The 288,358-nt window shown below is 47.2% G+C and overlaps 1 protein-coding gene across 4 annotated transcripts; it reads right to left on the reverse strand.

Annotated features, from left to right (window-relative positions):
• Nucleotides 1–33,026: 33,026 nt before the first annotated feature.
• On the reverse strand, nt 33,027–234,337 carry plekhg2 (pleckstrin homology domain containing, family G (with RhoGef domain) member 2). 4 transcript variants are annotated; one of them, XM_063063590.1, is made up of 20 exons: nt 234,085–234,337; nt 231,810–231,876; nt 183,176–183,250; nt 137,398–137,858; nt 121,733–121,833; nt 109,799–109,865; nt 98,328–98,374; nt 96,043–96,193; nt 95,340–95,471; nt 86,421–86,603; nt 78,712–78,804; nt 77,468–77,554; nt 74,082–74,115; nt 73,718–73,819; nt 71,665–71,766; nt 70,451–70,489; nt 49,000–49,013; nt 47,014–47,265; nt 40,769–42,215; nt 33,027–37,271 (listed from the first exon to the last, which is right to left on the reverse strand). In XM_063063590.1, the coding sequence occupies exons 2-20, from the start codon at nt 231,814–231,816 to the stop codon at nt 35,719–35,721; spliced, it is 4,947 nt and encodes a 1,648-aa protein (XP_062919660.1). In that variant the 5' UTR covers nt 231,817–231,876; nt 234,085–234,337; the 3' UTR covers nt 33,027–35,718. The 4 variants fall into 4 exon arrangements, with proteins under 4 accessions (XP_062919660.1, XP_062919661.1, XP_062919663.1 ...); XM_063063591.1 differs by lacking the exon at nt 231,810–231,876; XM_063063593.1 differs by lacking the exons at nt 183,176–183,250; nt 231,810–231,876.
• Between the last annotated feature and the right edge of the window lie 54,021 nt (nt 234,338–288,358).

The raw sequence follows: 288,358 nt of genomic DNA on the forward strand, positions 1-288,358 counted from the left end.
TCTTTTTGTAGGATTTTCCATTCAAAGACAGTGGTGTTTCCATACCAGGCTGTGATGCAGCCAGTCAAAACACTCTCCACTACACATCTGGAGAAGTTTCCAAAGGTTTTTGTTGTCAAGCCAAATTTTTGCTGACTCTTGAGGAAGTACAGGTGTTGCAGTGCTTTCTTCACAATTGCACTTACAACATGGGTCTAGGACAATACAATAGGGGATCTTAGACAAGGCACCTGAATGTGCAGGGGATGGAGCGAAAAGGACATTGTATTTGGGAAAGGATTAGTGCAGGAATAATGGGCTGAATGGCCTGTTTTGTGCTGCAATATTCCAGGTTCTAAGTTTCCTTTGCAGCACACACAAAATGCAGGAGGAACTCAGCAGGTCAGGCAGCATCTGTGGAAATGAATAAACAGTCGACGTTTCGGGCTGAGACCCTCCAACAGGACTGAGAAGGAAGAGGGGAGATGCCAGGATAAAAAGGTGGGGTGGGGGAGGAAGAGGCTAGCTGGAAAGTGATGGGTGAACCCTGATGCGTGGAAAAGACCAGGCTGAAGAAAAGGGAATCTGAGAGGAGAGAGGAGGGGACTGTAGGCAAAAGGGAGGAGGAGGGACCCAGAGGAAAGTTATAGGCAGTGAGAAAAGATAAAAGTAGGGAACAGAAGAAGTAGGGAGGGGGATGGAATTTTTTTTATCAGAAGAAGTTGATGTTCATGTCATCAGGTTGGAGGCTATGCAGGTGGAATGTAAGGTGTTACTCCTTCACCCTGAGGGTGGCCTCATTGTGGCACAAGAGGAGGCCACGGACCAACATGTTGGAACAGGAATGGGAATTAAAATGTTTGGTCACTGGGAAGTTCTGCTTTCAACAGATGGAGACCCCAAGGTGGTGCAAAGGTCACAAAAGGAAGAGAGTGCAGATGAATGAGTGTCTGAGGAGATGGTGCAAGGGAAAGGGTTTCAAGTTCTTGGATCATAGGAACCTTTTCTGGGGAAGGGGTGACTTGCACAAGTGGGACGGGTTGCACCTGAACTGGAGGGGAAACCAATATCCTGGGAGATAGGTTTGCTAATGCTATTGGGGAAGGTTTAAACTAGATTTGCAGGGGGCTGAGAACTGAAGTGAAGAGGCAGAGGATGGTGTGGTTGACTCACAAGTAGAGACAGTTTGAAGGGAGTTTGTGAGGAAGGACAGGCAGATGATAGAGCAAAGGTACACTCAGCCAGATGGTTTGAGATGTGTCTATTTTAATGCAAGGAGTATCATAAACAAGGCCGGATGAATTTAGAGTGTGGATCAATACGTGGAACTATGATGTTGTGGCCATTACAGAGACTTGCATGGAGTTGGAGGAGGTAGCAGTAGTACTTAATGAATACTTCGCTTCAGTGTTCACCAGAATAGGAACTTGGCAATTATGGGGATGACTTGCAGTGGATTGAAACATTTGAGCATATAGACATCAAGAAAGAGTATGTGCTGGAGCTTTTGAAAACCATTAAGTTAGATAAATAGCCAGAACCGGAAGAGATGTACCCCAGGCTACTGTGGGAAGCGAGGGGGGAAGATTGCTGAGCCTCTGGCAATGAACTTTACATCATAAAAGGGGATGGGCGAAGTACTAGAGGATTGGAGGATTACAAATGTTGTTCCCTTGCTCAAGAAAAGGAGTAGAGATAACCCAGGAAATTATAGACCAGTGAGTCTTACTTCAGTCGTTGGCAAGTTGTTGGAGAAGATCCTGAGAGGCAGTACTTACGAGCATTTGGAGAGACGTAATCTGATTTGGGATAGTCAGCACGGCTTTGTCAAGGGCTGGTCATGCCTTTGAATTCTTACAAGAAGTAACAAAACACATTGATGAAGGTAGAGCAGTGGATGTAATGTATATGGATTTCAATAAGGCATTTGATAAGGTCCTCCTTGCAAGGGCTCATTCAGAAAGCAAGGAGGCATGGGATCCAAGGGACCTTGCTTTGTGAATCCAGAACTGGCTAGTTCACAGAAGGCAAAGAGTGGTTGTAGATGGTTCGTATTCTGCATGGAGGTTGGTGACCAGTGGTGTTCCACAGGGATCTGTTCTGGGTGATTTCCTCTTTGTGATTTTTATAAATGACCTGGAAGAGGAAGTAGACGTATGGGTTAGTAAGTTTGCTGATGACACAAGAGTTGAGGGTGTTATGGATAGTCTGAAGGGGTGTCAGAGATTACAAGGGGGAAATTGATAGGGTGCAGAACTGGGCTGGAAAGTGGCAGATGGAGTTCAACCCAAATAAGTATGAAGTGATTCATTTTGGCAGGTCAAATTTGAAAACAGAATATAATATTAATGGTAAGATTCTTGGCAGAGTGGAGGATCAGAGAGATCTTGGGGTCCATATCCATAGGACGCTCAAAGCTGCTGCACAGGTTGACAGTGTTGTTAAGTAAGCTTATGATATGTTGGCCTTCATCAGCCATGGGATTGAGTTCAAGAGCTGTAATGTTACAGCTATATAAGACCTTAGTTAGACCCCACTTGGGGTACTGTGTTCATTTTTGGTCACCTCACTACAGGAAGGATGTGGATGCTATAGAGAGTGCAGAGGAGATTTACACGGATGTTGCCTGGATTGGGGAGCATGCCTTATGAAAATAGTTTGAGTGTACTTGGCCTTTTCTCCTTGGAGCGACGGAGGATGAGAGGTGATCTGATAGAGGTGTATAAGATGAGAAGCATTGGTCATATGGATAACCATAGGCTTTTTCCCAGGGTTGAAATGGCTAACAGGAGGGGGCATAGCTTTAAGGTGCTTGGAAGTAAGTATAAGGGGGATGTCAGAGGTAAGTTTTTCATACAGAGCGGTGGGCATGTGGAATGCACTGCTAGTGACAGTGGTGGAAGTGGATACAACAGGGCCTTTTAAGAGACTTTTAGATAGGTACATGGAGCTTAGAAAAATAAAGGGCTTTGCAGTAGGGAAATTCTAGGCAGTTTCTAGAGCATGTTACATGGTTGGCACAATGTCGTGCGCCGAAGGGCCTGTAATGTGCTGTAGGTTTCTATGCTCAGTGTGGTGGTTACTTTGCTTTCTGAGCACTCAGAGTTCCGGGACTCCGGTTCAAATCATACCCAGGAACTGAAGTTCAATTGCAGTTCAGACTAGAACGGCCGAGATGGTCTGTTTCCGTGCTGTAATTGTTATATGGTTATATGGTTCAACAAAGAAAATAAGAAGCTCGGTTCTTTTTCCAAATGAAGCTAACCTCTCTAATGGTGAACATGGACTTGATGGATTTTAATAAAAGCCCATTGGGTTCAGTAATATCCTTCAGAGGAGAAAATATGTCACCCTTCACTGATGCCCGCAAGAGGACCACAGCCTTGTCATCGTTTGGAGGCTTGTGTGCCTTAATGACCCAGAGAGCTATGTTGGCTGGAGTCAGGGCTTTATGCTTTGGCTCCTGGTAGGGTCACCCATGTCAAACAGGTCAAAGGGTAGAGGCCAGACTAAGAGTGGTCACTGGTCCTTCAGGTTCGGGGGTTCAGCTCAGGGCTAGCAATCCTGACTGGTCAAACAAAATGGTTACAGAAACAGCAATGAAGACTCCTTCTACATCTGAGTGTGACGGTATTCCTGAGTCTCCACCCAGAAATTGCGTGACTGACAGTAGTGAAAACCGAGAGGAAGCTACTGACATGATGAAGGAAGCCCTGAACACCACCAGAGATGGAGGACCTTCATTGCTGCCCTAAACACCGGTGGCGTAACAGGCAGGAAGTTCCCTGGCGTGGCCTGTTTGTACCTCATCGAGGGGTCAACGGTGGAAAGTGTGAGCAGCTTCAAGTTCCTGGGCATCAGCATCCCAGAGGATCTATCCTGGGACCATCCCACTGATGTGTTGTTTCTTTGTGTATTGGGTGTTTGATGTTTTGTTTGAATGGGTTCCATTTCCTCCCAAAGATACAGAAGCCTGACTGTCCCGGTAGACCCATAGTTTCTGCCTGCTCCTGTCCCACTGAACTAGTATCTGCCTACCTGGACTCCATTTTGTCACCCATAGTTCAGTCCCTCCCCACCTACATCCGGGATACATCCCATGCCCTCCACCTCTTCAATAACTTCCAGTTCCCCGGTCCCAACCGCTTCATTTTCACTATGGATGTCCAATCCTTATACACCTCCATTCCCCATCAAGAAAGCCTCAAAGCCCTCCGCTACTTCCTGGATAATAGACCTCACCAGTTCCCCACCACTACCACCCTCCTCCGTTGGTTCTCACACTTAATAACTTCTCTTTTGGCTCTTCCCACTTTCTTCAGACTAAGGGTGTAGCTATGGGAACTCACATGGGACCCAGCTATGCCTGCCTCTTCGTTGGTTATGTGGAACAGTCTGTGCTCCAAACCTATTCCGGTACTGCTCCCCAACTTTTCCTTCGGTACATTGACGACTACATTGGTGCTGCTTCCTGCACCCATGCTGAGCTCGTCAATTTCATCGACTTTACTTCAAACTTCCACCCAGCCCTCAAATTCACTTGGTCCATCTCGGACACTTCTCTCCCCTTTCTCGATCTCTCGGTCTCCATCTCTGGAGATAAACTGTCCACTGACATCTTCTACAAGCCCACTGACTCTCATAACTACCTCGACTATACCTCTTCCCAACCCACCACATGCAAAAATGCCATTCCCTTTTCCCAGCTCCTCCGTCTCCGCCGCATCTGCTCGCAGGATAAGACTTTCCGTTCCAGGACATCTCAAATGTCCTCTTTCTTTAAGGATCGTGGTTTCCCTTCTACCATCATCAATGATGCCCTCACCCGCATCTCCTCCATTTCCCGCACTTCGGCCCTCACCCCATCCTCCCGCAAACACAACAGGGACAGAGTTCCCGTTGTCCTCACCTACCACCCCACCAGCCTCCGGATCCAGCACATTATCCTCCGCAGCTTCCACCACCTTCAACAGGACCCCCACCACTAAGCACATCTTTCACTCTCCACCCCTCTCCGCTTTCCGCAGGGATCGGTCCCTCCGCGACTCCCTTATCCGCACATCCATCCCCACTGATCTCCCACCCAGCACTTATCCCTGTAAGCGCAAGTGCTACACTTGTCCCTACACCTCATCTCTTGCAACCATTCAGGGCCCCAAACAGTCCTTCCAGGTGAGGCAACACTTCACTTGTGAGTCTATTGGGGTCATCTATTGCATCCGGTGCTCCCGGTGCGGCCTCCTTTACATCGGTGAAACCTGACGCAGATTGGGGGACCGTTTCGTCGAGCACCTCCGCTCCGTCCGCCACAACAGACAGGATCTCCCGGTAGCCACCCACTTCAACTCTGCTTCCTAGTCCCATTCAGATATGTCCATACATGGCCTCCTCTACTGCCATGATGAGGCTAAACTCAGGTTGGAGGAGCAACACCGCATATACTGTCTAGGTAGTCTCCAGCCCCTTGGTATGAACATAGAATTCTCCAACTTCCAGTAATTCCCTTCCCCTCCCTTCCTCTATCCCTATTTCACCCTCCCCCTCCCCCAGCTGCCTATCACCTCCCTCATGGTTCCGCCTCCTTCTACTACCCATTGTTTTCAGGGCTATGACCTCAATGCTTCCCCTCCCCCACCCCTTTGTCTTTCAAATTACTGGTCTTTCAAGTGAAGCTACAAGCATTCTTCAAATCCTTCCCCATCTTTCATTCTTCAGTCCTGACGAAGGGTTCCGGCCCGAAACGTCGACTCATCGTTTCTGACTGATGCTGCCCGACCTGCTGAGTTCGTCCAGCGCACTGAAAGTGTTGCTTTGATCTTTTACAGCATCTGCAGATTATTTGGTGTTTTGACTGGGTTCCATGGTGTTGCTTTGCATCGTGACTGTCTGTGTGAAGATGAATCATGGGGTTGTATACCGTATACATACTTCGATCATGAATGTACTTAGAAGTTTGATGCAATCAGGAAAAATGCGCGTTGGTTGTGCTTCATTAGGAGTTTGGTATGTCACTAAAGACGCCCACAGATTTCTGCAGATGTACCCTGGAGAGCATTCTGATGGGTTGCATCACCGTCTGGTATGGGAACTCCAATGCCCTGATCACAATAGGCTACAAAGGGCACCACGATACCGTAGTGGTTAGCGCAACGCTGTTACAGCTCTGGGCGTGGGAGTCTGGAGATCAATTCCAACATCATCCCGAGCACATACATGCTGGGCAAGGCAAATGGTCAGTCGGCTTCTGGGCTGCCACAATCTCCAGTGGTCAGTGGTCACCGCGGCAGTGTGTACCCTATCGCCAAACTTGGGGTGTGGCGGGCTAGTGGATGGGGGTCTGGAGGGGAATAGGGAAGCGGAGGAAAGATGGGATGGAAGGAAGAAGAGTGAAAAGGAAAGGGAGGAAGGGAGGTGAAGAAGAGAGGGAAAGGGGAGACGGGGGGGAGGGGAGAGGGTATTGAGTACAGGAGATGGGGTCAGCAAGTATGTGCATGTGGGATCTGACTGAGATCAGTTTCTCATCGTATACACCGGGTGCAATAAAATTCCCTGCTGGTGTGAAGCTCACTAAATAAACAGCAGATGTGGTGATGATAATTACAACAATAAAGACAGCGGCGAACACAAAACAACAGAATGGTGAGGAGACTGCAGTACAGTGTCAGACAGAGCAAACAGAAATGCTTACATACGGCCATTAGATACAGGAGCAGAATGAGACCATTTGGCCCATCGAATCTGCTCCACCATTTCATCCTGGCTGATCCATTTCCCTCTCATCCCCAGTCTCCTGCCTCCTCCCTGTACTAATCAAGAAACTATCAACCTCTGCCTTGAATATGCAGTACCCAATGATTTGGCCTCCACAGCTGCCTGTACTGACAAATTCCACAGATTTACCACGCTCTGGCTAAAGAAATTCCTCCTCATCTCTGTTCTAAAGCAATGCCACTCTATTCTGAGGCTGCCTCTTCTAGTCTCAAACACCCCCCACCATAGCAAACATCCTCTCTACATCCACTTTATCAAGGCCTTTCAACATTCGATAGGTTTCAGTGAGGTCACCCCTCATTCTTCTGAATTCCAGTGAGTACAGGCCCAGGGCCATCAAATGCTCCTCCTATGACAAGCCTTTCAATCCTGGAATCATTTTCATGGACCTCCTTTAAAGCCTCTCCAATGCCAGCACGTCCTTTCTCAGATAAGGGGCCCAAAACTTCTCATAATAAAACTCCAAGGTGAGGCCTCACCGGTGCTTTATAAAGCCTCAACATTACATCCTTGCGTTTATATTCTAGTCCTCTCAAGGTGAATGCTCACCATGGACCCAACCTGCAAATTGACCTTTCGGGAATTCTGCGTGAAGACTCCCAAGTCCCTTTGTACCTCAGGATTTTGAATTTTCCCACCATTTCGAAATAAGTCTACGCTTTTATTTCTTCTACCAAAGTGCACAACCATACAGCTCCTGACATTGTACTCAATCTGCCATTTCTTTGCCCCTTCTCCTAACCTGTCTAAGTGACCGTGTGAGAACAAAACACCAGCACCGGGAAGGGGATGTGAATGGGGGCATGAAACAGGCGACTGGTTCAGCAGGCTGCTATGTCAGGGTCAAAGTAAATTTATCACCAAAGTACATACGTGTTACCATATACAACCCTAACATTCATTTTCTTACAGGAAAATAAAGAAGTACAATAGAATTTATGAAAAACTATACATTTTTAAACCTCCGAGAGAACCACAACCTTGTGGTGGGGTTTACCCGGAGAGCTATGTTGGCTGGAGTCAGGGCTTGTGTTTTGTCTCTTGGTAGGGTCACCCATGCCAAACAGGTCAAAGGGTAGAGGCCAGACTGAGAGTGGTCCACCAGCCCTCCAGGTTCGGGGGTTCAGCTCAGGGCTAACAACCCTGACTGGTCAATCAAAATTATTACAGAAACAGCAATGCAGAATCCTCCTACATCTGTGTGCGAGGGCATGGCCAGGGAGAGACAGAGATAGGGGACCTTTATGGCTGCCCAAAGTGTCATCAGCTTAACCTCAGTAAATACAAATAGCAAAGATAGACAAATAACCAATGTGCAAAAGAGAACAAACTGTATCAATAATAAAAAATATATATTTTGGGGGGTGGCATGGTAATGTGGTGGTCAGCATAATGCTATCTCAGTGTCATCAACCCTGGTTCAGTTCTCACCAGTGTCTGTAAGGAGCTTCTCCCCAAAGACATTTCAACCATTTTCGGGTTAGTAGGATAATTGCCCATGTGGGGTAATTGGGCATTGCAGGCTGTTATCAAGTTGTATCTCCAGATAAAAATAAATATGATATAATAAATAACAACAGTAGATGGGATGTTATGTTGAAGTTGTATAAGACGTTGGAGAGGTCTAATTTGGAATATTGAGTGCAGTTCTGGTCACCTGTCTACAAGAAAAATAAAAATAAGGTTGAAAGAGTACAGAGAAAATTTACAAGGATGTTGCCAGGACTGGAGGGCCTGAGTTATGAGGGAAGATTGGATAGGTTAGGATTTTATTCCTTGAAACATAGAAGATTGAGGGGAGATTTGATCAAGGTATACAAAATTATGAGGGGTATAGATAGGGTAAATGTAAGCAGGTTTTTTCTGCTGAGGTTGGGCGGGACGACAACTAGAGCTCATGGGCTAAGGGTGAAAGGTGAAAAGTTCAAGAGGAACACGCGGGGAAACCTCAAAAGGGTGGTGAGAGTGTGGAACGAGCTGCCAGCACCAGTGGTGCACATGAGCTGGATTTCAATGTTTGAGAGAAGTTCAGATGGGTACACGGACAGTCCGGATATGGAGGACTATGGTCCCAGTGCAGGTCGATAGGAGTAGGCAGTTTAAATGATTTTTCATGGGCCAAAGGGCCTGTTTTTTTTGTCGTACTTTACTGTGACTCTATGACATTCCAAAGATTTTTGGTTTTGTAGGATAATTGTCAAATGGGTTTGATAGGGCAGTGCAGGCTCGTTAAGCCAGAGAAGCCTGTTACCAATCTGTATCTCCGAACTAAAATAAATATTTATATAATAAATTCTATCAGTGATAAATAAACATGTTGATTCCTGATGCCGCTGGAGAAGAAGCCTTTGTAAAGATGAGATTAGCTGTACTTCCCACGAGTATATTGAAACACACAGTGAAATTCATTGTTTGCATCAACAACAAACGCAGTCCAGGGACATGCTGGGGGCTGCCCACAAGTATCACCACACTTCCGGTGCTAACATAGCAGGCCCACAACTCACTAACCCTCACCCATACATCTCTGAACTGCGGGAGGAAACTGGAGCACTTGGAGGAAGCTCACATCTTCACAGGGAGAACATCCCTACCGGCAGCAGCGGAAATCGAACCGCAAACTCTGGGGCTGTAAAGAGTCCTGCTAACCGCCACACTACTGTGCTTGCGTCAGCTTGCCTGGGCTTTCAAGCTCCTGTATCCTCTCCCGGAAGGTAGAGGAGTGGAAATGGAATTGGTCGGGGCGGCAGGCATCTTCAGTGATGTTGTCCATTACGGTATTATTGTGAGTTAAGACATGATTTAGGCCAGTACAGCACAGGAACAGGCCCTTCAGCCCACAGTGTTGTGCTGAACCTGATGAAAAGCAAATCAAAAGCACCCAAACACTAATCCCACCTACCTACACCATGTCCATATCCCTCCATCTTCCTCACATCCGGGTGCCCATCCAAACGTCTCTACCACCAGTCCAGGTATCCACAGCTCTCTGAGTAAAAAACATATCACTCACACTTCCTCTCACCTTCAATCCTCTCACCTTCAATGCATGCCCTAGGAAACAGATAGGGCCCTGCCTCCTCTATCGCTGCCCCTCAAAATCTTGAAAACCTCTATCAGATCTCCCCTCAGCCTCCGACACTCCAGAGAAAACAACCCAAGTTTATCCAGCCTCTCATGACAGTACATGCCCTCTAAACCAGGCAGCATCCCGGTAAACCTCTTCTGCACCCTCTCCAAAGCCTCAACGTCCTTCCTATAGTGGGGTGACCAGAACAGTATGCAATACTCCAGATGTGGCCTAACCAGAGTTCTGTAAAGTTGCAACATAACCTCTTGACTTTTGAACTCAATGCCTCGACTAATAAAAGCAAGTATTTCATAAGCCTTCTTAACCACCCCATCAATCTGTGTAGGCACTTCCAAGGAGCTATGAACTTGGACCCCCAGATCTCTCTGCTCAGCATGCTAAGCACCTTGCCCTTAACTGTATACTGCCTCCTTGCATTTGCTCTACTGAGGTGCAGCAAACATCTCATATTTATCTGGGTTAAGCTTGTGGGGCTTTATGCTGTTACTATGGAGGATGTCGATGGGAAACCCCAACCAGAACCAGCATGGTTTCTTGACAGGAAAACCCTGCCTAACAAACCTACTGCAATTCTTTGAGGAAACTACAAGCAGGGTAGACAAAGGGGATGCAGTGGAGTGGTGTACTTGGATTTTCAGAAGGCCTTTGACAAGGTGCCGCACATGAGGCTGCTTAACAAGACTACAGCCCATGGAATTACAGGGGAGTTACTGCATGGGTGGAGCATTGGCTGATCGGCAGAAAACAGAGAGTGGGAATAAAGGGATCCTATTCTGGCCAGCTCTCGGTTACCAGTGGAGTTCCACAGGGATCGGTGTTGGGACCGCTGCTTTTTACGATGTATGCCAATGATTTGAACTGTGGGATTAATGGATTTGTGATGAAATTTGCCGATGATACAAAGATAGGTGGAGGGACGGGTAGTGTTGAGGAAACAGAGAGCCTGCAGAGAGACTTAGATAGTTTAGGGGAATGGGCAAAGAAGTGACAAATGAAATACAATGTTGGAAAGTGTATGGTCATGCACTTTGGTGGAAGAAATAAATGAGCAGACTATTATTTAGATGGGGAGAGAATTCAAAATGCAGAGATGTAAAGGGACTTGGGAGTCCTTGAGCAAGATACCCTAAAGGTTAACCTTCAGGCTGAGTTGGTTGTGAAGAAGGCAAATTCAATGTTGGGTCCATTTCTAGAGGTACAGAATATAAGAGCAGGGATCACACATAAAAGTTGCTGGTGAATGCAGCAGGCCAGGCAGCATCTATAGGAAGAGGTACAGTCAATGTTTCAGGCCGCGACTCTTCGTCAGGTATGTTGCTTGAAATTCCAGCATCTTCAGATTTCCTCGTGTTTTCGTTTTTAAATAAGAGGAGGGATGTGATTTTGAGGCTCTATAAGGCACTCGTGAGACCACACTTGGAGTATTGTGTGCAGTTTTGGGCTCCTTACTTTAGAAAGGATATACTGACATTGGAGAGGGTTCAGAGAAGATTCACGAGAATGATTCCAGGAATGAAAGGGTTACTGTATAAGGAACGTCGGGCAGCTCTTGGGCTGTATTCCCTGGAGTTCAGGAGAATGAAGGGGGATCTCACAGAAACATTCTGAATATTAAAAGACCTGAACAGGTTAGATATGTCAAAGTTATTTCCCATGGTAGGAGAGTATAGGACAAGAGGGCATGACTTCAGGATTGAAGGACATCCATTTAGAACAGAGATGCGGAGATATTACCTTAGTCAGAGGGTGGTAAATCTGTGGAATTTGTTACTACAGGCGGCTGTAGAGGCCAGGTCATTGGGTGTATTTAAGGCAGAGATAGATAGGTTCTTGATTAGCCAGGGCATCAAAGAGTATGGGGTGAAAGCAGGGGAGTGGGGATGACTGGAAGAATTGGATTAGCCTGTGATTGAATGGCAGAGCCGAATGGCCTACTTCTGCTCCTATATCTTACGGTCTAATGGTAAAGAACCAGAATCAGGATCGGAATCATAATCTGAATTAGGTTTATTATCACTGATACACAGTGTGAACTTGTTCACTTTGTGGCAGCAATACAATGCGAGAAATAAAAAGTTACAACAAGATATATGTAAAAAAATAAATAAGTGGTTCAAAACAAGAAGAAAAAATTCAGGTAGCGTTTATGGGTTCATTGTCCGTACAGAAATCTGGTGAAGAAGCTGTTCCTGAAACATTGCGTGCCAGTCTTCAGGCTCCTGGACCTCCTCCTTGGAGGTAGAAGTGAGAAGGGGTGGAGTCCATTCTGTATTTAATATTTCAGTAATATTTGAGTAATCTTGTAAATATATTGTTTGCTTAAGCATTCTTTGATGTTTACATAATTCACTAATCATGCAAAAATAGAAATAAAAAAGTAGTGAGGTAGTGTTCATGGGTTCATTGTCCGTTCAGAAATCGGATGGCAGAGGGGAAGAAGCTGTTCCTGAATCACTGAGTGTGTGTCTTCGGGCTCCTGTACCTCCTCCCTGATGGTAACAGTGTGAAGAGGATAGTCCAGGGCAAAGAGGGACCTTAATGACGGATATTGCCTTTTTGAGACATCGCTCCTTGAAGATGTCCTGGATACTTCAGAGGCTGGTGCCCGTGATGGAGCTGACTGAGTTTACAACTCTCTGCAGCTTTCTTCAATCCTGTGCAGTCGCCCTTGCACCCACCCCCCCACCCCCCGCCGTACCAGATGGTGATGCAGCCAGTTAGAACGCTCTCAGAGAGTGTTTTCGGTGACGTACCAAATCTCCTCAAACTCCTAATGAAATACAGCCACCATCTTGCCTTCTTTGTAGTGACATTGATGTGTTGGGACCAGGTTGGATCCTCAGAGATATTGATGCCCAGGAACTTGAAACTGCTCACTCTCTCCACTTCTGATCCCTCCATGGGCACGGGTGTGTGCTCTCTTGTTCTACCCTTTCTGAAGTCCACAATCATTGCATTGAAAGGGGATGGATTTGGGGTGGAGATCGCAAAACCCTTTTGGACATTTGATAATGTAAGACGCCGCAGGCCTGTTTCCCTTGTTTGGTGGGGAGACGGGTGACGTGGGAGCTGATAGCCTCGGTTGTGGCAAGGACTAGACCTCAAGTCGCAGGCTTGCCTGCTGCTGCAGACCAGGTGACAAATGGCCAGAAGTGCCGTCAGCACTTTGTTGGAGGCTGGCCTCTAAAATATGTATTTTTTTTGCGTAAACATGTTTTTTTTTGCTTGCGATTTTGAATGTGCTGTGTATGTTTGCAGCTTGGCCCAGAGAAATGCTGTTTCATTCCACTGTATTAATGTTTGGTTGAATGAAAATTAAACTCCATTTGATTTGATTTGTTATTGGTGTACAGTCCAGAAGCTCAGGGAGAATTGTCCCGAGTTTCTCATTACCCACAAGCACAGTACCGCCTCCGTCCCTGGAAAAGGTCAGCTAGATGCTCGGGGAAATGTCACCACAACTGTTCAAACACTTCCAGGCCAGATAAGATGCTCAATCACTTTGTGCCACAGAGAACACAGCAGTTAAATCTAACAACCTACTTCATCTTGCCTGTGGGTAGATAGCAGAGCAGTTTAATGTGATACCATGCCCAGATAATACTCGACATTAAATCCTGAAGCGGGGGGGGGGGGGGGTTCAAATCCTCAATTTTGCCTCATGGTTACTTGCTTAAGTATATTTTTCAAATAGATCAGAATTATTTTGCAGTAATCAGATTTTTTTCCTCGCTGAACATCTGCGTCGCTAACTCTCAGGGACATCAATGACTCCATCTTTCTCTCTGTGATTTCCTGCGCCATCGGTTGTCTACCAGAAGCGGTATCTGCCCTGCAGTAATCGGCAATGTCTGTTCAATCATATAGTTGTTATCCAAACTATTGTCGGCTGTTCAGCAGTCATCACTCACAGATCTCTTTGTGTCGGCCGTGCTAACATGGGAAGTTTGACGTGAGGCTGCCTTTCTGAGGCATCGCGCTCTGAAGAAGTCCTCAGTGGTGGGGAGGAATGTACCCGTGAGGGAGCTGGCTGAGACTACATCCGCTGCAGCTTTTTCCGAGCCCGTACGTCGGAGCCTCCGTACTAGACAGTGATGCAGGCAGTCAGAATGCTCTGTCGAAGCAGATTAGACTGGTGTTGATCGCTCGTCCCCAGTTGTACCTGAAGAGGTGGAGGTGAGTTGCCATCTTGAACCTCGTGCTCCGTGTGGCGAAGGTGTCTGACAGAGCTATGGGAAGGGAGCCAGAGAACTACAGTGACAATGAAGGAATGAAGGAGACATTTACAACTGGGGTATGGTGTGATTTGGTGGGGAAGCTGTGGGGTTGGATCTCCCACACAGCTGCTTCTCTTGTTCTTGACTTGGTGATTTGGCACATGAGATTTGGTGGGGGATCTGCGGTGGAGGTTTTCACTTGTACAATACCTGCTCTTCGAAGGACTCACGAAGACAGCTCACAACATGCTGGAGGAACTCAGCAGGTCGGGCAGCATCCGTGGAAACGATCAGCCAACGTTTCGGGCCAGAACCCTTTGTCAGGACTCAGCTAGCTTGTCATGGCCTTGCATCTCGTTGGCAGCCTGCACTGTATTTTCTCTGTAACTGTAACACTTTATTCTGAATTCTGTTCTTGCTTTCCCATGTCATTAGCTTGATACACTAAAGTGACAAAGTGTTCTGTGTGGATGACAGGCAAAACAAAGTTTTTATCTGTAAATGTGACAATAAAAAACCAAGTTAATATCTGGTTCTTGAACCAATCTGTAAAAATCCTAACCAATATCTCAGTGTGCAACACTATGGACCTAATCAATATCGTAATTACTGCCTCAGTGTAAGCAACACTGTGACCCTGATCAATATCGTAATCACAGGCAACACTATGAACCTAATCTCTACCTCAGTGTACAACACTACGACACTAATCACTATCCAGATCACTACCTCAGTGTACAACACTACGACACTAATCACTATCCAGATCACTACCTCAGTGTACAACACTACGACACTAATCACTATCCAGATCACTACCTCAGTGTACAACACTACGACACTAATCACTATCCAGATCACTACCTCAGTGTGCAACACTACGACACTAATCACTATCCAGATCACTACCTCAGTGTGCAACACTACGACACTAATCACTATCCAGATCACTACCTCAGTGTGCAACACTACGACACTAATCACTATCCAGATCACTACCTCAGTGTACAACACTACGACACTAATCACTATCCAGATCACTACCTCAGTGTGCAACACTACGACACTAATCACTATCCAGAACACTACCTCAGTGTACAACACTACGACACTAATCACTATCCAGATCACTATCTCAGTGTGCAACACTACGACACTAATCACTATCCAGATCACTACCTCAGTGTGCAACACTACGACACTAATCACTATCCAGATCACTACCTCAGTGTACAACACTACGACACTAATCACTATCCAGAACACTATCTCAGTGTGCAACACTACGACACTAATCACTATCCAGATCACTACCTCAGTGTACAACACTACGACACTAATCACTATCCAGATCACTATCTCAGTGTGCAACACTACGACACTAATCACTATCCAGATCACTACCTCAGTGTACAACACTACGACACTAATCACTATCCAGATCACTACCTCAGTGTACAACACTACGACACTAATCACTATCCAGATCACTACCTCAGTGTACAACACTACGACACTAATCACTATCCAGATCACTATCTCAGTGTGCAACACTACGACACTAATCACTATCCAGATCACTACCTCAGTGTGCAACACTACGACACTAATCACTATCCAGATCACTACCTCAGTGTGCAACACTGTGATCCTAATCACTCATCAGCATTAAGTGATGTTTCAGGTGATGTGGGCAATCATGGTCTTTCCATGACCGTGATTGTTCTTGACAAATTTTTCCACAGATGTGGTTTGTCACTTCCTCCTTCTGGGCAATATCCTTACAAAACAGGTGTCCCCAGCCATTATCAATATGCTTCAGCGATTGTCTGCCTGGCGTTAGTGATCACATAACCGGGACTTGTGATATGCACCAGCTGTTCATACGACCACCTGCTTCCACGGCTTCGTGTGACCCTGATCAGACGGGGGTGGTGGGGGGGCTAAGCAGGTGCTACACCTTGCCCAAGGGTGACCTGCTGGCTAGCGGAGGGAAGGAGCACCTCATATCTCCTTCGGTAGAGACGTATCTCCACTCCACCACCTATCCCAGAAGGTAGAAGAGAGGAAGGAGAATGGCTGGTGTAGTGGGCATCTCTGACAACACTGTCAGCCGCTTTGAAGCAATGCACTGTGAAAATGGAGTAGATGGAAGTGAGTAGAGATCCTGTGGTGGACTGGACAGTCTTTGGAGATTGAAAAATGGCGTTCCTCTGTGCAGGCGACATGGGTGACAGGGGCCACGCCGTTCTGCTTCTGCACAAGTAAATAAAGTGCATCTGAGGAAGTAGTGTGAGTGTTTAGAGTGCTGTTAATCGGTGAAGGCAAGCCCATCAATTGGGAAAACAGAGAGGGAAGTTCGAAAAGGAGACGGGTCACTTTTGTCAATGCATTATTCCTTCAGTTTGTATCTCAGCCTGGACTTGGTGCTGCCACCTCTGGGGTGAAGTTGCCCACTGTGGCACAGGGGACAATAGAACATCTCACTGACTAGAAAACAAAATATCATGGAGAAAGTGGCCATGTCTAGACAGCTAACCAAACACAGACAGCAGAATCTTAAAAGGAACCAGTTAATGATGGTGTTGGAGCACGGTCTCACTCTGATCAATCAAGATGATCATTGCCCGACAGCGGAAGACACATCAACAGGCTAATGCACAGTAACCACATTTTCCCAGCACAATCTGATCAGAGGAAAATTAGCCAGGCAAGGTAGCGTCTTGGGATGTTAACCATTTATCAGCCAGCCGTAGTCAGCACAGTATGAGTAGGTCACTGGCTGCCAGCACGGTCCATCTCAACGTGTATTCCTGCAAGAGAGGTGGACAGACGGAGAGAGAGATACATAAATATAGATAGGTCAAGATAGTGAGTCCTCAGATAGATAACTAGGAGAGATATTGAGAGGTAGGTAGAGGAAAAGATAGTTAAATAGATACATGCATTACTGTGCAAAAGTCGTAGATATATGTCATAGCAATGGTGCCCATGACTTTTTCACAGTACAGTACTGTATTTGTCAATGTGAAGCGGAGAGCAAGATTGTAAATGTGGTGGGAGCAAAGGATGTTGGCCATGGAGAGGGTGAAGTGCCACGGGAGGGGTGTGGGGACAGGTGGCAGAAGAGGTGTGTCAGGAACGGGTGCAAGCACAAGGCAGGATCATTTGATTCCAAACAATTGGTTTATTGATCATTACAGAATGTCTCTCTTGTGCTTCCAGCTCCCTCTCCTCTTCCTTCCCCTTTTCCCAACCATGATTCCCCTCTCCCTGTCCCCTTCCCACTGTCAGTCTCCAGCAGAGACCCAGATCAGAATCAGGTTTATCATCACTCACATCTGTCATGAAATTTGTTTTTGTTTGCAGCAGCAGTACAGTGTAATGTATAAAATTGCTACAGTACTCTGCTAAAGTCTGAGGCACCCTAGCCTGAGACTTTTACACAGTACTGTTCATAGAGATGGTGAGTAGATAGATAAATAGATTAAGGGGGAGAGATCGATAAATAGAAATAGATAATTAGAAGAGATAGATGACACATTGATCAATAGAGCGAGAGAGTGATATAAGGAGATCAAAAGCTTCAAAGGTTCATTTATTATCAAAGTATAGAACTCTGAAATGATTCTTCTCCAGGTAACCACGAAACCAAGAAAGAAAAAAATGACAGCATGATCACCAACTACCGTACCCCCCGAACTTCCTCCTCCCCGTGCAAAAAACACAAAATGGGAACAGGTACATCACCCCCCAAACACGAAAATGAGAAAGATCATGTGAAGAAAACAGAATATTAAAAAAACTATATGACTGGGAAAAAAGGCTGTAGTCAAGTCCATACACAAAATGCAGAAAACGCGGCTAACTTTCTCCAGGCACAGCGGCAGCCTCTGCCCTCCCCAGCAGTGAGCGATCACCCAGTGATCAAGAAGCAGTCTCCCCTCTCCGGTAGCAGAGCGATCCCCCAACGATCTAAAGGCAGGCAGCTTTTTGATACGGTGATAGAAGATAGAGAGATAGAGATAGAGAAAGAGATAGAGGGAGGAGGAGGAGGAGGAAGAGAGGGCGAGAGAGAGAGTGAGAGACAAACAGAGACAGAATGCTCCAGATTAGACCAATTTGTCATGATTCCAGGATCATCGAGTTCCATATACCAAACAAGTTGCTGCATCAGCCAGTTTCCAAGTGACAGGACTTATGTTCGCAGGGGTTTCTTTGACTGAGAGGTCGAGTACAGATGTGAGCCCCTGACATTTGTAGGATGTAGAAAATGAAGTTTATTGTCAGAGTTGAAGGGAATGTGACGTGGGTAAGTACAACCACCCCTTCTGTCGTTCCCAGCACGTGACAGAGTGTATAGCACTGGAGGGGGTTTGCTGGTGTGATGGTTAAAGGGCAAAACCAGCAATTCAGATCTCAGTTAGTGAGTCAGAATCATAGAGCAATGCAGCAGAGTGACAGGCTGTTTGGCCTGACTCGTCCATGCTGCCCACCAGGAGAGTCTTAATTCCCCAGAGCTGGATGTGGAGAGGGTATTTCCGATACATATACATTCTCTTCCTTAATGCACATTTCCAAACCAAACCAGGAGGTTCATCGCCTGCTGAGGGCTCCAGTTCTATATAAGAACACCAGGCACTGGCGGAGGGCTATTTCAAGAGCTAAGAAACAATTCTGAATGAGGTTGGAGGCGGCATCGGATGCACGTCAACTCTGGCGGGGTTTGCAGGCCATTACTTCCTACAAAGCAAAACCCAGCATCACGAACGTCAGCAATGCTTCATTACCAGATGAGCTCAACACCTTTTATGTCTGCTTTGAGAGGGAGAATAAAACCACAGCTATGAGGGTCCCTGCAGCATCCGATGACCCTGTGACCTCAGTCTCAAGCCAGCAGGGACTGATGGAGTAGCTGGCAAGGCTCTGAAAATCTGTCCCAACCAACTGGTGGGAGTATTCAAAGACATTTTCAATCTCTCACTGCTACGGCCAGAAGTTCCCACTTGCTTCAAAAGGGCAACAATTATACCAGTGCTGAAGGAGAGCTGTGTGATCTGCGTCGATGACTATCATCCAGTAGCATTCACATCTACAGTGATGAGGTGTTGTGAGAGGCTGGTCATGGCTAGAGTTACCACCTGTCTCAGAAAGGACGTGGAGTCCACTGCAATCTGTCTATCGCCAGAATCGGTCTACAGCAGATGTGATCTCAGTGGCTGTCCGCGCAGCCTTGGATCACCTGGACAATGCAAATACCAATGTCTGGATGCAGTTTATTGACTACAGCTCAGCACTTAACACCATCAATCCTACAGCCCCGATCGAAAAGCTACAGAACCTGGGCCTCTATACCTCCCTCTGCAACTCGATCCTCTACTTCCTAACCAAGAGACCATAACCTGTGCGGTTTGGAAATAGCATCTCCTCCTCGCTGACAATTAACACAGGGCTGTGTGCTTAGCCCACTGCTCTACTCTCTCTACACCCATGACCGTGTTGCTCAGCATAGCTCAAATGCCACCGATACATTTGCTGACAATACAATCATTGTTGCCAGAGTTTTAGATGGTGACGAAAGGGCATACAGGAGCAAGATATATACCAGTGGTGTCACAGTGACAACCTTGCACTCAACATCAGCAAGACCAAAGAGCTGATTGTGGACTTCAGAAAGGGTAAGACAAGGGAACATACACCAGTCCTCATAGTGTGATCAGGAATGGAAAGAGTGAGCAATTTCTAGCTCCTAGGTGTCAATATTTCTGAGGATCTAACCTGGACCCAGCATATCCATGCAGCTATAAAGAAGGCTTTGCAGAGGCTGTATTTCACTCGGGGTTTAAAGAGACTTGGTTTGTCAACTAAAACACTTGAAGACTACTATAAATATACTGTGGAGAGCATTCTGACTGGCTGCATCACCGTCTGGTATGGGGTGGGGGGGGGGTGTTGGTACTGCACAAGTTCGAAATAAGTCGCAGAAACTTGTAACATCAGTCGGCTCCATCATGGGTAGCAGCCTCCGCGACATCTTCAAAAAGCAGTGCCTTAGGAAGGCAGCATCCATCATTAAGGACCCCCACCACCCAGGACATGCCCTCTTCTCATTGTTACCATCAGGAATGAGGTACAGGAGCCTGAAGACTCAATGATTCAGGAACAGCTTCTTCCCCTCTGCCATCCGATTCCTAAATGGACATTGAACCCATGAACACTACCTCACTACTTTTTTATTTCTGTTATTTTTGCACTAATTATTTTAATTTAACTATTTAGCAGACATATATATATATTTAATGTAACTCAGTTTTTTCCTCTATTTATTTATCATGTATTGCATTGTACTGCTGCTGTAAAGTTAACAAATTTCACGACATATGCCGGTGATATTAAATCTGATTCTGATTCTGTAGTGGGGGGAGACTAGGACCAGAGGGCATAGTCTCAGAACTTTATTGACTTATTTGTGTTAATATTTTCTTTTATGTGCAGTGTGTGATATGGGTATTGTGGGTGCATCGTGGCCCAGAGGAACATTGTTTCATTTGGTTGTATATATGTACAGTCAGATGACAATAAACTTGGAACTCAACTTCTAAAGGATGCCCTTTAGAACAGAGATGAGAGGAGTTTCTTTAACCAGAAGGTTATGCACTTTGGTAGAAGGACCAAAAGCGTAGATTATTTTCTAAACGGGGAGAAATTCCAAAAATCAGAGGTGCAAAGAGATTTGGAAGTCCTTGTAGAGGATTCGTAAAGGTTAATTTGAAGGTTGAGTTGGTGGTGAGGTAGGTGAATACGATGTTAGCATTCATTTTGACAAGACTAGAATACAAAAACAAGGATGTGATATTGAGGCTTTATAAGGCACTGGTGAGGCCTCACTTGGAGTACTGTGAGCAGTTTTGGGCCTCTTATTTCAGAAAGGATGTGCTGACATTGGGGAGGGTTCAGAGGAGGAGGTTCACGAGAATGATTCTGTGAATGAAAGGGTTAATATAATCAGCAGCAATTGAAGGTTCTGGGCCTGTACTCGCTGGAATTTAGAAGAATGAGGAAGGGACCTCAGTGAAACCTACCGAATGTTGAAAGGTCCAGGTAGAATGGATATGAAGAGGATGTTTCCTATAGTGGGGGCGACTAGGACCAGAGGACACAGCCTCAAAATAGTAGGACATCAATTTAGAATGAAGATGAGGGGGAACTCCTTTAGCCAGAGATGGGTGAATCAGTGGAATTCATTGTCACATACAGCAGTGGAAGCCAAATAATTGGGTAAATTTGAAGCGGAGGTTGGTAGGTTCTTGATTAGTAAAGGTGTCATAGGTTATGGGGTAAAGGCAGGAAAATGGGTTTGAGAGATATAATAAATCAGCTCTGATGGAATGGTGGAGCAGACTCGATGGGACGAATGGCCTAATTCTGCTCCTGTAACTTATGATCCTATGGCCCCAAACTGGTCATGGTGTTACCCGTGCCTTCTCCCGCAATCCTTTTCTCCTGTAGGATATCCCAACACTCACTGTGATGTCTTTCACCCAGCACCAGACAGACATTCAGGACTGGGCCCAGGGACTTTCTGTTTGAACTTAATTATGACTGGCAAGGGTTTCTTGCATTCTTGAATGACTTACAGGGGACTTTCACTGTGCTCTGTAAACAGAGTCCTACTGTGTGTTTGTGGAGAATGATTGGTCTCGCTGTGTCGCTCGGTTGTTCCTCTGATGCCAAGTAGTGTTCCAATGCCTAACCCCTTGTTCCATCTCTTCATGGGGAGCTTGCTGTTCCTCCGCTCCTGTCCCGAGTCATTGCCAGTGCTTACCATGACCGAGGCTGCCGTCTGCCACACCTGGATTGAGTTGGTGCCAGTGACCACCATGACAGTTCCCCCGCACTTGGGCCCAGTGCTGTGTGCCCACACCCCAGAACACCTACTTCAATGGGCGGGCTAAACCAGGTGAGGGTAGCTGGCGGTCTCATACCCCGGTGAGCTGGGGATATGCCTGACCCAGCATGCGGTCACCTCCAGTGGACTGGGCAGATGAGATCGACAGTGAGATCCAACAGCCAGGGAGGTGGTACCGGAACGCTCCACGGGGAGCGAAGGAACGGAAGATGTCCTGGTCATCCATTGCAAACAGGGAAGACCCCGGTTTGTGACGCTTGTTCATACCACTGGACCCAGACTTCCGAGGTCGAGAGAGTGGAACTGATCCAGTGCAGAGGCTTTTCCACTTTAAAAACTCTCCTGCCCAGGTTTCCTGTCATCGTCAGACCTGATGGACAACCACTACCATTTAAGGTTTGAAGTTCAAAGTAAATTTTATTATCAGAGTACATATATGTCACCGCATACAATCGTGGGATTCATTTTCCTGTGGGCATACTCAGCAAATCTATAGAGTAGTAACTATAACAGGATCAATGAAAGATCAACCAGAGTGCAGAAGACAACAAACTCTGCAAATATAAATAAATAGCAATAAATAATGAGAACATGAGATAGTGAGATAAAGAGTCCTTAAAGAGAGATCATTGGTTGTGGGAACATCTCAATGGATGGGCAAGTGCGAGCAGTTATCCCCCTTGTTCAAGAGCCTGATGGTTGAGGGGTAGTAACTGTTCCTGAACCTGGTGGTGTGGGACCTAAGCCTCCTGTACCTTGTAGCTGATGGCAGCAGCAAGAAGAGAGCATGTCGTGAGTGGGGCTCTCTGATGATAAATGTTGCTTTCCTATGATAGCATCTCATATAGATGCGATCAGTGGTTGGGAGGGCTTTACCCGTGATGTACTGGGTCAAATCCACTACTTTTGTGAGATTTTCTGTTCAAAGCTATCAGAGTTCCCGTGCCAGGCCATGATGCAGCCAGTCAGTACACTCTCTACTACAGATCCATAGAAGGTTATCAAAATTTTAGAGATGGTTTCGGGATGTGGATTGCAGTCTTGTGGTAACAGACTAAAGTAGAGACATGGAATGTGGCAGAAACTTCACTAATTGTTTTACACCGTGCACCAATTGTTGTAATAGAAAACTATCTAATTTGTGGATGATCAATCTATCCTATAGGACTTAGTCCAGAGCCAAAATGTGTAGGTTTACTCATAATCTCAGTAAATGAGAATGTAAAATCTCAGGCAGATCATAGTTATATCCTTGTGCATGAAAGTCCGTGACCTTCTCTTGTGCCAAGATGAGGCCACCCTCAGGCTGGAGGAGCAACACCTTGTATTCCATTTGGGCAGCCTCCAACCTGATGGCATGAATATCGATTTCTCCTCTGGCTATAAAATATATTCCCTCCCCCTCCCCTCTTCCTCTATTCCCCACTCTGGCCTCTTACCTCTTCTCACCTGCCTATCGCCTCCCCCTGGTGCCCCCTCCTCCTATGATCCACTCTCCTTTCCTATCAGATTCCTTCCTCTCCCACCCGCCTGCCTTCACCCATCTCCTTCCAGCTATGCTCCTTCCCCTCACCTGACCTTTTTTATTCTGGCATCTTCCCCCTTCCTTCTCAGTCCTGAAGAGGGGTCTGGGCATGAATCGTCGACTGTTTATTTCCATACACGCTGCCTGGCCTGCTGAGTTCCTCCAGCATTCTGTGTGTGCTGCTCTGGGATTCCAGCATCTGCAGAGTCTCTCAACCTCAGGGAAATCAGCTTTGGCTGGTCTCCTGGTGCATGCCATTTTTTAATAAACTGCACATTAATTTAAACACCTGCTCCGCGTGGCCTTTCAGCTCGCTTCTGCAAAAAGAAGGGAGGTAGTCTGCGTGATGGCGTAAATGAGGAACAAACTGCAATTGACCAACTGATCCTTCTGACAAAAGGTCTCTGACCTGACATGTTACTCTTCTCTGTCTCTGTCTCTCTCTCTCCTCACCACCCCCACCAGGTGCTACCTGACCCGCTATCACTGTGGGGTGGGCGCACACAAAATGCTGGGGGGAGCTCAGCAGGTCGGGCAGCGTCTGTGGAGATGAGTAAGCACAAGAGACTGTTCAGATGCTGGAAATGGATCCACACACACTCAAAGTGCTGGTGGAACTCAGCAGACCACCAGGCCAGCAGAGAACCAGGAGTCAGGGTTTTGGGCTGGGTCCTGACGAAGGATCTCTGCCCAAGACATTGACTGTTCATTCCCGTCCGCTGTGTTCCTCCTGCGTTTGTGTGTGGATCCTATCATGCTGAATTAATTCTGAATGATTGAGCCTGAGGGGCAGAGAAGAACAATGAATATCCTGTTAGTGAGCTCACTGTATTAGTCATGTACTTGATGCACTGATGAGATGTTAATTGAAATTCACAGCTGCATGCTCATTATGCAAATACCCCATGAGATGAAACAACTGTAATTGCACTTTCAAGTTCACCTACAAAGTCTGGGTTGTGGGCCCAGCTGATTCTGTATTAAAGGTCAAGGAGTTACTAGCAGAGCCAACAAGGTGCTTAAGCAGAGTAGATTCTCTCCGAAGTCATGGACAGGAGTCAGTGCGTCTACTCAGCATTCAGACACCTCCGATCATAGGCACAATGGTGTAGTGGTTAGCACTGCACGTTACAGTACCAGTGACCTGGGTTCAATTCCCACCACCGCCTGTAAAGAGTCAATGGCACCAGCCTCCCAAGCATGAAGGACATCTTCAAAAGGTCAACACAAAATAATCTGCAGATGCTGGGGTCAAAGCAACACTCACAACACGCTGGAGGAACTCAGCAGGTCGGGCAGCATCCGTGGAAGCGATCAGTCAACATTTCGGGCCGGAATCCTTCGTCAGGACTGTAGAGGGAGGGGGCAGAGGCCCTGTAAAGAAGGTGGAGGGAGGGTGGGAAGGAGAAGGCTGGTAGGTTCCAGGTGAAAAACCAGTAAGGGGAAAGATAAAGGGGTGGGGGAGGGGAAGCAGGGAGGTGACAGGCAGGAAAGGTGAAGAAGGAATAGGGGAAAACACAATGGGTAGTAGAAGGAGGCGGAACCATGAGGGAGGTGATAGGCAGCTGAGGGAGGGGGCAGAGTGACATAGGTATAGGGGAAGGGAGGGGGTGGGGGAGGGAATTACCGGAAGTTGGAGAATTCTATGTTCATACCAAGGGGCTGGAGACTACCTAGACGGTATATGAGGTGTTGCTCCTCCAACCTGAGTTTAGCCTCATCATGGCAGTAGAGGAGGCCATGCATGGACATATCTGAATGGGAATGGGAAGCAGAGTTGAAGTGGGTGGCTGCCGGGAGATCCTGTCTGTTATGGCGGACAGAGCGGAGGTGCTCGACGAAGCGGTCCCCCAATCTGTGTCAGGTTTCACCGATGTAGAGGAGGCCGCACCGGGAGCACCGGATGCAATAGATGACCCCAACAGACTCACAAGTGAAGTGTTGCCTCACCTGGAAGGACTGTTTGAGGCCCTGAATGGTGGCAAGAGAGGAGGTGTAGGGAATGCCTCAAAAGTGAGGCATTCGTCATTAAGGACTGCCACCACTGAGGACATGACCCATTGCTACCACCAGGTAGGAGATACAGGAGTGTGAAGGCACACAGTCAGTGATTCGAGAACAGCTCATTCCCCCTGCCATCCAATTTCTGAATGGACAATCTGGGGTGGCACAATAGCACAGCACTTTACAGTACCAGCAACCCAGGTTCAATCTCTGCTGCTGTCTCTAAGGAGTTCCCAACGTGACCGCATGGGTTTCCTCCGGGTGCCCAAAGACGTACCAGTTGGTAGGTTACTTGGTCATTGTAAATTGTCCTGTGATTAGGTTAGGGTTAAATCAAGGGAATTGCTGGGCAGCACAGCCGGAGGGGCCTGTTCCATGTTGTATCACAAAAAACAAACAAACAAACAAATAAATAAGTTAGAAAGATGTTGAAGTCAACAAAAATCTCACCCTGAAATGTGTTACCAAAGCATCAACACGTCACCAGATACTGTCTGGAGATTCATTCTCTTGCAGTGTTTCCAGGAAAATAAAGAAATACATAGAATTTATGAAAAACTAGAATACACAAAGACTGACAAACATCTGATATGCAAAAGACAAATGGTGCAAATAAAAATGAAATATTTAGAACAGGGGTTGTGACCAGTCCTTGAGATTGTGGAATCAGTTCAGTGTTGAGGTGAGTGAAGTTACCACACTGGTTCAGGAGCCTGATGGTTGTGGGGTAATAACTGTTCCTGAACCTGGTGGTGTGGGACCTGAGGCTCATTGTGGTGAGTGAAGTTATCCACACTGGTTCAGGAGCCTGATGGTTGAGGGGTAATAACTGTTCCTGAACCTGACTCTATTTGACAGCAAGGGCTCCATAGCCTCGTATCCTTGCTGAGACCGGGGAGGGAGGGTTGCACTGCCATCTCTTCGCTGAGAGGTTCATTTAAGGCTACTTTGTGCCCTCACATGGCTGTGGGAGAAACCTCTGTTGTTGAAATCATAGAGCACTACAGCACAGGAACAGGTCCTCTGGCCCATCTAACTGAACTATTATTCTGCCTAGTCCTACTGACCCGCACCAGGACCATACCCCTCCCCTCCACATACCCCTCCAAACTTCTCTTCGATGCTGAAATTGAGCTCGCATCCACCACTTTCACTGGCAACTCATTCCACGCACTCACGACCCTCCAAACGAAGAAATTTCTCCTCATGTTCCCCCTAAACTTTTCACCTTTCATCCTTAACCCATGACCTCCAGCTGTAATCCTAATCAACCTCAGTGGAAAAAGCCTGCTTGTATTTACTCTCTCTATACCCCTCATAATTTTGTATGCCTCTATCAAATCTCCCCTCAATCTTCTACCTCCCAAGGAATAAACTCCTAACTCTCACCTCCTGTCCAGGGAACATCTTTGGAAATTTTCTGTGTATTCTTTCAATCTTATTGATATCTTGTGAGGGAGATCGGGGGAAGATAGATATCTCTCAAAGTCACGCAGGCAGATTATCCAGGCTTGTTGTTGTTTGCGGGAGCTTGCTGCACGTGTCGGATGGTGTGCACCCTGGAGGAGAACCAGCACGTTTCCGGCTGGTGGAGGAAGGTGTGATGCTTAGGCAGAGAAAGGGAGAGAGGGGGAGAGAGGGAGGGATGGGAAAGAGGGAAAGGGAGGAGGAGAGAAGGGGAGGGGAGAGAGGGACAGGGAGTGGGAAGAGGGGGAGAGAAAGGGAGGAGGAAGGAGGGGAGTTGGGGAGACGGTGAGAGAGTGGGAGAGGGAGGAGAGGGAGATGGGCGAGGGAGAGGGAGTTGGAGTTGGAAGAGGGGGAGAAACGGGAAGGCAGAAGGGATAAGGAGGGAGTGAGAGGGAGAGGGGAGAGGGGAGAGCAGGAGGAGAGAGGGAGAGGGGGAGGGCATTGGAGGGAGGGAGAGGGGAGACAGGGAGAAGGGGAGAGGAAGGGGAGGGGGAGTAGGTGAGCGGGGAAGAGGGAGTGGGAGAGAAGGGGAAGGGAGAGGGAGGGGAGAGAGGGAGAGGGGAGATGGGAGAGGAAAGCGGAGGGAGAGGGGAGAGGAAAGGGGAAGGGAGAGGGGAGAGGAAAGGGGAAGGGAGAGGGAGGGGAGAAGGGAAGGGAGAGGGAGGGGAGTGAGAAGGGGAGAGAGGGAGAGGGGAGATGGGAGAGGAAAGGGGCAGGGAGAGGGGAGATGGGAGAGGAAAGGGGAAGGGAGAGGGAGGGGAGGGAGAGGGGAGAGGGGAAGGGAGAGGGAGGGGAGTGAGAAGGGGAGAGAGGGAGAGGGGAGATGGGACAGGAAAGGGGAGGGAGGGGGAGAGGAAAGGGGAGGGAGGGAAGAGGGGAAGGGAGAGGGAGGGGAGTGGGAGAGGGGAGAGGAAAGGGTAGGGGGAGAGGTGAGAGAGGGAGGATGAGAAAAGGAGGGAAAAGGGAACCACACTTTATCATGCTGTTTACCTTGTAAATACATGCTGGTATTGATGTATTTCTGGATTTTATTACATATCTGTACTTTAACCTCTGATTTTAATTTTTATATATGTTTGCTCTTTATAATTGAATAGTGCTTGTGTTCGTTGCATGTCACACCCTGACCAAGACACCTCAGCAAATTCCTTATACAAGTACGTGTGTATGGCAGATAAAGTTAATCCTTGACTATGCTGGAAGTCACGATCCAGCCTGGGACTGGGGAGGAGTGGATGAGTGGAGGAGCCCGTCTATCTAAAACGGGGGGGGGGGGGGCGAGGTTGGGTTGATCAATGGGCCGATTTGGAAAGGCTGGGTATGGGTTGGAACATGGTGGCGAGGTCCAGGCCAAGGCTGTATCGCTGTGCCTGGCCCTGGGTCCTAGTGCCGGAAGGAGACAACCCAGTGTTTGGACAAATGGACTGAAAAGGCAGGGTATTGTGACCGGAGGTGAGGGTCGGGCCAATTCTGCTCGCTGCATCACGACGTTTACCTCACTCTCTGGCACTGAGGCTGAGGCTGTGGGCCTGCTCAAGCTGCTCTGGGCTTTGTGTCCGCGAGTTCCCCGATGATTTGCCCTGCTGTGTGCTGAACTGAGTCTGAGGCTGTGGCCTGCACCAGGCTTCATGTCTATAGACTCACTTTCGTTCTGAATGCAAATGAGAAGATTTGCAGATGCCGGAAATCCGAGCAACACACACAAAATGCTGGAGGGTCCCTGCCAAAGGGTTTCACCCCGAAATCTTGACTGAACTCTTTTCTGTAGATGCTGCCTGGCCTGCTGAGTTCCTCCAGCATTTTGTGTGGGTTGCTCGTTCTGAATGTTGTTTGCACGATTTGTGTTTTCCCCCCCTCTCTCTCTGCACATTGTAGGTCTTTTATTTAATTGCGTTCTTTCGGGTTTCTTGTTTTCTGGCTGCCTGTAAGGAGACGAATCTCAAGGCTATAATCTTTACAAACTTTGACAATAAATGCACTTCGAACTTTGGGTCTCTGCCACTGCCAGGCAGCAGCTTTGCCCACTGGACCACTTTGCCACCCATCATAGGTCCGTGCCAGCTGCCATTGCGATTCTGTGATTGCATTCACCCACGCACTCATCAGCGGAGACAGAATCACTTACAAAACAGCAGGCAGTGGGAGACTGGGAGGCTGGAATGAAGGCAGAGTCAGACACCAGGTTTCGGAGGAAGAGAATTTAAAGCAGCATGAATCACATCTCAAGGTGCTGGAGGAAATCAGCAGGTCAGGCAGCATCCACGGAAGGGAATAAACAGTTGACGTTTCAGGCTGTGACCCTTCATTAGCCCTCATCTCCTTCATAGATGCTGCCTGACCTGCTGAGTTAAAACTTAGATTAGATCAGCACTGTACAAGCTCTTCAGTCCACGACATGGTGCCAACCTTTTAACCTACTCTTAAGATCAATCTAAAGCTTCTCTCCTACATCGCCCTCCATTTTCCTATCATCCATGTGCCTAAGAGTCTCTTAAATGTTTCTGTGTATCTGCCTCTACCACCACCCCTGGCAGTGTGTTCCACACACCCACCACTCCGTAAAAAGCCTATCTCTGACATCCCCCCGCCCACCAAACTTTCCTCCGGTTACCTTAAAACCATACTGCCTTAGGTTCGCGAGAATGATTCTGGGAATGAAAGGGTTATCACGTGAGCAGCTCTGGGCTTGGATTCGCTGGAATTTGATGAATTAGGGGAGATCTCATTGAAGATTGAAAGGCCTTGATAGTGGATGTGGAGAGGATGTTTCCTTTGGTGGGGGAGTCGAGGATCAAAGGACACAGCCTCAAGATAGAGGGAATATCAGTTAGAACGGAGATGAGGAAGAATTTCTTTAGCCAGAGAGTGGCAAATCTGTGGAATTCATTGCCACAGGCGGCTTTGGAGGCCAGTTCATTGGGTGTGTTTAAGGAAGAGGTTGATAGATTCTTCATTAGTCAGGGAGTGAAAAGTTAAGGGGAAAAGGCAGGAAAATGGGGCTGAGAGGGAAATGAACCAGTCATGATGAAATGCGGAACAGGTTCGATGGGCTGAATGGCCTGACTCTGCTCCTATGTCTTATCTTATTGAATTGGCTATTTTCATCCTGCAAAAAGCCCCCTGGCATAGATCCACTTGATCTACGCTTCATCATCTTGTACGCCTCTATCAAGTCGCTTCTCATCCTCCTTTGATCCAAAGGGAAAAGCCCGAGCTCACTCAACCTTTCCTCATAATTCGTACCCTTTAATCCAGTTAGCATCCTCTCCTCTGCACCCTCTCTAAAGCCTCCACATCCTTCCTACAATGAGGAGACCAGAACTGAACACAGAAGACAGTCCAGTATTTTGTGTATGTTGCTACAGATTTCCAGCATCTGCAGAATCTCCTGTTTTATGAATCGAGCTTTTAAAACCGTAAGACCATAAGATATAGGAGCAGAATTAGACCATTCGGCCCATCGAGTCTCCTCCTCCATTCCATCATGGCTGATCCATTTCCTTCCCAACTGCATTCTCCCAGTAATATTCTGATGCCCTAATCAAGAACCTAGCCGGCTGCTGGTGTAGTGGCATCAGCGTCAGACTTCAGAGCGAAGGCACCCGAGTTCGAATCCAGCCGGCTCCCTTGCACGCTTTCCATCCATGCTGGGTTGAGCATCGAGCTCGCAACTTGGCTTCATAAAAATAAAGAAGCCTGCTAAAAAAAACTCCGTCATGACAGCGTCCCAATGACTGCACCGGGAGTCAAGGGCTTTCTTCTTCTTCTAATCAAGAACCTATCAAACTCTGCTTTAAATATACCCAATGACTTGGCTTCCATGGCCACCTGTGGTGAGGAATTCCACACATTCACCACCCTCTGCTAAAGAAATTCCGCCTCATCTCCATTCTAAATGGACGTCCCTCAATTCTGAGGCTGTGTCCTTTGGTCCTAGACTCCCCATCAAAAGAAACATACTCTCCATATCCACTCTATCTCGGCCTTTCGATATTCGATCGGTTTCAATGAGATCCCCCACGCACCACCCTCATTCTTCTAAACTCTAGCAAGTACAGGCCTGATGGTTGTGGGGTAATAACTGTTCCTGAACCTGGTGGTGTGGGACCTGAGGCTCATTGTGGTGAGTGAAGTTATCCGCACTGGTTCAGGAGCCTGATGGTTGTGGGGTAATAACTGTCCCTGAACCTGGTGGTGTGGGACCTGAGGCTCATTGTGGTGAGTGAAGTTATCCACACTGGTTCAGGAGCCTGATGGTTGTGGGGTAATAACTGTCCCTGAACCTGGTGGTGTGGGACCTGAGGCTCATTGTGGTGAGTGAAGTTATCCACACTGGTTCAGGAGCCTGATGGTTGTGGGGTAATAACTGTTCCTGAACCTGGTGGTGTGGGACCTGAGGCTCCTGTACATTGGCATGCAAAGGATTGGACACCCCTGGTCAAAATTTCTGTTACTGTGAATAGTTGAGTGAGTAGAAGATGAACTGATCTCCAAAAGTCATAAAGTTAAAGATGAAACATTCTTTTCAACATTTTAAGCAAGATAAGTGTATTATTTTGGTTTTGTACAATTTTAGAATGGAAAAAAAGGAAAGGAGCACCATGCAAAAGTTTGAGCACCCCAAGAGATTTGAGCTCTCAGATAACTTCTACCAAGGTCTCAGACCTTAATTAGCTTGTTAGGGCTATGGCTTGTTCACAGTCATCGTTAGGAAAGGCCAGGTGATGCAAATTTCAAAGCATTATAAATACCCTGACTCCTCAAACCTTGTCCCAACAATCAACAGCCATGAGCTCCTCTAAGCAGCTGCCTAGCACTCTGAAAATTAAAATAAATGATGCCCACAAAGCAGGAGAAGGCTGTAACAAGATAGCAAAGCATTTTCAGGTAGCCGTTTCCTCAGTTTGTAATGTAATTAAGAAACGGCAGTTAGCAGGAACGGTGGAGGTCAAGTTGAAGTCTGAAAGACCAAGAAAACTTTCCCAGAGAACTGCTCGTAGGATTGCTAGAAAGGCAAATCAAAACCCCCATTTGACTGCAAAAGACCTTCAGGAAGATTTAGCAGACTCTGGAGTGGTGGTGCACTGTTCTACTGTGCAGCGACACCTGCACAAATATGACCTTCATGGAAGAGTCATCAGAAGAAAACCTTTCCTGCGTCCTCACCACAAAATTCAGCATCAGAAGTTTGCAAAGGAACATCTAATCAAGCCTGATGCATTTTGGAAACAAGTCCTGTGGACTGAAGTTAAAACAGAACATTTTGGCCGCAATGAGTTAAGGTATCTTTGGAGAAAAAAGGGTGCAGAATTTCATGAAAAGAACACCTCTCCAACTGTTAAGCACGGGGGTGGATCGATCATGCTTTGGGCTTGTGTTGCAGCCAGTGGCACGGGGAACATTTCACTGGTAGAGGGAAGAACGAATTCAATTAAATACCAGCAGATTCTAGAAGCAAACATCACACCGTCTGTAAAAAAGCTGAAGATGAAAAGAGGATGGCTTCTACAACAGGATAATGATCCTAAACACACCTCAAAATCCACAATGGACTACCTCAAGAGGCACAAGCTGAGGGTTTTGCCATGGCCCTCACAGTCCCCTGACCTAAACATCATCGAAAATCTGTGGATAGACTTCAAAAGAGCAGTGCATGCAAGACGGCCCAAGAATCTCACGGAACTAGAAGCCTTTTGCAAGGGAAAATGGGCGATAGTCCCCCAAACAAGAATTGAAAGACTCTTAGCTGGTTATAGAAGGCGTTTACAAGCTGTGATACTTGCCAAAAGGGGTCTTACTAAGTACTGACCGTGAAGGGTGCCCAAACTTTTGCTTCAGGCCCTTTTCCTTTTTTTGTTATTTTGAAACTGTAAAAGATGGAAATAAAAAAGTAATCTTGCTTAAAATATTAAAGAAATGTGTCACCTTTAACATTATGCCTTTTGGAAATCAGGTCATCTTTTACTCACTTAGCTATTCACAGTAACAGAAATTTTAACCGGGGTGCCCAAACTTTTGCATGCGACTGTACCTCCTGCCTGATCGTAGGTTCAATTCCCATCGCTGCCTGCAAGGAGTTTGTACCTTCTCCCTGTGACCGCGAAAGTTTCCTCCAGCTTCTTCACACTCAAAATACATTCTGGTTAAGCGATTACTTGGTCACATGGGTGTAACTGGGCGGTGCAGGATCATTGGGTCGAAGGGATCTGTTATCATGCTGTATCCCTAAATAAAATCATTACTTATCTATTATCTCTGGAGCAGAAGGCCCCGAATCCTCGGCTTTGCTTGTTTCGGTGGCTGGGGCTAGGTTGAGGGCGCTCAGCAGAGGATGGCGCTCAGGAGGCTGTATCGGAGGGGCTGGTCGGAGGTTCGAAGTTTTCGGACGGACGGACTCGGTGTCAGCTGCTTCCAAGGCATCGGCAAGTTGACGGTGCCTGGAGGTTTATGGCAGGGAGCTTCTCTCTTTTGCCGCCTGCTATCGGGGACTCGGGAGTCGATCGGGACTTGAGACTTTTTTTTACCGTGCCCATGTTCTGCTCTTCATCAAATTAATGGTATTGCTTTGCACTGCTGTAACTATATGTTATAATTATGTGTTTCTGTCAGTGTCAGTCTTTGGTTTGTCCTGTTTTTCTGTGGTATCACTCCGGAGAAACATTGTATAATTTCTTAATGCATATATGCATTTCTAAATGACAATAAAAGAGGACTGAGTGTTCTCATAATCTAATCTAATCCCCAGCAACCCCATCCTCCTGCCCTCTCCCCTATACCAGATGGATTCATGGGGGGGTCTCTCCAGAACAACATGGAAGAGCAGAGTTCTCCCCAGGGAAAGGGCTGCAGCCGCTCAAATCAAGTAAAAACAACAAAGTGGGCATAAATCAGTCAGCCTATGTGGAGAGAATGAAAGCTTCTCTCCTGAGGTGTCGCCTGGCTTTCTACCACGTCCACAGCCCACTCTTCACTCTATTTCCAGCATTTTGCAAAATAATTCGAAAGGTGTGTAGCTCGGGTGGTTGAGGGTTGGGCTGAGTTGTTTTCTGATCTTGGGGATTAACTCGCAAACGTCTCGTCACCATTCGAGGAGACGTCATTAGTGCGCTACTGATTGTGGTGGGCGCTCTGAATGCTTGGCGTTTATAAACTAATCAATCAGCTGATTGGCTGTCATTTTGGAAACTGAGTTGTGATGTAGGGAGGAAATCTCATTGCTGACAAACTACGTGTGTTGTCTGGAATTTTGTCCCATCGGCTCATAAATAGGACCAAGGACTACATGTCTGTTTGCAGAAGATGTGGTTGTGCACGAACAATTCTGTCAAAACGTTTCTAGAAACTGTGCAGCCCCTCTCAATTAGCATCATCAAAGCAGACCATCTAGGCATCTTGCTGTTTGTGGGAGCTTTCTGTGCAAAACTTAGGACAGAGCAGGGGTTCCCAACCTGGGGTTCGTGGCATTAAAACGGTTGTGAACCCTTGGGGCAGAGACTGTTCTATGAAAAGATCTCATCAGTTGCAAAGCAGTTTGAGTGCAAAAGATTGAAAATTCCTCACAGAAATAGAGTTACGGATTTTTAGCTCAGTGCAGGGAAGTTTGCCAGTATGATTAGAATAGGGTTTTCTTTATTTTCAAAAAAGTTTCATAAAAATTGGAAAGGAGAGATTATCACAATCCACGTCAGGGCGGCGATGTAGTTAGATGTTATCCAACTGAGATATTTACAAAAGTCTGATCCCGTCTCTCTGAATGTTCAAGACAAATAATAACTGATACCATAGGCATTTCACAAAAATATAGAAACCAGGACTCTCGTAGCTATGGTAAAAAATAACTCTCCCCAGTGCAGTGTGAAGCTTCTCGTTGGCCTTTGCGGTGTGCTGTGCAAGTGATGAAGAGAAACACTTCCCCCTGGTCCGGTGCACCCCCACACACTTCATTCTGCAGGTCCTGGGGGGAGCGAGGGGCAGGTGCTGGTCAGAAGCCCGCCGGCACCCAGTAACGGGGTCACACCGCCAGCGGAAAGGACTTCCATTAACCCCTCCTACGCTGCATCATCCCTCTCCCCACTGCCGGGAGCTCGACAGATGACCATGCTTTGGGCAGGCACTCCCCCACGGGTGCTGGAGTCCACTCGGGACAATGGGGTGGGAGGGGTGTCAAACAGTTAGATACTATTCACTGGAGGGGGTGAGGAAGGGAATGGGAGAGGAGAGAGTTGAGGGGTAGAGGAGTGGAAGGGATGTAGAGGGGGAAGAGGAGCAGAAAGAGTAAGAGGTGGGGTGGGGAGAGAGGGGAGGGGAGAGGTCAGAGAGAAAGGTGAGAAGAGCAAGGAGGAGAGGGTGGAGGAAGGTGGGAAGGAGGAATGAAGGGGAAGGGGAGAGTGAAGAGTGACTCCAGTTTGCCTGGCCAGTGCAGTGACCCTCAGGTCTCGGCCTCCTGCCCCAAGCCCTGGACAGCGGGGTTACCGGGTTGAGATCGGGTTCAGGGCCGCCGACTCCCACCTACTTCCCCCTCCGCCTGGACACCTCGAGGTGGCGCACGGCGCGGCCGTTCAGCCCGTTGCCTGCGTGGCTGCTGCTTTCTGATCCCGTTCTACAGCCTCATCCCGAAGAGTGGGGTGGTGGAGAGGGGGCAGCTTCTAATCACACCTGGACCCGAGGGCTGCTCCAGCTGGTAGGGGCCTTAGGAAGGGGGTGCCCGGTGCGCTGAGGCTGGAAGGGCGAGATGGGGGCGTGGCTGGCTCCAGGCTCACGTCGAGGGGGGGTTGCTGGCGCTGGTCCCGGTGATCCTGCGTGGGCTACGGGCTGCGGCAGCGGGGAAGAACGTTTGGGTCAGGCTGACCTGCGCCCGGCTAATGGTGGCTGGTCTGCCGCCGCCGCCGATCTGCAGGCTGAGCGTGGTGGAGTAGCTGGTGCGCCCGCCAGCGGAAAGGCGCCGCGCCTTCTCTGCCTCCCCAGGCTCCGGAGTCCCGCTGCCAGACCGGCTGATGGGCTCCAGCTCCTCGGGCGGGGAGCTGGACGGAGAGGTGGGGGGAGAGGGAGCGAAGCACGGGCCGGGTGGGGGCAGGGGGGCCACCACCTCTGAATCCGCCGCTTCGGTGGCCCGTCTGCTGCTGCACGGTGACATGACACTTGGGCACGGAGAGGCGGAGGGCTGGAGCCCAGCGGGCGTACCTGGGGATCGCGGCCCAGGGCTGTGATCGCTGGGACCCGAGACGATCTGGGTCCCATCCGGGTCGGGGTTCGGGTGGAATGGACTGGCCTGCGGACACCGCACTGGACTCTCGCTGGGCGAGGGATTGCTGCCCAAACCCGGTTCTGAGGGAGGGCGCAACCGGGGACCCAAGCCGGAGCCCGTGAGAGAGAACCGCGCCGCCCCGCTCTCAGGTCGGGCTCTGCCCCTTCGGGAGTGGGGTCTAAAGCCCACGGGCGCTGGCTCGCTCTCGCCCGGCAGGGCAGAGCACAACTGGAGGGAGATGGGCCGCTGGCAGCCAGAGGGTTGGGGGGGTTCCGCCCGGTTCTGGCTCCGGAACGGGGAGGGAGACCGAAGCCGGATAGAGGTGCAGGGCGGAGGCGGCGGCGGGGGTTCCTCCACGCCGGGACTCGGGTGTACTCTGGGCTCACCCTCCGGGTCGCGGCTCTCCCAAGGCTGGGACGGAGAGGGTGTCCGGGCGTGTGTGCCTGCAGATGGGCAAGGCTGAGTGGTGTGGGTGAACCTTGGCTGCCACATCCACTGTTCCAGCTGTTTGACAGCGGAGGGGGAGGGAGAACGGCCCCGGAGGCTCACCCAGCTGGGCAGGGGGCAGCACAATTCAGAGGCGGCGCAGGGCAGCGGGAGCCCGGACCTGGGCGCTGGTTCCTCTGCGGGACCAGGCCCCCCAAGCCTCCCCTCACCTGTAGGGCCCGCTGCACAGGGAGAGGCAAGTCTGGGGGCTGGAGGCGACATGGGCAAGGGTGACCTGGATCGGGCTGAAGCAAGAGTGGCTGCAGGGGCTTCGTTCTGGGAGTCCGGGTGCGGGCGGGTGGTGGGAAACTCTGGCAGGCGTTCCGTGCAAATGCCCGGACTGTGCGCACACTCGACCAGCTGCAGGGAGCCCGAGGGCATGGGGCTCAGTGGGGAGGCGCATCCTGACGCTGGATCGCCTGGCGAGTCTGGGGCATGCTTTGGCGGGCTGGACACCGCAGGATGCACCCTGAGGGCAGCGGGTTGGACGCTGTTCTCCTGGGCGAACAGGACAGGGATGGGTTCCCGAATGATCAGGTGTCCGAACGCAGCGGGTGGCTCCAAACTCCGAACCGAATCTGCGAGACAGAGAGAGGGAGAGAAAGAGAGTACCTGTGTTAAGTTCAAGTACACAGTCAGAACATATTAACATGAAGCACCATTAAAATTATCTTCCAGCGACGCCGCATTACAAGAGGAGGGCAAACACAGGACAATCTTAAACACGGGGAAGTCTGCAGATGCTGGAAATCCAGAGCAACACACACACAAAATGCTGGAAGAACTCAGCAGGTCAGGCAGCATCTGTGGAAACGAATAGAGAGTGGGCGTTTGGGGCCGAGATCCTTCTTTGGGACTGAAAAGGAAGGGGAAAGACGCCTGAATAAAAAGGTAGGGTGGGGGGGGGGTTGGTTTAGCTGGAACGTGATGGGTGACGCCAAGTGGGTGGGAAAGGTCAAGGGCTGATAGGAGACAAGAATGGACAATAGGAGAGAGGAAAGGAAAGGAGCAGGTGAGAAGAGAAGAGGCCAGAATGGGAACAAGAGGAGAGGGAGGGGAGGGGATTTTTTTTAACTGGAAGGAGAAATCGATATTCATGCCATCAGATTGGAGGCCGCCCAGACAAAATACAAGGTGTTGCTCCTCCACCCTGAGGGTGGCCTCATCGTGGTGCAAGAGGTGGCCACAAGCCAGCATGTCAGAATGACTGTGTTAATATTACTTCACGTTGTTGTTCCTTTCTGCAGCTTGTGGCACATCGGGTGGCAACCTTGCCGTTTCTTTAGCGTTTGCCGTTTGTTTTTACTAGGCCGAGTTGCTAGCTCGACGCCAAATCCAGCACGGATGGAAAGTGCGCAAGGAGTCGGCCAGATAGGAACGTGAGACTGCTCGCCCTGTAGTCTGGTGCTGCGTCACTACACCTCCAGCCGGCTGATTATTTTAACGTGCCTTGTGCTGTGTGTGATTCATGTTCTGTGTTTGCACCTTGGTCACAGAGGACTGTGTTTCGTTTAGCTGTATACGTGTATCTGGTTGATTGACAATAAACTTGAACTTGAGCATTAACTTAGCACAGACTAGGCAAAGTGTGCAAACTAATCAACAAATTAAAATAACCACACTGCTGCATGACACACAGTCCAAGTACCACCAGGGCGTAAATCAGTTTGTGTCCTGGTACAATCACAACAACTTGGAGCTGAATGCTGTCAAACCTGAGGCAGTGGCATGACTTTCGAGGTGAGCCAGCAATGGGGAACCCTGTCAAATGCCTTATGTGACTCCATGTACACCACACCCACATACAGGAGCAGGACAGATCAGGTGGTGTCGCAACACCAACCTTGCACTCAATGTCAGTAAGACCAAAGAATCGACTGTGGACTTCAGGAAGGGGGAAATCGAGGGAACACACACGGGGCCAGCTGTGGAAAGGGTGAGCAGTTTCAAGTTCCTGCATGTTAATTTTTCTGAAGATCTATTCTTGGTCCAACATATTCATTGCAAAGAAAGAATGTTGTCACCAAAGTCACTGGCAAATTTCTACAGACGTACCGTGGAGAGCATTCTAACTGGCTGGGGGGAGGGAATTGCACAGGACTGGAAAATTCTGCAGAGTTGTGAACTCAGTCAGTTCCATCATGGGCACTAGTCAGGACATCGTCAAAAGGCAATGCCTCATAAGAGGCACCCTATCATTAAGGGCCTCCATCACCCAGGTCATGCCCTCTTCTCAATGCTACCATCAGGGAGGAGGTACAGGAGCCTGAACGCACACACAGGTACAAAGCTTTTCCCTCTGCCATCCGATTTCTGAATGGACATTAAATGCATGAACTCTACCTCGGTACTTTTTTTGCTTTTTCTTTGCTCTCTTTTTGAACTATTTAATTTAATTTATATATGGTATACATTTCTTATTGTAATTTATAGCTTTTATTATGTATTACGTTTTGACACGGCTGGTGGCGTAGTGGCATCAGTGCTGGACTTCGGGATGAAAGGTCCAGAGTTCGAATCCAGCCGGCTCCCCTGCACACTTTCCATCCGTGCCGGGTTACGAGCTGGTGATCTCTTTGGAAAGTCACCTGGCAGAAGACAATGGCAAAACTACTGCTGTAACTTGCCTCGTACGCGGTTCCCCACTACGTCAGAGAGGCGTGGAGGGAAATCGTCCGCTAACCGGAGAAACTCCGGATGCAACGTACCTTTCCTTTCCTTTTATGTATTGCAAGGTACTGCTGTCACATAACAACAAATTTCACGACATAGGCCAGTGATATGAAACTTGATTCTGATTGTGATGTGTTCTAGCTTCATTGCTTTCCTCAAAAAACTGTCAGATTTGTGAGGCATCACCTGCCCCTCCCGAATCCATGCTATCTCAAATGCTTCTCCAGATCTTGTAATTCTTGTCCCTGAGAATCCACTCTATTAATCTACCCACCACTGACTCACTGGTCTACAATTTCTGAGATTTATCCTGATTACCTTCCTTGAACAATGGAACTTTGCTTACCATCGTCCGTTTCTCTGGTACTGCCCTTGTAGAGGCACGGCAGTCCGTCTACTTTCTTAGAAGTTTGAAATGATTCAGCATGTCATCTAACATTTTGACAAACTTCTATGGATGTGTGGTGGAGAGTGTATAGACTGGCTGTATCAGAGCCTGGTGTGGAAACACCAATGCCCTTGAACGGAAAATCCCGGAAAAAGTAGTGGATATGGCCCATCGTGAGTCAAGCCATCCCAACTATTGAGCACATCCACATGGAGTGCTGTTGCAGGAGAGCACCACCCAGGACATGCTCTCTTCTCACTGCTGCCATCAGGAAGGTGGAACAGGAGCCTCAGGACCCACAGCACCAGGTTCAGGAACAGTTACTACCCCCTCAACCTTCAGGCTCTTGAACCAGAGGAGATTACTTTCCTCAATTTCACTCTCCCCATCATTGAAATGTTCCCACAGCCAATGGGCTCACTTTCAAGAACTCTTGTTACTGTTATTTATTGCTTATTTATCTATTATTATTATTTTGGGTTTTTTTTGTGAGTGCCTGCAAAGGGGTGCAAAGCAGTAGTAGTCTTATCCTCAAACAACAGGAATTCTGCAGATGCTGGAAATTCAAGCAACACACATCAAAGTTGCTGGTGGACGCAGCAGGTCAGGCAGCATCTGTAGGAAGAGGTGCAGTCAACGTTTCAGGCTGAGACCCTCCTGACGAAGGGTCTCGGCCTGAAACGTCGACTGCACCTCTTCCTACAGTAGTCTTATCCTGACTGCTTCCCTCCATTCCTTTCCAGTTCTGTTGAAGAGCCCTCAGCCTGAAATGTCGACGGTTTATTCTTCTCCGTAGATGCTGCCTGACCTGCTGAGTTCCTCCAGCGATGTCTGTGTGTGTGTTATGCTGGAGGAATTCAGCAGGTCGGGTAGCATCTATGAAGAGGAGTAAACAGTCCATGTTCTGAGCCTCGACCCTTCACCAGCATCTACAGAATCTCTTGTTTGTAGGAGTTTCCCCAGAGTGGTGTTGTACAGGGAGGAGGGGGTGATGACCAGAGGATCGTTACCCACCGTAGTTGTGCTCCTGCTGGCACTCCTGGGCTCGGGACAGGTCTGGAGCCAGCCTTCTCCTGCGCAGCTTGAGCCCAGGCCTTGCCTCGGGATCTAGCTCCCAGACACGCCGCTGCAACAGGGCTTTCTTCCGGCTGATCCGCTGGCTGTACATTTTTGCCAGTAGCTGGACTTTGGTCATGATCTTTTCGGAGTTCTGGAGGAGGCATCGGTCAGCGCCTTCACCAAAGCAGCAGAGGCCGGGATCCCCGGGCCCCTCCGTGCCCCGAGGGTGCTGCTCTTCCCCGGGGCTGCTTGGCGGGTCACTGTGGGTGTCCGCCCTGGATTCCAGGTCCGAGTCCTCGAGGATGAGCAGCGGTTCACCGGGACTAGCCTCCGTCGGCCGGGGGGAGGCCCGGGCAGCCCCGCTCCCCTGCGGGCAGTGGCCCCAGAAGTGAGCGGCCCTTTCCATCTCCCGCCACACCGTGATGATCTCTGCGCACGACCTGAACTCCAGTTCCGACTCACCGCCAGCAGGGCTGCTGTGGCCGTTGACGGGCACTGGGCCCGGGGAGGGACCCCGGCCTTCCTCCTGCTGTGAGGCCGAGGGCGAGCAAGTCTCGCCACCTCCTTGCGGCAGTCCCATCCCCTGGTTGGGTCCGGAGTCACCGGGCTGAAGGGGGCTGTCCCTGGCGCCCGCTTTGTCGTCGTGGAGTTCCTCGATCCGCTCGTGTGCCGTCTTGTAGTTGAAGCGTAAAATAGAATCCCTCACCACCCCAGTGGGGATAAAGGAGATGCTCTCCCGGCGCTGGACGAGGTGCTGGTCACTGGATGTTTCCGCTGCCTCGTAGTAGTTCTTGATCTTCTCAATTAGCAGCCGGTCGTCCTCCATGCGAGAGGACTCCCTCCCGCTCACCTTGTTCTCTGGTACATCAGCAGGACTGGAGCTTGGAGCAGTCTCTGGTGGTAGCACCTTCTGCACAGCACCGTCCTCCGAGATCACCACAACCTGATGGCTGCCCCCCTGTCTGCCGGCGGTGCAGCCCGCTCCCTCGTCACTGCCAGTATCGTTACCTTTGGTGCTTGGGTACAAATTCTGGGTGTCACCACCAGCACCCCCGTTTCCATCCCCATCACTAGCGCAAGTACCTTCACCCTCCAGAACCTGGCTACTGCGGTCTTCCTGATCCGTCCCTCCCAAATCCACTAGGTTCTGCAGCGAGGGAATCCTCTTCCCTTTGTGGAGGTCACTGTCTTCAGAAGACTCAGTGGTGCAAGGCCCAGTTTCTTCAGCCTGTTCAGCACAGGAAGCATCCACCAGTGGACAGCCTTTGACGTCCGTATCTTCAAAGACATCCAGGGGTTCGTCAGGCACAGCCCGAGGTCGACACAGGGGCGGGGTCTCCTCCACAATCGCGTGCAGGTCCTCTGGAACCTTCTTCTGCAGATACTCCATCCCAGCAAATATCTGTGTTGGGAAGGGGAATAATGGAAAGATGAGTTTATTTCACCATTTTCAGATCGACCAAATCTCCATAAATAATGGACAGCACGGTTACTGTAATGGTTAGTGTAATACCCTGCAGTGCCGGCAGTCAAAGATTCCCACCATTTTAACTCCTATCCCCATCCCCGTTCTAACAAGTCTGTCCTCGGCCTCCTCTCACCTCATGATGAGGCCACTCTCAGGGTGGAGGAGCAGCACCTCATGTTCCACCTCGGCAGCTTCCAACCTGCCTCTCACAGTCCAATCCTCCATCACTGTTGTGAGAGACGGGAATGGGTGAGGGTGGCCTCACAGGGCTCTGGTGAAGCTGTACAAGCCAGTCCCCTCTGCAGTGGAAACAATGCACAATGCACTGCAGGAACAATGATGAACTCCCGCCGTACCATTCACCTTGGACGATGGAGCCGGGAGGTCATCGATGACCTACGCTCCACTGGGAAGAGGAAGCCCCCAACCTGATGGTATGAACATCGATTTCTCCTTCTGCTAATTCTTCCCCCTTCTTGCTTCTCCCTTTCCCCACCCTGACCTCTGACCTCTAAGTTCCAGAGCACCAGACACAAGGTGCTGGAGGAATTCAGCAGGTCCACGTTGCCTTCTGGCTGGCATGTTCCTCCAGCACCTTGTGTGTGTTGCTCTGGATTTCCAGCCTCTGCAGGTTCTCGTGTTTATGGAAACTCCTAACGCAGTCTGTAAGGAGTTTGTACGTTCTCCCTGTGACCACATGGGTTTCCTCCGGGTGCTCTGGTTTCCTCCCACACTCCAAAGATGTACAGGTTAGAGTCGGTGAGTTGTGGGCAGTTACGTTGTCAACACTTGCCGGTGGCCCCAGCCCAGTCCTCAGACTGTGTTGGTCATTGATGTAAAACGATGCATTTTACTGTATGTTTCGGTGTACAGGTGACAAAGGAAATGGACATAATCTAATCTAATCAATGGCAACTATGTAAAAACAGTGAGGAGGAAAGGCCTGCATTTGCATATAACCTTTCACATTCCTTTCAGGAGGCCACAGTGCTCTCTACAATCAACAAATTGTTCATAGAAAGTTGTCTGCCTTCAAGGCCTGACACTAGAGCATCAGTCTGGAGCCTTACTCTGAGTGCTAGACTTCCTACTCAAGAGTTGAGAGAGAAACCCACAAAGCTTGCTTGCTATATTTATTGACTGATTGAGATACAGTGCAAAATCGACCCTTCTAGCCATTCCAGCTGCACCACCAGCAATCTCCCTATTTGATTCTAGCCTAATTACAGGACTATTTACAATGACCAATTAACCTACCAACAGGTATGTCTTTGGACTGTGGGAAGAAACCAGAGCACCTGGAGGAAAACCACACAGTCAGTGGACGGGACATACAAAACTCCTTACAGGCACTGATTGGCTCCAACCTGCTGAGTTTCACCAGTGTTTTGCGTGTGTTGCTCTGGACTTCAAGCATAAGACCATATGATATGGGAGCATAATTAGGCCAGTTAGCCCATCGAGACTGCTCCATCATTTCATTATATAACCATATAACAATTACAGTATGGAAACAGGCCATCTCGGCCCTTCTAGTCTGTGTCCCACCGACCTGCACTCAGACCATAACCCTCATTTCCTTTCCTGTCCATATAGCTATCCAATTTAACTTTAAATGACAACATCGAACCTGCCTCAACCACTTCTGCTGGAAGCTTCTTCCACACTGCTACCACTCTCTGAGTAAAGAGGTTCCCCCTCATGTTACCCCTAAACTTTTGCCCTTTAACTCTCAACTCATGTCCTCTTGTTTGAATCTCCCCCACTCTCAATGGAAAAAGCCTATCCATATCAACTCTATCTATCCCCCTCATAATTTTAAATACCTCTATCAAGTCCCCCCTCAACCTTCTACGCTCCAAAGAATAAAGACCCAACTTGTTCAACCTTTCTCTATAACTTAGGTGATTAAACCCAGATAACATTCTAGTAAATCTTCTCTGTACTCTCCCAATTTTGTTGACATTTTTCCTATAATTCAGTGACCAGAACTGTACACAATACTCCAGATTTGGCCTTACCAATGCCTAGTACAATTTCAACATTACATCCCAACTCCTATACTCAATGCTCTGATTATAAAGGCCAGCATACCAAAAGCTTTCTTCACCACCCTATCCACAGAAGATTCCACCTTCAGGGAGCTATGCACCATTATTCCTAGATCCCTCTGTTCTACTGCATTCTTCAATGCCCTACCATTTACCATGTATGTCCTATTTTGATTAGTCCTACCAAAATGTAGCACCTCACACTTATCAGCATTAAACTCCATCTGCCATCTTTCAGCCCACTCTTCTAAGTGGCCTAAATCTCTCTGCAAGCTTTGAAAACCTACTTCATTATCCACAACGCCACCTATCTTAGTATCATCTGCATACTTACTAATCCAATTTACCACCCCATCATCCAGATCATTAATATATATGACAAACAACACTGGACCCAGTACAGATCCCTGAGGCACACCACCAGTCACCGGCCTCCAACCTGACAAACAGTTATCCACCACTACTCTCTGGCATCTCCCATCCAGCCACTGCTGAATTCATTTTACTACTTCAATATTAATACCTAACGATTGAACCTTCCTAACTAATCTTCCATGTGGAACCTTGTCAAAGGCCTTACTGAAGTCGATATAGACAACATCCACCGCTTTACCCTCGTCAACTTTCCTAGTAACCTCTTCAAAAAATTCAATAAGATTTGTCAAGCATGACCTTCCACACACAAATCCATGTTGACTGTTCCTAATCAGACCCTGTCTATCCAGATAATTATATATACAATCTCTAAGAATACTTTCCAGCAATTGACCCACCACTGACGTCAAACTCACAAGCCGATAATTGCTAGGTTTACTCTTAGGACCCTTTTTAAACGATGGAACAACATGAGCAATACGCCAATCCTCCGGCACCATCCCTGTTTCTAATGACATTTGAAATATTTCTGTCAGAGCCCCTGCTATTTCCACACTAACTTCCCTCAAGGTCCCAGGGAATATCCTGTCTGGACCTGGAGACTTATCCACTTTTATATTCCTTAAAAGCACCAGTACTCCCTCTTCTTTAATCATCATAGTTTCCATAACTTGTTTCCCTTACCTTACACTATTCAACATCCTTCTCCTTAGTGAATACCAAAGAAGAAAAAAAATTGTTCAGAATCTCCCCCATCTCTTTTGGCTCCACACATAGCTATCCACTCTGATTCTCTAAGGGACTAATTTTATCCCTTACGGCTGATCATGGCTGATCCATTTCCCTCTCAACTCCATTCTCATTCCTTTTCCCCATAATCTTTCACACCCTGACTAATCAAGAGCCTATCAGCCTCTGCCTTAAACACACCCAGTGGCCTGACGTCTACAGCCGACTGTGGCAACAGCTTCCAGGGATTCACCTCCCTCCAGCTTAAGAAATTCCTCAGCTCTGTTTTAAATGGATGTTCCTTTATTCTAAGGTTGTGCCCTCTGGTCCCAGACTTCCCCACCAAAGGAAACAGCTTCTTCACATCCACTCTTTCGGGCCTTTCAATATTTGATAACTTACAATGAGATCCCCGCACCCCCCCATCATTCTTCTGATTTCCAGTGAGTACAGGCACTGAGATTTCAATTGCTCCTCAGATGATCACCCTTTCATTCCCAGAACCGTTCTCGTGAACCTCCTTTCAACCCTCTCCAACGCCAGCACATCCTTTCTTAAACAAGGGGCCCAAAACTGCTCTCAGTACAAGTGAGGTCTCACCAGCGCCTTATACTGTACAGCCTCAGGATCACATCCTTGCTTTAATCTACGGAATCTCTTGTGTTTATCATGATCGGATCTCAGAAGCACCAACTGAGGACGGACACTCAAAACACACGCTAGACAAAGGCAGCAGGAGGCACTGAGCAACGGTGCAAGTTCTGGTTTAAGTTGGCGTTGGAGAATATCCGCGACTTCTGGCTGATAGCCGAAGAAACAAGAGTACTTTGCTAATCGCTCTTTTCCGGGCAAACAATCATCACAAGTAACAGTCTATAACTTCCCTTTGATCTTGCAGGCAATTTGATGTGGCAGAGCCGAGGCAACGGGCCTATTGCTGAGAGCAAGGAAGACCCAAGGTTCGGTCAATTTAAGCGCCGGGCCGAATCAGAAAGGTTGGGTACAGGCTGAATGGTAGTGGCGGGCCCCAGAGCATATTGAAGCCACTGAACTTGATGCTTGGATGATGATTTAAGAACCGGGTCGAATTGAGAAGGTCAATTTGTTGGGGCATGAGGCGAGGGACAAGCTGATTCGGCTTGCTGCTCCACTCTGCACTAAACTAAGGGTCACAGGAAGGACTCTCTGCGGAATTCATTTCTGAACTTTATTTGCTTGCATGACACACAAAGTGCTGGAGGAACTCAGCAGGCCAGGCAGCGTCTATGGAAAAGAGTCGAGTCGACATTTTGGGCCGAGACCCTTCATCGGGATTGGTCTGATTACACTGCCTGGCCTGCCGCGTTCCTCCAGTATCTTGTATGTGATGCTTGGATTTCCAGCATCTGCAGACTTTCTCTGGTTTATGTGCATGATCTGTTGGTGGGTTTTTTTTTGTCTCTCTGCATATTGAGTGTATGACGGTTTTTTAAAAATGTGTTCTTCTGGGTTTTGTGGCTGCCTGTAAGGAGATGAATCTCAGGGTTGTATAATATATACATACTTTGATAATAAATGTCTTTGAACTTTGAAATTACCTGTTCCATCTCCAGATCAATGCTTCCAATACCACAGAATTCCGGCTCCTCATACTGGTTGGGATCTTGCAGCTCTTTCTCCTCGCTCGGGCCTGCGGGCTCTGCCATGTCCCCGGGGCTAGGGGTCTCCAGACAGCCCATCTCCACAGGCTCAGCTTCCAGCTCCAGTACACTCGATGCGAGCGTGCTGACGCTGCCCAGTAGGCTGAGGGTCTCCATGTTGGACAGCAGGTCGTCCTCACTGCCTGTGTACTGGGATGAAGGTGGTAGCAGTTACCCTCAGTGCGCTGTGTTGTGTTCGTTACTGAGAGAGTGTGCAGGGTACATCAGGATGCTAGCATGCAGGATATTCGAATGAAGTTCATTGACACTGCTTGCACTGCATGTGAACCCCTCCCATGTGGGAGTCGCTGGTAGTTAACACTATTAACTACCACTGCATCTCCCCTTCTTCAAAAAAAAGAAAAACTTGGTTTGTGTTAATAACCCATAAAGCTGCATTGAAGTTATCATCACTGAAACTGAGCGATTTGGTTCACTTGACCCATAGCACGTAACTTATGCTCCTTACATAACACAAAAAAGAATTGCCAACATTATAACCGTCTCTCCCTTTGTTTTTAAATAGTGTATCTCTTTGTTTTCCTCTTTCCTCACCAATTTCTCTTTTTTTTAAAGAAAGCCTCATTTTGTGAAATGTTTTCAACATTAGAACTCTTTTTATATAAAAAAAATGCTAAATTTAATGGAGGTCAGGGTAAACTACCTGAACACTCCAGCAAAGTGAGAGGATTATTCTGTCTCTTTAGTCACTTGCCCTAAGCTGTCAGGCCATGGAGTATATCTCTGTGGGGAGAGTTGTAAAAGAATAACACTATTAATCATCACTACAGGTTGGAGGCCACATCAAACACAAAGTTATCAGGCTGTGGAATAATCCCCAGTCGGTCAACATCAGCCCTGTCCCCTGCCCTTCAGTACATCCATCACTACTTATATCTGCTCCTATGGTACACGTCCTCCACGAAGACCACAACCTTGTCATTGGGTTTGGAAGCTCACCTACCTCAGTGACCGGGAGATCTATGTTGGCTGGAGTCAGGGCCTTGTGCTTTGGCTCTTGGTGGGGTCACCCATGCCAAACAGGTCAAAGGGTGGAGGCCAGACTAAGAGTGGTCACCGGTCCTCCAGGTTTTTGGGGGGGGGGGTGGTGGTGTGGTTCAGCTCAGGACTGACAACCCAGATGGGTCAAAATAAATTGTTACAGAAACAGCAATGAAGAATCCTTCTACATCTGAGTGCGATGGTATGGACAGACAGAGATGGAAGACCTTCACTGCTGCCCTAAATGCCAGTGGTGTAACAGGCAGTAAGGTAGTGTTACTGTACTTGTACGCTTCATTCTACAGGCGCACAGTAGAGAGCACCCTGACATGCACGGTGTGGAAACAGCACTGCGGCAGACAGCAGGGAGTCAAAACTGCCAGTGCACCACTGGTACCAGCCTACTCCCCAAATCGAGGACACTTATACAGAAAGGTGCCAGAAAAGGGCCAGTAGCATCATGACGGATCCCACCCACCCTGCTCATGGACTGTTTCGTAGCATCCACGCCAGAACCGCCAGACTCAAAAACAGTTACTTCCCCCAAGCCGTAAGGCCGTGGGGGTAGAGGGTCGTTGGCATGTAATGTTGGCACCGGAAGTGTGGCAATACTTGCAGGCTGCCCCCAGCACAATCCTTGCTGATTCGATTTAACCCAAATACTGTAGCACATTTCGCTGTATGTGACAAATAAAGGTCATCTACCCCTGCACCTTCTTCGCTGCAGGGAAAACATTCCCAGGATACCCGGCCTCTCCCTATAACTCAAGTCCTCCAGCCCTGGTCACATCCTTGCCAATCTTCTCAGATGAGAATGAACGCTGGTATCTGCTCAGGGAGGGTTTTCTCTAGTGATTTCCCATCATTATGGCGAGTCCTTACCTTCAGTGGTGATCCTGGGAGAGTTGGAGAGAGGCAGCAAGGGAGAAAACAAAAGAGAGAAGGTATTGTTAGCATCTATTGTGTTGAAATATTCAAACTCATTTAGAACATAGAACAGTACAGCACAGTTCATACCCTTCAGCCCACAGTGTGTGATGACATTTTAACCCACCTAGATCTACTCTAAGATCAATCTAACCCTTCCCTCCCATATAGCCCTCCGGGTTCGGGGGTTCAACTCAGGACTGACAACCCTGACTGGTAAAACAAAATTGTTCCGGAAACAGCAATGAAGAATCCTTCTACATCTGAGTGTGATGGTATTCCTGAGTCTCCACCCGGGATTTGCATGACTGACAGTAGTGAAAACTGAGAGGAAGCTACTGACACGATGAAGGAAGCCCTGAACACTGCCAGAGATGGAGGACATTCACTGCTGCCCTAAACACCAATGTAAGTAAGTCACAAACACGACAAATTCTGCAGATGCTGGAAATCCAAAGCCACACACACAAAATGCCGGAGAACCTCAGCAGGTCAGGCAGCATCTATCGAAATTAATAAACAGCCCACATTTTGAGCCAAGACCCTTCTTCAGGACTGGAAAGGAAGTCCTCACCCTCACCCACCCATCCAGCTTCCCCCTCGCATGGTCTCACCTATCACCTGCCAGCTTGTTGTCTTTCTCCTAGCCCCACCTTCTTCCCCGCTGCCTTTCCAGTCCTGATGAAGAGCCTCATTCCAAAATGTCGACTGCTGCTTCCCCACCTGCCCTGCTGAGTTCTCCGGCATTTTGTGTCTGCACGACTCACGTTCACACTTCCAATCCCAAACCTGGCTCCTCTTAGAAAAATTGAAGTTAAGCACATCTCAGCTCGATCCCTTCCCTCAGACAATATTAAAAAGTGAATTTATTTCGGCAGCTCATTTGCGAAGTTTTACATCAAAGCATTTGACAGCAAAAGCCATCGGCTCTTTAAAGAGACGACAAAACAATCAGAGGTTGGCCAGAGGGCCACATCAATAAATAATGATGCATCAGGAAATGAGGAGAGAGAGCCGCCAGTCACAGCTGGCTTTTATCTTCCTCACTGAATTTCTGCTTCCCTAATTCAGTAAATTATAACAAAAAACATTTACAACTCCTCTCTTGTGGGTCATACAAAGTGCAAATAAACAAGTAACAATCTGAGCTGAAGTGCGGCAGAAGGGTGTTCTTCTCCTGAATTCCTTCATTAATTTGCCTGTGTCAGGGCAAGTCAAGTCAAGCTTACTGTCATTAAACTCTATAAATGTACACTGTCAGATGAAGCAATGTTTGTCTGGACCAGGGTGTCCAGCACAGACGTACATATAACGCACAATAACGTAGGAAAGTAAGAATTAAATCGGCAAATGAATTGTGCATAATTAAACAAAGTAAAGTGCATAAATTAAATATTGCAGGGTACAGTATTGCGAATTAACCAGTGACACTTCAAATGTGATGCGGCAGGGAGCTCAGAAACCTAGTGGCCTGGGGAAAAATCTGTTTCCTACCCTGACCGTTCTTGTTTCTATGCATCGGAGTCTCCTGCCTGATGGTAGAAAGTCAGAGGATGCTGGGTGGGTGGGTGGGTGGGACCACTGATAATACGAAAGGCCCTGCGTAAGCAGCACTCCTGATAAATGTCCCCGATGGATGGTAGGGAGATCCCTATGATCCTCTCAGCCCTTCTCACAGACCTTTGTAGGGACTTCCAACTAATGCTTGGATGCTCCCAAGACCAGATGGAGATGCAACTTGTCAGGACGCTGTCAACGGTGCTCTTGTAAAATGCAGTTAGGATGGTGGAGGGAGGAGAGCCTCACTTTCCTCAATTTCCTTGGGAAGTGGAGGCACTGCTGTGCCTTCTTGTTCAAGGAGGTGATACTAAGGGAGCTGGTGAGGTTGTCCGTGATGTGAACTCCTAGGAACTTGATGTACTTAACTCTCTCTACAGAGGAGCCATGTATTCGCAGAGAGGGATGGTACATCTGCCCCCTCCTGAAGTCCACACTAATTTCCTTGTCTTCTCTGTGTTCAGACTTAGTCAGTAGCTGCTGTCCTTTGGGTCACAGTGAGAGTGAGGGTGAGAGAGAGTATTGAGGCAACTGAAAATGACGCCTGTACGTCGAATTAGGAGCTGAGCCAGACTGAAAAGTCAGGGTGTTGGGGGTCCGAGGTGATGGACGAGCTGGTTCAGCTCACTACTCCGCGACACTTACTCAGCCCTGCGCTGAACTATGGGTCTTGGACCCTCTTTGTGGACGTCAGTTCAGAACACTACTTGCTTGCGGTTATTGTTTGCATTATGTGTTTTTTATTTTCTCTCTGCACATTGCGGCTGTCTTTTTTAATGTGTTCTTTTGGGTTTCTTTGTCTTGCGTTTGCCTGTAAGGAGATGAATCTCAAGTTTGTACAATGTATACTGTGCGTACTTTGATAATAAATGTACTTTGAGCTTTGTGGTCTGGGTCTGGGTCTGTGGGTATGGGTGGGGTGTGGGTCTGGGTCTGTGGGTGTAGGTGGGGTCTGGGTCTGTGGGTGTAGGTGGGGTCTGGGTTTGTGGGTGCGGGTGGGGTCTGGGTCTGTGGGTGTGGGTGGGGTCTGGGTCTGTGGGTGTGGGTGTGGGTCTGTGGGTGTGGGTGGGGTCTGGGTCTGTGGGTGCGGGTGGGGTCTGGGTCTGGGTCTGGTCTCGGCCTGAAACGTCGACTGCGCCTCTTCCTATAGATGCTGCTTGGCCTGCTGCGTTCACCAGCAACTTTGATGTGTGTTGCTTGAATTTCCAGCATCTGCAGAATTCCTGTTGTTTGCGTTTAAATTCACTACTGCAAAGCCTCTTCCGGTGATGCCTACACCGAAGAAGTTTAGATCCTCTCTTCGACGGGAGTTCAGTGAAACCATCTCTCACTGCTCCCCATCTCTTTCAAATCCCTTACTCACTCTTCCTTCAGTTAGTCCTGACGAAGGGTCTCGGCCTGAAACGTCGACTGCGCTTCTTCCTATAGATGCTGCCTGGCCTGCTGCGTTCACCAGCAACTTTGAAGTATGTTGCTTGAATTTCCAGCATCTGCAGAATTCCTGTTGTTTGCGTTTAAATTCACTACTGCGAAGCCTCTTCCGGTGATGCCTACACCGAAGAAGTTTAGATCCTCTCTTCGACGGGAGTTCAGTGAAACCATCTCTCACTGCTCCCCATCTCTTTCAAATCCCTTACTCACTCTTCCTTCAGTTAGTCCTGACGAAGGGTCTCGGCCTGAAACGTCGACTGCGCTTCTTCCTATAGATGCTGCCTGGCCTGCTGCGTTTACCAGCAACTTTGATGTGTGTTGCTTGAATTTCCAGCATCTGCAGAATTCCTGTTGTTTACTGTCCTTTTCTCCTTGGCCGGTGAGTGGGCTCTGATCCCAGGGGCTGGTCCCAAGAACACTAAATGAGGAGCTAAAAGATGGTACCAGAGGTTTTTGCAGACCCAGGTGACATCTTCCCCATTCATCAGAGATACATCTTATTCTTCTTTTCTCATGTCTCTCTTTTCAAGGTGGCTTGGGTCCTGTCGGGGTTCGTGATCCACAGCGGCAGCTCAAACTATGGTTCTTCACGGGGAGGTGAGTTCTTGCTCTCAGATGCGCTGTGGGACCTGGCGCTTCAATATTGCCAGGCGCAGCCCGGAAGATGTGCGCCTTGAGGTGTGGCCCCAGGGTATCCTGATTCCACATGATATTGCTATTCTTTGGGGTTTATTTTCTTGTTTCATGGATGTCTGCATAGAGTAAGAGTTGCAGGTTGTATACTATATACATTCTCTGATATTAAATTGAATCATTAATCCTGTCCCGAAGGGCAGGTATGCCAGTACATGGGTGTGCGCGCAAGACAGGTGCTTCATCCTTTTCAACTCCACTGAGTACATTTCTGATTACAGGTAACCTGAAGAACGTGCTTGCAGCGGCAGATGGATGTAAATGTGATGTCTGAGATAGTGTCGAGTTCACAGAAGCCAGTTTTAAACAGTGCGCCTCTTCAGAAACTATCCAACCAATCTCCCTGCCCTACCCTGTCTACAGTTCAGCTAACACGTCCCACAGCACGCACAGGGGCACAGTAGGGACAAACTATCTCCATCCCTGAGATTCTGTCTGAAAGGAAGAACAAGAGGTGAGTGTTACGTGGAAATAAGGTCACGGGTTTGGTAAGTGAGATAGAAAACACTGATTACAAATAAGCACATTAGCCATTTATTTACAAGCAGTAAACCATTCAACCAGGCAGGTTACAGAACAGGTTCGGCAATCGCACTTGTGAGTTTGCAAGTTCCAGCTAGCTAGTGCTTCGTTATGGTGGTATTTAACTCCCTTCTTTTCATTCTAGTCTTGTCAACACTTGACCAAAAGCACAGCAACATTTACTCTCCCTGCTTACTCTTGTCCTTGTCTGAGAAAGAGGACTACCATTTTGAGTAATGATGTAAGGGAATGGTAATCGTTTAGTACTTAGTTATTGCTTCCAGCTGCGGTATTGGCGTTAACTTTCAGTTTGAGAGTTTTAGTTAATGGCCCTGTTGGCCTAGCGTTATTGTTTTTCTTTTCCTTTTCCTTTAAGTTCTACAACAGTCTTCATCTGTGAACTGTTGACCCACTTTAGTATTGTTTTCTCTCTCTCTCTCTCTCTCCCTCCCTCCCTCTCTCTCTCCTCCCACCCACCCACCCACCCACTTGGGCCATATCCATTCATTTTTGGCACTGAGGGTAGATCCAGCCCCGGAATTTTATTTTTATTTAGAGATTGAGAACAGTCACAGGCCCTTCTGGCTCAGGGAGCCCGCACCACCCAGTTACACCCATGTGACCAATTAACCTGTATGTCTTTGGAATGTGGGAGAAGACAGGGAGAACATACAAACTCCTTACAGACAGTGCTGGAATTGAACCCAGGTTCGATAGGTTTCAATGAGGTCACCTCTCATTCTTCTGAATTCCCGTGAGTACTAGCCTAGAGCCATCAAACGCTCCTCATATGAAAAGCCTTTCAAACCCAAAATCATTTTTGTGAACTTCCTTTGAACCCTCTCCAATGTCAGCACATCTTTTCTTTAATTAGGGGCCCAAAACTGCTCACAAAACTCCAAGTGAGGGCTCCATGTCTCTTTGTGACCAAGTGAGACATGCCCTCTTCACATTGCTACCATCAGGGAGGAGGTACAGGAACCAGTAGACACTCAACATTTCAGGAACAGTTTCTTCCCCTCTACTATCAGATTTCTGAACAGAGAGGCTTAGATAGAGAAGGCAGGGGTAGAAATGTCTAACACCAGAGGGCATGCATTGAAGGTGAGGGGGGGAGGTTCAAGGGGGATGTGAGGGGTAAGTTTTTTACTCAGAGAGTGCTGGATGCCTGGAATGTGCAGCCTGGTATGCTGATAGAGGCAAATACATTAGAAGCTTTTAAGAGACGTTTGTACAGGCACATGGATGTGAGGAAGATGGAGCAATATGAATACTGTGTAGGTAGGAGGGATTCATGTTTGGGAGTTTTTGATTTGCTTTTTTAGCTGGTTCAGCACAGCTTTGTGGGCCGAATGGCCTGTTCCTGTGCTGTACTGTTTTGTGTTCTACATTCGTTGCACTAATTATTTAATTTATATGAGTAGTATTGGCATTGCTTATGCCTGGCACTGTACTGCTGCCACAAAACCACACACTGCACAACATACAGCACGTCAGTGATAAACAATTCTGATTCTGATTCACAGCTGTCCATGACACTGTGAACAGCAGACACTCTGGCCCGTTCCACATTACCCAGAAAGTCAGGTATAAAACTCCCCTGAGTGCTCAAAAAGTTTAGCTTCATAAGTACAAAGAATTTGCAATTCTATAGCTTCCTTCTCATCCTGAGCCTTTACAACCAAGCAAAGTACTTTGTGAAAACTCGAGAGGTTGGGCATCTGGAGAACACGCAGAGGCACTGCAGGGACTCAGTGGGTTACACACTATCTGCAGAGACACGAGTCTACATGAAGGGTCTCGACCCCAAAACCTTTGATCATTGGTTTCCCTCCATGGCCCACTGGGTTCCTCCAGAGGAACGCACACAAAACGCCAGAGGAACTCAGAAGGTCAGGCAGCATCTATGAAAATGAATAAACAGTTGATGTTTTGGGCCAAGTCTATAGATGCTGCCTGACCTGCTGAGGTCCTACAGTGTTTTGTGTGTGTTATTCTGGTTATCCAGCATCTGCAAAATCTCCTGTGTTTACCTTCCACCTCACCCCCCCCACCCACCCCCAACAGTTTTTATTCTGGCTTCTTCCCCCTTCCTTTCCAGACCTGGTGAAGGGTCTCACAACAAAATGTTGACCGTTTACTCTTTTCCATAGATGCTGCCTGACCTGCTGAGTTCCTCCAGCATTTTGTGTGTGTTCCTCTGGACTTCCAGCATCTGCAGAACCTCTTGTGTTTAACTATGTTAGTTGAGATTGCTTCAGGAAGAAGGTAGGACCAGCGAACATCACCACCAAAGACGACAGCCTCAGAGGGTTCATGGAGCAACTCCTTTCATTTCTTGTACATTTCAGATGTGGTCCTGCTACTGTTAGACCCTGTCAACTATAATGTGGCCGACTGGGGGACCTGGTGCGTTGCTGTCTCTGAGAACGTTCCGTGAGGCTGCAACCACAGTGTACAGCATGGGGGCCTGGAAGCCAAGGAGACAGGGTGTGGGCCCATGATTGATTCCATCCCACCTCTCGCTCGCTGCAGCCAGAGGAGGGTCTCTCTCTCTCTCTCTCCTCCCTCCCTCTCCTCCAGAGGAATGGTCCATGTATTGGAGTGATCTCCCTCTCCCTCGATGCTGTCGGAGGATGGGGCTGGAGCAAGGTTTAATCGACGCGGATTGTAGATTTGGACTTTAACTTGGGTTTATGACATGTACTAGTTCAAGCTGCTCTTTTTTTGTTACTACTGTCGGGCAGTTTTTGAATCAGGGCCACCTGCAAATAATGAACACTGAGCTGAACTGAACTAAAATATGCCTTTTGATTTTATGTTTTATATATCGTGTTTTTCGCTTGTGTTTTTTTTTGATGCTGTGCGCGATTTTTTTTTGCGTGTGGAGGGAGGGATGTTTGATATTTTTCTTTGAACAGGTTGGTTCCATGGTGTTTCTTTGTTTCGAGATTGTCTGTGGGAAGACAAATCTCAGGGTTGTATATTGCCTACATACTTTGATAAATAAAGGTACTTTAAATGGAGCTCAAACCACAAAACCACATCCCCTCCCCAGCGCCCCACTACCACTCTAAGGTAAACTGGGACGCATTGTGCTGCTGCTAAAAGTCCTACAAACCACAACGATGACAAGTCCCTGTTACCCTGGCAACAAGTAAGTGGCTCATCTGCACATTTAAGTTGACTGAGGGAACAGAAACCAATTTAAAGAGAAGAACTTTGCACTCATTATCTGCTGACAAGCTCTGGGATTGGTTGGGGGGGTGATTTTGCTTTATAACGTAGCTCAGAGGTAATTGGAAATGAGTTTACTTTAAGTCTCTTCAACAAATATGTGAAAGACAGAATAATTTTGGCTGCCTTCTGCATTGAAAGTCAATTGGATTTTTAAAAAAATATTGTAGATGGCATCAGGATTCCATTAGAGCCGCTACAGAAAATTACAGGCATTCATGCAGATCCTTGGAGCTCGGATTCCTGACGGCTGATCAATGAGGCAGACAGACTTGCATCTCCATCTCCTCAGTACTTATAACAGCCTCAGGACACTGTCCCAATGAGGTGCTTTGGGAGCACAGCTCTCTGCTGTAGGCAGCTAGCTGTGACAAAAAGGATGTTAATAAGGGGGTGGGTGAATCACAACCAGGATTATCATTTATTTAGCAATACAGCACGGGACAGGCCCTTCCGACCCACAGAGCCACGCTGCCCTGGCCTGATCACAGGAAAAATTACACTGGCTAATTGACCATAAGATATAGGAGCAGAGTGAGGCCATTTGGCCATTTCATCATGGCTGATCCATTTTCCCTCTCAGCCCCAATCTCCTGCTTTCTCCCTGTATCCTGTGTGGATGAGATCTACAGTGAGATCCAATGGCCAGGAAGGTGGTGCAGTAACGCCCCGTGGAGAGCGAAGGGCACGACGAGGCACAGACGACGTCACGGTCATCCACTGCAGTCAGGGAAGACCCCAGTTTGTGATGCTTGTTCACAACACTGGACCTGGACTTCCGAGGTCGAGAGAGTGAAACTGTCCCAGTGTAACGGCTTTTCTACTTTAAAAACTCTCCCGCACAGGTGTCCTGTCATCATCGGACACAGCGGAGAACCACCACCAGCACGTACTGAGCAAAAAGAGAGCAGGAAAAGTGAGGTCGAGTTCATGGGCGCAATGGCCGTTCGTTCAGAAATCTGATGGCAGTGGAGAAAAAGCTGTTCCTAAAATATAGAGTGTGTGCCTTCAGGCTCCTGTACCTCCTCCCTGATGGTAGCAAAGAGAAGAGGGCATGTCCTGGGTGATGGGGGTCCTTAACGAGGCATCACCTTTTATAGATATCCTCGATGCTAACACAGGACTCAGATTCAGCCCTATTATCAGTGACAAATGCCACGAAGTTTGTTTTACAGCAGCAGTACAATGCAAGCCATAAAAATAGGTTAGAGTACAAAATATAAGAGATAAATAGGTATCAGAAAATAATGAAATAGTGCTCACGGGTTCATACCACTGTGCAAGGTATAAAAATGGCCAAAAGTTACACAGTACTGTATTTGCCAATGTGGAGCAGAGAGCAGGTTTGTAAATCCGGCAGGAGTCAAGGATGTTGGGACAGGCAAGGGTGGAGTGTTGGGGGATGTGAGACAGGTGGCAGAGAAGGAGTGCCAGGGATGGGCGGTGTTACGGGTGCAGACACACCCGGCCCTGAGACACCAGGGAAAGTCATCTGATTGCGAACAATTAGTTTATTGATCATTACAGAATGTCTCTCTGGTGCTTCCCGCTCCCTCCCCTCTCCCTGCCCCTTTTTCCCTGCCTCCTTCCCACTCTCAGTCCACAATAGTTTATCACCACTCACATACATCATGAAACATGATTTTTTTGTGGCAGCAGTACAGTGTAATGCATAAAATCACGACAGTACTGTGCATGAGTCTTAGGCATCCTCACTACAGTATACTTGTGCACAAGTTGGTGATAGTAAATGTGACTCTGATATGCCTGTGTCCGTATAAAGTCCTTGGAACAGACATTGGGGGGGGGGGGGATGGATAGTTACCTATATTGACTTGGTATGTCACCAAAGACTCTCACAAAGGTCTACAGATGTACTGTGGAGAGCATTCTAACTGGTTGCATCACCATCTGGTGTGGAGGGGCCAGTGCACAGGATCGGAAAAAGCTGCAGAAAGCTGCAAACTGAGCCAGCTCCATCATGGGCACTGGCCTCCCAGCATCGAGGACATTGTCAAGAGTTAATGGGTCAAAAAGGCGGCTTCCATCATTAAAGACCCCCACAATCCAGAACATGCCCTCTTCTCATTGCCACCATCAGGAAGGAGGTACAGGAGCCTGAAGGCACATACACAACACTTTAGGAGCAGCTACTTCTCCACCATCAGATTCCTGAATGGACAATGAATCCATGGACACCACCTCACTTTTTTTTGCATTACTTATTTAAATTAATTTACACATATATGTCTTATTGCAAGTTCTAGCTTTTTATGTATTACATTGTGCTGCTGCCACAAAACAATAATTTTCACGATGTAGTATATGTCAATGATAATCAACCCGATTCTGACAAGTCCTTGTTCATGTAAAGCCCTTTGCCCAGTGCAGACAGTTGCCTGTACCATTTCCAAGGACCTCAGTGCCTGTCGGGTCAGCGTTATCAATGTTAATTGATTCCGACATGCATTCACAAGGGAATGGCTTTGAACATTTAACACCTCAAAAGCACATCTCCACTTCAACCCTCTCTCCAACAGCAGTGTCCCAGGATCAAAGGCCTTGCAAAACACAGGGATAAAATAAACAGCTCACGATTAAATTTCAATCTGCGCCCCCGGCCACAGGAGGGGCAAAAAAATATATATATATCCAAGCAGAGCGAGAAGCTTTTTATCTCCTGCTTCCGTGTAATCTAAATGTTCCTGCTGCTTGTTTAGGGGAGGTGGTGGTGGTGGTGGTGGGGGGGGGGGGGGGGCGTGGTTGGCTCCAAAAACGCAGGGGAGTGAATTAGGTCTTCGTCAGCTATCAAAGGAAATGGATCTGTTAATCTCGCCGACGAGAGACAGTCTGACCATCAGACTGGATATTCGGGGCATTTCCAACCATCAGCTTCCTGGGGGCCATCACTGATCAGGCGCTGGGTGTCTGGCAGAGACAGGCTCAGAACCGGAACCCCAAAATATACATTGACGTAATCTGCTTCTTCAGGAGTTTGAGGAGATTTGGTATGTCACCAAAGATTATCTTACTGAATTTTTTGATGAAGTTACTAGGAAAGTTGACGAGGGTAAAGCGGTGGATGTTGTCTATATGGACTTCAGTAAGGCCTTTGACAAGGTTCCACACGGAAGGTTAGTTAGGAAGGTTCGATCGTTAGGCATTAATATCAAAGTAGTAAAATGAATTCAGCAGTGACTAGATGGGAGACGCCAGAGAGTAGTTGTGGATAACTGTGTGTCAGATTGGAGGATGGTGTGTAGCGGTGTGCCTCAGGGATCTGTACTGGGTCCAATGTTGTTTGTCATATATATTAATGATCTGGATGATGGGGTGGTAAATTGGATGAGTAAGTATGCAGATGATATTAGGAAAGGTGGAGTTGTGGATAATGAAGTAGGTTTTCAAAGCTTGCAGAGAGATTTAGGCCAGTTAGAAGAGTGGGCTGAAAGATGGCAGATGGAGTTTAATGCTGATAAGTGTGAGGTGCTACATTTTGGTAGGACTAATCAAAACAGGACATACATGGTAAATGGTAGGGCATTGAAGAATGCAGTAGAACAGAGGGATCTAGGAATAATGGTGCATAGCTCCCTGAAGGTGGAATCTCATGTGGATAGGGTGGTGAAGAAAGCTTTTGGTATGCTGGCCTTTATTAATCAGAGCATTGAGTATAGGAATTGGGATGTAATGTTGAAATTGTATAAGGCATTGGTAAGGCCAAATTTGGAGTATTGTGTACAGTTCTGGTCACCGAATTATAGGAAAGATGTCAATAAAATTGAGAGAGTACAGAGGAGATTTACTAGAATGTTGCCTGGGTTTCATCTCCTAAGTTACAGAGAAAGGTTGAACAAGTTGGGTCTTTATTCTTTGGAGTGTAGAAGGTTGAGGGGGGACTTGATAGAGGTATTTAAAATTATGAGGGGGATAGATAGAGTTGATGTGGATAGGTTTTTTCCATTGAGAGTGGGGGAGATTCAAATAAGAGGACATGAGTTGAGAGTTAAAGGGGAAAAGTTTAGGGGTAACATGAGGGGGAACTTCTTTACTCAGAGAGTGGTAGCTGTGTGGAACGAGCTTCCAGCAGAAGTGGTTGAGGCAGGTTCGATGTTGTCATTTAAAGTTAAATTGGATAGCTATATGGACAGGAAAGGAATGGAGGGTTATGGGCTGAGTGCAGGTCGATGGGACTAGGTGAGAGTAAGAGTTCGGCACGGACTAGAAGGGCCGAGATGGCCTGTTTCCGTGTTGTAATTGTTATATGGCTATGGTTATATTACTAGCACATTGCTACCGAGGTTCTGTGGAGAGCATTCTGATTGGTTGCATCACCATCTGGTATGGAGGGTCCAATGCTGAGGAGTGGAAAAAGCTGTAGGAAGTTGCAAACTCAGTCAGCTCCATCATGGGCACTATAATATAATGTTAAGAAGTTAGCATCTCGCAGGCCTCTTGTGACCTTGGCTATTTTGTAAGGGTCATAGCGGCTAAGACTTTGAAAAAAGCATAGAAGTACAAGTGTTTCTCACAAGGTAAGATGAGTGGGTGATACTATACTTGGTATGCGACGCTGTAACTTCAGTCCTTGTTTATGGAACAATTTGTACCATTGTTTGATTAACTGCTGTAAGAAACATAGCGCTTGCTAGATAAGCTAACGAATGCTTGTTTCAAGGGTGGGAAGCTCTGAGGGGTAAGCCTATGTCTGGCTGTTCCCAGACACAAGGGTAGTTGAGCTGTTACACGAACAATTTATGGCTGATAAGTTAAACAATACTCATCTGTACAGAAACCAAGGGGGTGAACCCACCTGTTCTATGTACATGACTGCATATGTATAAAAAGTACTGAATTTGCTTCAGAAACCAGAGACTCCCGGAGCAGCCCAAGAGGGGGATTAAGGAGGGGTCTCTCTGGTAACTTGCTAATAAAGAGTAAAAGTTACATTCACCGTAGTACGTGGTATCTTTGCATCGGGTAGATCGAAAGAAGTTTACGACAGGCACTAGCCTCCCCAGCATCCAGGTCATCTTCAAAGGCCAGTGCCTCAAAAAGGTGGCATCCATCATTAAGGACCCTCATCACCCAGGACATGCCCTCTTCTCATTACTACCATCAGGAAGGAGGTACAGGAACCTGAAGGCACACACTCAATGATTCAGGAACAGCTTCTTCCCCTCTGCCATCAGATTTCTGAATGGACTTTGAACCCATGAACACTACCTCACTATTTATTTCCCTCTACTTTTTACACTTTTTCTCTGCCGAAGGGAGGTGGAAGGCACTCCTTCCCTCTGCTAGCCTGCAAGTCATCCTTGGGCAAAGTGTATCATCTGCTTAGCCCAACCCACATGATCAGGGTCATGTGAAGCCATGGTTGGAGGTGGTGGATGGTTGTATGTACGGCTGGTGTATATCACAAGTCCTGGTTATGCGACCACTGACGCCAAGCAGACAATCTCTGAAGAGTTTTGATAATGGCTGAGGTCACCCATCTTGTAAAGACATTGCCCAGAAGAAGGCAATGGCAAACCAATTCTGTAGAAAAAACACTTGCCAAGAACAATCATGGTCATGGAAAGACCATCACAAACAAGAGAAAATCTGCAGATGCTGGGAAACCCATGATAGCCCGGGTCATATAATGATGATGACATACAGTGCCTATAAAAATACTCACCCTGCCCCCAGAAGTTTTCATGTTTTATTGTTTTACAACATTGAATCACAGTGGATTTAATTTAGCTTTTTTGACACTGATCAACAGAAAAACACTCTCATGTCAAAGTGAAAAAAGATCTCTACAAAATAATCTAACTTTATTACAAATATAAAACACAAAATAATTGATTGCATAATTACTCACCCCCTTCAAATCAAAACTTAGCACCTTTGGGAGCAATTACAGCCTTGAGTCTGTGTGGCTAGGTCTCGATCAGCTTTGCACATTTAACACTGCAATTTTCTCACCATTCTTTTTTACAAAACTGCTCAAGCTCTGTGTGATTGCATGGGTTTGCGAGAGAACAGCCCTTTTCAAGTCCACCCACAAAGTCTCAATTGGATTGTGGTCTGGACTCTGAGTTGGCCACCCCAGGTTATTAACATTGTTGTTCTTAAGCTATTCCTATGTAGCTTTGGCTTTATGCTTGGGGTCATTGACTTGCTGGAAAACAAATCTTCTCGCACATCACAGTTCTCTTGCAAATTGAGTCAGGTTTTCCTCAAGCATGTCCCTATATCTTGCTGTGTTCATTTTACCCTCTACCGTAACAAACATTCCAGGGCCTGCAACAGTGAAGCATCCCCACAGCATGATGCAGCCACCACCATGCTTCACCATAGGGATGGAGTGCTTTTGATGATGTGTGGTGTTTGATTCACAACAAACATAGCGTTTAGTCTGATGGCCAAAAAGCTCAATTTTGGTTTCATCGGACGACAGAACCTTCTTCCAGCTGACTTCAGAGTCTCCCACATGCCTTCTGATAAACTCTAGATGAGATTTCATGCGATTTTTTTTTCTCTCCATAGTTTTGGTTTCATCAGACCATAGAACCTTTTTCCATTTGGCTTCAGAGTCTCCTACGTGCCTTCTGGCAAACTCTAGCTGAGATTCTTGTGAGTTTTTTTTCAACATTAGCTTTCTCTTTGCCACTCTCCCATAAAGCTGTGACTGGTGAAGCACCCGGGCAACAGTTGTTGTTTGTGCAGTCTCTCCCATCTCAGCCACTGAAGCTTGTAACTCCTCCAAAGTTGACATAGGTCTCTTGGTTGTCTCCATCACCAGTCCACTTCTTGCACTGTCACTCAGTTTTTGAGGACGGCCTGCTCTAGGCATACTTACAGCTGTGCCATATTCTTTCCATTTCCTGATGATTGATTTAACTGTACTCCAGGGGATATTCAGTGACTTGGAAATTTTCTTGTATCCATCTCCTGACTTGTGCTTTTCAATAACCTTTTTCGCAGAGTTGCTTGGAAAGTTCTTTTGTCTTCATGGTGTAGCTTTTGCCAGGAGACTGACTCACCAGCAGTTGGACTTCTTCTTCTTCTCTGTCTTGTTTTACGGCAGTTGGCACCCAGCTTAATGGTGCATTACCGCCACCTTCTGCTCCGGAGTGTGCAATACACTTACATTCGAAATCCCTTCACCAAATCACACACACACACCCACACATACCCTAACCTACACTTTATCCTCCCATCTCTGGCCATCCTAGTACCCTATTCCTGTTTATCCATCATATCCTATAAAAAAAACCCTGTACCCCTTAAGAAAGCTAAAAATACCCTGACCTGTGCCCAGCAACCATGCCCAGTGACCTTTTTAATGTGAATTCCTGTACCCCCAATTCCCTTAGATTGATTATCATCATCTCTCTCTGTATCCCATACTTCCTGCAACTCAGAACTACATGTTCTACTGACTCCTCTTCCTGACATTCCTCACACAATCCTGTCTGGTGTTTCCCGATTATTTTCAATGTTTTGTTTAATGCACAGTGCCCCAGCCTTAACCTAGTCCACACAGTTTCCTCTCTTCTGTATCCACAACCTACCCTAGTATCTGCAACACTTTTTTGTATTTGATATAAATGCCTCCCTTTCCCTTCCCTGTCCCATCTTTCTTGCCACATTTGGTTGATTTTTTCCCAGATTACGCACTTAACCTCTGCTTTACTGATACTAATGTGCATTTCTATATTTTCTTTCTTTAACGCCCTCTTTGCCAACTCATCCACCCTCTCATTCCCCTTCACCTCTACATGTGCTGGAACCCATAGAAATTTTACCCGACCTCCCTGATTTACGATTCTTGTGACTAACTGAAGGACTTCATAAAGTACATCTTGCCGACTGTTTGTGTGAAAAGACCTTAAACTTGCTAGAACTGAGGATGAATCTGAGCATATCAACACTTTGACTTGTCTAGCTTTCTCCACCCATTGCAACGCAACCAACACTGCCAGCATCTCCACTGTATACACCCCTAACTTATTAGATGTTCTTCTGCTGATTCCAATTTCTTTTGCTGGTGTAGCCACCCCAAACCCTGTCACTCCTGTTTCAGGTTCCTTAGCACCATCCATATAAATCTGAGTATAATCACTATACTTTTCCTTCACATGACAGTTAAATGCACTTACCAAATCAGTTTTATAGTTTCCTTTCCTTTTTACCTCTAACAAATGCCAGTCTATGTCAGGCCACACAAGCTTCCATGGAGCTACAACCGGATAAACTACTGAAGGACTTATCCTTAGATCAAACACTCCACATTCTTTAGCAATATCAATCCCAACCCGACTAAAGTTATCTCTGAAACCTCCCATTTTCCCAGCACTCCTGCAACACTCCTTTAGTAGGGTGAGAATCATTGTGCCCCTGCAAGTTAGCCCAGTAGTTTGCCATCAATTGCATCCTTCTTAGTTCCAAAGGCATTATTCCCACTTCTACCTGTAGGGCTGACACTGGTGATGTTTTAAAAGCCCCACTGCACACTCTCAAAGCCCGAGCCTGAATCACATCCAGTTTCCTTATAAGAGACCTTGCTGTTGATCCATAAACTATATTTCCATAGTCCAGCACAGACCTTACTAAAGCCACATACATTCTCTTCAACGCTGAACAACTTGCTCCCCATTCCCTACCAGTCAAACATCTCATCTCATTTATTACTTTTTTACATTTCTCCTCAACTTTCCTGATATGGTCTGCCTGTGATAATCATGAATCAAATATAACTCTCAGAAATTTAAATGATCCAACCCTTTCTAATTCAATCCCATATATCCTTAACTTCTTCCCCACCTCAATTCTTTTCCTGGTGAAAAATACAGTTTGAGTTTTTTCTACTGAAAATCTACATCCCCAATCATAACCCCACTCCACCACTTGCTCCTTGTAGTTTCCTGATTATATGGTCCATGTTCCTGCCTCTTTTCCACAAGGCCATCCGCAAACAGTGACCTACCTATATCCACTGGTACCTTTGTGAAGACATCATTGATAATAATGATGAAAAGTAACGGGCTAATCACACTACCTTGAGGTGTGCCATTTCCCACTATGTACTGTTTTAATAATTCTGATCCAATCCGAACTTGAATTTTTCTACCAAACAAAAAATCTTTAATCCAATTAAAAACTCTCCTACTAACCCCCATCTTGTGCAGTTTAATTAACAATCCTTCCTTCCACATCGTATCATAGGCTTTTTCTATGTCAAAAAACACTGCAACTACTGATTCTATATTTGCCTGGGCCTTTCTTATTTCAGTCACTAACCTTATCACTGAGTCCATGGAATTCCTTTCCTTCCTAAAACTACTCTGGTAACTTGCCAACATTCCTCTCTTCTCAAGCTCATACAACAACCTTTCTGTTATCATCCTTTCCATTGTCTTGCATATATTTGATATTAATGCTATTGGTCTGTAGCTAGTGGGTTTTGACGGATCCTTGCCAGGTTTCCTTATTAGAATTACTACTGCTTCTTTCCATGCATTTGGTAATCTTCCCTCCTCCCACACTCTGTTATAAAAATGCAGCAATTTCAGGAGCGCTCCTTCTCCTAGATTTTTTAGCATAACGGAGCATATCAGATCTTTCCCTGGGGATGTTGGTCTCGATCTCTTTATTGTTCTCACCATTTCTGCCAACGTAAATGGATCATCAATTATATCATCTGTTCCTTCCCTCCTGCTTAACACACCTGGGTGTTGGCTCATTGTTCTTTCCCTTCTCCTTCTCCCTTCTTCAGACAAATTTTCTGAACTGTGTATCTGTACAAATGACTTGACCACGATCTCAGCCATATCCCTACTGGAGACTGCTGTTTCCTCCTCCGATATCACTTCTGGATATTTCCAGTCCCTTCTATCTCCCCCCATCCTCTTAATCATTCCCCATACCTCTCACACAGGTGTTGCTTTCCTATTTTATTTCAAAAACTCCTCCAACTTGCCCTTTTAGTTTGACGTATAGTTCTTCTCACCACTGCCTGTGCTTTCTTATATTGAATCAAATACTGCATATTATAGGTTCTTTTAACTAGCCTGAATGCTCTATTTCTGTTTTTTACAGCCTGACAACATTCCTCTGTCCACCATGGTACCAGTTTTCTATTCATCCTATTTTTACTCCTGGGTATAGATCCTTCTGCTGCCATGATAATTGCTGAAGTCACCTGACAGTTTAATTCATCTACATTTCCAGAAATATCAATCTTTGTCAACCCTTCTTCACTCAACTTCTGGAACTTACCCCAATCTGCTTTTCCAAACACCCACTTTGGGATTCCACCACCTGGTTTTACTTCAACTCTTTCACCCACTGAACATAAAACTGGGGAGTGATCACTGCCTACTATTGAAACAATCCAAACTCCCCAGTTACTAACTCCAGCCAAGTTATGACACTAACGTAATATCTAATACTGACTCAGTTCCTGTTGTATCCTTGTGCCGCTACCATCATTCATACACACCAAATACCTTTCTTCTATCAAATCTTCAATTACCTTTCCATTTGAAGCTGTAATCGGATCCCCCCCCCCCATATTGTGCTGTGAGCATTGAAATCTGCACACCACACTACTTTATGTCTCTTTTGTCCTTGTATCCTTAATAGACTGTCTGAATCCAACCTTTTACATGGATTGTAGTAGTTAATTATAACCACTCCCTCTCCTCTCCCACACTTCCACCACTATGTATTCCTGATCATCTCCTTTTTCCAGTACCCTATATGGTATACCTTGCTTGATTAACATAGTACAACCCCCTCCTCCCCCTAGATTTCTATCTTTCCTTATCATTGTATACCCATATACCACAAAGTTTAAATTTAGTTTCAACCAAGTTTCCTGAATACACACTATATCCGGTTTTACAACAATTTCTTTAATAAAGTGCTTGAATTCCTGGCTATTGGCCAGTAAGCTCCTTGCATTCCATTGTAAAAGAATCACCATAATTAGTATCAACCAACATATGACACTTCCTGGCTTGACTGATTACTGAGGTTCTCCCTCACTTCCTCCCATGTCAGTCCTACTAACTCTAAATGGTTCACTGCTGCTTTGACCACCAGCTGAATTTTGTCACTTTTTGACTTTACCTCAGCAGTACTATTAATCACTCCTGCAATGAATGTTACTAGAGCCTTTTTTCTACATAAATCCTGTCATTTGTTCTTTGTTGCATCTCTCATATCCCTATTGCTCCCTGTTCATTAGGAGCATTATTCTGTTCTCTTGACATTTTTACAGCTTCTGCATAAGTGGTCTTTCTTTTCTCTCTTATTTCTTGAACTTTAGTCTCCCGTCTCATAACCTCACACCCACTATATGCAACATTATGAGCTCCTCCACAATTGCAGCATTTTGGTTGAACTCCTGTTCCGTACTTTCCATATTCATGATCACCCCCACATCTAGCACATCTCCTCTGCCTTTTACAGTTTTTAGCTTGTGTCCAAACCCTTGACAATTATAGCACCTCAGTGGCTTTGGCACATACACCCTTACTGGGTAACTCATGAAACCCAGGAACACCTTCCTTGTCACTCTTTCTTCTTCAAGTTCAATCAATACTGATTCACTTTCCTTTGTCATTCCCCCCTTTGTTGTTTTCAGTCTTTGAACATTCATTACTTTTCCTCCTTTGACATTCCTCTTTAACTCCTCCATATTTATACTCATTGGTACCCCCGAGATCACTCCTTTACAACCACTATTTTGTGCTCCCACCCTCCCTGTGTATTCCACCTTGCATTTTCCTATCTCTTTTAGCTTGAGTGCTTTCTCAAGTTGTTCCTCGTTCGCACATCTCACCAATAGGTTGCCATCATCTTTTGCAAATACTATTTCCCCTATCTTATTAGCCAGAGTTGTGTTAGCACAAACGGGTTAATTTTCTTCATGCTTCCTTGAGCCTTCTCATTAAACCTAATTATGACAACACCTTCTCACTGAACTTGTTCTTCTTCCTCACTTTCAGAGCTCTCTCCACTGTATTTTCTTATTCTTTTGTTCCCTTTGTCTCGGTTTTCATTCATCCGTCCCCTCACTATGTCCTCATTCCCTTTATTTCTCCCTTCACAATAATCCATTTCTCCTCAGCTGCCTACCTCTGATCCCAAATCCCTATCCCACTCCTTCCCCACCCTCTTTCCCTCAACCCCTCTTTCACCTTGTTCGCCATTACCGGACCCGCGCGACCCCCTCCCAGCAATTCCCGCTCCTTCCCCACTCTCTTTCCCTCAACAAGTTCCGCAACCACATTCACACCACGTTCAGCTCCCGCCAACAGTTGGACTTTCCAGATACAGGTGAATTTGGCGGGAGGAGAAGATGGCGACGCGCCTGCGTGTGTGCAGCCCTCCGGTGAAAAATGATATCGTATCTGTTAAATAGGGGCCGTGGACAATTCTGATTTGATGGAGAATGGACATGAAAGCACAGAGGAACATCTGGAGAGATTTCTGAAACGCCCGTTCGCTGCTGTCGTTACTGTGTGGTCGGGAATCTTTCAGAGGGTAGGTCTCAAAATCCCCGGCCTTGCCTGCTTTTGGCGACCAAGAAGGAGGTCGAATTGTTCAGAAAAAAATGGCACTCGGTACTCAGTGTTGGAGAGCTGATCAGAGCTCGAAGTTTTCGGATGACTCAGAGTCGGATTGTGGTCGGCATGGCAGGGAGAGTTTTTCTTCCTTCTCACGTCTGCGTGAGATGTGGGACATTTGAGAGACTTTGAACTTTACTGTGCTCATGGACTTCTTCATCAAGTTATGGTATTGTTGCACTGTTGTAACTGTATGTTATAATTATGTGGTTTTGTCAAGTTTTTTCAGTCTTGGTCTGTCTTGTGTTTTGTGATATCACACCGGAGGAAATAATGTATCATTTCTTAATGCATGCATTACTAAATGACAATAAAAGAGGACTACATGTCTTCATAATCATATTTTTATTACAATCAATTGAAACACCCTGACTGCACACCGTGATCTCCATTTAACTAATTATGTGACTTCTGAAACCAATTGGCTGCACCAGTGATGATTTGGTTGTCATATTAAAGAGGGTGAATACTTATGCAATCAATTATTTTGTGTTTTACATCTATAATTAATTTAGATCACTTTGTAGAGAACTATTTTCAATTTGACACAAAGGAGTCTTTTTTTCTGTTGATCGGTGTCAAAACAAAAGCCAAATTAAATCCAATGTGATTCAATGTTGTAAAACAATAAAACATGAAAACTTCCAAGGGGGAGAGGTGAATACTTTTTATAGCCACTGTATATACTGCCCATATGACAAATTTCACAATATATGCCAGTGATATTAAACCTCACTCGGATTCTGAAGAGCACAATTTACTGACTCATGGACAGTGTGTGAATGGGCACAGGCCACACAGGGACAGGGCAGGGAACTGGAGGTGGTTAGACTCTCGACTCCATAGAGCCACTGGTGGGCGGGAAGGGGAGGCAAATATGCGATTGACAGCATGCCAGTGATCAGTCTGGTCAGATCTTTCTGACAGGGAAAGTTAGCCCATTACATCGGGGGAGTGTGTGTATGTGTGTGTGTGTTTATATACACACACACATCAATTCATCAAGTTAGTTATCAACTTGATATAATGTTACAACGCAGTATATGTGTGCACGTTACGTGCAAGTGCGCATGTGGGTGTGTGTGGGTATGTGTGAGTGTGTGCATGTGCATCTGGCTGTGTGTGCATGTGGGTGCATGGGTGTGTGAGAGTGAGTCTGAGTGTGCGCGGGTACGTGAGTATATGTTTTTGTGTGTGGGTGTTGCTGTGTGAACACACAGACCCAAGATACAGTCAGTGTGTGTTTGCGCACAAAATCGTCAATATGACACAACGGGGTTCCCCAAACAAAGATCACAAATTTTGAGGAGACACAGATGAAAAAGAGGATCACCTACCAGTCTGCTCAATCACTGCCTGAATCTGTTTGCTCGGCTCTGGAATGAGAAAGAAACTTTAGTTTGGTTGTTATTGAGATATAAAGTCAGACAACACAGGAACAGACCCTTTGGCCCAACTCATCCATGGGATCCACCAAACCAGACCCATTGCCTGCATTTGGTCTAAGCAGCTCCAGAACCCTCTTATCTGTCCAAATGTATCTAAATATTATTGTACCAGCCTTTACCACTTCCTCTGGCAGCTTGCTCTACACCCTCACCATCCTCTGTGTGAAGAAAGTTGTCCCACCGGTCTCTTTTAAGTCTTTCCCCTTGAACATCTGACTTCTAGATTTTAGATTGGTTTCACTGGGATCCAATATTGTGTGTACTCACCCTGTCTATGCAGTTATGACTTTATGCAACCTCTATGAGGTCACCCCTCCGACAGCGATCCCAGCAGAAAGCGGAGAGTGGGGTGGGGGGAGGTAAAGTTGTGTTTGGTGGTAGGATTCCCTTGGAGATGGCGGAAGTTGCCGAGTGTGATGTGTGGGGTGCGAGGTTGGGACAAGAGAAACTCTATCCCTGTTAAAGCAGTGGGAAGATGAGGTGAGTGCAGCTGTCCAGGAAATGGATGCAATGCGGATCAGGGCAGCATCAATGGTGGAAGGAGAGGAACCGTGTTCTCTGAAGGAGGAGGACCTCTCTGATTGTCCTGGGAAGGAAAGCCTCCTCCTGGAATCGGATGTGGTGGAGATGATGGAACTGAGAAAAGGGATTAGGATCTTTACAGGAGACAAGGTGGGAAGAGGTCTAGCCAAGGTGGCCATGGGAATCGGTGGGTTTATCAAAGATATCGGTAGGTGGACAGTCTGTCTCCAGAGACGGAGACAGAGAGATCGAGAAAGGGGAGAGAGGTGTCAGAAATGGACCAAGGGAGGAAGTTGGAGGCAAGGTTAGTGAAACTGATGAGTTCAGCATGAGTGTATGAAGTTGCACCCAGAAGAAACCAACCTGTTCACGGGAGAATGTACAAACTCTTTCCAGACAATGTTGGAATTGACCTCTGAGCTCCGACACACCTAGCTGTAATAGCATCGCGCTAACCGCTACACTACCCAGGTGCTATCGTCGGGATGATATCTGACATCGATGGGAATAATGAAGACCTTCAAATAAACTCCAAGCAGACCCCAGCTGAGTTAGAAACAGCTTATGAGACTCGGACTCACCAGACTGCCTTCTTCCCCGCCAGAATGGCAATGAATTCTCTGCATTTAACAGGGGAAATATCTTCTTCGATCTTTCTGGGGTGTAGCTGAACACTGGAGGTTCTGCAATAAAGGACAGTGGAATTGAAATAATCCTTTGCCTTTCCAGGTGCTTCCAGTGGATAGACTTTCATTTCTGGTTTGGATTATTGCTGGAATGTTCTTCGCAATGACAACCTAACCACATCGCTCCACAGGTGCACCGTGCAGACCCATCTTACTGGTTGCATCATTTGAGGGGCCACTGCACGGGACCGGAAACGATGCAAAAGGTTGTAAACTCAACCAGCTCCATCATGGGCGCTAACCTCCCCGGTACTGAGGTCATCTTGAAAAGGCGATGGTTCAGAACAGGCAGCACCATCACCCAGCACGTGCCCTCTTCTCATTGCCACCATCAGGGAGGAGGTACAGGAGCCTGAAGACAGCTCCTTTACCCTGCCTCTCAAAGTCCAACCCTATGATCCTGTCCTGAGAGGTGGAAACAGGCAAGGCCGGCCATCAGGGCTCTGGTGAAGCCGTAGAGGCTAATCTCCTGTACAGTGGGAACAATAGATGGCAGAAGTTTGATGAAGAACCCTAACCATACCATCGACCTGAACATGATGGAGATGGGAGGTCATTGATGGCCTGTGCTCTGGTAGATAAGGGCCCAACAAGGTAAGTTCTTCCCCTCCACCATCCAATTTCTGAATGGACAATGAACCCATGAATACCAGCTCACTTTTTGTACTATTAATTCAATTATATCTCATTAAATTATATATATTTCTTATAGTAATTTATAGTTTTTTTTTACTATGTATTGCAATGTACTGCTGTCGCAAAATGACAAATTTCTTGGCTTTTTCCTTGAACTTTATTCCTTGGAACGTACAAGGCTGAGGGGAGGTTTGAGAAAGGTATGTAACATTATGAGGTGTATCGAAAGGGTAAATGCAAGCAGGCTTTTTTCACTGAGTTTGGGTGGGACTACAACCAAAGGTCATGGGTTAGGGGTGAAAGATGAAAAGTTTAAGGGGAACATGAGGTGAAACTTCTTCACTCAGAGTGCCACGAGAGTGTGGAACGAGCTGCCAGCACAAGTTGTGAATGCGAGCTTGATTTCAATGTTTAAGAGAAGTTTGGATAGGTACATGGATGGGAGGGCTATGGTCCCAATGCAGGTCAATGGGACTAGGTAGATTAAATGGTTTGGCATGGACTAGATGGGCTGAAGGGCTTGTTTCTGTGCTGTACTTTTCTACGACTCCATATGCCAGTGATATTAAACCTGATTCTGATCCTACATATCAAGAGGCATCTCACTCAGTTAGATAGCGTTAATCGCTCAGTTCCGCTATAAACAATCCATGGAGGGTGCATGATGAGAGTTACCTGTGGCTTCTCTTCCCTGTAAAACAAGTCCCAGAGCGATGGTATGCAAGCAGGGCCTTTGGCCTACTTGATCTGATCGCAGGGATGAAAGGGTTAACATTCAGTATGCGGAGTGTTTGATGGTTCTGGGACTGCACTTGCGCATTGTCGAAGACTCAAGACAATGAACTCAATGAAACCTTCTGAACATTGAAAAGCCTGGATAGAGTGGGTGTGAACAGGATGTTTCCTGAAGTGAGAGAGTCCAGGAAAAGAGGGCACATCCTCAGAGTTGAGGGAAGTCCTTTTACAACGGCTATTAGGAGAAATCTCTTTATCTGGAGGATGGTGAATTTGTGGAATTCATTGCCACAGGCAGCTGAGGAGGCCAAGTCATCGGACTTTTACTGGACCCTCACAGGACAGTCTCAACACTCGGTGTGTTGTCCAGATCCTCGCCAGACAGTCTGGAATTTCACTTGACTGTCCAGACCCACACTGGACAGTCTGGAATTTCACTGACTGTCTGGACTCTCAGCAAACAGTCTGGACACTCACCAGACTATCTGAGATCTCACCAAACTGTCTAGGCCCTCACCAGTCTGTCTAGGATCTCACTAGACTGTCTAGAGTCTTACCAGACTATCTGGACACTCACCCGACTGTCTTCGCCCTCGTGAACATCCTCGGGAATCGTCTAGGTGGGGTGAGGAGACAACTTTCTTCAAGGGCTCTGGACTGTAACAATTCACTGGCGAGTCTGAAAGGGAACGGGCAAGCGCTTGTGAAAACTCACCGAGGTTGTGAGGAGCATCTGTGTGAACGGTAGGTGACTCAATACCACGGCAAAAAGGACAAACATCTTGGTCAAGTGTGGTGACAGTAACAATGGGAATTACTTCATGGAGTCGCGAGGGGTGGGCAGCAACAAGATCCAGCGGTCAGAAAGGAACGGTTTAGACCATAAGCCATAAGAATAGAATCAGACTATTTGGCCCGTTGAATCTGCTGTGTTTACTTACAATGAGAGTGGTTTTCCAGCAACACCTGCTTCGCCTGTAAGTACAAAAACACAATCAGTCAACTCCAGGCCAAGGTACCCATAAGACATACACTCAGTGGCCACTTTATTTGGTACCCAAGCCAAACCTGGTGTTACCCATCTACTTTAACGTTCAACATGTTGTCCATTCAGAGATGTTCTTCTGCACACCACATTGTAATGTTTGGTTATTTGAGTTGCTGTCGCCTTCTTGTTAGCTTGAACCAGTCTGGCCATTCTCCTCTGACCTCTCTCATTGACATGGCATTTTCACCCACAGAACTGCCGCTCACTGGATGTTTTTTGTTTTTCACACCGTAAACTCTAGAGACTGTTGTGCATGAAAATCCCAGGAGATCAGCAGTTTCTGAGATACTCAAACCACCCCATCTGACACCAACAATCATTCCACTGTCAAAGTCACTTAATTCACATTTCTTCCCATTCTGATGTTTGGTCTGAACAACGACTGAACCCCTTGACTATGTCTGAGTGCTTTAATGCATTGATTGCTGCCACATGATTGGCAGATTAAATATTTACATTAATGAGAATGTGTACAGGTGTACCTAGTAAAGTTGCCATTAAATGCAAGACTTTAAGACTTAGGAGTAGAATTAGGCATTTTGGCCCATAGAGCGAACTCTCCATTGACTCGTCTTCTCTGGTGAGGCAGTCCTGTAGGATTGAGGCTGATCACCCCCAGTAGGCTCGGAGGCCTCAGATCAAGGCTGATCATCCCCACTGGGCTCAGAGGCCTCAGATCAAGGCTGATCATCCCCACTAGGCTCGGAGGCCTCAGATCAAGGCTGATCACCCCCAGTAGGCTCGGAGGCCTCAGATCAAGGCTGATCACCCCACTAGGCTCGGAGGCCTCAGATCAAGGCTGATCATCCCCACTAGGCTCGGAGGCCTCAGATCAAGGCTGATCACCCCCAGTAGGCTCGGAGGCCTCAGATCAAGGCTGATCACCCCACTAGGCTCGGAGGCCTCAGATCAAGGCTGATCATCCCCACTAGGCTCGGAGGCCTCAGATCAAGGCTGATCATTCCCACTGGGCTCGGAGGCCTCAAATCAAGGCTGATCATCCCCACTGGGCTCGGAGGCCTCAGATCAACGCTGATCACCCCCCCACCTCCCCACTGGGCTCCGAGGCCTCTGATGAGGTGGTTGTCACAAGTGAAGACTCTGCAATAGACGGGGAAGGAGATGGAGGGAGGGGAGGAGGTAGGAGTTCATGAGGGACTGTGTTTTCTTAGCTGCTTCTTACTTCTCCCTCCACCCCACCTCCCGTTGGGCAGCAGATACAAAATCCTGGGTCAAGGACATCTTCTATCCCACTGAAATCAGGTTCTTGAACAAACATCCTGTACGATACATGGACTCCTAACCTCACAATATACCTCATTGTGGCCCCTGTCTCATCCTCCTTCGCTCCAAAAAGAAAGACCCCAGTTTGCTCCACCTATCCCCATAACACATGCCCTCTAATCCAGGCAGCATCCTGGTAAATCTCCTCTGCACTCTCTCTAAAGCTTCCACATCCTTCCTCTAGTGAGATGACCAGGACTGAACACAATACTCCAAGTGTTCTAATTGTAATTACAGTAGTTTTTACATATTGCACTGTCTTGCTGAACTCTGCCATGAACCGTCCCAGTCCCAGCTGTGAAAGTAAGGGGGTTAGGCAAGGGGCTAGCAACCCCATCCTATAAAAACCCAGAGCTACAGAAACACAAGAAACTCCAAAGATCTCATTACTGGGACAGGAAGGATCTTCGCCTAGAAGACCATAAGACAGAGGAGCAGAATTAGGCCATTTGGCCCATCGAATCGGCTCTGCCATTCAATCATCGCTGATCCTTCTCTCCCCTCCTCAGCCCCACTCCCCCGGCCTTCTCCCCGTAACCTTTGATGCCTTGTCCAATCAAGAACCCATCAAGCTCTGCCTTAAATAGGCCCAATAACCTGGCCTCCACAGCTGCCCGTGGTAATAAATTCCACAAATTCACCACCCTCTGGTTAAAGAAATTTCACCATATCCCTGTTTTAAATGGAATCCCCTCTATCCTGAGGCTGTGCCCTCTCATCCTAGACTCTCCCACCAGGAGAAACATCCTTTCAACATCCACTCTGTCTAGGCCTTTCAAAGTTCGAAAGGTTTCAACGAGATCTCCCCCTCATCCTTTTGAATTCCAGCGAATACAGACCCAGAGCTATCAAACATTCCTCATATGATTCCCCTTTCATTCCTGGAATCATCCTTGTGAACCTCTCCCCAATGCCAGCACATCTTTTCTAAGATGAGGGGCCCAAAACTGTTCACATTACTCAAGGTGAGGCCTCACCAGTGCCTTATAAAGCCTCAGCATCACATCCCTGTTCTTGTATTCAAGACCTCTTGAAATGAATGCTAACATTGCATTTGCCTTCCTCACCACTGACTCAACCTGCAAGTTAACCTTTGGACGTATAAAGTCGTGTGATGAAAGTGGAAGCTGCAGGCCCAATCAACCTTCCTTCTATGGGCCCAGGACTGAGGACTCTGGTGGCTGGCCTCTGCCCCGCTCGGGCTGAGGGGCTTAAGTGAAGAAGACCCCCCCCGCTACCACAAGGGACCAATTTCACAACCTATGTCAGTGACGGTGAACCTGACTCTGATTCAGTTGTGTCACGTGCTGCTGATCTGGTCTCTCTAACCAAGGACGGAGGGAGCTTGTCCGGTCGGTACTGAGAATAAACAAATCGGGCTGATACTCAGTAAAACGTAAAATAATGGTATAGGAATTGCTACTGGGGGTAAATGTAACATCGGCTGAAATGCTTTGAATTAAGGGTCACGCCTTCCAAAGTAGGGGCCAGTCATTTAGGAAGTTCTTAGTTGGAGCTGGTGGGGGTGTCCTTGGAGTTCTCTATCACTAGGCCGTGGAGGCTGTTTAATTATGTGTGTACATAATAAAGAACTTCATTTCCCAGTGGGCAATGCGGGCGAGTAACCCGGAACAGGAAGCTTCAATAGCGACCTGGTCGCATGAGCTTGGTGTTGTACAGTAACTCAATAATAAAAATGTTCTAGCATTTACCCACACCACTTTATTCAGAACAAACATAAGAGGCGCTTGGTCTGAAGCGGAATGAATGGGCGTTTGGATATTCAAGAAGCGAAAGGATTCTGGAGATAGTGTAGGAAATTGGCGCTGAGGTCGAAGATCAGCCATGAACTGTTAATCCTAATGTTCGTAACCAAGGGCTGTACGTATGCACACAGCACAAAAGCATGCGCATACATGAACGCATGCACGTGCTGCACGCACACAGGCACACACACACGTACATACACACACACACGACAGCTGAGGCGAGAACCTTCTGTGGGATGGAGGCCGGGTGATTCTCTACGATTAACCGCTTGAGGTAATGTATCCACAGCCTCTTCTCTTCTTGGTTCTTGGCCTGAAAAAAAGAAGGAATCGATCAGCTTCACCTTGGGAAGTGGCCTGTAGCTGACCTCAGTAATGTCCTGCGTGGATGAGAGCCACTGAGACTCGCTCATTGCCTGACACAGCCCTGAGCCTTGGCGACTGATCGTAAGTCCTCACTGAGCACATAACAATCAAAGCCCCACCTCATCAACCACTGACCCTGACCAGTGACCAAAGGCTCCGTCTAGGCAACCACAGGCTTGTCTCAGCAATCACAGGACCGGTGTTAGTGATAACAGGCCTGCCTTGGCAACCGCAGGACCAGCCTTGGTCACAACTGGCCTGCCTTGTTGACCAGAGGCCTGCTTTGGCAATAACAGGGCTGCCTAGGACAGACATCCCACCCTGCAAAAACTCATTTCAGGGAGATAGCACCATCAATTTGCGGGAGACTCCCAGAACTTCCGGGAGAGGTGGGATGTCTGCAATAGAGTAGCTCCTTAGCAGCTAGCCAGCTAGTTTAAATAATGTTAGCTATGCTAATGAACGAATGACACCTGTTAAACTCACCTCACCATGTCTTTTACAGTCTTAACTCACCACGGGCAACAGAAAAGTCACTGTTGCAAACAGTGCAGCGAACAACACTGTCATTATTTTTGATCCCTATTAGGCAGGGGTACACTTTAGGGTAGTCTGGGGTGATGTACATTTTATATTTTCTTTTTTTGGAACACTCTGCCATGGCGCGCTCTCGCTCGTGCTCTCTCTCTCGTGGTCGCTCTCGCTCTCGTGGTCACTCTCACGCTCGCTCGCTCGCTCTCTCTCAAAAAAGTTGATTTCTGGGACATTGTATATAATTTGCAGGCATCAGGGAGCCACTATTAATATGCGGGAGACTCCCGGAACTTCTGGGAGAGGTGGGATGTCTGCTAGGAGACAATAGGCCTGCTTGGAGATAACAGGTCTGCTTTGGAGATAACAGGCCTGCTTTGGTGACAACAGGCCTGCCCTAATAACTACAGGACTGGCCTTGGTAACAACAGGCTGGCCTTAGAGACCACGCTCATGCCCAACCACAGATGAAACCGGAGGAACCACTGACAGGCAGCCGACCTGCCATAGATCCCCTCCAGCACCGTGGGGTGGGGTGGCTGGAGGCCCGAGCCAACAGCAAGGCTGACTGACCTGGAGTGTGTGCTGCTGCCTCGGAACCGTCAGGTCAGTCACTCGGAAGCTGAGGGAATCCTTCATGTTCTCCGACAACGTCAGGTTGCAACACTGCAGGGGAAGAGAGAATCCTTCTGGCTCAGCTTGTTCAAGGCTCCCCACAGATCACACACCGCACGCGAAGGTCAGTCACTGCCAGCCCACCGCTCGAAAGCTGCCAGTGAGAACCTCATTTGCCCATGACACAGCAGGAGCTGGATGTCATTGGGCCCAATAAATCCCTGCCAGCCCTCTAAACAATCCTACTTTTCACCGTGACACTATTCTCCCCACAGTCCCATCAACTTCCCCCTTAGATTGGATCCTTTGCCCACACACCAGGTGAGTTTACAGTGAAAACCTGAGCCTCTTTGGGACATGGGAGGGAACTGGAGGACCCAGAGGAAACCCGTGCGGTCACAGCCAGAAAGTGCAAACTCCTTAAAGAGACCGTGCCGGAGGCCAGGATCAAACCTGGGATCTCAGGAATTGTGAGACAGCAGCTCTACCAATCATAAGACTATAAGGAATGGAGCAGAGTTAGGACATTCGGCCCATCGAGTCTGCTCCACCATTTCATCATGGCTGATCCATTTCCCTCTCAGCCCCATTTCTCCTGCTTTCTCCCTGTAACCTTTCACGCCCTGACTAATCAAGAACCCATCAACCTCTGCATTGAATACACCCAATGACTTGGCCTCCACAGCTGCCTGTGGCAACAAATTCCACAGATTCACCACTCTCTGGCTAAAGAAATTCCTCCTCATCTCCATTCTAAAAGGACATCCCTCTACTCTGAGGTAGGTCTCCTGGTCTTAGACTCCCCCACCATAGGAAACATCCGTTCCAATTCCACTCTATCAAGGTCTTTCAATATTCGATAAGTTTCAATGAGATTCCCCCTCATGCTTCTAAATTCCATGAGTACAGGCCCAAAGCCATCAATCGCTGCTCATATGACAAGCCTTTCAATCCCAGGATCATTTTCATGAACCTCCTTCAAACCCTCTCCAATGTCAGCACATCTTTTCTAAGATGAGGCCCAGACCTGGTCACAATACTCCAGGTGAGGCCTCACCAGTTCTTTGTAAAGCCTCAGCATTTCATCCTTGCCTTTATATTCTAGTCCTCTTGAAATGAATGCTAACATTGCATTTGCCTTCCTTACACTGACTCAACCTGCAAATTAACCTTTAGCGAATCCTGCACGAGGATTCCCAAATCCCTTGGGACTTTTGAATTTTCTCTCCATTTCGAAAATAGTGTACCCTTTTATTTCTTATACCAAAGTGTATGACCGTACACTTCCCGACACTGTATTCCGTCTGCCACTTCTTTGCCCATTCTCCTAATCTGTTTAAGTCCTTCTGCAGCCTCTCTACTTCCTCAAAACTACCTATCTTCAAATTGTCTGCAAATTGGCAACAAAGCTATCAATTCTGTCATTCAAAACAATGACATATAATGTAAAATGACGCAGCCTCAATTCCAGTCCCCGTAGTACATCACCAGTCACCAGCAGCCAACCTGAAAAGGCTCCCTTTGTTCCCACTCTTTGCTTCCAGCCAATCAACCTCTGCTTTATCCACACTAGTATCTTCCATGGGTTCTTAACTTAAACAGCCTCATGTGTGGCACCTTGTCAAAGGCCTTCTGAAAATCCAAGTATACAACATCAACTGATTCTTTGTCTATTCTGCTTCTTACTTCTTCAGAATTGCAACGGGTTTGTCAGGCAAAATTTTCCCTTGAGCAAACCATACTGACGAGAGCTGAATTTTATCATGTGCCTTCAAGTACCCTGTGACCTCATCCTTAATAATCGATTCGAACATCTTCCCAACCACTGAGTTGAGACTAACTGGCCTGTAGTTTCTGCTGCCTCTCTCCCTTCCTGAAGAGTGGAGTGACATTTGCAAGTTTCCAGTCTTCTGCAATCATTCCACATTCTAGCTATTCTTGAAAGATCATTACTAATTCCTCCGCAATCTCTTCAGCCACATCTTTCAGAACACCATCTGATCCAAATGACTTATTTCTTCAAATAATTAACATTTAGAACAGAAGATCATAAGATGCTTTAAGCACCAGCGACCCGGGTTCAATTCCCGCCACTGCCTGTAAGGAGTCTGTACGTTCTCCCCGTCACCACGTGGGTTTTCCCCGGGTGCTCCGGTTTCCTCCCACAGTCCAAAGTTGGTAGGTTAATTGGTCATTGTAAATTGTCCTGTAATTAGGCTCAGATTAAATCAGTGGTTGCGGGGCGGCATGGCTCGAAGAGCTGGAAGGACCTATTCAGCACTGTATCTCAATAAATAAAACACTAAAATAAAGATATAGGAGCAGAATTAGACCATTTGCTCATTGAGTCTGCTCTGCCAATCTTTTGTGGCTGATTTATTATACCTTAGCTGGACGACCGACCTCACAATCCACCTCATTATAGAAACATAGAAACACAGAAAATAGGTGCAGGAGTAGGCCATTCGGCCCTTCGAGCCTGCACCGCCATTTATTATGATCATGGCTGATCATCCAACTCAGAACCCCGCCCCAGCCTTCCCTCCATACCCCCTGACCCCTGTAGCCACAAGGGCCATATCTAACTCCCTCTTAAATATAGCCAATGAACTGGCCTCAACTGTTTCCTGTGGCAGAGAATTCCACAGATTCACCACTCTCTGTGTGAAGAAGTTTTTCCTAATCTCGGTCCTAAAAGGCTTCCCCTCTATCCTCAAACTGTGACCCCTCGTTCTGGACTTCCCCAACATCGGGAACAATCTTCCTGCATCTAGCCTGTCCAATCCCTTTAGGATCTTATACGTTTCAATCAGATCCCCCCTCAATCTTCTAAATTCCAACGAGTACAAGCCCAGTTCATCCAGTCTTTCTTCATATGAAAGTCCTGCCATCCCAGGAATCAATCTGGTGAACCTTCTTTGTACTCCCTCTATGGCAAAGATGTCTTTCCTCAGATTAGGGGACCAAAACTGCACACAATACTCCAGGTGTGGTCTCACCAAGGCCTTGTACAACTGCAGTGGTACCTCCCTGCTCCTGTACTCGAATCCTCTCGCTATAAATGCCAGCATACCATTCGCCTTTTTCACCGCCTGCTGTACCTGCATGCCCACTTTCAATGACTGGTATATAATGATACCCAGGTCTCGTTGCACCTCCCCTTTTCCTAATCGGCCACCATTCAGATAATAATCTGTTTTCCTATTTTTGCCACCAAAGTGGATAACTTCACATTTGTCCACGTTATGATCCTGCACCTTACTGTCTGCCTGCTCTGCACTCTCTCCACAGCTGTTACACTTCATTTTGCAATCTGTTATTGTTTTACTTTGTTTTATCCCAATGCTTTGTGTAATGATTTGATCAGTTCAAATAGTACACAAGACAAGCTTTTCACTGTCCCTCAGTTCAGTGGGGTAGAACCAGGTTTCACTTGCAGACAGCCCAGAACAATCCTGAACAAAAGATATTCTGCAGACACTGGAAATCAAAGCAACACACACAAAATGCTGGAGGAACTCAGCAGGCCAGGCAGCATCTATGGAAAAGAGTAAGAAGTCGATGTTTCAGGCCGAGACCCTTCATCAGGACCAGAAAAAAAGATGAGAAGTCAGAGTAAGAAGGTGGGGGGAGGGGAGGAAGAAGTACAAGGCGGTAGTTGATAGGTGAAACCAGGAGAGGGGGAGGGGGTGAAGGAAAGAACCAGGAAGTCAATTGGTGAAAGATAAAGGGCTGGAGAAGGGGGAATCTGATAGGAGAGGACAGGAGACCATGTGAGAAAGGGAAGGGGAGGAGCACCAGGAGGAGGTGATTGGCAGGTAAGGTGATAGAGGGAAACAGGAAAGGGGAATGGTGAAGGAGGGGGCAATTACTGGAAGTCTGAGAAATCAATGTTCAGCTCAATCCTTGCTGATTTCATTAGATATGACACAAAGCACTTAACAGTACATTTCGATGTTTCCGTGTAACAAATAAAGTTAATCTTTATATCTTTGTCACTTATAACCATATAACTATATAACAATTACAGCACGGAAACAGGCCATCTCGGCCCTTCTAGTCCGTGCCGAACTCTTACTCTCACCTAGTCCCACCGACCTGCACTCAGCCCATAACCCTCCATTCCTTTCCTGTCCATATACCCATCCAATTTTTCATTAAATGACGATATCGAACCTGCCTCTACCACTTCTACTGGAGGTTCGATCAACACTTACTTCAAGCTCCCCTGTCCTCCCCTGATAATTGACTTATTGCTATACTCATGCGAGGAAAATGTGCGCTGTGTGTTTAATATTAAATTCGTTAGATAAACCCTTTTAGAAACGAAATTGAGTGTATTAGCCGCTTATCACCGATATTCTGGTCGTGATTAACACCCCCTCCCCCGAACAGAATCGCCAAAAACGATTTATAGAAAAAATCGGTACGTACATGCATGCGCAAATCACGCATGCGCACTGGTGCCCGCGCAAGGCTTCATGGTCATTGTAGTCTCGTGGTAAACAGTGTACTTGACGGCTACTTTTGTCCGTTGGCAACCCTGCTCACACCACCCCGCCCCCCGCCCCCCCCCCCCCCCCGGTCGGCCGGTCCGCAAGGATATTGTCAATATGAAACCAGTCCACAGTGCAAAAAAGGTTGGGAACCCCTGCTCTTGTTTGAATCTCCCCCGTTCTCAATGGAAAAAGCCTATCCATGTCAACTCTATCAATCCCCCTCATAATTTTAAACACCTCTATCAAGTCCCCCCTCAACCTTCTACGCTCCAAAGAATAAAGACCTAACTCGTTCAACCTTTCTCTGTAACCTAGGAGATGAAACCCAGGTAACATTTTAGTAAACCTCCTCTGTACTCTCTCAATTTTATTGACATCTTTCCTATAATTCGGTGACCAGAACTGTACACAATACTCCAAATTTGGCCTTACCAATGCCTTATACAATTTCAACATTACATCCCAACTCCTATACTCAATGCTCTGATTAATAAAGGCCAGCATACCAAAAGCTTTCTTCACCACCCTATCCACATGAGATTCCACCTTCAGGGAACTATGCACCATTATTCCTAGATCCCTTTGTTCTACTGCATTCTTCAATGCCCTACCATTTACCATGTATGTTCTATTTTGATTAGTCCTACCAAAATGTAGCACCTTACATTTATCAGCATCAAACTCCATCTGCCATCTTTCAGCCCACTCTTCTAAATGGCCTAAATCTCTCTGCAAGCTTTGCAAACCTATTTCATTATCCACAACGCCACCTATCTTAGTATCATCTGCATACTTACTAATCCAATTTACCACCCCATCATCCAGATCATTAATATATATGACAAACAACATTGGACCCAGTACAGATCCCTGAGGCACACCGCTACACACCGTCCTCCAATCTGACACATAGTTATCCACCACTACTCTCTGGCGTCTCCCATTTAGCCACTGCTGAATCCATTTTACTACTTCGATATTAATGCCTAACCATTGAACCTTCCTAACTAACCTACCATATGGAACCTTGTCAAAGGCCTTACTGAAGTCCATATAGACAACATCCACCGCTTTACCCTCGTCAACTTTCTTAGTAACCTCATCAAAAAATTCAATATAATATTTGTCAAACATGACCTTCCACGCACAAATCCATGTTGACTATTCCTAATCAGACCCTGTCTATCCAGATAATTATATATAACATCTCTAAGAATACTTTCCATCAATTTACCCACCACTGACGTCAAAATCACAGGCCGATAATTGCCAGGTTTACTCTTAGAACCCTTTTTAAACAATGGAACAACATGAGCAATACGCCAATCCTCCGGCACCATTCCCGTTTCTAATGACATTTGAAATATTTCTGTCAGTGCCCCTGCTATTTCCACACTAACTTCCCTCAAGTTCCTAGGGAGTATCTTGTCTGGACCCAGAGATTTATCCACTTTTATATTCCTTAAAAGCGCCAGTACTTCCTCTTCTTTAATCGTCATACTTTCTATAACTACTCTTCTTGTTTCCTTTACCTTACACAATTCAATATCCTTCTCCTTAATGAATACTGAAGAAAATAAATTGTTCAAAATCTCCCCCATCTCCTTTGGCTCCGCACATAGCCGTCCACTCTGATTTTCTAAGGGACCAATTTTATCCCTCACTATCCTTTTGCTATTTATATAACCGTAGAAACCCTTTGGATTTATTTTCACCTTACTTGCCAAAACAGCCTTGTATCTTCTTTTAGCTTTTCTAATTTCTTTCTTAAGATTCTTTTTACATTCTTTATATTCCTCGAGCACCTCATTAACTCCAAGTTGCCTATATTTATTGAAGATCCCTCTCTCTTTCCGAACCAAGTTTCCAATATCCCTTGAAAACCGTAGCTCTCTCAAAATTTTAACCTTCCCTTTCAACCTAACAGGAAAATAAAGATCCTGCCCCCTTAAAATTTCACCTTTAAATGACCTCCATTTCTCTATTACATCCTTCCCATAAAACAAATTGTCCCAATCCACTCCTTCTAAATCCTTTCGCATCTCCTCAAAGTTAGCCTTTCTCCAATCAAAAATCTCAACCCTGGGTCCAGTCCTATCCTTCTCCATAATTATATTGAAACTAACGGTATTGTGATCACTGGACCCGAAGTGCTCCTCAACACATACCTCTGTCGTCTGCCCTGTCTCATTCCCTAACAGGAGATCCAACACTGCCCCTTCTCTAGCTGGTACCTCTATGTATTGCTGCAGAAAACTAAGGAGGAGTCCACTAATCTATCCTGCCAGAGCACCACTGTTATATTTTCTCTGACAAGCAATGCAACGCCTCCCCCTCTTGCCCCTCCTATTCTATCACACCTGAAGCAACGAATTCCTGCAATATTTAGTTGCCAATCACACCCCTCCTGCAACCACGTTTCACTAATAGCTACAACATCATATTTCCAGATATCAATCCATGCTCTAAGTTCATCCACCTTTCTTACAATGCTCCTAGCATTAAAATAGATGCATTTAAGAAACTCTCCACCTCCTAATCTCTGTTAATCCTTAATGGAGCAAACAATTTATGTTGATAATAAATTAATTCACATGTCCAAATTCAACTGTTAGCCCACAGAGCCAGCAGGTACAGAAGCCCAAGTCCCACACCACCAGGTTGAAAAAGCGTACTTGTGCATATGACAATACACTGTTGAACTGTTGGGATGGACAGTCGGTTTTTGTGGACTCTGGATCATGGTGTTTGGGGGCTTTACTATTGCTGGTATAGTGGGGTGGGGGGGTTGATGCTTTTTTTGCTGAGACAGGTGGGGGGAAGGTTAATGCTTTTGCTGCTGCTTGTGCTTGGGAGGGGGAGGGGTGGGTTTTGGGGTCTAATACTTTCCTGCCATTCATCCTTTGGGGTTGTTTTCTGTTTTGTGGATGTCTGTGCAGAGTAAGAATTCTCTGATATTAAATTCAACTGTGGAACTCAACCCAACTACATCATTTCATGTTGATGGACTAGGCAGTTTAACTGGTTTGGCACAGATTAGATGGGCCGAAGGGTCTGTTACTACGCTGTAGTTTTCAATGACTCTAAATATGCTGCTGGGGGGTCTCAGTGGGTCAGGCAGCCAAGCGAGTGGGTGACGTGGTCTCTCCACGGTACAGCATCACTCACAAAGATGTGCAGACTGTAGGTGTACTGATCTGCTCTCTTCTTGGTAATGAGAAGCATCTTGTCAAAGAGAAACAGCGTCCGCTCCTTCTTGGCTCTCTGTACCCGGAATGTTCCTTCCAGCACCAGCTCTCCGAACGCAATCAGGTCGGGACCCGTCCAGTTCAGCAGTGAGTTCTGAATCTCCTGTGAAGGATGGCAAAAGGTGTTCCAGTTCAGAAGCTCAGGGGTAGATATCTTCACTCTCACACACATTCGCAGAGTGCCATCAAACCCATCCACTCCCCTCAGTGCTCAGGTCCCTTGACTTGACAGGCCTCAGGGAGCCACAAGGGGGAGCACAAGACCAGGAATTAGTAGCAGCCCCACGCTAGCACACACAGAGGTAGGGAGCGGATACAGAGGGAGAGGGAGGGGAGGGAGATGGCAGAGGGAGGGGAGAGGGGAGAGGGAGGGGAGAGGGGAGAGGGAGGGGAGAGGGGGAGAAGGAGGGGAGGGGGAGGGGGTGATAAGGGAAAGAAAGGGAGATAAGGGGAGAGAGAAAGAGAGAGAGTGGAAGAAAGAAAGAGTGAGTGAGAGGGAGGGAGGGAGAGGGGAGAGGGAGAGAGGGAGGGGACAGGGGGAGGGGACAGGGGAAAGAGGGGAGAGAGGAAGAGAGAGGAAGAGGGAGGGGAGGGAGGGGAGAGAGGGGGAGGGGGTAGAGATAGGGGAGAGGGGAGAGGGGAGAGAGAGAGAAATAGACAGATAGATAGATAGATAAATATATATATATATATATATATGTTTCACTATGTTCTGGTACAGCAATTCAAACAACCAGGGATATCGGACGCTGTAGAGAGGAGTGGACCCAGCATAATACAACACAGACACATCCCTCCCCACTATCAGGAGGCACTGCCTCAAGCCAATAACGTCTCCACCATCCGGGCAGTGCCATCTTCTCATGGCTACCATGGGGCAGGGGGAACAGAAACCACCAGGTTCAGGAACAGTTACTTCCCTTCAACCATCCGGTTCTTGAACCTACCCTAATCCCTACTTCAGTACAGTAACACTATGACCAATTTACACCAAACTGAACTGTTCTTATGTGCTTTTTTGTAATTATTGTGTATGATTTTTGCTTTTTCTTGTGATTGATCTTGTATCTCAAATGCCAAGGGCCTGTGATGCTGCTACAGTACGTTTCTCTTTGCACCTGTCTACAGGTGTACTCGTGCAGATAACAGTGAAATCCATTATCATTTTGACTTTATCCCAAACTCTAAGGAATGTAGACCTGAACTGTGCAGCCTGCTTAGTCTGAACGAGCTTCACACCGCAGGGATTAGCCTGAACAAACTTCACACCCCAGGGATTAGCCTGAACGAGCTTCACAGCCCAGCGATTAGCCTGAACGAGCTTCACACCCCAGGGATTAGCGTGGATGAGTTTCACACCCCAGAGATTAGCGTGGACGAGTTTCACACCCCAGGGATTAGCATGGATGAGTTTCACACCCCAGAGATTAGAGTGGATGAGTTTCACACCCCAGGGATTAGCGTGGATGAGTTTCACACCCCAGGGATTAGCCTGAACGAGCTCCACACCCCAGGGATTAGCGTGGATGAGTTTCACACCCCAGGGATTAGCCTGAACAAACTTCACACCCCAGGGATTAGCCTGAACGAGCTTCACACCGCAGGGATTAGCGTGGATGAGTTTCACACCTCAGGGATTAGCCTGAACAAGCTTCACACCCCAGGGATTAGCCTGAACAAACTTCACACCCCAGGGATTAGCCTGAACAAACTTCACACCCCAGGGATTAGCGTGGATGAGTTTCACACCCCAGGGATTAGCCTGAACGAGCTCCACACCCCAGGGATTAGCGTGGATGAGTTTCACACCCCAGGGATTAGCCTGAACAAGCTCCACACCCCAGGGATTAGCGTGGATGAGTTTCACACCCCAGGGATTAGCCTGAACAAACTTCACACCCCAGGGATTAGCCTGAACGAGCTTCACACCGCAGGGATTAGCGTGGATGAGTTTCACACCCCAGGGATTAGCGTGGATGAGTTTCACACCCCAGGGATTAGCCTGAACAAGCTCCACACCCCAGGGATTAGCGTGGATGAGTTTCACACCCCAGGGATTAGCCTGAACGAGCTCCACACCCCAGGGATTAGCATGAACAAGCTTCACACCCCAGGGATTAGCGTGGATGAGTTTCACACCCCAGAGATTAGCCTGAACAAACTTCACACCCCAGGGATTAGCCTGAACAAACTTCACACCCCAGGGATTAGCCTGAACGAGCTTCACACCGCAGGGATTAGCGTGGATGAGTTTCACACCCCAGGAATCAGCGTGGATGAGTTTCACACCGCAGGGATTAGCCTGAACAAGCTTCACACCGCAGGGATTAGCGTGGATGAGTTTCACACCCCAGGGATTAGCGTGGATGAGTTTCACACCCCAGGGATTAGTCTGAACAAGCTTCACACCGCAGGGATTAGCGTGGATGAGTTTCACACCCCAGGGATTAGCCTGAACGAGCTCCACACCCCAGGGATTAGCGTGGATGGGTTTCACACCCCAGGGATTAGCCTGAACAAGCTCCACACCCCAGGGATTAGCGTGGATGAGTTTCACACCCCAGGGATTAGCCTGAACAAACTTCACACCCCAGGGATTAGCCTGAACGAGCTTCACACCGCAGGGATTAGCGTGGATGAGTTTCACACCCCAGGGATTAGCCAGAACGAGCTTCACACCCCAGGGATTAGCGTGGATGAGTTTCACACCCCAGGGATTAGCGTGGATGAGTTTCACACCCCAGGGATTAGCCAGAACGAGCTTCACACCCCAGGGATTAGCGTGGATGAGTTTCACACCCCAGGAATTAGCCTGAACAAGCTTCACACCCCAGGGATTAGCGTGAATGAGTTTCACACACCAGGGATTAGCGTGGATGAGTTTCACACCCCAGGGATTAGCCAGAAAGAGCTTCACACCCCAGGGATTAGCGTGGATGAGTTTCACACCCCAGGGATTAGCCTGAACAAACTTCACACCCCAGGGATTAGCCTGAACAAGCTTCACACCGCAGGGATTAGCGTGGATGAGTTTCACACCCCAGAGATTAGCCTGAACAAGCTTCACACCCCAGGGATTAGCCTGAACGAGCTTCACACCCCAGGGATTAGCGTGGATGAGTTTCACACCCCAGGGATTAGCCTGAACAAACTTCACAGCCCAGGGATTAGCCTGCACGAGCTTCACACCCCAGGGATTAGCCTGAACAAGATTCACACCCCAGGGATTAGCCTGAACAAACTTCACACCCCAGGGATTAGCCTGCACGAGTTTCACACCCCAGGGATTAGCGTGGATGAATTTCACACCCCAGAGATTAGCCTGAACAAACTTCACACCCCAGGGATTAGCCTGAACGAGCTTCACACCGCAGGGATTAGCTTGGATGAGTTTCACACCCCAGGGATTAGCGTGGATGAGTTTCACACCCCAGGGATTAGCCTGGACAAGCTCCACACCCCAGGGATTAGCGTGGATGAGTTTCACACCCCAGGGATTAGCCTGAACGAGCTCCACACCCCAGGGATTAGCATGAACAAGCTTCACACCCCAGGGATTAGCGTGGATGAGTTTCACACCCCAGAGATTAGCCTGAACAAACTTCACACCCCAGGGATTAGCCTGAACAAACTTCACACCCCAGGGATTAGCCTGAACGAGCTTCACACCGCAGGGATTAGCGTGGATGAGTTTCACACCCCAGGGATTAGCGTGGATGAGTTTCACACCCCAGGGATTAGCCTGAACAAGCTTCACACCGTAGGGATTAGCGTGGATGAGTTTCACACCCCAGGGATTAGCGTGGATGAGTTTCACACCCCAGGGATTAGCCTGAACAAGCTTCACACCGCAGGGATTAGCGTGGATGAGTTTCACACCCCAGGGATTAGCGTGGATGAGTTTCACACCCCAGGGATTAGTCTGAACAAGCTTCACACCGCAGGGATTAGCGTGGATGAGTTTCACACCCCAGGGATTAGCCTGAACGAGCTCCACACCCCAGGGATTAGCGTGGATGGGTTTCACACCCCAGGGATTAGCCTGAACAAGCTCCACACCCCAGGGATTAGCGTGGATGAGTTTCACACCCCAGGGATTAGCCTGAACAAACTTCACACCCCAGGGATTAGCCTGAACGAGCTTCACACCGCAGGGATTAGCGTGGATGAGTTTCACACCCCAGGGATTAGCCAGAACGAGCTTCACACCCCAGGGATTAGCGTGGATGAGTTTCACACCCCAGGGATTAGCGTGGATGAGTTTCACACCCCAGGGATTAGCCAGAACGAGCTTCACACCCCAGGGATTAGCGTGGATGAGTTTCACACCCCAGGAATTAGCCTGAACAAGCTTCACACCCCAGGGATTAGCGTGGATGAGTTTCACACCCCAGGGATTAGCGTGGATGAGTTTCACACCCCAGGGATTAGCCAGAAAGAGCTTCACACCCCAGGGATTAGCGTGGATGAGTTTCACACCCCAGGGATTAGCCTGAACAAACTTCACACCCCAGGGATTAGCCTGAACGAGCTTCACACCGCAGGGATTAGCGTGGATGAGTTTCACACCCCAGAGATTAGCCTGAACAAGCTTCACACCCCAGGGATTAGCCTGAACGAGCTTCACACCCCAGGGATTAGCGTGGATGAGTTTCACACCCCAGGGATTAGCCTGAACAAACTTCACAGCCCAGGGATTAGCCTGCACGAGCTTCACACCCCAGGGATTAGCCTGAACAAGATTCACACCCCAGGGATTAGCCTGAACAAACTTCACACCCAGGGATTAGCCTGCACGAGTTTCACACCCCAGGGATTAGCGTGGATGAATTTCACACCCCAGAGATTAGCCTGAACAAACTTCACACCCCAGGGATTAGCCTGAACAAACTTCACACCCCAGGGATTAGCCTGAACGAGCTTCACACCGCAGGGATTAGCGTGGATGAGTTTCACACCCCAGGGATTAGCGTGGATGAGTTTCACACCCCAGGGATTAGTCTGAACAAGCTTCACACCGCAGGGATTAGCGTGGATGAGTTTCACACCCCAGGGATTAGCCTGAACGAGCTCCACACCCCAGGGATTAGCGTGGATGGGTTTCACACCCCAGGGATTAGCCTGAACAAGCTGCACACCCCAGGGATTAGCGTGGATGAGTTTCACACCCCAGGGATTAGCCTGAACTAACTTCACACCCCAGGGATTAGCCTGAACGAGCTTCACACCGCAGGGATTAGCGTGGATGAGTTTCACACCCCAGGGATTAGCCAGAACGAGCTTCACACCCCAGGGATTAGCGTGGATGAGTTTCACACCCCAGGGATTAGCGTGGATGAGTTTCACACCCCAGGGATTAGCCAGAACGAGCTTCACACCCCAGGGATTAGCGTGGATGAGTTTCACACCCCAGGAATTAGCCTGAACAAGCTTCACACCCCAGGGATTAGCGTGGATGAGTTTCACACCCCAGGGATTAGCGTGGATGAGTTTCACACCCCAGGGATTAGCCAGAAAGAGCTTCACACCCCAGGGATTAGCGTGGATGAGTTTCACACCCCAGGGATTAGCCTGAACAAACTTCACACCCCAGGGATTAGCCTGAACGAGCTTCACACCGCAGGGATTAGCGTGGATGAGTTTCACACCCCAGAGATTAGCCTGAACAAGCTTCACACCCCAGGGATTAGCCTGAACGAGCTTCACACCCCAGGGATTAGCGTGGATGAGTTTCACACCCCAGGGATTAGCCTGAACAAACTTCACAGCCCAGGGATTAGCCTGCACGAGCTTCACACCCCAGGGATTAGCCTGAACAAGATTCACACCCCAGGGATTAGCCTGAACAAACTTCACACCCCAGGGATTAGCCTGCACGAGTTTCACACCCCAGGGATTAGCGTGGATGAATTTCACACCCCAGAGATTAGCCTGAACAAACTTCACACCCCAGGGATTAGCCTGAACGAGCTTCACACTGCAGGGATTAGCGTGGATGAGTTTCACACCCCAGGGATTAGCGTGGATGAGTTTCACACCCCAGGGATTAGCCTGAACAAGCTCCACACCCCAGGGATTAGCGTGGATGAGTTTCACACCCCAGGGATTAGCCTGAACGAGCTCCACACCCCAGGGATTAGCATGAACAAGCTTCACACCCCAGGGATTAGCGTGGATGAGTTTCACACCCCAGAGATTAGCCTGAACAAACTTCACACCCCAGGGATTAGTCTGAACAAACTTCACACCCCAGGGATTAGTCTGAACGAGCTTCACACCCCAGGGATTAGCGTGGATGAGTTTCACACCCCAGGGATTAGCCTGAACAAGCTTCACACCGTAGGGATTAGCGTGGATGAGTTTCACACCCCAGGGATTAGCGTGGATGAGTTTCACACCCCAGGGATTAGCCTGAACAAGCTTCACACCGCAGGGATTAGCGTGGATGAGTTTCACACCCCAGGGATTAGCCTGAACGAGCTCCACACCCCAGGGATTAGCGTGGATGAGTTTCACACCCCAGGGATTAGCCTGAACAAGCTCCACACCCCAGGGATTAGCGTGGATGAGTTTCACACCCCAGGGATTAGCCTGAACAAACTTCACACCCCAGGGATTAGCCTGAACGAGCTTCACACCGCAGGGATTAGCGTGGATGAGTTTCACACCCCAGGGATTAGCCAGAACGAGCTTCACACCCCAGGGATTAGCGTGGATGAGTTTCACACCCCAGGGATTAGCGTGGATGAGTTTCACACCCCAGGGATTAGCCAGAACGAGCTTCACACCCCAGGGATTAGCGTGGATGAGTTTCACACCCCAGGAATTAGCCTGAACAAGCTTCACACCCCAGGGATTAGCGTGGATGAGTTTCACACCCCAGGGATTAGCGTGGATGAGTTTCACACCCCAGGGATTAGCCAGAAAGAGCTTCACACCCCAGGGATTAGCGTGGATGAGTTTCACACCCCAGGGATTAGCCTGAACAAACTTCACACCCCAGGGATTAGCCTGAACGAGCTTCACACCGCAGGGATTAGCGTGGATGAGTTTCACACCCCAGAGATTAGCCTGAACAAGCTTCACACCCCAGGGATTAGCCTGAATGAGCTTCACACCCCAGGGATTAGCCTGAACAAGATTCACACCCCAGGGATTAGCCTGAACAAACTTCACACCCCAGGGATTAGCCTGCACGAGTTTCACACCCCAGGGATTAGCGTGGATGAATTTCACACCCCAGAGATTAGCCTGAACAAGCTTCACACCCCAGGGATTAGTCTGAACGAGCTTCACACCCCAGGGATTAGCGTGGATGAGTTTCACACCCCAGGGATTAGCCTGAACAAGCTTCACACCCCAGGGATTAGTCTGAACGAGCTTCACACCCCAGGGATTAGCGTGGATGAGTTTCACACCCCAGGGATTAGCCTGAACAAACTTCACACTGCAGGGATTAGCCAGAACGAGCTTCACACCCCAGGGATTACCCTGAACAAGTTTCACACCCCAGAGATTAGCCTGCACGAGTTTCACACCCCAGGGATTAGCCTGAATGAGTTTCACAACCCAGGGATTAGCCTGAACGAGCTTCACACCCCAGGGATTAGCCTGAACAAGCTTCACACCCCAGGGATTAGCCTATACGAGCTTCACACCCCAGGGATTAGCCTGGTGTATCTGCTGTAAACCACAGCACCCACTCCCCACTAGTGGGTTCCATTCTGGTCCCTCATTATAGGAAGGATAGAGTACAGCACAGAAACAGGCCTTTCTGCCCATCTAGTCCGTGCCAAAACCATTTGAACAGTCTTCTCCCAACGACATGCATAGTCCATGGCCCTCCATACCCCGAACATCCATGTACCTATCCAAACTTCTCTTAAACATTGAAATCAAGGTCACATGCAGCACTTATGCACAAGGATGTGGAGGCTATAGAGAGGGGGCAGAGGAGGTTTTCCAGGGTCTTGCCTGGATTAGAGAGCATGTTTTATGAGGATAGGCTGTGCAAGCGAGGGCTCTTCTCCTTGGAGAGGAAGAGGTTGAGAGGTGACTTGATAGAGGTGTACAAGACGATAGGAGGCACAGATTGAGTGGCCAGCCAGATTGGAAATGGCTAATATGAGGGGGGATAATTTTATGGTGCTTGGTTGTCAGAGGCAAGTTCTTTACACAGAGAGTGGTGGGTGTGTGGAACGCACACAGGATGATGACAGAGGCAGACACATTCATCGTCATCATTCTGTGCTGCGTCGTACCACGTGGGCGATTGTGCTCTTTCCATGACCGTGACTGTTCTTGGCAAATTTTTCTGCAACAGTGGTTTGCCATTCCCTTCATCTGGGCAGTGTCTTCACAAGACAGGTGACCGCAGACAATTATCAACACTCTTCAGAGATTATCTGTCTGGCGTCAGTGGTCACATAACCAGATCTTGTGACGTGCAGCGGCTGCTCGTACGACTGTCCACCATCTGCTCCCATGCCTTCATGTGACCCTGATGTGGGGGGGGGGGGGGCGGCTAACACCTTGCCTGAGGGCGTCCTCAGGCTAGATGAGGGAAGGAGCACCTTACATCTTGTATCTCCAACCCGCCACCAACGCATTCGGGACATTTAAAGGACTAATGGATAAACACGTCATTGATAGAAAAATGGAGGGCTAGATGGGAGGGAAGGTTTGATTGATCTTACAGCAGGTTAAAGTGCCAGCACAGCATTGTGGGCTGAAGGGCCTGTACTCTGCTGTAATGTTCTTTGTTCTTCTTCAGCCCATTGCCTTGTCCACCTATCCCCTCCCAGCTTCCTGTAGGCTGTACGCTTCATGTCCCCCGTACCTGCAGTCTGACCGCCTGTTCCTGCTTCCTCTTCATGTCGTTGATGTACCAGGCCACTGCCGTCATGGTGATAATGGCCTCCTTCACCACCTCGTACCCGTCAGCGCTCTTGTCGAAGTGCTTGGCCAGCTCCTAGTCACGAAAGGGTGCGGGGGTCAGATTGGAATGCCGCTGGGACCTTCCCCCCCACCCCGGCCCCCGCCCCCTCCCACACAAACACACAGACCCCATGGATATAAACCCACTGGCCACGCACTGTAGTGCAGCAGTTAGCGTAACGCTTTACAAAGCTCATGTTCAATTTCCCGCCGCTGTACGTTCTCCCCGTAACCGCGTGGGTTTCCTCCAGTTGCTCAGGTTTCCTCCCTCAGCCCAAAGACGTATGGATTAGGGTTAGTAAATTGTGGGCACGTTTATGTTGGTGCCGGAAGTGTGGTGATGCTTACGGGCTGCCCCCAGCACGTCCTCGGACTGTGGTGGTCATTGATTCAAAACGACACATTTCACTGTTTTGTAATCATTTAAAAACCTTTAAAATTTATACAGAACAAATAAAGCTAACAAGTTGGAGTAACCAGGCCACTGTAGGGCCACAGTTACAGGGGGAGGTCACTCTGTCCCGACCCTCTCCTTGTTACAGAATCCCAGGGCAGACCACACTGAACCGTCTGCCGGAGCCCTCCGCTCGGTCCCACAGCTCTACCTGCAGCAGGAGATGGTATTTCAGTATCCTCTGGACAGGCTTCAGCAGGTACGTTTCCAGAGGCAGCGAGTGTGACAGGGAGGCCTGTCGCTCACGGAAGAACTTGGCCAGGGTACCGTTCTTCATGCAGTCCCGCAGCAGGGAGACAGAGCTGTGAAGGCAAGAGTGCAATGGTGCACAGTGAAGACCTAGCCAAAATCCACAGCACCCCCCTCCACCCAATCATCCACTCAGTTCTACTCCTCGTGACTCTGATCCAGAGCACAAGGCTTGGCCTAGCAGAGGAACAACAGTCTCGGCCTAGCAAATGGACATAAGCTTCGGTCCATCGGAGGGACATTATTTTCAGCCCAGAAGAGAGACATTAGCCTCGGCCTATGAGGAGAGACGTCAGGTTTGGCCCATCTGAGGGACATCAGCCTCGGCCTATGAGGAGACATCAGCCTCGGCCTATGAGGAGACATCAGCCTCGGCCTATGAGGAGACGTCAGCCTCGGCCTATGAGGAAACGTCAGCTTCGGCCTATGAGGAAACGTCAGCCTCGGCTTATGAGGAAACGTCAGCCTCGGCCTATGAGGAGACATCAACCTCGGCCTGTGAGGAGACATCTGCCTCGGCCTGTGAGGAGACATCAGCCTCGGCCTATGAGGAGACATCAACCTCGGCCTATGAGGAGACATCTGCCTCGGCCTATGAGGAGACATCAGTCTCAGCCTATGAGGAGACATCAGCCTCGGCCTATGAGGAAGCGTCAGCTTCGGCCTATGAGGAAACGTCAGCCTCGGCCTATGAGGAGACATCAACCTCGGCCTATGAGGAGACATCTGCCTCGGCCTGTGAGGAGACATCTGCCTCGGCCTGTGAGGAGACATCAGCCTCGGCCTATGAGGAGACATCAACCTCGGCCTATGAGGAGACATCTGCCTCGGCCTATGAGGAGACATCAGCCTCTGCCCAGTGGAGAGACGTCAGGTTTGGCCCATCTGAGGGACATCAGCCTCAGTTCAGCTGAGAGACAGCAGCTTTGGCTCGAAGTGAAATTGAGGTTGCATGCACCCCCTTGGGCTGGCAGCTCGTTCCACACTTTCACCACCCTCTGACAGAAGAAGTTTCCCCTCATGTTCCTCTTAAACATATCACCTTTCACCCTTAACCCATGACATCTTATTGTAGTCCCACCCAACCTCAGTCTAAAAAGCCTCCTTGCACTTACTCTATCTATACCCTCATAATTTCATATACCTCTATCAAATCTCTTTTCAATTTTCTATGTTCTGGGGAATAAAGTTCTAACCTAGTCAATCTTTCCTTGTAACTCAAGTCCTCCAGTCCCAGCAATATCCCTTTAAATTTTCTCTGTGCTCTTTCAATCTTGCTTACATCTTTCCCATATGTAGATGACTAAAACTGCACACAATACTCCAGACTGGGCCTCACCAATATCTTATACAACTTCAACATGACATCCCATCTCCTGTACTCAATACTTTGATTTATGAAGGACAATGTGCCAAAAGCTCTCTTTATGAACCTATCAACCTGTGACACCACTTCCAATGAATTATGGACCTGTATTCCCAGATCCCTTTGTTCCACCGCACTCTTCAATGCCCTACCGTTCACTGTGTAAGGCATTCCCTAGTTGGTCCTTCCAAAGTGTAACACCTCGCATTTGTCTGCATTAAATTCCATCTGCCATTTTTAAGCCCATTTTTCCAGCTGGTCCAAATCCCTCTGCAAACTCTGATAGTCTTCCTTGCTGTCCACTACACCCACGGTCTTGGTGTCATCTGCAAATTTGCTGATCCAGTTAACCACATTATCATCCAGATCGTTCATATAGATGATAAACAACAACAGACCCAGCACTGCTCCCTGCAGCACTCCACTAGTCACAGGTCTGCAGTCAGAGAGGGAACCATTTACTCCCTCAAAGCCAGCACCTAATCCATTTTACTACCACATCTTGAATGCCGAGCGACTGAAGTTACCAGGAAAGGTGATAAAGGCAAGGCAGTGGATGTTGTCTACACGGACTTTAGCAAGCCTTCTTGACCGATCTCCGATGCAACACCTTGTCAAATACCTTACTAAAGTCTATGTAGACAACAACCACTGCCTTGTCTTCATCAACTTTTCTGGTAACTTCCTTAAAAAACTCCATAAGATTGGTTAGACACAATCTACCATGCACAAAGCCATGTTGACTATCCCCAATCAGTCCCTGTCTATCCAAATACTCATATATCCAGTCTTTTACAATGCCTTCTGCCCTGGGCACTTACTTGGGATAGTTCATACAGTACACAGTGTAGATATCAAATTCTTCACTCTGTGGGGAGAAAAAACACAAACTTCTGTTAGGGTTTACATGGACAGGGAGATCAATAGACTGGGGTCACAAAACAAATTAACTCAACACAGATTGTGGGGCTAGGGAGAATGGGGAGAGAGAAGGGGGAAACAGGGGAACGGAGAAGGTGAGAGAAGGAAGGAGAAAGAAGGGAAGAGAGAGGGAGAAGAGAGCTAACAGAAGAGAAGTAAGGGGAGAGACAAATTGGGAGGGAGAAGGGGACAGAGATTGAAAGAAATGGTGAGAGAAACGTGGGAGGGAAGAGACAGGGGAACAGTGAGATGGGAAGAGAGAAAAGGGGAGAGAGGGGAGGGAGAGAGAGAGAAAGGGAGGGAAAGAAGGGGAGGAGAGAAGGGGAGGGGAAGAGAGGGGAGGGGAAGAGAGGGGAGGGAGGGGAGGGGGAGAGAGGGGAGGGAGGGGAGGGGGAGAGAGGGGAGGGGGAGAGAGAGAGAAAGGGAGGGAGAGAAGGGGAGGGGAAGAGAGGGGAGGGGAAGAGAGGGGAGGGGAGAGAGGGGAGGGGGAGAGAGGGGAGGGGGAGAGAGGGGAGGGGAGAGAGGGGGGAGAGAGGGGAGGGGAAGAGAGGGGAGGGGGAGAGAGGGAGAAAGGGAGGGAGAGAAGGGGAGGGGGAGAGAGGGAGAAAGGGAGGGAGAGAAGGGGAGGGGGAGAGAGGGGAGGGAGAGAAGGGGAGGAGAGAAGGGGAGGAGAGAAGGGGAGGAGAGAAGGGGAGGAGAGAAGGGGAGGAGAGAAGGGGAGGAGAGAAGGGGAGGGGGAGAGAAGGGGAGGGGGAGAGAAGGGGAGGGGGAGAGAAGGGGAGGGGGAGAGAGAGAGAAAGGGAGGGAGAGAAGGGGAGGGGGAGAGAGGGGAGGGGGAGAGAGGGGAGGGGGAGAGAGGGGAGGGGGAGAGAGGGGAGGGAGAGAAGGAGAGGAGAGGAGGGGAAGGGAAGAGAGAGGAGGGGAGAGGGGGACGGGAGAGAGGGGAGGGGAGAGAGGGGAGGGGAGGGGGAGAGAAAGGGAGGGAGAGAAGAGGAGGAGAGAAGGGGAGAGTGAAGGGAGATGAAAGGGGAAGGGAGAAGGGGAGAGGTACAGGAAGGGAAGGTGGAGGGAGGAGGAGAGAGAAAGAGATCAAAGGGGAGGGAGAATGGGGGGGGTGACAGGGTGATTTGTGAAGTCGGCAGTTTAGTCTTTGTGCCAGCTCTGAGACAGGTGGCCAGCAATTTCCCCACCTCAACCCCTTCTCCCTTTTCTGATTTGGTCCCATTGCTTGGATTATCCTCCTCTCTCTGGAACGGGGTCACACAGGGTAAGGTAGGGAGCGAGGGGGAGTTTAAGCACACAAGGATGGAGTGTTTACCCTACCCTCCCTATACCCCACAGGACAATCCGCTGACGTACTCTGTGTGTGTAACTGGCACCAGGGAGGAGGCCTAGGGTCCCACCAGCAGAGGGAGCTGCTGGAGCACAGGACGATAATCTGTCTGTCTGAGAGAGACAGAGAGAGGGGAGGGGGGGGATAGAGAGAGTGGAGGGGAGATAGGTAGAGAGAGGGGAGGAGAGAGAGCGAGAGACATACAGAGAGAGGGTGGAGGAGAGTGAGACAGAGAGAGGGAAGGAGAGAGAGACAGAGAGGGGAGGGGAGGGGAGAGAGAGGAGAGAGGGAGAGGGAGATAAAGAGAGAGAGGGAGTGAAGGAAAGAGGGAGAGAGAGAGAAGGAGAGAAGGGGAGAGAGAGGGAGAGGGGGGAGAGAGGGAGAGAGGGAGGGGGAGAGAGGGAGGGGGAGAGAAGAGGAAGAAAGGCAGGGAGATAGGGAGAGAGAGGGGAGGGGGAGAAAGAGAGAGGGAGAGGGAGATAAAGAGAGAGAGGGAGTGAAGGAAAGAGGGAGAGGGAGGGAAGGAGAGAGAGAGGGAGAGAGGGAGAGAAAGAAAGGCAGGGAGGGGGTAGATAGAGAGAGGGAGAGAGGGGGAAGGGAGAGGGAGACAGAGGGAGAGAGAGCGAGGTGTGGAAAGGGGAAGAAGAGAGGGGGAGATGAGGGAAGGGGAGGGAGAGAAAGAGAGTAGGCGCAGAGAGAGGGAGGGAGATGGGGAAAGAGCGGGAGATGGGGAGAGAGAGAGGGCAGGGAGCAAGAAGGTGGAGGGAGGAGAGAATCAGAAAAAGAGGAAGAGAGCGAGAGGGTGTGTGTGAGAGAGAGGGACGGGGGAGTGTGTGAGTTAGAGAGGGCAATGTGTGTGTGTGAGAGAGAGAGAGAGAGACTGAGAGGGGGAATGAGAGAGGAGAGTGGAGATAAAAAGTGAGAGTAAGAGAAGGAGAGTGGAGTAAACAGAGCCCAGAGTGTGAGAGACAGTATCCTTTTTTTGATGCAGTTTTCTGCAGTTTTGACCGGGGCAGATTGGCTCAGCGACCAGCAGTCAATGAACAACACAGCGTTAAACTGAACTAAACTGAACATTCCCAGACTGTTTCAAGGACTCTGCAGTTCGATGTTTAACATCTTGTGCAAGATTGGCTCTTTTTTTGCCGTTTGCGTGATTTGCTCTTTTTTTGCATGTTGGGTGTCTGATGTTTTTCTCTGAAGGGGTTCCCTGGTGTTTCTTTGTTTCATGGCTGGCTGTCTGCGGGACAAATTTCAGAGTTGAATACGGCATTCATACTCTGATGATAAATGTACTTTGAACCTTGAACCAACACTGCAGAAGATGTAAGCAATGCAGCAGAGTGTCGGGATCAGGAAGGGTGCTGGGAGTTCCGGTCTAGTTGGAGAAACATGTGGTTGCTTTGACAATTGTCCAAAGGATTTAATTCTGTGCTATTAATAATATGTGTGAGCAGCAAACCAGCCACACACAGCCAGAGAGATAAATCAGTTCAGGATCTGGGCTATTGCACGATGGAGAGAGGTGGGTCGGGTGGTTCTGACTACAGGAGGGAGAGAAATCAGAATCAGATTTATTACCATAGACGTACACTGAGTGGCCACTTTATTAGGTACACCTAATTGTTAATGCAAATATCTAATCAGCCCATCATGTGACAACAACTCAATGCATAAAAGCATGCAGGCATGGTCAAGAGGTTCAGTTGTTGTTCAGACCAAACATCAGAATGGGTAAGAAATATAATCTCAGTGAGTGTCTGTTGGTGCCAGATGGGGTGGTTTGAGTAGCTCAGAAACTGCCGATCTCCTGGGATTTTCATGCACAACAGTCTCTAGAGGTTACAGAAAATGGTGTGAGAAACTAAAATCATCCAGTGAGCGGCAGTTCTGTGGGTGAAAATGCCTTGTTAGTGAGAGAGGTCAGAGGAGAATGGCCAGACTGGTTCAAGCTGACAGGAAGGCAACAGTAACTCAAATAACCACGCGTTACCACAGTGGCGTGCAGAAGAGCATCTCTGAATATGCAACATGTCAAACCTTGAAGTGGATGGACTACAGGAGCAGAAGACCATGAACATAGACTCAGGGGCCACGTTATGAGGTACAGGAACTACTGAATAAAGTGGCCAGCTGAGTACATGTCGTGAAATTTGTTGTTTTGTGACGGCATAAAGACATAAAGATTACCTCCACTCCTACTCCAGATGCAACAGAATTTTCCCCCTTTGGTCACTGAGCACTCTAACAAACCTGTACAGACGTACCATTTAGAGTATCTTGTACAGCAACTTGAATGCGCAGAAATGCAGGAAGCTGTACAGGGTGGTAGACCCAGCCCAATACTTCACGGGCACATCTCTCCCCTCCATCAGCAGTACCTACAGGAGGTGCTGCGTCAAGAAGGCAGCATCCACCATCCGGGCCAGGCCATCTTCTCACAGCTACCGTCGGGCAGGAGGTACAGAAGACTGAAGACCCACACCAGCAGGTTCAAACAATCGGTTTACTGATCATTACGGAATGTCTCTCTGCTGCTTTCCGCTCTCTCCCCTCTCCCAACCATGATTCCCCTCTCCCTGTCCCCTTCCCACTCTCAGTCCACAATAGAGGCCCATGTCAGAATCAGGTTTATCATCACTCACATTTGTCATGAAATCTGTTTTGTTTTTCACAGCAGCAGCTGTACAGTGCAATACATAAAATTACTACAGTATACACAAAAGTCTGAGGCACCCTAGCATTATATATGTGCCTGAGACTTTTACACAGTATGGTATGTTGTAAAATATGTTTTTTTTGCGGCAGCAGTACAGTGCAATACATAGAATGATTACAGTATAGTACTGCTTTAGGCATGGACTTACGCAGATGACAGTGAACCAAGCTTTGTAACTTGAGAAATCCAAATGACCGTCACCTCCCCTTCACTCTTGCCCTCTCAGTTATCCTTCCTTCCTCTCTCTGCTCTTCCTCTTCCCTCTCATGTCTCCCCACCACTCTCCTGCCTCCTCTGCCCTCCACCAATTACAGTCACACCGTCAAAGGGCAGTACAGAAATAGGCCATTCAGCCCACTGTGCCAGTGCTGACCAGTGCTAACCTCTCACTACTCCCACATTCCTGCACTCAGCCCGGGAGCTTCAAGGTTCAAGATTCAGGACTGTCATTTCCGGTACACAAGGGTAAAGGAGAATGAAATCAATTGTTACTCTGGATCTGATGCAGCACAAAGAAAAACACAAGAAGATAAAAAACACAGTAATAAAAAACACATTAAAAAAATATAAATCCCGTCGCCATTGAAAGGAGGTTGTAAGTTCCTGTGACTGCGTGGAGTTCCTTTGTGTGCTCTGGTTTCCTCCCAGAGTCCAAAGATGTACCGGTTGGTAGGTCGTTGTAAATTGTCCTGTGATTAGGCTCGGACTAAATCGGGGGTTGCTGGGTGATGCGGCTCAGAGGGTTGAATGAGTCTATTCTGCATCGTTGTCGTCGTCGTCATCATCATTCATCAACATGTGCTGTGTCGTATGACATCATTATGTCTGTCATGACATCATCATTATGTGCTGTGTCATATGACATCATCATTATGTGCTGTCATATGGTGGTTGGGGGTGTGGAGGGGTGGGTTAGTGGGTGGAAGAGTTAATCAGCCTTACTGCTTGGGGAAAGTAACTGTCTTTGAGTCTGGTGGTCCTGGAGTAGATGCTGCGTAGTCCATGAGCAGGGTGGGTGAGGTCTTTATGATGACATTCCTTGCCAGTGTACCTTGGTGATCATCACCTCCCTCCATCACCCCCCCCCACCCAGCAGACAGTGTGCACCAGAATTCAAACAGTCTCTGTGTTAAAAAAAATTCTTCCTCACCTCCTCTGACCACTCACGTTAAACCTATGGCATGCTTGGTAGGGCAATGGTCAGCACAGCACTTTACAAAACCAGTGGCCCAGGTTCAATTCCCGCCGCTGCCTGTAAGCAGCTTGTACGTTCTCCCCGTGACCACGTGGGTTTCCTCCGGGTGCTCCGGTTTCCTCCCAAAGTCCGAAGACTGGTGGTAGGTTAATTGGTCATTGTAAGTTGTCCCGTGATTAGGCAAGGTTTATATCAGGAGCTCGAAGGGCCAGACAGTGTATTCCAATAAATAATCTCAGCGGGCGGTCTGTGTGTGACTAACTCTGCACCGATGGAACTCCAGGATCAGGATTTGAATTCCTTTGGGATTTCACTTCAATGTCTGCTATAACTTGGAACATTGGCTCCGATGATCCTGTCCCATGGGGCCAGTTTCCTTTCCCTGGGGTTCACCAACCTGACTTTCCCTCAGTCACCTGTTCCAGAATGTCACCCAGCACCAAGAGATCAGATTGGGGTGATGGTCCGCCCCCACCATCCCACAACCATCAGCAGGAGATAGGGATAGGACAGCTCCACCTCCAGCCTTGGGGGAGGGTGGTTTCTCAGATCGCAGGTTGATTTTATTTTGGAGATACAACGGGGAACAGGCCCTTCCAACTCACCAAGCCACACCATCCAGCAATCCCCTGATTTAATCCTAGCCGAATCACGGCACTGTTCACAATGACCAATTAATCTACCAACTGGTACGTCTTTGGAGTGTGGGAGGAAACTGGAGCACCCGGAGGAAATCCACATGGTCACAGGGAGATCGTACAAACTCCTTACAGACAGCGACGGGAATTGAACCCGGGTCACCTGTACTGTAAAGCGTCATGCTAACCATGACACTACTGTGCCATAGACCAATAGATCGGAACCTCATATTCTGCCTGAGTAGTTTACAGCCCCAATTGCATGTACATTGAATTCTCCTGGATCGATTCAAGATTCAGGATTGTTTAATGTCATTTCCAGTGCACAAGGGTAAAGGAGAATGTAAGTAATTGTTACTCCGGGTCCGATGCAGCACAAAAAAACAAAATAAGATAAGGAACAAAATAAAAAATTAAAAAACACATTAAATATAAATACATAAGATAGATTACATACATAGACTGTATGTCCACAAAGTGACGCTAGGCACAGGAGTGCCTGTACCCGAGCTGACTGACAGGAAACGATAGAGTAGTGGTGGTTGGGGTGTGGAGGGAGAGGTGCTGATCGGCCTTACTGCTTGGGGAAAGGAACTGTTTTTGAGCCCAGTGGTGCTGCTGGGGAAGGGCTGCATTACTGTAGAAGTATTAGTGAGCTTGTTCTAGATGATTGGAGTTTGTGTTTGGTCAAAGTGCAAGTTACATCGAGACTGTCAGTAAGACTGTCACCCACTATGAAGGACCCCCATCACCAGGGCATGCCCTCTTTGCTACCTTTAGGGAAGAGGTGCAGGAGCCTCACTCAATGATTCAGGAACAGCTTCTTCACCATGGATAATGGGCCCATGAATGCTACCTTTGCTTTTTTTTTTGCACTATTTATTTTCATTGGGGAGAGCCTCATCGCACACCTCTGCACCATCGGCCACAAACGGGATTTCCCAGTGGTCAAACATTTTAATTCTGATCCCTATTCCCATTCCGATGTGTTGATCTATGGCCTCCTCTTGTGCCAACCTCAGGGCGAAGGAGCAACAAACTTTCCACCCCTCCCTCTTCCCCTTTTTCCCATTTTGATCTTTTATCTCTTCTCACCTGCCCCTGGGTCTCCCCCTCCTTTCCTTTCTCCTATGGTCCATTCTTCCTTCCTATCAGATTCCTTCCTCTCCAACCCCTGACCTTTCCCACCCACCTGGCTTCACCAATCACCTTCCAGGTAGACTTCTTCCCCTCCCGCTATCTTTTTATTCAGGCATCCTCCTTCTCAGTCCTGCTGAAGGGTCTCAGCCCAAAATGTCGACTGTTTACCCTTTTCCATAGATGCTTCCTGACCTGCTGTGCTCCTCCAGCATTTTGTGTGTGTTGCTCTGGATTTCTAGCATCTGCAGACTTTCTTGCACTTATATTTGATATATTTCTTATTGTAACATATATTGTATTGCGCTGTACTGCTGCCGCTAAACAACAAATCTCAGGACATATGCCAATAATATCAAACCTGATTCTGATTCTGTGCTCTCAGATCTACTCTGAAATGCAGTATTATGTTGTGATTCAGCCTCTTGTACAGGAGTCTGAATCACAACATCTCTTTTTCTGTTTGGTGTGCTTTTTATTGGACTTGCACATTCTCTGTCTGTGTGACCTTGTCTATGACACTTTCTGCACACTTTGCCTTTGAATCAACAGTCATTTGCATCATTGAGAGGATTTGCCATATCGATAAAATTTCTGGCTTTTTGCACTATCAGGGACATTTTGTGTGTTTCACATTCTAAACTCTTTTTCTGTAGTTCCGATGCATTCTTTGCTGCAGCCTCTAATGATACTACAATGGTCAATGCCCATTCTAAGGTTAGTTCTCTTTCTGACAGTAGCCTCGTCTGAGTGCTTTGACTATCATGCCACATACAAGCCTGTCCACTAATGCATCAGAAAGTCCACCTCTAAAGTCATGGTATTGGGAAAGTTTGTGCAGTTCTGCAATGTATTCAGAAATGCTTTCATCCTTTAGTTCCTTTAGTGAAATTTAAATCTCTCAGCTAGTACTAGCAGCTTTGGGCTCAAGCGATTTTGTAAAATCGCAACAATTTTGTCGAATGTCTTGCTTGCTGGCTTTTCAGAAGTTACCAAGTTGCGTAAGAGACTGTATGTTTTAGCACCCATTAAGCTAAGAAGTGTGGAGACTTTCATTTCCTCACCCATGTCGTTAGCATTACATACAGTTCAACCCTCTCGCTGTATAGTTCTTAGTCTTCATTACCACAATAAACTTCATCAACTTTCCCCACTAAGGCCATTATCACATTATTTTCACTTTAGTTTTGCTAGTTGTGTGTCTCTCACTGTGTACTGTGCACTGTCACTAACACGTCCCTGTGCCAATATCCATGACTGTCTTTTCTGTACTGGCACACTCTTTCCTCTCTCTCTCTCTCCCTCCCTCCATCGAGTTCTGTCGTCTTGTAACTGTCGGTGCAGTTGGTGATATTCACTGACATTCAGGTTCGTGCCCGTCACCAATTTGTTGTGTCTCTACAACTACATACGGTCTGAAATAAATAAAAGGCACGCACTCGGAGGTGAAGTTAACTTGTGTATTCACTCGGCAGAGACCAACAAATCAATGCACATGGGTAAGTTATCAGTCAATAATTACTGCTAAGGTGAGTCACTGTGCTAAAAGAAATAGATCCGCACATTACATTTCCTACTGCTGGGTGACCAGAACTGTCAGCATCGAAGTTGGGTCTCTGGGGCTGGGGTCAGTATTCCCTTACTGCCCAATACCCTCCTCTGTGACGTGTGACTGTTGTAGAGGCCAATACACGGACCAAATGGAGACAGAATGAGTGTCTGAGAACCGTACAGTAAGCCTGATTTTCCGTTGTCTGAGGCCTCCCACACCCCAGCGTTCAGAGATCGCTTCTTAATAGCAGATGGTAATTTGAGAAGGACTTCTGGAGGATTCCTCATTAAATAATTTATGCTGTTTTTTTTACAGAGCAGTGCCCTGTTACAACCCCTCTGGGCTAAAACCTTTGAAAAGGTTCACAAATAAAATCTGAGAACTTTACACGCTCTGGAATCTACAGGGTTCCCTAAGCGTCACAAAACAGCGGTCCCTCATCTGTAGGAAGGGCAATGCTTTTCCTGCCCAGACTCTGTAACACAACAAGCAGGTGGCACTGCAGAGAGCAGAAGACCATGAGATATAGGAGCAGAATTAGGCCATTCAGCCCTTTGAGTCTGCTCCATCATGCCTGATTTACTATCCCTCTCAAAACCATTCTCCTGCCTTTTCCCATAACCTTTGGTGCCATGACCAATGAAGAATCTATCAACCTTCACTTTAAATACACCCAGTGACCTGGCCTCCACAGCCGTCTGTGAATTCCACAGATTCACCACGCTCTGGATAAAGAAATTCCTCTACGCCTCCATTCTAAATGGATATCCCTCTACTCCCAGCCTGGACCCCTCGGTTAATGGTAGGAATTCACAGTGTAAAAAAGGTCGAGAACCGCTGCTCTATCCCGAGGCTGTGCACTCTTCTCTTAGACTCTTCACTATAGGAAACATCCTCTCGCCATCCACTCTATCAAGGCATTTCAACATTTGATAGGTTTCAATGAGACCCCCCCCTCATTCTTTTAAACTCCAGTGAGTACAGGCCCAGAGCCATTAAACATTCCTCATATGTTAACCCTTTCATTCCCAGGAATATTCTCCTTTATTTCCTCAAGACCCTCTCCAACTCCAGTGCACCCGTTCTTAGATATGAGGCCCAAAACTGCTCACATTACTCCAAGTGTGGTCTGATCAATGCCTTAAAAGCCTCAGCATTACATCCTTGCTTTTATATTCTAGTCCTCTCGAAATGAATACTAACATTGCATTTGCCTTCCTCACCACCAACTCAACCTGCAAGTTGACCTTTAGGGAATCCTGCTCGAGGCCTTCCATCCTGCTGCCCCATTCCTGAGATCACAGCGTCAGCCCAAGGTTTCTGCTGTTTGTCAGAGCCCTCATTTTGTTGTTTTCTCATTACTTCCAAGGGAATGACAACCTTGCCGTTGGGTTTGGAGGCTTGTGAGCCTCAATGACCCAGACAGCTATGCTGGCTGGAGTCAGGGCCTTGTGCTTTGGTTCTTAGTAGGGTCACCTGTGCCAAACAGATCAAGGGTTAGAGGCCAGACTAAGAGTGGCCTATCGGTCCTCCAGGTTCGGGGGTTCAGCTCAGGACTACAACCCTGACTGATCAAACAAAACTGTTACAGAAACAGCAATGAAGAATCCTTCTACGTCTGTGTGTGACGGTATCCCCGAGTCTCCACCCGGGCTTGCATAGCTGACCCTGAACCACACCGGGGGCACATTGGAAAGGATGGCCAAGGACAAAGAGAGTTGGAAGACCTTCAACACTGCCCTAAGCACCTGTGACATAATAGACAGCAAGTCTTATTTATTCAGATACAGTATGGATCCAACCTTCCAGATCTTTCAGCCGTGCTGCCCAGCAACCCCCGATTTAACCCTAGCCTAATCACACAATGACCAGTTAACCTACTAACTGGTCCATCTTTGTACTGTGTGAGGAAACTGAGTACATGGAGGAAACCCACACAGTCACGGGCAGCAGTGGGCATTGAACCCAGGTCACCTGCACAGTAGAGTGTTGTGCTAACCACTATGCTACCGTGCTGCCTTCTCTTTCATCAACCACGGCTTTGTCTCAGCCTCGGACACGTTCACTGAAACGACAGGGGGCTGGGAATTCCAAGGATCCACATGCAAAGCAGAGAGATTCTTCGGCAGTGCGTAGGCAAAAGGAATTAGTTCAGTTCGCACAACTTTGTGGGCTGACTGGTCTGTTCAACCTCTACCTTACAGGGGCATCTCTTACCCTGGCACAACGCCACAGAGGGGGAGGGGGGAGGGGGAGAGGGGGAGAGAGAGGGGGGAGAGGGGGAGAGGGAGGGAGAGGGGGAGGGGGAGGGAGAGAGGAGGAGGGAAGGGGGAGGGGGAGGGGTGAGGGAGGGGGAGAGGGAGAGGGAGGGAGAGAGGAGGAGGGAAGGGGGAGGGGGAGGGGTGAGAGAGGGGGAGAGGAGGAGGGAAGGGGAGGGAGGGGGTGGAAGGAGAGAGAGGAAGAAGGAGAGGGGTTGAGGAAGGGAGAAGGGGAAGGAGAGAGTGAAGGGGAAAGGAGAGAGGGGGAGGGGGTAGGGAGGGGGAAGGGAGAGGGAGAGGGGGAGAGGGGGAGGGGAAGGGGGAGGGAGAGGAGACAGGAAAGAGGAGAGATCATACACATTTGATCATCCCAACCTTCAGAATTCCCTGTTCAGTTTCTCCATCTTCCCCTCCCCAGACACAGTTCTAGCTCCCGGTAATCACTGAGAGCTTCTGGGCGCCACAGTAATGGAGGGTGCTGTCTGGTTGTGGGAGGGGCTTTAACATGAGGGGAGAGCTGAAAATATCTGTCTACTCACTCGTTCCACAAAGCATTCCGCCACCCCAATGGGGTCCTTGCAACCCTCCAGGTCTTCCAGCAGCTCACTGTAAGAAGAAATAACTCTGTTAGAGTGTGTGGGCAAAGGAGAATCACAATCAGGATTAATATCACTGGCATCAGGCGCGTCATGAAATTTGCTATTTTGTGGCAGCAGTACAATGCAATACATGACATGCACTATCCATTATAGTTAGAAACACAGATACTTTGTGTGTGCGTGTGTCTATGTATACATGTACATTTATCATTCGTTCATTTTGTGCCATGTCGTATGACATGGGTGATCACAGCCATTCCATGACCATGATTGCCCTTGGCAAGTCTTTCTAGTCATACTTTATTGATCCCGGGGGAAATTGAATTTTCGTTACAGATGCTCCATAAATAATAAATAGTTATAAAACCATAAATAGTTAAATAGTAATATGTAAATTATGCCAGGAAATAAGTCCAGGACCAGCCTATTGGCTCAGGGTGTCTGACCCTCCAAGGGAGGAGTTGTAAAGTTTGATGGCCACAGGCAGGAATGACTTCCTATGACGCCCTGTGTTGCATCTCGGTGGAATGAGTCTCTGGCTGAATGTACTCCTGTGCCCAGCCAGTACATTATGTAGTGGATGGGAGACATTGTCCAAAATGGCATGCAACTTGGACAGCATCCTCTTTTCAGACACCACCGTGAGAGAGTCCAGTTCCATCCCCACAACATCACTGGCCTTACGAATGAGTTTGTTGATCCTGTTGGTGTCTGCTACCCTCAGCCTGCTGCCCCAGCACACAACAGCAAACATGATAGCACTGGCCACCACAGACTCGTAGAACATCCTCAGCATCATCCGACAGATGTTAAAGGACCTCAGTCTCCTCAGGAAATAGAGATGGCTCTGACCCTTCTTGTAGACAGCCTCAGTGGTGGTTACAGGCCTACAGAAGTGGTTTGCCATTGCCGAAGGGTTTTGGCCTGAATTGTCAACTGTGCTTTTTTCCCTGAAACTATCTGGCCTGCTGAGTTCCTCCAGCATTTTGTGTGTGTTGCACAGAATACTCCAAGTTAGGCCTCACCAATGTCATCCCAACTCTTGTATTCAATATATTGATTTACAAAGGCCAGTGTGCCAAAAGCTTTCTTTATGACTCTACCTAACTGTGATACCACTTTCAAAGAATCATCAATCTATATTCCCAAATCCCTTTGTTCTACCGTAATCTATTGTTCACCATGTAAGACCTACCCTGGTTGGTCCTACACCTCGCACGTGTCTGCATTCAATTCCATCTGCCATTGTTCAGCTGCTATTTCCAGCTGGTCCAGATCCCACTGCAATCTCTGACAGTCTTTCTTACTCTGTGCTAAACTCCAAATATGGCCTCACCAAAGGGTTTGGATGTGGACTTGAGGAACTGTGATCTTCGGGCCTAAAGAACCACAGATTGGGGAGTGTCATAGAGTAGAGTCATAGAAAAGTACAGCACAGAAACTGGCCCTAGGCCAAACACTTTTAACTGCCTACTCCTATTGACCTGTACCAGGATCATAACACTCCATACCGTTACTATCCATGTACCTATTCAAACTTCTCTTAAACATTGAAATCGAGCTTGGGATTAAAGACAGTACAGGCCTGATGGGCTGAAGGGTCTCCTCCCCTGCCGGAATGAACTTGGCTTTACCTGTAATTGTCACCCTCATGCAATATTCTAAGTTGCTTCAAAAGAGCTGACCATGGGCCAGGTCTTAACTCTGTAACTAGGAGAGAGCCAGGACGCTCTGTGGTTGAAAGAAGGTGGACACAAAATAATCTGCAGATGCTGGGGTCAAAGCAACACTCACAACACGCTGGAGGAACTCCGCAGGTCGGGCAGCATCCATGGAAACGATGAGTCAATGTTTCGGGCCGGAACCCTTAGTCAGGACAGTCAAGGTGGAAGCTGATCTCAGGAAGTGCGAGGTGGCGGGGGGGGGGGCGGGAGTGGATGGGGCTCTACCTGACTAATGACAGCAGCCCCTGAAACCAGACCACTTGACCTCCAACATCAGGCCGCACAGCTTGGCTGCTTCAACGGAGGATTGCTCTTACTCCAGGAAGACTCACGGTATCCTGGCATCCTGTGCCTGAACCTCCAGGGAAAACGTATCCTTGCAGAGAAGCTAGGAGCCCCAGGAATGCTGAACTGTGATTCGGGAGCCATTGCAACGGGATTGTTGGAATGGAAGTGCCCGAAGCAGGTATCAGGACTGGAAAGGAAGGGTAGGAAGGTGGGGGAAGAGGGACGAGGACTAGAAGGCAGGTATAAGGGTTGAAGAAAGAGGAATCTGAGAGAAGAGGAGAGTAGACCGTGAGAGAAAGGGAAGGAGGAGCTCCAGGGGAAGGTGATGGGCAGGTGAGGAGATAAGAAGGGGTGAAAGGAGAACCAGAAAGGGGGATGGAAGCAGAGAGAATAGTGAGAGAGTGGAATTGCCAGAAGTTAGAGAAACTGGTGTTCATGCTGTCAGGTTGGAGACTACCCAGATGGAACATGAGCTGTTGCTCCTCCCACCTGAGAATGACCTCTTTGTGGCATTAGAGGAGGCCGTGGACCAACACGTCGGAACAGGAATGAAAACAGGGTGGCCAGCACCAGGAAATCCTGCCTGTTGCAGCAGACGGGTGAAGCGGTTCCCCAACCTGTGTCAGCTCCGAAAGAAGGCTAAGGAGGCAAAGGAGGCTGAGTTTGTCACAAGTTTTGACAGATGTACTGTGGAAAGTATTCCAGCTGGTTGCATTATGGCCTGCCACGGCAGGATCATACGAAGCCGCAGAGAGCAATGGATTCAGACCAATACATCACCAGCACATCTCTCTGCACCATTTACATAGCTACTGCCTCAAGAAGGCAACTTCCATCATTAAAGAGCCCCACCACTCAGGCCAGGCCATCTTCTCACAGCTACCATTAGGCAGGAGGTACAGAAGCCTGAAGTCCCACCCTACCAGGTTCAGGAACAGCTGCATTCCTTCAACCATTCAGTTATTGAACCAACTGGCACAACCCTAATCACCTCCTCAGTATAGCAACACTGTGACCACGTTACAGTGAACCTTTTATGTTCTAATCATGATGTTCCTGTACAATTTTATATATGCTTTTCATGTGAATGTTGCTTATCTGATGCCATGGGCCTGTGATTCTGCAGCAAGTAAGCCTTTCACTGTATCTGTGCACACATGTATTGTACCTCCTTGCACAACTGAAGTCAGGTGACAGCTTATTGGTGGTTCATAAAGCAGGAAATACAACTAAATAACACTTCTGTGGAAATTTATGGTAAATGATCACCGCAAACAGGGAAGAGGCGAGCAAAGGCGAGGCTGACTCCAGGGCTGAGGCATGCAGGTGCAAGACGGACTCGGAACAAGGTCGAGGCATGTTCAAGAAGAAGTGGTCGGAGCAAAGTCAAAGTGGAGTTGGGGTGCGCGAAACAGAGAAAAGTTGAAGCCTAGGAGTTTCTTGTTTTGCGGCTACCTGTGAGGAGACAGATGTCAAGGTTGTACAATTTATACATACTTTGATAATAAATGTACTTCGAACTTTGAGCAGATGACAATAAACTCCACTTTGACACCAGGACCTCTGATGACCTGATATCACTGTAATACTGCTTCACACTAAAGATGTGAGAAATCCTATCACATAGTTTGAAGTTCAAAGTTAAAAGTAAGTTTGTTATCAAAGTACGTACTGTATATGTCACCATATACAACCCTGAGATTCATTTTCTTGCAGGCATTCAAAGTAAATACAAAGAAACAACAAAATAAATAAACCAATAATATCAGAGGATAGTTGGTTAACACAAAAAATGATCAAAAATACATAATAAAAGACCAACAAGTTCAAGACGATAAATGTAGAAATTGCTGAGAAAAACCAGAAAAATCTAGCCCATTACAGGATCCTGCAACAGTTTAACTCAATCTGATTACCTACACAGGCAAAATCAAGTGGCAAACATCATTCACCAAAATCTTACTTTAAAATACAAACTTATAAATGAAATCACACCTAACCATAAATACAAGCCTGATCCAGTTTTACCACACATTACAACACCTGTAAAAAGTATTCACACTTCCCCCCCCTTGGAAGTTTTCATGTTTTATTGTTTTACAACATTGAATCACAGTGGATTTAATTTAACTTTTTTGACACTGATCAACAGAAAAGTGAAAGTGAAAACAGATCTCTACAAAGTGATCTAAATTAATTAGTATTCACCCCCTTTAATATGACACACCAAATGGTCACGTGTAGCCAATTGATTTTAGAAATCACATAATTAGTTAAATGCCGATCACTTGTGTGCAGTCAAGGTGTTTCAATTGACTGTAGTAAAAATACACCTGTATCTGGAAGGTCCAACTACTGGTGAGTCAGTATCCTGGCAAAAACTACACCATGAAGACAAAAGAACACTTCAAGCAACCATGCAAAAAGGTTTTTGAAAAGCACAAGTCAGGAGAATTTTCAAGTCTCTGAATATTCCTTTAAGTATAGTTAAGTCAATCGTCAAGAAATGGAAAGTATATGGCACAGCTGTAAATCTGCCTAGAGCAGGCTGTCCTCAAAAACTAAGTGACCTTGTAAGAAGGGGACTAGTGAGGGAGACCACCAAGAGACCTATGACACCTCTGGAGGAGTTACAAAGTTCAGTTGCTGAGCTGGGAGAGACTGCACATACAACAACTGTTGCCCGGGTGCTTCACCAGTCACAGCTTTATAGAAGAGTAGCAAAGAGAAGGCCACTGTTAAAAAAAAAACACATGAAATCTCAGCTAGAGTTTGTCAGAAGGTATGTGGGAGACTCTGAAGTCAGATGGAAGAAGGTTCTATGGTTTGATGAAACCAAAATTGAGCTTTTTGGCCATCAGACTAAACACTATGTTTGGCATAAGCCAAACACCACACATCATCAAACACACACCATCCCTGATGATGATAGAGGGGTGATAATCTTCCTGAATCTGGTGGTATGAATACTGAGGCTTCAAAGATTCAAAGAACAATTATTATCAAAGTATGCATGCAGTATACAAACTTGAGATTCGTCTTCTCCACAGACAGCCACGAAATAAAGAAACACCATGGAACCCATTCAAAGAAAACATCAAACACCCATCGCGCAAAAAAAGAGCACATTGCATGTGCACAGGAAACTGCAGAGTCGATTAAACAGCGTAGGAATGTTCAGATCAACTTAGTGCTGTGTCGTGTGCTGACTACAGACCACAGAGTCACTTTGCTCCAGCATTCACACTAAGTACATAGAAACAACAAAATAAAACAAAATAGTAATAATAAATAAATAAATAAGCAATAAATATCAAGAACATGAGATGAAGAGTCCTTGAAAGTGAGTCCATGGTTGTGGGAACAGTTCAGTGATGGGGTGGGTGAAGTTATCCCTTTGGTTCAGGAACCTGATGGTTGAGGGTAATAACTGTTCCTGAACCTGGTGGTGTGGGACCTGAGGCTCATTGTGGTGGGTGAAGTTATCCACACTGGTTCAGGAGCCTGATGGTTGTGGGGTAATAACTGTTCCTGAACCTGGTGGTGTGGGACCTGAGGCTCATTGTGGTGAGTGAAGTTATCCACACTGGTCCAGGAGCCTGATGGTTGTGGGGTAATAACTGTTCCTGAACCTGGTGGTGTGGGACCTGAGGCTCATTGTGGTGAGTGAAGTTATCCACACTGGTTCAGGAGCCTGATGGTTGTGGAGTAATAACTGTTCCTGAACCTGGTGGTGTGGGACCTGAGGCTCATTGTGGTGAGTGAAGTTATCCACACTGGTTCAGGAGCCTGATGGTTGTGGGGTAATAACTGTTCCTGAACCTGGTAGTGTGGGACCTGAGGCTCATTGTGGTGAGTGAAGTTATCCACACTGGTTCAGGAGCCTGATGGTTGTGGGGTAATAACTGTTCCTGAACCTGGTGGTGTGGGACCTGAGGCTCATTGTGGTGAGTGAAGTTATCCACACTGGTTCAGGAGCCTGATGGTTGTGGGGTAATAACTGTTCCTGAACCTGGTGGTGCGAGTCCTGAGGCTCTCCTACCTTCTTCTTGATGGCAGCAGTGAGAAGAGAGCATGTCCTGGATGGTGGGGGTCTCTGATGATGGAGCAGTTACAACTACGTACTGTCCTGCTAACAATATCTGACCCTCACCCTAACGGTAACACATTACATGGTGCAGGGGCTCTCTGTGCACAAATTACTGCCTAATTTTTATGTGCAACACTGACTAGAGTCCTGGGATGAAATACTCAGAAGTAGTTCAGTATTCTCTTCCCTTTTCCACTTAAGGGCTCTGAGCTAGACTGAGTTCTATCAGCTGGTTGAGTAGTGTCTCAGCAACAACCTGGCACTCATTGTCAGTAAGACCAAAGAGCTGATTGTGGGCTTCAGAAAGGGTAAGACAAGGAAACACACACCAGTCCTCATCAAGGGATCAGAAGTGGAGAGAGTGAGCAGTTTCAAGTTCCTGGCTGTCAAGATCTCTGAAGATCTATCCTGGACCCGACATACCGATGCAGCTACAAAGAAGGTACGACAATAGCTGTATCTCATTTGGAGTTTGAGGAGATTGGAATGTCACCTAAAACGCTTGCAAACTTCTTCAGACGTACCACGGTGAGATTTCTAACAGGCTGCATCACTGTCTGGTATGGAGAGGCTACTGCACAGGGTCAAAATAAGGTGTGGAGTTGTAAAATTAGTCAGTTCCATCATGGGCACTAGCCTCCATAGTCCCCAGGGCATTTCAAGAAGCAGCATCTCTAAGGGGTAGCATCCATCGTTAAGGACCCTCATAACCCAGTACCTGCCCTCTTCTCATTGTTACCATGAGGAAGGAGGTACAGGAGCCTGAAGACAGACACTCAGTGATTCAGGAACAGCTTCTTCCCCTCTGCCATCAGATTTCTGAATGGACACTGAACCCATGAACACTACCTCAATATTTCTTTATTTCTATTTTTGCATTACTTTTAAACTATTTAATATACACATACTTACTGTAATTCATTGATTTTTTTTCTCTTTATTATCATCTATTGCATTGTACTTCTGCCGCAAAGTTAATAAATTTCACTACATTTGCCGGTGATATTAAGGGTGATTCTGACTCTATGCTCAGTCTATGTGTATCACAGTTATTTGGACATTGTGCTTTCAAGGATTGCTTTGATATTTATATTTAGAGTGTTTTTTATTGTGTTCTTTATGCTTATTGTGTATTTTCATGCTGTATCGGATCTGGAGAAACAGACACTTTTTGTCGGTGTACTGAAGAATAACAAAAACAATCTTGAATCTTGAAAAAGGGATGTGTTGGGAAAGTGCACAGGGAACAGATTCAGCCCTGGTGTTATTGAGGGGCTGGGGAGGATCAAGGGGCAGATTACTCTCCGGTTTATGTCCCTAATGGTATGGTAGTGTAGCAGTGTGCGTAATGCTCTACAGCACCGGCTGTAAGGTGAAGTCAGGTGGGTGGAGAGGAAGGAATGGGATGGAAGAGGAGAGTGGACCACAGGAGAAGGGGAAGGAGGAGGAGACCCAGGGGGAAGTAACAGGCAGGTGAGAACAGGTAAAAGGTCAGCATGCGGAATAGAGGAAGTGGGAGGGTAAACTGATATTCATGCTATCAGGTTGGAGGCTACCCAGATGGAAAATAAGGTGTTGCTCCTTCACCCTGATGATAGACTCACCCTGGCACAAGAGGAGGCCACGGACCAACGTGTCAGAACAAGAACGGGAATTGGAATTAAAATGCTTGGCCATCGGGAGGTTCCACGTGTGGCAGGTGGAGCAGAGGTGCTTGACGAAGTGGTCCCCCAATTTACGATGAGTCTCACTAATGTAGACCAGACTGCATTGGAAGCATAACTGCCCAGCAGTTTCACCTGGAAGGACTGTTTGGGGTCCTGAATGGAGGTTAGGGAGGAGGTGAATGGGCAGGTGGAGCACTTAGGGATAAGAAAGGATGTGTTGAAGTTGGAGATGATCCTGAGGACATTCACGAGAATAATCCCAGGAATGAAAGGGTTAATGTATCAGGAGTGTTTGGTGGCTCTGGGCCTGTACTTGCTGGCATTTAGAAGAATGGTGGGGGGGGGGGGTGTTCTCATTTAACCTATTGAATATCGAAAGGCCTGGATACAGTGGATGATGAGAAATGTTTCCAATGGTGGAGGAGTCTAGGACCAGAGGGCACAGCCTCAGAATACAGGATGTCTCTTTAGAACAGAGATGAGGAGGAACTTCTTTAGCCAGAGGGTGGTGAATCTGTGGAATTCATTGCCACAGATTGCTGTGGAGGATAAGTCATTGTGTATATTTAAAGCGGAGGTTGATATGTTCTTGATTAATCAGGGTGTCAAAGGTTACGGGGAGAAGGCAGGAAGATGGAGTTGAGAGGGACAATAAATAAGCCACAATGGAATGGTGAAGTAGACTTGATGGGCTGAATGGCCTAATTCTGCTCTTACGTCTCATGGTCTTCTGCTCTCTGCAGCACCACCAGCTGAAAGGTGGATGTCACCTGGGCCAGATGGACTACATCCCAGAGTCCTGAGAGAGGTTGCTGAAGAGATAATGGATGCATTGGTCACAATCTTTCAAGAATCACTTGATTCTGGCATGGTCTCAGAGGGCTGGTAAATTACAAATGTCGCTCCACTCTTTAAGGAGTGAGGAAGGCAAAAGAATGGAAATTATAGGCCAGTGGTTGAGAAACTGTTGGAGTCTATTATTAAGGATGAGGTTTCAAGGTATTTGGAGACTAATGATAAAGTAAGTCAAAGTCAGCATGGCTTCAGTAAAGGGAAAATCTTACCTGACTAATCTGTTAGAGTTCTTCAAGGAAGTAACAAGCAGTGTGGACAAAGGGGAGGTGATGGATGTCATTTACTTGGATTTTCAGAAGGCTTTTGATAAGGTGCCACACATGAGGCTGCTTAACAAGATAAAATCCCATGGAATTGCAGGAAAGATATCGGCATGGATAGAGGAACGGCTGACATGCAGGAGGCAGTGAATAGGAATAAAGGGGACCTTTTCTGGTTGGCTGCCAGTGACTAGTGGTCAGTATTGGGACTGCTACTTTTCATATTGTTTGTCAATGATTTGGATAATGGAATTGATGGCTTTGTGGCAAAATGTGCGGACAATACGAAGATAGGTGGAGGGGTAGGTAGTGCTGAGGAAGCAATGTGATTGCAGCCGGACTTAGACAAATTGGAAAAAAGAGCAAAAAGTGGCAGAGGAATACATTGTTGGGAAATGTATGATCATACATTTTGGTAAAAGGAACAATAGTGCAGACTATTATCCAAATGGGGAGAAGGTTCAAACATCAGAGGCACAGAGGGACTTAGAATTCCCAGAAGTTTAATTTACAGGTTGAGTCTGTGGTAAAGAAGGCAAATGCAATGTTGGCATTTATTTCAAGGGGAATAAAATATAAAAACAAGGAATTAATGCTGAAGCTTTATAAGACACTAGTAATGCTGCATTTGGAGTATTGTCAACAGTTTTGGGCCCCTTATTGCAGAAAGAATAAATTATCGTTGGAGAGTGTCCAGAAGAGGTTCACGAGGATGATTCCAGGAATGAAGGGGTTTACATATGAGGAGTGTTTGGCCGTTTTGGGCCTGAACTCACTGGAACTTAGAAGGATGAGTGGGCATCTCATTGAAACCTACCGAATGTTGAAAGGACTAGATAGGGTGGATGTGGAGAGGATGTTTCCTATGGTCGGAGTATCCAGAACTAGAGGGCACAGCCGCAAAACTGAGGGGCAACCCTTTCGGAATATTCTTAGCCAGAGATTTAGTGAATCTGTGGAATGCTCTGCCACAGACTGTGGTGGAGGCCAAGTCAGTGGGTATATTTAAGGTGGAAGTTAATCATTTCCTGATCGGTCAGGGCATCAAAGGACATGGCGAGAAGGCAGGTGTGTGGGGTTGAGTGGGATCTGGGATCAGCCATGATGGAATGGCAGAGCAGACTCGATGGGCTAAATGGCCTAATTCTGCTCCTGTATCTTGTTGTGTTACAGAGTCTGGGAAGGAAACCCATTGCCCTTCCTACAGATGAGGGACTGCTGTTTTGTGACGCTCAGGGATCCTGCAGATTCCACAGTGTGTACAGTTCTCAAATTTTATTTTTGGACCTTTTCAAAGGTTTTAGCCCAGAGGGGTTGTAAAAGAGTCCAGCTCTGTAAAAGCAGTTTAAGTCATTTCACGGGGAATTTTCCAGGAATCCTTGTCAAATTACCATCTGCCTTTAGAAGTAGCCCCTGAACTCTGGGGTGTGGGAGGCCTCAGACAACTAAAAATGAGGCTTACTGCACGGTTCTCAGACACTTTCATTCTTGTCTCCTTTTGGTCCTTTTATTGGCCTGAATGAGAGTAGCACATCATGGAAGGAGGGTAATGGGCAACATGGTGGTCCACCCCATAGGGGAGCGTTGACTCCTCCAGCCCCAGTGACCCAGGTTCAATGCTGACAGTTCTGGCCACCCAGCTGTAGCAAGGACGTCCTTAAGCTAGAGAGGGCATAGAAAAGACTCAAGGGGAAATTACCATGACTGAGGAGTCTGAGCTCGATGGAGAGATTGGACTGGATTGGATTAGATTCTCTATGGAGAGATCGGACTGGATTGGATTAGATTCTCTACGGAGAGATTGGACTGGATTGGATTAGATTCTCTACGGAGAGATTGGACTGGATTGGATTAGATTCTCTACGGAGAGATTGGACTGGATTGGACTAGATTCTCTACGGAGAGATTGGACTGGATTGGATTAGATTCTTTACGGAGAGATTGGACTGGATTGGATTAGATTCTTTACGGAGAGATTGGACTGGATTGGATTGGCAGGGACCGTTGTCTCTGGAGCTTTGGAGGCTGAGGTGCGATCTTAGTGATTCATAGAGGTTCAGTACTTGATCATTTCCAGTCAGTCACCCCAAGTACAGACACTCCCGTGCCTGGCGTCACAATCAATCACACAATCAATCTCTGTATATAAGCTACTGGGTGGCAGGGTGGAGACGCGTCTCTACCAAAGGGGATGTAAGGTGCTCCTTCCTTCTGCTAGCCTGCAGGTCATCCTTAGGTACGGTGTAGCAATTGTTTAGTGACCCCCATCCCTGCCCCTCCACACTCAGGGTCACGTGAAGCCATGGGAGCAGGTGGTGGATGGTCGTATGAGCAGCCGGTGCAGATCACAAGTCCTGGTTACGTGACCACTGACACCAGGCAGACAGTCTCTGAAGAGTATTGATAACGGCTGGGTCACCCGTCTTGTAAAGACACTACCCAGAAGAAGGCAGTGACAAACCACATCTGTAGAAAAATTTACCAAGGACAATCACGGTCCAGACCATGATCGCCTATGTCATACGACATGGCGCAGAATGAACGAACAAACCCATTGTCTGTGGGGAGTCCTGCGACCATGCCAGAGATCCCATTCATTACCAGGGCAAAGCAGCAGAGGGTGCTATTGTCAGTGCAACACCATTACAGGCCAGGAAGTTGGAGTAAAGAGTTCAATTAAACAGTTGGAGTAAAGAGTTCAATTAAACATCATCTGTAAGGAGTTTGTACACCCGCCCTGCGAACGCATGGATTTCCACCCACAGTACAAAGATGGTAAATAGGTTGATTGATAATTGTAAACTCTCTCGTCATTAGGCTGGGGTTAAATCGTGGAAGTGGCTCGAAGGGCTGGAATGGCCTACTCTGCCCTGTATCTCTATATAAAACTGTACACAGAGAGAGTGTGAACCAGGGTCTCTGTCCAGCAACTCGGTCCCCACCCCCCCCCCGGTCACACGGCCGTTAGTAACTCCAACCCGGACACCCACCTGTTGAACTGGTAGATGTCCTCAACGTTGCAAAACAAGGTGTTTACTTCATCCGGCTGGAGGGGCAGTTCTCCGCAGTCAATGATGCAGCCCAGGTAATCCTGCCGGCATAGAAAAACTGTGTGAGACATCCCCTCTGGCACACGCCAACTGTAACATCTCAGGTCACTGCCCACAAGTTCTCCACTCACAGAGTAACATCAGACCCTGCTGTATCTGCCCCAGAACTTAACTCATACCCCGGTGTACCTGTCCCCGGACTGACACCGTACCCCCATTGTACCTGTCCCCAGACTAACATTGTACCCCATTCCACCTGTCCCCAGACTAACACTGTACCCCATTCCACCGGTCCCCAGACTAACACCATACCCCATTGTACCTATCCCAGACTAACACTGTACCCTATTGTATGTGTCCCCGGACATACAACATATCCCATTGTACCTGTCCCAGACTGACACTGTAATCTGGTGTACCTATCCCTGGGCTGACACCATACCTTATTGTACCTGTCCACAAAGTAACATCATACCCCATTGTACCTGCCCCGAGACTAACACGGTACCCCATTGTACCTGTCCCTGGACTGACACAGTAATCCGGTGTAACTCTCTGTGCACTAACAACCTCCCTGGTGTATTTGTCAATGTACTCGTTAACTGCCAGCACCAAATCCCAGGATCGAACTAGGGACCTTTCAATCTTCAGTCTAATTCTCTCCCAGGGGAGCTATTTCAGCAAATGTCATGATACACGTGAGTGACGATAAACCTGATTCTGATATGGGTCTCTATTGCAGGCTGAGAGAGTGGGAAGGGGGCAGGAAGAGGGGATCATAGTTGGGAAAAGGGGAAGAGAGAGGGGAGGGAGCAGGAAATCCCAAAGAAACTTTCTTTAATGATCTACAAAGCATTTGTATAGAATCAAATAACCTTGCCGGGTGTCACTTAACATGGGTGTGTCTGCACCTGCATCTTGGCCCCCCTCCCTCTCGGCTCCTTCTCTGTCACCCCTCCCACACCTCTCCCATGGTGCTTCCAACATCCTTTGCTCCTGCCAGATTTACAAACTAGGTCTGCGCTCCACGTTGACAAACACAGTGCTATACAAAAGTCCTAGGCACCCTCGCTATATATACGTGCCTAAGACTTTTGCACAGTACTATAGGATAAGACTGCTCAGCACAGACACAATGGGGCAAAGTACCAGACACAATTCAAGACCTTACAGTCCTCAAGTGGCAACTAGAGCAGGACAATAAATCTGGCTCTGCTCCATCACACAATGAAGACGTAGAAATTAACAACGGCAAAGTCATGACAGCCTACAGCCTAGATCAAGAAATGCAATAACACCAAGAGTGACGTAAACTTAGAGAGGAGCCCTCTGCTCTGATCCAACACTTGAAAACCAAAGTACAAGGTCAACTTATTACCTCAGTACAAAGACCGAGGTACAGGAGCGTATCGGTTATCAAAATGCTTCACGGCACAAGTGATCAGGTGTGTCTGACTTCAAATGCTTCCTCAATACCAACAGCCTCCATCTTCAGCAAAGTTAGAGTAATAGAAAAGTACAGCACAGAAACAGGTCGTTCGGGCCATCTAGTCAATACTGAACCATCAAACTGCACTGGGACCAGAGCCCTCCGTATCTCTACCGTCCATGTACCTATACAAACTTCTCTTAAACATTGAAATCAAGCTCGCATTTAACACTTCTACCAGCAGCTCGTTCCACACTCTCACCACCCTCTGAGTGAAGAAGTTTCCCCTCATGTTCCCCTTAAGCTTTTCACCTTTCACCCTTAACCCATGACCTCTGGTTGTAATCCCACCCAACCTCATTGGAAAAAGCCTGCTTGTATTTACCTTATCTATACCCCTCATAATTTTGTATACCTCTATCAAATCTCCTCTCGATCTTCTATATTCCAAGGAATAGACTCCTAGCCTATTTCATCTTCCCTGATAATTCAGGTCCTCTAGTCCCAACAACATCCTTGTAAATTTGTAAAAACTTAAAGTAAATTTTATTATCAGAGTACATGTATGTCACCATATACAGCCCCGAGATTCATTTTCTACAGGTATTCACAGCAAGTAACTACAAAGAAACACAATCAAACCAATGAAAAACCGCACACAAGACACACAACGTGCAAAAGACAACCGACTGCAAATACAAAAAAAAGAACAAAATAATAAATATATAAGCAATAAATATGGAGAACATGAGATGAAGAGTTCTTGAAAGTGATTCCACTGGCTATGGGAACAGTTAAGTGTTGGGGTGAGTGAAGTTAGAAGACCATTTATAGAAGCAGAATTAGGCCATCTGGCCCATCGAGTCTGCTCCACCATTTCATCATGGCTGATTCATTTCCCTCTCAGCCCCAATCTCCTGCCTTCTCCCATGCCCTGACTAATCAAGAACCTATCTACCTCTGCCTTATATATACCCAATGACTTGTCTTCCACAGTTGCCCGTGGCAACGAGTTCCACAGATTCACCCCCCTTTGGCTAAAGAAATTCCTCCTCATCTCCATTCTCAAAGGACATCACTCTATTCTGAGGCTGTTCCCTCTCATCTTAGACTCTCCCACTGTAGGAAACATCATCTCCACATCCACTCTGTCAACAGCTACCCCCTGTGGTTCAGGAGCCGGATGGTTGAGGGGTAGTAACTGTTCCAGACCCTGCTGTGCAAGTCCTGAGGCTCCTGTAGCACCATCCTGATGGTGGCAGTGAGAAAACAGCAGGGCCTGGATGCTGGTGGGGTGGGAACGTGGCACACACCTGCCCCGAGACCTCCACCTGGACCCAAAGGTCAACGGGAACAGGCGGCTTTTAGCAGTCCCACCCTGAACACAAAACCTTGCAGCTGCAGATCCTGAGACCTGCTCTGAGTCTGAAAAGCGGTAAATAGATTAAATATCTGGCATTCTTCAGAAAAGAAAAATGAAACATTTGCTGGAATGCAAACCATCTGGGCCCAGATGCTGCCTACTCCATTGTTCAGTGGTTGCTGGGGCTGCGGGACATTAACTCTATGTGTGCCAGTGCGTTGGCCGGCGGGAGGGACACGTTGCAGAGTAACACTGCAGGAACTCAGCAGGTCAGGCAGCATCTATGGAGGGGAATAAACAGTTGATGGTTCGAAGTTCAAAGTAACATTTATTATCAGAGTACATACTGAGAGGCAGTAACTGTTCTTGAACCTGGTGGTGTGGGTTCTGAGGCTCTTATTCCTTCTACCTGATGGCAGCAGCGAGAAGAGAGCACGGCCTGGGTGGTGGGGGTCTCTGATGATGGATGCTGCTACTCCTATGACAGCGTTTCATGTAGATGTGCTCAATGGTTGGGAGGGCTTTACCCGTGATGTACTGGGCCAAATCCACTACCTGTTGTAGGATTTTCTGTTTAAAGGCATTGGTGTTTCCATACCAGGCTGTGATGTAGCCAGTCAGTACACTCTCCACTACAGACCTGTAGAAGTCTGTCAAGTTGTCGATGTCATGCTGAATCTGGTTGAGGTCATTCATATCTAATCCTTAAGCTTTCAGCCGGAAATGTTAACTCCGCTGGAAAAAAATCGGAAAATGTGTGGATTGGGTGGTTGATGGTTGTTTGAGTTGTTCTCCAAACTTGGCATTCCATTTGCAAACATTTCGTCACCATATGACAAGACTAATGTGGTCTACAAAATCCAATGTGGGGACTGCAGCAAATGTTACGTCAGCCGAACTGGGAGAAAACTATCCACAAGGACCTGTGAACGTCACCTGGCTGTAAACCAACTCCCCTCGTCTCCACCCATGGAGATCGAAAGGGGCACAAATTCAGCTGGGTATCGGTGAAAGTCGTGGTGCAAGTAAACAAGCAGCATGCAAAGGAATTCCTAGAAGCGTGGTTTTCCGCAAACAATTTCTGCAAACTGACACGTACACCTTGATCCTATTTATCGGCAGATGTGGGCAAAATTGCAGACCACGCAGAGAGTTCATCACACAACCAATCAGTGACGAGACCCCTCCCTACATCACAATTGGCAGCCAATCAGCTGATTGATAAGTCTACAAAGGACAAGTGTTTGGAGGGCACACCACAATCAATAGCACACTGACGATGTCTCCTCGTATGGTGATGAAACGTTTGCAAATGTATTGCCAAGATCAGAGAACTGACCTCAAACACTAACTGTGTTTTCTCTCCATCTACAGACCACATTACTGTCTTCACCTCACAGAGAAAAATCAACATGAGCTTATTCTATTATATGAGAGGTGTTATACGAGTTGTACATTCTGTTATGAGGGGTGTTATATGAGTTGTACATTCTGTTATACGAGTTGTACGTTCTGTTATGAGGGGTGTTGTATGAGTTATGGTACTGTAGTGCAGCGGCTAGCACAACACTTTACAACACCAGCTGTAAGACTGGGGTTCAAATCCTGGCGCTGCTTGTAAGGAGTTCATGCGTTCTCACTGTGGCCGCAAGGGTTTCCTCCGGGTGCTCCTGTTTGCTCACACAGCCCAAAGACATACAGCTATGATTACTAAATTGTAAGCAAGCTATGTTGGCAGTAGAAGTGTGGTGACACTTGGAAGCTGCTCCCAGCACGATCCTCACTGATCTAATTTGACAAAAAACAACGCATTTCACTGTATATTTCAACAAACATGTGACAAATAAAGCTAGTCTTTATTCTGGTCCAAATTAAGAACATAAGACTATAAGATATAGGAGCAGAATTAGGCCATTTGGTCCATCGAGTCTGTTCCACCTTTTCATCATGACTGATCCATTTTCCCTCTCAGCCCCAATCTCCTGCCTTCTCTCCGTATCCCTTCATGGCCTGACTAATCAATAATCTATCAACTTCTGCCTTAAATATACTCAATGACTTGGCCTCCACAGCCGCCTATGGCAAAGAATTCCACAGATTCACCACTCCCTGGCTAAAGAAATTCCTCCTCATCTCCATTCAAAAAGGACATCCCGCTGTTCTGGGGCCGGTCCTTAGATACTGGTCCTGGAATCTCCTACCAATGGAAACATCCTCACCACATCTAATCTATCAAAGGCCTTTCAATATTAAAACTCCTGAAATTAGTAGGGGAGCTGGAATCCAGCAAGGCCTGTGGCCTATTGATCTGACCTTCAGCAGTGTATCACTGCAGACTAGAGAGAATTATCTGTGTTTGCCTCCTTCCCACTCACTGTTTATGTTACAACCCTATTACATAGCCACCAGCGATTATTGCTTCCTTGGGAAATAGTGAATCCCTCTTGTCTCATGAGAAGATTTTCTCTCTCTCTCTGTTCCTGACTGCAAAAGACATTCTGTCCCACATTCCAAACCAATCTGGGCAGCACTCCAGCCAAGCCCAGCCAGGGCTGCAGGTCAAACCCAACACTATTAAAACACGTCAACACAACCACTTCCAGGTCAGAAGGTCATATTGTCTTTCATGGTAAGTATGTAAGGGCTGTGGAAATCTTTTGTCAAGAAAAAGACTCAGAAGTCCCCTCCCACTTCCTGCCCTAAATCTTCCTCTGTTAAATTGTTAAATCCTCCTCTGGGTTCTTATGACACCAAGTAAACACTTTTGGAAAATTGCTTTGGAAGAATGGAGTTTTGTAACTATCGCAATTATTAGTTTTGGAGAAGCTTCACAAATACAGAACCCCTCCCTGAATTGGGACAGCTACAATCTGAACCTTGTCAGTTATGGAGAGGAGAGGATAAGTGGCCTGCACTGACTTTCACAAACCCTTGGCAACCGCACCCCTCTGTCCCAATCATCTGCAAACTTGGCCACAAAGCCATCAATTCTGTCATCCAAATCATTGACATATAACGTGAAAAGAAACAGTCTTCATAGTGACCATGTGGAACAGCACTAGTCACCAGCTGCCAACCAGAAATGACCTCCTTTATTCCCACTTCTTGGCTCCTGCCAGTAAGCCAATCTTCTGTCTCCAGTTTCCTCCCACATTCCAAAGACATATGGGTTAGGGTGAGTAAGTTGTGGGCATGCTACGTTGGTACTGGAAGCATGGCAACACTTGCGGGCTGCCCCCAGCACATCCTCGGACCGTGCTGGTCGTTGACACAGTTGACGCACTTCACTGCATGTTTCGATGTACGTGACAAATAGAGCCAATTTTTAATGCTGAATAACCCCTCCCACAACGTTAGCCTCCCTCAGTATCACCCCCCCCACAGTATGCCCCTCCCTCAGTACCACCCCTCCCACAGTGTGTCCCTCCTTCTATAATGCACCTCTGACAATGTGAAGCACCCTCAGTAGCACCTGGATAGGCTGCACGGAAGGGGAGGGGGTATCTCATTGACACCTAATATCGAAAGGCCTAGACCATGTAGACGTAGAGAGTGGGAGTAATGTAGCAGAGGGCACAGCCTCAGAATAGAGGGACGTCCCTTTAGAACAGAGATGAGGAGGAATTTCTTGAGCCAGTGGGTGGTGAATCTGTGGAATTCATTGCCAGTGACAATTGAGGAGGCCAAGGCAGGTTGATAGGTCTTTGATTAGTCAAGGCATCAAAGGTTATGGAGAGAAGGCAGGAGAATGAGATTCAGGGGGATAATAAATCAGCCATGATTGAATGGTGGAGCAGACTTGATGAGCCAAATGGCCTAGTTATGCTCCTGTGTCTTATGGTGCTCCTCCTCCCTCCGTTTCTCCCATAAACCACTCTGCTTTCCTATCAGATTCCTTCTTCAGCCCTTTACATCTTCTGCCTATTACATCCCAGCTTCCCACTTCATACCCCCATTTCCCACCCACACACCTTCCCCCTCACCTGGTCTCACCTATCACCTGCCATCTTGTACTCTCTCCACCCACCCCACCACCTCCTTCTGAATTCCTCCCCCTCCCTTTCCGGTCCTGATGAAGGGTTTCAGCCCAAAACGTGGGCTGTTTATTCCCCACCATAGATGCTGCCTGACCTGCTGAGTTCCTCTAGCATTTTGTGTGATCTCTCAGGATTTCCAGCATCTCCAGAACCTCTTGTGGTTGTGAAGCGTAACACCTACAGAGAAGATGCAGTGGATGTAGACAATAAGGAACAAGATCGTAATGAAGTCTAGGGAACCATTCAATAGTCTCATAACAGAGGGTAGAATCTGCCCTTGACCCTGATGGTACACTTTTCAAGATTCAAGGTTGTTTAATGTAATTTCCAGTACACAAGTGTAGAGGACAACGAAATAGTTGTTACTCTGGATTTGATGCAGCAGAAAACAAAACAATAAGATAAGAGAAACAATAATAATAAAAGAAACACAATAAACACATAAGACACTTATACACATAGATCGATTGTATGTCCGTAAAATGACGCTAAGCATAGGAGTCTCTGTACATAAGGTGACTCTGAAGGGAAGTGGTATTTGGGGGTTTGTTGGGGTGCAAGTGTTGATCAGCCTTACTGCTCGGGGAAAGGAACTGTTTTTCATCATGGATGCTACATAGCCTCCTCCCTGATGGGAGTGGGACAAACAGTCCATGAATAGGATAGGTGGGTGGGATCCTTCATGGAGTTACTGGTCCTATTCAGGGACCTTTCTGTATATACATCCTTGATGGCAGGTAGGCTGGTACCAATGAGGCATTGGGCAAGTTGACTACCCATTGTAGATCGTTCCAGTCCACCACAGTGCAATTTCCATAAGCTCGTATCTCTCCCCTGTTCTTCTACACTCCACGAATGAAGTCCCCACCTGTTCAGATGCTCTCCATCACTCAGTGCCTCTCTATGGAAGGCCCCTCTGTCTCTCCCAGTTCTCCAGATTCCCTGTCGCACTGCACCGCTCCACAGGACGCGGGGACTGGATCATGTAGATGGAGCGACTCAGTTTACGGGCATCATATCGTCACTTCCCACCACCCTTCACCCTTCACCCTTCTGCCCATTAACATAGGAAGGGCTCTCAGCACATTCTGCGAACTTTGTGATCACGGATAATGTCTAACCATGCCAAGCCAAAGGAAAACAGATAAATGTCACATCATGGATTGTGTCACTACCATTCAGGGCCCAAAACAGTCCTTCCAGGTGAGGCAACACTTCACCTCCAAGTCTGTTGGTGCCATATACTGTATCTGATGCTCCCAATGTGGCCTCCTGTATATCATTGAGAGCCAATGTAGACAGTGAGACCGCTTTGCCGAGCACCTTCACTCCATCCACCACAAAAAGCAGAGTCCCCCGCTAGCCACCCATTTCAATTCTACTTCCCATTCCGAAGTCCATGGCTTCCTCCACTGTCATGGCGGCCGTAGAGTTAGAGGAGCAACACCGCGTGTTCCATCTGGGTAACCTCCAAGCTGATCACATGAACATCAGTTCCTCAAACTTCCAGTAATTGCTCCTCCCTCCTTCTCTCCTTCACCATTCCCAGTTCCCTCTCTCACCTTATCTCCCTGCCCATCTTCTCCCTCTGGCGCTCCTTCCCCTTCCCTTTCTTCCATGGTCTTCTGTCCTCTCTTATCAGATTCCCCCTCTCCAGCCCTTTATCACCAATCTACTTCCCAGGCTCTTTACTTCACCCCCTTCCTGCACACCTGGTTTCACCTGTCACCTGCCTCCTTGCACCTCCCCCCAACTTCTTACTCCGACTTCTCTTCCTTTCCAATCTCAGCCCGAAACGTCGAATGTTTATTCATTTCCACAGATGCTGCCTGACCTGCTGAGTTCCTCCAGCACTTTGTGCACGTTGTTCACCGTGCACTGGAGTTCCTCCCGGACACACTTGGAGGGAGAGGAACTCTGTTCTCAGTGCTGGAGGAACCAGACGACTATGGACACTAAACTAGCAAACCTTATGTTATGGATGTGGGTCAGCCAGAGGCTGTATCAACTCAAAATCCATGGATCAACTCCACTTCTCGTGGATTAAAGTGCCGAGGAAGATTAAGATCAACGAGGACAGGAGTTTGACAACATCTGCCTGTGTTTCACTGGCCTCTCTCTCTCTCCCCATCGTGTTCACTGAATATTGAGATAAACCAAACATTTCTAGATTGTTTTGGTGACTTTGTGGTTTGATGTTTTAAATTCTGTGTTTTTTTGCACTGTTTTTGCTTTTTGTGCAATTTGTTCTTTTTTGCGCATTGGGGGTTTCTTATTTTTTTTGAATGGGTTCCATGGTTTTCTTTGTTTTGAGGCTGTCTGTAGGAAGATGAATCTCAGGGTTGTATACGGCATTATACTTTGATAATAATTATACTTTGAATCTTTGAAATCTACTATCTTGGTGTTAGGGTGAAATCTACTATCTTGGTGTTAGGCAGAGAAGGAAAACTCTGATCTCAAGCCTCTGCTGCCTTGCAGCTATGCCCACTCACGGGGAAGTCTTCGGGAGTAAACCCCGAAGGAAAAATCCGGAGCTGGAGTCCCTAAGGCAGCCCTACGTTGAGTTCAATGCTGACTGACAACTCCTGCGACTCTGCTGGTGCCAAACTGTGTGGGAGTCTGCCGTTCCTCAGCCATGTGGTGAGGGGGAGCCTGTTGAACAGGCAACAGTTTGTTGTCCATATCATACTGCCCTGGCTTGCGAATCAACTACATAGATAGCAAGGACGCCATCAACCCGGACCAATTGAGGCTTCACAGCTGTTAAACATTTGCTTTTTAAGGGAGGAATGAGGGGGAAGTGACATTGAAACATACCAAATATTGAAAGGCCTAGAGTGGACATGGAGAGACTGTTTCCTATGGTGGGGTGGGGGGGGGGTCCTAGTCCCAGAGCCACAGTCTCTGAATAGAAGGACATCACATTAGAACAGAGATGAGGAAGAATTTCATTAGCTAGAGGGTGGTGAATCTGTGGAATTCATTGCCACAGACAGCTGTGGAGGCCAACCCACTGAGCATAGTTAAAGTGGAAACCAACCTCCAGCCCACCCCCATGGACTCAGTCTACACTTCTCGCTGCCTCAGTAAAGCAGCCAGCAGAATCAAAGACCTTGCCCGCCCCAGACATCATCTTTTCTCCGCCTTCTCGTTGGGCAGAAGGTACAACTGCTTGAAAACACAGTCCACCAATCAGAAGGACAACTTCTATCCCAAAATGGTGTTTATTGAAACATTCCCCAGAATAATAAGATAGAATCTTGACCTTACAATTGACATCATGACGAGGCAATGTCCCGAAGAGTCTCTTCATGAAACATCGACTGTTTGTTCCTCTCTATAGATGCTGCCTGACCTGCTGAGTTCCTCAGCATTTTATGTGTGGTCCTCTACCTCGTTATCACCTTACACCTTATTGTCTACCTGCACTGCACTTTCTCTGTAATTTTTAATGCTCTGCAGCTTTTTTTGTTGCGACCTTACGCAATTTTGATCAGGGCAGCCTGCAGATAACGAACGACACAGCACCAGGTTGAACTAGAACTGAGCTGAACTGAATATGCCTGGACTCTTTTGATTTTGTGTTTTATATTCTGTGCTTGTCGCTTGCTTTTTTTTTTGTGCCATTTGCGCAATTTTCTTTGTGCATAGTAGGAGTTTCATGAATTTCTTACAGCAGGGGTTCCATAGTGTTTCTTTGTTTCGTGGCTACCTATAGGAAGACAAATCTCAGGGTTGTATACTGCATACATACTTTGATAATAAAAGTACTTGGAATCTTGCAACTTCGAATTAATATCTTTCTGTTTTATATTTCTTATATTCTTTTACCTTATACCTTTACCTTTTTTTGTACTTGTTTACCTGTTTTTTAACCTTTTTAACACGTTTTAATGTGCTCTACATTTTTTTTTATCTTTTCTGGTTTTTTGTTTTAATTTTTCTTATTGTTTAAGCTATTACATTTCTTATCCTTTTTCAAAACCTTTTTTACTTGTTCGACCATTTTTGTTTTGTCTTTCTGTTCTTCCTTTCCCCTGTTTCTATCACAGTGCACTGTGTAATGAATGATCTGATCCACAGGAACAGCCTGCAAGAGAGAATGAAGGGTCGCGGCCTGAAACGCCAATGGTTTCCATACGTTAAAGGTGGCATCCATCATTAAGGACCCACATCACTCAGGTCATGCCCTCTTCTCATTGCTACCATCACAGGGTGGTGGTACAGGAGCCTGAAGGCACACACTCAATGATTCAGGAACAGCTTCTACTTCCCCACTGCCATCCCATTTCTGAATGGACGTTGAACCCAAAAACACTACCTCACTACTTTTTTATTTTGTTCTCTTTTTGTGCTAATTATATAATTTAAGTTTATACACACCAACACACACACACATATTTTTTTTATTTATTCATTTACGGGATGTGGGCGTCGCCAGCTGAGCCAGCATTTATTGCCCATCCCTAGTTGCCCTTGAGAAGGTGGAGATGAGCTGCCTTCTTGAACCACTGCAGTCCCTGAGGTGTAGGTACACCCACAGTGCTATTAGAGAGGGAACTCCATGATTTTGATCCAGCGACAATGAAGAAACAGCGATATATTTCCAAGTCAGGATGGTGAATGACTTGGAGGGGGATTTCCAAGTCGTAGTGTTCCCAGGTATCTGCTGATCTCGTCCTTCTAGATGGTAGTGGTCGTGGGTCTGAAAGGGGCTGCCTTAGGAACTTTGGTGTGATGTTGCAGTGCATCTCGTAGATAGAAGGTGCCCACAGCCATCAAGTGCACCATACACCTTGACCCTTTCATTCCTGGAATTAATTCTCGTGAACCTTCTCTGGACTCTCTCCAATACCGACACATCTTTTTTTTACATAAGGGGCCCAAAACGACTCACAACAGTCCATGTGTGGTCAGACCAATGCTTTAGATATTCTCAGCATTACATCCTTGCTTTGTTACTCCAGTCCTCTCGGAATGAATGGTAACATTGCATTTGCCTTCCTCACCATCGACTCAACCGGCAAGTTAACCTTTAGGGAATCCTGCACAAGGACTCCCAAGTCCCTTTGAAGCTCTAATGTTTGAATTTTCTCCCTGTTTAGAAAACAGTCTATGTCTTTATTCCTTCTACCAAAAGGCATGACCATACACTTCCCTGCACTATGTTCCATCTGCCACGTCTTTGGCCGTTCTCCCAATCTGTCTAAGTTCTTCAGCTGGCTCCCTGCTTCCTCAGCACTTCCTGCCTATCTTCATATTGTCCATAATCGAGTACTGAGGCGAGAACTGAACATGATGTTTAAACAACGATTTAGGTGAATTGGATTGGCTGCATACTGACATCTGGGTTCCCGGGGACTTCTGGAGGAAGACGAGCTGGATCATCTACTCAGCACTTTTGAATGAAGATTGTTGCAAATACCTCAGCCTCAGCTTTGGGACATCTTTATATACACAAACACATATACATGCACCCACACACACATACAAACATACACACACGCTCACACACATACAGAGCCTATAGAAGTATTCATCCCATAGGAAGTTTTCATGTTTTATTGTTTTACAACATTGAACCACAATGGATTTAATTTGACTTTCTTGCCAGTGATTTACAGAAAAAGACTATTGTCAAAGTGAAAACATCTCTACACGGTGATCTAAATTAATTACAAATATAAAACAAAATAATTGATTGCTTAAGTATTCACCCATTCAAGTCAGTATTTAGTAGATGCACCTTTGGCAGTAATTACAGCCTTGAGTCTGTGTGGATAGGTCTCTATCAGCTTTGCACAACTAGACACTGCAATTTTTCCCCTTTCTCCTTTACAAAACTGCTCAAGCTCCGTCAGATTGCATGGGGATTGTGAGTGAACAGTTTTTTCAAGTCCAGCCACAAATTATCAATTGGATTGAGGTCTGGACTCTGACTTGGCCACTCCCAGATATTAACTTTGTTGTTTTTAAGCCATTACTGTGTAGATTTGGCTTTATCATTTGGGTCATTGTCTTGCTGGAAAACAAATTTTCTCCTGTCACAATTCTCTTGCAGACTGCCTTAGGTTTTCTTCCAAGATTTCCCTGTATTTTGCTGCATTAATTTTACCCTCTAACTTCACAAGCTTTCCAGGGCCTGTTGCAGTGAAGCATCCCCACAGCATGATGCAGCCACCCCCATGCTTCAGAGTAGGGATGGTGAGTTTTTGATGATATGTGATGTTTGATTTACGCCAAACATAGCGTTTAGTCTGATGGCCAAAAAGTTCAATTTTGGTTTCATCAGACCATAGACCCTTCTTCCAGCTGACTTCAGAGTCTCCCACATGCCTTCAGGCAAACTTCAGCCGAGATTTCATGTGAAATTTTTCAACAGTGGCTTTCTCTTCGTCATTCTCCCATAAAGCTGTGACCAGTGAAGCACCCGGGAAACAGCTGTTGTATGAGCAGTCACTCCCATCTCAGCCACTGAAGCTTGTAACTCCTCCAGAGTTGTCATAGATCTCTTGGTGGCCTCCATCACTAATCCCCTTCTTGCACGGTCACTCAGTTTTTGAGGACGGCCTGTTCTAGGCAGATTTACAGCTATGCTATATTCTTTCCATTTCTTTTACTTTAGACTTTATTGTCGCCAAACAATTGGTACTAGAACGTACAATCATCACAGCGATATTTGATTCTGCACTTCCCACTCCTTGGATTACAAATATTAAATATTAAAAATAGTAAAAATTAGTAAATATTAAAAATGTAAATTACAAATAATAAAAAGAAAATAGAAAAATGGAAAGGTAGTGCAAAAAAACTGAGAGGCAGGTCCGGATATTTGGAGGGTACGGCCCAGATCCGGGTCAGGATCCGTTCAGCAGTCTTATCACAGTTGGAAAGAAGCTGTTCCCAAATCTGGCCGTACGAGTCTTCAAGCTCCTGAACCTTCTCCCGGAGGAAAGAGGGACGAAAAGTCTGTTGTCTGGGTGGGACGTGTCCTTGATTATCCTGGCAGCACTGCTCCAACAGTGTGCGGTGTAAAGTGAGTCCACGAACGGAAGATTGGTTTGTGTGATGTGCTGCGCCGTGTTCACGATCTTCTGCAGCTTCCGGTGTTGGACAGGATAACTTCCATACGAGGTGCACCCTAGAAGAATGCTTTCTACGATGCATCTATAAAAGTTAGTGAGGGTTTTAGGACACAGGCCAAATTTCTTCAGTTTTCTCAGGAAGTAAAGGCACTGGTTGGCCTTCTTGGCAGTGGACTCTGCTTGGTTGGAGCAAGTCAGGTCATTTGTGATATTGACCCTGAGGAACTTAAAGCTTTTGACCTGTTCCACTTGCGCACCACCGATGTAAATTGGGTCGTGCGGTCCGCTACTCCTTCTGAAGTCAACAACCAATTCCTTCGTCTTGCTTGAGGGACAGGTTATTGTCTTCGCACCATGCCACCAGGTTCTTAATTTCCTCTCTGTACTCAAACTCATCATTACTCCAGATATGGCCTACAATTGTTGTGTCATCAGCAAACTTATATATTGAGTTTGATGGAAACTTGGCTACACAATCATGGGTGTACAGTGAGTACAGCAGGGGGCTGAGTACACAGCCTTGTGGGGCACTGGTGCTCAGAGTGATTGTAGAGGAGAGCTTGTCCCCTATTTTTACAGCCTGGGTCCTGTCTGTGAGGAAGTTGAAGATCCAGCTGCAGATCTGAGTGCTAAGGCCCTGGTTCCAGAGCTTAGGAATCAGTTTATTTGGAATGATGGTATTAAAGGCAGAGCTGTAGTCAATGAAAAGGAGCCTTACGTATGCGTCTTTATTCTCCAGGTGTTCTAAGGAGGAATGTAGGGCCAGAGAGATGGCATCTGCCGTTGACCTGTTGCTCCGGTAGGTGGACTGCAAAGCGTCAAGGTTGACCGGTAGACTGTGGTTGATGTGTGCCATAACCAATCTCTCAAAGCACTTCATAGCAATTGACGTCAGAGCCACAGGTCGATAGTCATTCAGGCAAGCCACCTTGCTCTTCCTGATGATTAATTTAACTGTACTCCAAGGGACTTGGAAATTTTCTTGTATCCATCTTCTGACTTGTGCTTCCCAATAGTTGCTTGGAGTGTTCTTTTGTCTTCATGGTGTAGTTTTTGCCAGGATACTGACTCACCAGCAGTTGGACCTTCCAGATACAGGTGTATTTTTACTACAATCAATTGAAACACCTTGTCTGCCCACAGGTCTCCAAAAACAGATCTCCATTTAACTAATTATGTGACTTCTAAAACCAATTGGCTGCACCAGTGATGATTTGGTGTGTCATATTAAACGGAGGGGGGGGGCATACTTATTCAATCAACTATATAGTGTTTTATGTTTATAATTAATTCAAATCGCTTTGTAGAGATCTGTTTTCGCTTTGACATGAAAGAGCCTTTTTCTGCTGATCATTGTCAAAAAAGCCAAATTAAATTCACTGTGATTCAATGTTGTAAAACAATAAAACATGAAAACATATATATATTCTTATTGCAATTTACAGTTTTATTACATATTGCAATGTACTGCTGCCGTAAAACAACAAATTTCACAACAAATTCTGGTGATATTAAACCTGATTCTGAGATGCCACCTGACCTGCTGAGTTCCTCCAGTATTTTGTGCGTGTTACTTTGGATTTCCAGCACCTGCAGAATCCCTTTATGCCTATGCTCTGAACATCAGTATAGCAGACAATAATTGATCAATTCCCGTCCCTTCCCGTAGCAGGAAGGTGCTGTCATACCTCCACAATGCTCTTCAGGTCCCTGACGTAGGCTCGCTCTGTCTCCACAATCTCCCTGACCACCCTATCCACTCGCGAGGGCTTGACGATGGTTTCCTCCTGCTGGGGGGTGGCTGGGGTGTGGGCCGGCATATCCGTGGCCGGGGAGACCAGGCGGAGGGCCGGGACCTCGGCTCCGCCCGAGGGGTCGTCAGAGGGCGTCTCTCCCTGGCCCACCGGCGTCAGGTCCAGGCTGATGTCGCTGCCGTGCTGCGCAGGGCGGGCCGAGCCGCTGCTGAAGGCGCTGGCGCTGTCCGGCAGAGAGGCCGAGGAGGCCGAGGAACTGAGGCTGGCGGGCCGGTCGCTGTCCGAGCACACCGTGTTCATGGAGGTAAGGCTGTCCGAGCTAGGCGCGGCCGCCATGCTGTCTGTCACCGCCGTCATCAGGCTGAGCGAGGAGGCTGAGCACGGCCGAGGAGCGCCTGTGGGAAGATGGTGGGAGAGCAGGGGTGGGGGAGTGTGGGTGGAATGCAGAGGGCAGACGGTGAGGGTGGGGTAAGCGGGGGAAGGTGGAGGGAAAGGGATGGGAGGGGAGGGAGGAGGTGAGAGGGACAAGTGGGTTGGGAGCGGTGGGGAGGAGAGGAGGCATGTGAAGCAGATGAGAGAGGGGAGTTGGGAGGGAGGTGGGGGGAGAAGAGTACATAGTGGAAGTGGGCAGAAGTGTGGGTTGGGGCAAGGGAGGATGGGGAAGAAAGGCGAGAGGAGTGAGGGGTGAGTGGAAGGAAAGGGATAGGAACGGGGAGGGGGAGGGAGAGAGGAGTGGGGGAGGGGAGGGAGAAAGAGGAGTGGGGAGGAAGAGGTGTGGGGAGGAAGAGGAGTGGGGGAGGAAGAGGAATGGGGGGAGGAAGAGGAATGGGAGAGGAAGAGGAATGGGGAGGAAGAGGAGTGGGGGGAGGAAGAGGAGTGGGGAGGAAGAGGAGTGGGGGGAGGAAGAGGAGTGGGGGAGGAAGAGGAGTGGGGGAGGAAGAGGTGTGGGGGAGGAACAGGTGTGGGGGAGGAAGAGGTGTGAGGAACAGGGAAGTTAGAGAGGAGTTGAGGGAGGGGGAGAGAGGAACAGAGGGAATGGAGAGAAGAAGAGAAAAAGAAAAAGAAAAAAGAAAAGAATAGGGTTAGTTGACAGTCACACACCCCAATGAGGACACCGACAACCCCCACATCCTCACACTGTCTACCCACTCTGCCCCACCACAACACCATGAATCGCACAATGCACCACTGGGCCAAACATCTCCCAGCACTTTCATATCCTCAGCTACAGCAACAGTGACAACTTCTGTCAAACCACATGGACCCCGTCTGGTACACGAGCCCATCTGGGAGACAAACTCTGTATGGATCCTGAACCCCGTCTGGTACACAAACCCATCTGGTACATGAAACCCACAAGGCACACAAACCCCGCATGGACCACGAACACCGTTTGGTACACAAGCCACATCAGATACACAAACTCCGTCCAGTACACAAACCCTGTATGGTACACAAAGCCCATATGGTATATGGACTGTCTATGGTACACAGATACTCCACTGTACACAAAGTCCGTATGGTACACAGACCCTGTATGGTACACAAACTCTGTCTGGTAGATGAACCCTGTATGGTACATGAACCACATTGGAAAAACAAACGACCAATTATATGGAACAGTTATTACCCCTCAACCATCAGGCTCCTGAACCAGTGTGGATAACTTCACTCACCACAATGAGCCTCAGGTCCCACACCACCAGGTTCAGGAACAGTTATTACCCCACAACCATCAGGCTCCTGAACCAGTGTGGATAACTTCACTCACCTCAACATTGAACTGATTTTACAACCTACAGACTCACTTTCAAGGGCTTTACAACTCATGTTCTCAGTATTATTTATTTTTTATTTGCACAGTTTGGCTTTTGCACATCAGTTGTTTGTCAATGTTTATGTATAGTTTTTCATAAATTCTATTGTTTTAAATTTTCTGTAAATGCCCACAAGGAAATGAATCTCAGGGTAGCATATAGTGACATTCACGTACTTTGACAGCCCCAGTTATACTGCATCTTTCCCTCAGTACAATAAAGATGGATTACTGACCTCCCAATCTACCTTGTACCGTCTAGCATCCGCGCAATGCACTTTCTCTGTAACTGTGACACTTCATTCAGCATTCTGTTATTGTTTTAACTTATACCACTTCAATGCACCAATGTAATAGAACATAGAACATAGAATAGTACAGCACAGTACAGGCCCTTCGGCCCACAGTGTTGTGCCAACCCTCAGACCCTGCCTCCCATATAACCCCCACCTTAAATTCCTCCATATACCTGTCTAGTAGTGTCTTAAATTTCACTAGTGTATCTGCCTCCATCACTGACTCAGGCAGTGCATTCCACGCACCAACCACTCTCTGAGTAAAAAACCTTTCTCTAATATCCCCCTTGAACTTCCCACCCCTTACCTTAAAGCCATGTCCTCTTGTACTGAGCAGTGGTGCCCTGGGGAAGAGGCGCTGTCTATCCACACTATCTATTTCTCTTATTATCTTGTACACCTCTATCATGTCTCCTCTCATCCTCCTTCTCTCCAAAAAGTAAAGCCCTAGCTCCCTCGACTTATGAAAGCTAACACCCCATAAGCTTTCTTAACTACCCTATCCTCCTGTGAGGCAACTTTCAGGGATCTGTGGACATGTACCCCCAGATCCCTCTGCTCCTCCACACTACCAAGAATCCTGCCATTTACTTTGTACTCTACCTTGGAGTTTGTCCTTCCAAAGTGTACCACCTCACACTTCTCTGGGTTGAACTCCATCTGCCACTTCTCAGCCCACTTCTGCATCCTATCAATGTCTCTCTGCAATCTTCAATGAAATGATCTGTGAGGATGGCACACAGAATGAAATTCCACTGTACTCGGTCGGTCTGTTATAACAAAGTCACTGGAGAGCTAGTGGTTACAGAAGTGTTTATTCAACAAAATGAGGCACTCTTGGAAGAAGAGGCCTCCCAACCCAATATTACATGACACTTTTATATGCTAAAGATCAAATTTAACTGCAGGGCAATTCTATAGTTACAACGTATCTGCAATGCTTCCTTTGATTTACATATAGTTTTCAAACACCTCCTTCGCACCCACACTCCAGACATCCAAAATGAATGTTAATCAGCATTGTCTGGTTTGCAATTAACTCCAGACCACAGCTCCAGGAAAGCTATTGTCCAGGGTTGCATTTTAAATTTAATCTGCAATCCACATTCAGGTCTAAAGAGAAGGCAGGAGAATGGAGAATGGAATGGTGGAACAGACATAATAGGCTGAATGGCCTAATCGTGCCTCTCTGTCTTATGATTTCCAGACAGATCAACTGAGAGAGCCGCCCACACACATCCCAACAACTCCTGCATTTACCCTTCCCTTAGAGAATAGGCCTTGATCTACCAGGATGTATTTCCCCCAATATTGACTGATAACACCACTCTTCTTGAGTTACCGGTCAACTATGGGCTCAGTTAATAGCGTTATTCCTATGCTACTCAGTTAGCTACCATTAAGAACAAAGGGAAAGATAGTTATAAAGTTGGCAACTCTTATTTTTGTGTATGTAAGGAGTATCAGTTACTTCTTATGGGTAAAGTGAACGGAATCACTGTGTTTCAGGGACGATAATGACAATGAAATTCTGTAGAGAAGAAGCACATTAAGACAGCAGTGCAGCTGTCAGAGCCTCTGCACTCAGGCAATTATTCGCTTTCTCTCTCTATTTCTCGTGAAGGTGAGAGTTTGCTGCAGATTCTCAAATTAGAGAATCTGGAAATAAAGTGACACTACAGACTGTAGTGTTGAAAAAGCGAGCTGTTGTTCTCCCCTCTTGCTATGGAAGGGGTGACACCTCTCTCTCTATATATATAGAGAGAGATATAGAGATATAGAGCAAGAGAGATATTGATATATATATATATATAGAGAGAGAGAGAGAGAGAGAGAGAGAGAGAGAGAGAGAGAGAGAACGAGAACCTTTGGCGGGGCAAAGTGCTGGGTTATGGACTGTAGATTTTGATGTACTGTAGATCATGGTTTCTTTGGGGACTTTGTTATTGCGTGCATAGTGGGAGGTGTGGGGGGCTGATGCTTCCTGCTGGAACAAGGGGGTGAAGGGGATGGGGGAGGGTTGATGTTTTGCTGCTGCTTGTGCGTGTGAGAGGCAAGGGAAGCTTTGGGGTTCTAATGCTTTTCTTTCATCTATTCTGTGGCATTTTTCCTCCTGTTTCTCGAGGGTGTCTCCGAAGAGTACGAATTTCAGGTTGTGTACTATATACATTCTCTGATAATAAATTGAACCATTGAAAATAGTTCATCTAATTTTTCAAGAAGGGGAGACATAGTGGTAGTTAGTAGTGCTATTCCTATCTCACTCAGTTAGTCACTCCCACATACTGCACAAGCAGGGTTGTCAGTACAATTCGGTTGGGTATCCTGCATGCTGGCATCCTGGTGTGCTCTGCACTCTCCCTCAGTAACAACCACAACAAGCCCAGCAGCATAGAGCCACACTGCACTACGACAGAGACACAGCCATTTGGCCCTTCTACTGCATGTCGACCAGGACTTTGCCCTTTATGGAGTTTCCAGAGAAAGTCCCAGATTAAAACTATAACACACCATCTACTATCCTTCCAAAGTGTACTTAGACCAGGGGATCCTAACCCGCGGTCCACAGGCTCCTTGGTTAATGGTAAGAATCCATGGCATAAAGAAGGTTGGGAAACCCTGATCGAGATGAACATCAGCTCCTCGATGTTTCATGTTGGATACTGTGTGACAACAGAATGACTAAGAGGAGGAAGATACTGAATGTGTAAGAACAGCCACCAAACAACCACAGAACCCCAGCTATTCCAACAAGTCCCATCTCTCAAGACAATAAGACCCATAACCGCTCTTGCTGACTCAGTAGAACCGTTCCCAGGGCCAGAGCAGCTTGTGAGGCTACGGTAGTGTAGCAGTTAGTGGAAGTCTTTACATCACCAGTGACCCAGGTGCAGTTCCAGCCACTGTCTGCAATGAGTTGTGGTCATTCTGTCAAGGTGGCCATGGTGGCACTGACAGCTCCTTGGGAAGACCGGATTGAGGTGGCGTTCGAGTGCAAGAAGGGCAAATACCAGGAGCTGGTAGGGCAGTGTCAGAGATGGGTGGAGGGCACGAGGTGAGCCTAGAGGTTTTTCTAGCTTGCTGTGTAGAACCTACTCTCTCCTTGGCATCACAGGGGCTGCAAAGAAAAGAGCCTCAGGACCATCACAGAGGCTGCTCAGTGATCCTCCAGATGGCTGTGGATCAAGACGTGTGACCCATGGACCAATGCTGCCGGGATACAAGCCAGGGCTTAATCAACCCTGGACGGGTCACCTGGGCAAGGGTCCCTGCTATTGAAAAACCTAAAATACTCGATGACCCCAGGGGTACGTCACTGATGACGTGTCCTAGCACATCCTAGGATCGATCTCTGCATCATACGCTCTTCCTGCGAGCACGTGGATTTCCTCCGGGTGCTCCGGTTTTCTCACAGTCCAAGGTCATGGGGTTAGTGAGTCGTGGGCATACCGGAAGCCTGGTGAACCTTGTGGACTGCCCCAGCACCTCGGTAAGACTGCTGATAATTGTCGTAAAAATTACACCTTTCACTGGGTACTTGTGACAAATAAAGCTAATCTTTCATCTTTAATTTTCAGGCACTGATCTCACAGACATTAGAGTGGAAAGTCATCTGTTCCTCCTCTCACATGTGGGGCAAACAACTATCTATGTCTGGAACTGGATTCAATAGGGTAAGCTCATGGGTGATGGGGTGGAGATATGTCTCTACCAAATGAGACGTGCGGCACTCCCTCCCTCCACTAGCCTGCAAGTCACCTTTAGGCAAGGTGTAGCACCTGCTTAGCCCCCCCCCCACACCCCAGGGTCAGGGTCACGTGAAGCCAGTGGAGCAGGTGGTGGATGAGTGGCTGATGCGTATCACAAGTCCTGGTTATGCAACCACAGACACCGGGCAGACAATCTCTGAAGAGTATTGATAATGGTTGAGGTCACCCATCTTGTAAAGACTCTGCCTAGAAGAAGGTAATGCAAACTACCTCTGTAAAAAAATTTGCCATATCAACATCTTAGAGATCTATCCTGGGCCAAACATATTGGCTCTTAGACTGATGAAAGAAAAATGGAGGGCGACAGACAGTGTAGGAGATAAAAGTTAAATTGACTGTGAATTAGGTTAAAAGGTCGGCTAAATATTGTAGGCCAATGGGCCCGTACTCTGCCCTACCGATCTATCAACACCACTTTGTTATTTCTCTCCTGCGTCATGTAACGGCTTCTTTCAAACAAACCAAAACCACTTTAAGACTGAGCATGGGGGTGTGGGTTGATACTGTACGACCAATCCAACAATGAAGTTCCAAAGTCGAAGAACACATTTGGTCTTTTATTAAAAAACCAGCAAAATGAACGATCTTGAAATGATAAAAACTCATAATAGCAAGAGAATGAAATAAAATCTTAGTGTATTCCAACATACTTAAGCCGACCGTTCTCTAACATCTTTAAGAGTATTCAAGTGAATTTAAGTGCATTTAAGGAAGTGAATTTAAGCATATTTAAGCAAATTTGAACATGTTTAAGCCCATTTAAGTGATTTAAGCGAATTTAAACATCGTTAAGCAGTAAAAAGATATCATCCCTCCCACAGCCAACTCTCTAGCTCTACCCAGACTAGACTGATTAAGGACAAAGCATAAGTACGTAACCACACTCTTCGCTTCTACCACGCCCCAGCCCACCCATAATAAACACACCACACATCATACAATGCAGACAGAAGATGGATACATGGTTCCTACACACTACATATTTTTTGTGACTTGTACTAGTTCTTAAATCTTACATTGTACAGCTGCCACAAAACAACAAATTTCACGACCTACAATACTGTGATGATTCTGACCACGTGAACCCCTGTGTCTGTGCTCCCAACTGGAGACCATATGTCAGTCGACCGCAATGGTTCACATCTATCGAAAGCCGAGAGTAATATTCAGCATAACAGCGGACAGCGTCACTATAAAGGCACACCGCAAAGTCTTACTTCTTTATAAACGGGCCTGCAGTCAGAAGATGGTGTTGTGGTGACCTCAGGGTGTGCTGGAGGTGAATGGTGAACCTTCACCACACCACCCGCCCCCTCCGTACTGCCAGGGGCAGCATCATACAGAGGGGCCACTAACTCAAATGCTCTCAAAGATTCCAAGTACATTTATTGTCAAAGTATGTCTTTCTACCATCAGGCGGGAGACTCCAATGCACAAAAACAGCAATGGTCAGGATGCGAAACAGATTCTTCCCCCAGGCCATTAGGCTTCTGAGCTCCCTGTGATCACGGTCAAAGTGTCATTAGCTAATCTGTTCTGTACCTGGCAATATTTAATTCATGCACCTGAGTTTATTTATGTGTAATCCACCTGTAGATTTCATCCTTACTTTCATAAATTATGATGCGTATTACAGTGCTTTGCACCCTGGTCTGGAGAAATGCTGTCATGTTTCTAGTTAAATGACAATAAACTTGACCTGACTTGTACACAGTATACAGCTCTGAGATTTGTTTTCCATAAGACAGCCACAAAACAAAGAAAACCATGAAACCTATCCAAAGGAAAACAAGACCTCCCCCACACGCTAATAAAGAACAAACTGTGCTAACAGTGGAAAAAAAAACAAGCGATAAACACAGAATATAAAATACAAAATCTCAAGTGTCCAGGAATTTTCAGTTCAGCTCAGTTCTAGTTCAATCTTGCGCTGTGACATTCATTATCTGCAGGCCGCCCCAATCAAAATCACTAAAATAGCAACAAAAAAGGGAGCATCTAGAAGCCAGCAACACAGCTGCTCTGTATTGGAGGCAGGAGATCCCCAGTAAATCTTTGAAGAGGAGGAGGTCCTTAATCTAAAACAGATTATCTGGTCACCCTCACACTGCAGTTGTGCAACTTTGTGTACAAATTCTCTTTAAAGCCATGGGCCAGCCAAACACAATACATAAAATTATTACAGCACTGTGCTAGGGTGCCCAAGACTTTTGCACAGTACTGTAATCATTTTACGTATTGCACTGAACCACTGCCATTAAAGAAAAACACATTTCACAACATAGGTGAGTGATTATAAACCTGATTTATCATCACTCGTAAAAAAGGAAGTCATAAAGAAATCTTTTGGCACATTGGCCTTCAGGAGATGGGATGTTATGTTGAAGACATTGACAAGGCCTAATTTGGAGTATTGTGTGTAGTTTTTGTCACCCACCTACAGGAAAGATGTAAATAAGGTTTGAAGAGTACAGAGAAAATTTACATGGATGTTGCTGGGCCTGGAGGACCTGAGTTATAAGGAAAGATTGAATAGTTAGGACTTCATTCCTTGGAATGTAGAAGATTGAGGGGAGATATGGTAGAGATATACAAAATTATGAGTTGTATAGATAGGGTAAATGCAAGCAGGTTTTTTCCACTGAGGTTGGGTGGGACGACAACCAGAGGTCATGGGTTAAGGGTGAAAGGTGAAAAGTTTAAGAAGAACATGAGGGGAAACTTCTTCACTCAGAGTGTGGAATGGGCTGCCAGTGCATGCGAGCTTGGTTTCAAAGTTTGAGAGAAGTTTGGATAGGTACATGGATGGTAGGGGTATAGAGAGCAGGTCGATGGGAGAAGGCAGTTTAAGTGGTTCAGCGTGGACACAAATTGCTGGAGGAATTCAGCAGGTCAGGCAGCATCTACGGAAGGAAATGACAGTCAGTGTTTCGGACCGAGACCCTCCATCAAGGCAGGAAAGGAAGCAATCGGAATCTGGTTTAATATCACTGGCAGATATCATGAAATTTGTTGTTTTGTGGCAGTAGTACATTGCAATACATCATTTAAAAAAAACATCATTTTTAAAGCAATATTATATGTTTATATTTAAATAAGTAGTGCAAAAGAAGAAAAAATATAGTGAGGTAGTGTTCATGGGTGGTTTGAGAAGGGGAAGGCGGCAAAATAAGACAGTGGGGGTGGGAGGATGATGTAAATGCTATAAAATCTATAAATTACAATAAGATGTATATATAAATTAAATAGGTAGTGCAGAAGTTCAAAGTTTAAAGTAAATTTATTATCAGAGTACATACATATCACCATATACAACCCTGAGATTCATTTTCTTGTGGGCATACTCAGTAAATCTATAGAATAATAACCATAACAGGATCAATGAAAGACCACATCAGCTTGGGCATTCGACCAGAGTGCAAGACCGTCGGGGATGGGGGGGTTGTGAAGACTGTGTAATTAAGAGATTTAATAGTGATAGCAAGGAAACAGCAAGTAAATAGTTAAAGACATTCTATTTTCCCCAGCAGTGTGACCCGCGGGCAAGATAACCTACGCCAGGCAGTCCATTCGAACCTCCAATTGACTAAAGGGTGTGTGTACTGTTCCAAACCTCATTCGAGTGGCCCGGCAGCGATTCATTTTCAGTACACGTTCTTAACACGGGCAGGGCTGCATTTGTGGTATCTCCTTCTATGAGCAACGATTCGAACGGCAGGCAGTTAGGGTGGGAGCATGGGAACTTGGCACACTCACTCTGCCTTCTCACACAGCGTCCGGCCTTCACCCAAGTGGAGCAGGTTCCAGGAATGCAGTGGGGTCTTGGAGCCAGCCAAGCCACCTGAACGACTTGCTTGCTGTGTCTTACACCACAGCCCTGTCCAGATGGACTCAGCACCCTGCAGTCTGCCAGGAACACAGGCAGTTGGCAGTCTGCTGCGTTCCTTGAAGGCAGTGTGAGGACATGAGGTTGTGACTCTCTCTCGTTTTCAGTAAGATGATCTCAGTTGAACTTACTTTCTGGGGTGAAAACTTCACCTGATTAAATCAGATTGGGATGGATTTCAATAGTGCTGGAAAGAAAAACCGCCACTCCTGCTGAATGTAGGAAATTACAGCACAGTATAGGTCCCTTGGCCCATGAAACTATGCTGACATTTTAACTTATTAACCCTTCCACCTACATCTTTCATTCAGTTTGTGCCATGTTGTATGACATAGGCGATCATGGTCTTTCCATGACCATGATGTTCTTGGCAAATTTTCCTACAGAAGTGGTTTGCCATTGTCTGGGCAGTGTCTTTACAAGATGGGTGACCCCAGCTATTATCAATACTCTTCAAAGATTGTCTGCCTGGTGTCACATAACCAGGACTTGTGATATGCACTGGCTGCTCATATGACCATCCACCACCTGCTCCAGTGGCTTCACGTGACCCTGATTTTTTGGGGGGAGGGTGTGCTAAGCAGGTGCTACACCTTGCCAAGGGTGACCTGCTGGTTAGTGGAGGAAAGGAGCACCTTACACCTCCTTTGGTAGAGATATATCTCCACCCTGCCACCATTCCTCCTACATAACCCTCCATAACAGTCTCTTATATGTCCCTAATGTATCTACCCCTACCACCACCCCGGGATGGCGTCCACACATCCACCACTCTGGGTAAAAAATAAATACCTCTGACATCCCACCATACTTGCTCCTGGTACCTTAAAATCATGCCCCCTCATAATAACGTCCAAGAAGACCACAACCTCATTTTTGGGTTTGGAGGCTTGTGTGCCTCGACGACCTGGAGAACTATGCTGGCTGAAGTCAGGACTTTATGCTTTGGCTCTTGGTAGGGTCACCCATACCAAGCAGGTCAAAGGGTAGAGGCCAGACAGACTAAGAGTGGTCCACCGGTCCTCCAGGTTTGGGGTTCAGCTCAGGGCTAACAACCCCAACTGGTAAAACAAAATTGTTACGGAAACAGCAATGAAGATTCCTTCTCCATCTGAGTGCGGCTGAGGACCTGAACCACACCTGGGGCACATTAGAGAAGATGGCCCAGGACAGGCAGAGATGGAGGATCTTCATTGCTGCCCTGAATGCCAGTGGGTAATGGGCAGTAACTATCATTGTATGAACAGTGAAAGTCAATAGACAATAGGTGCAGGAGCAGGCCATTCAGCCCTTCAAGCCAGCACCACCATTCACTGTGATCATGGCTGATCATCCACAATCAGTACCCTTTTCCTACCTTCTCCCCATATCCCTTTGTTCCGCAACCTTTAAGAGCTCTATCTAACTCTTTCTTGAAAGAATCCAGAGAATTGGCCTCCACTGCCTTCTGAGGCAGAGCATTCCACAGAACCACAACCCTCTGTGTGAAAAAGTTTTTCCTCAACTCCATTCTAAATGGTCTACCCCTTATTCTTAAACTGTGGCCTCTGGTTCTAGACTCCCCCAACATCGGGAACATGCTTCCTGCCTCTAGCGTGTCCAATCCCTTAATAATCTTATAAGTCAAAATAAGACTGCAGATGCTGAAAATCTGAACTAAAAACTGTGAGTGCAATAAACACTCTGCAGGCCATGAAGCGTCCATGGACAGAATACTCCCAGCGTTCTGAGTGCTTGATGAAGGTGCTTAAGGTATGAACACCAAGCTGACTCAGAAGACTATGACTGGAAGGAGGGAAGAGATCCTAGAGGGTGATGAGGAGGGTGTGGCTGAGGGAGGAGAGAGAAGGGTGAGGAGGGAATCTGAGGTCAAGTTTAGCAGAAGAGGCAGCTTTTTATTAACACTGTTAATTCAATCCACACCAATCTGATTTATTCACTTATTGTTTATAGGGTTGTTCGCCAAGCCTGGAGGTCAGATCACAAATGTTTCATCGCCAGATGAGGTGACATCATCGTGCGCCATGAAGAGATGTTTCTGCTGAGTGCTCGTTTTCATTGGTCCAACTCGTCATTCTGATTGGTCGGCTGTCACGTTGGCCGTTAGTTTCCGCCTGGTCCCAGCCAACCCGACAGCTGAGTGATCCCTGGTTATCGCTCGTTGTGAGCACTGGTTCCACGGGTGTCCTCGGGCCCCGATCCCACAGACACATCGGTTTGCAGATTGCATGCATTCCATATGCTTGTTAATAGAGTCTTCCACTCAGAACCAAGCTTCTAAGAATTCTCTCGATTTCTTGTTTTGTGCTTCAGCCAGGATTTTCGTAGATTCCCCAGATGAACCCGTGTCCTTCTTGGTCTTCATGAGAGAGGATCATGGCTTCTTACGGTTAGCTCATGTTCATCTCGTCTCTCTCTGACTGTCCCAGATCATGTAAGTTTAATTGAGATCACCTTTTGAAAATGAGAGGCTTTCTCCCAGGATGGAAATAGCCACTACAGGAGGGACATAATTTTCCAGTGATTGGTGTGGGGGGGGAGGGGGTTGTCAGAGGTAAGTTCTGCGGGTCAAAGGTGTCCTGGGACTCAGGACGGCTGGCATTTACAGGATCTCCCGTGTAGTGGAAACCAGCATCAAGGTGTGTCCATTGGGTTACCCAGAGAAATCAGCGGTAGCAGAACACTGCATTCGCGATGACCATAGGATTTACTTTGACGGCACAGAACTACTGGTGCTGTGCCAATGGTTTCTGGGGCTACCTGGTAAGGAAGCCATTGAGATAAGACTAGAGAATAAGAACTTCAACAAAGATGAAGGTCTTGCTCTAAGTAAAAACTGGGATATGATTTTAAACAAGGTGGGACAGCGGAAACCTGATTGGTTGAAGATTAACCAATCAGGAGGGATGGATGACGGGAGTTGAGTTTATATACCACCGGACTAGACATGCCTAGCATCATCCCTGATGAAGATGACGGAGTTTGTCATTGAGACGACCATTAAAATCAACACCTGGAACCGGCTGGAAACCCGAGAAGAGTTCAGGTGTTATATACGCCAGGAAAACACTAGATCCTTATTCAGGGGCAAGTTCTTTACACAGAAAGTGGTGGGTGCACGGAACACCCTGCCTGGGGTGATGGTAAAGGGCAGATACATTAGGGACATTTAAGGGACTTTTAGATAAGCACACAGATAAAAGAAAAACAGAGGGCTATGTGCGAAGGAAGAGTTAGATTCACCTCAGAGTAGATTAAAAGGCCGGCACAACATTGTGGGCTGAAGGGCCTGTCATGTACTGTAACTGTTCTATGTTCTGAAAGTGAGGGATCTCAACTCCAAACATGGGCAAGTAGATTTTTGTTTTTTTTTTCTCGACATGGGGAGGTCTCAGTTTAACATCTAGTCCAAGAGGAGGCATCTATCAGTGCAGAGGCCCTTTTGTACTGAACGCACCCTCTCAGTCGAGGGGAACCAGCACTCTTATCAGGGAGGAGACAGCATCCAAGCCTGGACCACCAGACTCAAAAACAGTTACTTTCCCCAAGCAGTGAGGGGAACCTCCACAACCCAACCACCACTACGTTATCATATCCTCTCAGTCACCTTATGTACAAACACTCCTGTGCCTAGCGTCACTTTACAGACGTATAATCAATCTATGTATATAAGGCATCTTAAATATCTGTATTTTTTTATTACTATTGGGTTCTTTATCTTACTGTATTTTCCATGCAGCCTCTGATCTGGAGTAACGATTATTTTGTTTTCCTTTACACTTGTGTACTCGAAATGACATTAAATAGAGTCATAGAAAAGTACAGACACAGACCCTTCAACCCATCTAGTCCGTGCTGAACCATTTAAGCTGTCTACTCCCATCGAGCTGCACCGGGACCATAGCCCTCCAATTCCCTGCCATCCATGGACCTATCCAAACATTGGAATGGTGCTGGCATGCACCACTTGTGCTGGCAGCTCATTCCACACTCCCAGCACCCTCCGAGAGAGTTTACCCTCATGTTCCCCTTGAACTTTACACCTTTCACCCTAGCACATGACCTCTAGTTGTAGTCGTAGAATCTTGAATCCTTTTGGACCGTGGTGGGAGGGAGTGGCTTACAGAGAGGAGAGACTCACGCTCGTCTGCTAGGAATGAATCCTCTTGTTACACGTAAGGCAAGCATCGAGGAACGCTCGGTCCCAGCGTCCGGAACACACTGACGAGCTGGACAGAGGTGTCCGTGGGGAAGCAGGGGGAGCCAGGGTAGCTGACGGGCAGCAGCTGACATCAGGCTGGGCTTGGGCTCAGCGGCACAGGATGTGAACTGCAGCGAACAGGAAGTCACACAGCGTGGCAAGCGTCTCTCTTCCTGAACCATGGGCTAACCGCACTCACCTGCCTTTGTTCTGCTGATCGAGGCAAGCCGCTCCCCATGCAAACCCAGAGATTAGCTCTGAAACACCAGACGGTCCCCCCCCACCGCCAAAAAGAGGCAAAGAAAGGAACAAACTGCAATTTACCTGTGCACCCTACCCTCCCGCCACTTTGGCACACAGACCTTCAGGTAAAAGCTACAGGAAGCACAGCCTGCCCTGGGATCCAGGCAGATGAAGTACTCCAGCGGCCGCAGGCTCTCTCCTGCACCTCCCTGTGCGCGGATGGCACCACACTTTAGGTCTCAGCATCGAAACTACACACTAAATAACCGCACCGCAGCACCACATCAGCTACTGAGCGAGAGGGAAATACTCACAGTTGCCAAGCAACCAGACGAAAGAGATTTACTAATGTCAAGGATGGGGAATGGATCTGGGTTTTGGCACTCAGCTTCTGACAACATTTTTTAACCCCTCTTAATGACAATTGAAGCAAGTTTTGCCAGCAACTGTTCTGGTGCAGTTGTATGATATCCTGGTGCAAACTCTTTCCTGTTCACTCCCTACCACGAAATCCAGAGAATCAAATTCTCTCCCATTCAGTTCCTGCACAAAATCCTACAGATTACACCCCTTCCCAGTTACTGCAGTATAGAAAAGGCCAGTGAAATATCAAGTTCAAGTTTAATTGCCAAGCAACCATACATACATATGCAGTAAATGAAACAATGTTCATCCCAAACCAAGAGGTAGAACAACGACACACAGCACATGTAGTTACGATAGCACATACAGTCACAAAATAACGTTAGCACAAGCCTCTGAGAGGCATGGCTTGAAGACTGATGGTGCACAGGATGTTGTCCTGGAGCCACGTTTCCACAAGAACAAGTACGCAGCAGTTCCTCATCTCGCTTTGGGTCAGCCACACCTGAAGGCAATCCAGTTTGTCTTCCAGGGAGTGAACACTGAAGAGCAGCACTGAGGGGAGAGTGTGCCTGCAGGGGCCACCCCCAACCCAGCTGCGGCGTGAGGAACTGCTCCACAAACCAACCGAGACCACGCAGCTTTCCCGCCTACGGGCTTACAGTGTTTTATATTGCCAACATCTCCCAGGGTGTAGCAATCACAAAAAAGTGTTTGAGACACACATTTGCACCATTTGTTAGACCCAAAGAGGCTGCTGTGACCAAGCAACCCACCATTTTACCAGGAGGAGGTTTGGTTGGGTATGGAATTAAAACCCAACCCAAAACACTAGCCAAAGATTCAGAGTTTTCCAGTTCCACACCTGGAGATGTTTAGAGGATACTGGGCCAGGATACTGACCCAAATACAACAGGACACCCATGGGAACATGACTGAGAGATCAGTGGTGCAGAGAGTCAGCAGTATTAAATTCCTTGGTGTTAACATCTTGGGTGACCTCGATCATAAGACAATAAGACATAGGAGCCCTATCCTCAGTCCTACCTTCCGGTTCCTATCCTCCTGCTAAATTAGTTTAAACCCTCCTGAACAGCTCTAGCCATCCCCTCAGATATTGGTCCCCCTTGGGTTCACGTGTAACCCAGCCTTTGTGTACAGGTCATACCTTCCCCAGAAGAGATCCCAATAATCAGAAAACTGAACTTCTGCCTCCCCCAACACAAGTTCCTCAAATAAGCGTTCACCTGCCAAATCATCCTATTCTTACCCTCACTGGCACGGGGCACAGGCAGCAATCCAGAGATTACTACCCTGTTTCTCAGCTTTCTACCCGACTCCCTGTATTCTCTCCCCAGTACCACCTGCCCTTTCCTACCTATGTTGTTGGTACTAAAATGTACCACGACTTCTAGCTGTTCACCCTCCCGCTTTGGAATGCCATGGATCCAATCCGGGACATCCCTGACCCAAGCATCTGGGTGGCTATTTCACATCCATAGAATCTGCTTTCTTCTCCTCTAACTATGCAATCCCCAATTACTACTGCAAACTTCTTACTCCCCCCACCCCCTTACCTTCTCTGCGATAGAGGCAGACTCGGTGCCAGAGATCTGGCACTGCATCTTGCCCCCGGTAGATCATTCTCCCCCCACCCCCTTATTGTTGGGAAAGGCCATCGGGGTACTCTGCACTAGCTACCCATTCCCCTTCTCTCTCAGTCACCCAGGTTCCTGCCTCCGACAACCTAGAGGTGACTACCTCCCTATAGCTCCTATCCATCACTTGCTCAGCCTCCCGTACGAGCTGAAGATCAGCGAGCTAGAGCTCCAGTTCCTTAACACAGTCTCTAACAAGCTGCACCTCGGCACACTTCATGCAGGAGCAGTTACCAGGGGAGGCTGGAGGTCTCCCAGAGTTCCAACATCTCACACAAAGATACCATGAAATGTGGACCCACTCTCATCGCACTAGCTATGTAGTAACAGAAAAAGAACTTGCCAGAAACTTATTCACTTAATTACTTAGAACTTCTACCGATACTTGCCTACACCAAAGCCTGGCCACTCTGACCCGTCCTGAGCCCAGCCCGTACGTCCAATCAAAGGGAAGGCAGAGTACTTTCTCAGGAAGTTTCGCAGTGATGAATATCTATTATCTGTCAAGTAGGATGCCATGCACAATCCTGATTTGATGGAGACGGACGTAAGAGCACGGAGGAACATCTGGTGAAACTTCTGAAATACCTGCTTCGCTGCTGCTGCTACTGTGTGATCCAGAATCTCCGGAGGGGAAGGCCCCAAGTCCTCGGCTTTGCTTGTTGCTCGGCGGCCGGGGCGGGGTCAAAACGCTCGGCAGAGGACGGCACTCGATGCTCGGTGTTGGAGGCTCGAAGTTTTCGAACGGACTGAGTCCGCTGCAGTCGGATGCTTCCAATGGCGCTGCATCGGCAAGTTTGCGGCGCTTGGAGGTTCATGGCAGGGAGAGTTTCCCCTTCTACCATCTGCGTGAAGATGGGGCTATCGGGACTTTGAGACTTTTTTTTTTACCGTGCCCATGGTCTGCTCTTATCAAATTACAGTATTGCTTCGCACTGTTGTAACTATATGTTATAATTATGTGGTTTTTGTCAGATTTAGTCTTGATTTGTCTTGTGTTTCTGTGATATCATTCTGGAGGAACATTGTATCATTTTTTAATGCATGCATTTCTAAATGACAATAAACGAGGACTGAGCGTCCTCATAATCTAATCTAATCTAATCTAAGGAGGATTGGCTTGTCACCAAACACTCCCTAGCAAATTTCTACAGACATACCGTTGAAAGTATCCTGACTGGTTGCACTGTGGTCCGGTACGACAATCTGAATGCACAGGAACATATGAAGCTGCAGACAGCAGTGGAGTCTGCCCTCATGATTTTATAGACCTCTGTAATATCACCCCTCATTCTCCTATGCTCAAATGCATAAGGTCCTTGCCTCCTCAGCTTCTCTCTATAACTCCAACCCTCCAGTCCTGGCAACATCCTCGTACATCTTTCCTGTACTCGCTTCCAGCTTAATGGCATTTTCCTGATAGCAGGACGACCATAAGTGAACACGCAGTATGCAGCACGGTTAGCAAAACGCTTTCACCGTTCTGGCATCCTGGGTTTAATTCCCGCCAGTGCCTATAAGGAGTTTGTAGATTCTGCCCTGTCTGGTTTCCTCCGGGTGCTCCGGATTACTCCCACAGTCCAAAGATGTACCGGTTGGCAGGTTAATTGCCCCGTGATTTGGGCTGACATTAAATTAGTGGATTTCTGGGCGCTGTAGCTCAAGGGACCAATTCCACGCTGTGTCTCGATAAATTAATAAATAAACAATAATCCAAACACAAATTGCTGGAGGAACTCAGAGGGTCAGGCAGCCTCTCCAGAGGGGAATAAACAGCCAATGCTTCGGACCAAGACCCCACAAAACATTGACTAGTTACTCTTTGCCACAGATGCTGCCTGACCTGCTGAGATCCCCCAGCATTTTGTGTGTGCTGCTCTGGATTTCCAGCATCTGCAGATTGCCGTGTGTTGGAGATACTACTACTGCTGAGAAGTCTTTTCCAGGGAAGCCTACCCTGAAGACGTTTAAATCTTCTCTTTAGATTAGATTAGATTATGAGGACACGCAGTCCTCCTTTATTGTCATTTAGTAATGCATGCATTAAGAAATGATACAATATTCCTCCGGTGTGATATCACAAAAACACAGGACAGACCAAGACTGAAAATCTAACAAAAACCACATAATTATAACATATAGTTACAACAGTGCAACAACACCATAACTTGATGAAGAACAGGCCATGGGCACAGTAAAAAAGTTCAAAGTCTCTCGAAAGTCCCACATCTCACGCAGACGGGAGAAGGAAGAAAACTCTCCCTGCCATGCCCGACCACAGTCCGACTCTGAGTCGTCCGAAAACTTCGAGCTCCGATCAGCCCTCCGACACCGAGTACCGAACACCATCTCTGCCGAATGCTTCGACCCCAGCCTCGGTCGCCAGCAGCAGGCAAAGCCGGGGATTTTGGGGCCTTCCCTCCGGAGATTCTCGATCGCACAGTAGCAGCGGCAGCGAACCGGGCATTTCAGAAATTTCCATTTAACAGGAATTCAGAAAAACCCTCTCTCCCTGCTCCTTTTCTGTGAACATCTGCCGCCTTGTACTTCTTCCTCCCCTCCCACCACCTTCTTACTCTGAATTCTCCTCTTCCTTCTCAGTCCTGATGAAGGGTCTCGGCCCAAAACATCGACTGTTCACTCTTTCCCATAGGTGCTGCCTGACCTGCCGAATTCCTCCAGCATTTTGTGTGTGTTGCTCTGGATTTCCAGCATCTGCAGAACCACTTGTGTTTAGAACACTCTATGCAACTTCATCAACATCTTGTACAACTGCAATGTAGCATCCCAACTTCTGTACTCAATGTCTTGGCTAATGAAGGCCAGCATGCCAGATGTCTTCTTCACCCTGTCTACCTGTGTCATCACATTTGGGGAACCTTGCACTTGGACTCATCAACTCCAAACCGCACAAAATGCTGGAGGAACTCAGCAGGTCAGGCAGCGTCTTTGGAAATGAATAAACAGTCGACATTTCGGGCTGAGACCCTCCTTCAGGTCTGGAAAGGAAGGGAGAAGATGCCAGAATAAAAATGTGAGGGGAGGGGAAGGAGGATAGCGAGAAGGTGACTGGTGAAACTGGGTGGATGGCAAAGATAAAGGGCTGGAGAGGAAGGAATCTGAGAGGAGAGGACAAGTTTGCTGATGATACAAAGATTGGAGGTGTAGTAGACAGTGAGGAAGGTTTTCAGAGTCTGCAGAGGGACTTGGACCAGCTGGAAAAATGGGCTGAAAAATGGCAGATGGAGTATAATACTGACAAGTGTGAGGTATTGCATGTTGGAAGGACAAACCAACGTAGAACATACAGGGTTAATGGTAAGGCACTGAGGAGTGCAGTGGAACAGAGGGATCTGGGAATACAGATACAAAATTCCCTAAAAGTGGCGTCACAGGTAGGTAGGGTCGTAAAGAGAGCTTTTGGTGCATTGGCCTTTATTAATCAAAGTATTGAGTATAAGAGCTGGAATGTTATGATGACATTGTATAAGGCATTGGTGAGGTCGAATCTGGAGTATTGTGTTCAGTTTTGGTCACCAAATTACAGGAAGGATATAAATAAGGTTGAAAGAGTGCAGAGAAGGTTTACAAGGATATTGCCGGGACTTGAGAAACTCAGTTACAGAGAAAGGTTGAATAGGTTGGGACTTTATTCCCTGGAGCGTAGAAGAATGAGGGGAGATTTGATAGAGGTATATAAAATTATGATGGGTATAGATAGAATGAATGCAAGCAGGCTTTTTCCACTGAGGCAAGGGGAGAAAAAAAACAGAGGACATGGGTTAAGGGTGAGGGGGGAAAAGTTTAAAGGGAACATTAGGGGGGGCTTCTTCACACAGAGAGTGGTGGGAGTATGGAATGAGCTGCCAGACGAGGTGCTAAGTGCGGGTTCTTTTTTAACATTTAAGAATAAATTGGACAGATACATGGATGGGAGGTGTATGGAGGGATATGGTCTGTGTGCAGGTCAGTGGGACAAGGCAGAAAATGGTTCGGCACAGCCAAGAAGGGCCAAAAGGCCTGTTTCTGTGCTGTAGTTTCTATGGTTTCTATGGACAGTGGACCATTGGAGAAGGGGAAGGGGAATGGGATGCAGGGAGAGCTGCTAGGCAGTTGAGGACGGGTAAGAAGCTAGAGTGGGAACTAGAAGAAGAAATGCGTTGGGGGGGGGTGGAATTTTTGTTCACCAGAAGGAGAAATCAATATTCATGCCGTCAGGTTGGAGGCTACCCAAATGGATTACAAAGTGTAGCTCCTTCACCAAGGGTGGTCTCATCATGCCACAAGATGAGGTCATGAACCGACATGTTGGCACAGGAATGGGAATTAAAATGTTTGGCCACCGGGAAGTCCCACTTGTGGCGATGGACCAGAGGTGCTCAATGAAGCGGTCCCCCAATTTACGACTGGTCTCACCAATGTAGAGAAGGCCACATCAGGAGCACCGGACACAACAGACGACCCCAGCAGATTCGCAGGTGAAGTGTTGCCTCACCTGGAAGGGCTGCCTGGGGCCCTGAATGGAGGTGAGTGGACAGGTGTAGAAGTTAGGCTGCTTGCTGGGATAAGTGCCGGGAGGGAAATTAGTGGGAAGGGACTAATGGACAAGGGAATCACCGGGGTGGGGTGGGGAAGTAAAGATATGTTTAGTGGTAGGATCTGTTTGGAGATGGCAGAGGTTGTGGAGGCTCATGGCGTGGTAAGCAATGACAAGAGGAACTCTATCACTATTGAGGTAGCAGGAAGGTGGGGTGAGTGTGGATGTCTGGGAAATGGAGGAGCTGTGCGTGAGGACAGCATCAATGGTGGAGGAAGGAACCTCATTCTTTCAAGAAAGAGGACATCTCTGACGTGGGAACAGATGTGGCAGAGGCGAAGGAAGTGAGAAAAGGGAATGACATTTTTCCAGGAGACGGGGTGGGAAGGGGTGTGTGTAGTCGTTAACTGTGGGAATCAGTAGGTTTATAAAAGGTGTCAGTAGGCAGTTTGTCTCCAGAGATGGAGAGAGAAATCGAGAAAGGGGAGGGAGGTGTCAGAGATAGATCAAGTGAATTTAAGGGCAGGGAGGAAGTTAGAGGCAAATTTGTAGTAATTTACATGCTTAATGTGCTGGATTTTCAGGAGAGGGAGAAACTGTCCTCCTAATATCCAATACGGGATATAAGGGATATGGAGTCAGGGCAGTCCACACCAATACAACAACAACCTTGATGTTATTTAACAGAACAGCAAAGAGGGGCAGAATGGCCCTCTATTCTACTTCCACATTACAAATACTTAAACACCCAAACCCAAGTGCCCATTACCATATTCAGCAGTAAGGGTCAATAAAACTGAGAGGGCAAGCATGCATTTGAGAGACGCGACACTGCCTGGGTCCAAACAGCCTCCAGCACACTGAACCTCACATCCGGTCTTTTGTGGACAACTTGCCTTTGATAGCTGGCTCAAACCCTGGCAAGGATGAGAAACCACAAACCACAGGAGAATAAATTGCAAGGACACTGAACTGAATTGCACAGGGAGTCATTTATTTTGAGACCACTGTGGATGTTTTCACTTCGGCCAGCAAAACCGTGAAATCAGGAGTTTTCACAAAAAATCTGGTTAATTGGGACACATCGGGACCAGTACATTTTGGCCCAATTAGGTGGCTACCCCAATCAGCCAGTTTCATGGAAATAGATAAAAAGGTATAAAAAGACAAACTACAGTTAAACTGAGTAACAAATTATGTGTTTAAATGAAATACCAGACAAATTAGAGCACTACCAATACTCCTACAATACTATAAAACTGTATATTGGTTCCTAATAGTTATCGACTGAGGAATTCATCCTTTGTACATTGCCATGTTCTTTTGATTGACTGTGAATGAATAAAATCATTGCAGACATCTAGGGTAGATAACAGATTGCCTTCATACAATGCTTCAATTATTTCATCCTTGAAATCTTCATTTTCATTGTAACATTCAAGATAATTGTCAATATCTTCAAATTCTTCGTAGTTCCTAAACGTAGTGAAGTCGTTTAATTTTCACTCCCACCCATTACTGGCATCGCCAAGCATGAATGCTTGAAACCCCAGGGAGCAAAACAGTTCTGAATTGCCTTACTGCTAATTTCTCACCAAATATCAGTGACAAAAATTACTGCTTTTTTAACACAGACACACGCAACTAACACTATTTTAAAAACAATTGCTCCAAGCACAGTGTAGTGTCTAACAACCGCACAAGCACACGTGACTGACTCTAGTTAGGAACTGTTTGGCAACAGTCTCCTGTCCCAACTGAAGTTCAAAGTTCAATGTTCATTTATTATCAAAGTATGTACTGTACCATGCAAATATCTCAGGCAGATATATACAGTTTGGGTGCCTAAGACTTTTGCCCTTTTACAGTACTGCAGTAATTTTGTGTATTGCATTATACTGCTGCCGTAAAGAAAAAGAAATTTCATACATAAGTGAGTGATGATAAACCTCATTTGGATATGGGTCTTTATTGTGGACTGAGAGTGGGAAGGGGACAGGGAGAGGGGAATCATGGTTGTGAAAAGGGGAAGGGAGAGGGAAGCACCAGAGAGACATTCTGTAATGATCAATAAGCCAATTATTTGGAATCAAATGACCTTGCCTGGTGTCTCAGGGCTGGGTGTGTCTGCACCCACACCACCCCCAGCCCTGGCACTCCTTCTCTGCCACCTGTCCCACACCCCTCCTGCGCCAGCCCTCCCTCACCATTCCCAACATCCTCTGCTCCCACTAGACTGCTCCACACTAACAAATATAGTACCGTGGAAAAGTTTTAGGCACCCCAGCTATACATACATATGCCTAAGTCTTCACACTGTATATAACCTGTATATACTTCATACAGTATACAACCTTGAGATTCAACTTCTTATAGGCAGCCTCAAAACTGAGAAACATAAATAGAAACTGCTTAAAGGAAAACTCCCACACAACAAAGGCCATCGAACACCCAGCGTGCGAAAAAAGAACAAATTGTGCAAGTGATAAAAGGCAAACAAACAGCATTAACTGCAGAGCCCCCAAAAGTGAGTGGACAGTCATGGAGCTGCTGAGGTGAGTGGAGCCAGTCCAGGATCCCCATGGCTGCTGACAAGTTCAGCACAGAGGTGAGAGACACGACCGAAGGCCTGAGGTATGGGGGCGCGGCTTATCCTCCTCGTCAAAAGCCGCTCCCGTTGTGATTGGTCAGTTTAGAAACTGCAGCTGCTCTTCCCATTGGTCCAGGAGCCCAATGGCCGCAGGGCAACAGCTGCTCCCGAACCGGGTGCCGTAGGACCCAAGACTCCGACACCTCCTGCCCAACAGCAGCAGCAGGGAGAAGAGAGGGGACCAGTCAAATGCAGTCAGACAGTGCTGAACACCTGCTCGTTCGCTTTCCACTCTCGTCCTTGACAATTTCAATCTTGCTCGACGCTTTAATCGATGCACATTGGAGCCAACTGCGGGTTCCTGTTCTGCCATGAGGAATCAACGCAGCCACCCCAAGCGATGGCTGCTGCATTCTCCGCTCTCATCCACGCCGGATCTAACAGGAAATTGCAAAAGCGCCATTTTGTTTAGTCAGCTTAAAAGGGAAATTACAGACTGCAGTCAGCGGCAGTATAAGAGAAAGAAGTATACTTAGAAAAAGAGAATCCAGAGATCTTGTAAGCTGCCTGCAAGATTGGTCGCTGGCGCCATCTTGCCTGTACCACCATAGTGTCCCAAATAAATGAAAGGAATCCTCACTGCTCCTGAAGAAAGGTCCTTCCATTCAAAAGGACTCTCTCTCCCTCTCGCTCAATGCCATTGGAGGATGGTGCCGGAGAAAATAGGTCTTGGGCAAGGTTTAATCAGCGTGGATTGTGGACTGGACTCTTTAGTTCACATTATGATGTGCTTCTGGTCACTATTTTCGGTGATATTAAATCGTGGCAGCCTGCAGATACCAAACTGAACATGCCTGGACTCTTTCAGTTTTGTGCTTTATATTCTGTGTTTTTCACTCATTTCTTTTATCTGTTTGCATAATTTGCTTTTTTTGTGAATGAGGGTGGGGGTTGATGTTTTTCTTTGAATGAGTTCCATGGGGTTTTCTTTGTTTCATGACCGTCTGTGGGGAAGACAAATCTCAGGGTTGTATACTGCATACATAATTTGGTGATAAATGTACTTTCATTCTTTGGATTCCCAGCTATTTTCTCAATTAGTTTTTGGTCTTTAAGAGCTGTTAACCAATGGCTTAATTAACCAGAATCCATTGTGTACAGTTTCTTCAATCAATATGGAGAGCTCAGGAAGGTAGGCATTGATCCAAGCAAAGAGAAAAAGAAACAAGTCACTCTAACCAGTTGATGGGTTCTGGTGGTTGGGTCATTTGGCTAGATAAACATGTTTCCAGCTAGACTTCAAACTGTTAATTGTTTCACTTCACCCAGACCTTACGTCATTCAGTTTTTATTTCAGATTTCCAGCATCTGCGACTTCAATGTCAACAAAAGTGGTAGTCGTTGACTTCTGGAAGGTGGTAGGACAGCGCACATGCTCCTGTCTACATCAACCATGCTGAGGTTATGGGTGGTGGGGTGGAGATATGTCTCTACCACAGGAGGTGCAAGACACTCCTACCCTCTGCTAGCCTGCAGAGCAGCCTTGGGTGAGGTGTAGCACTGCTTAGCAACTCCACCCCCCCACCCCGATCAGGGTCACGTGAAGCCATGGGAGCAGGTGGTGGATGGTCGTATGAGCAGCTGGTGCGTATCGCAAGTCCTGGTTATGTGACCACTGACACCAGGCAGACAATCTCTGAAGAGTGTTGATAATGGCCGGGGTCACCCGTCTTGTAAAGACACTGCCCAGAAGAAGGCAATGGCAAAGCACTTCTGTCAAAAAATTTGCCAAGAACAATCATGGTCATGGAAAGAGAAAAGAATAAGCAGATGGAAGACAGATGGAAAGACCATGAACACCCATGTCATACGACAGGGAACGTATTAAATGAAGTGCTGAGGTCGGGAGGGTTGAGAACTTGAAGTTCCTGGGTTGAATATTACCAATAGCCTGGCCTGGTGTAAGCAGGTGGATGGCAGAGCCAACGTATCTCACCAGCATCTCAGGAGGCCAAAGGTGCGATGCAAAGTAAAAAAGGGGCCGAGGCGAAGAAAAGTCAAACTGAAGCAGTTTCAGAGCCTGTCCACCTAAACCAAGAGTGAGATCTGAGTGCCAAGCCGATTTGGAAGGGTCGAGTACAGGCCAGAACCTGGCAGCGGCTTCGGGGCCCAGAGCGTGTCGATGTGACAGGGCTCTGGTCTTCGAGTGAGAAACAACCTGCTATTGGGACGATTTAAACGTCGGGACCGGAGGTGAGGGTCAGGCCAGTTCTGCTCGTTGCTCCATGATGTTTGCTCCTCTCTCCACTACACCGAGGCTGAGGCTCCGGGCCTGCTCTGGGCTTCCTGTCTGCAAGCTCCACAGTGTGATGAACTGAGGCCGAGGCCCCAGGCTGTGGGCCTGCTCTGGGCTTCGTGTCTATGGACGCACTTTATTTCTGAATAAATTTATTGCTGTTGCTTGCATTGTTTGCACGATTTGTGTTTTTTTTCTTCTCTCTCTCTCTCTCTATTGGCTGATTAGTCCTTTTACTTGTGGGTTCTTTTGTTTTGGGTTTCTTTTGTTGTGGCTGCCTGTCAGGAGATGAATCTCAAGGTTGTATAATGTAAACATACTTTGAACTTTGAATTTGACATATTTCTTTCTGCAATTTCAGCATAGAATTCATCCTCTCAGGTTATGTGCCACATCATATGACGTGGGTGATCGTGGTCTATGGCCGTGATTGTTCTTGGTCATTTTTTCTACAGAAGTGGTTTGCCATTGCCGCCTCCTGGGTCGTGTTTTATAATAGAGGCAGTGTCCCAATATAATAGATTGCAAATCTCAACTTCACATCTACCTATTATGGCCTTCTGGCTTACTTGTACTTCACTTTCTCTGTGGCTATTACATTTATCCTGCATCCAGTTATTGCCCACTATCATCAGGAAGGAGGTACAGGAGCATCAGGACTAGGACTGCCAGACTGGGGAACAGCTTCTTCCCTCAGGCTGAGAGGCTAAAGAAAGCCCTGTCACCACCGAGATCTCATCACTAGAACAGCGTTCAGCCTCCACACTGATAGCACGAATATTGATTTCTTTTTCCAGTTAAAAAAAATCCATCCACCTCCTTCCTTCCTCTAGTTCCCACCCTGACCCTTTTACCTCTCTTCACCTGCCTATTACCTCCCTCCATATACCCACTTCCTTCCCTTTCTCCTAGGGTCCACTCTCCTCTCCTATCAGATTCCTTCTTCTCCAGCCCTTGACTTTTCCCACCCACTTGGCTTCACCCGTTATCTTCCAGCCATCCTCCTTCCCCCTCCCTCCACCGTTTTATTCTGATTTCCTCCCCCTTCCTTTCCAGTCCTGATGAAGGTTCTCAGCCCGAAATGTTGACTGTTTATTTATTTCCATGGATGGGGCCTGACACGCTGAATTCCTCCAGCTGAGTAGGTGTGTGTGAACTTTATTCACAAGAACAAACCATTCAACAACTTCACAGACGTTGTCAATACTGTTTAAACACTGCTGCTGCTCGCGCCACGCCTTCTTCGCAAGCGCACAGCGTGCGAAGAGGTGAGTTACTGCTTTGCGGGCAGCAGGTTGTGGGGAAGATGCCCCGGGCATGCAGGAGGGATCTGACTGGGAGGGCCCCTCTCACCCCCAGCCAGGCTAGACCCTGGTGCCTCAGCCCCACTGTATCCTTCACATCCTTCTCCTCTAGTGTCTGCTGGGCATTCTGTGTTGACCATTGTCTAATGGTCTTGTGGTCAAGGCTATTTGCTTTGGCTTTCCAGAATCTCTTGTGGTGATGATTAGAGAAGTCAGTAGCGTAATGGTTAACAGAACACTTTACAGCACAGGTGACCCGGGTTCAATTCCCTCCACTGCCTGTAAGGAGTTTGTATGTTCTCCCCATGACTGTGTGGGCTTCCTCCCACAAGACATACCAGTTGGTCACTGTAAATCATTCTGTGATTTGGCTAGGATTAACTCAGAAGATTGCTGGGCAATATACCTGAAAGGTATAGTAAGGGCCTATTCTGGGCTGCGTCTCCATAATAAATTTACTGTTCTGTTAACCTGTGCTGTGCACTACATACATCTTGAATTATGTTTTGTTCACTTATTTACAGAGATAGCCTGGCTTATGTCCTGCCTAGTGGGTACGCCGTGACTGGAAGGAACATTGTTTCGTTTGGTTGTATATATGTACAGTCAGATGATAACAAACTTGAGCTTAACTTTGTTCGACCTCAATGTACTGTGTGTACTGATCTGATCTGTATGAACAGTTTTCCAGCCAAACTTTTCACTTTCTCTTGGACATATGACAATAATAAATCAGTTTTACCAACTTTGATTTCTCTTGGGTTCTGACCAGAAGATTTTATTTAAGATGAATCATTTATTCTCACATTCTCCAGGGCCTCCTGAGGCTGGACACAGAGATACCAGATTGCAACATTACCCTGGGGAAGGCCTTAGAGTGATTGTGACAGACAAATGCCATAGATTTGATTCCACAGATAATCGACTCTGGAAGAAGGCAACCAGCATGGACACACTGACTGAAGAGTGCAATTTCTATGAGACGTTTACGTAGGTATTTCACATAACGAAGGAGATATATGATTTATAATAGAAAGAAAGAAAACAATGGCTTTCATCAACACAAGAAAATCTGCAGATGCTATAAATCCAAAGCAACACATACAAAATGCTGGAGGAACAGCGTCCATGGAGATGAATAAACAGTCGACAACTCAGGCCGAGACACTGCTTCAGGACTGAGAAGGAAGGGAGAAGACGCCAAAATAAAATGGTGGGGAAAGGAAGGAGGCTAGTTAGAAGGAGATAGGTGAAGCAAGATGGCTGAGAAAGGGAAAGGGCTGGAGAGGGGGGAATCTGATAGGGGAGGAGAGTGGACCATAGGAGAAAGGGAAGGAGGAAGGGACCCACAGGGAAGTAATAGGCAGGTGAGAAGAAGTGAAAGGTCAGAGTGGGGAATAGAGGAGTGGGGGGGGGGGGAGAGTAGATTAGTTCACTGGAAGGAGAAATCGATATTCATACCATCAGGTTGGAGGCTACCCAGACAGAATACAAGGTGTTGCTCCTCCACCCTGAGGGTGGCCTCGTCTTGGCACAAGAGACCATAGATCGACACACCGGAAGGGGAATGGGAATAGGAATTAAAATGTCTGGCCACTGGGAAGTCCCACTTGCGGCAGATGGTGCGGAGGGGCTCGACGAAGTGGTCCCTGATTTACGACGGGCCTCGCCAACGTAGAGGAGGCCGCATTGGGAGCACTGGACACGATAGACGACGCCAGCAAATTCACAGGTTGAGTGTTCCCTCACCTGGAAGGACAGTCTGGGGCACCGAATGGAGGTGAGGGAGGTGTGAATGGGCAGGTGTAGCACTGAGGCCGCTTAGAGGGGATAAGTGCCAGGAGGGAGATTAGGGGGAAGGATAAATGGATAGGGGCAAGTAAAGACAAACATTATATAGAATAAATGTAATTAAACATACAAAATCATATAATTAACTTCACCAAGCATTAAGAAATTCTATAAGTAGGCTGAATTAATAAAGTAGGTTTATTAATAAGAGTTTTGAAATGTTCCACAGTACTACCCTGGCCTATCTCACTCATAGAAGAGAATAGGCCCTTCAGCCCACAATGTTGTGCCAAACCAGCTAAAAAGCAAATCAAAAACACACAAATACTAATCCCTCCTACCTACACAATGTCCATATCCCTCCACCTTCCTCACATCCATGTGCCCATCGAAACATGTCTTAAAAGCCTCTGATGTACTTGACCCTACCACCAAACCAGGCAGCACATTCCAGCACCCACCACTCTCTAAGAAACTTACCCCTCAGTCCCCCCTTAACCTACCCCCTCTCACCTTCAATTCGTGCCCTCTGGTATTAGACATTTCTACCCTGCCAGGTTTTGATGCACAAGAACAAAAGGCTGCAATACTGTTAGAATCAGGTTTAAAATCACAAACAAGAGAAAATCTGCAGATGCGGGAAATCCGCGCAACACACACAACACGCTGGAGGAACTCAGCAGGTCAGACAGCGTCTGTGGAGGAGAGTAAACAGTCAATTTTTCGGGCCCAGACACTTCATCAGGACTGGAGAAAAAAAGATGAGAAGCCACATTAAGAAGGTTGTGGGGTTGGGGGAGAGGTGAAACTGGGAAAGGGAGAGGAGTGAAGTAAAGAGCCAGGAAGTGAAATGGTGAAAGAGATAAAGGACGAGAGAAGTATGGAAGAAAGGGAAGGGGGAGGAGCACCAGAGGGAGGTGATGGGCAGGTAAGGAGATAAGGTGACAGAGGGATATGGGAATGGAACGTTGAAGGGGGGGCAATTACAGAAAGTTCAAAAAAATCGATGTTCATGCCATTAAGTTGGAGGCTACCCAGATGTTGTTCCTCCAACCTGAGTGTGGCCTCATCACGATATAGAGGAGGCCACACCGGGAGCACCGGATGCAATAGATGACCCCAACAGACTCACAAGTGAGGTGTCGCCTCACCTGGAAGGACGGTTTGGGAGTGAGGGAGAAGGTGTAGGGGCAGGTGTGGCATTTGTTCTGCTTGCAAGGGCAAGTACCAGGAGGGAGATCAGCGAGGAGGGAGAAATGGACAAGGGAAAACTGAAAGTGGGAGGGGAGGGAAAGATGTGCTTTGTGGTGGGATCCCATGGCGGAGGAAGGAATCTAAGGGGATGAACAGTGCAAAAATGATGACAATTAACTTAAAACCTGAATTACAAATTGATGCTAAATATTAATCTTTGCCAACAATAAACAAGATCGTTTTGAAAGCACAGATAGCAGGCAGACCACAGTGAGAGGAAACACACTGACATTTACTGCAACGGTGGAATTTATGAGGCCAACGTTCTGACTTGTCGGTGGTTCCTGCCAGCCTGCTAGGTTGTAAATGGCTGCAGATGGCAGAGACTTTCTGGTTAATGAAAGGGAGACACAGCACAGGAGTTAGACCAAACTGAACTGAGCTGTGACCAACTGGGGGGGGGGAGAGAAGGGGCAGGGGGAGAGAGGGGCAGAATGGGTGGGGGGGAGAGAGAGGGGCAGAAGGGGGGAGGGAGAGAGGAGGGGGAGGGAGAGAGGAGGGGAGGAGGGAGAGGGGGGAGGAGGGAGAGAGGGGGGAGGAGGGAGAGAGGGGGGAGGAGGGAGAGAGGGGGAGGAGGGAGAGAGGGGGGAGGAGGGAGAGGGGGGAGGAGGGGAGGAGGGGAAGAGGGGGAGAGAGGGGGGAGAGGGGGGAGAGAGGGGGAGAGAGGGGGAGAGAGGGGGAGAGAGGGGGGAGAGAGGGGGAGAGAGGGGGAGAGAGGGGGGAGAGAGGGGGGAGAGAGGGGGGAGAGAGGGGGGAGAGAGAGGGGGGAGAGAGGGGGGAGAGAGGGGGGAGGAGGGAGAGAGAGAGGGGGGAGAGGGGGGAGAGAGAGGGGGGAGAGAGAGGGGGGGAGAGAGAGGGGGGAGAGAGAGAGGGGGAGGAGAGAGGGGGGAGAGAGAGAGGGGGGAGAGAGAGAGGGGGAGAGAGAGAGGGGGGAGAGAGAGAGGGGGGGAGAGAGAGAGGGGGAGAGAGAGAGGGGGGAGAGAGAGAGGGGGAGAGAGAGAGGGGGGAGAGAGAGAGGGGGGAGAGAGAGAGGGGGGAGGGAGAGAGGGGGGAGGGAGAGAGGGGGGAGGGAGAGAGGGGGAGGGAGAGAGGGGGGAGGGAGAGAGGGGGGAGGGAGAGAGGGGGGAGGGAGAGGGGGGAGGGAGAGAGGGGGGAGGGAGAGAGGGGGGAGGGAGAGAGGGGGGAGGAAGAGAGGGGGGAGGAAGAGAGGAGGGGGGAGGGAGAGAGGGGGGGAGGAAGAGAGGAGTGGGAGGAGAGGAGGGGGAGGGGGAGCGAAGGGGAAGAGAAAGAGGGCAGACAGAAGGGGCAGGCAGGGCACGTGGGGTAAAGTGGGGGCAAGGTGGGAAGGGAGGGGGTGGGGGGGAAGTAGCAGGGGGAAGGGAGGGGAGGTGGGGGGAAGTAGCAGGGGGAAGGGAGGGGAGGTGGAGGGGGAATGGTGGGACAGCGAAGAAACGGTCCATCTGGCCCTTCAAGCCGCCCCCCCCCCCACCATCAATCTCCTGATTTAACCTTAGCCTAATAATGGGACAATCCACAATGACCAATTAACCGACCAACCAGCACATCTTTGGACTATGGGAGGAAACCAGAGCACCCGGAGGAAACCCACATGGTGACGGGAAGAACGTACACACTCCTTGCTAGCAGCGGTGGGAATTGAACCCAGGTCACTGGTACTATAAAGCATTGTGCTCAGCACTACCTGCCATGCCATCTCACCCACACATTGGGGGACAATTTGCCAACGAGCCCCACACATCCTTGGAATACGGGCAGGAAACACCGATGTCACAGAAAGACCAAGCAAGCTCCACACAGCCGGCATCCGTGCTATCCGGCTGAACGAGAGAGCCAGGATGAGGGGCTGGACTGTCTATTCTTCTTAGACACCATCTGCCCGTGACCTCAGAATAAATTTCCCAACAAGTTAAAATCCCAGAGTTCAGCGGCTTAAGAACTTGGCAGCTCTCACGTCAGCATGCCTAGAAATCACCCCAGCCTCAACCCAAAAGAAAAATCGAGCCTCTGAAGCTTGGATGTGGAGTTCTGTTGGAAAATTCTCAATGTAAACAGGAAGGAATCAGCTCAGATCCAGATGGTTGATGTAAAGAAACGAGTGGCAACGGAGAGGGCAGTCAAAGCTGACACCTCACCTACTTAGACAGAGGGGGCGGGGATACAAGGCCTCTCTGTCCTCCAGAAGTGTTGCTCAGTCCCCCTCTCTGAAACACTGGAAGGTCGAAGCCTTTTAAAAATGACCCCATAAACACTCATTACAGTATATTTTTCTCTTTTTGCACTACTTAAATAATTTAGTTTTAATACAAGAGTTCCAGAGACGGGGGTGACGCAGGTGCAGACACACTCAGCCCTGAGACACCAGGCAAGGTCATCTGATTCCAAACAATTGGTTTATTGATCATTGCAGAATGTCTCTCTGGTGCTTCCTGCTCCCTCCCCTCTCCCTTCCCCTTTTCCCAACCATGATTCCCCTCTCCATGTCCCCTTCCCACTCTTAGTCCACGATGGAGACCCATATCAGAATCAGGTTTATCATCACTCACAGAAGACATGAAATCTGTTTTTTTTTCCGTGGCGGTACAGTGCAATACATCACACTACTAAAGTACTGTGCTGTATAGATGTGCCTATGACATTTGCAGTCTTGTATATATTTCCTACTGCAGGTTTTAGTTTTTATTATTATTATATACCGCAATGTAACGCTGCCACAAAACAACAAGTTTCACGGCGTACGCCTGTGATATTAAACCCGATTCTGAACTTGCAGACATCTGTAGCCTACAAAGTCTCGGCAGATTCTGCTGTGAAAACAATTTGGAGCTGGCTGTGTTCAGGAGGGGTGAGGGCTACTGACAGGGGGAGGGATACTGCTGGCTCTCCCTGGGCCAACATGATTCTGTGCCGAGTGGTATCATGGGGTCTAATCAAGGGGGGGGTTGAGGCCCTTCCCGCAGGCCTGACCCTCAGCACTTGCAGCTGGGACCGAGCCGTCGGAGGAAGCGGTGAGGGCCATATGTTAACAACATTGGAGAACAGAGATGAGGAGGAATTTGCTTAACCAGAGTGGCATGAATTTATGGAATTCATTGCTACAGACAGCTGTGGAGGCCAAGTCATTGGGTATATTTATAGCAGAGATTAATAGGTTCCTGATTAGTCAGGGTGTCAAAGATTACGGATGGAAGGCAGGAGAATGGGGTTGAGAGAGATAATAAATCAGCCATGATGGAATGCCAGAGCAGACTCAATGGGCCAAATGGCCAAATTCTGCTCCGATGTCTTACGGTCTCATTTTGATGCTGAGGCATCTGAAGTGCTATTTTTCGAGTGAGATGTGAAGTTTGTCAATGACTCGATGGGCTGAATGGCCTAATTTTGCTATGTCTTAAGGTCTTATTTAAAGGGCACTTGGACAGGTGTGTGGATAGGAAAGGGTTATGGGGTCAGGGGACAAATGCAGGCAAATGGGACTGTCCTCCGTGGGCATCTGGTTAGCATGTACCAGATTCGACAAACGGCCTTTCTCCATGCTGTGTGACTCTAACGTACAAGGGAAGCAAGGAAGTGTAGTGGGCAGTGGTCTCTTTGCTGAGCACCTTCACTCTGTTCCACTCCAAAAGGCAGGACTTCCCGGTGACCACCCATTTCAGATCGACTTCACAGTCCCATTCCAACATGTCTGTCCATGGCCTCCTCTTCTGCCACGATAAGGTCAAGTTGGAGAAGCAATGTCTCATATTCCATCTGGATACCCTCCAACCTGATGGCATGAACATGCAATTTCTAGCATGTTCTCACCCTCCTAATTTCTCCCTGTTTGCATTCCCCACTCTAACTCCCCTTCTCATTACCTTCCCCTGGTTCCCCTCCTCCTTCCTTTTCTCCCATGGTCCACTCTCCTCTCCAATAAGCTTCCTCTTCCTCCAGCCCTTTACCTCTTCCACCTCTACCTCCCAGTTTCTCCGATCATTCCCCTAAACGACTCACCCACCTCCCCCACCTTCTTAGTCTGGCTTTCCCAAGAAAAGGTCTCAGCCTAAAACACCAACTATATAGACGCTGCCTGACTTGCTGAGTTCCTCCAGCATTTTGTGTGTGTTGCATAGATGGCTTTTGAGCTAGGTACAGTTCAAATGCCCATATAGAAATTTGCACTCAATGTCAGTAAGCCCAAAGAACTGACTGTGGGCTTCAGAAAGGGTGAGATGAGGGAACACACACCAGTCCTCATAGAGAGGTCAGAATTGGAAAAGGTGAGCAGTTTCAAGTTCCTGGGTGTTAACAACTCTGAGGATCTAACCTGGACCCAACATAGCAAAGCAATTACAAGACAGTGGCTATATTCCATGAGGAGTTTGAGGAGACTCGATATGTCACTAAACACACTCGCAAACTTCTACATATGTACCATAGAGAGCATCCTAACTGGCTGCATCACCGTCTGGTATGTAGTGGCCACTGTACAGGATTGAAATAAGCTACATAAAGTTGTAGTCAGTCAGCTCCATCATGGGCACCAGCCTCCCCAGCATCCAGGGCACCTTCAAAAGGCAATGCCTCAAAAAGGTGGCTTCCATCATTCAGGACCCCCATCACCCAGGACAAGCCCTCTTCTCATTGCTGCCATCAGGAAGGAGGCACAGAAGCCTAAAGATACACAATGATTCAGGAACAGCTTCTTCCCCTCTGCCATCAGATTTCTGAATGGACAATGAACCCATGAACACTACCCCTCTCCTTTTTTTTCCCCCTCTTTTTGCACTACTTGTTTAATTTAACTATTTAATGTACATATAGAGGAGATAGCAGAGCATAGGAGATTGGGGTATGAAACTTTAGATGTGTGTAAAATCATGCAGGCATAGATAAGGAGAATGCACAGCCCTTATTAGGGTTAGAGAATCAAGTTCTAAGGTTTAATGTGAGAGAGGAGAGATTTAATAATAACCTGTGGGGATACTTTCACCCAGAGAGTGGTCAGTGAAGGAATGAACTGTTGGAAGAAGTATTTGAGGCAGGTACATTAACAATATTTGAATGACACTCGTACAGGTACACGAGTAGGAAAGGTTTAAAGGGACCACAGACATAGGGGTGGAATTCGTCCATTCGGCAAATTGATACTGCAACATTATTCAATCATGGCTGATTTACTTTCCCCCTCAACTCAATTCCAGTTATTTTTTTAATATATTGGAAGGTACTGCTGTCACAAAACAACGAAATTCACAGCATATGCTACTGCCATTAAACCCAGTTCAGAGTCTGACACTTGCAGGCTGCTCAGCAGAACCCGCGTTGATTTGATTTGACACATCTCACTGTATGTCTTTGATGTACATCTGACAAATAAATCTAATCTTCTTCATCCCTGCTTGCTGACACAAGGAATGGCAGATACTGGAATCCGAATCAACAAAGTCCACATCCACCCTAAAGTTTACTTGGTCCAATTCTCACACCTGCCTCCCCTTTCTCGATCTCTCTTTGTCTCCATCTCTGGAGACAAACTCTCTACCGACATCTTTCAGAAACCATTCTGTCTCCTGTAAAAGTGCTATTCCCTTTTCTCAGTTCCTTCATCTCCACATATCTATTCCCAGGATGAGGCTTTCCTTTCCAGGACAGAGATATCCTCCTCCTTCAAAGAACTGGGTTTCCCTTCCTCCAAGACTGATGCTGACCTCACCAGCCTCCATTTCCCGAGCTTCCGGCTCACCCCATCTTCCCAATGCCTTAACAGTGATAGGGTTCCTTGTGTCCTTACCTACCACCCCGTGAATCTCCACATCCAACACATCATCCTCCACAACTTCCACAATCTCCAAAGGGACCCACCACTCCACGTGCCCCTCCACTTTCTGCAGCGATTGTTGCCCCTGCGATTCCATTGTCCCTCCCCACTAATCTCTCACCCGGCACTTACCCCTGCAGACGGCCGAAGAGCCACACCTGCCCATTCACCTCCTCCCTCACCTCCATTCAGGCCCTTCCAGGTGAGACAACACTTCACCTGTGAACTTGCTTGTGTTGTCTATTGTGTCCGGCGCTCCCAATGCAGCCTCCTCTACATTGGCGAGGCCCGTCGTAAATCGAGAGACTGCTTCTTTGAGCACCTCTGCACTATCTGCCACAAGCAGGACTGTCCAGTGGCCAAACATTTTAATTCCAATTCCCATTATGGAGTGCTAGCCCATGGACTCCTCTTGTGCCCAGAGAAGGCCACCATCAGGATGGAGGAGTGACACCTTATATTCCATCTGGGTAGCCTCCAACCTGATGGCATGAATATCGATTTCTCCTTCCAGTAAACAAATTCCCCCCCCCCACAGTTATTCCCCACTCTAACCATTTACTTTTTCTCACCTGCCTATTATTTCCCACTGTGCTCCTCCTCTTTTCCTTTCTCCGATGGCCCATTTTTAGCTCCTATCAGATTCCTTCTTCTCCAGACCTCTACCTCTCCCACCCTCTTGACTTCACCTATCACCTTCTAGCTATCCTCCTTCCCCTCCCTTACCTTTACATTCTGGCATCTTCCCCCTTCCTTTCCAGTCCTAAAGGAGGGTTTTGGCCCAAAATATCAAGTATTTATTTGTAGACAGAGACAGAGAGTGTGTCTGTGTGGCATTCTGGACCTCAGTGGGTCTGGAGGGAAATGAACAGTCAACATTTAGGTCACTACCCTGAAGTCTATCCAAGTCCAGACAAAAGGGCTCATTCTGAAATGTCAACTGTCCACTTTCTTCCAAAGATGCTGCCTAACCCAAACCCCAACAAGCTTGGTCCCAGCCTTCTCATTCCATCCTCCTAAGACCACCTTCAGTGCAGGAATCAAACTCAGGGGTCTGTCTCCACTGGCAACACATTCCCCCTCCAGTAAGCTGATCGAAGTTGTAGTTCAGTGCCCGTCTCACCAGTGCCCTGTGGGGAGACTTCTCTATGTTACAACATCCATTCCCAGCCTACTTGTGATCCCTGCAGATCATCGTTCATCCCTTTGTGAGACACGGGTGTGGTATCCCAATTTCCCTGGGATCAATAAAGTATGTCTATCTATCTATGCCACCCCCTTCAACCAGCAAATTTGTTTATTTAGAGCAAGGTTTCCCAATTTGGGGTACATGGACCCCTCGGTTAACAGTAAAGGAACTGCCAATTTAGAGTTACAGTAACGTTATAAGCCTTTAAGACTCAACAAACCAACGCTCCCCCATCACACCCACGTGACCAATTAACCTACTAACCCGTACATCTTTGGACTGTGGGAGGGAACCGGAGCACCCGGAGGAAATAGACGCGGTCATGGGCAGAAGGTACAAACTCCTAACAGGCAGCAGCGTGTTGCCGGTACTGTAAAGCATTGCACAAGCCACTGTGTTACCGTGCCTTCCCCATGCTGGGCTATTTCAGAGTGAACACTAAGTCTACAGTAGGGATTCCCAACCTGGGCTCTGCAGATCCCTTGATTAATGGGAAAGGGTCCAAGGTCATGTGTAGATCAAACCAGATATGGACAGCAGACCTCATTACACAGAGGATCTTCATCATCTACTCCACCTTGTCATGGCCTTGCGATTTATCTCTAACTTTGATAAGATACATCATCATGTGCTGTGCCCAGTTTGAGCTTTGACTGCCATGGCCCACACACTCCTGTTTCGGGTCAAGTGGATCAATTCATTGGTACTCATTTCCAGTTCTCTGGCTGCTGTCTCCATCATTTGTCTTTGTCTTCCTCTTGTTTTCTTCCCTTCAATCTTTCCCATAATTACTGTGCATTCTAACTCCTCTTTCCTAATCACATGTCCAATGAAGTTACGTTGCCTTTTCATGATCTCATACATTATTTCTCTTTTTGTGTTTGCTCTGTTCATGACATCCTCATTAGATATTTGTTTCATCCACGATATTCTTTGCATCCTCCTCAAAAACCACATCTCTGCTGCTACAATTTGTTTCCGCATGTTACTAGATATTGTCCAACATTCTGATCCATATAACATAACTGGATAAACGTAACATTTCAGTACTCTGAGGCAGGTTGTCATGCCTAGTTCAGTGTTGGTCAGTATACTCTTCATTCTCGTAAAGGTGTCTTTTGCAATCCCTATTCTTCTTTTGATGTCCATGTCGCACCTGCCATCTGATGTCACCTAGCTTCCTAAGTAGCAAAAGTTCTTTACTTGTTTTATGTCTTCCCCATTTATTCTCACCCTGCAGATAGGATTCTCCTTCTTTTTGGATATCATCATACATGCTGTCTTTTTGAAATTGATAGATAGACCCATTTTTGCACTTTCTTCAACAATTATATCAATTAAGTTTTGTAGTTCCTCCTCCGTACTTGCAATTAACCGTGTCATACGCATATCTGAAATTATTGTTTTCACCACCAACTTAGATTCGCAAGATGTCTCTTATTTTTTGTAATATTGTTTCACTGTACACGTTAAATGAATCAGGGGAGAAAACACACCCTTATCTAACACCTCTCTTGACATTTATGAGACTGGAATAATACTTCCAGAAGAGATGAAAAAAATCAGTATTTATCACCCTTCCCAAGAAACCTGGAGTAATAGGATGTGAATTACGTAGGACCATAAGTTTAATGAGTCATATCACTAAGCTACTTCTAAGAATTTTGATAACAAGAGATAAAAGTAAGATACAAGCTGAAATAGGTAAAGAACAATGTGGTTTTGTGAAAGACAAAGGTACAAGAAATGCGATATTGATGTTAAGGATACTATCAGAACGAGCTATTCAAGTGCAAAAGAATTGTTTGTTTTATCGACTACACAAAAGCATTTGGTAATATATGTACTTTGAACTTTAGAATAAAATGGGATTAGAGCAGGATGTGTGTAAATGGGTGGTCAGGACAAAGTCAATGGGCCGAAGGGCCTGGTTCAGGGCGTAGCTCAATGACACCATGACTCTAAATTGGGTCAAAGGTCAGAAATTTCAACTAAATTTGTAGACAATGCATTCTGTCTACAAGTTTGTCAACATTACGTCAGCACACGCGGTTTGGGTTGTACATTGCTCCAATTAGCAAGTTTTGGATGTGAAAGGGCCAGGAATTTGTCAGAGGGTTTATGTGCCACATTACAACTGAAGACTGTTTCAACTCTCAAGGAAAGGGTTGAATTTAGACTTGTACTAATACATGCAATGATTGAGAAAGATCCAGTCTAAGTCATTCAGACAAAAGATAAAATATGCCTGTGAAGATCAGGAGAAAATATCACCGCTGTCATTGGCCAAATGAAAGGTGGTGATGAATCAGCATACAGGAGGGAGATTGAAAATCTGACCGAGTAGTGTCATAACAACAACCTCTCACACAATGTCAGCAAAACCAAGGAGCTGATTATTGACTTCAGGACAAGGAAATTCATGAGCCAGTCCTCATCGGAGGATGAGAAGTGGAGAGGGTCAGCAACTTTAAATTCCTCAGCGTTAGTATTTCAAAGGGCCTCTCCTGCTCCCAGCATGCAATTACCAACAAAGCATGGCAGCGCCTCTACTTCCTCAGGAGCTTAAGATTCGGCATGACACCTAAAACTTTGACAACCTTCTATAGATGTGTAGTGGACAGTATACTGACTGGCTGCATCACAACCTGGTATCAAAACACCAATGCCCTTGAATGGAAAATCCTACAAAAAGAAGTGGATTCAACCCAGTCCATCATGGGTAAAGCCCTCCTCACCATTGAGTACATCTACACGGAGAGCTGTCGCAGGAAAGCAGCATCCATCATCAGGGACCCCCACCGTCCAGGCCACTGATGCCATCAGGAAGGTACAGGAGCCTCAGGACTCACACCACCAGGTTCAGGAACGTCAGACTCTCGAACCAGAAGATAACTTCACTCAACTTCACTTGCCCCATCATTGAAATGTTCCCACAACCTATTGACTCATTTTCAAGGACTCTTCATCTCATGTTCTTGATATTTATTCCTTACTTATTTCTTCTTGTATTTGCAGAATTTGTCATCTTCTACACTCAGGTTGGTGCAATCTTTCATTGAGTCTATAGTCCCCTGGGAAGACAACATCGATGAAGCCCATGGGTGCAAGTTAACCAAGTATGCAGAATTAAGATCAGAGTGCAGAGACAGAGGGTGGAAGGTCTCATGCTATCCATTCGAAGTAGGTTGCCGTGGGTTTATTGTATTCACTTTCCAGAAGTGGCTGCGTGACCTTGGCTTCACTAGAAGAGAGATCAAGTCAACCAGCAGGGCTGTAGCTGAGGCAGCAGAGAAAGGATCAGCATGGGTGTGGACCAAGTACGTCCAGAGGGGCAGATTGTTAGACAGTGTATCTATCTTTTGCAAACCCTTCAGTAGTTGCATAGACACCTGAAGAGCAGACTATCTGTTGGATGGAAGTGACCAACAACTCTGATAGAGGCAGATGCCAAGTTTTTAAGCTCACCAGTGGGAGGTGGTGCTTTAGCACTGCTGGCCCACCATCTCGAGGGAGTCTTGATCATAAGCGGGCCGAAACTCCTGAAGACAGGTGGCAGATCAACTGATGATCCCACTGGTGATAGCACAGGACAGTTAACATCTTAGTCCATGTGTATTTTTAATTCTGGTTATTATTCTATAAATGTATTGACTATGCCCACAACAAAATAAACCTCAGGGTTGTATATGGTGACATATACAGTACGCACTTTGATAATAAATTTCCTTTGAACTTTGAGCTCTGGTGTTAAAGGAAGTTAGAATTTCCTTCCTCACCAACGGAGGGGCGGTGGTGCTGGGGAAATTCTGAAACCCTTTCCTCATTCCTCCCCCCCCCGCAAATGTTTCTACGGAAGTGGTTTGCCATTGCCACCTTCTGGGCAGTGTCTTTACAAGATGGGTGCTGCTTGACTTCTGTGGTCACACAACCAGGACTTGTGATATGCACCAGCCGCTCCCGTGGCTCCACGTGATGCTGATCCCGGGGTCGGGGGGGGGGACAGGGCGGGCTAAGCAGCTGTAACGCCTTGCCCAAGGGCGACCTGTAGACTAGCGGAGGTAAGGAGTGCCTGATACCTCCTTGGGTAGAGGGGCATCTCCACTCGGCTACCCAGGGTGAATAGTACTCCTCAAAAATTCAATCGTTCAATGGTTCCATTTAATATCAGAGAACATATACAATATACAACCTGAAATTCTTGTTCTTCGCAGATATCCACAAAAACAGAAGAGCGCCCCAAAGAATGAGCGATAGTAGAAACACGAGAACTCCAAAGCCCCCTTCTCCCCCCCCACCACCCAAGCAATAGCAAAGCCCCCAAGAGAGCCCATGATCTGCAGTACAATAAAAACTCATTGTTCACTCGACAATTCCACATACCACAGGCTCCCTCTCTCCCTAAGAAAGGGGCAGAGAGGTGTCACACAGCCGAGGGAAGGTTAACAAGACAATGCAATTCTCTCAGAAAGAACATTTTTGGGGCACCGAGGTGTACCAAATTACAAAAAGAATTCTTCACGCAACTCTGCCATTCCCTGCTTAGATCAGTGTCTCCATCGTCGGATCAAGGCAACAAGAGCCAAAGAAATCTTCCCCAGATTGCAAAGAGAAAACAAGCAGCTGGAATGCTGGAGTCTATCCGATCTCTAATCCACTCCTTGCTGCTTTGCAGTAAAAATTCTTTCCACTTCCGATTAAAATTGCACTGAAACCCACAACCAAGTTCACTGGGAGGCAGTGCGAACTCACAGGGGGCTGTGTGGATTTCAATTGCCAAGAGGTGATTGGTTACCAGATAACTCCTGTCAACTGCAGTTAACAGCAAGATTTATTAGGAACAATATGTAACTGGTAAATTGCGGTAGGAATTCATCAAAATAATCCCACTGAGCACCAAGGCTCGAGGCCCGGTTATTAGGAGAATTTTATTCTGATTTCCCTTTCCAAAGTCATAAGCACCTCTTTGGTAGCCTCCCGCCAGAAGGCTCCCCTCACAGAAGGTCGTGGATCACTGGACTTTGCCGCCAGTGAGGAAGGCAGGATTCAGAAATAGAATCAGGTTTATTATCACTGGCAAATGTCATCAAATTTGTTGTTCTGTGACAGCAGTACAATGCAATACGTAATAATAAAAAATGTAAATTATAGTTAAAAGTATTTTTTTTTAATTGCTGGGCTGGAGTAATAAGCAAAGACTGAATAGGTTAGGACTTTATTCCTTGGAACGTAGAAGATTTAGAGAAGATTTGATAGAGGGATACAAAATTATGAGGGGTATATTTTGGGTAAATGCAAGCAGGCTTTTTCCACTGAGGTTTGGTGGTGCTACAACCAGAGGTCGCGGGTTAAATGTGAAAAGTGAAAAGCTTAAGGGGAACATGAGGGGAAACTTCTTCATTCAGAGGGCGGTGAGAGTGTGGAGTGATCTGCCAGCGGAAGTGGTGGATGCGAGCTCGATTTCAACAGGTTAGAGAAGTTTGGATTGGTACATGGATGGTAGGGGTATGGAGGGCTATGGTCCCGGTGCAGATCAAAGGGAATAGGCAGTTCAAATGGTTCAGCATGGACTGGATGGGCCAAAGGGCCTGTTTCTGTGCTGTACTTCTCTGTGACTCTCCAAATGAGTGGTGCAACGAAAGTAGTGAGGTAGTATTCATGGGTTCAATGTCCATTCAGAAACCAGCAGTTGGACCTTCCAGATACAGGTGTATTTTTACTACAATCAATTGAAACACCTTGACTGCACACAGTGATCTCCATTTAACTAATTAAGTGTCTTCTGAAACCAATTGGCTGCACCAGTGATGATTTGGTGCGTCATATTAAGGGGGGGGGTTAATACTTATGCAATCAATTATTTTGTGTTTTATATTTATAACTAATTTAGATCACTTTGTAAACATCTGTTTTCACCTTGACACAAAGGACTCATTTACTGTTGATCAGTGTCAGAAAAACAAATTAAATCCACTGTGATTAATGTTGTAAAACAATAAAACACGAACACTTCCAAAGGGGTGGGGGGGGGTGACTACTTTTTATGGGCACCGTATTTCTACAGATGCACTGTGGGGAACATTTTGACTGGCTGCTTCACTGTCTGGTGTGAAGGCTCCAATGTGCACGTTGGCAAGCGGCTGCAGTCTCGGCCGGCTCCACCACAGGCACCACCCTCCGCACCATCGAGGACATCGTCTCGAGGCAGCGTCTCAAGACAGCAGCATCCATAAGCAAGGACCCTCACTGGCTGGAAGTGCCTGCTTCTTGCTATTCCTGTCAGGAGGGAGATGCAGGAGCCAGAAGGCACACACACACACTCAATAACTCAGCAACAGCTTCTTTCCCACTCCCATCAGATTTCCAAATGGTCCGTGAGTCGATGAGCACGGCCTCGTTTTTCCTTTTGTTACACTAATTATTTGTTTTGTAATTTATAGCAATTTTAAGATCCCACAAAACAAATTTCACATTTCAAGACAGTTACAATAGACTTCAATATAATCACACCACAATCTGCTAAACTCCACAGAGTGCAGATCCAATCCAATCTGCCTCTCACAACAGGACAATCCTCTCATTCCAGCAGTTATCCTGCTGAATCTCTTTTGGACTGGCTCCAATACCAATGTGTCCCTTCCCAAATAACAAACGTGATCAGGTTGATAGGGTGGTTAAGGCGGCTTATGGAATACTTGCTTTTATTAGTTGAGACACGAGTTCAAAAGTCAAGAGGTTATGTTGCAACTTTATAAAACTCTGGTTAGGCCACCTCTGGAGTCTTATAGTACAATTCTGTTGCCCCACTATAGGAAGGATGTTGAGGCTTTGGAGAGGGTGCAGGAGAGGTTCACCAGGATGCTGCCTGGTTTAGAGGGTATATGCTATCATGAGAGGCTGGATAAACTTGGGCTGTTTTCTCTGGAGAGTTGGAGGCTGAGGGGAGATCAGACAGAAGTCTACAAGATTTGGAGGCGCATAGTGAGAGTAGACAGAGAGCATCAGTTTCCCAGGGTTGAAATGTCTAATACCAGGGGGCATGCATTGAACGTGAGGGGGGGGAGGTTCAAGGGGGATGTGAGGGGTAAGTTTTTTTTAACTCAGAGAGTGGTGGATGCCTAGGATGGTGGTAGAGGTAAATACATTAGAGGCTTTTAAGAGACGTTTGCATAGGCACATGGATGTAAGGAAAATGAAGGGATATAGACACAGTGTAGGTCGGAGGGATTAGTGTTTGGGTATTTTTCATTTGCTTTTTAGCTGGTTGGGCACAACACTGTGGGCTGAATGGCCTGTTTCTGTACTGTACTGTTCTAGGAAAACAACCCTGTGCACACTTCTCCAGGTGTGGACTCACCAACACTCTGTCGAGTAGGAACAATTTATCCCTGTTTCTAGGGTGCCACACTTTTGTGAAAGTAGCTTTGACGTAGACAGGGGAAGAGGGCTAGCATGGATCCCCCAATGATAGGGCAGGCTTGAGGGGCCGAGTGGCTAACTCCCATTGTCAAACCCTTGTTGTCAAGCAAATACATTGCCCTCGTGGTGGAAAACAGCCTTCACTTCTCGTTGGGACGGACTCCAAGACCCAGTAATGAAGGCCACCAAGCAATATCCTGGTGAACTCCCTCTGCACCACCCCCAGAACAACCATGTACTTCCTCCAGCAGAGTGAACACAACTGCTTTCAGTACTCCAACAGGAGCTAAACAGAGTCTCGTCAATTTGCAACAGAAAATCCCAACTCTTGTATTTCAACGTGTGGCCCTTGGATTGAAGGGACAAGGTTGGTGGTTCGGCTACTAGCACTGGCAGTAGAGTGGATTTAATGGGGGGGGGTGGTGGTGATCGACTTTATGGGGTGAAGCCTATTGGGATGGGGTTAGTTCTATGTAAACAGGACACTAGGTGCTCCGGTAGGGCTCGGCTTTAGGGCGTGTGCAATGAGCTCAGAGTTAAGGGGTTTAGGGTGACGTCAATGGGGTTTGGGGCGATGAGTTTAGTGTGAGGGCGAGGGTTGATGGTGCTTAGGGTGAGGATGTGATGGTCGATGGGTTTAGTGTAACAGTCAATGGGTTTAGACTGACGACTGATGGTGTTTGGGGTGGCGGTGAGGGTTGATGGGTGAGAGTGGGGGTGAGGGTGGATGGGTGAGGGTGAGGGTGGATGGGTGAGGGTGAGGGTGAGGGTGAGGGTGGATGGGTGAGGGTGGATGGGTGAGGGTGGATAGGTGAGGGCTGATGGATGAGGGTGAGGGCTGATGGAGAAAAGTGAGGATGTATGGCTACCTGCCATCACATCTGGGTTCAATATTTCCTTTTAACAGTGCTGCAATGCCATAACCATGCCCCCTAAGGGGCCACCCTCCCTATCCAGTGCCCCTCCCCAAGGGGCCCCTCTCCCTACCCAGTGCCCCCCAAGGGGCCACCCTCCCTACCCAGTGCCCCCCCAAGGGATCAGTCCCCTATCCAATTGCCCCCAAGGGGCTGGGCTGTATACATACCACTCATCCAATAATGCACCGTTCCCTCACTACCAGTAATGCACCATTCCCTGCCCACCACCCCTTCAATAACACATCACCCCCTCCCTACTACTGGTCCAAAACCACGTCGCTCCCAACCCCCAAGCCCTGCCTTCCTACGAATGTGTCACTCCCTGGGACTTCTGGATCCGCAGCTCTCCAGCATAAGAACTGACCTCGATTGCAGACCTGGCTTTCACTGGCACTCTCTGCTCCTTCCGGCATTTTGAGCTTGTCAAAGCGGAGGGGACCTAAGAGAGGAGAATAAAATTATTAGTGCCAATTCGAGCGGATACTAGTGGAGGTGATGAGCTCAGTTTGATCAGAGGGCTTCCTGCTTTCTCCCAAGTCACCATCCCTAAACCCAGATAACTCACAGGAGAGGTGGAGCTTTTTCAGATGAAATATTAATTTAAATCCCACCCACCCTGGATCAAGATTCAACCTAATTTATCAATGTTCAAATAAAATTAATCAAAGTACAGATAACTAACTCTGAGATTCATGTTCTTGCAGATGTTCACCGCAAAAGAAACAATAGAATCAATGAAGGACCACCAACAGCAAGATGGACAAATAACCAGCGTGTAAAGGAGGAGGAGAAGATGGCGGTGCAACACAGCGCGCACCGGCCTCTCCAGTGAATGATATCTGTAATCTGTCAAGTAGGGTGCCGTGCACAATCCTGATTTGTTGGAGACAGATGTGAGAGAACGGAGGAACATCTGGAGAAACTTCTGAAATGCCCTCTTTGCTGCTGCTGCTACTGTGCGATCGAGAATCTCCAGAGGAGAAGGCCCCGAGTCCTTGGCTTTGCTTGTTGCTTGGCGGCCGGGGCGGGGTTGAAGCGCTCGGCAGAGGACGGCGCTCAGGAGGCTGTATCGGAGGGCTGGTCGGAGGCTCGAAGTTTTCGGATGGACTCAGAGTCCGCTGTGGTCGGGTGCTTCCAATGCATCGGCAGTTGTCAGTGCCTGGACATTTATAGCAGGGAGAGTTTCTCCCTTTTGCTGCCTGCTATCGGGAGTCGATCGGGACTTTGAGACTTTTTTTTTACCGTGCCCATGGTCTGCTCTTTATCAAATTATGGTATTGCTTTACACTGCTGTAACTATATGTTATAATTATGTGGTCTTGTCAGTGTTAGTCGTTGGTTTATCCTTTTTTTTTGTGATATCACTCTGGAGGAACATTCTATCATTTTTTAATGCATGCATTTCTAAATGACAATAAACGAGGACTGAGTGTCCTCATAATCTAATCTAAAAGACAACACTGTGCAAATAGAAAAAGAAAAATACTTGATTATAAATAAATAAACAATAAATATCGAGAACATGAGTTGAAGAGTCCTTGAAAGTGAGCCCATTGGTTGTGGACGACAGCAGCGAGAAGAGAGCGTGTCCTGGGTGGTGGGGTCCCTGAGAATGGATGCTGACATGCAACATCACTCCTTGTAGATGAGTTCAGTGGTATGATTTTCCCTTCAAGGGTATTTTGAAGAGTGGAAAAGCCTAAAAAAAGTATTGGATACAGTCCAACACAAGGGAATACTGTATATTGAAACATCCAGTGAAATATGTTGTTTGTGTTTACACTCAACACACCTGAGAATGTGCTGGGAAAGGCCTGCAACTGTTGCCACACATTCCTGCGTCAAATGCACAACTCCCCAGAGCCACCATCTGCAGGAGGGAGGTGGACATGCCGAATTCTACCTCAGCGTCCTGAGGTCGATATTTACGACGTGTCACCATTACCGGAGAGCACAGCTCTTTACAGCACCCATCAGGGTTCAAGTCCTGTACACCAATAGACTGCCAGTACTGACCGAGTTCTGTGGGATCTTGCTGTGCATGGGCCGGCTGCCATGCTGCTCCCCTTGTCACTGCAAGACACTTCGGGGTGTCTCCAGGCCAGGGAAGACCGCGGCAGAAACAAGTCGCTGCTCCACAGAGCGCCACACGATAAAACCCGGCTCCAGCTCCAGAACTGGGCCAACCCTGGGGAAGACACCCCAGAATGCAACTCCGGATTCTGGGCTTGATTCTGTTCTACAGCTGAAGTAAAAGGACCAGCATCTCCTAAACCTCGGGATTGCCCATTCCTCACTGCCAACGTGCGCTGAACTGCGACTTAAAAGGAGCAACCAACTCAGCTCTGGAGACCCGGGTTCAATCCCGTCCTCTCGGTGCTGTCCATGTGGAGTCTGCACGTTCCCGTGTACTCCAGTTACATCTCAAAGGCATGGGACATGTTGGGTTAATCGTCCCCAGTCTGTGGGTGAGGGAGAGAATCGTGGGGAGTCGATGGGAATGGGGAGAAGAATCGATTTCCGGGATTGATCTGTGAGCTGACACGGGGCTAATGGGCCGGCCTGCCTCCTTCCGTGTCATCAGGAAATCTACTCTGCAAAGACACAGCAACTCAAAGCTCTTGTGAAACTACAAACCGATAACGTCACCGACAGCTACAGAGTTAGACATGCGTCTAGACAAAGTCCAAATATTGCAGGCTTAACAACTTGTGAATAAACTTGTCATCAAGCACTCGGGTCAATGATGGATGAGATCGGGTAACTCTCAGTAATTGCCTCGTGTACTCACAGGGTGATTTGTTAACAACAGGACCATGGGAAAGCCATGGTACACAGACCGAAACACGGGCCGGTGCCTGCCTGTTTGAAACACAAGCCAGAGGCTGCATGTGAGCACTTGTCCCATCTTGTACTTTCCTGGCTCAGTTGCCCCGCTGTGCTTCTGTCCCACACCACCCTCCTTTCCATCTCCTCCATTCCCATCTCACCCCTACACCCCTGTGCGTTTATCTGAGCTTCTCCTGGACCAACATTTTCCCTGGTGACCGGGCGAAAGTGGTTCTCCTGAAAAGGTCCCCAGGGAAAGAATCGTCAATGTAGAACTTCTGTACGAGCTTGAAACACTGCCTCGTGTCTGAGATTCAGATTTATTCACTTATCAAGTTCAGGTTTACTGACATTCAACAATGCTGGTCCTCCGTCGTGCCTGATGATGACGGGAAACCTGCGTGGGAAAGTTTTTCCTATTGTGACGCCAAACCAAGCTAACCAAGACGATTGATGCTAATGAGAGAGATAAGAGAGACAATGGAGAAACATTCAAAATGCCAATAAGAGAGGAGGGAGGGATTAACGGAAAAGAAACACAATTCAGGATATTGACAGACCGGTTGCTTTGAACCTGAACTGTTTGAAGTTTGATGGACAGGTGATACCCCAGCAGGGGATAAAAAGAGCAGGTTCGCTAAGGCACGGAACACCACGAGACCACGAGACAACGAGACCCTGGAAAGAGCGGTGTGCCCCCACAAGTGGTGGGAGTTTGGAGGTCCAGTTCGCAGGAACCGACCAGAGGCTCACAGGGTGTAAAGGTACGATCGGTGGGAACCTGGGGTGTGTGTCCGCCCTTGCCTGGGTGCTGGGTTCACCACGGAAGAACGATCGTATCCGGAACAGAGGGGTCATAGTCGATGACCACAGCGGGATAGAAGACATAAAAGGGTCTGCCCGAAACCAACTGCGAAGACATCAAAGGTCTGCCTGAACCAAATTGCATTCCCCCTCTCTCTCTCTAACGGTAGTACAGCGATTACTGCGAACTGCACTAAGCTGAAATGAATTCTGCGTCACTGTTTAAGACTGATCATTTTACCCCTAGACTGTGATAGAGCTTGGTTGATTCCTATTACCCTAGTTCTGTGTATAGGTGTGTATTATCATTGCTAACCTGTTACATTTATATCTTTACAATTAGAGCACTGTATTATTTGTTTCTTTAATAAAACTTTATTAGTTCCTAGTAATCCAGATTCCAACGAGTGTTCCATTTCTGCTGGTTTGGCAACCCAGTTACGGGGTACGTAACACTATCAAATCCGACGATGACAGGAAACCTGTGTGGGAGAGCTTTTAAAGTGGAAAAGCTGTTACACTGGGGCAGTTTCACTCTCTCGAACTCAGGGGTCAGGGTCCAGTGGTACGAACAAGCGTCACAAACTGGGGTCTTCCCTGATTGCAGTGGATGACCATGACGTCTCCTGTGCCTCGTCATGCTCTTCGCTCTCCACAGAGCAGAATGGCCTTACGGCCGTTGGATCTCACTGTAGATCGCATCCGCCCAGTCCGATAGAGCTGACTTCAAATGCTGGGATGGGTATATCCCTGTCTCACCGTGGGGCGAGTCCCGCCGGTTACCCGCACCTGGTTTAGCCAGCCTGTCGAAGCAGTGTACCGGGGCGTGGCCGCTGTCACAGGCGAACAGTTACGTGCAGCCACAGGTGACAGCCGAGCGTCCAGTGGGGACTGAAGGTGAGTGAGCTGTCCCAGAAGCCCCCCCCTCACCAGAATTGCTACCCCTCCCCTCAATACCCCACACTCCTCCCTCGGCGGCCCATAAACCTCACATCGTCGTTGGCATACGTTTATACCGCCAAATGAAACAGCGGTCCTCCGGACCAAGGTGCACAACACAGTACCTATAACTCACACAGAAAGAGTGGCCACTGCGACTGCGCATACCACCATCCTGTTTCTTAAACATGTAAATCAAAATTATACAGTGAAACAAGTCACTTACGTCAACAGCCAACACAACCCAAGGATGTGCTGGGGTCTGGGAGTCTTGTCAGGAGAATTCTCTCATGGTCCTAATGGTCTCAGGCCAAAACATCGACTGTTTATTCCCCTACATAGACGCTGCCTGACCTGCTGAGTTCCTCCAGCATTTTGCGCATGTCACTCTGGATTTCCAGCATCTGAAGTATTAAATACAGGTCTGGTTTCCCCACTACAGGAAGGATGTTGAGGCTTTGGAGAGGGTGCGGGAGAGGTTTACCAAGGAGCTGTCTGGTTTAGAGGGCATGAGCCATCATGAGAGGCTGAATAACCTTTGGCTGTTTTCTCTGGAGTACCAGAGGCTGACGGGAGATCTGATGGAAATTTATAAGATTATGTGAGGCACAGATAGATTAGACAGGGAGTATCTGTTTCCCTGGGCAGAATTGCCTAATACCAGAGGGCATGCATTGAAGTGAGGGAGGTGGGGGTAGGTTCAAAGGAGATGTGAGGGGTAAGCATTTTACTCAGAGAGTGGTGGATGCCTGGAATGTGCTGTCTGGTACGGCATTAGAGGCAAATACATTAGGGGCTTTTAAGAGACGTTTGGATAGGCACATGGATGTTAGGAAGATGGAGAGATATGCTCATGGTGTTGGGAGGAGGGATTAGTGTTTGGGTGTTTTTGATTTGCTTTATAGCTAGTTCAGCACAACACTGTGGGCCGAATGGCCTGTTCCTGTGATGTACTCTTCTATGTTCTGTCCGCAGAATCTCGTGTTTACTTATTTCCACCGACGCTGCCTAGCCTGCTGGGTTCCTCGAGCATTTTGTGTGTGTTGCTCTGGATTTCCAGCGTCCACAGACTCTCTCATGGGTTCACGATTCCTTGTTGCATTGAGTACAGTTCACAAACTTGCTGTAATGCAGGAAACAGTTCAGCCCATCGGGCCCCATGATAGCCCCCTGCAGAGCAATCCTCATCCTCAGTCCCACTCTCTCACACATACCCCCTCAACTTCCCTTTGCCAATTACCGTCAATAGGGGTAATTAACAGCAGGCAATCAACTTACAAGCACCTCTTTACAAGGTGGGAGGAAAACCAGAGCACCTGGTTCGGGGTGTGGACCAATGTGGTCACAGGGAGAACGTGCAAACTGTACATAGACAGTGCCAGAGGCTAGAATTGAACCCAGGTCCGAGGACTACCACACACAAGGTGCTGGAGGAACTTAGCAGGTCAGGCAGTATTTATGGAGAGGAATAAAGAGTCGACATTTCAGGCCGAGACCCTTCATCAGAACGAACTGATGCATCAACCGTTTCCAGGGAGTCTCTGATTCAAACAGCACTCAGTATTGTTTCTGTGGCCTCAAGGCAGACAAGATCCTCAGGCAACGTCACACAAGAACCTCAGGCAACGTCACACAAGAACCCCAAATAAAAAGGGACGTTCAGCCATCGACAGACGAAAGGCAATGCCCCCAAAAAAGACAGCATCCGTTAAGGACCCTCATCACCCAGGATGACGTGTCAGGGTGGAGATGCGTCTCTACCAAAGGAGGTGTGAGGCACTCCTTTCCTCCGCTAACCTGCAGGTCACCCTTGGGCAAGGTGCAGCACCTGCTTAGCCTCCCCTCCCCAATCACTACTCCAGTCAAGGTCAAGTGAAGCCACGGGAGCAGGTGGGTGGATGGTCATCTCAGCAGCCAGTGCAGATCACAAGTCCTGGTTATGTGAACAATGATAAACTCTGAAGAGTATTGATAACGGCTGGGGTCACCTATCCCAGAAAGTGATAGGCAAACCACTTCTGTAGAAAGACTTGCCAAGAACAGTCATGGTCACGGAAAGACCACGATCGTACACGGCACAGAATGAATGAATGAATGATCACCCAGGTCATGCCCTCTTCTCATTGTTACCATCAAGGAAGGAAAGGAAGGAGGTACAAAAGCCTGAAGACACACACTCAGAGATTCAGGAACAGCTTCATCCCCTCTGCCATCTGATTCCTGAACGGACATTGAACCTAAGAAACTAAACCACGATTGTATTTTTCCTCTTTTTTGCACTACTTATAGATACACATCTTATTGTGCTTGACAGGTTTGTTTGCATTGTAGTGCTGCCGGAAAACAACGAATTTCACCAGCATATCACTGTGAAATTAAACACGATTCCGATTCAGACAGGTGACCCAAGGGCTTAACGAGGGAGGTCTTTACGGAGGTGAAACTTCACGGAAAGTTGGCCTGATCTCTGTCAATAAATAAAGTGTACAAAGCTGCAGTCTTGAGCACAGAGTGAGGCTTTGATTTACAGAGCGAGGAGTGGAAAATTCCAGAAGGGAGCTCCTGAGCTCAGGGTCACAGCTTCCCAGTGAAGAAGCAACCAGAACTGGAATGCAAGAGAGGCTGGGAGTGAGCAGCGGCTGGGCGTGACCATAAGATATAGGAGCAAAATTCGGCCATTTGGCCCATCGAGTCTGCTCCGCCATTTCATCATGGCTGGTCCATTTCCCTCTCAGCCCGTCTCAAGCTCCCTCATCCCTGTATGCCTTCATTCCCTTACTAATCAAGAGTCTATCAACCTCTACCTTAAATATACCCCATGACTCGGTCCCCGCAGCCGCCTGTTTCAACAAATCCCACAGATTCACCACTTTCTGGCTAAAGAAATTCCTCCTCATCTCCGTTCTAAGTGGATGTCCCTCTATTCTGAGGCTGTGCCCGCTGGTCCTAGAACCCAGAGGAAACATTCTCTCCATATCCGACTCTATCGAGGACTTTCAACATTCGATAGGTCTCAATGAGATCCCCCCCCTCATTCTTCTGAATTCCAGTGAGCACAGGCCCAGAGCCATCAAATACTCCTCATATGAAAGTCCTTCAATCTCGGAATCATTTTCGTGAGCCTCCTTCATACCCTCACCAATGTCAGCACTTCTTTTCTTAGATAAGGTGTCCTTATGAAATTGGAGAGAGCGAGGAGAGATCAAGGATTAATGTGAAAAGGACAGGCAAGGATTTCATTAAGAGATACAGCACAGTCATAAGCTCTTTGGGCCCAACAAGCCCACGCCAACCATGTGACCAATTAACCTTCCAATCCATGTGTATCCAGAGAGCGGTGCCTGTCATGGCTCAGCACTGCCCTCTACCTGCTCGGAAGGCACACCACATGCCACCCCTCCCAACTAATCAATGCACACTTAACCATTGGCCACCTTAACTGGATTAAACCGTCTAGCACCAAGCCGTTGCCCCCCCCCCGCCCGGTGAATCACCTGGGCCAGACCCTCCAGCCCCCCCAACCTATAAAGGGCGCTACATGTGCTTGGCTCGCTCTCTTTTTTGCCATCCTCGAGGGACCACCCTGCTTCACTCCAGGCTGAAGACTGCAGAACAGCGCTGGAGATACATGGTGAGCTATGCATTGAATAGGGTTTTGGGAGCATTTATTGTTGTCCCTGTAGCAGAGAGCCGTGCCTGCCCATTGTCAAGGGGTGGCAGGTATCATAGTTACTTTTCCCTTGTATATGTACCTGTACTCTGTCCCAACACCGTTTTCCTGTGTATTGTACTGCCAACCCAACTTTTCCCACGCTCATCTATTCTAAGCGTGTTTGTGCAAATATTGTAGCCGCCTTGTGTTGTCCCCAAGCTCTTCTCCCCTTGTAGATAAACTCCTTATTGTTAAAACTGTGTGTCCAGAATCCTTGCCTTGAGACCCACAGAATCTGCCTCATTTCCATCACAACACCATGTCTGCAGACTGTGGGAGGAAACCAGAGCACCTGGAGGAAACCAACATGGTCACAGGGAGAACATACAAACTCCTTACAGGCAGTGGCGGGAAATTAACCCCGGTGGTGGAAAATCAAAGAACTGTTGGCCCCAGGTCTGCCTGAGGGCTACCCCTTCGAACTGGCTCTACATTTGAGGGGAAATCTCTGGCGCAGTTTCCACAAACTCACTGCGTAAAGGGGTTGAGGCAGAGAGCGCCTCAGAGCAGGGGAGCAGAGAGGAGGGGAGGCAGAGAGAGAAAAAGAAAAGGCAAATTTATGCTCGTTCACATGATCACACGCACACACGCCATACCTTCCTGCTCACACACTTGTGCAGACAGCTGCGCCCACAATTAGAGTGAGCTGGAATACGGGGAACCCCAATGACCATTTTCGGGAAAATTGGACAGCATGGTGGTGTAGCGGTTAGCACGACGCTTTACGATCCCAGCAACACGGGTTCGATTCCCGTCACTGCGTGTAGGGAGTCTGTTCTTCCCATGATGGCATGGATTTTCTCCGGGTGCTCCGGTACCCTCCCACAGCCCAAAGACCTAACGGTTGGTAGGTTAATTGATCATTGCAAATTCGTCCCGTGATTAGGCTAAGGTTAAATCGGTGTTTGCTGGGTGCCGTGTCTCGAAGAGCTGGAAGGGGCTGTTCTGCACAGCATCACAAGTAGTAAATAAATGGGCTGCCTAGGTGGGAAGGAGTACATCTCTCAGCAGTACTGAGACACCGCGGGTAAAATGCCTCGGCAGGTTTCTGCTAATGTGTCACACGCACCAGTAATTACATCAGCGGTTACAATGCACTCATTAACGCAGCAATCAAACGCCTCGGCTCAAACACAGCACCCAGAGGCAGTTGGACAGAAAACTTCTGGCTGCTTCCTCTCAGAGTTGTGCGGTCCAAGAATCTATTTAATTAGGATTTAACTCAGAAATTATGCAGATCTCTGACGGGGTTTTATAGTTACGCCACCTCACTGGATTAAACAATACCCACGTTCCTCAGACTGTCATAGTGAATTTCTTTCCAGATCAGTCACAAGCGAACTTACCTCTGAACAAGAGATAGTAACAGTTCAGTGAATCTGTCACCTTCCCCGTACAGGTTTACTCTGTACATACTGTACAGTATTCACAGACCTACCCACACACAGTTCGGTACCAACAGCATCACAGGAGATGCCAGTCAGCACTGAACTCAATGTAGAACTGCATTAGTGACACCAGCTCCAGATTTTCCCCTTGGAATCCTTCCCCATGAGCGTGTATAATCACAAGGCAGTGGAGGTTTGAGATCAGAGTTTTCCCACTTCTAAATGAGCTGCCAAACACAGCTAACAAGCCCCATCTACCCAAAGCAACTAGTTTTAAGGTGCCAGTAATCCGCTTTTGCCCCTTTTCCTTCAGTATAGATAGTTCTGCCGAGTTTAAAAGCCAAGCCACACGTTTGAAGGTCAGGAAACATCTATGGAGAAGAATAAAGAGCCGACCTTTTGGGCCAAGACCCTTCATCGGGACCTGAGCTGGGAGCAAGATGTCCAACCCGCTACTGTGTCCCACACTTTGGTCCAGGCTTGACTCAGTCACCAGTCATTCTGTGTCTCAACAAAATGCTGCTCATCTCATTTAAACTGATAGTAAAGATCTCTTGTTTCTCTCTATTGCACATCCTGAAACCATTCTCCTAGTACACAGCAACTACAGTGTCTGCAATGAATTTCTCCTCCTTCAGTCCAAACATGACTTCACCCATCTGGCCTGTAACTCCAGAAAATCCCCAGATATCTGCAGTTCCTCAACAGAAGCCTTAGATGGGACCTGTCATTTGTCAGGAATCTCTTTTAGAAAGAACTCCAATCAAATTGTTCCCATAATGAGGCCATTTCCACAAAATGATCCCCCTCCACAGGGAGGGAAATACCCTGGTATGGGAACACTAATGCCTTTGGACTTTGTAGTGGATTTGGCTCAGTACATCACAATGAAAAACCCTCCCAACCATTGACCACATCTACATGAAATACTGTCATAGGAAAGCAGCATCCATCATCAGAGATCCTCACCACCCAGGCCATGCTCTCTTCTTGCTGCTGCCATCAGGTAGAAAGTCCAGGAGCCTCAGGACTCACACCACCAGGTTCAAGAACAGTTACTACCCCTCAACCATCAGGCTCTTGAACAAAAGGGAATAACTCCCGTCACTTGCCCATCTATTGAGAACCAGTGATCTCACTTCAAGGACTCTTCATCTCATGTTCTCATTTTTTTTTTCCACTGTTCGTTTATATTTTCATTTGCACAGTTTGTTGTCTTCTGCACTCTGGTTATCCTACATCAATCCTGTTATAATTACTTTTCTGTAGATTTGCCAAGTATGCCTGCAGGAAAATGAATCTCACGGTTGTATATAGTGACATTTATGTACTTTCTGACGATAAAATTTACTTTGAACTTCAGAAACAGGCCCTTCAGCCCATTGAATCTATAGGATCAACACCCATTTACACTAAACCTACACCAGTCCTGCTATATTCAGCTACATTCATCACCTAGCCCTATACACTAGGAGAATCTTTGTGGTGGCATCTGTTAGTCTCGCGAGACCATGGATCTGCGCCTGGAAAGTCTTGCTTCAGTCTGTGTTAGAGCAACGTCTGTTGTGGCTGTAGAGGCCCACACGGGAGTGACAGTCTCGGCTGCAGCGACTGCACTTGAAGGCTCTGTCCTCCAGTGTTGTCTTGGTGCTGTTTTTCCGACGAGTGCGCCTTTCTTCAGCAGCCTCAGCTTCTCTTCTCCTCTTTTTAGTCCTCTGCGTAGTTCCAGCCTCCAGTGAGAGCGATCGCTTGCGATGTCCTCCCACATCTCGACGTTCATTGACCAGTTCACCTAACATGGACATCTTGGGATGTGAGAGGGAACCGAAACACCCAGGGGAAACATGGAGAGAACGTGCAAATTCCGCATACACAGCGTCGTACATCAGAACTGAACATGGATACCTGGGGCTGTGAGGCAGTGGTCACTGAAGCCCACTCAAGCCATATATTAATCTGAAACCAGAGGGGTTTAGATGGAAGACACAAAGGGCAGTTGCATTTTCAGGCTTAGAGTCCCAAGATTATTGCAAGGAAAATAGTTGATTCCTTGAGGCAAGAGGTGAGAATTCTTTGAAATGTTCTTCCCCAGTGGTCAGGGGTATTGGGCTACAGAATTAGGCCATTTAGCCCATCGAGTCTGCCCCACCATTTTATCATGGCTGATCCATTTCCTTCTCGGCCCCAGTCTCCTGCCTCCTCCCCGTATCGCTTCATGTTCTTGACAAATCAAGAATCTATCAACCTCTGCCTTAAAGTGACTTAGCCTCCACAGCCGCCTGTGACAATGAATTCCCCAGATTCAACACCCTCTGGCTAAAGAAATTCCTCCTCATCTCCGTTCTAAAGGGACGCCCTCTACTCTGAGGCTGTGTCCTCTGGTCTTAAAATCCTCCATCACATGAAACACTCTCTCCGCAGCCACTCGATCAAGGCCTTTCAATATTTGATAGGTTTCAATGAGATCATCCCTCATTCTTCTGAATTCCAGTGAGCAGAGGCCCAGAGCCATCAAAAGCCTCTCGTATGACAAGCCTTTCAATCCCAGAAACATTTTCATAAACCTCCTTTGCACCCTCTCCAAAGTCAGCACAGGTGCGTTGAAATTTGTTGTTATACAGCAGTGGCACATCGCAATATATCACAATCAAAACTGTAAACTGAAGTACAAATATATATTTTAAAAGTTAAATTAAATAAGTAGTGCAAAAATAAAAGTTAAAAAATGTAATGAGGTAGCATTCATGGGTTCATTGTCCATTCGGAAATCTGATGGCAGAGGGGAAGAAGCTATTCCTGAATCTTTCAGTGTGTGCCTTCAGGCTCCTGTACCTCCTCCCTGATGGAGTTGTTTCCGATGAAAGGTGTCCGAGTTCTGACATCCCATTAACCCTTCCTTCCAACTTCATCTGTCCCACTCAGAGGTCCCTTCCATCTCCCACTCGGAATCACAGAAATCCCACTCCATATCAAGAGATTTTCAAGGAATCGATTGAGTCAGTGTTCAAAGTACGTACGCAGTACACAACCCCAAGATTCATATTCCCACAGACAGCCACGAAACAAAGCAACAACATGGAATCCATTCAAAGAAATCAAACACCCATCGCACAAACAATGAAAAACACAAAATATAAACATCAAACCACAGGGCCCTCGAAACAACCTAGGAAAACGTTTGGTGTAGTTCAGTTCAGTGCTGAGTTATTCATTGGCAAAAGGCCACAGAGTCAGTCCGCCCAGATCAAAATGCCCAAAATAGCAATTTAAAAAACGGGAGTAACCAGAAACACACAGCCCGTAAGGTGCAGGAGCAGAATTTGGCCATTTGGTCCATTGAGTCAGCTCCACCATTTCATCATGACTGATCCATTTCCCTCTCAGCCCCAATCTCTGGCTTTCACACCCTACCTATTCAACCTGTTTTAAATATGCCCATGATTTGGCCTCCACAGCAACCCCCCCCCCGGCCCCCCTGTGGCAATGAATTCCACAGGCTCACATCATTATCTGAACTACAGCGTCAAATCCACAGACCTCATCAACAAACCTTGTTCCAAGATCCAAGACCAGGTAAGAACCATTCCCGTAATCCCCTGAGAAATGCCACTGACAGACCATAAAACATAGGGGCCGAATCAGGCCATTCGGACCATCACCTCCAAGATACACTGATAAGTTTTTCTTTGCACATCATGTAGACAGGTCATTCCATACACAAGTACATCAGGGAGGAAAGAGGAAAACAGTCCTCAGAATGTAGTACTAGTCTGAGAAACAAAATAAGAAGAAATTAAGTTCAAAGGTCATGGTGAGGTAGTTTGGGAGATATTTAATGTATGGGAGGTCCATTCAAGTCTGATTGTGGGTTAGAAACCTGTGCTCAAGTCTGGTCGTTCTTAACGGTAATATTTTTACACAGTTGGAAGAAAAAGATTCCACTGTTGAGGAAAGTGGCCATAGTGAGGTTGTGATTAGGGTTGTGCTAGATGGTTCAAGAACAAAATGGTTGAAGGGAAATAGCCATCGTTGAACCTGTTGGTGTGGGACTTCAGGATGATAGCTGAGAGAAACTTGCATGGCCCGGATGATTGGGACATTCAATGATAGATGTTTAAGTTTGCTGATGACACCACTGTCGTTGGCCACATCTAAGATGGTGACACATCAGCACATAGGAGGGAGATTGAGAACCTGGCTGAAGGGTACCACAGCAACCACCTCTCAGTCAATGTCAGCAAAACCAAAGAGCCGATTATTGACCACAGGTGGAGGAAACTAGAGGTCCATGAGCCAATCCTCACTGGGGGATAAGAGATGGAGAGGGTCAGCAACTTTAAATTTCTCAGTGTTATCATTTCAGAGGAGTAGACCTGGGTCCAGCACGCAGCTGTCACTAGAGAGAAGACACAAGAGTGCCTCTACTTTCTCAGAGGCTTGCAAAGATTTGGCATGTTATCCAAAACTTGGACAAACTTCTATAAATGCACGGTGGAGAGTATGTTGACTGGTTGTACCACGGCCTGGTATGGAAATACCAATGTCCTTGAATGGAAAATCCTACAAAAAGTAGTGGATACAGACCAGTCCATCACAGGTAAAGCCCTCCCCACCATTGAGCACATGTGCACAGAGCACTGTCTCAGGAAAGCAGCATCCATCAAAGTTCAAAGTAAATTTTTAATCGAAGTATATATATGTCACCGTATACAACCCTAGGATTTATTTTCCTGTGGGCATCCTCAGCAAGTCTATAGAAAAGTAACCATATTGAATTAAATTGACTTTATTTCTTACATCCTTCACATACATGATTAAAAATCTTTACATTATGTCTGTCTGAATGTGCAATGTGCAATTTGTAGTAATTTATATTTATTATGTACAACAGGACAGTCAATATAGCTCAGAAATACAAACGTGTCAGCATGAATTAATCAGTCTGACGGCCTAGTGGAAGAAGCTGTCTCAGAGCTTGTTAGTCCTGGCTTTTATGATACGGTAGTTTCCCGGATGGCAGCAGCTGGAACAGTTTGTGGTTGGGGTATCTTTGTAAATGTCCTGAATAGTGGGAAGTTCACATCTACAGATGTGCTGGGCTGTCCGCACCACTCTGTGCAGAGTCCTGCGATTAGGGGAGGTACAGTTCCCATACCAGGCAGTAATGCAGCCAGGCAGGATGCTCTCAATTGTGTTCCTGTAGAAAGTTCTAATGATCTGGGGGCCCACACCAAACTTCAACCATCTGAGGTGAAAGAGGTGCTGTTGTGCTTTTTTCACCACACAGCTGGTGTGCACAGACCACGTGAGGTCCTCGATGATGTTTATGCTGAGGAACTTAAAAGTTGTTCACCCTCTCAACCTCAGATCCGCTGACATCAATAGGGGTTAGCCTGTCTCCATTTTTCCTGTAGTCCACAACCAGCTCTTTTGTTTTTGCAACATTGAGGGGAGGTTGTTTTCTTGACACCACTATGTCAGGGTGATGACTCTTTCTCTGTTGGCCACCTCGTTATTATTTGAGATTAGGACAATCAATGTAGTAATTTAATTCGCAGATTGGAGTTGTGGGTGATGATACAGTCATGGGATTGATTCCTGGGATGGCAGGACTTTCATATGAAGAAAGACTGGATGAACTGGGCTTGTACTCGTTGGAATTTAGAAGATTGAGGGGGGATCTGATTGAAACGTATAAGATCCTAAAGGGATTGGACAGGCTAGATGCAGGAAGATTGTTCCCGATGTTGGGGAAGTCCAGAACGAGGGGTCACAGTTTGAGGATAGAGGGGAAGCCTTTTAGGACCGAGATTGGGAAAAACTTCTTCACACAGAGAGTGGTGAATCTGTGGAATTCTCTGCCACAGCAAACTGTTGAGGCCAGTTCATTGGCTATATTTAAGAGGGAGTTAGATATGGCCCTTGTGGCTACAGGGGTCAGGGGGTATGGAGGGAAGGCTGGGGTGGGGTTCTGAGTTGGATGATCAGCCATGATCATAATAAATGGCGGTGCAGGCTCGAAGGGCCGAATGGCCTACTCCTGCACCTATTCTCTATGTTTCTATGTATACAGAGAGTAAAGGAGGGGGCTTAGTACTCATCCCTGAAGGGCTCCTGTGTTGAGGGTCAGAGGTGAGGAAGCCCTATCTTGCCTCCTTCCGGTGATCTGACAGGAAGTCCAGGATCCAGCTGTACAAGGCCGAGGTCTCTGAGCATCTTGTCGAGTCCGGAAGGAATTATGGTGTTGAATGCTGAACTGTAGCCCAAGAACAGCATTCTCACATAGGTATCCTTCTTCTCCAGATGTGTAAGGACAACGTGGCTGTTGTGTCATCTGTCGATCAGTTGTGTCGGTAGGCAAATTGTAGGGGGTCCAGTGTGGATGGTAGCAGGCTGCAGATGTAGTCCTTGACCAGCCTCTCAAAGCATTTGCTTATTATTGAGGTGAGTGCGACAGGACACCAGTCATTAGGTACAGGAACAATGGTGGATGTTTTGAAACAGGAGGGCACTCTACACTGGAAGAGGGAGAGATTAAAAATGTCTATAAACACACCTGCCAGTTGGGTTGCGCACACTCTGAGTATCACAACAGAATCAATGAAACACCGCACCAACTTGGGTGTTCAGTCAGTGGACAAAAGGCAAAAAACTGTGCAAATAGAAAAAGAACGAAATAATAAATATCGAGAACATGAGGTGAGGAGTCCTTGAAAGTGAGTTCATTGGTTGTGAGAACAGTCCAATGATGGGGCAAGTAGAGTTGAGTGAAATTATCCCCACTGGTTCAAGACCCCTGATGGTGGAGGGGTAGTAACTGTTACCCCTCCCCCCCCACCACCTCAAAACCAGGCCATGCTCTCTTCTCACTGCCGCTATCTGAAGAAGATACAGAAGCCTCAAGTCCCGTAACCACCAGGTTCAGGAACATTTACTACACCTCAACCATCAGACTCTTGAACCAGAGGAGATAACTTCACTCATCCCCATCATTGAAATGTTCCCACAACCATTGGACTCATTTTCAAGGACTCTTCATCTCATGTTTTCAGTATTTCTTATTTCTTATTTGTTATTATTTTTTCTTTTCCTTCCATATTTGCACATTTCTTGTCTTCTGCACATTGTTTTTCTTGCCCATTTTTGTCTAGCGCATTTAAAAAAAAATTCTATTATGTTCTTCGTATTTACTGGGAATGCCCACAAGAATCTCTGGGTTGTATATGGTGACGTAAATATACTTTGACAATAAATTTACTTCGAACTTCTTGAGAGAGTGGCACCCGTAGATACTCTCAATGGTGGGGAGGTAAATGTGGGATTGCGAAGTTTGCACAGTTGACAGCGTTACAAAAGTGTATAATTAAACGTCATGCCCTTAGGGATGTTTTGAGGTGTGACTGGTGCTGCAGGAATGCATACGTCTAACGGATCCATTGAAAAACTATCACAGCCTCCTGACCCGGATCTGGGAACTCAGAGGCAATGAGTTCCCCAGGGCTGGTGGTCCATTCCAATCCCACCACACTGTTCCTGAGGATCACTTGCGAACATTCCCTGCACAGTCAGAATTCCTCACATTACATTTCTGTTCACACACAATTAGAACCGTCCGTTTGTCTCCCTCTGTCCAGCGACAAAAAAATGCAGCATCGTCTGGCCAGGAAATGCCAGGGAGAAAGAATGCCCCCCATCTAATTTAGCTCCAATTGGAAATGATTTTGCTATTTTGAGCACAGTTGTTGGCTACAAGGTCTGTGGACATATTTTTAGGTTCAGAATCAGAATCAGGTTTAATATTGCAGGCATTCTGTATGTTGTGAAATTTGTTAACTTTGCTGCAGCAGTACAGGACAAGCCATAATAATAAAAACAGAATTACAGTAAGATACAGAGATAATAGTACAAAGTGAATACTGTAAATATATATTCAAAATAGTTAAATTAAATAAGTAGCACAAAAAGAGAAAAACAAATAGTAAGATGGTGTTCATGGGTTCAATGTCCATTTAGAAATCTGATGGCAGAGGGGAAGAAGCTGTTCCTGAATCGCTGAGTGTGTGCCTTCAGACTCTATACCTCCTAACAGTGGGAAGAGAGCATGCCCTGGGTGACAGGGGTCCTTAATGCTGGATACTGCCATTTTGAGTTGTTGCTCCTTGAAGATGTCCTGCTTACTATAGAGCCTAGTGATCGTGATGCAGCTGACTGAGTTTACAACTCTCTACAGCCTGCTTCTTAATACAATCCTGTGCAGTAGCTCCCCCCCCCCGCTCTCCCATACCAGACGGTAATGCAGCCAGTTAGAATGCTCTCCACGTACATCTGCAGAAGTTTAAGAGTCTTAGGTGACATACCAAATCTCCTCAAACCCCTAGTGAAATATAGCTGTTGTTCTGCCTTCTTTGTAACTGCATCGATATGTTGGTACCAGGTTATATCCTCAGATATAGTGACACCGAGGAACTTGAAATTGCTCACTCCCTCCACTTTCTGACCCCTCTATGAGGACTGGGGTGTGTTCCCTCGTCTTACCTTTTCTGATGTCCACAATGGATTCTTTAACTTAAAACTTTTATTCAGAACTTTAAGATGTGGTTGATACGTTCTGTTCTCCAGGCACTGTTGTCGTCTAGTAAGCACCTGGAATGGTCTGGACTTTTTAACCCACACTAGGTTATAAGTCACTAACAGTTGACCAGGACCTCCCACCAGCAACTGTGGGTTACTGTGCTCATCTTTTCCTTTATTAAAAATTTGGCCAACAGTTCAACTGTAAAGGTTTTGAGGGACACGGGCTCTAGTGGTTACTTGACAACAAACAAACCAGATCGGCTCAGAGACTAAGCACAGGGCAGCTGACGCTCTACCCACAGTAATGAAGATGTAAAGTCAAAGAGTTATAGAAAATTACAGACAAAAACAGGCCCTTTGGCCCAGCTAGTCACGCTCAGCCATTTAAACTACCTACTCCCGTTGACCTGCACCAGGAGCATAGTCCTCCATACCACTACCATCCATGTACCTATCCAAACTTCTTAAACATTAAAATCGAGCTCGCATGCACCACTTGTGCTGGCAGCCCTCACCAACCTCTGAGTGAAGTTCCTCCTCATGTTCCCCTGAAACTTTTCACCTTTCACCCTCAACCCATGACCTCTAGTTGTAGTCTCACCCAACCTCAGTGTATAAAGCCTGGTTGCATTTACCCTATGTATACCCCTCATAACTTTGTATACCTCTATCAAATCTCGTCTCAATCTTCTACGTTCCAATGAATTAAGTCCTAACCTATTCAATCTTTCCTTATAACTCTGATCCTATGTCCTGGTAACATACTTGTAAATTTTCTCTGTACTCTTTCAATCTTCCTGTAGGTTGGTGACCAAAACGGTACCCAAAGTAAGCCTCACCAATGTCTTATACAACTTCAACACAACATCACAACTCCTGTGCTCAATACTTTGACCTACGATACGCCAAAAGCCCTCTTTATGGATTGAAGAAAGTACATTCGATCCTTTACTAAGAAACTAGCAAAGACAATCTTGTAACAGTAAAAACAAACAAATGAAACTAAAACTAGTGTTATTGAACTAAACGGTCTAAATGGTCGCGTTAGTGATCTTAGGGTATTTAAGGGGTCAACAGAAAATCATTCTGGCTGCTTTTCTGGTTCTATCTAGACTAAGAGCATGAAAACGTAACAATACTCCTCAGTTCTACCACACCCCAACCCATGTGACAAATTATCCTTATGTAGGGCTCTCAGTAATACTAGATGGACTGTTAACTGTTGATTGCTTATTACCAAAATGGCTTCTCTGAAGTGTTATATTAAAATGGCTTCTCGTAATGTTAACTGCTGAGCAAGGGGTTCTCTGTAACAGCAATGTTTGGGTTATACAGTGTGATAATGGAAATTTTATTCATTTGTTAGCCAATGGAAGTCATGTTCTGTTATCTTGTATATGTGTGCTGAGTTGAGGAGCGCGGGCTTTTTTGGGAGGCGAGCAGAAAGGATGGACGTGTGAGGAACAGACAGTGGTTCCAGGGCGGTGGACACCGGACCTCGGGGGTTCGGAGGGTGGCTGGAGTCTCGGAAGGGCGTTGTACATTATGTGCACAAGATTGATAAGTTACTTATGTGGCACCTTTTCTTGTAGTTGTTTCTACCAACCCATCACCAAAAATTTGCTATAAAGTATAATTCTTTACTTGCACTTTGTATATTGTTTCATATTTGTGTCGTGGCTGATCATTGAGCGACTCACACCTTATCTGCACCAAAGCAATTGCACTGTTTGGCAGGGTTGACAGCTATTCACCCTAGGCAATGGGGGGGTGGGGGGGGCGGGGTCCAGAGAGGCAACCGTTACACAACACTGAATACAATACAGACACAATACTGAATACAATACAGACACAAAATAGATACTCGGCTCCTACATGGGCCAAGCACAGGCAAACGGAACAAGCCTCGATGGCCATCTTCATCGCCATGGACGATTTGGGCTGAAAAGTGAGCAATTTCAAGTTTCTGGGTGTCAACATCTCTGAGGCTCTGTCCTGGACCCCACATAGTGATGCATCATAGAGAGCATTCTAAATGGTTGCATCACTGTCTGGTATGGGGGGGGGATGGGGGGAGAGGCTACTGCACAGGACCGAAATAAACTGCAGAGAGTTGTAAACTCAGTCAGCTCCATCATGGGCACCAGCCTCCATAGTACCCAGGTTATCTTCAAGGAGCGATGCCTCAAAAAAGCAGCGTTCATCATCCAGGACAAGCCCTCTCTTCATTGCTACCATCAGGGAGGAGGTACAGAAGCCTGAAGACACACACTCAATGATTCAGGAACAGCTTCTTCCCTTCTGCCATCTAATATCTGAATGGACGTTGAACCCATGAACATTACCTCACAACTTTCTTTATTTCTATTTTTGCACTATTTATTTAATTTAACTATTTTGCGCAGAGGCTGGAAATCCAGGGCAACACACACACAAAGTGCTGGAAGAACTCAGTAAGTCAGGCAACATCTACAGAGAGGAATAAACAGTCAACATTTTGGGCCCTGGCCCTTCTTCAAGACTGGAAAGAAAAGGGGAAGATGCCTGAATAAGGTGGTAGGAGAAGTTACAAGCTAGGTGAGGTCAGGTGGGTGGGGTTGGGGGGGAGGGGGGATAAGGCAAGAAGCTGGGAAGTGATAGGAGAACAGAAAAGAGGAAGGTCACCAGGGGCAGGTGATGGGCAAGTGAAGAACTGGGCCCCATCCTATCAAATTCCTTCTTCTCCAAGCCGACCCACCTGGCTTCACCAATCACCTTTTACCTATCCTCCTTCCCCTTTTTTTGGCATCTTCCCAGTGCTGATGAAGGGTCTCGGCCCGAAACGTCGACTGTTTATTCTTTTCCATAGATGCTGCCTGACCTGCTGAGTTCCCCCAGCATTTTGTGCATGTTGCTCTGGATTTCCAGCATCTGCAGAATCCCTTGTGTTCCTGGTGTGTTTCCTGCAATTTATTGGCTGTAAAGTCTTTGGAGCTACCACAAAGGGTCAGAGACCCTTGTTCGATTCCCACCGCCATCTGTCAGGAGTTTGCATGTTCTCCCTGTGTCTGTTTCCTCCCGGTGTTCCGGTTTCCTCCCACATTCCCAAGACCTACGGGTTAGGATTCGCGAGCTGCAGGCACGTTACATTGGCACTGGAAGTGTGGGACCACTTGCAGGCTCTCCCTGTGTTAGTTGTTGACAAAAATGGCGCATTTCCCACTGTACAGTTCAATGTACATACGACAAACAAAACTAATCCTCTCTAAAGGAGTTACGAGTCTGTACCGCTGGACTGGCTTCCAGGCATCTGCGCCTCTAAACTTGTGCTCCTTACGGTGGATAGAGCTGCTCCCTCACAAATCCTGAGATCCAAGCTCAAGCCTCACCTTCAGCGCTGAAATGGAAGGTGCAGACAAACCATCCCCCTCTGTGCAGTCACGGATGCACTAAGTTCCTGGAAGTTCAGGATAAGGACAACCTCACCTGGTTCCTCAAGGTCATCTCCCTGAACATGAAAGTACAGCAGCGCCTCCACTTCCTGAGGAGATGGAGGCAAGCAATACTCCCCTACAATCTTAACTGAATTTTATAGAGAGCGTCCTGACAAACTGCTGCTCCCCCTGGTCCGGGAGCAGCCGAGCCTCAAGTTCAAGCCTCAGGAGGTCAAGTTTATGACAATAAACTCGAGTTGCCTGCGTGGAGCTTGCTTGTTCTTCCTGCGACTGAGTGGGCTCTCCCCTCGGGGGTTCTGGTTTCTTCCCACGTCACAAAGCCGTGTGGGTCGGTGGGTTAACTAGCCACTAAGTGTGAGAGTGAGGGGCAGAATCGGGGGGGGGGGTCATTGGACTTGTGGGAAACAAGTGAGGAAATGGGGAAGATGGGATTGCACCAAGAGCTGGCATGGATTTGATGGGCTGAATCTCCTCCTACGCCATATGATAAACGTACAGGCTTCCCAAAATACATCACCAGTTCCTGGATGATTTCACTGCGTCACTTTCCCACGAGGTTAAAAGTGAGTTAGTGTTTGCTAGTACTAGTCAAAGAATGAAAAAAATTCTGTTGATTAAAGGAACTGGGGTGGGGGAGGAAGGGGGAAGGAGGGGGTGGTTTGTACAAACACCCTCTACATTCCCACTCCCCCGAGCTGGGAGACAGGCCCCTGTTCCCCCAGCTGTTTGCGGTAGTTTAACCGTCAGAGGCAGGCTCCAGCAGTCTGACCCCAGTCTCCTCCAGATGGAACTCATTACCTCGTCCAACAGACAGGCGGCAAGGACCAGATTGTTACACACTAATAAAAAATAATCCCTGTGGGTACGCGACCAGGGTCACATGGAAACTAAGAACCTGTCTAAGTATCAGCCACCCTATAAAGCTCGTCACTAAAGCCTCGTCAGCGAACGGGGGATGTTAGGGCTTAGTCTCACACCCCAACTTCCACCACAGCTCCCCTCCCGTCCCATCACACAGGGAAAACCAGAGAAACTAGTCTCAGTTCTTGCCCTCTCCTGGTTGCACACACAAGTCCAAACCTCACCAAGACAGACGGGGGCCAGGGACTAATCATGCGGGGGCTCCCAAACTGGGATCCACAGACCCCTCGGCTAATCGTAGGAGTCCATGGCATAAAAAAGGTTGGGAACCTTTTGATGGCTCTGGGCCTGTACTCACCGGAATTTGGAAGAATGAGGGTGGGCGGGGGGGGCAGTCTCATTGAAACTTATTGAAAGACCTAGATAGATTGAATGTAGGGAGGCTGTTTCCTATAGTGGGGGAGTTTAGGACCAGAGGGCACAGCCATAGAATAGAAGGATGTCCCTTTAGAACAGAGACGAGGTGTAAATCTGTGGAATTCATTCCCACAAACAACTGTGGAGCCCCAGTCACTGGGTGTCTTTTCTGTGGAGGTTGGTAGGTTCTTGATTTGTAAAGGTGTCAACAGTTATGGGGAGAAGGTAGGAGAATAAGGTTGAGAGGATTAATAAAATCAGCCATGAAGGAAAGACTCGATGGGCTGAATGGCTTAACTCTGCTCCTGTGTTTTATGATTAAAATGTGGACCCAGTCTGAAACCACTCAGTTCCTCTGGCATCTTGCTCGTTGCTGCAGAGTCCGGCGTCTGTACTCATAATGGTTTTATTTTTGATTCGCGACTGCATTCCCAAACGGGTTCTCTCATCCCACTTCAGTGGCGGGCGAGGGAAAGCTGCAATCTGGACCCCTGCCCTCGGCACCCACCCTGAACTTGGCACATCCAGTGAGAGTATCTTACTTGGGTCAGAGGTCGGCTTCTTGAGGATTAATTCAAAATAGAACAGCCAGAAAAATGCTCAAAATACCGAAAGCAGAGTTGTTAGTGTTGAGCCCCCCTGGGGACTGACAGCTGTAAGAGATCTATCTTGACTCGTGGTCGATGGTGGGGGTGTTAGGGGATCACGCAAGAAGCCTTCAGGGATGGAAATAGCTCAAAAAATCTCCTGATATCTGTCCTCTCCAAGGAAGGGGTGAGGGTGCTTGGTGCCGTTGGGGATGACAGCCCAATGAAAATTGGTGCTGACTGCCAGAGAGGTGGGAGGAAAGTTGCAATATTTAAGACAGATTTATCTTCTCCCCAAGTGCCCAAAGCAACTTCGGAAATAATGTAGGGAAGTGAGCTGGAATGCAGGCAACCACACGACCCGCTGTAACACTGGATCCCAGAAACGGCAATGAGGTAACGTCCAAGGAATTTGGTGATTTTTTTTGGGGGGGGGAGGAGCTCAGGATGTGAGGAGAATTTCCCTATTTTTGGGAACTTTGAGAACCAGAATCAAGTTTATTATCACTGACAGATGTCCTAAAGTTTGCTGTTTTGTGGCAGCAGTACGATGCAACACATTAAAAAGTTACTTTTAAAAATGAAATAAATTGTACATGAGGGGAACATAGTATTTGTGGTTCATTCAGAATTCTGATGGCAGAGGGGAAGAACTTATTTACTGCTTGTTATGCCACTGGCATTTAGGGAAGCAAAGCAAGATCTCCAGCTCTGTCTGTCCTTGGCCACTCAGATATAGAAGGATTTTTCATTCATGTTTCCGTAACAGTTTTGTTTTACCAGTCAGGGTTGTTGGCCCTGCGCTGAACCCCCCCAACCTGGAGGACCAGTGGCCCACTCTTAGCCTGGCCTCTGCCCTTTGAGTCTGTTTGGCATGGCTGACCACACCAAGAGCCAAAACATAAAGCCCCAACTCCGCCAACATAGTTCTCCAGGTCACTGAGGCACGCAAGCCTCCAAACCCTTCGAAAAGGTTGTGGTTCTCTTGGAGGTGAGGGGAAGGAGCTATTCCTAAAACAATGTGTGTAGGTCTTCAGGCTCCTTCCTGCACCTCCTTCCCTAATGACAGTGATGAGAAGAGGGCATGACGTTGCCCTGTTGATGCGTTGCCTTTTGAAGATGTCCCTGTCCATGACGGAGCAGAGTGAATCTACAACCCTCTGCAGCCAATCTTGTGTGTTGGAGGCCCCTCATCAGGCAAAATATTCAAAGTACATTTATTATCAATGTATGCAGTATACAACCCTGATTTTTATATTCTCACAGACAGCCATGAAACAAAGAAACAGCATGGCACCTGTTTAAAGAACCCCCAGAAGTGCAAAGAACAAATGATGCAAATGATCAAAAAAAACACAATAAAACATGAAACTATAAAGCCATTGAAACAGTCAAGGAAGGTTGAGTTTCAGCTCAGTTCAATCTAGCGCTGTGTCATTGATTAACTGCAGGCCGTACAGCCAGGCTGCCTGGATCAATATCTCACAAAATAGCAATAAAAAAAAAAGAGTAATCAGAAACACATCATAACCTGACCTACAGCATCCAATCCACAAACCACGTTGATTAAGCCTTGCCAAGACCCAAGACTCCAGCAGCATCGAGCAAGAGGGGCAGAGACTGATTGAAGATGGTCACCTTCCTCCGGGAGCAGCAAAGAAGAGAGACCAACAATGGCACAACCAGATCGCTCACCAAAGTACATCTGTAGAATTTTGCTGGAGTCTTTGGTGACATACCAGATCTCCTCAAATTCCGAATGAAGTCTAGCCTCTGGCCTTTCTTCCTGATTGTATTTATGTGTTGGTCCCAGGATCAGATTTACCCTGTGCCCAACACGTTGATGCCACAAGTGCAGGACACCAGCAGCTAAATGTCATTATGAGGTTGTCTTCACTTCAGCCCACCCCATCTGACCATGTTTGACCCATCTCCCTCTCTTCTCACTACCACCATTGGGTGTGAGGTGCAGGAGTCTTGAATGGCTGCACTCACCCCATCACTGAACTGACTTCGTGTCTGTGGCCTGCAGCCATCAGGTTCCTGGTCCAATTTCACCCGCCCGAGCGCTGAACTGACTCCATGCTGTAGACACGCTTTCTGGACTCTGCCGTTCATGTTCCAGGTATTGTCTATTTACTTCTTCATTCTTTGCACAATTTGTTCTTTTTTTTTGTTTGTGACAATGTTTGTGTTGTTTGTTGTGTGGGGATTCCATTGTGCTTGCTTTCTGGCTCAGGCCCCAGAGCACAAACCAAACTGGCGTTTGGCCAATTTAAGCGCTCAGTCAGATTAAAAGGATTAAGGCGTGAAGGCCGAGGGTGGAGGGCAAACCGTTGTTCACCTCACAGCTCCATGTCAGCCAGGGTACCCCCAACCCTGGCTGCCTTTTTTCACACATTGCATGTTTGATAGTCTGATAGTCTTTGCTGTGGGGGGGGGGCGGGCGGTTCTTGGGGATTCTTTTGGGTGCTCTCAATATTTATTGCTTATTTATTAATATTTCTTTCTTTTTGTATTTGCACAGTTTGTTGTCTTCTGCACTCTGAACACCCTAGGTGGGTGGTCTTTCATTATGTTATGCTTATTATTCTATCGATTTGCTGAGTATTCCCACAACAAAATGAATCTCAAGGTTGTATCTGGAGACATGTGTACTTTGATAATAAGTTTATATGATGGCGGGAGGAGAAGATGGCGGCACGTCGGAGCGCGCGCGGCTGCTCCAAAATGATATCGTATGTATTAACTAGGAGCCAAGCACAATCCTGGTTTGATGGAGACAGACGTGAGAAGCACAGAGGAACACCTGGAGAAACTTCTGAAATGCCCGCTTTGCTGCGGCTGCTACTGTGCGATCGAGAATCTCCGGAGGGGCAGGCCCCAAATCCTCGGCTTTTCCTATTACTGGGGCCGGGGTCGAAGCGCTCGGCAGAGATGGTGCTCGGTGCCGGAGGGCTGGTCGGAGGCTCGAAGTTTTCGGACGGACTCGAGAGGTGGCTGTGGTCGGGTGCTTCCAGGGTGCTGCACCGACAAGTTTGCGGCGCTGGAAGCTCATGGCAGGAAAAGTTTTTTTTCTTCCTTCTACCGTCTGCGTGAGATGATGGGACTTTCGAGAGACTTTGAGATTTTTTTTTTACCGTGCCCATGGTCTGTTCTTCATCAAATTACGGTATTGCTTTGCACTGTTGTAACTACATGTTATAATCATGTGGTTTTTGTCAGTTTTTCAGTCGGTTTGTCTTGTATTTCTATGATATCATTCTGGAGAAACATTGTATCATTTCTTAATGCATGCATTACTAAATGACAATAAAAGAGGACTGCGTGTCCTCAATCTAATCTAATATTGAACTTCGAGCATATACCCACTGGAGAAGAGTGCCACAATAGTGTAGTGGTGGTGTGGTGCTCAGGATGTTGGCGTTCAGCGTTCAATCCTAGCACCCTCTGCAAGGAGTCTGTACGTCCTCCCCGTCCGTGGATGCGTGGGTTTCCCCCGGGTCCTCCGGTTTCCTCCCACAGCCCCAAGACACACCAGGTAGGTTAATTAACTATTGTAAATTGACCCATGATTCGGTTAAATCTGGATTGTCGGGGGGTTTGGGGTGATGCAGCTTGAAGGACCAGGAGTTATTCCATACTGTATCTCTAAATTAACAAGTTGCCTCTCAACCAGAACTCAAAACCAGATAGAGCAGACCAGACTAGCACTGGAAATCCCAAGAAGACTCTGCTAATGAAATACGAGTCAGGAAGACCTGAGTTTATAAAGAAAGATCGAATAGGTTAGGACTTTATTCCTTGGAATATGGAAGATCAAGAGAAGATAGATCTCTATTAATAGAGATATACATTGGGTAAATGCAAGCAGGCTTTTTCCACTGACGTTGGGAGGGACTACAACCAGAGGTCACGGGTTAAGCGTGAAAGGTAAAAGGTTTAAGGGGAACATGAATGGAAACTTCTTCACTCAGAGGGTGGTGAGAGTGTGGAACAAGCTGCAAGCACGAGTGGTGCATGACAGCTCGATTTCAATGTTTAAGGGAAGTTTGGATGGGGACAAGGATGGGAGGACTATGCAGGTCGATGGAATTAAGCAGCTTGGCACAGACTAGATGGGCCATACAGCCTCTGTGCTGTACTTTTCTATGACTCTACAATGAAATTCCTTCTATCCCGTCCTGGTGTTTCACTTACAGACAAGGGACTCCAGCACGCTCGATATTCCTCTGTACATGAAGCAAAACCGAAGGAAACATCACTCTACCCAATAACCACAATATCAGTTTACACTGCAGACTCCGCTGAGAAATCTCACCGACAGGAGATTCTATTATTGAAGAACATTTCATTTCTCATGCTTTGCCCTGTTGTGAATTACATTATAGGAGCAGAATTAGGCCATTTGGCCAATTGAGTTTGCTCTGTCATTTCATCATGACTGATCCATTTCTCTCTCAGTCCCCAGTTTCCTGCCTTCTCCCCATATCCCTTCATCCCTAATCAAGAACCTATCAACTTCTGCCTTAAGTATACACAATGACTTGGCCTCCACAGCCGTCTGTGGCAATGAATTCCACAGATTCACCTCCCCTCTGCCTAAAAAAAATTCCTCATCTCTGCTCTAAAAGGACGCCCCTCAGTTCTGAGCCTGCCCCCTCTGGACCTAGACTCGCCTACTATAGGAAACGTCCTCTCCACATCCACTCAATCGAGGCCTTTCAACATTCAATAGGTTTCAATGAGATCCCCCCCCATTCTTCTGAGTTCCAGTGAATACCAACCCAGAGCCACCAAACACTTCTCATACGACCAGCCTTTCAATCCCGGAAACATTTTCATGAAACTCCTTTGAATCCTCTCCAGTTTCAGCACATCCTCCTCTTAGATAAGAGACCTAAAACTGCTCACAACACTCCAAGTGAGGCCTCACCAGTGCTTTATAAAGCCTCAACACTACACATCACTTTTATTCTCTAGTCCATGGTGACATATATGTTACTTTGATAATAAATTTACTTTGGCTTTGAAGGAGAGACCGGTAAAAGGGAAAGGTAAATATTAAATTGAAGTGGAGGGCTGCTGGAACGTAGGAACATTGCGCCTATTATAAAAATTTGGGGCAGATGTCACAGAAATGGCCTTCAGAGGATAGCGTGAACTTCTGGGAAAAAGGAAGGAACTATTTCAGGACGCAATAACAGAAATTCCATTACAGAATCCTATAGACATGTGTGTGAATTCCATCGGGCCTCAATTTTAAATTCAGTTAACTAATCTTCAATAAAATGTTCGACAGGCTTGAGACAAAAACTCCAGCTGGTTCACCGACTTCCTGTGGTGGAGAGAAGTTTGCCCTTATTCAGTCTGACCAACACGCAGTTCCATACTCAGAGGTCAACAGTTAACTGACGTCACTCAGCAAGACGTTTACTTTAAGGGGAACTAGGGGTGAGATCTGCATTCCAGCCTTCATAATCAGAATCAGGTTTGTCAAATTCGTTATGCAGCAGCAGTACAATGCTATACATAATAAAAACTGTGAATTGCAGTAAGAATATATTTTTAAAAAGTTAGAGAGCAAAAAGAGGGGAAAAAAGTGAGGTGGTGTTCATGGGTTAAATGTCCACTCAGAAATCTGATGGCAGAGGGAAAGAAACTGTTCCTGAATCGTTGAGTGGGTGCCTTCAGGCTTCTGTACCTCCTCCTGGGTGATGAGGATCCTTAATGATGGATGCTGCCTTTTTGAGGCATCACTCCTTGAAGATGTCTTGAATACTACGGAGGCTAGTGCCAGACATCCCACTTCTCCCAGAAGTTCTGGGAGTCTCCCGCAAATTAATAGTGGCTCCCTGATACCCACAAATTATATACAATGTCCCGGAAATTGATTTTTTTTTTAAAAAGAGCGTGAGAGAGCGCACGAGAGAGCAAGAGAAAGAGCAAGAAAGCAAGCACGAGTGAGAGCAAGCGCGAGAGAGAGTGACCACGAGAGAGAGCGTGCGAGAGCAAGAGCGAGAACGACCACGAGCGAGAGGGCGCGCGATAGAGAGAGAGCGAGAGCAAGAGAGTTCCAAAAAAAGTCAGAGTGGCAAAGTGTTCCAACAAAAAATACAAAATGTACGTCACCCCAGACGACACTAAACTGTACCCCCGCCTAATAGGGGTCAAAAATAATGACAGTGTTGCTCACTGCACTGTCTACAACAGTGACTTTTCTGTAGCCCATGGTGGGTAAAGACTGTAAAAGACATGTTGAGGTGAGTTTAACAGGTGTCATTCGTTCATTAGCATAGCTAACGTTATTTAAACTAGCTGGCCAGCTGCTAAGGAGCTACTCTATTGCAGACATCCCACCTCTCCCGGAAGTCTCCTGCAAATTGATGGTGCTATCTCCCTGAAATGAGTCTTTGCAGGGTGGGATGTCTGTAGTGCCCATGATGGAACTGACTGAGTTGACAGCTCTCAGCAGCTTACTTCAATCTTGTGCAGCAGGAGACCAAACAAAACCAAACAGTGATGTAGCCAATTAGAATGTTTTCCATGACATGCTAAACCTTCTCAAATTCCTAATGAAATATAGCCGCTCCTGTGCCTTCTTTGTAACTGCATCAATATGTTGGGCATAGCTATGCCAGCAACGTCCACACCACATCGAAAGTATACATACAGTATCTACTGAAATCTCTTTGGAAAGAGTTAGATGATGAAATGATTGGACTCCAGGGGCTAGCAGGATGAATGGGTTACAGAGGGCTGAAGAGTGTTTCTGAAGTGGAATGTTGCAACACATATAAAATGCTGGAGGCGATCGGTAAGTCAGGCAGCATCTAGATTGTTCCTTTTCGAGCCTTGCATCGGGTGGCAACCTTACTGTTTCTTTAGCATTCTTGTCTGTTTTTTTAAACGAGACCACGTTGCTTGCTCAATGCTCAACCCAACGCAGATGGAAAGCGTGCAATGCAGATTCAAACCCAGGACAGCTCGCCTTGAAGTACAGTGCAGATACCACCACACCACCAGCCGGCTAACATAGTTGGCAGGATACGAACTTACACAGGAACAACCCAATGGATTTCCAGGCAGCATCAATGGAAATGAAAAAATGAGTCAACATTTTGGGCCACGACCCTTCTTCAGAACTGGAAAGGCATGGGGAAGATGCCAGAATAAAAAGGTGGGCAGACAGAAAGGAAGATAGCTCGAAGGTGATAGGTGAAGACAGCTGGGTGGGAAAGATAAAGGGCTGGAGAAGAAGGAATCTGACAGAAGAGAGTGGGGAAAAAGGGAAAGAGGAGGGGACCCCAGGGGGAAGTGAAAGGCAGATGAGAAGAGATAAGTGGCCAGAACAGGGAATGAAAGAAGAAGGGAAGTGAAGGGAAAAAAATTTTACCTGAAGGAGAAATCAATACTCATTCCATCAGGTTGGAGGATAGAATACAAGTTGTTGCCCCTTTACTCTGATTGAAAAGGTGGGTAGGTGAGGGAGGAGATGAACTAAAAAGCTGGGCTGTGATAGGTGGAAGAGATAAAGGGCTGAAGAAGGAATCTGATAGGAAAGCAGAGTGGACCATGACAGAAGGGGAACCACAGGGAGGTGATGGGCAGGGGAGAAGAGATGAGAAGGAATGAGAGGTGAGCAACAACAGGAAACGGAAAAAGTGAGGGGGGGGAGAAATTACTGCAAGTTGCAGAAATCAATGTTCAGAGAAGTTGGCTTTGTAAAGTGGGAGCTCTTTCCCACAGCTCTGATGGGAATCTTCAAATATTCCCATTTAGGACTACCACAGCTGAAATCATTGGATGGTGGGATGGAGATACATCTATACCAAAGGAGATGTAAGCCACTTTTTCCATCCACTAGCATGCAGGTCTCCCTTGGTTTTCTATCACCCACATGCCTATCTAAGAGTCTCCTAAGGTATATGGATGAGAGGGGAATGCGGGGATGAGAGGGGAATGCGGGGATATGAATAAGAGTCTCCTGAGGTATATGGATGGGAGGGGAATGCAGGGATATGCTTTGGGTGCAAGTAGATGGAGCTAGGCAGAAGATCAGGTTGGCATGCAAGAACAAGGAGTTGATTATAGACTTCAGGAGAGGAAAACCACAGGACAATGTGCCAGTCCTCATTGGTGAAGCAAAGGTTGAGAGGACAAAGCTTTAAATTCCCAGGTGTTATTATTTCAGGGGACCTGAACTGGATCCAGCACGCAAGTGTAATTACAAAGAGAGCACAACAGCGCTTCTACTTCCTTAGGTGTCAGTAGAGATTCAGTACAACATCTTCAACTTGACAAACTTCTATTGACGTGTAGTGGAGAGTGTATTGACTGGCTGCATTACAGCCAGGTATGGAAACACCAATGCCTTTGAATGGAAGTGGAAAATCCTGTAAAGGTAGCGGACTCCGCCTAATCCATCATAGATAAAGCCTTCCCAACCATTGAGCACTTCTACATCAAACGGCATCATAGGAAAGCAGCATCCATCATCAGAGATTGCCACCACCCAAATCACACTCTTTTCTCACTGCTGCCATCAGATAGAAGGTACAGGAGCCTCAGGACTCGCACCACCAGGTTCAGGAACAGTTATCAGGCTACTGAACCAAATGGTTCACTGAACTTCACTTGCCCTGTAACAGAACTGTTCCCACAACCAATAGACTCACTTTCAAGGACTCTTCATCTCACGCTCCTGTTATTATTTTTGCTATTTATATTTGCATCTGCACAGTTTGTTGTCTTCTGTACTCTGGTTGATCTTTCACTGACCTGTTATAGTTACTATTCTGTAGATTTGCTGAGTATGCCCACAGGAAAATGAATCTCAGGGTTGTATGTGGTGATAATACATGCTTCAATAATAAAACTTACTTTGAACTTTGACTGGTTATACCGAAGGGCCAGTTTCTGTACTGTGGTTCTCTCGGGCTATGAAGCCTCCCACTCGATCCCTTGGCACTCTCTCGTGGTTTTAATGCCTCACCTCATGACCTCTTCCTTCCCTCTAATAGATTTTCTCCTGGTTTCTGTTCTCAGCTTATTAAATCTTTAATCAATGCCATTTTATTTCTGATTGAAGTTCCAACACTGACAGAATCCCTTCTCGTCTGGGTGCAATGAGTTGAATTCGCTCCCTCTTGCCTTGCCATTTGACCTACGACATGGCCTTCTGCCTAGTTCATCTCTGCCTTTATCCCCTATAAATTAGCGCAATCCCAGTCCAAATGCCTTTCATCTTGGAGGTATCATTCTTCAATCACATTTTCAGCAAGAACATATTTAGAATCTGTATATTATTTTCTTAATGATTATTATTCGATTTCAGATTGAAAGATAGGATTTTGTAGAACACTACAGCACAGAAACAGAGCCTTTGCCCATCTTGTCTGTGTCAAGGGGCCATTCTCCCCCCGAGACTGATCTGGCACTTAACCGTAACAAAGTCCGATTCAAGGCCAACCTGCCCTTCCCTGATATGTTTTTTTTTGGGATGACCTTACCCCTCCCTGTTTGGGATGAGTCCCATTCTTATTTCATCATTTTCACTAACAGTAATTAGGTTCAAATATAGATCAGTGATGACATTTGCAGAGTCTGAAAGAGATTAGCTCAGTTTGGCACATGTATATCGAATAGGGTGGTGGTGTCCAGATACATCTCTACGGAAGGAGGTGTAAGGTGCTCCTTCCCTCCGCTAGCCTGCAGGTCACTCTTGGACAAGATGTAGCATCTGCTTAGCACCCCTACTCCGATCAGGGTCATGTGAAGCCATGAGAGCAGGTGGTGGATGGTCGTATGAGCAGCCGGTGCAGATCACAAGTCCTGGTTATGTGACCACTAATGCCAGGCAGACAATCTCTGAAGAGTATTAACAGTGACGAGGGTCACCCGTCTTGTAAGGACACTGGCCAGAAGAAAGCGATGACAAACCGTTTCTGTAGAAAATTCTGCCAAGGACAATCATGGTCATAGAAAGAACACGATCACCCACATCATACAACACGGCACACAATGATGATGATGCTTGTTCATATTTTTTATACAATCATTTGTTCAGTGAATTTCCTAGTAATTACAGAGCAGGTTCTTTTTCTGAAGCCCATCATCCCATCTGGCACAGAGGCTACCAATGAAACTCGCCAGCGTCTTCTATCCTGGGCAGAAAGAAAGCTGACCAGCCCTGCCTGCGGCTTCCATGGTTGCTGGCCAGTGATGTTGTGGGGATGGAACTGGACTCTCTCACGGTGGTGTCTGAAAAGAGGATGCTAAGTTGCATGCCATCTTGGACAATGTCTCCCATCCACTACATAATGTACTGGGTGGGGACAGGAGTACATTCAGCCAGCGACTCATTCCACCGAGATGCAGCACAGAGCCTCATAGGAAGTCATTCCTGCCTGTGGCCATCAAACTTTACAACTCCTCCCTTGGAGGGTCAGACACCCTGAGCCAATAGGCTGGTCCTTATTTCATAATTTACTGGCATAATTTACATATTACTATTTAACTATTCATGGTTTTATTACTATTATTTATGGTGCAACTGTAACAAAAACCAATTTCCCCCAGGATCAATAAAGTATGACTATGACTTTATTCCTCCACAAACTTCTTGGTTTTCAGTAGTAGGTGTCACATGGCTTGAATCAGGCTATGTTATAGGTTAACTGTTATCAATGGAATTTGTGTTACTTGTAGTACGTGCGTGCGCGCGCGCACACACACACACACACACACACACACACACACACACACACACACACACACGTGTCTGTGTAAGCACGATCTACTTCACAGGAGAGGGGTTGCAAATGGGATTGAGTACTGTGTAACCACCAGCAGACATTCTCACCATGGAAGATCAGTCACTGAGGAAGTACAGCAACATGGCAGAGTAGGGGTTAACGCAACGCTTTACAGTACCTGCATCCTGGGCTCAACTCCCACCGCTGTCTGTCAGGAGTTTGGATGTTGTCTGTAAGGGGCTCCATCATGGGCACCGGCCTCCCCAGCATCCAGGGCATCAAAAGGCGATGCTTCAAAAAGGTGGCATCCATCATCAAGTACCCCCATCACCCAGGACATGCCGTGTTTTTATTGCGACCATCAGGGAGGAGGTACAAAAGCCTGAAGACACACACACTCACTGAATCAGGAACAGCTTCTTTCCCTCTGTCATGAGTTTTCTGAATGGACATTGAAAGCTACCTCACTTTTTTTTTTATTACTATTTCTTGCACTAATTTAATTTAACTATTTAATATATGTACTGTGTATATGTTTCTATTTATATACCTATCTTATTGAGATACCTCGAGTCATATAGGCCCTTCCGGCCCTTTCAGCCACGCCTCTGAGTAATCCCCCAATTTAAACCCCAGCCTATCGCTGGAAAATCTACAATGACCAATTATAAACTGGGTTGTCTGTACAGTAACGCACTGTGCTAACCACTATACTAGGGTACTGCCCCGCTGATGGTGGGGAGTAAAATGGCAGGCAATTGGGCCAAAGTCAGATAGTCCTGACGTTGGTGAAAAGGACGCACCGGGCAATTTTTCCTCATCGCTGTGTCGGTGCCATTGCTGGACTGAAACAGCCTAGCACAGCTAGTTCTGATGCACTGTACTGCAGTTTGGCTGTTCTGATCCCACAGCCTTTGTTGTGTGCAATGCTCCCAGAATTCCAGCCCCTGCACGCTTCCCTGGGAAAAGATTCCTGCTTAGATTCTCTATGCTGAAAGTTGAAATTCCACTCATAACTTTGAGGTGCTCGTCAGGAATGCAGGGATCCCACGCAGCTGAAGTTTTCACTTTATTGGGCTGACGCATCCTCTGTCAACTCCAGCCTTTTTGGTAATAACAGAAGAATTGAAAGGGATTGCCTTCAAATCCCTTTGGAGGAGAGGCAAGGAGATGCATGGGAGCTGATGTCACGTTTGTCCAACATGAAGGAACCAGAGCGGTTCTCACAAAATTAAACAAAAGTTATCAGTTCAGAAAACGTTTACCAGGGCCAACTCTACCCAGAATCTCAAGCCAAAGAAGCTTTGGAGCTGGCCTCCAAACCTCTTCTGAAGAACAGCCACAGCTCAGACATACAAACCCGCCTCAGTTAAAAAATAAACCATTTATAGGCACTTTGGGAGTTAGGATATTTCAGAGGCTGGAAGAGACAGAGTTAGAGAAGTGGTGGGAACTTGGCTGAATTGAGTCAAAGTTCAAAGTAAAATTATCAAAGTACATGTTACCACGCATTGCCCTGAGGTTCATTTCCTTGCAGGCAGTTACAGAAAATAATTTATGAAAAACTATTAAAGACTGACGAACAACCAAACTGTGCAAATAAAATAGTAATTAATCATAAATAAATACCAAAATAGATAGATAAGAAATTGAGAACTTGAGTTGTAGAGTCCTTGAAAGCGATTATGTACGTTGTAGAATCAGTTCAAAGTTGAGGTGAGTGAAGTTATCCACACTGGTTCAGGAGCCTGATGGTTGTGGGGTAATAACTGTTCCTGAACCTGGTGGTGTGGGACCTGAGGCTCATTGTGGTGAGTGAAGTTATCCACACTGGTTCAGGAGCCTGATGGTTGTGGGGTAATAACTGTTCCTGAACCTGGTGGTGTGGGACCTGAGGCTCATTGTGGGGAGTGAAGTTATCCACACTGGTTCAGGAGCCTGATGGTTGTGGGGTAATAACTGTTCCTGAACCTGGTGGTGTGGGACCTGAGGCTCATTGTGGTGAGTGAAGTTATCCACACTGGTTCAGGAGCCTGATGGTTGTGGGGTAATAACTGTTCCTGAACCTGGTGGTGTGAGACCTGAGTCTCTTACACATCCTTTCCGATGGCAGCAGTGAGAAGAGAGCATGGTCCAGATGGTAGTAGTTTGGGGTAGGTGGTTTAGTAGGATGGGTTTCTTTTTTTAAAAAAAATGGAAGTTTCACGGCAGTTTTTTCACTAGTCCTTCAGAGCACTTTACTGGAGAAAGTTGTATCTTAGTCCGCTCCATCATGGGCACTAGCCTCTGTAGTAACCGGGGCATCTTCAAGGAACAATGCCTCAAAAAGGTGGTGTCCATCATTAAGGACCCCCATCACCCAGGACATGCCCTCTTCTCATTGCTACCATCAGGAAGGAGGTACAGAAGCCTGAAGACACACACTCAACGATTCAGGAACAGCTTCTTCCCCTCCGCCATCTGATTTCTGAATGGACATTGAACCCATGAACACTACCTCACTAGTTTCTTTATTTCTATTTTTGCACTACTTACTATATATTATATATATATATATATATATATACACACACACACACATATTTATATTATATATTAACATACATAATCATACATTTACTATAAATTACACTTTTTATGCATTGCAACGTATTGCTGCTACAAAGACAACAAATTTCACAACATACGAGGGGTGATAAGTTCGTGGCCTAAGGTAGAAGTAGTCAATTTTATAAAACCTAGTACATTTATTTTTCCTACATTTACACACTTAGCCCAGTGGTCGTGGAGCATACAGATCCCTTCTTTCTAGAAGTCGGCGTCTTCGACCACCAGAAGTGGTTCACAGCAGGGGTGATTGATAAGTTCGTGGCCTAAGGTAGAGGGAGATGAGTTATTAACTTCAAACTTTCTTCATTTTCACTCAAACTTGAACTGCACGTGCAGGTAACGAGAGCTGTATAACTCATCTCCTTCTACCTTAGGCCACGAACATATCAATCACCCCTGCTGTGGACCACCTGGAGGTCCAAGACGCTCTTGTTACATGCACATGCAGTTCGACTCTGAGTGATAATACAGAAAGTTTAAAGTTATTAACTCATCTTCTTCTACCTTAGGCCACGAACTTATCAATCACCCCTGCTGTGAACCACTTCTACAAAGAAGGGATCCGTATGCTCCACGACCACTGGACTAAGTGTGTACATGTAGGAGGGGACTATGTTGAAAAATAGATGTGCTTGGTTTTCTAAAATTTACTCCTCCTAGCTTAGGCCACGAACTTATCAATCACCCCTCGTATGTCAGTGATATTAAACCTGAATTTTTTTTACATAGAGACAGAGAGATAGACAGACACAGAGACAGAGAGATAGACAGACACAGAGACAGAGAGATAGACAGACACAGAGACAGATAGACAGACACAGAGACAGAAATAGAGTGAGATAATGTTAAAGATTGCTCTGAGAGCCAGTATACATACACTGGTTGGCCTGAAAAGTCTCCTTCTGTACCACACAGGGGTATGAAAAGTTTGAAGAGTCTGTGAGATCCCAGTATCACCAAATGAAGAGGCAATCCTGCAAGGACACACTGGCCATGTCATATAGCACTACAGAACAGAAACAGGCCCTTCAGCCCATCTAGTGTATGTCAAGCTGTTATTCTGCCTACTCCCATCGACCTGCACCTAGTCGAGGGACCTCCCTACCCCTCCCATCCATGTACCTATCCAAATTTCTCTCCAATCTTGAAGTTGAATCTGTATCCACCACTTCCTAGCAACTCGTATCATTTTCATCACTCTCGGACTTTCCGCTCGTGTGCCCCTCAAACTTTTCACCTTTCACCCTTAACCCATGACCCCAGTTGTAGTCTCTCCCTACCTCAGCACAAAAAAAAACACTATCTACACCCCTCATGATTTTGTATACCTCTATCAAATCTCTCCTCATTGCCCTTTGTTCCAAGGAATAAAGTCTTGACCTATTCAATCTTTCCCCATAATTCAGGTCCTCCAGGCCTGGCAACATCCTTGCAAATTTTCTCTGTTCTCTTAGTATTATCAAAACATTTCCTTGAAGGTCATCGTCATTCCGTGCCATGCCATATGACATGGGTGATCATGGTCTTTCTATGACCATGATTGTTCTGACAAATTTTTCTACAGAAGTGGCTTGCCGTTGCCTTCTTCTGGGCAGTGTCTTTACAAGATGGGTGACCCCAGCCATGATCAATGCTCTTCAGAGATTGTCTGCCTGGTGTCAGTGGTCACATAACCAGGACTTGTGATCTGCACCGGCTGCTCGTACCACCACATGCTCCTATGGCTTCACGTGACCCTGATCGGTGGTGGGCATTGCTTAAGCAGGTGCTGCACCTTGCCCAAGGGGCCCTGCAGGCTGGCAGAGGGAAGGAGCACCTCGCACCTCCTTTGTAGCAATACATCTCCATCCTGCCGGCAGGTGACCAAAACTGTACATAAAACTCCAAACTAGGTCTTGTGTCAATATTACAGCCCAACTCCTATACTCAGTACTTTGATTTATGAAGGCCAATGTGTCAAAAGCCCACTTTACAAACCTATCCACCTGTGACGCCACTTTCGAGGAATTATGTGTCTGCATTCCCAGGTCTCTTTGCTCTGCCTTTGACACCTCCTCCACCCGTACATCAGGTTTAGATTTATCCTTCTGCATGTCACACCCAGGAGGTGCACAGCTACCATGCAGTTTTCCTTGCAATCAACGCTGCAACTTGTGACAGTGTTGAGATGATCAGTGTACAAGTAAGGACCGTCACTCACACTCACTCCACCATTCAGCAAAATCAGGTCCGATGTCCTACCTCAGTCCGCTGTTCCTACACTCTCCCAGGTAGATAGGGTTATTCGCAAAGAGAGCTTTTGCCACATTAACCCTCTTGAATAAAAATACCGAGCACAGGAGTGGGAATGTTATAAAACCACAAGACATAGGAGCAGAATTAGGCCATTCAGCCCATCAAGTCTGCTCAGTCATTTCATCATGACTGATTTCTTTTCCTCTCAGCCCCAATCTCCTGCCTTCTCTCAGTATCCCCTCATGCCCTGACCAATCAAGAATCTATCAACCTCTGCCTTAAATATAACAAATGACTTGGCCTCCATCGGCAACAAATTCCACAGATTTACCACCCTCGGGCTAAAGAAATTCCTCCTCATCTCTGTTCTAAATGGACATCCCTCTATTCTGAGGCTGTCTCCTCTGGTCTTAGACTCTCTCACCATAGGAACCATCTTCTCCACATCCACTCTATGGAGGCCTCCCAGCGTTCAATAGGTTCCAATGAGATCCCCCCCCCCCATTCTTCTAAACTTTAGCGAGTAAAGACCCAGAGCCATCAATTGCTCCTCATAAGACTTAACCTCCCAGAATCATTCTTAGGAACCTCCTCTGAACCCTCTCCAATGTCAGTACATCTTTTTTCAGATAAGAGGCCCAAACTGCTCACAATACTCCAAATGACGACTCGGCAGTGCCTAAATATGTGGCAGTTGTATAAAATATTGAGGCCAAATTTGGAATATTGTGTGCACAAGTACATCAAGGTAGGACAAAAAGAACATAATTCATAGCTGTCTGCAAGTTCTTATGGTCTTGGGCAGACTGTTTGACGTACAAGGCAATGACGCATCAGGATACGATGCTTTCTATACATCCACTTCACAAGTCACTATTATCACCGAGCAAGATTCTTTCACTCCAATTCTCTGTCTGCTATCCGTCACAATCCACACCAGTACATTGGTTAATTCCATGAGTGGAGAACATTTTAACTGGTTGCATCACCGTCTGGTATGAGGAAAGGGAGCACAGCACAGGATCAGAAAAGGCTGTGGGAAGTTGCAAACTCCTGTCTCCATCATGGGAACTAGCCTCCCCACCATCCAGAACACCTTCAAAAGCTGATGCCTCAAAAAGGCGGCATCCATCATTAAGGAGCCCCATCACCTGGGACATGCCCTCTTTTCATTGCTACCATCAGGGAGGAGGTACAGAAGCCTGAAGACATACACTACACATTCAATGATTCAGGAACAGCTTCTTCCCCTCCGTCATCAGATTTCTGAATGGACATTGAACTCATGAACACTACCTCACTACTTTTTTTCCCCTATTCTTTTGCAGTACTTATTTAATTTAATATGCTGGTATGGTGGTAGAGGCAAATACGTTGGAGGCTTTGAAGATTTAGATAGGCACATGGATGTAAGGAAGATGGAGGGATATGGACATGGTGTAGGTAGGAGGGATTAGTGTTTGGGGGTTTTTGTCGTGCTGGTGTTTGTAGTTCTGAGCAAGGTACACACATAATACATACATATATATACACATATTTCTTATTGTAATTTTGATTCTGCATTACATTGTACTGCTACCACAAAACAACAAACTTCGCAATATATGCAGGTGATATTAAACCTGATTCTGATTCTAACCTTAAGCAACCTCCTGTACAAAGTTCTCAAATGTCTTCTGACAAACCCTAACACTGACAATTTACTCTCATCAAATCCACTAGTCACCTCCTCAAACTCAATAGATTAGGCAAAAGGTGTTGACTCGCCTCCATCTAAATATTCATTCCTTGCTATCCCTTGATTAGATTCCCGCACTTTCCCTCCTAAAGCATCACACTAACAGAGAAACAGAGGGGAGTCACTGTAGCGTAGTGGTTAGCACAATGTTTTACAATACAGGAGACCAGGTTCAATTCCCACCACTGTCTGTACATTTGTATGTTCTCCCTGTGACCGTGTGGCTTTCCTCCCACAGTCCAAAGACATACTAGTCAGTCAGTTAAATGGTTTTCGTAAATTACCCCGTGATTGGGGAGCTCGAAGGACCTATTCTGCACTTTATCTCAATAAATATATAAAATGCAGGAAGTCAGGCAGCATCTATGGAGAGGAAAAAACAGTCAACGTTTTGGACCGAGACCCTTCTTCAGGATTGGAAAGGAAGGGGGCAGACAGCAGGTGATAGGTGAAATGAGGTGAGGGGGAAGGTGGCTGGGTGTGTGGGGGAACGGCGGGTAAGGGACTGGAGAATAAGGAATCTGATAGGAGAGGAGAGTGGAGTATGAGAGGAAGTGGGGGGGCGGGTCCCAGAGGGAGGTGATGGGCAGGTGAGGAGAAGAGAAGAGTTGAGGGGGAAACCAGAAAGGAGAATTTTGGAAAGAGGAGGGGAGGAGGAGAAATTGCTGGAAGTGAGAGAAGACACGAGGCCCGGGCAGGCCACGGTCTCAGTTCAGTGCACAGCGGAGTGAACATCGCAGAGCAGTGAGAACTGACCCCACCCTTGACTTTTGGTCCTGACGCGCTGCCTTTTCAATCCAGCTGGCCTGGCGTTTCAAATCTATTACAGAACTTCAGAAGCTGACAAACAGGCATCCATTATCTCCACAGCCAGTACTGGCAAAAAAGCACTGGAATGCTCACTTATCACCACCTTCTCTGACGTCTTTTTTTCTAATTCAATTTCTTATTCTTATCAGATCCTTACCGCCCTGGTATTTCTGGCAAGTGCTTTGTGACTTTTTCTCTGAAGACAGACATGGAGCCTAACTCCTCTGATATTTCCCCTCTCCCCGTTATGTCTCCTATCTCATTGCAAAGTGCTCACATTCACTGCCTTTTCCTTTATTCAGGCCAATTCAAACTTTAAAGTACATTTATTATCAGAGTGCATATATGTTCACCAGATTGATTCCTGGGATGGCAGAACTTTCATATGAAGAAAGACTGGATGAACTGGGCTTGTACTCGTTGGAATTTAGAAGATTGAGGGGGGATCTGATTGAAACGTACAAGATCCTAAAGGGATTGGACAGGCTAGATGCAGGAAGATTGTTCCCGATGTTTGGGAAGTCCAGAACGAGGGGCCACAGTTTGAGGATAGAGGGGAAGCCTTTTAGGACCGAGATTAGGAAAAACTTCTTCACACAGAGAGTGGTGAATCTGTGGAATTCTCTGCCACAGGAGACAGTTGAGGCCAGTTCATTGGCTATATTTAAGAGGGAGTTAGATATGGCCCTTGTGGCTACGGGGGTCAGGGGGTATGGAGGGAAGGCTGGGGCGGGGTTCTGAGTTGGAGGATCAGCCATGATCATAATAAATGGCGGTGCAGGCTCGAAGGGCCGAATGGCCTACTCCTGCACCTATTTTCTATGTTTCTATGTCATCATATACAACCCTGAGATTCATTTTCCTGCGGGCATACTCAATAAATCTATTGAATAGTAACTGTAACAGGATCAATGAAAGATCAACCAGAGTGCAGAAGACAACAAACTGTGCAAATGCAAATATAAATACATAACAATAAATAACAAGAACATGAGATAATGAGATAAAGAGTCGGTAAAGTGAGATCATTGGTGGTGGAAACAACTCAATAGATGGGGGAAAGTGAGTGTAGTTATCCCCTTTTGATCAAGAGCCCAATGGTTGAGGGTAGTAGCTGCTCTTGAACCTGGTGGTGTGAGTCCTGAGGCTCTTGTACCTTCTACCTGATGGCAGCAGTGAGAAGAGATCATGTCCTGGGTGGTGGGGACCTGTGGTGATGGATACTGCTTTCCTATGACAGCGTTTCATGTAGATGTTCTCAACAGTTGGGGAGGGCTTTACCCAAGATGGACTGGGCCAGATCCACTACTTTTTGTAGGATTTTCCTTTCAAGGGCATTGATGTTTCCATACCAGGCTGTGATGCAGCCAGTCAGTACACTCTCCACTACACATCTATAGAAGTTTGTTCAAAAGTTTTAGCTGTGACTGAAGTGTCCAGCTAAAAGCCTTTTGAATGTACTGACTGTTTCTATTATTTTTACTTAGAGATACAGCATGAAACAGCCCCTTTCAGCCCCACGAATCCCACTGCCCAGCAACTCAACTATTTAGCCCGAGCCTGATCACGGGACAATTCACAATGACCAATTAACCTACTAACAAGTGTGTCTTTGGACTGTGGGAGGAAGCCAATATCAAGAGGAAAGCCACTTGTTCACGGGAAGGAAGTACAGATGGCATCGGAATTGAACTCTGAACTCCAATACCCCGAGCTGTAATAACATCAGGCTAACCGCTATGATACAGTAGCGCCCGGTACTGTCATATCCCACCTTTCCTTTCTTAGGCATAGAGCGATACGCTTTGGCCCATTGAATCCATACTGACCAACTAGTTACACCAGTCCTACACTAATCCTATTAATATACTCCCCACACCCACCAACTCCCCCAGACTCAAAACCAAAAGGGGAAGGCTGCATTGAGTTGCTTACCTACATGCAAAATTACAGTTGTAGCCACTCGGGGTCAACTCCTGCCGCTGTCTGTACATTCTCCCCATGGTCGCACAAGATTCCTCCGGGTGCTCCGGTCTCCCCCCACAATCCAAAGGCAAACTGGTCAGTAGGGTGATTGGGCACATGGCTCCCAAAAAAATAACTTGCAAGTTGAGTCCGTGGTGAGAAAGGCAAATGCAATGTTAGCGCTTGTTTCAAGAGGGCTAGAATGTTAGTGCTCGTTTCAAGAGGACTAGAGTGCAAGAGCAAGGATGCATTGGTGCGACCGTACTTGGAATATCGTGAGCGGTTTGTGCCTTTTATCGAAGAAAAGACGTGCTGGCATTGGAGAGGGTCCAGGGGAGGTTCATGAGAATGATTCCAGGAATGAAAGGGTTAACATATGAGAAAGTTTTGATGGCTCTGAGCCTGTACTCACTGAGTTTTGGAGAATAAGTCAGGGGGGTGAGGGGGGCGGGATCTCACTGAAACCTACAGAACCTGCAAGGAGCTTTACATTCTCCCTGTGGCTGTGTGGCTCCTCCAGGTGGTCTGGTTTCCTCCCACCTTCCAAAGTCAGAGGGGGTAGTAGGTGAATTGGTCACATGGGTGTAATTGGAGGGTACGGGCTCGTTGGGCCTGGTTCGGTACTGTATCCCTAACTAAGTAAATAAACAAACATTGAAGGATGTGGATGGGAGGACAGTGAGCAACCTTTCCCCAGAGGATATGTGCTTATGGTGAGGAATTATTTTCTCCACCCAGAGGGTCATTCAATCTGGAACTGAATGCCCAAGAAGGTAATTGTACAATGCTTATGAAATATTTGGATAAGCACAGGAGTGGTGTTTCCATACCAGTCTGTGATACAGGCAATGCCCTTGAACAGAAAAATCCTACAAAAGGTAGTGGACACGGCCCAGTACATCACGGGTAAAGCCCTCCCAACCACTAAGCAGATCTACATGAAACACTGTCGCAGCAAAGCAGCATCCATCAGAGGTTCCACCTCCCCCCCCCCCCCACCGTCTCAGTCACATTCTCTTCTCACTGCTGCTATCGGGAGGGTACAGGAACCTCAGGACTCTCACCACCAGGTTCAGGAGCAGTTACTACGTCTCAACCATCGGGCTCTTGAACCAAAGGGTATAACTTCACTTGCCCCATCACTGAACTGTTCCACAACCTATGGGCTCACTTTCAAGAACTCTTCATTTCTGTTCTCAATATTTATTTATTATTATTACTACTACTTCTTTTTGTATTTGCAGTGTTTGCTGGCTTTTACCCTAGTTGGGCAGCCTTTCATTGATTCATTGGCTATTATTCTATAGATTTATTGAGCATGTCCAAAAGAAACTGAATCTCAGGGCTGTATATGGTGACATACATGTACTTTGATAATTAATTTACTTTGAACTTTGAATTACCAAAGCAGCATAAACTACAGACCAAGTAGAGCAATTGAGATTACTACAGATAGGTATTTGAGAGCTACCATGGACAAGATGGGCCAAAGGGCCTGTTTTCTCTGCAGTATGACTCTTTAAGGGTTTTTGAAAAGATTATCAAATACTCTGGATTCAAGAGTATTTGGGCCATCAGTTAATCGGGACAGCACTTATTTTGTACTACTCTTAAAGAACAAAAACCAATCGAGAAAATAGCTGAGATTCCCTTCATTTACTTGCGACACTATACCACTTAATTAGCACAGGAGAATGTTGCTGATCAGTTTCTGACTAGTATCAGCAATTAGACACTACATGGTGCTTACAGTGTCAACTGCTTCTGTTGGCGTTCAGAGAGCAGTGATTTTTTTCGCTGATAGCTGGTGAGAAATAAGCAGTAAGACAATTCAGAACCGTTTTGCTCACTGCAGTTTCAAGCATCGAGGCTTGGAGATTCCAGAAACAGCCAGGAGAGAAAATGAAACAATTTCATTACTTCAACAAGTTAGGATCTATAAAGAATTTAAAGGTATCCACAATCATCTTGAATGTTACAACAAAAATGAAGACATTTTCTTCTTCCTCTACACATAACAGCCATTGGCGACCGAGATTGAGGTCGAATCGTTCAGACAGAGATGGTGCTCAGTACTCGGTGTCAGAGAGCTCCCAGATGACTCAGAGTCGGACTGGGGTCGGGCTTGGCAGGGAGAGTTTTTCTTCCTTCTCCCGTCTGCGTGAGATGTGGGACATTTGAGAGACTTTGAAATTTTTACTGTGCTCATGGACTTCTTCATCAAGTTATGGTATTGTTGCACTGTTGTAACTATGTTATAATTATGTGGTTTTGTTAGTTTTTTCAGTCTTGGTCTGTTCTGTGTTTTTGTGGTATCATACCGGAGGAAATATTGTATCATTTCTTAATGCATGCATTACGAAATGACAATATAAGAGGACTGCATGTCTTCATAATCTAACTCACCTGCTATTGGTTAACATGCCTAATGGTGAAACCTACCTACAGCCAATCAGAAACTTCAGTGGTCCAACAAATAGTTAAATGAACACATACAAAATGCTGGAGGAACTCAGGAGTTAGGTAACATCTATGGAACTGAATAAATAGTTGATATTTCAGGCCGAGACCCTTTTTCAGCACTGAGAGTGAAGGGAAAAGATGCTAGAATAAAAAGGGGGGGGGGGAAAGGAGGTTAGCTAGAAGGTGGTAGGTGAAGCCAATTGGGTGGGAAAAGTCAAGGGTTGGAGAAGAAAGAATCTGATGGCACAGGAGAGTAGATCATAGGAGAGAGGGAAGGAGGAGGGGACCCAGGGGAAAGTAATAGGCAGGTGAGAAGTGAAAAAGTGGGGAATAGAGGAAGGGGAGGGGAATTTTTTCACGGAAGAGATCAATACTTATGCCATCAGGTTGGAGGCCACCCAAGCACAATACAAGGTGTTATTCCTCCACCCTGAGGGGAGCCACAATGGACCGACACATTGGAATGGGAATGCCAATCAGAATTAAAATGTTTGGCCACTGGGAAGTCCCACTTGTTGCAAATGGAGTGGAGGTGCTCGAAGTGGCCTCCCCACCCCCCACCCAATTTATGATGGGTCTCACCAGTGTAGAGGAGGTCTCATCGCAAGCACCAGACACAACAGATGACCCCAGCATATCCGCAGGTGAAGAGTTGCCTCACCTAGGACTGTTTGGAGACTCCAGCAGATCTGCAGATGAGCCCCAAAGCCAAATCCTCAAATTTCCAAAACGGAAACACAAAATTGTACAGAGGTATTCTCTTTTCTTTTGGAAAGAATGTACTTCAAGTCTCCTGGGGTTATTTTTACTACCAAGACTGACCTGGAAATGAACCTTGAATTTACTGGAGACGTCAGGCCAAACATCTTGGATTGCCAGCCCCCCCGGTTGTAACCGTGGTTACTGCCAGGATGTTGGAGAGGAACGAGTTCAATTGGCCAGCAATGCAAGCTTCTGACTGACTGTGATGCCTTTGACTTTCGTACTGTGTAAAATTCAGGCACAAGATCAAGTGTGGGGGATGAAAAGAGATATTGACGTGTTTGGGTCTCAACCAAGCGCGGAGCACACAACATGGGTCAGGCCAGGCTAGGCTAGAGAGGCCCAGGCATGTGTGACCGGGCAGCATACAGTGATGTACTGCTGCAGCTTCCCAGTGATGCCTGGCTGTGTTCTGGACTCAGCCCCACAACTGAACCATTAACAACTGTGTGCAGTTCACAAGTAGCTCACCATTAACAACTGTGTGCAGTTCACAAGTAGCTCACCATTAACAACTGTGTGCAGTTCACAAGTAGCTCACCATTAACAACTGTGTGCAGTTCACAAGTAGCTCACCATTAACAACTGGCACACACACAAAATGAACTAGTTCAATTGTGCATACATGCACATACACACATATACACCCACATACATACCAATTCCAATGCACATACAGATATGCACGCACACACATTAATTCCAGCATGTAGACACACACACAAACACACTAGTGCCAACATATGCATGCGCACGCACGTATACACACACACACACACACACACTCACACACTCCCCCTCAAGATAGAGGCGGTTTGTTATCCCCCAGGATCTGAACTCCAATCACCTCCCACATATGTACAGATGGGTAGCTTAATTGGCCACTGGAAATTGCCCCAGTGAGAGGTGAGGGGAAGAATCGGGAGCTGATGGGAGTGAAAAATGGGATTAATATAAATGATTGGTCTGAGCTCAGAGGGCTGAGTTTCCCTGCCTTTTGAGCAGAAAAACTATCCTGTGATACTTAGTGCTGGGTTATGGACTATAGTTTTGATGGACTCTCGATTAAACTCTTTTAGGGAGACTTTTTGCTATTGCTTGCATGGTGGGGAGGCATGGGGGGGGAATTCTGCTGGCGCAAGTGGGGGGGAGGGGGGCTTTGATGTTTCTATCGTTCATTCTTTGGGGTTTTTGTTTCGTGAATATCTGTGAAGAGTAAGAATTTTCAGCTTCTATAGTGTATATGTACTCTGACACTAATGACCCTTTGAACTTGCCTTGAGTTTGTCCTTGGTCTCACAGTGACTTCTCTGGTCTAGATGTAAAGGCTAGCGAGGAGCCTTGGATCAGCTGCCCTCCCATCTCCACTGCTCCCATCTTGTTAGGATCCTCAACCTCTCACTCAAAGGTTCAAAGGACATTTATTATCAATGTATGTAGTATACAAGCCAGAGACTTGTCTTCCTATTGACAGCCTAAAAACAAAGAAAACCCCTGAACTTGTTCAAAGAAAAACATCAAATACCTCTCCCCAGCACAAATAAAAACAAATTGCACAAGTGGCACAAAAATCGAGCGAGAAACACAGAATGTAAAACACAATATCAAAGGACTCCAGGCATATTCAGTTCAATCTAGCGCTGTGCCATTCATAAACTGCAGGCCGCCCCGATCAAAAACGCACAAAGTAGCAACAAAGAAAAATATGAGCGACCAGGAACCAGAAACACATCATAACGCGAACTACAGAGTCTAATCCGCAAACAGTGTCAATTAAACCTTGCCCAAGACCCAGGGACCTTCCCACATAGCATCCGGGGTTTAACAGGACAGGTGGACCTGCCTACCTGCATGGAATCTCATCCTCAGTTCCACCTGTCCAGGGCCCAATAGAGCAAGGGGGAGGGGATGGGACAGCTACCTCCCTGGTCAAAGTGGAGGTCCCACCATAGATCTTAGGAGGACATTGTGGGAACCTCAGGCTCAGACTTTATACAGGACCACTGCGACCTCCTAACACTTGTACTCAAAGTTGTATCCCCACCGACCCTGGGCCCGAGATTCTCTGGATCCAGTGGGAACGTTGAACTTTCCGAAGAGAGCATTGCTATACCTTTCATTTTGTCCACCAGGTCACCTCTTCAAAGACTGAAGCTGGGAACTGTGCCTGTTTTGGGAGCCTGGTGAATGACCATAAGATAAAGGAGCAGAATTAGACCATTTGGCCCATCAGGCCTGCACCTCCACTTCATCATGGCTGGTCGATTTCCCTCTCAGCACTAATCCCCATGTCCCTTCATGCCCTGACAAATCAAGAATCTATCAACCTCTGCCTTAAATATACCCAACGATTTGGCCTCCACAGCCAAGGAGACAGGCAACCGTGGAGAGTGAGCCCAAAGAGCAGCAGACAAGCACGCACACTCCTACACAGCATTCATACGTGCACGCATACACACTCCTACACATTCATACGTGCACGCATACACACTCCTACACATTCATACGTGCACGTACACACACACACTCCTACACGGCATTCATACGTGCACGTACACACAGACTCCTACACATTCATACGTGCACGCATACACACACTCCTACACATTCATACGTGCACGCATATACACACTCCTACACATTCATACGTGCACGCATATACACACTCCTACACATTCATACGTGCACGTACACACACACACTCCTACACGGCATTCATACGTGCACGTACACACAGACTCCTACACATTCATACGTGCACGCATACACACACTCCTACATTCATACGTGCACACATATACATACTCCTACACATTCATACGTGCACATACACACACACACTCCTACACGGCATTCATACGTGCACGTACACACAGACTCCTACACATTCATCTGTGCACGCATACACAAACTCCTACACATTCATACGTGCACGTACACACACACACTCCTACACAGCATTCTTACATGCACACACATGGAAAATTTAAATCAAGCTAATTAAGTAATCTGAAATCAAAAACAGAAATCAATGTTTGCAGTCATGAAAGTAGTGGCTTGTCTCAAACCCCACTTGCATCACAACCACCTTCATAGATCTTTATAGCATGATACAGGCCCTTCAGCCCACAAAGTTGTGCCAACCCTAATCTGAGATCAATCTTACTCTTCGAGTACATTTTTCTATCACCTATGTGCCTAAGTTTCTAATGTATCTGCCTCTATCACCATCCCTGGCAGTGCATTCCATGCACCCACCACTCTCTGTGTAAAAAAAACTACCTCTGACATTCCCTCCCTTAAACTTTCCTCCAATCACCTTAAAATTACGCCCCTCATAGTAGCCATTTCCACACTGGGAAAAAGTCTCTGGCTGTCCACTCTATACATGCATCTTATCATCTTGTAACTTCTATCAAGTCACTTCTCATTCTCTTTTGGTCTAACGAGGGGGGGAGGGGGAGGGGGGGACTCAGTCAGGGACAAACATCCACCCACACGCCTCCCCCAGTCCTCTTCACCCTCGCTCACAGTGACTCCCACCACCTCCTCAGGATGTCTGAGCACTTTTTCAGGGCCAATGAAATACCTCACTGCCAACTGTACAAAGCAAGATCCCACAGACGACAGTTAGAAAACTGACCGGGTGAAGACCCCACCCCAACCCACCCGGGTGAGTTCCCACACACACAGGGTCACGGTTCTGGTAAAGTAGAAACCCTCAGCTTAATCCGCTGCTATCCAACCCCGTGCCCAGGTAGGTGCTCCCTCAGTGTCCACCTACCTCCCATATCGCAAAGCTCCCTCAATCCACCCCACCGCCTGCGACGCGGCTCCCTCAGCGCCGCCCTTCCCCAACCCCCATCACGGGCTGTGACGCTCCCTCAGCACTGTCCCTCCCCCGCCGCGGGTTTGACGCTCCCTCATTACCACCACATTCCCTACACCGCGGCGCTCCCTCAGCCCTGCCCCTCTTCCCCCCCACCCCGCGCTCCCTCAACACACCAGAGAGCCAGCCCGATTATCTTGCCCTCTCCCTCTCAGGAGGGAGGGGGAGCATTCCCTCCGCGCCCCTCCCGCCAGCTGGGGCGACCCCCCCCACCCACCCACCACCACCACCACCACCACCACCACCACACCCGGCCCTCTGGCCAACTTCAGTTCGCGTCCGACACAATGAAAACCCCTGGGGGCAGGTGCGGGGATACCGGTTGTTGCAAACACTCCAAAAGCCCCAGAAAGATGGTCAATTCATAAAAGCCTTTTGTTGTAAAGTCTCTCCGCTTCCCACCCTCTCTCTCTCTCCCCTCCCTCCTCTCCCCCATTCACACAACTCCACCGGTGTCCCAGACAGACAGAAAAAGATTCAAGGGACCCCTCTGACTTACCCCTGTGTTATCTCCCGGTCCGCCGGCTCTCTCCCCCTCTCTGGTTCACTAGCATGCGGCGTCCGAGTGAAATCTCCGCTTTCTTCACACTTTCGCCCTGTCTCCTGTCGCCCCATTCAGGGGTGGGCGGGGGGCGAGACTGGCCGGGTCCTGGGGATAGAAGTCCATGGGCCAGAGGGGGGAGAGAGAGAGAGAAGGGAAGGGGGAAGACTTGCCTCCTCTCCGGCGGAGACGGAGCGAAAGCGGCCCCCGAATACACAAAGATGTGTCACATTAACCCTGTGTGTGCCTCTGGCGCTCTCTCTCCTCGGGAGGGGCTGAGTTAAACGGTTTCAGAGAGAGAGCTTCACTTTACCCTTTTCCCCCCACTCCCCGGACCCGCCTCCCTCTCTCTCTCTCAATCCCTTGGGTATAGCAGGGGAAGGGGGGGGAATATTCACTGGAAACTGGGGATGCCTCCTCTTGAGGCAAAACTGAGGGTGGCGGGGAGGCCATTTCGCCCTTCCTGTCTATGCTAGACTGCGGATCTAATCTAGCTGACTGAGTCCACTGTCCCTCGTTTCTTTTATGTCCACAAGTTTAGGGGAGCCGGGTGAACAACAGACACTCGGTCCATAGGAGCAGAATTAGGCCACTCGGCCCTTTGAGTCTGCTCTGCTATGCTTTCTGACTGATCTATTATCCCTCTCAACCCTGCTTTCCTGCCTTCTCTCATGACTAATCAAGGACCTATCAATCTCCACAATAAATAAACTCAGTGTTTTAGCTACCACGGCCATTCCTGGTAATGAATTCCATAGATTCACCATTCTCTGGCGAAAGAAATTCTCCATATCACTGTTCTACTTGGCCATCCCTCTGTTCTGAGGCTGTGTCCTTCAGTAATAGACTCCCCCCACTATAGGAAACATCCTCTCCAATACCCACTTTATCTAGGCCTTTCAATATTCAATAGGCTTCAATAAGATCCCCCTCATTCTTCTAAACTCCAGCCAGTACAGGCCCAGAGCCATCAAACGCTTCTCCTATGTTAACCCTTTCATTCCTGGAATCATTCTCGTGAACCTTCTCTGGACCCTCTCCAATCCTAGCAACAATACACCAAGTTCAAAGTAAACTTACTATCAAATATATCATATATTATCTTATATGTCACCATATGCTACCCTGTGATTCATTTTCTTGCAGGCATACTCAGTAAACCTTTCTAATAATAATATAACAGAATCAATGAAAGACCACTCCAACTTGGGCATTCCACCACTGTGCAAGAGACAACAAACTGCTCTAATACAAGAAGAGAAAAAAGATAATAAGCAATAATTATCGAGAACATGAGATGAAGAGTCGTCGAAAGTGAGGCAAGAGGTTGTGGGAACATTTCAATGATGGGGCAAGTGACGTTATCCCCACTGGTTCAACAGCCTGATGGTTGAGGGATAATAACTGTTCCTGAACCTGGTGGTGTGAGTCCCGAGGCTGCTGTACCTTCTTCCTGATGGCATCCTTGAAAGACAGCAAGTCCCACAGCGGTGGGGGACCCTGCTTTCCTGAGACAGTGTTTCATGTCGATGTGCTCGGTGGTGATGAGGGCTTTACGTGTGATGGACTGGGCTGTATCCACTACTTTTTGTGGGATTTTCCGTTCAAGGGCATTGGTGTTTCCATACCAGGCTGTGATGCAGCCAGTCGATATACTCTCCACTACACACCTATAGAGGTTTGTCAAAGTTTGGGATGTCATGCCAAGTCTTCCGGAACTCCTAAGGAAGTAGGGGTACTGCTGTGCTTTCTTTGCAACAGCACTGATATGCTAGGCTCAGCACAGGTCCTCCAAAATGATAACACCGAGGAATTTAAAGTTGCTGACCCTTTCCTCCTGGGAACCCTGATGAGGACTGGGTCATGGACCTCTGGTTTCCTTCTTCGGCAGTCAATAGTCAATTCCTTGGCCTTGCTGACACTGAGTATGAGGTTGTTGGTACGACAGCATTCAGCCAGATTTTCAATCTCCCTCCTCTTTGGTGATTCAACACCGCCTTTAATTCAGCCTGCAACAGCAAATTTGAATAATATGTTGGAACTGTGTTTAGCCACACAGTCATAGGTGCAAAGTGAGTAGAGCAGGGGGGCTAAGCACACAGCCCTGTGGTGCACCTGGGCTGACGGAAATCGTGGAAGAGGTGTTGTGCCTATCTAAACTGAGTGGAGTCTACAAGTGAGGAAATCAGGGATCTAAGTGCACAAGGAGGTTTTGAGGCCAAGGTCATGCAGCTTATTGATTAGTTTTGAGGGGATGATGGTGTTGAACGCTGAACGCTAGTCGATAAAGAGAACCCTGATGGATGCATCTTTGCTGTCCTGATGTTCCAGGCTTGAGTGAGGAGCCAGTATGGCGGCTGTGAACCTGCTGCGACAGTAGGCAAATTGGAGCAGACCCAAGTCACTTCTCAGGTAAGAGTTGATATGATTTATCACCAACTTCTCAAGACACTTCATTACTGTGGACGTAAGTGCTACTGGATGTGTGGGCACGTGGCCAAGTGGTTAAGGCATTGGACTAGTGACCTGAAGGTTGTGAGTTCGAGCCCCAGCCGAGGCAACGTGTTGTGTCTTTGAGCAAGGCACTTAATCACACATTGCTCTGCGACGACACCGGTGCCAAGCTGTATGGGTCCTAATGCCCTTCCCTTGGACAACATTGGTGTCATGGAGAGGGGAGACTCATGGGCAACTGCCGGTCTTCCATACAACCTTGCCCAGGCCTGCCCCCTGGAGAGTGAATACCTTCCAGGCGCAGATCCATGGTCTCGCAAGGCTAACAGATGCCTTTTAAAAAGTGCTACAGGATGATAGTCATGAGTCAGGTCACTGCGTTCTTCTTGAACGGTTTAATTGAAGCCTGCTTGCGGTAGGTGGGTACCTCAAACTGCTGACGTGAGAGGTTAAAGATCTCAGTGAACACACTAGCCAGATGATCGGCACAGGTTGTTAGTATTTGGCCATACCCTGTAAGAGCCTTTAGTGGGTTCACTGTCCTGAAGGATGCTCGCTCGTCAGCCTCAGAGACTGAAATAATAGGATCATTGCGGGCAGGGCTGAGAGTTCCTCCTATTTTGACGGACAAAGTGAGCATACGGTCTGACAAATGCCTTAAAAGGTCTCAGTAGCACACCCTTGCTCTTATATTCTAATCCTCTTGAAACAAATGCTAACATTGCATTTGCCTTCCTCACCACCAGCTCAGCCCTCAAGCTAACCTTTAGGGAATCCTGCACAAAGACTCCTAAATCCCTTTGCACCTCTGATGTTCCCCCATTTGGAAAATAGCCTATGTCTTTATTCCTTCTACCAAAGTGCATGATTGTGCACTTCCCTACACTATATTCCATCTGCCACGTCTTTGCCCATTCTCTCAATTTGTCTAAGTCCTTCAGCAGACTCCCTGCCACTCCAACTATCTTTGTACCATCTGCAAACTTTGCCACAAAGCCGTCAATTCTATCATCCAAATCACTGACATATAATGTGAAAAGAAACAGTCCCAATACCGATCCCTGCAGAACACCACTTGTCAACTGCAGCTGGCCCAAATGGGACTCCTTTACTCCCATTCTTTGCCTCCTGCAAGTCAGCCAATCTTCTATCCATGCTGGTCTCTTTCCTGTAATACCACGGGCTCTTATCTTTTTAAGCAGTTTCATATGCGGCACATTGTCTAAAGCCTTCTGAAAATCCAGGTAAGCAACATTCACCAACTCCACCTTGTCTCTCTTGCCTGTTATCTCCTCAAAGAATTCCAACAGATTTTTCAGCCAAGGTTTCCCCTTAAGGAAACCATGCTGACTCTAGCCTACTTTTATCATTTACCTCCGTAAGACCATAAGATATATGAGCAGAATTAGGCCATTCAGCCCATCGAGTCTGCTCTGCCATTTCATCACGGCTGATCCCAGATCCCATTCACCCCCATACACCCGCCCTCTTACCATATCCCTTGATGCCCCGATCAATGAGGAATCTATCAATTTCCGTTTTAAATATACCCACAGGCTTGGTCTCAACCGGAGTGTGTGGTGGGTCATTCCACAGATTCACCACTCTTTAGCTAAAATAATTCCTTCTTACTTCGGTTCTAAAAGGTCATTTCTCAATTTTGAAGCTGTGCCCTCTAGTTCTGGATACCTCCATCAGAAGAAACATCCTCTCCACATCCAGTTTATCTAGTCCCTTCAACATTCAGTAGGTTTCAATCAGATCCCCCCCACTCTTCTAAATTCCAGTGAGTACAGGCCCAAAGCAGCCACATGCTCCTCATACGTTAACCCCTTCATTACCAGAATCATCCTTGTGAACCTCCTCTGGATTCTGTCCAATGACAACACATCCTTTGTGCGATCGGGGGCCCAAAACTGTTGACAATACCCCAAGTGCAGCCTGATTAGTGTTTATAAAACTTCAGCGTTGTCTCCTTGTTTTTATATTTTATTTCCCCTTAAAATGAATGCCAACATTGCATTTGCCTTCTTTACCACAGACTCAACCTGTGAATTAACTTTATGCGAGGCTTGTACGAGGACTCCTAAGTCCCTTTGCACCTCTGATGTTTGAATTTTCTCCCCATTTCGATAATAGTCCGCACTATTGTTCCTTTTACCAAAATGCATTATCTTACATTTCCCAACACTGTATTCCATCTGCCACTTTTTTGCCCATTCTTCCAATTTGTCTAAGTCCTGCTGCAATCGCATTGCTTCCTCAGCACTACCTACCCCTTCTCCTATTTTCGTATCATCTGCAAACTTTGCCACAAAGCCATCAATGTCTTCCTCCCTTCTTAAAGAGCGGTGTGACATTTGCAATTTTCCAGTCCTCCGGGACCATGCTTGAATCAAGTGATTCTTGAAAGATTTTGACCAATGCATCTGTTATGTCTTCAGCAACCTCTTTCGGACTCTGGGATGTAGTCCATCTGCTCCAGGTGACTTATCCACCTTAAGACCTTTCAGTTTGCCTCGCACTTTTTTCCTTTGTAATAGCAATGGCACTCACACCTGCTCCCTGACACCCATGGACCTCTGGCATACAGCTAGTGTCTTCCACAGTAAAGACTGAAGCAAAGTACTTATTAAGTTCATCTGCCATTTCTTTGTCCCCCATTATTACCTCACCAGCATCATTTTCCAGTCTTCCAATATCAACTCTCACCTCCCTTTTATTCTTTATATAACTGAAAAAACTTTCAGTATCCTGCTTTATATTATTGGCTAGTTTGCCCTCATATTTCATCTTTTCCCTTCTTATAGCTTTTATTGGTTGCCTTTTGTTGGATTTTAAAAGCTTCCCAATCATCCAACTTCCCACTCACTTTTGCTACCTTATATGCCCTTTCCTTGGCTTTTATGCTGTCCTGAACGTCCCTTGTCAGCCACGGTTGCCTATCCCTGCCATTTGAAAGCTTCTGTAGGACACTTGTACCCTGCACTTTGTGAATTATTCCCAGAAACTTCAACCACCACTGTTCTGCCATCATCCCCGCCAGTATCCTCCTCCTATCCACCAGAGCAAGCTTCTCTCTCATGCCTCTGTAATTCCCTTTATTCCATTGTGATATTGATTCATGTGACTTATGCTTCTCCCTCTTAAATTGCAGTATGAATTCAATCATATTATGATCACTGCCTCCTAAGGGTTCCTTTACATTAAACTCCCTAATAAGATTTAGGTTATTCCACAACACCCCGTCTAAGATAGCCTTTCTCTAAGTAGGCTCAAGCACAAGCAGTTCTAAAAAGCCATCTCACAGACATTCGACAAATTCTCTCACTCGCGATTCGACACCTACCTGATTTTCCCAATCCTTTGCATATTGAAGTTCCCCATTGCAATTGTGACATTACCCTTATTACAAGCTCTTTCCAGCTCAATCTCAGCCCTTTGCAATCTCAACCCACATCTTGGCTACTATTTGGAGGCCTGTATATGATTCCCATAATGGTTCTTTTACCCTTGAAGTTTCTTATCTCCTCCCACGAAGATTCAACATTCTGACCCTATGTCACCTTGTTCTAAAGACATAATTCCATCTCTTACCAACAGAGCCATACCACCACCGATGCCTTCCTGCCTTTCCTGTCAATACAAAGTATATCCTTTGATGTTAAACTTCCAACTATAACCTTCTTTCAGCCATGACTCAGTGATACCCCCAACATCATACCGACCAATCTCTAATTGCGCCATGTGTTCATGCACCATATTCCGAATGCTACACACATTTAAATACAGCACCTTCAGTCCTGCAATCTTTGCCCTTTTGAATTTTGTCTCTGTGGTACAATTTAACTCTTTGCTCTGTCTGTATTTGTAGCCAATCATTGGCTTGTACTTCCTTTCGTTCATATTACACCCATCATCTACTTGTAAACCTGCTGGCTCATCCTCAGCTCTATCATACTGTTTCTCACCTCCCTGCCATATTAGTTTAAACCACTCCCAACAGCTCTAGCAAACCTGCCCGCAACGATATTGGTCCCCCTCGGATTCAAGTGCAACCTGCCCCTTTTGTTCACGTCACACCTGCCCCAGAAGAGGTCCCAATGATCCAGAAATCTGAATCCCTGACCCCTGCTCCAATTCTTCAGCCACGCATTTATCCACCCCGTTCTATTCCTATCCTCACTGTCGTGTGGCACAGGCAGCAATCCCGAGATTACTACCCTTGAGGTCCTGTTTCTCAACTTCCTTCTTAACTCCCTGTATTCTGTTTTCTGTTTTCAGGACCTTCCCTCTTTGTCTACGTATGTCATTAGTACCAATACGTACCATGACTTCTGACTGCGTACCCTCCCTTTTCAGGATATTGTGGACACGTTCAGAAACATCGCGGACCCCGGCACCTGGGAGGCAAACTGCTATCTGTGTTTCCTTTTTGTGACCGTAGAATTGCTTATATGCTATAGAGTCCCCTATTACTGCTGCTATCCTCTTCAGTTTCCTACCCTTCTGAGCCACAGGGCCAGACTCAGTGTGAGAAGCATGGCCACTTGTTAGTTCCCCCATGTATGCCAAAACCTCATCCTTAATAATGGACCACCAAAATCAGGCTAACTGACCTATCATTTCCTTTCTTCTGCTCCCTCCCTTCGTGAAGAGTGGAGTGACATTTGCACTTTTCCAGTCTTCTGGAAATAATTCCAGTATCTAGTAATTCTTGAAAGATCATTACTAATGCCACCACAATCTCTTCAGCTACCTCTTTCAGAACCCAGGGGTCTAGTCCATCTCATCCAGGTGACTTACCTTCCTTCAGAAGTTTTGGCTTCCCAAGCACCTTCTCCTCAGTAATAACAAGGTCACTCATTTCTGCCCTATGACAGTCCTGAATTAAGAGCATTCTGCTTGTGTCTTCCACAATATTTATTAAATTCATCCGCCATTACTTAGTCCTCCATTACTACCTCTCCACTGTTATTTTCCAATGGTCCAATATCCACTCTTGACTCTCGTTTACTCTTTATATCTGAAAAAGAACTTCTCATATCTTCTTTGATATTTTTGGCTAGCTTACCTTAATATTTCATCTTTTTCTGTTTATGTTTTTTAGTTGCCTTCTGTTGGTTTTAAATCTTCCCAGTCCTCTAACTTCCCACTCATTTTTACTATATTATATGCTTTCTCTTTTGCCTTTATACTGTCTTTGACTTCCCTTCTCAGCCACAGTGTCTATCCTGTGTCTTCCAAATTGCCCCCTGAAACTCCAACCAGTACTGTTCTGCCATCGTCCCTGCTAGTGTCCCCTTGCTAGTATTTGGAGGCCTGTATATAACTCCCATCAGATTATTCTTACCTTTGCTGTTTCTTAACTTTACCACAAAGTTTCTATATCTTCTGATCCAATCTCACCTCTTTCTAAGGATTTGATTTCATTTTTTACCAACACAGCCACTCCACCCCTTCCGCCTACCTGCCTGTCTTTCAATACAAGATGTTCCTTTGGGTATTATGCTCTTTTGTCAGCTACATCTCAGTGATGCCCACAATGTCATACCTGCCAATTTCCAACTGCACTACAAGATCATCTACCTTATTCCGTATACTGCGTGCATTCAAATATAACTCTTTCAGTCCTGTATTCATCACTCTTTTTGATTTTGCCCCCATGTTACATTTCAACTTATCCCACTGATTGCAATTTTGCCTTGAGCTGCATCTATGAGATGAGAGGAACTTTCGATGTTTCGGGTGGAAGATGTTTAAATGTGGGAAGGGGCACCAGATTCTCCCACCCTCACGGGAAGGATTTCTGGATCCAGCCCCAGTGGGTGAAAATAGTTTCTTTGTCTCTCCTCTTTTCACTGGTTACATACAATGTAGAACAGTACAACACAGTGTAGGCCCTTTGGTCCACAATGTTGTGCCAACCTTTTAACCTACCCTAAGGTCATCTAATCCTTCCCTCCGACATAGCCCTCCATTTTTCTATTATCCATGTGCCTCTCTAGCACTCTCTTAAATGTCCCTAATGTATCTACCTCTCCCATCATGCCTGGTAGGGCATTCCACATACTCACCACAATCTGTGTGAAGAACTTGCCTCTTACATCCCTGCCACTGTACTTTCCGCAATCACCTTAAAATTATTTATCTATTTATTGGGATACAGCACAGAACAAGCCCTGCCAGCCCTTTGAGCCTCGCCACCCAGCAATCCCCTGATTTAATGCTATCCTAATCATGGGAAAATTTACAATGACCAATTAACCTGCCAATCGGTACATCTTTGGACTGTGGGAGGAAACCAGAGAGCCCAGAGGAAACCCACATGGTCACGGGGAGAACGTACAAACTCCTTACAGGCTGTGGCGGGAATTCAACCCGGGTTGCTGGTGCTATAAAGTGTTGTGCTGACCACTGTATTAGCCAGTTCCACCCTGGGAAAAAGTCTCTGGATGTTCACTCTATCTGTGCCTTTTATCATCTTGTCACCTCTGTCAACTCTTTCATCCTCTCTTGTTCTAATGAGAAAAGCTCCTGCTCACTCAACCTTTCTCCAAAAACATGCTGTCTGATCCAGGCAGCTTCCTGGTAAGTCTCCTTTCCACTCTCTCTAAAGCTTCCACATCCTTCCTGTAATGAGGTGACCTAAGAAGAATATTGTGGGCTGCCTTGATGACTATCGCCAGTGGCACTCTCATTGACAATGATGAAATGCGTTGAGAGGTTGGTTATGACTCGACTGAACTCCTGCCTCAGCAAGGACCTGGACCCATTGCAATTTGCCTATTGCCACAATAAGTCAACGGCAGACGCAGTCTCAATGGCTCTCCACACGGCTTTAGACCACCTGGACAACACAAACACCTACGTCAGGATGCTGTTCATCGACTATAGTTCAGCTTTTAATACCATCATTCCCACAATCCTGACTGAGAAGTTGTTGAACCTGGGCTTCTGTACTTCCCTCTGCAATTGGATCCTCGACTTCCTAACCAGAAGACCACAGCCTGTGCGGATTAGTGATAACATCCTCCTCGCTGACGATCAACACTAGCGCACCTCAGGGGTGTGTGCTTAGCCCACAGATCTACTCCCTCTATACCCATGACTGACTGTGTGGCTAGGCATAGCTCAAATACCATCTATAAATTTGCTGACGATACAACCATATTTGGTAGAATCTCAGGTGATGATGAGAGGGTGTACAGGAGTGAGATATGCCAACTAGTGGAATGGTGTTGCAGCAACGATCTGGCACTCAATGTCAGTAAGACGAAAGAGCTGATTGTGGACTTCAGGAAGGGTAAGATGAAGGAACACATACCAATCCTCATAGAAGGATCAGAAGTGGAGAGAGTGAGCAGCTTCAAGTTCCTGGGTGTCAAGATCTCTGAGGATCTAACGTGATCCCAACATATCATTGTAATTATAAAGAAGGCAAGACAGTGGCTATACTTTATTAGGAGTTTGAAGAGATTTGGCATGTCAACAAATACACTCAAAAACTTCTGTAGTTTTACCCTGGAGCGGATTCTGATGGGCTGCACCACTCTCTGGTATGGAGAGGCTACTGCATAGGATCAAAAGGAGCTGCAGAAGGTTGTAAATCTAGTCAGCTCCATCTTGGGCACTAGCCTACCAAGTACCCAGGACATCTTCAGGGAGTGGTGTCTCAGAAAGGCAGCGTCCATTATTAAGGACCTCCAGCACCCAGGGCATGTCCTTTTCTCACTGTTACCATCACGTAGGAGATACAGAAGCCTGAAGACACACACTGAGCGATTCAGGAACAGCTTCTTCCCCTCTGCCATCTGATTCCTAAATGGACATTGAAGCTTCGGACATTACCTCGCTTTTTTTTCTGTTTTTGCAGGTTTTTTTTTAATCTATTCAATATATGTAATTGATTTACTTGTTTATTTATTACTATGTTTTATTTTATTTATTATTATTGTCTCTCTGCTAGATTATGTATTGCATTGAACTGCTGCTGCTGCTAAGTTAACAAATCTCACATCACATGCCGGTGATAATAAACCTGGTTCAGATTCTGATTCTGACCAGAACTCAACGCAGTACTCCAAGTGTGGTCTAACCAGGGTTTTACAGAGCTGCAACTTCACCTCACAGCTAAATCTCTGCCTCCCCTGCTGGGAAGCTTGATAATCCTGCTTCACTCCATCTGAGCTGCCCATTACGTTCCCCATCTCACTGTTGTCCCTTCAGACCTCTCTGGCCCAGGTGAAATGTGCCTGGTCTCTCAAATCCAGATGTGATGTTAATTTGTCAAACATCAAAACATAGAGCAAAATATATCATTTGCATCAACAACCAACACAGACCAAGAATGTTCTGAGGGCAGCCCACAACAGTCCATAAGACATGGAGCAGAATTTGGCCATTTGGTCCATTGAATCTGCTAACCATTCTGTCATGGCTGATTTATTATCCCACTCAACCTCATTCTCCTGCTTTCTCCCTGTAAACCTTGATGTCCTTACTAATCAAAAACTTATTAACCTCTGCTTTAAATATACTCAATGACTAGATAATGAATTCCACAGGTTCACCACCCTCTGGCTAAAGAAATTCTTCCTCTTCCTCTTCTATTCTAAGGCTGTGAGGACCCCTGTAGCATCTGGTGACCCTCCTGTGATCTCTGTCCTGGAGGCCAACGTCAGAACACGTTTCAAGAGGGTGAACCCTGAGGCGACAGGCCCCGGTGTACCTGGTAGGTCTCTAAAAACCTGTGCCTACCAACTGGTGGGAGAGTTAAAGGACATTTTCAATCTCTCACCGTGGCAGTCAGATGATCCCAACTGCTTAAAGAGCACAACCTTCTGACCTGCCTTAATGAGTATCATCCAGAAGCACTCACATGGACAGTGAGGAAGGGCTTTGAGAGGCTGCTTATGACTAGAAACAACTCCTGCCAAAGCAAGGACCAGGACCCACCGCAATTTGCTTATCGCCACAATAGGTCTACAGCAGATGCGATCTCATTGGCTCTTCACGCGGCCTTGGATCTGCCGGACAATGCTAATACTTACATCAGGCTGCTGTTTATTGACTGCAGCTCAGTGTTTAACACAATCATACCAACAGTTCTGATCAACAAGCTCCAAAACCTGGGCCTCTGTCCCTCCCTCTGCAACTGGATCCTTGACTTCCTAACTGGAAGACCACAATCTGTGTGGGTTGGAAGTAACATCTCCACCTCGCTGACAATCAACACTGGTGCACCTAAGGGATGTGTGCTTAGCCCACTGCTCTACTCTCTCCACACCCATGACTGTGTGGCTGCTGTCACATGCAAACAGCTATCTTTATACTTTATGCTTTATTGTCGCCAAACAATTGATACTAGAACGTACAATCATCACAGCGATATTTGATTCTGCACTTCCCACTCCACTCCGTGGGTTACAAATATAAAATACTAAAAATATTAAAAATAGTAAAGTTAGTAAATATTAAAAAATTAAATTATAAATCATAAATAGAAAATAGAAAAATGGAAAGTAAGGTAGTGCAAAAAGTCCGAGAGGCAGGTCCGGATATTTGGAGGGTACGGCCCAGATCCAGGTCAGGATCCGTTCAGCAGTCTTATCACATTTGGAAAGAAGCTGTTCCCAAATCTGGCCGTACGAGTCTTCAAGCTTCTGAGCCTTCTCCCGGAGGGAAGAGGGACGAAAAGCGTGTTGGCTTGGTGGGTCGTGTCCTTGATTATCCTGGCAGCACTGCTCCGACAGTGTGCGGTGTAAAGTGAGTCTAAGGATGGAAGATTGGTCTGTGTGATGCGCTGCACCGTGTTCACGATCTTCTGCTGCTTCTTTCGGTCTTGGACAGGACAACTTCCATACCAGGTTGTGATGCACCCTAGAAGAATGCTTTCTATGGTGCATCTATAAAAATTAGTGAGCGTTTTAGGGGACAGGCCAAATTTCTTTAGTTTTCTCAGGAAGTAAAGGCACTGGTGGGCCGTCTTGGCAGTGAACTCTGGTTGGTTGGACCAAGTCAGGTCATTTGTGATATTGACCCACAGGTGAGAGTTGAGTGTCCAGTGGGGACCAAAGGTGAGGGAGCTGCCCTGGATGGGCATGATAAGACCCTTCAGCAGAGGTGCTACCCCTCCCTGGACACCCCATACACCCCAAATGGAATTCAGTTTTTCCTATTACATGTTGCTTTGTACCGCTGCCACAAAACAACAAATTTCACGACATATGCCAGTGATATTAAACCTCATTGTGAATCTGCAAGGTGCCCTCAGATATTTTCCCTGCTAAGGGTTCTGCATGGAAGCCAGATTCTGGGATAATGGAGACTTTGGATATCAGAATCTAAAGCAACAAGCAATGTGCTGGAGGAATTCATTGGAACCTGCAGCATCGGTGGGATAAAGAAAGGAATTGTCGACTTTTCGGATTAGGATGTGAGAGGCATTGAAGAGAGTTGCCTTGCTGCCACTTACACACGAGAGGGGGGAGCTGGGGGGGGACCTCAGGGTTCTCACGTCTAACTGTCATTCATTCTTTCGGGCATTCTCCGTTTTCGTGGATGTTTTGCGAAGAAAAAGCATTTCAGGATGTATGTTGTATACATTTCTCTGACACTAAATTGAACCTTTGAAGTTTGGGACTGATGTCAGCCTTTTCCTTTCACCCTCTGACCAAACATAATGACATTCACCATCACCATGGCGACGCCAGCAGACTGTTTGGATGTCCAACATTCAACCAGAATCAGGTTTAATATCACTGGCATATATCATGAAATTTGTTGTCTTTGCAGCAGCAGTACATTGGAATACATAGTAATAAAATAAATAAAAGTTACAATATGTATTAAAAATTAAAATTAAGTAGCTTAAAAAGCCAGCAAAAATGCAATAAAAATAGTGAGGTAGTGTACAAGGATTTGGAAAGCGGTGAAATGATCGGACAAAGTCAGCATGGATTTGTGAAAGGAAAATCATGTCTGACGAATCTCATAGAATTTTTTGAGGATGTAACTAGTAGAGTGGATAGGGGAGAACCAGTGGATGTGGTATATTTGGATTTTCAAAAGGCTTTTGACAAGGTCCCACACAGGAGATTAGTGTGCAAACTTAAAGCACATGGTATTGGGGGTAAGGTATTGGTGTGGGTGGAGAATTGGTTAGCAGACAGGAAGCAAAGAGTGGGAATAAACGGGACCTTTTCAGAATGGCAGGCGGTGACTAGTGGGGTACCGCAAGGCTCAGTGCTGGGACCCCAGTTGTTTACAATATATATTAATGACTTGGATGAGGGAATTAAATGCAGCATCTCCAAGTTTGCGGATGACACGAAGCTGGGTGGCAGTGTTAGCAGTGAGGAGGATGCTAAGAGGATGCAGGGTGACTTGGATAGGTTGGGTGAGTGGGCAAACTCATGGCAGATGCAATTTAATGTGGATAAATGTGAAGTTATCCACTTTGGTGGCAAAAATAGGAAAACAGATTATTATCTGAATGGTGGCCGATTAGGAAAAGGGGAGGTGCAACGAGACCTGGGTGTCATTATACACCAGTCATTGAAAGTGGGCATGCAGGTACAGCAGGCGGTGAAAAAGGCGAACGGTATGCTGGCATTTATAGCGAGAGGATTCGAGTACAGGAGCAGGGAGGTACTACTGCAGTTGTACAAGGCCTTGGTGAGACCACACCTGGAGTATTGTGTGCAGTTTTGGTCCCCTAATCTGAGGAAAGACATCCTTGCCATAGAGGGAGTACAAAGAAGGTTCACCAGATTGATTCCTGGGATGGCAGGTCTTTCATATGAAGAAAGACTGGATGAACTGGGCTTGTACTCGTTGGAATTTAGAAGATTGAGGGGGGATCTGATTGAAACGTATAAGATCCTAAAGGGATTGGACAGGCTAGATGCGGGAAGATTGTTCCCGATGTTGGGGAGGTCTAGAACGAGGGGTCACAGTTTGAGGATAGAGGGGAAGCCTTTTAGGACCGAGGTTAGGAAAAACTTCTTCACACAGAGAGTGGTGAATCTGTGGAATTCTCTGCCACAGCAAACTGTTGAGGCCAGTTCATTAGCTATGTTTAAAAGGAAGTTAGATATGGCCCTTGTGGCTACAGGGGTCACGGGGTATGGAGGGAAGGCTGGGTTCTGAGTTGGATGATCAGCCATGATCATAATAAATGGCGGTGCAGGCTCGAAGGGCCGAATGGCCTACTCCTGCACCTATTTTCTATGTTTCTATGATTCAATGTCCATTTAGAAATCGGAAGGCAGAGGGGAAGAAGCTGTACCTGAATCATTGAGTGTGTGTCTTCAGGTTCCTGTACCTCCTCCCTGATGGTAACAATGAGAAGAGGGCATGTCCTGGGTGGTGGGGGTCCTTGATGCTGGATGCCATCTTTCTGAGGCATCTCCTATTGAAGATGCCCTCGATGGTGGGGGAGTCTACTGCTCACGATAGAGCTGGCTGAGTTAACAACTTCCGGCAGCTTTTTCTGATCTCGCGCAGTGACCCTCCAGACCGGGTGGTGCTGCGGCCAGTTAGAATGCTCTCTGCGGTATACCTGTAGCAATTTCCGAGAGTCTTTGGTGGCATACTGAATCTCCTCAAACTCCAAATAAAATATAACCACTGTCATGCCTTCTTTGTTATTTGGGGAGGAGAAGATGGCAGCGCAACACAGCGCGTGCGGCCTCTCTGGTGAATGATATCGTATTTGTAAGTAGGATGCCATGCACAATCCTGATTTGATGGAGACAGACGTGAGAAGCATGGAGGAACATCTGGAGAAACTTCTGAAATGCCCGGTTCGCTGCCGCTGCTACTGTGCGATCGAGAATCTCCGGAGGGCAAGGCCCCAAATCCTCGGCTTTGCCTGTTGCTGGCGGCCGGGGCCGGGGTCGAAGCGCTTGGCAGAGATGGTGCTCGGTGCTCAGTGTCGGAGGGCTGGAGGGAGGCTCTAAGTTTTTGGACGTACTGAGAGTCGGACTGTGGTCGGGTGCTTCCAGGATGCTGCATCGGCAAGTTTGCGGCGCTGGAAGCTCATGGCAGGGAGAGTTTTCTTCCTTCTACCGTCTGCGTGAGATGATGGGACTTTCAAGAGACTTTGAGACTTTTTTTTACCGTGCCCATGGTCTGTTATTCATCAAATTACAGTATTGCTTGCACTGTTGTAGCTATATGTTATAATTATGTGGTTTTTGTCAGTTTTTCAGTCTTGGTCTGTCTTGTGTTTCTGTGATATCATACTGGAGGAACATTGTATAATTTCTTAATGCATGCATTACTAAATGACAATAAAAGAGGACCTGGGTGTCCTCATAATCTAATATGATCTAATTGCATTGTTACGTTGGCACAGAGATCTTGAAAGATAGTGACACACAGGAACTTGAAACTGTTCCCCCTGTCCAGTGCTGGTCCCTTGATCAGGACTGGTGTATGGCCCAAACAAGGCCTCAAAGCATGACTAGAACACATGGTCTTCTGGAATCATGGATTACCTGTAACAATCACCTCCTAACACCTCAGGGCTGGGACCACACTTTTCACTTTATACATTAATGATCTCGATATCTCACCTCCAAGAGGACCACAACCTTGTCGTAGGAGTTGGAGGCTTATGTACCTCAATGATCCGGAGTTGGCTAGAGTCAGGGCTTTTGGCTCTTGACAGGGTCACCCATGTCAAACAGGTCAAAGGGTAGAGGCCAGAGAAAGAGTGGTCCACCAGTCCTCCAGGTTCAGGGGCACAGCTCAGCGTCAACAACCCTGACTGGTCAAACAAAATTGTTACAGAAACAGCAATGAAGAATCCTTCTGTATCTGTGTGTGACGGTGTGGACCGGCAGAGATGAAGCACCTTCATTGCTGCACACATGAAATGCCAGAGGAACTCAGCAGGCCGGGCAGCATCTAGGAAAAGAGTACAGTCAACAATTCAGGCCAGCAGGACTGGAGAAAAAAAGGCTGGGGAGTAGATTTAAAAGGTGGGGGGGAGGGGAGAGAGACACACCAGGTGATAGGTGAAACCAGGAGGGGGAGAGGATGAAGTAAAGAGCTGGGAAGTAAATTGGCGAAAGAGTCAGAGGCCATGGAAGAAAGAAAAAGGGGGAAGAGCACCAGAGGGAGGTGCAGGGTGGGCATGGAGATAAGGTGAGAGAGGGAAAAGGTGAAGGGGGGGTGGGGATGGAGGTGGGGGGGCGTTACCGAAAGTTTGAGAAGTCAATGTTCATACCATCAGGCTGGAGGCTACCCAGACAGAATATAAGCTGTTGTTCCTCCAACCTAAGTGTGGCCTCATCATGACAGTGGAGGAGGCCATGGATGGAGATATCGGAATGGGAATGGGAAGTGGAATTAAAATGGATGGTCACTGGGAGATCCCGCTCTTTCTGACAGACAGAACATAGGTGCTCGGTGAAGCAGTCTCCCAATCTATGTAGGGTCTCACCATACAGGAGGCCACACCAGGAAGACCGGACACAGTATCGGTGTCCGGTCTCAACGGACTCACAGGTGAAGTATCACCTCACCTGGAAGGACTGTTTAGGGCCCTGAATGGTAGTGAGGGAGGAGGTGTAGGGACAGGTGTACCACTTGTTCCGCTTGCAAGGGTAAGTGCCAGGAGGGAGGTCAGTGGGGAAGGACGAATGGACAAGGGAGTCACAAAGGGAGCGATCCCTGTGGAAAACAGAAAGTGGGGGGGAAGGAAAGATGTGCTTGGTGGTGGGATCCCATTGGAGGTGACAGACACGGAGGCTGGTGGGGTGGGAGGTGAGGACAAGAGGAACCCTATCCCTAGTAGGGTGGTGGGAGGATGGGGTAAGAGCAGACATGCGTGAAATGGGAGAGATGTGGTTGAGAGCAGCATTGTTGGTGGAGGAAGGTCAGCCCTTTCTTTGAAAAAGGAGGACATCTCCTTCGTTCTAGAATGAAACGCCTCACCCTGAGAGCAGATGCAGTGAAGAGGGAGGAGTTAAGAGAAGGGGATGGGTTGTTTTTACAAGTGACAGGATGGGAGGAGGTATAGTCCAGGTAGCTGTGAGAGTCCGTGGGTTTACAATAGACATCAGTAGATAAGCTGTCTCCAGAGACAGAGACAGTGAGATTGAGAAAGGGGAGGGAGGTGTCGGAAATGGACCAGGTGAATTTAAGGGCAGGGTGGATGTTGGAGGCAAAGTGGATGAAGTTGACGCGTTCAGCATGGTTGCAGGAAGCCGAACCAATGCAGTTGTTGATGTAGTGTAGGAAAGGTGCGGAACAGTCACCAGTGTAGGCTTGGAACATAGACTATTCTGCGTAGCCAACAAACAGGCAGGCAGAAATGGGACCCTTGCGAGTGCCCATGGCTACCCCTTTTGTTTGAAGGAAGTGGGAGTAGCCAAAGGAGACATTACAGAGAGTGAGGACCAGTTCTGCAAGACGGAGGAGAGTGGTGGTGGAGGGGAACTGGTCGGGTCTGGTGTCCAGAAAGGAACGGAGAGCTTTGAGTCCTTCCTGGTGGGGGATGGAGGTGTACAGGGACTGGACATCCATAGTAAAAATAAGATGATGGGGACCAGGGAACCTGAAATCATTGGAAAGATCTAGAGCATGTGAAGTGTCATGGTTGTAGATAAGAAGGGACTGGACTAGGGGGATAAAATAGAGTCCAGGTATGCCGAAGGGTTTTGGCCCGAAACCTCAACTGTGCTCTTTTCCTAAATGCTGCCTGACTTGCTGAGTTCCTCCAGCATTTTGTGTGTGTTGCTCAGATTTCCAGCATCTGCAGATTTTCTCTTGTTTGCGAATGGACCTTCTTTGCTGCCCTAATCTCGAGCGGCAATACGGACAGTAAAGTAAAAAAAAGAGATCCGCTATCTCACCAGGAATCTCCTGTCACAACTCTGCCTGAGCCTGCAGGTCCCACGCAGACCCTCAGCCCAGAAGAAAATAATGGTCACTGCTTGGATGAACTTCTCAGAAGGCTACAAAATGGAATGCCAGAATCTTACCAGGATGCTGTCTTTTCTTCTCTTCCCCACTCTGGGCTCTTACCTGTTCTGCTCTCCTGCCTATTATCTTCCCCGGTGACCCTTCTCCTTCCCTTTCTCCCATGGTCCGCCCTCCTCTCCTATCAGATTCCTCCTTCTCCAGCCTTTAACCTTTCCCACCCACCTGAATTCACCTATCAGCTAGTCGCTCTTCTCCTCCTCCCTCCTTCTTACTTTGGCCCCCTTCCCACTTCCTTTCCAGTCCTGAGGAAGGGTCTCGGCCCGAAATGTCAACTGTTTATTCATTTCCACAGCCTTTGCCTGACCTGCTGAGTCTCTCCAGCACTTTGTGTGTGTCGATCTGGATTAGACAGCATGCCTTACGAGATAAGTTGAGCGAGCCAGAGGTTTTCTCTTTGGAGAGAGGAGGTGACTTGATAGATTTGGATAAGATTATAAAAGGCATAGATAGAGTGGACAGCCAGTACCTGTTCCTTAGGAGGCAATGCCCAACGTCAGAGAACATCCACTTAAGGCAGTTGGAGGAAGGCAGAGGGGAAATTTCAGAGAGAGGTTCATCAAAGAGTGGTAGGTGTATGGAGCACATCGCCTCGGGTGGCAGTAGAGGCAGATACATTAGGGACATTAAAGAGACTCTTAGATTGGCATAGGGATGAAAGAAAAGTTGAGGTCTTTTGGGAGAGAAGAGTTAAATTGATCTTGGAGTAGGTTAAAAGGTCAGCACAACATACTGGGATTGAAAGGCTTGTTATATGGGGAGCATTTGGTGGCTCTGGGCCTGTACTCAGAAGAATGGTGGGGAGGGAGGGAGGGAAATGTCAATGAAACCTATTGAATATTGAAAGCCCTGGATAGAGTGGATGTGGAGTGAATGTTTCCTTTGGTGGGGGGAGTCCAAGACAAGAGGACATGGCCTCCGGATAGAAGGGCGTCCTTTTAGAACGAAGATGAGGAGGGGTTTCTTCAGCCAGAGAGTGGTGAACCTGTAGAATGCAGTGCCACACGTGAACACAGAAAAGAACAAGCAACAAAACAACAACAGCAAAACAAGCCCCAATCCCCACCCTCCCACACACATACACTACCCTCTAATCCCATAACGGAGATGGCAGAGTTCACAACTTTCTGCAGCTTTTTCTGATCCTGTGTATTCCCGCTCCCCCAAGATCAGACAGTGATACAATCAGTTAGAATACTCAATGTGACATCTGCAGGAATTTGCCACCGTACCCACTCCAGCAGGCCACAGCCGGCTCCAGTGACCATGAGAGTGCACCACGTTGTTCCTGCTCCCCTCACAGTGCTGATAAGGGGTTAACGTACACAGGGGCAGAGTTTGCTCAGCCCTCGGAGGGCATGGGGTGGAATACCCAGAATCAGGCTCCATCCAGATGGGCTGGAGCTCGCATCCCACCAAAAGACCCTGAAAGCAGGAATAGTCTCAAACAACGCATTTCATTGTATGCTTCAATGTCCCTGTACCTGTGATAAGTAAGTTTGACCGAATCCGATTCGAATCTGTCTCCAGAACACACACTGGTTTCAAACCGTCACTAACGAGATTTGCCTTGCCTATAAAATGACCAAGGATTAACATACTAATCCAACCCACTAAATTAAACCAATGACTAACATGCTAACTAACCTACTGGTTAATTGACTAATCTATCGATGACTAAAATGCCAACACGAGGAAATCTGCAGATGCTGGAATTTCAAGCAACACATATAAAAGTTGCTGATGAACGCAGCAGGCCAGGCAGCATCCCTAGGAAGAGGCACAGTCGACGTTTTGGGCTGAGACCCTTTGTCAGGACTAACTGAAAGATTCAGTTAGTCCTGACGAAGGGTCTCAGCCCGAAACGTCGACTGTACCTCTTCCTAGAGATGCTGCCTGGCCTGCTGCGTTCACCAGCAACTTTTATATGACTAAAATGCCAACTACTCTACAGTCTATGCAACAGACAAACCCAGCAAATACCTAGCTGATAATTAACTGACAGACTAATCTACCAATCAATTTACTGATCAAGATACCAGCAAATAAACTAGCAACTAACCCACAGAGCAGCTACTGAATAAACTACCCTCTAGCCAATTGATTTCCTACAGACTCCTTAAAACCTTCGACATTGAACCACTTCAAACTCCCACCCTTCCCTGTGTCTATAAACACATCCAGCCCCTAAATCCCTCAATGTCTCTGTAACCCCTCCCTTCCCAGCACCCCTCCCTGTCTCAGTCCATCCCCTACAACCCTCCATGTCTCTGTAACCCCACTACGCCCCTCTCTGTCCCTGTAACACCCTCCCTCTCCTCCTCCCCACCCTCTCTCTGTAACCCCCTTCCTCCCGGTCTGTGTTAACCACGCCCTCTCCTAAAGCCCTCCCAGTCCCTGTAACCCCCTGCGGATCCTCTACCATTCACTGTCTCAGTAACTCCCTCCCTCACCTGCACCCCTCCCTCTCTCTGGAACCCCCTCCCACCCATCCAGCCCTCTCCATGTCTGTAACAGCCTCCCTCTCCTACACCTCTACCTATATCTGTAACCCTCTCCCTTCCCTATACCGCTCCATCTCTGTGAAAAACCGTCCCTATACCCCTCCCTTTCTCTGTAACGTCCCCTCCCCTTGTCTCTGTGACCTCCTCTCTCCTCTACACTGCTCTGTCTTTGTAACCCCCTTCTTCCCCAAAACCCCTGTCTGTCTCTGCAAAACCCCTTTCTCCCCAAAACCCCTCTCTGTCTCTGTAAACCCCCTCCCACCACTACACCCCTCCAGGTCTCTGTAACCCTCCCCTCCCTCCCCTACTCCCCTTCTGGTCTTTGTTACAGCCTCCCTGCCCTACACCCCTCTATCTCGGTAACCTCAATCCATCTCTTACATCCCTCCCTCCCTCCCTCTGTAAACCCCTTCCTCCCCTAAATGCCTACCTGTCTCAGGAATTCTTCCCTCACCAGCAACCCCCCCCAGTCTCAATAACTCCCTCCCTCCCCTACTCCACTCTCTGTGTCTGTAACCCCTCCCCTACACACCTCCCTGCCTGTGCAAATTCTTCCCTCCCCTACTCCCCTCCCTCCCCTAAACCCCCCCATCTCTGTAACCCCCTCCCTTCCCCACTCCTCCACGTCCCTGAAACCAACTCCCTCCCCTACACCCCTCCCTGTCTCTTAACTGTCTCCCTCCCTGACACCGCTTCCTGTCTCTATAAACCCCTCCCCATCTCTGTAACATCCTCAAGCCCTTACACCCCTTTCTGCTTCTGTAAACCCTTCCAGTTCCTCCAGCTTTCCAAGAGACCTTTTTTTTAAGCATGCCGTACCAGACATCCAGCCATTCTTGTCAGGATTAACCGGGTCATGTTATGAATGTTCCTGACTCGACCCTTGTATTTTTTACGAGGCCGAGTGGCTAGCTCGACTCTCAAAACTGGAAAGCATGCTTGGGGGTGGCCCGACCTGGATTCGAACTCAGGAGCCTTCGCTTCGGAGTCCGGCACTGATCTCACTGCGTCACCAGTCAAGAGACCATAAGACTATGACTTTGGAGCAGAATTAGGCCATTTAATCCTTCGATTCTGCTCCACCATTTCATCATGGCTGATCCATTTCCTTCTCAGCCCCAATCTCCTGCCTTCTCCCCGTATCCCTTCATGCCCTATCTAGATAATGAGATAAGGAGTCCTTAAAGTGAGATCATTGGTTGTGGGGTTGTGGGCAAGTGAGTGTCGTTATCCTTTTTGTTCAGGAGCCTAATGGTTGAAGGATTGTAACTGTTCTTGCATCAGCGAGAAGAGAGCATGACCTGGGTGGTGGGGGTCTCTGATGATGGATGCTGCTTTCCTATGACAGCATTTCATGTAGACCTGCTCAAGGTTGAGAGAGCTTTACCCATGATGACTGCATCTATTACCTTTGGCAATATTTTCCATTCAAGGGCTTTGGTGTTTCCATACCAGGCTGTGACGCAACCAGTCAATACACTCTTCACCGCACATCTATAGAAGTTTTTCCAAAGTTTTAGTGTCATGCCAATTCTCCACAAACTCCTAAGGAAGTAGAGGCACTGCCGTGCTCTCTTTGTCATTGCACTTACGTGCTGGGCCCAGGACAGATTCCCTGAAACAACAACGGTGAGGAATTTAAAGTTGCTGATTCATTCCACCCCTGCTCCTCTGATGAGTAGTCTCACGGACCACCAGTTTCCTCTGTAGTTCTAAAGATCTCATCGAGCTCAGTAACCAGTTGATCAGCACAGGGCTTTAGTACAAGGCCAGGTACCCTGCCTGGGACAATTGCTTTTTATTGGTCCCCCCCCCCACCCCCCCCCCGAAGGCAGCTCGCTGGCTTCAGAGACTGAGCTGGTTGGATCATCGGGAGATGTGGGAATTCGTGATGTTTTGACAGTCAAAGTGAGCAAAGGAGGCATTGAGCTCATTTGGAAGTTAAGCTCTGCGTGTTGCCTTATTTAACTTTGAAAGATGTGATAGTATTCACCCTCATTTCTCTATATTACAGCAAATATAGGCCCAAAGCCATCAACTGCTCCTCATAGGATGAGTTTTTCGTTCTTGTGAACCTCCTCTGAACCCTTTCCAATGTCAGCACATCCTTTAAAGGGGCCCAAAACTGCTCACAGTATTCCCCCAGGCCTCACCAGTGTTTTATAAAGCTCAACATTATATCCTTGCTTTTATATTGTAATCCTCTTGAAATGAATGCTAACATCACCTTTCCCTTAATCATCACAGGCTCAAACTGGAAACTAACCTTTAGGGAATTCTGCACAAGGACTCCCAAGTTCCTTCGCAACTCAGGATTTTGAATTTTCTCCCCATTTAGAAAATTGTCTAAGCCTTTATTCTAGAGATAGAAAATGCATGCCAAAAGGGCAATGTTACAATAGTTATGGAGGACTTCAATATGCAGGTATATTGGGAAAATTAGATTGGTGCTGGATTCCAAGAGGGGGAATTTCTAGAGTGTGTGCAAGATGGCTTTTTTAGAGCAGCTCGTGATAAAGCCCACTAGGGGATCAGTTATTCTGGATTGGGTGTTGTGCAATGAAACAAAATTGATTAGAGAGCTTTAGGTAAAAGAACTCTCAGGGGCAAGTGATCATAGTGTGATCAAATTCACCCTGAAGTTTGAGGAGAAGCTAAAGTCAGATGTATCAGTATTACAGTGGAGTAAAGGGAATTACAGAGGCATGAGAGAGGAGTTTAGTCAGAATTGATTGGAAAAGAACACTGGCAGGGATGATGGCAGAGCAGCCGTGGCTGGAATTTCTGGAAGCAACTTGGAAGGCACAGGGTATATGTATCCCAAAGAGGAAGAAGTATTTTAAAGGCAAGATGCCACAACTGACACAACTTTTGTTAGATGGCTAACAAAAGAAGTCAAAGCCAACATAAAAGCCAAAGCAACACACATCAAAGTTGCTGGTGAATGCAGCAGGCCAGGCAGCATCTGTAGGAAGAGGTGCAGTTGATGTTTCAGGTCAAGACCCTTCGTCAAGACTAACTGAAGGAAGACTGAGTAAGGGATTTGAAAGTTGGAGGGGGAGGGGGAGATCCAAAATGATAGGAGAAGACAGGAGGGGGAGGGATAGAGCCGAGAGCTGGACAGGTGATAGGCAAAAGGGGATACGAGAGGATCATGGGACAGGAGCTCCGGGAAGAAAGACAAGGGGGGGGGGACCCAGAGGATGGGCAAGAGGTATATTCAGAGGGACAGAGGGAGAAAAAGGAGAGTGAGAGAAAGAATGTGTGCATAAAAATAAGTAACAGGTGGGGTACGAGGGGGAGGTGGGGCCTTAACGGAAGTTAGAGAAGTCGATGTTCATGCCATCAGGTTGGAGGCAGACGGAATATAAAGTAATAGAACAAAGATTAGTGGAAAGTTAGAAGATCAGGAAGCTTTTAAAAACCAACAGAAGGTAACTAAAAAGTAACTGAGAAGGTAAAGGTGGAATATGAAAGTAAGCTAGCCAATAATATTAAAGAGGATACCAAATGTTTCCTCAGATACATAAAGTGTAAAAGAGAGTCAAGAGTGAATATTGGACCACTGGAAAATGATGCTGGAGAGGTAGTAATGAAGGACAAGGAAATGGTGGATAACCTGAATAAGTATTTTGCAGAGACTAGCAGTATGGCAGAAGTTCCAGATGTCACGGGGCATGAAGTGTGTGAAGTTACCATAATGACAGAGAAGGATCTTGGGAAACTGAAAGGTCTGAAGGTAGATAAGTCACCTGGATCAGATAGTGTTAACCATAGGTTTCAGAAAGAGGTGGGAGGCGTTAGTAACAATCTTTAAAGAATCACTAGATTCTGGAATGGTTCTTGAAGACTGGAAAATTGCATATGTCACTCCACTTTTCAAGAAGGGAGAGAGGCAGGAGAAAGGAAATTATAGGTCAAAGAGGCTGACTTGAGTGTTTGGGAAGATGTTGGATTTGATTATTAAGGATGAGGTCTCAGTGTACTTAGAGGTGCATGACAAAATGGGCCACAGTCAGCATGGTCAGGGGTAAATCTTGCCTAACAAATCTGTTGGAATTCTTTGAAGAAATAATAGGCAGGATTGACAAATGATTTGTCAATGATTTGGATGATGGAATTGATGGCTTTGATGCAAAGTTTGCAGATGATTATGAAGATAGGTGGAGGAGCAGGTAGATTTGTGGAAACAAAGACTACAGAAGGACTTAGACAGTTTAGGAGAATTGGCGAAGAAATGAGAGATGGAATACAGAGTTGGGAAATGTTTGGTCATGCACTTTGGTAGAAGAAATGAAAAAGTTGACTATTCTCTAAATGGAGAGAAAATACAAAAAAATGGAGGCACAAAGGGTCTTGGGAGTCCTTGTGCAGGATCCCCTAAAAGTTAATTTGCAGGTTGAGACCATGGTGAGGAAGGCAAGAGCAATGTCAGAAACAGAATCAACTTTATTATCACTGGCATGTGATGTGAAATTTGTTAGCTTAGCAGCAGCACTTTAAAGCAATACATAATCTAGCAGAGAGAGAAAAAAAAATAATAAAGTAAAACATAATAATAAATAAACAAGTAAATCAATTATGTATATTGAATGGAGTTTTTTAAATGTGCAAAAACAGAAATACTGTATATTAAAAAAAGTGAGGTAGTGTCCAAAGCTTCAATGTCCATTTAGGATTTGGATGTCAGAGGGGAAGAAGCTGTTCCTGAATCGCTGAGTGTGTGCCTTCAGGCTTCTGTATCTCCTACCTGATGGTAACAGTGAGAAAAGGGCATGCCCTGGGTGCTGGAAGTCCTTAATAATGGACGCTGCCTTTCTGAGACACCGCTCTCTAAAGATGTCCTGGGTGCTTTGTAGGCTAGTGCCCAAGATGGAGCCAACTAAATTTACAACCTTCTGCAGCTCCTTTCGGTCCTGTGAAGTAGCCCCTCCATACCAGACAGTGATGCAGCCTGTCAGAGTGCTTTCCACGGTACAACTATAGAAGTTTTTGAGTGTATTTGTTGACATGCCAAATCTCTTCAAACTCCTAATAAAGTCTTGCCTTCTTTATAACTACATCAATATGTTGGGATCAGGTTAGATCCTCAGAGATCTTGACACCCAGGAACTTGAAGCTGCTCACTCTCTCCACTTCCAATCCCTCTATGAGGATTGGTATGTGTTCCTTTGTTTTACCCTTCCTGAAGTCCACAATCAGCTCTTTCGTCTTACTGACATTGAGTGCCAGGTTGTTGCTGCGACACCATTCCACTAGTTGGCATATCTCACTCCTATACTCCCTCTCGTCACCACTTGAGATTCTACCAACGATGGTTGTATCGTCAGCAAATTTATAGATGGTATTTGAGCTATGCCTAGCCACACAGTCAGTCATGGGTATAGAGAGAGTAGAGCAGTGGGCTAAGCACACGCCCCTGAGGTGTACCAGTGTTGATCGTCAGCAAGGAGGATATGTTATCACCAATCCGCACAGACTGTGGTTTTCGGGTTAGGAAGTCGAGGATCCAATTGCAGAGAGAGGTACAGAGGCCCAGGTTCTGCAACTTCTCAATCAGGATTGTGGGAATGATGGTATTAAATGCTGAGCTATAGGCAATGAACAGCATCCTGACGTAGGTGTTTGTGTTGTCCAGGTGGTCTAAAGCTGTGTGTAGAGCCATTGAGATTGTATCTGCCGTTTACCTATCGTGGCAATAGGTAAATTGCAATGGGTCCTGGTCCTTGCTGAGGCAGGAGTTCAGTCTAGTCATGACCACCCTCTCAAAGCATTTCATCACTGTAGATGTGAGTGCTACTGGGTGATAGTCATTAAGGCAGCCCACATTATTCTTCTTAGGCACTGGTATATTTGTTGCCTTTTTGAAGTAAGTGGGAACTTCTGCCCGTAGCAGTGAGAGGTTGAAAATGTCCTTGAATACTCCCGCTAGTTGGTAGGCACTGGCTTTCAGAGCCTTACCAGATACTCCATCTGCCTTGTGAGGGTTCACTCTCTTTAAAGACAGTCTAACACCAGCCTCTGAGACAGAGATCACAGGGTCATCAGGTGCAGCAGGGATCTTCACAGCTGTAGTTGTGTTCTCCCTTTCAAAGCGGGCATAGAAGGCACTGAGTTCATCTGGTAGCGAAGCATCGCTGCCATTTATGCTATTGGGTTTCGCTTTGTAGGAAGTAATGTCTTGCAGACTCTGCCAGAGTTGCCGTGCATCTGATATTGCCTCCAATCAATGTAAGCATTTATTTCAAGATGATTAGAAAACAAAAGCAAGGATGTAATGTTGAGACTTTATAAAACACTGGTTAAGTCTCACTTGGAGTATTGTGAGCAGTTTTGGGCCCCTTATGGTGTGCTGAAACTGGAGAGGGTTCAAAGGAGATTGACGAAAATGATTCCAGGATTGAATGGCCTGTCATACGAAGAGTGTTTGATGGCTCTGGGCCTGTATTCACTGGAATTCAGAAGAATGAGGGGTGACTTCATTGAAACCTATTGAATGATGAAGGACCTGATAGAACGGATGTGGAGAGTCTAAGACCAGAGACACAGCCTCAGAAAAGAGAGGCATCCTTTTAGAATAGAGATGAGGAGGAATTTCTTTATCCAGCGGGCGGTGAACTGTGGAATTCTTTGCCACAGGCAGATGTGGAAGCCGAATCTTTATGTATATTTTAGGTCAAGGTTGATAGATTCTTGACTGGTTAGGGTAGGGCATGATGGGTTACGGCGAGAAGGCAGGATAATGGGGCACAGAGGAAAAATGGATCAGCTATGATGAAATGGTGGAGGAGACGCGATGGGCCAAATGGCCTTATTCTGCTCCTATATCTTGCGGTTTTATGGTCTTATGATCTTTATTTCTTCAATAAAGTGAATGACCACACATATTCCATCTGCCACCTCTTTCCCATTCTCCTAATCTGTCTAAGTCCTTCTGTAGCCTCAATACTTCCTCAAGCCTGCCCCTCCACCTGTTTTTGTATCATCCACAAACTTGGCCACAAAGCCAACAATTCTGTCATCCAAAATCATTGACCTATAACGTATAAAGATACAGTCCCAACACCTATGGAACACTACTAGTCACTGGCAGTCAACCAGAAAAGGCTCCCTTTATTCCCACTCCGAAAATTCAAATAAACAACATCCACTGATTCTCCTTTGGCCATCCTGATTGTTATTTCCTCAAAGAATTCCAACATATTCTTCAGGCAGGAGTTTTACTTGAGGAAACCATGCTGACTGTGGCCTATGTTATCATGTGCCACCAAGTACCCGAAAACCATGTCATTGATAATCAATTGCAACATCTTCCTAACCACTGAGGTCAGGCTAACTGACCTATAATTTCCTTTCTTCTGCCTCTCTCCTTTCTTAAAGAGTGGGGTGACATTTACAATTTTCCAGTCCTTTGGAACCATTCCAGAATCTAGTGATTCTTGAAAGATCAGTACTCATGCCTCCACAATCTCTTCAGCCACCTCTTTCAGAACCTTAGGGCGTAGTCCACCTGATCCAGATGACTTATCTACCTTCAGACCTTCCCAAGCACCTTCTCCTTTGTAATAGCAACTGAGCTCACTTTCGTCCCTGACACTTGCGCATATCTGGCATACTGCTAGTGTCTTCCACAGTGATGACTGACGCAAAATACTTATGAATCTCATCTGGCATTTCTTTGTCCCTCATTATTACCTCTCGAGCATGATTTTCCAGTGGTCCAAAGTCTATTTCCCACTCTCTTTTACTGTTTATATATCTGAAAAATACTTCTGGTATCCTCTTTGATATTTTTGGCTAGCTTACCTTCTAATTTCATTTTTTCTCCCCTTATGTTTTTTATTTGACTTCTGCTGGTTTTTCAAAGCACCCAATCACCTAACATCCCACTAAATTTTGTTCTATTACTGTATATGCCCTCTCATTTGCTTTTGCATGCATTTTCCGTGCTGGTGAGGGAATGGGAAGTTGGCGAGGGAATGGGAAGTTGGTGAGGGAATGGGAAGTTGGCAAGGGAATGGGAAGTTGGTGAGGAATGGGAAGCTGGCGAGGGAATGGGAAGTTGGTGAGGGAATGGGAAGTTGGCGAGGGAATGGGAAGTTGGTGAGGGAATGGGAAGTTGGCAAGGGAATGGGAAGTCCTCTAGGAGATCAAGAAGGAGATGACATCTTCTTGAGGCAGTGCTTCCTCTGGATAGTGAGGTGAGCTGTGCCCGGTAGGAGGATGGATCACTCTGCCTCAGGGGTGCAGAGACTCTCACGACATTCTGATCAAGCACTCGAACACGACGACAGGGAAGGCCCAAGGCCTAACGTGGGTCGGTAGGATTAGGGTAGAGAGGTACAAAGGATAGCAGGGGTTTGATGGGCCAGTGGGCCTGCCACTGTTTATGAACACCTCAGAAGTTGTGGCAAAAGGACCCCTGAGGATTTTGCGACTCGTGGTGGAGGAGCAACAACTCATATTCCATCTGGGTAGCCTCCAACATGATAGCATGAGTATTCTTGAACTCCTGGTAATTTTCTACGCCCACGCCCCTCTGTTTTCTCCCCCACCCATCATCATCATCACTATGAGCTGTGTCATTTGATGCAAATGTCTCCTTTTTCTGAACAGTGTCTTTACAAGACGGGTGACCCTAGCCATTATCAATACTCTTCCGAGATTGTCTGTCTGGTGTCAGTGGTCACATAACCAGGACTTGTGATATGCACCGGCTGCTCATACAACCATCCACCACCGGCTCCCGTGGCCTCACGTGACCCTGATTCGGGGAGAGGGGCTGAGCAGGTGCTACACTTTGCCCAAAGAGGTCCTGCAGGCTAGCGAAGGGAAGGTTCGCCTTACATCTCCTTTGGTAGAGACGTATCTCCAGCCCGCCACCAACCCCATTTCCCCATTCTGGTGACTGCCTCACCAAAAAGCTGGACAATTGGGCCTACACTGCCCTGTAACCTCAGTGAGCCAATCTTCACACCCCTGCCCTGTGCTCAACTTCTGTTCTGCAACCCCCATCACAAATTGCAGGCTGCCTGGACATTGACTGTTGGCTGCTTCTGGGATCTTACTACGTACTTACTGCCGGTTACACCGCTGGTGTTTCGGGCAGCAGCGAAGGTCCTCCACCTCTGGTGGTGTTCAGGGCTTCCCTCATTGAGTCAGTAGATTCCTCTCGGTTTTCACCACTGTCAGACGTGCAAGTCCCGGGTGGAGACTTAGGAATACCGTCACACTCAGATGTAGAAGGATTCTTCATTGCTGTTTCCATGGCAACTTTGTTTGACCAGCCAGGGCTGTTAGTCCTGAGCTGAACCCCCAGGACCTGAAGGTCCTGTGGACCACTCTTAGTTTGCCCTCTACCCTTTGACCTGCTTGGCATGGGTGACCCTACCGAGAGCCAAAGCGCAAAGCCAGCCTAGCACTCCAGGTGAATGAGGCATGCAAACCCCCAAACCATCATGGGGTTGTGGTTCTCTGGGATCTTGTCGTGCAGGAATTGGCTGCTGCCCTTTGAAGGAGCTCAGTTATTAGGATCTGATGAGGCTCTGGTCTGGACTCTCCCCTCTCAAAATAACCCTTGAGATTCTAAGTATAGCATCTTCCGGCCACTGTAAAATTAAATATTATTTTTTTTGTTCATTTGTGGCACATTTCTCAGACACACCCTGCTCCTCTGAAGGTTACTGAGGGGGTCTGTTCTATACCTACTGCCGACAGATGAGAGTCATAGAGCATCACAGAGCACCACAGCACAGAGAAAGGACCTTCTGCCCAGTCCCAGCAACCCGCACCGGGACCATAGCCCTCCATAACACCCCCATCCATGTAGCTATCCAGGCTTCTCTTAAATGTTGGAATCGAGCACACATCCACCACTTCTGCTGGCAGCTTGTTCCACACACTCTCCACCCTCTGATTCCTCAGGTTCCCCTTAAATATTTCACCTTTCACCCCCTAGCCTCAAGGTGGACTTCTGGTTAAAGATGGTGCTGCTGAAGGCGGGTGACAACTTCCTGGAGGTCCCCAGAGCAAGAAATACTTTATTAATAACACTTTTTCTGTAAAAAAAAATATAGTAAACAATCACCGCAAACAATGAAGAGGTGAGCGAAAGCAAGGCTGAGCCAAGGGTCAAGGTGTGGGGGTGTGATGCAAAGTCAGAGGGAGGTTAAGGTACATTCAGAGAGCGAGGTTCGAGTGATCTAAGTGCCAGGCCGATTTGGAATGGTCGAGTACAGGCCAAAACGTGGCGATGAGGTCCAGGCCCAGAACATATCAAAGCCACAGGGCCTGGGACTTAGAGCAAGGGATGTCACAATGTTTGGATGAATTAAATGCTGGGCCGGATGGATTGGAAAGGCAGGATGTTGGGACCAGAGACAGGGGGTCGGGCCAGTTCCACTTGCAGCTTTGTAACGTTTGCTCTGCTCTGCAACGCACCGGGGCCCATGCTGTGGGCCTACTCTGGTTACTCCAAACTTTGTTTCTGCAAGCTCCACGTTTTGCTCCACAGCATGACGAACTGCAGCTGAGGGCTTGCATCAGCTGCTCCAAGCTCGTGTCTGTGGGCCCCGTGACATTTTGCCCCACTCTGTGCTGAACTGAGTCCGAGCCTGTGGCCTGCTCTGGGCTGCTCCAAGCTTGTGTCTGTGGGCCCTGTGACGATTTGCCCCACTCTGTGATGAACTGAGGCCGAGACTGTGGCCTGCTCTGGGCTGCTCCGGGCTTCGTGTCTGTGGACTCACTTTCATTCTGAATGCTGTTGCTTGATTTTATTTTTTGCACGATTTATTTTTCTTTCTCTCTGCACATTGGGTGTTTGTTGATCTTTTTTTAATAGGCTCTTCTGGATTTCTTGCTTTGTGGCGGCCTGTAAGGAGACAAATCTCAAGGTTGTATAATGTCGACATATTTTGGTAATAAATGTACTTTGAACTTGGTTGGTATTGTGAGTCCCTCATCCTTGTTCCCACCTTCTTCTCTAACCCCCCCCCCCCCAACTCACCACCATTCAACTCAGGAGGCCCTCCTCCCCCTCCCCAGAGTCAGAGTCAGATCAGTTTACCATCACGTACACCCGGGTGCAATAAAATTAGGTCATCTGAGGTGTACAAGATGATAAGAGGCATAGACTGAGTGGGCAGCCAGGGACCTTTTCCCAGGGCAGAGATGGCTAATACAAGAAGGCATAATTTTAAGGTGACTGGGAGGAAGTACAGTATAGGTGGGGATGTCAGATGCAGTTTTTTAGTCACAAAGTGGTGGGTGTGTGGAACACCCTGCCCGGGGTGGTGGTACAGGCAGATACAGTAAGGATATTTAAGAGACTTTAAAAGGCAGGAGGAGAGAGAGGTGCGTGCGCAGCCCTCCGGTGAAAAATGATGTCGTATCAGTTAAATAGGGGCCGTGGACAATTCTGATTTGATGGAGAGGGACGTGAAAGCACAGAGAAACATCTGGAAAAATTTCTGAAACGCTCGTTCACTGCTGTCGTTACTGCGCGGTCAGGAATCTTTCAGAGGGTAGGCCTCAAAATCCCCGGCTCTGCCTGCTTTTGGCGACTGAGAAGGAGGTCGAATTGTTTGGACAGAGATGGCGGTCAGTATTCGGTGTTGGAGAGCTGATCAGAGCTCGAAGTTTTCGGATGACTCAGTCGGATTGTGGTCGGCATGGCAGGGAAAGTTTTTCTTCCTTCTCCCGTCTGCGTGAGATGTGGGACATTTGAGAGACTTTGAACTTTACTGTGCTCACGGACTTCATCAAGTTATGGTATTGTTGCACTGTTGTAACTATAGGTTATAATTATGTGGTTTTGTCAGTTTTTTCAGTCTTGGTCTGTCCTGTGTTTTGTGATATCACACCGGAGGAAATAATGTATCATTTCGTAATGCATGCATTACTAAATGACAATAAAAGAGGACTACGTGTCTTCACAATCTAAATAGGCACACGGATGACAGAAAAACGGAGGGCGATGAAGGAAGGAGGTTCTCAAAGTCATCCCTGTCGTGAGAGGTGGAAATGGGTAAGGCCGGCCTGCAGGGCTCTGGTGAAGCTGTAGAGGCCAATCCCCTGTACAGTGGGAACAACGGATTGCAGAAACATTGAACTCCAACCAGAGGACAACGGAGAAAGGAAGCCATCGATGACCTGTGCTCCGCTCTAGAGCTGAGGGCCCAGGTAAGTAATGTAGGAGGGGACGATTAGATTGATCTTGGAGTAGGTTATAAGGTTGGCACAACTTCGTGGGCCGAAGGTTCTGTACTGTGCTGTGTTCTATGGTCAGTGTTCCTATCAATACCCATCCTGTCAGACAGTGACTACCCCCCCACCCCCACCAGGTCCTGTCAGAGGTGCGGGGGGGCCTCTTCTTTTCCAAAGTTTAGTTTATTCAGTGAACTTTAGAACACTACAGCACTGTAGAGATCCTTCGGCGCACAATGTTTAGCCAACCTTTCTTTTATCTGTATAGCTATCTAATTTATTGAGTTACAGTGTGGAACAGGCCTTTCCAGTCCTCTGAGCTGCACTGCCCAGCAATCCCCTAATTTAACCCCTGCCTAATCAGGGGACAATTTACAATGACCAATGAACAAGGGGTCACAGTTTGAGGATAAAGAGGAAGCCTTTTAGGACCAAGATGAGGAAAAACTTCTTCACACAGAGAGCAGTGAATCTGTGGAATTCTCTGCCACAGGAAACTGTTGAGGCCAGTTCATTGGCTATATTTAAGAGGGAGTTAGATATGGCCCTTGTGGCTAAAGTGATCAGGGGGTATGGGGGGAAGGCTGGTACAGGGTTCTGAGTTGGATGATCAGCCATGATCATACTGAATGGCAGTGCAGGCTCGAAGGGCCGAATGGCCTACTCCTGCACCTATTTTCTATGTTTCTATGTTTAACCTACTAACAGGTATGTCTTTGAACTGTGGGAGGAAACCAGGGCACCCAGCGAAACACGATTCCCCCCCCACCTTAGCAGTGTGACCACATGCCCACCACTCCCTGTGTAAATAACATCCTCCCCTATACTTCCCTCCAATCACCTTAAAATTAAGCCTGCTTGTATTAGATATTTCCACCCTGGGAAGAGATCTCTGGCTTTCCACTCGATCTATGCCTCTTATCATCTTGTGCATCTCTATCAAGTCACCCCTCATCATCCACTCCAAAGAGGAAAGCCCCTCCACTTGGAGCGGAGTTGTGTGCGGAGTGTGCACGTACTTCCCGTGATCATGTACGTTTCCTCCAGGCAGCCTGCTCTCTGTCCACAGCCCAGAGGAGTGTGCCTGTTGGCTCTCTAGCCACTAGGAATTGCCCCCTCGTCCCCCTGGGTATGCGCAGTGACCTTGTCTGGGAGAACTTAGTGACAATACAGAAAGAATATAATGATGCTGGAGTAAATCTTGTCACTGGAATTCAGAAGAATGGGAGGTGACCTCATTGAAACCTATCAAACGTTGAAAGGCCTCAACAGAGTGGATGCGGAGAGGATGTTTCCTATGGTGGGGGATTCTGAGACCAGAGGACATAGCCTCAAAATAGGGAGTTGTCCTTTTAGAGCAGAGATAAAGAGGAATTTCTTTAGACAGAAAGTGGTGAATCTGTGGAATTCATTGCCACAGGCAGCTGTTGAGGCTGTCACTGGGTGTATTTAAGGCAGAGGCTGATAGATTCTTGATTGGTCAGGGCATGAAGGGATACGGGGAGAAGGCAGGAGATTGGGGCTGAGAGAGAAATGGATCAGTCATGATGGAATGGTGCAGCAGACCTGATGGGCCAAATGGCCTCACTCTGCTCCTATATTTTACGTTCTTGAAGGGGCTTTCAATGGGCAGCACAGCCTAGATGGGCCAAAGGGCCTATTTACATGCTAGTATGTCTCTGTGGCGGTGTATGGGGTGTCCAGGGAGGGGCAGCATCTCTGCTGAAGGGTTTATTGTGTCCATTCCAGGCTGCTCACTCACATTTGGTCCCCACGGACACTCTGCTCTCTCCTGTAGCTCCAAGTAACTGTCCTCACGCGACAGCGGCCACTCCCCAGTACACCGCTTCGACAGGTGGGCTAAACCAGGTGACAGTAGCCAGCAGCCCCAAACCCTGGAGAGATAACCTAATCACAGTACAATTTACAATGACCAGTTAACCTACTAACCGGCACATCTTTAAAATTCACATGCTTGTCCTAGCACGTGAAGTCAGCTCTGGCGGACTGGGTGGTTGAGACCTACAGTGTGATCCAACGGCAAGGAAGTGGGTATTACAATGCTCTGTGGAGAGCAAAGAGCATGACGAGGCACAGACGACGTCACGGTCATCCACTGCAACCAGGGAAGACCCCAGTTTGTGACGCTTGTTCGTACCACTGGACCCGGACTTCCGAGGTCAAGAGAGTGGAACTGCCCAGTGCAGTGGCTTTTCCATTTTAAAAGACTCTCCTACACGGGTCTCCTGTCATCGTTGGGCCACTTTGTCTCTCTGGGTCATAGACTCCAAAGCACAACCTGAAAGATTGTGCTGGTCCATTTCAGAGGGTGTATAAGTGCCAGCAACACTCTTGGGGCTGGAGTCACATCCAGAGTCATCGTCGGAATAATGCAGTGTGAAAACAGGCTGTTCGGTCCATCCAATCCATACACACTAAGACACAAATCTGAGCTCGTCCTGTTCACCCACATTTGGTCCGTAGCCCTGGGTAGAGTGGACATGGAATTAAATCTAGATTTTAAAAGTCTTAACAGTAGTGAATAAACTGCCGAAACACATCTGTTTTTGTTTACTGGCATTCTTCGGGGCAGTAAGCCTGCAATACTCATTCAGTCTGGGCTGTGTGCGACTCCCAGGTCATTTGTGAGGCTTGAGTTGTGGCTGCTGTCCCTACCTGGAGTGTTCAGAGCAATTGATGGTTCTGGGCCTGTACTCACAGGAGATTAGGGGGATCTCACTGAAACCCATAAAAACATCAAGAGGTCTATTTCAAGGGACGTGGAGAGGGTGCTTCCTACAGTGGAGGAATCTAGGACCAGAGGGCACAGCCTCTGAATAGAAGGATATCCCTTTAGACCAGAGATGAGGTGGAATTTCTTTAGCCAAGGAGTGTGGAATTTATTGCCACAGGTGGAGGCCTGTCATTGGGTATGTTCAAAGCGGAGGTTGATAGGTTCTTGATTACTCAGGGTGCCAAAGGTGTATGGGGAGAAGGCAGGAGAATGGTGCTGAGAGGGATAATAAATCAGCTGTGATGGAATGGTAGAGCAGACCTGAAGGGCTGAATAGCCTCATTCTGCTCCTGTGTCCTGTGGTCCCTCTAAATCTTTCCTACCCGTGTACCTGTACGTGTCTGGCAGCTCGTTCCCTGATGGATGACGCGTGGGTGAACGCTCACAGGTGATAGGTAAGACCAGGTGAGGCGGGGGGGGGGGGATGGTGGGTGGGTGATGGAGGCTTCACCTATCACCTATCAGCTTGTACTCCTTCCCCTCCCCCTCCCTTCCTATTCCGGCTTCTTCCCGCTTCCTTTCCAGTCCTGATGAAGGGTCTCGGCCCGAAACGTTGACTGTTTATTCCTCTCCAGAGATGCTGCCTGACCTGCTGAGTTCCTCCAGCATTTTGTGTGTGTTGCTCTGGATTTCCAGCATCTGTAGAATCTCTCATCTCTATAACAACACACGCTAAGCACTGGGAGAACTCAGCAGGTCAGGCAGCATTGATGGAAAAGAATAAACAATGAATTTTTCAGGCCGAGACCCTTCTCCCAGACTCTCATCTCTAGCTCAGTGTCCTAACTGTGATCATCATAGCTGTGCTGTGGCCTCAGACTTGCCTTCGTAGTGGACGTGGTTTCCTTTTGTAGTGATACCAGTGGTTTTGGGAGGTCTCCCAGTGCGCCCCTTGAACTTCCAGACACAAAGCAAGGCGGATCCATGGGCTGCCATTACAGAATTAGTTCGACATGGAACAGTAATTGGGCAAGGAGAGATATTTGGGTCCCCGCAGACTGAGGGCTGATGTCATAGCCCAGTAACTTACTAGCCTGACAAGGAAAGACTCGGATTTTCAATGAATTACCAGTCAAGGAGCAGCTGATTGACACGTATCCAAATATGGGCAAATTCTGTCAGGCACTGAAGCGTATAGTGCATGCGTATTCCTTCAGTCTTCAGCCCCCTCTCCACTTACACAGTGCTCCCACACAAAAATCTCTCATCTCTCGCCAAACCACTGACATTCAAAATTTAGTCTGAAAAATTAAACTAAAAATTCCCCACTATGACACTAAACAGCTGTGATCTTTTGGATATCGCATCAGTCTGCCAACATCCGTGTTCAATAGACCGAGGGGCCGGTCATTAGGAGGGGTCATAAAGGAGCCTTTGTCTCCAGACGTGTTTCCCCTGAAGTTTAAACCCTTTTTTCCTATTTTTGTGCGTTCATTATCCGCTCCAGCTACTGAGTCATATTAACCTGCTACCTCTAGTGCCCTCTTGAACATGCACCATTGTCTGAGGAAACTCCATCAAATACACTTTTCACAGGCTCACATCGGGAGACGAGGTGGGAGGGTGATCTGGAGTGTCCTCAGGGAGGAGGGAGGAGGTTTAAAAAGAGTCTTGCAGAAGGTGAGGGAAGAGGAGAGGTGTGAACAGAGTAACACATATTCAGGTGGGGGTTGACAGAGACAGGGAGGGGTGTCAGGGAGGGAGAGGGTTACAGAGACAGGGAGGGGTGTAGGGGTGGGAGTGGTTACAGAGACAGGGAGAGGTGTAGGGGATGGAGGGGGTTACAGAGACAAGGAGGGGTAAAGGGGATGGAGGGGGTTACAGAGACAGGGAGGGGTGAAGGGGAGGGAGGGGTTTACAGAGACAGGGAGGGGTGTAGGGGATGGAGGGGGTTACAGAGACAGGGAGGGGTGTAGGGGTGGGAGTGGTTACAGAGACAGGGAGGGGGGTAGGGGAGGGAGGGGGTTACTGAGACAGGGAGGGGTGTAGGCGTGGGAGGGGTTACAGAGACAGGGAGGGGCGTTGGGGAGGGAGGGGGTTACTGAGACAGGGAGGGGTGTAGGCGTGGGAGGGGTTACAGAGTGGGAGGTTGTTGGGGAGGGGATTAGAGAGACAGGGAGGGGTGTCGGGGAGGGAGGGGGTTACATCGACATGGAGGAGTGAAGGGGCCAGAGGGGGCTACAGAGTCAGGGAGGGGTGTAGGGGAGGGAGGGGTTTATAGAGAAAGGGAGGCATGTAGGGGAGGGGTGTAGGAGAGGGAGAGGTATAGGAGAGGGAAGAGGTTACAGAGACAGGAAGGGGTGTTGGGGAGGGAGGGGGTTACTGAGATGGGGGTGTAGGAGAGGGAAGGAGTTAAGAGACAGGGAGGGAGTTACAGAGACAGGGAGGGGTGTCGGGGAGGGAGGGGGTTACAGAGATAGGGAGAGGTGTAGGAGAGGGAGGGGTTTATAGAGACAGGGAGTTGTGTAGGGAAGGGAGAGGGTTACATCGACATGGAGGAGTGAAGGGGCCAGAGGGGGCTGCAGAGACAGGGAGGGGCGTCAGGGAGGGAGGGGGTTACTGAGACAGGGAGGGGTATAGGGGTGGGGGGGGTTACAGAGACAGGGAGGGGTGTCGGGGAGGGAGGGGGTTACTGAGATGGGGGTGTAAGAGAGGTAGGGGGTTACAGAGACAGGGAGGGAGGGAGTTACAGAGACGGGGAGGGGTGTCGGGGAGGGAGGGGGGTTACAGAGACAGGGAGGGGTGTAGGAGAGGGAGGGGTTTATAGATTCAGGGAGTTGTGTAGGGAAGGGAGAGGGTTACATCGACATGGAGGAGTGAAGGGGCCAGAGGGGGCTACAGAGACAGGGAGGGGTGTAGGGGAGGGAGGGGTTTATAGAGAAAGGGAGGCATGTAGGGGAGGGGTGTAGTGAAGGAGGGGTTACACATCAGAGAGGGGTGTAGGGGCCAGCGGTTGGTCATTCTATACATTTGCTGATGGGGCAACAGTGGCTGGCAGAATCTCAGATGGTGATAAGAGGGCGTACAGGACCAAGGTATACCCACTGGTTGAGTGGTGTCGCAGTAACAATCTCACACTCAGTAAAACCAAAGAGCTGATGTGGACTTCAGAAAAGGGAAGACGAGGGAACACACTCCACTCCTCATAGAGGGATCAGAAATGGAGAGAGTGAGCAATTTCAAGTTCCTGTGAGGCAACATCTTTGAGGATCTAACCTGGTCCCAACATATCGATGCAGCTACAAGGAAGGCAGGACAGTGGCTGTATTTCGTTAGGAGTTTGAGGAGATTGGAATGTCACATAGGGCACTCGCAAATTTCTACAGATTTACCGTGGAGAGCATTCTAACTGGCTGCATCTCCACCTGGTATGGGGTGGGACTACTGCACAGGATGGAAGTAAGCTGCAGAGAGTTGTAAACTCAGTCAGCTCCATCCGGAGTATCCAGGACATCTTCAAGGAGCGATGCCTCAAAAAGGCAGCGTCCACCATTAAGGACCCCCAGCACCCAGGTCATGCCCTCTTCTCATTGCTACCATCAGGGAGGAGGTATAGGAGCCTGAAGACACACACTCAACGATTCAGGAACAGCTTCTTCCCCTCTGCCATCAGATTTCTGATTGTACGTTGAACCCTTGCACTAACTCACTACTTTTTTATTTCTATTTTGTACTAATTTAACTATTAAAATATTTACTTCTTTCTGTAATTTACAGTTTTTTATTATTATATATTGCATTGTACCGCTGCCGCAAAGACAACAAATTTCACAACATACACCGATGATATTAAACCTGATTCTGATTCTGCAATGTGTCATTTTGCATCAATTAAAATCAGCAAGGTTGTGTTGGGGGCAGCCTGCAAGTATTGCCACACTCCCGGCATCATCACAGCCTGCACACAACTCACTGACACCAACCCGTACAAACTCCTCATCAACAGTGGCAGGAATCGAACCTCGATCTGACAGCTGACAGTGCAATTGCATTTCCTACCTAATTACTCTAGGTGGCTGGGTGGAGATACGTCTTTACCGAAGGAGGTGTAAAATTCTCCTTCCCTCTGCCAGCCTGCAGGTCACCCTTGGGCAGGTGTAGTACCTGCTGAGCACCTCCCCCACCCCCCACCCCGGATCAGGTGGTGGATGGTCGTATGAGCAGCTGGTTCACATCACAAGTCCTGGTTATGTGACCACTGATACCAGGCAGACAATCTCTGAAGAGTATTGATAATAGCTGGGGTCACCCGTCTTGCAAAGACACTGCCCAGAAGAAGGCAATGGCAAACCACTTCCTGTCAAAATATTTTCCAAGAACAATCACGGTCATGGAAGGACCATGATCGCCCACGTCTCACGACATGGCACATAGCAAACAAACAAATCTAATTACCTGTTTCCTCTCTAATGACCTCCTGGCTGGTCAGAGTCTCCAAGGTAGAATCTGAACCAGAACCTCCCCCTGAAGGGTTAATGAAAGGCCTCCCCAGGTCAGAGAGTCAGACATCTTATCTTGATCTCCACAGCCCGTCTGTCTGATACTTATCTGGTGTGGCTGCACTGAAGCAAGAACGCTGGATAGAGATGCAGCCACCCAGAGAATGAGGAACTTCCTCCCTCTCGTAAATCCTTGGAATTCTGTTCTCTCCCCTCCCCACCCACCAAAGGTTCAGTCACTGAGACCCATGGGCGTTCAGATAGCACAGGGATCTGAAGGGGCCGCGATCAGGGTGGTTGCGGGGGGGATCTCACCCATAACATTGAATTCTGTTTTACACAGGGGGTGGGTGCATGGAAAATTGAAGAGAGCTAGGGCCTTTCCCGTTGGAGCAAAGGAGGAGGGGAGGTGACTTGATGGAGGTGTACAAGGTGAAAAGAGGGACTTTCCCAGGGCGGAAATGGCTCTTACAATGCGGCATAATTTTCTGTTGATTGGAGGAAAGTATAAAGGGGGTTGCTAGAGATAGATTTTTAATACACAGAGTGGTGGGTGCATGGAACATGCTGTCAGTGGGTGGTAGAGGCAGTGAATTTAAGAAACTCTTAGATAAGCACATGGGCGATGGAAAAATGGAGGGTTAAGTAGGAGGGAAGGGTTAGATTGATATTGGGATGGGTTAAAAGGTCGGCAGAATATTGTGGGCTGAAGGGCCTGTACAGTGCTTCATTCTTCTATCAAGCAGGCTCAAGGGAGCAAATGGAGTCCCACTTGACCAGCACAGGTTCACTGGCCAGAGTGGCCTCCTAAACACAAGAGATTCAAGAATCAAGATTCAGAATTCATGTATTATCAGAGAATGTATGAATTATACAACCTGGAGATCTGCTCGCTCACAATTAGCCACAAAGCAAGAAACCTGAAAGAACCCAATTGGAGAGAAAAAGAATAAAAATAAAAGACCTGATACACAAGAGAAAGAAAAAAATACAAATCATGCAAACAACAGCAGCATTCTGAAACAAAACTGAGTCCTCAGGTCCGCAGCCTGGAGTAGGCCCAAAACCTCTCTTACCAGATCATCATGTTAGCAGGCACGCAGCACAGCAGCTGGGGCAGACTGCACAGCCTCAGCGGCATGGAGATGACCATCGCGGAGACGAGCGAAATCGGCCCTTGTCCCGACCAATACCCTGCCTTTTCAGTCTATCTGGGCTGGCTTTTAAATTTACCTAATGATAGAATCCTGGAGCCCTGGAGAGAGGAGTGAAGATCGTTTAGAGAGCAAGTGAAATCAGCTCTCGCCTCCGATCTGGTCCAGCATTAAAATTGTCTAAATAGTGAATCGTTTCTCACAGTAGGACCTGGCTGCAGCGAAAGGCTTCGGGCCTAGACCATGGCACTCAGTGGCTCACTCTGGGCCCAGATTCCGTTGTCCAGCTCGAAGCCACTCTCAAGCTCTTCAGATCGGCTCAGTGCCCAGAGTGATCCAACCTCGCTCCCGAGCCGGCTGTGCAGTCATCGGAAATCCAACTGCAACGATCCTGCAACACACCATTTCAGCTCATCCTCCGAACTTACCTCGCCTTCGCTCACTGTTTACGGCGATAATTTAACACAATTTACCACAGGGAAGATATTTTTAGTGATGTTTTAGTCGGATTTCTTATCTTTTTGACCACCAGAAGCTGTCGCACACGTTCGATAGCGCTATCTTAACCAGAAGTTAGGTTCAGCAGGTGTTGAAAATCCAGAGCAACACACACAAAATGCTGGAGGAACTCAGGAGGTCAGGCAGCATCAACGGAAGTGAAGAGACAGGCAACGTATCGGGCTGAGACCCTTCTTCAGGGTCATTACATCAGTACATAGTGCAAAAGCAACAACAGAATGTAGAATAAAGTGTTACAGTTACAGAGAAAGGGCAGTGCAGGCAGGCAGTAAGGTGAACGGGCCACAACGAGGTAGATTGTGAGGTCAAGACTCCAGCTTATCCTCAGTAGGGGACCACTGAAGAGCCTGATAACAGAGGGGTAGAAGCTGGCCTTCAGCCTGGTGGGACGTGCTTTCAGGCTTTTGTATCTGCTGCCCAGTGGGAGGGGGGAGAAGAGAGAATACCCAGGGTGGGGGTGGGGGGGTATTTGATGTTTTTATTTGTTTATTTACTGATACAGAGTGCTACCGGCCCATCCAGCCCACCCAGCAACCCACCAATTAAGCCCCAACCTAGTCACCAGACAATTTACAATGACCAGTTAATCTACTAACTGGTGCATCTTTGGACTGTGGGAGGAAACCAGGGCACCTGGAGGAAACCCACGCACGTTCAGAGGTTGAGTCGGTGGTGAGAAAGGCAAACACAATGTTAGCATTAAAACATTTTAAGAGGTCTAGAATATAAAAGCAAGGATGTAATGTTGAGGCTTTATAAAGCACTAGTGAGGTCTCACTTGGAGTACTGTGATCGATTTTGGGCTTCTTATCTATGAGTGTTCTGACACTGGAAAGGGTTCAAAGGGTCATGAAAATGATTCTAGGATTGAAAGGCTCATCATATTATCAGCGATTGAAGGCTCTGGGCCTGTACTCACTGGAATTCAGAAGAACTGGGGGGGGGCACACAGGAATCTCATTGAAACCTATTGAATGTCGAAAGGCCTAGATAGAGTGGATGTGGAGAGGATGTTTCCTATAGTGGGGGAGTCAAGGAACAGAGAACACTGCCTCAGAATAAGGGGACATCCTTTTAGAACGGGGATAAGGAGGAATGTTGTTAGCCAGAGAGTGGTAAAACTGTGGAATTCATTGGCTGTGGAGGCCAAGTCATTGGGTGTATTTAAAGCAGTGGTTGATAGATTCTTGATGGGTCGGGGTATGAAAGGTTATAGGGAAAAGGCAGGAGATTGGGGTTGAGAGGAAATAGGATCAGCCATGATGAAATGATGGAGCAGACTCAAGGGGCCGAATGGCCTAATTCTGCTCCCATGTCTTATTGTTTTGGAGGCTTGCGTGCTTTGGTGACCCAGAGATCTCTGCTGGCTGGAGCCAGGGCTTTGTGCTTCGGCTTTCCATAGGGTCACCCATGCCAAATAGGTCAAAGGGTCACAGGGTAGAGGCCAGGCTAAGAGTGGTCCACCGGTCCTCCAGGTTCAGGGGTTCTGCTCAGGTAAAACAAAACGGTAAAACAGAATTCTTACAGGAACATCAATGAAGAATCCTTCTACATCTGAGTGTGAGGGTATTCCTGAGTCTCCACCCGGGACTCGCATGACTGACAGTAGTGAAAACCGAGAGGAAGCTACTGACACGATGAACACCAGCAGTTGCTGCCCTAAACACTAGCGGTGTAACAGGCCGTTAAAAATAACCCAATGCCACCTGATGCTAGCTGTCCTGCAATACATGCCAGACACAGGTGAATGGGAGCAGCTGGTTTGCACGGCCTAGATGGGCCAAAGGGCCTCTTCCTGTATGGTATGATTCTGGGTTCACTGACGAACTTGCTCTGTACATTCAGCAGAATTCCTCACATTACCTTTCTGTTTACACATGATTCAAGCCGTCCACTTCTCTCCCACTATCAGGGGACAAAATATGCGACATTGTCTGGCCAGGAAATGCCAGGCAGAGAGCACACCCCCCCTCCTCCCCGCCACCTCTCCAACTAAATTAATTCCCAATGGAAATGGTTCTGCTGTTCCAGATTTTACTCAGAGACTCAATCTCCTTTTTTAGCCATGGCTTGGTTTGGTAATGAATACATTACTCTCAGAAAAGCCGTGGGAACCTGTCACTTGGCTCTGGGTGTTTGGACTCCAGGATAACTCGGTTTGACTGAGCTGGGGAGGTATCCAATCATCTCCCCGCTCACCCGCTTGCCGAACTGACATCTGAGCCGGTTGCTCTGGGGGTGATTAAGGGGAAACCAAGCCTGAAATCCACTCCCTTGGCTGAGTTATTAATCCTACTGAATACAGGGCCAATAACACCACGTAGGATCCCACCCTCCCTGCTCGTGGACTGTTTATCCCACTCCCATCAGGGAGGAGGCTATGTAGCATCCACACCAGGACCACCAGACTCAAAAACAGTTCCTTTCCCCAAGCAGTAAGGCTGATCAACACCTCCACCCATTAACCCACCCCTCCACACCCCCAACCACGACTACTTTATCATTTCCTGTCAGAGTCACCTTATGTACAGACCTTATGTCCTGTGCCTAGCACCACCTTATGCACATACAATCTGTATATATAAACTATCTTACGCTTTGTGTTGGCACATGGCCAAGTGGTTAAGGCATTGGACTAGCGACCTGAAGGTCGTGAGTTCGAGCCCCAGCCGAGGCAGCGTGTTGTGTCCTTGAGCAAGGCACTTAAGCACACATTGCTCTGCGATGACACTAGTGCCAAGCTGTATGGGTCCTAATGCCCTTCCCTTGGACAACATTGGTGTCGTGGAGAGGGGAGACTTGCAGCATGGGCAACTGCCGGTCTTCCATACAACCTTGCCCAGGCCTGCGCCCTGGAGAGTGAAGACTTTGAAAGTGAATCCATTGGCTATGGGAAAGAGTTCAGTGATGGACAGAGTGAAGTTATCATTTTGGTTCAAGAACCTGGTGCTGTGGGTCCTGAGGCTCCTGTACCTCCTTCCTGATGGGAGCAGCGAGAAGAGAGCATGGCCTGGGTGCTGGGGGTCCCTGACGGTGGATGCTGCTTTCCTGCGACAGCGTTTCATGTTGACAAGGTGAAAGGGAGAGCGGGAACTGAAACTGGTTTATTATTGTTACATGTACCCACGTACAGTGATAAACGTGCCATACAGATCAGATCGTTACAGAATGCATTGGTGGTTGTCTGACGTGTCTGACGATGACAGGAGACCTGTGTGCAGAGTTTTTAAAGTGGAAAAGCCATTGCACTAGGCAGTTCCACTCTATTAACCTTGGACGTCCGGGTGCGGTGTTACAGTCAAACGTCACAAACTGGGGTCTTCCCTGGTTGCAGTGGATGACCGTGACGCCTTCTGTGCCTCGTCGTGCCCTTTGCTCTCCACGGAGCATTGCAGAACCACCCTCCTGGTCTTTGGCTCTCACTGTAGATCTCAACCGCCCAGGCTGCCCGAGCTGACTTCACACGCTGGGACAGGTATGTCCCTATCTCACTGGGGTCTGAGTCCCGCCAGCTACCCCCACCTGGTTTAGCTGGCCTGTCAGAGGTGCTGTGGAGTGCGGCCGCTGTCACATGCGAACCGTTACTTGGAGCCACAAGGGAGAGCTGAGTGTCCAGTGGGGCCCACAGGTGAGCGAGCTGCCCCAGATGGTTCAGTACAAGCCCCTCCCTCGACCCCACAGACAAAATTTTGGAGATGCCTAGCATGTCAGGCAGTACCTATGGCGGGGAATAAACACAGGGGTGAGTGAGAAATGGAGGGTTAGACAGCAGGGAAGTGTTCGATTGATCTTGGAGAAGGTTAAACAGTCTGCACCACGTCATGGGCTGTAATGTTCTCTGTTCAAAACTGTAACAGCGACAGAGAAAGTGTGGTGCAGATAGGCAAAAAGGTGCAGGATCATAATCAGGTAAATTGTGTATCATCAACCTTGGGTCATTGATAGAGTTTTCTGAGGGCTTGGATTTATTTTGCTGTTGGGATTATTGTTGTATTCTCTGCATTCTATTATCTGTATTGTGCTGCTTCAGAGATTTTATGTCTTATTGTTAGGTTTTCCCTAGTTCACAGTTAAGTTCCAATTGTCCTTGGATACTTCCAATTAGTTCTCCAAGACTTTGCAGGTGTCCAATTAAGTATCCTTGGACTTTTGTCTCTTATGAGAACAGTTATTTGTTAGCTTGTAATTATCTGGGGTTTATTAGCAGGGCACAGATTCTTTCGTGCCCTGGAGTATATTTAAAGGGGCAGTGCTACCTCTTCGTTGGGTCTGTTGTCTTGAGCCTTGCCTGGTGGCATTCCGGCTGAGTTATCCTAGACTTTGTAAGTTCTACTCCTTTGTTTTGTCTCTTAGGTTAGTAAGATTCCTAGCTTTGTTTAACCCTTCTGACTCATTGTGTGATCCTACGATTGAGTCTGAAGATGCAGTGTGACATTTTGAGGTCAAGAGTACGTCTTGTCTCCTGGGAAACCATTCAACAGTCTTATAACAGGAAGATAGAAGCTGTCTTTGAGCCTGGTAGTGTGTGCTTTCAGGCTTTTGTAGCTTCTGCTCACTGAGAGAGGGGAGAAGAGAGAATGTCTGGGGTGGATGGGATCTTTGATTCTGCCAGAAACCATTATTGTCCACTTTTGTAATTGATCATGTTTTTATGTATTGCTCTAAACTACTGCTGCAAAGTGACCAATCTTACCACATACGGTGCTGTGCCAAAGTCTTAGGCACATATACACAGCCAGGGTGCCTAAGACTTTTGCACAGGACTGTATTTGTCAACGTGGAGCAGAGAGAGAGCTTGTAAATCTGACAGGAGCAAAGGATGTTGGGGATTGAGTGTGGAGTGCGGGACAGGAAGGGAGTGCGAGGGGCAAGAGATGGTGCAGGTACAGACACACCCAGCCCTGAGACACCAGGCAAGGTCATTTCATTCCAAACAACTGGTTTATTGATCATTACAGAATGTCTCTCTGATGCTTCCTGCTCCCTCCCCTCCCTCCTCTCCACGATTCCCCTCTCCCTGTCCCCCTCCCACTCTCAGTCATCGTCCATAATAGAGACCCATATCAGAATCAGGTTTATCATATGTCATGAACTTGCTCTTTATTTTGCGGCAGCAGTACAGTGCGATACATAAAATTGCTGTAGTACGCTGCAGAAGTCTTGGGAACCCGGGCTATTGTAGACACCACTGTTGCTGACCATATCAAAGGTGGTGAAGAGTCAGCATAGAGGAGGGAGATGGAAAATCTGACTCAGTGGAGCCACAACTACAACCTCTCACTCAGTGTCAGCAAGCTGAAGGAGCCGATTATTGACTTTGGGAGAAGGAAACCAGAGGTCCCTAAGCCAGTCCTCACTGAAAGGTCAGAGCCGGGGTCGGGGGGGGGGCGGTATTAGCAACTTTAAATTCCTCAGTGTTATTATTTCGGAGAACCCGTCCTGCTCCCAGCATGCAGGGGCAACTACAGAGAAAGCATGGCATCATCTCTCCTTCCTTAGGAGTTTGAAGAGAGTCAGCATGACATCTAAAACTTTGACAGACTTCTATAGATGTGTAGTGGAGAATGTATTCTCTGGCTTCATCATGGCCTGGTATGGACACACCAATGCCTCTGAATGGAAAATCCTACAAAAAGTAGTGAATATGGTTCGGTCCATTATGGGTAAAGGCCTCCCTACCACTGAGCACATCTACATGAAACGCTGTCGTAGGAAAGCAGCATCCATCGTCGGAGGTCCCCAACACCCAGACCATGCTCTCTTCTCACTGCTGTCATCAGGTAGAAGGTACAGGGGTCTCTGGACCCACACCACCAGGTTCAGGAACAGTTATTACCCCTCAACCATCAGGCTCCTGAATCAAAGGGGATAACTTCACTCACCCCATCACTGAAATGTTCCCACACCAATGGACTCACTTTCAAGGATTCTTCATCTCATGTTCTCAATATTTTTTGCTTATTTACCCATTATTATTTCTTCTTTTTGAATTTGCACAGTTTGTTGCACTCTGGTTAAACACCCAAGTTGGGTGGTCTTTCATTGATTCTGTTATAGTTATTATTCAATTCATCCTGCTTCGGTTTTGATTCGAAGAAGGAGTCTGAGAGTCTGAGTGGGAGTGCCGAGAAAGACATTTTTGAAATTTTCGTTATTTTTTTTCTCCAACGGCTTTCTGAGAGGCGGGACTGTGCAGGCGTGTGACGTCGGGCAGTGCAGCGCGGCAGATTTAAAAGGAACAGAGCCTCATAGAGCGGGCAGCGTAGTTTGCGGGCTGCGGAGTGAGCCGGGAGCAGAGTGAAGACCTAAGGGCTTCGGCTCAACGGGCTTAGGCGGAAGCGGGCGAGGCGAGGAAGGTTTGGCATTCATTTTCTGTTGCTATTTGAGGTGAGGGCAGTTTGCTGTTCTCGGTGTCGGATGTGGGAGGCCCTGGAGTCTCCAAGCCTCCCGGACGTCTACATCTGCGCCAAGTGCATCGAGATGCAGCTCCTAAGGGACCGCGTTACGGAACTGGAGCTGCAGCTCGATGACCTTCGTCTGGTCAGAGAGAGTGAGGAGGTGATAGAGAGGAGATGCAGGCAGGTGGTCACGCCGGGGCCACGGGAGGCAGACAAGTGGGTCACGGTTAGGAGGGGGAAGAGGAAAAGTCAGGTAATAGAGAGTACCCCGGTGGCTGTGCCCCTTCACAACAGGTACTCCTGTTTGAGTACTGTTGGGGGGGACAGCTTACCCGGGGGAAGCAACAGTGGCCGTGCCTCCGGCACAGAGTCTGGCCCTGTAGCTCAGAAGGATAGGGCAAGGAAGAGGAGGGCAGTTGTGATAGGGGACTCGATAGTAAGGGGGTCAGATAGGCGATTCTGTGGACGCAGTCCAGAGACCCAGATGGTAGTTTGCTTCCCTGGTGCCAGGGTCCGGGATATTTCTGATCGTGTTCAAGATATCCTGAAGTGGGAGGGTGAGGAGCCAGAGGTCGTGGTACATATAGGTACCAATGACATAGGTAGGGAAAGGGATGAGGTCCTGAAAGGAGAATATAGGGAGCTAGGAAGGGAGTTGAGAAAAAGGACCGCAAAGGTAGTAATCTCGGGATTACTGCCTGTGCCACGCGACAGTGAGAGTAGGAATGTGATGAGGTGGAGGATAAATGCGTGGCTGAGGGATTGGAGCAGGGGGCAGGGATTCAAGTTTTTGGATCATTGGGACCTCTTTTGGCGCAGGCGTGACCTGTACAAAAAGGACGGGTTACACTTGAATCCTAGGGGGACCAATATCCTGGCAGGAAGATTAGCGGGGGCTACTGAGGTGACTTTAAACTAGAATGGTTGGGGGGGGTGGGAATCAAATTAAAGAGGCTAGGCGTGAGGAGGTTAGTTCACAACAGGGGGATGGGAACCAGTGCAGAGAGACAGAGGGGTGTAAAGTGAGGGTAGAAGCAAAAAGTACAAAGGAGAAAAGTAAAAGTGGCAGGCCGACAAATCCAGGGCAAGCATTAAAAAGGGCCACTTTTCAACATAATTGTATAAGGGCTAAGAGAGTTGTAAAAGAGCGCCTGAAGGCTTTGTGTGTCAATGCAAGGAGCATTCGTAATAAGGTGGATGAATTGAAAGTGCAGATTGTTATTAATGATTATGATATAGTTGGGATCACAGAGACATGGCTCCAGGGTGACCAGGGATGGGAGCTCAACGTTCAGGGATATTCAATATTCAGGAGGGATAGACATGAAGGAAGGGGAGGTGGGGTGGCGTTGCTGGTTAAAGAGGAGATTAACGCAATAGAAAGGAAGGACATAAGCCGGGAAGATGTGGAATCGATATGGGTAGAGCTGTGTAACACTAAGGGGCAGAAGACGCTGGTGGGAGTTGTGTACAGGCCACCCAACAGTCGTAGTGAGGTTGGGGATGGTATTAAACAGGAAATTAGAAATGTGTGCAATAAAGGGACAGCAGTTATAATGGGTGACTTCAATCTACATGTAGATTGGGTGAAGCAAATTGGTAAAGGTGCTGAGGAAGAGGATTTCTTGGAATGTATGCGGGATGGTTTTTTGAACCAACATGTCGAGGAACCAACTAGAGAGCAGGCTATTCTGGACTGGGTTTTGAGCAATGAGGAAGGGTTAATTAGCAATCTTGTCGTGAGAGGCCCCTTGGGTAAGAGTGACCATAATATGGTGGAATTCTTCATTAAGATGGAGAGTGACATAGTTAATTCAGAAACAAAGGTTCTGAACTTAAAGAGGGGTAACTTTGAAGGTATGAGACGTGAATTAGCTAAGATAGACTGGCAAATGACACTTAAAGGATTGACGGTGGATATGCAATGGCAAGCATTTAAAGGTTGCATGGATGAACTACAACAATTGTTCATCCCAGTTTGGCAAAAGAATAAATCAAGGAAGGTAGTGCACCCATGGCTGACAAGAGAAATTAGGGATAGTATCAATTCCAAAGAAGAAGCATACAAATTAGCCAGAGAAAGTGGCTCACCTGAGGACTGGGAGAAATTCAGAGTTCAGCAGAGGAGGACAAAGGGCTTAATTAGGAAGGGGAAAAAAGATTATGAGAGAAAACTGGCAGGGAACATAAAAACTGACTGTAAAAGCTTTTATAGATATGTAAAAAGGAAAAGACTGGTAAAGACAAATGTAGGTCCCCTGCAGACAGAAACAGGTGAATTGATTATGGGGAGCAAGGACATGGCAGACCAATTGAATAATTACTTTGGTTCTGTCTTCACTAAGGAGGACATAAATAATCTTCCAGAAATAGTAAGGGACAGAGGGTCCAGTGAGATGGAGGAACTGAGCGAAATACATGTTAATAGGGAAGTGGTGTTAGGTAAATTGAAGGGATTGAAGGCAGATAAATCCCCAGGGCCAGATGGTCTGCATCCTAGAGTGCTTAAGGAAGTAGCCCAAGAAATAGTGGATGCATTAGTAATAATTTTTCAAAACTCGTTAGATTCTGGACTAGTTCCTGAAGATTGGAGGGTGGCTAATGTAACTCCACTTTTTAAAAAAGGAGGGAGAGAGAAACCGGGGAATTATAGACCGGTTAGCCTAACGTCGGTGGTGGGGAAACTGCTGGAGTCAGTTATCAAGGATGTGATAACAGCACATTTGGAAAGCAGTGAAATGATCGGACAAAGTCAGCATGGATTTGTGAAAGGAAAATCATGTCTGACGAATCTCATAGAATTTTTTGAGGATGTAACTAGTAGAGTGGATAGGGGAGAACCAGTGGATGTGGTATATTTGGATTTTCAAAAGGCTTTTGACAAGGTCCCACACAGGAGATTAGTGTGCAAACTGAAAGCACACGGTATTGGGAGTAAGGTATTGGTGTGGGTGGAGAATTGGTTAGCAGACAGGAAGGAAAGAGTGGGAATAAACGGGACCTTTTCAGAATGGCAGGCGGTGACTAGTGGGGTACCGCAAGGCTCAGTGCTGGGACCCCAGTTGTTTACAATATATATTAATGACTTGGATGAGGGAATTAAATGCAGCATCTCCAAGTTTCCGGATGACACGAAGCTGGGTGGCAGTGTTAGCAGTGAGGAGGATGCTAAGAGGATGCAGGGTGACTTGGATAGGTTGGGTGAGTGCGCAAATTCATGGCAGATGCAATTTAATGTGGATAAATGTGAAGTTATCCACTTTGGTGGCAATAATAGGAAAACAGATTATTATCTGAATGGTGGCCAATTAGGAAAAGAGGAGGTGCAACGAGACCTGGGTGTCATCATACACCAGTCATTGAAAGTGGGCATGCAGGTACAGCAGGCGGTGAAAAAGGCGAATGGTATGCTGGCATTTATAGCAAGAGGATTCGAGTACAGGAGCAGGGAGGTACTACTGCAGTTGTACAAGGCCTTGGTGAGACCACACCTGGAGTATTGTGTGCAGTTTTGGTCCCCTAATCTGAGGAAAGACATCTTTGCCATAGAGGGAGTACAAAGAAGGTTCACCAGATTGATTCCTGGGATGGCAGGACTTTCATATGAAGAAAGACTGGATGAATTGGGCTTGTACTTGTTGGAATTTAGAAGATTGAGGGGGGATCTGATTGAAACGTATAAGATCCTAAAGGGATTGGACAGGCTAGATGCTGGAAGATTGTTCCCAATGTTGGGGAAGTCCAGAACGAGGGGTCACAGTTTGAGGATAGAGGGGAAGCCTTTTAGGACCGAGATTAGGAAAAACTTCTTCACACAGAGAGTGGTGAATCTGTGGAATTCTCTGCCACAGGAAACAGTTGAGGCCAGTTCATTGGCTATATTTAAGAGGGAGTTAGATATGGTCCTTGTGGCTACGGGGGTCAGGGGGTATGGAGGGAAGGCTGGGGCGGGGTTCTGAGTTGGATGATCAGCCATGATCATAATAAATGGCGGTGCAGGCTCGAAGAGCCGAATGGCCTACTCCTGCACCTATTTTCTATGTTTCTATGATTTATTAAGTATGCCTGCAAGAAAATCAACTTCAGGATTGTATATGGTGACATATATGTAATTGATAATAAAATTTACTTTGAACTTGATATATAAGCACAGTGCTGTGTATGAATGATAATAAATGATTGGGATTCAGCTGAGTTTCCAGCACACAGACATAGACATAGGACCTCTCTCCTCTCCCCACTCACCTCTCTTCCCCTTCCTCTCTTCTCTGCATCTCTTCCCCCTCTCCGTTCCCTCTTCTCCCCCACTCCTCTACCCCCTCTCTCCCCACCCCCTCTTCTACCTACCCCCCTCTCCTCTCCCTCTCCCCTCTCCTTTCCCCTCCCCACTCTCTCCCCTACCCCTCTCCCCAACACCCTACCCTACCCCCCTCGCTCCCCTATCCTCTCTCCCCTCCACCTCCCCCTCCCCTCCTCTCTCCCTGACTTTGATCCCCAAACCTGGTAAAGAGCTGCCCCTTGGCGCCCTCTGGTGGAGGAAGCAGGAGCCACCTCAGTTCAGAAGCGGAATGGTATTTGCAATTTTCCAGCCCCCAGGAACCATTCCAGTGTTCGGTGGTTCTTGAACGATCAAGACTAATGCCTCCACTCTCTCTTCTGCTACCTCTTTCAGACCCTGCAGGTGTAGTTCAACTGGTCCAGGTGACTTGTCCACCTTCAGGCTTTTCAGTTTCCCAACCATTCCTCCTCAGTAACAGTGTGGCACTAACTTCTGCCCCTGACACTCCTGCTTTCCTGGCATTCTGCTGTCTCTCGCAGTGTAGACTGATGCAAAAGACTTATTAAGTTCATCCACCATTTCTTTTCCCCCTGTTACTACCTCTCCAGTGTCATTTTTCCAGCGGTCCGATATCCACTCTCGTCTCTCTTTTACTCTTTATACATCTGAGAAAAGTTCAGCAGGGCAGGCAGCATCTATGGAGGGGAATAAACAGTTCACGTTTCGAGCCGACACCCTTCATCAGGACTGGAAAGGAAGGGGGAAGATGCCTGAAAAAGAAATGAGGGGGTGGGGAGGAGGGCAAACTGGCAGGGGATGGGCGAGAGCAGGTGGGTGGTAAAGAAAGAAGTCGGGAGGTGACAGGTGGAAGAGGGCAAGGGCTGGAGAAGAAGGAATATGACAGGAAGGGACATGGACCATGGGAGAAAGGGAAGGAGCAGGGAAACCAAAGGGAGGTGATAGGCAGGTGAGGAGAGCGGGAACCAGAATGGGGAATGGGAAAAAGGGAACAGAGAAATTACCAGAAGTTAGAGAAATCTAATTTAAACAGTCTACGCTTTGGAATAGAAAGATTGATGGTTTTATAAACGGGGAAAAAAATAAAATTCTGAGGTGCAGATGGACTTGTGCAGGATTCCCTAAAGGTTAAATTGCAGGTTGAGTCAGTGGTGAGGACGGCAAATGCAATGTTAGCATTCATTTCAAGAGGAGTAGAATATAAAAGCAAGGATGTAATGCTGAGGTGTTACAATACATTGGTGAGGTCAGATGTATAAAGAGTAAAAGAGAGGCGAGAGTGTATATCGGACCGCTGGAAAAATGACACTGGAGAGGTAGTAACAGGGGGAAAAGAAATGGTGGATGAACTTAATAAGTCTTTTGCATCAGTCTACACTGCGGGAGACAGCAGAATGCCAGGAAAGCAGGAGTGTCAGGGGCAGAAGTTAGTGCCGCACTATCACTAAGGAGGAATGGTTGGGAAACTGAAAA

This window comes from Mobula hypostoma, chromosome 12, assembly GCF_963921235.1.
Source record: "Mobula hypostoma chromosome 12, sMobHyp1.1, whole genome shotgun sequence".
NCBI classification, from domain to species: domain Eukaryota; kingdom Metazoa; phylum Chordata; class Chondrichthyes; order Myliobatiformes; family Myliobatidae; genus Mobula; species Mobula hypostoma.

What these genes read in the sequence shown, in the direction of transcription:
- plekhg2 (XM_063063590.1), bottom strand. An exon ending in AACAGGCGGTCAGACTGCAG is followed by an intron (nt 86,604 to 95,339) that starts GTACGGGGGACA and finishes CATCCTTCACAG; the next exon opens with GAGATTCAGAACTCACTGCT. An exon ending in CGGCCTCCATCCCACAGAAG is followed by an intron (nt 74,116 to 77,467) that starts GTTCTCGCCTCA and finishes TTGTACTTACAG; the next exon opens with GCGAAGCAGGTGTTGCTGGA.